Raw genomic sequence first — 260,744 nt, 5'->3', positions numbered from 1 at the left:
TTATGTGGTCTTGTTTAACACATTAACCCCTGAGCCAAACAGCTAGGCAGTCCCCTGAAGCATACTTGCAGAGATCACCTAGAGCAGTGCTAGCCTTTCCAGTGCCTGTATCTCTGAGACTAGCGACAGCAATTGGCTTGCAGATTTTTATAGAGGGGGTTACTTGCAATAAAATTGTTATTATTTTATTTGTATTCATTTAATTCAGCTGAAATTTGGCACGGCAGTTCTCAATAAACTTACATAATGGTATAAATTTCATGCTACATGCAGAAATAAAACTAATGCATGATGGTGAAAACCGATCCCCTCATCGACACACAAACCAGAATACAAATAATTTTGAAACCTGGAGGGAGTGATTCTCTAGGATGTGTCATCATTCACTCCCTCTTAAAATGGGATCCTAATGCCCCCAAAGTTCTCAAGAAAAAAGCCACTCCCAAAAAAGCCAAACGAAGCCCAAAGAAGAAAAAGAGCAGTAGTGTCAAGACCAGGTCACATCCCAAAACAAAGAAAAGCCCACAGAAAAAGAGAAAGAAAAGTCCCCAGAAAAAGAAAAGCCCTCAGAAAACAGCTTCTACCTGACACCAGGATGCAAGGTTACATTCGCAAACCACGACCTGCAGCGATGATGACCATGTCTCCAGTAGCCTCTGGTTCTTCCACTTCTCCATTGTTGGGGATACCAGTCCAACCCAATCTGACACCTGTTCTTCCTCATTTGATGAAACCATGGAAACCCATGTCTCCAAAAATTTTTCCAGTGGTGACACTGTCTTCCTCTTTAACTGCAGTGGCAGCTGCCCACAAAGTACCTGCTCCCAAAATCAAAGTCCAAGAGAGATTGGGCGTGTTACAGAGTTTACTGGATTTGTCCAAGCAAGAACTGTCCCGATTTAGTCTCTCCATGATAGGTGATGCCTGTCATCAAGTTGATACGATGTAAAGACAATCAGTGGCAATGTGTTCCAGTATAAAAAAGACCTGAGGCAAAGCATGGGCATCAGTGTTTTTGTGCTTCTAAAGACCCAAAGATGACACCCCCCAGAAGCCATCCCTCTTCTAAACCCAAAGGAAAGAAAAGGAAAGGACTGCCTTCTCATTAAGTCAAACATGGGGACATGTCCGTCCTGTCCAAAGCTTCTGCACCCATGCGACAAAAACTCATTCAAACTGCTTCCAAAGATGTCATTGATACCATGTGCGAATGTTGTTTAAACGTCTTGAAAGCACTATACCTTTGTCAAAACACCAGAAAGAATGCTTAGGCAAACATTGTCACGTTCTTTGCCAAATGGTTTAAAAGAAAATACCCATTCGTCAAAAGAAGATGGTTGTACAACATGGAGGAATTTTGCCTCTATTGTTAGGACCTTTCTGAAAGGAGTTTTGGGAACGATGTTGGGAGGACTCATGGGAGCAAGTTAAAAAGAACCTCTGGAGTCCAAACATTTTAGATGTGACCCTTGAAATCGAATGGAAGGACGAAAACTAACGGTGGTTGGAATACCATCGTTGGGAAGAACAACGGACCCCGCATTTGCCTCCCAATCCAAATTTGACCAAGATGTCCCAGTTACATTACAAATTGCACTCATTGATGGATCGCCATGATTTGTTCGAAACAGAAAAATTTGATGAAAAGTCCATCACCCACACCACCACCACTACCCCCAGTGGTCAAGACAGACGCAACTCATTGAAAACCTGAGGAAGAAGAGGCATAAGAAGACTTTCAAACACCGTCAGCAGCTCCCATTCCTAGAAAGATTGTAGCATCCTTGTTGACCGCTTTCCCTACACCACAACGAGAAGAAATGAAAGCTTGGGTTAAAAAGACGATGTCCACTCCTCCTTCGACATAATTGAAAAAGAAAGAAGGGAAACCAGAAGTGAAAAATGAAAAGAAGACCAAAGCCATTCCTTTACCACATCCACCACTCCCTTCGACTTCTACTCCCATGGCCCATCGGACACGTAAATCCATTTCCAAACCACCCTTTAGCCCCATCCAAAGTAACATCAGTGAAGAGTGGGTGACTTATTAAAAGATGGAGAAGGTGTTTGAAAACATTTACTATGATCCATCCCATCCTGCAGGTTATAGAGGAGTTCAGAAATTGTATCGTGCTGCAAAAACCCATCTGAAAAGTCTCCGTTTACCTCAAGTGCAACGATGGTTACAAGAACAAGCCACCTCGATGAAAATTTTCCAGAAGTTGCACCCAAGTGTAAGGCATTGACCATCAATGGCAAGCCGATTTAGCCGATATCTCTCATATAGTCACCTACAATTGTGGCTACAAATATTTGTTTTGTGTCATTGACGTCTTTTCCATATTTGCCTGGATCCTAGCATTGAGTTCCAGATTGAGCAGTGAATTAGTGTGAGCCCTCCACCTGGTGTTGAAACAAAGTGGTCATCACCCTCTTCAATGGCAAACCGACAAAGGCACCAAATTTCTGAACGAAGCATTCCAAAAGAATTAAACCACACTATCAAGTACTTTGACATTTTACATTGGTCCAAGCATACAACCAATGTTACCATCGAAGCATTGGACGTGCCCCCCAAGAAGTGACTCCCAACAATGAAGTGAGCATTTCAGAATGCCTGTTTTGTACGTCCCTGATGGTGGCTGTCCCCAAGAAAAGTGAAATGTTGACCGTAGGAGATTGGGTGCACATTGGCAAAACCAAACGTACTTTCAACAAAGGTTACTTACCCAATTGTTTCGTGTCCTTGGACGAGTGCATGGTCATCATCCTGTCGTCTATAAATTGGAAGACATGAACGGGTAAGTGTTAAAATGGAACGTATTACTTGCCAGAGTTACAGTGTGTCACCAAAAAAGAAAATGACGTGTACGACATCGAAAGCATTCTTGAATAAAGAACCCGTAAAGTGGAAAATGACGTGTCAAAGAAGTCAAATTACTTTGGAAAGGATATCCACCCAGTTTTGATTCTTGGATCGATGCTTCATAAGTCATTGGCTATGAAAACAAGTGACCATCATGCCCACACAACCTCAGCTACCGCTAGCACTGCAGTGGGGGCCCCGAATGGCCAGATGGTCTAAAGTGCTCTCTGTTACGGATCACAGCCATCTTACCTGTCTGTGCCAGTTCGAGTCTCAGATTCAGCCAATGTGGGTATGTGAGAAAGCTTGCCAGTAGCTTCTCGTGGGTCAGTGGTTCTTTCTGGGGTCCTCCCAGGTTCTTCCTCCACCATTAATACTGGCTGCCATGTATAGCCTAGTGTGTACTGAACCCCAGAACAACAACAACAACCACTGCAGTGACCACTCCTTTACTCAGTTCTTCTCTGCAAGATCTACAAAAGCAACCCTTGTGGGTGTGGTGTGGAGAACGTGTGCCTAAAATGCAAATCGTCTTTTTCTGTCAAATCTTTATAGTGTATTGTGTCATCACTGCGACCATTGCCAATTTGAGTTTGCAACAAGGAGACAAACAGTTGTGGACCATTTTGTTGAGCAGTTGCATCAGTTACCTTCTTCCCAATCCTTCCCTGAAATACCCCTCAAACAGCAGTGTCCAGATTCAACACAATAAATGTATGATGCTCAGTCGAGAAGAAAAATTGGATGAGTATCTGGACGAAGCTTGGAGTAACACCTCATCCTTCATTAACTACTCTGGAGATCCGTCACATTGAATCTCAGATGGAGCTAATAGACATTTACTTGTCAGAGATTTTCAGGCAAAATTGAATTGATCACGTATCGTTACCTGTGAAGAAAAACAACACAAAAAATGGATACCTGGGAACTTTATTACCTTTTGAACCACAGTTTGTACGCTGCTTCTAGGAATCCTCTTGTGTGTGCTAAAGATGAACTACCTTATCGTAAACCTCAAGACCATCAAGCTTATGACATCAACATGGATGACAGTCATCTTCCAGGAACCCACTGAGTAGCTGTTTAGTTTACTCATGATGGTTGTGTGGGGTATTTTGACTCTTATGGATTGCTACCTTTGGAAGACGACATCATTGCCTTTTTGAGAAGAAATGCACAGACAGCATGATTCAATAATGTGAAATTACAACGCACAGATTCCATGGAGTGTGGACAATATTGTGTGTATTTTCTTCATCAAAATAGTCTGGGATATTCTTTAGAACATTTAGTGACTTCTTTTGATCATCATTCTTCTAGAATTTTGTCCAAAATAGATTGCTATTTGAACAGAATATTTGTTGTTTATTGAATTGTTAATTAGAAGTTTGTTAGTTGTTAGTTATTTGAATAAAAATGTATTTTGAAAGAATGCGTCTGTTGTTTGTTTTCCATTTATATCATGAACTATGCACTTCGATTTCTCTCTATCCGTCAAATCAAACTATTTTAGTGTTCTGACTCTAAACAGTGTAGGGATTTGTTCAATCACGTCCGCGCTTAAAACACATCGGGTAGGTGGTGAAAATAACAAACCTTTCTCTTCTTCTCATACCATACCACTCTCCTAACACCCTAACTAACAGCTATAAAAACTCTTATCTTCTATACATAGGTGACAGCTAAGACAAACCTAGATATAACCGTAAGTAGTGAAAGGGGTCACCCTACGTACAATGGGAATTAGCATTACAGGGACCCCTGGGTCACTCTACATACAATGGAAATTTAACATGGCGAAAAATCGTGGGTCACTCTACGTACAAGGGGAATTTAACATGGCAATAAATCGTGGGTCACTCTACGTACAAGGGGAATTTAACATGGGATTTTTTTTTTTAAATTTTAAAAAAATTTTTTTAAAAAAAGGGGTAGGCAATGGAAAGGCTATCTCTTTTTGAGATATATGGGGGCCCTGAAAAGGGCCTTTGGGTTTTCTTCTGCTTCTAATTTCTTCTTTTCCTCCACCAACTTCTTATTTTATCTCCAACACTCTTTCTCTTCTTTTTTTTCTCCTCCTCTTCTTTCTTCTCTTCCTCCTCTTCTTCTTTCTTCCTCTTCTCATTTTCTTCTTCTTTTTCAATTTTTTCGTTCCATGTTCTTATTCTTATCTTTTCCTCTTCATCCTCCTTCTCCTCCTTTATTTCCTTCATCACACCACTAATCTTGTCCTTTGCTTTTCTTAAGTTGTTAATTTCCATCTTTACACGATGGGGACTATAGGAATAATGGTCTTCAACCAGTCTTATTAGCATCTGTTCCATTATTCCTAAGTTGTCTAAAACGTCTTGCAAGGTTTGTATTTTGTCCATTTGGTTTGACGCCATCTTCTTTTTATTCTTTGCAGAATGGTTTGAACGACGAACACTGTGGGTTCTTATAGTGAAAGCGCGAACGTGAAGGAAAACATCCCCCTAAAAAACATAAAATGGATCTTACCTAGATCATGACCCAACAACGCGCGTACGTGAAGGAAAACATCCCCCTACTTTTTTCATATAATAAAACCCTAACTATACTCTTCACATACGCTAAGAAACCCATAATCTACTATTCACACAAAGATACCTCAGCTCTTACTAACACAAACACACAAACTCATACACTTCCACTATTAATAAAGAGTTAGTGTTTATTTTCACACTACTCTACCTACACACATTGGCAAATTAATAGTTATTTCTTTTCTAGAGTATTGGGTAGCCCTTAAAAGGGCTGTTTTTTTGAACTCCTGATGCACCTATCTAATGGTTGCACCTTCCTGGCCTGGCGCCGCACACGCATCTTCTTCCCCAGTCTTCTTTCACCTTTCTTTTGGGGAGCGCAGAGGGAGGATGATTCGCTTCAACACCCCAATCCTCTGTCTCGGGAATATTGAACGACATCCTCTCTTCTCTTTTCTTTTCCTCTTCTTCCCTCTCTCTTCTCTCCTCCTCTTCCTTCTTTACTCTTGCTTCTTCTACGATAGCCTCCGCTGATAGTTCGTTTACTATGCGCCTGACATATTCCAGGTGCATCTGGAGTTCTAACAGTTTCACTATTCTGCTATTCATTCTTCTGGCTGTGTTGATCAATCAACAAGGGTAGCTAGACTGCCCAGTGAGGTTCAATTTATAGTGAAAGCGCGGACGTGATGGAAAACATCCCCTAATAACATAAAATTGATCTTACCTAGATCATGAACAAAAAAAAAACAACGCGCGGACCTAAAAGAAACATTCGCTCACTTTTTTTATGCTACCCATCACTTCAATGGACTATCCACATACGCAAAGCAATCCAATCTAACCCCAAATCTACACCTCAAACAACCCAAAACAAAAAAAACAGACATCATTTTAATCCACTATCCACACCAACCTACTTTATCACTTACAAACACAAACACATACCCTCACATTTTTTAAAAAAGAGTTAGTGTCTATATTCACACTACTCTACCTTCACACATTGGCAAATTAATAGTTATTTCTTTTCTAGAGTATTGGGTAGCCCTGAAAAGGGCTGTTTTTTTTGTTTTGCTATGGCATTCTTTTTTTAGTTTCTAAGAATGCGATGTCCTCTGAGGATAGACTTTCTGGCGATAGGTCTGCTTCTTCGAAAAGAGAAGAAGAACTCTTTCATGTCGATACGGCAATCGACAAAGCCTCTGTCAGCTTCAGGTTGCTGCTGCTGCTGCTGTTGCTGTTGCTGTTGTTGTTGCTGTTGCTGCTGTCTCTGAAGTCTGTACTTCTCTGTCCATTCTTCTTTCTCCCTGTTCATTTCTTCTCTGAAGAGCTCTTCTATCAGGTCTTCAGTGATTTTTAACATTCTCACATTCTCTATTTCTTCTGGCTTCGGTATCAGACTGTGTCTGACCCTATGCAAATTCACGTAGGCTTCGTTGAGCTTAGCTAGTTTGGAGCACATCTTCGTAGGAGGATGAGTCGACAATGGATGGTTAGACTGGGAACAACCCGGTTCTTAAAGTCAAAGCGCGGACGTGAAGGAAAACATCCCCCACACGGTTTTCGAGCCGCAACGTTTAGTGAGTGTCATGAGAGGGATAGTAAGAAATGAAAGAGCATCAATCCAACATTCTTCTAGCTAAACAAAAGACAAAGGCATTTTTTTCTAAACACAACATTTTTTATTCAAAAATCACTTAACACTAAACAACAACATTTCTAACATTTTTTAACAATAATCCAACACTATAACATCAAACATTTTTTTCTGATCACAAACATTTTTTTCTCAATTCACAATCTACTTAGAACAGGGCTGACAACGTTGTGAATGAAATTGTGATTTCCACTGTTGGAAATCATTAGGCCATTGATGGACACTACGTTTCCTAGCTTGAGACAAAAGATAAGCATAATGGTCACAAAACCATCGATCTACTTTCACATCGTTTCTAGCAGAAGAACGAGGATCGAAATGAGTCACTAAATGTTCTAAGGAATAGCCCAGGCTGCGATGATGCAGAAAATACACACAGTACTGTCCACACACCAAGGAATCTGTGCCTTGTAATTTCACGTTATTGAATCGGGTGGTTTGAGCATTTCTTCTCATAAAGACGATGATATCGTCTTCCAAAGGGGGCAATCCGTACGAATCGAAATATTCCACACATCCTTCTTGAGGAAAGTAGACGGCTACCCATTGGGTTCCTAGGAGATGACTGTCGTCCGTGTTGATCACGTAAGCTTGATGGTCTTTAGGTTTGCGATGAGGGAGTTCATCTTTAGCACAGACGACAGGATTCCAAGAAGCCGTATACGAACTGTGGTTCAAAAGGTAATAAAGTTCCCAGGTATCCATTGATTTGTGTTTGTTTTCTTCTTCACAGGTAATAATACGTCGTCAATTCGATCCTGACTTTTTGCTTGAAAATGTCTGACGAATAAACGGTTATTCGTTCTGTTTCCTCACTCTGATTCAGGAGAGTTTCGATGCGATGTATCTCTTGAGTGGTTAATGGTGGACAAGAATGTTCACGCAAGTCTTTATACCACTGGTGCAACACGTCTTTGTCCGAGATGAGACTCCAAGCTTCGTCCAGATACTCGTCCAATTTTTCTTCTTGACTTAACATCAGGCATTTATCGTGTTGAATTTGACTGGGATGATCGTTTTGACATCCATAGCAATTTTTCTTGATCAATTCCGTCATTTTGTCGACCAAGTGTTTGGCAAAACAGGAGACTAAATGGGCTTCTTGTTCTGGCCATCTCGACTTCATCATGATCACTTCTTCTTCCACAGTTTCCTCACATTCCATCTCCAAAGTTTCTCCACTAGGTAAAGAGGGATAACAGTCTTCCATAGCTTCTAATAATCTAGAATGACTTCTCTCAAACTGTTGATTTCTATGGTATTATCGAATTCTGCATACAGGATGACGTTCACTGTCTGTTTCAGTTGTTCTGCAAACTGAAGTTCCACACGAATCTGGCCAGATTTTATAGGGTGGAAATGTCCCTCGTCGCTGCCTTGGTCTGGAGTGAAATCGAAAGCCCACAAAGCATAGCCTCCGTCATAATCGTCGTACTCAATGCCGTGACTGGTGTTGGTTCCTAACTGACCGGTGGCTTGGTACAGGGACAAGTACGATCTCAAGTAATTTTTGTTGGCAAAGTCAGGTTCGAAAGGTCGGGTACACAAGGTCTTGCCATCGCGACTGACTTCGATTTTCTTCACGTTGAAGTGTTGAAAGTTGAAAGGATTTTCTTTGATGGCTCCGTTGAAGGCTGAATTCGAGACCATACCAAGGATTAAACGCTTGGGTAGCTGTCCTTGGAACAGATGATCTTCGGTTATGGATTGCAGTCCACTGGAAATGGTGAACGTTTTCACTTCCACACGTCGTATGGGATACTTGGCGGTCGTTCTGCTCAACGTTTGACTGATTTCGTTACCCACTTTGGGTAACACTTCCACGCGTCGTACGTAGAGTTTGGCTCCTGGATTATGCTTTTAGGAGCCTTAGCAGGATCAGCAGCCTGCAAATGGAAAGTGGCACTGCTGCGATTCAGTCTCAAGCGAACATTGACCCCGTTCAGCAAATATTTTTCTTGCAACCACATGTCCAAATGCAAACGATCCATCAGTTCTAAACTCTTCTTGTCTAAGATTTTTTCTTCTCTTGCCTCAAAGCCGGAATTGCTTCCATCTACTGCGTCGAACTTCTTCGCTTCGTCAGGTTCCCACAGCACGCAGGCATTGAGATGAGTATCCTTGACATCTATTCCGTATGTCAAGAGATTTTCCAGGTAGGCACGGTAAGGGTATGTATCCATGCTGCTGCTGACTAGTTTGTTATTCAAGTACAAATCCACTGAGCTGAACAAGGAATGCATGAAATTGTTGACGGGAGCTATTTGTTCAGTGTCTTCTACTCCACTACCATCCTTTTCTAGAACTTGGACTTTCAAGTACAAGTAACTGCTATTCAGATCGATGTAATCTTCGGGCTGTCCTTTGATTTCAAACTCAATGGGAGCAGAATCGACCAGTGAGGAGACGGGATGAAATTCCACCCATTGGGATTCTTGCATGGTCATCATGGTGGGGGGCATGGCGAACAGATCCAGTTCTGTCTTGGAACAAGCGCAAGACTCTCGGTGCATCATTTTTTTCCTGTGTTTCAATAATCGAAAACGTCTAAGTCTCGAACGGTTCTTGTTTTCTTGGCCTTTCTCGCTTGAAGTCTGGTGAAAGGGTGTTTTCTTCTTCGTCGTCTCTTTCTGCCTTGTCCTTGCTGAATGCCTGACTCGGTAGCGTGCAGGGCATTTATAGGTGTTTCTCGTTGGCCTAAAATGTCTTTGCCCGTTTGCAGCAAGACATTTTTGCCTGCCCTCATGAAGGCTTCTTTAGGGTTTTGTTTGTCGATGATGACATTTTGGAGAAATTCTTTGCCTTGCGTCAGTGCCGCATCTTTCAAGGCGTGCAATCCGCGTGTCACCATCGGTTTCAACACCGGGGCCACCGAACGAAAGGCCGATTTTAACATGTCTCCTAAACCGTGTCCTCGCTGTCGAGCAACCCCTCGGTACACTGGATACATGACTTACTTACGAGTAGTGAGAGAACCGTTTTCGAAAATGGAGTTTCACCGTGACTTTTCCTTTGGTGAATGGAATATTTTGTCCCAGATCTCCTTCTGTAGCAATGTTGACCGTGTCCAAATACGACTTACTGACAGGCAAATAGTGAGGATGGACAAATTCGCGGTGGACGTGGTAAGTGTTTCCACCTTCCTCGTCAGCGTTCGTGGCAGAATCCACTTTGAATGGAATGACACGCAGTAACGGTACGGAGGTGTGTCCCACCACGTTGTACTCCACCACATCGGAATACACGAACATCAAATTCAGTCCTTGGTTCAGTTCTACCGGGGCACGAAATAACTTGCTAAAAGACTCGTTGTCGTAAACGATGGGTAATTCGTTTTTCTTGACCATGGCCTTTCTCATGTCCATGTCTCCGCCCAACATGTCAAACAATTCAGGACAAAATAAAATGGACACGATTTTACTTCGTTCAAATTTCATCAAGAAGCGACGAGCTGCTTTGTGGTACTCCATGGTGACATTTTTGTTGACATGCTCCAAAGCTTTCAGAAACACGACATTAAACCTGGAGGTTATGGTGCTGACCAAATGTTGACCACTAAAATAATAGCCTGGGGGAATGAACAAGTGATAGGTGGTGTACTTTTGTGTACGGGTTTTCTTGTCATATTTGACATTGCTATCCATCCACTGTTGCATTTGCTCGTCATGAACTTCCACATCAAAAAAGTTTTGATTGGGAAGAACATTGAGGACTTGGGTCGGGTGAATCATTTCTACTAAAGCCACTTCCCAATGGGCTTCGTGATCTAACTGGATGGCCTGAGGTAATTTGGCCGTGTAAGAGCACAACGTGTTCTTGGGAAACACCTCCATGGAACTGTCACTGGGTAAAGTTAAGTAAAATTGGTTTTGGTGACTCATAATTCCAGAGTTCTGTGGCTGTCCGAGGGGTTACTGGACGTCAGAGGCGTGTCTCCGTCTAAAATGGGGTTCTGGTTGTGATTGAAGTGGTGACTCCTAAACCGTGTCCTCGCTGTCGAGCCACCCCTTGGTACACTGGATACATGACTTACTTACGAATCGTGAGAGAACCGTTTTCGAAAATGGAGTTTCACCGTGACTTTTCCTTTGGTGAATGGAATATCTTGTCCCAAATCTCCTTTTATAGTAATGTTGACCCTGTCCAAATACGACTTGCTGACCGGCAAATAGTGAGGATGGACAAATTCGCGGTGGACGTGGTAAGTGTTTCCACCTTCCTCGTCAGCGTTCGTGGCAGAATCCACTTTGAAAGGAATGACACGCAGTAACGGTACGGAGGTGTGTCCCACCACGTTGTATTCCACCACATCGGAATACACAAAGATCAAATTCAGTCCTTGGTTCAGTTCTACCGGGAAACAAAAATACCTCGCAAAAGAGTCGTTGTCGTGAATGACTGCTAATTCGGGGCTTTTTTTTTGTTCTCCTATCTTCCTCAGCTCCGTGTCACCGCCCAACATGTCAAACAATTCAGGACAAAATAAGAAAGACATGAATTTTTTGGACCCCTCAGAAAATTTCATCAGAAAGCGACGAGCTATTTTGTGGTATTCCAGGGTGACACTTTTTTGGACATTCCCCAAAGCTTTATGGAACACGCCATTAAACCTGGTGGCTATGGTGCTGACCAAATGTTGACCGCTGAAATAATAGCCTGCGGGAATGATCAAGTTGTAGGTCCACGTTTGAGTTGTGCCATCATAGGTTTTATTGCTATATGTGCCAATCTTATTCAACTCATCTTGCAATTGTTTGTCATGAACTTCCACCTTAAACCAATTTTGCTGGGCAGTGACATTGTGGACTTGGGTTGGGTGAATCATTTCTACCAAAGCCACTTCCCAATGGGCTTCGTGATCTAAGGGGATGGCTTGAGGTAATTTGGCCGTGTAACAGCACAACGTGTTGTTGGGAAACACCTTCATGGAACTGTCACTGGGTAAGGTTAAATAAAATTGGTTTTGGTGACTCATAATTCCAGAGTTCTGTGGCTGTCCGAGGGGATATTAGTGGATGTCAGAGGTGTGTCTCCGCCCAAAATGGGGTTCTGGTTGTGGTTGTTGGAGTGGTGACTGGCACTGGCACTGGACACAACGTTCCCGTTCGAGGAGAATTTCAGGGAGGGATTGGGAGCAGGTAACCGATGCAACTGCCCAATAAAATGGTCCACAATTGTTTGTCTCCTTGTTGCAAACTCAAATTGGCGATGGCTGCCCCGATGACACAATACACCACGAAGATTTGGCAGAAAAAGACGATTTGCGTTTTAGGCACACGTTCTCCACACCACACCCACAAGGGTTGTTTTTGTAAATCTTGCACAGAAGAACTAGGGGAAGAAGGAGTGGTCGACGTAGCTGCGTCTGATGTGTGAAAGGGCATGATGGTCACTTCTTCTTTTTATAGTCGATGACTTGCGAAGCGTCGATCCAAGAATCGAAACTGGGTGGATATCCTTTCCAACGTACTTTGACTTCTTTGACACGTCGTTTGCCCACTTTACGGGTTCTGCGTTCGAGAATGCTTTCGATGTCGTACACGTCGTCTTCTTTTTTGGTGACACGTTGTAACTCGGGCAAATAAAACGTTCCTTTGAGTACTTCTCCGTTCATGTCTTCCAATTTATAGACGGCAGGATGACGGCCATGTACTCGTCCAGTGACGCGAAACAGTTCGGTCGTCCAGTTAGGTAAGTAACCTTTGTCAAAAGTGCGTTTGGTTTTGCCAATGCGCACCCAATCTCCTACGGTCAACTCTCCACTTTTCTTAGGGACAGCCCTCGTCGGGGACGTACCGAACAGGCGCTCGAACACCAGCACTTCGTTGTCGGGAGTCACGTCTTGCGGGGCACGTCCGATGCTTCGATGGTAAGATTAGTTGTACGCTTGCACCAGGTGCGGTAAGATGTCTATGTACTTCAGAGTGTGGTGATGCGTAAAATATTTCCACATGCGTTCTTTCAAAGTGCGTTGAAAACGTTCCACGATGCTGGCTTTGGTTTCGGGATTCTCGGTGGTAAAAAAATGAATGTCACGTTTCTTTAATTCTTTTTGGAAAGCTTGGTTCAGAAATTCGGTGCCTTTGTCCGTTTGCCATCGAAGAGGGTGACGACCGCTTTGTTTCAACACCCGTTGCAGGGCTCGCACTAACTCGCTGCTCGATTTGGAAGTCAAGGGCACGACCCAGGCAAATTTGGAAAAGACGTCGATGACACAAAACAAATATTTGTAGCCACGATTGTAGCTGGCCAAATGAGAGACATCGGCTAAATCGGCTTGCCATTGATGATCGATGCCTTCCACTCGGGTGCGACTTCTGGCAAACTTGCGTCGAATGGGTTTGTGTAAAGTGTAGGTAGCTTGTTCTTGTAACCATCGTTGCACTTGAGGTAAACGGAGACTTTTCAGTCGAGTTTTGGCAGCACGATACAATTTTTGAACTCCTGCGTAACCTGCAGGATGGGAGGGATCGTAGTAAATGCTGGCTAAGACTTTTTCCATTTTTTTGTGTTGGTTGGTGTGTTAATAAGTCACCCACTCTTCGGTGATGCTACTTTGGGTGGGTCGAAAGGGTGGTTTGGAAACGGATTTACGTGTCCGATGGGCTACGGGAGTAGAAGTCGAAGGTAGTGGCGGTGGTGGTGGTGGAGGTGGCAATGGAATGGCTTTGGTTTTCTTTTCTTTTTTCGCTTCTGGTTTCCCTTCTTTCTTTTTCACTTCTGTCGAAGGAGGTGTGGACATCATCTTTTTAACCCAAGCTTTCATTTCTTCTCGTTGGGGTGTGGGGGACGGGGTCAATAAGGATGCTGCAATCTTACTCGAAATGGGAGCTGCTGACGGTGTTTGAAACACTTCGCGCGTCTCTTCTTCCTCAGGTCTTCGTGGGGTAGCATCTCTGGTGACGGTTGGGGATGACGGTAGTGGTGGTGGTGGTGGTAATGATGATGATGGTGCTGGACTTTTCATCAAGGTCTTAAAATCTTTCAGAGTGGGTTAAGCTGTTTCGTCTAAAGCTTTCTGGTGAAAGAGTTGCAGTCTTTACAAGAGTTGACCGTACTTTTGCGATTTTTCTGTTTCGGACAAATCTTGGCGATCCATCAAGGATTGCAATTCGTGTTGTAACTGGGACATCTCGCTCAAATTGGGATTGGGAGGTAAATGCGGGGTGCGTTGTTCTTGCCACCGATGGTATTCCATCCATCGTTTGTAAGGCACTAAAGCTAGTTTTCGTCCTTCCATGGGGTTGTCAGCGGCCGATTCTGAGATCTTGGGACTTCCGAGGGCCTTTTTATCTTGCTCCCACCAGTCCTCCCAACATGGTTCCCAAGACTCCTTTCAGTATGGGGCCTAACAAGAGAGGCAAAATGCCTCCACGTTGGACCAACATCTTCTTTTTTTGACGAATGGGAATGTTCTTTTGAACCATTTTCCGAAGAACGTGACGATGTTTGCCTAAGCATTGTTTCTGGTGTTTGGACAAAGGGATCGTGCCTTTCAAAACGTTCAAACAACATTCGCACACGGTATCGATGACCTCTTTGGAGGCCGTTTGAATGAGTTTTTTTCGTAGGGGTGGAGAAGCTTTGGACAGGACAGATAACATGTCCCCATGTTTGGCTAAACGTGGTGGCAGTCCTTTCCTTTTCTTTCCTTGGGGTTTTCTGGAGGGTGACATCTTTGAGTCTTTAGGAGCACCAAAAAACACTGATATCCTACTCGGTCACAGGCCTTTTTTATACTGGAACGCGTCGCCACTGATTGTCTTTACGTCGTATCAGTTTGAGGACAGGCGTGACACGTCGTGCAGGGGTACGTAACGGACTAAATCGAGCCAGTTCTTGCCTGGACAAATCCAGTAAACTTTGTAACATGCCCGATCTTTCATGGACTTTGATTTTGGGAGAAGGTACTTTGTGAGCAGCAGCCACTGCCGCTAAATTGGAGGGTCCTGCTACTGGGGAAGTTCTTTTGGGGGTCATCAACGGAGAAGTTCTTGGTGTGATCAACGTCTCCAAGTACTCTTCAGTTCTGGGTGTCATTAACGGAGAAGTGGACAAATGTGAGGCTGCCGGAGACGCAGTCACCGCTGTGGCAGGTCGTGGTTTGCGAGTGTAAGGTTGCGTCCTGGCCGAAGTGCCTCTCTTGCGACTAGTTTTCTTCTGTGGACTTTTCTGAGGACTTTTTCTCTGTTTCTTTTTCTGGGGGCTTCTTTTCTTTTTCCGGGGTGGTGGTGGTGTCTGGTAAGAGGAGGGTCCTGCAACTGGAGAAGTTATTTTTCTTGGGGACCTGGTCTTTTTCTTTTTCTTCTTGGGGCTTCGTTGGACTTTTGTCTTGGGGATAACTTTGGGGGCATTAGGATCCCATCTTAAGAGTGAGCGAATGATGACCCCTCCTAGAGTACCGCTCCCTCCAGGTTTCAAAATGATTTGTTTTTTGGTTTGAGTGTCAATGCGGGGATCGGCCAGTTGGACCAAAGCGACTTTGTTTCGATCGAAAAAGCGTTTGGTTTGATGAGGAATCTGAATCATTCCTTGGAGTAATTGACGTGCCGTCACCGTGAACCATCGTAAGACTTCTTTGAGACTAGCTTCTAAGACACGGGCTCGTGTTTGTGGATCTTTTTCTCGACTGATGCCATACAAGGCACGAATCAATTTGACGGGAAGATGCGACTGAAGGGACGTCATGTTCACACTGTGTGAGACAGACGAAAAAGGGTCTGAGGTTTTTATAGATTTTTTTCATGGGGAGTGAAATGAAGTCGAGGACGGAGATGTGTACAGGACAGGCCCTCCGTCTTGGCACCAGTGGTGAAACAAGTGGGTACGAAATCGCAAATCCTCGGGAGTCGTAGGTTTCAAATCGACGAGTAAATAGGCGTGTGGTGTTTGAGTGGCATCGTCGTACGCCTGAGTCAGCCAAGGCGTTCCTAACTGTTTGGCTAAGACTTGCACTTGCGATTTATCTCGAGGGCTTTTAAACAAGACCACGTAATGCGCATTGAGACTGATGGTGCGATGGGCTTTACTTTGTTGAAACAAATTTTGGGTGATGTAAATGACACTGGCATTACGGTGATGCCCTTTGCGCGTGAACCACAATTTAATTTCTTCTTCGTCTTCTCCTAACATGTCGTCGAAAATGACCAAATGGGTTTGACGGGAGTCAGAGACGATGCCGTCGTCTTCTTTAGGAATGCCTTCCACAAACACGATGGAATCGCCTTGACTTTCTCGCAAGAGGCTGTACGCCGATTGCCACTCTTTGTAACACCACACGATCCGTTGAGGGGGCCGATCGATCAAATGATGTTTATGTTCGATCAAACGTTTGACGAATTCGGTTTTGCCTGAACCGCTAGGTCCAGCAATGAGCATGTTAAAGGGATGGCGAAGATACAAAGCCTCCCAACTGGCACGATCTAAGTGTTCGTCGATGACTTTGACAGTAGAGGAAGAGGGAGCATAGACAGCAGAGGTAGCCATGGTGTGAGAAATGTCACTTGTGACACGAAAAAACAAACAAGACAAGAGTTTATATACTTTTTCAGAACACGTTTATTGAATGTTTCAAATATGAACACGAAAGACAAAAATACATACAACCCAAATAGTGATGTACAGGAATATAAAACACAGCAAAGCGATCAAAGTGGAATATAAACAAGTGTCTGTACAACATGTTTTGGGTAACCAAGATGTCCTAGGGACGGTGTGTAATGTTCTTACAGTCTCTACATGAGGTATTGTCACACAAGTGTCCTCCCGGAATGACCTTTCAGGAATGTCCATGACAGTCCTGTCCTGAAGCGAGTGGTTGTTCTCGGTGACGGGTTCTTCTGGCACCGTCACTAACACAGGTTGAAAAGTAACTTTTTTCCTTGAACAACTCTTGTGCATACTGGGCCACTTCTTGGGTCCAAGCCTCAAAACCCCCCTTTTTCCAGTCACGAACATCTGTCCAATGAGGGTGTAAGTCACAAGCTACACACACATCGTCATACACGTCTTTGGTAGCTAAAAGTTGACGAATCTTTTTTTCCTGTTGAGGTCGAGAAGTATCCAGATGAAACCGCAAGGCTTTGAGCAAAAGGAGTTTTTCGTGACCATTTAAGGCCATGGAGGTGGTAAGTACTGATCGTAAAGAGTCCACAAAGAATCGGCTGGTAAACGAAATCCCAGAAAACAAGTCACTAAGACACACACCACTTGTCGTCCCAAATTGAATGGATACAGTTCTTGTAATAATCGATGGTAATGATCCACGGTTTGAATATGGTCATTGAGTTCCTTCCACGGAATCTGTTGGATTACATACGACATAAGTCGTGGCATAGCTGCCTGTTTTTATAGTCTCTTTGTTTCGAAAAGAATACACGTACTTTCTAGCCAGTGATCTTCGTTCTCCAGTTGGGAATGTAAATCTTGCATACTGTAACCGAAACGTCAGAGTTCGATTAGAAGTTTCCTCTTCCGCTAAGTAGATTCCACGTAACAAATGTTGGTAATCCTTTACCTCGTCTTCCTCAATGGGTTGCTCTAGGTGAATCTCGAAGTAACCAAAATGATCAACACGTGAATCATCGGGGGCCTGGAAGTATTGAACAAGGTCTGACCACTGAAACAATTTCTGACGAATCAGTTCTCTTATACCCTTCAGGTACCAGTGGTTAAAGATCTGGTGACGTAACGGATGCAGTTGTTCTTTACGTTTCACTTGTATTTTCACCAGCTCTCGGTAAATGCGTTCTCTCAACTCCACAGGCAAAGCACGAATGTTCTCTAGCAAAGTATCCATGAATAGGTCATACTAAATCCTCTTTGGTCTGACACAAGAAATGTACTCTTTGCACAAACATGGTTTCACTTCAGTGTCGAATTTAAATCGTTGAGTCACTAATCTACACATTACAATTCGTTCAGAAGTTTCCTCTTTCACTAAGTTGACATTGTGTTCAAGATGTTGGTAATTCGTTAACTCTTCCTCTGGAATTCGATGCAGTACGTTTACAATGATGTAACTACAATCGTCCATACCAAACCAATCCTTTTTAAAACTAGAGGATCGTTGATCAATATCTGTCCGATGGAACACTTTCAATTGAATCAATCCTTGTATAGCCTTCAGGTACCAGTGGTTCAAACACCGGTGACGTAACGGATGCAATTGTTCTTTACGTTTCACTTGTATTTTGACCAGTTCTCGATAAATGCGTTCTCTCAACTCCACAGGCAAAGCACAAATGTTCTCTTGTAAAGTATCCATGAACAGATTATTATGGTAAGAAGTTACTTCAATGTCTCGGTCCCACTAAGGGTAAGTAATGACAATTCGGTGACCATCGAGCATGTTCTACGTAGGCCGAATCTTGCGGTTCCCAGTGGTGAAGTGACACACCGCAACTGAAGCACTTGACTTTATCTCCTTCGCCCAAGTAGAAAAATCCGGCTCTGGCTAATTCTTCGGGGGTCGGTCCTCCCAGATACTTTGGCCATTTTCCTTTGAACGATTGAAGACGATTTTCAAAGTCGCAGTATTCCGACAAACGCACAGGAAACGAATATTCGTTTTTCACAGGTTCGTTTCGATGAGGGTTGGGTGACATGAACAGGAGTTTGCTCAGGGCTGGATGACATCCGTAGGGAGGTAAACGTGAAGGTCGACATTCCCCTTTAAACCTGGTAAAATGTCTAAGAGGACGAGCGGCATCGCTTTCGCATCCCTCAGGTTTGACACGCACAGCATCACTTTCCATGATAGGGGTAGGGGCACTAAAGTTCCCATGATGCTTTACGGCATCGCTCAGGTCACAAGGTACAGCATCGGTCCCATTGCAAGGCTCACAATCGCACTCGTCTGCAAACTCCGTTACGCAATTACAATGGTAACCACATGGACAATCGCAGTTTCCTTCCGGACATTTTCCGTCGCAATGCATGGGTCTTATCCATCCAATATTAGTCACACTAGAGGAAGATACAACTTTTTTACAATCCCCAAACTGGAACGATGTCTCTTTCAAAGTATTCATCTTGTTCGCTCGGTCTTGGTAGTCACAATGAACTATCGATCTTGCCTACGGTTCCTTTTTTATATACAGACCAATACCGACGTGACCGTACGGCAACGTAAAGTGATTGGGAAGTCGCACTCGCTTCTGGTACACGATTTGATAGACTTTTTCCAAGGGTCGACTGACGATGTGGTGAGTGGGTAAACGTACAATTTTGTTAGGTTGGTAGGTGGTCACTTTAAAGTTTCCATCCTCTCCCGATTGCAAGGCTTCTTTCAATACCCCAAAGTTGACCACTCGACTGGTACGATAATTCAGAGTCAGTCCTTTCACTTTGCACGTCGTGTGCACTTCTCCTTGTTTGTCCCGGTATTCGTAGCCGTAATTTTTGGGACCGCCACTGACGAAACTTAGAATCTTGTCGTCGGGATGCTCGTCTGTCCAGGCTCCTAAACGGTCTCCTTCGATGTTAGGGTGATGTTGAATCGGGTGATGGATGTAAATGCAACTGTCCGTGTCAAAGTACAGGACGCGTTCTTCTAACAGTTCTAAAGCTTCGTACAATTTTAAGCGAGCATGGGCTGTCACGTAAGCCGCAATGATGACATTTCCAAAAGGGTCGTCTTGTACAAAGTCCAGATCTTCTTCGTAATTGACCAAGATCAAATTCTCTCGAACGACGTCCACGTGTTTCATGTATTTGGTTTTGTCGTGAATCATCTGGAAGTAGCGGGAAGGTTCTGTCAAATATTCCGTCTTGGGTAAACACGGTCGTTGTGCCATTTTACCCCACAAGCAATTTAACATCACTTTGGCAAACGATCGCCTGCCTTCGTTTTTCTCGATGTGGTCTAAAGTGATGCCTTCTTGTTCGTAGTATTTCTCTTTGAATTTTATTTGGTCTTCGGGAGTGTGACACCAGGAAGGATAGCCGCTGGCTTCTTGCTTCAGTTTCAAAAAGGCATCAACGTAGTCGGCGAAAATGCCTTTCTGACTGGGGTCACCCTTGCGGTATTGTTGTGTCTTGGGAAAGTGGCAAATTTCGTACACTTCTAACAGTTGGTATCCCATGTCCAGAGCTTTGAACAATTCTAGGCTGACCCAGGTTCCCGTCAAGGCCCGTTCTTCCTGGCTGTGCTGACAAGGTTGGTCTTGGTTGCACGTTTCGGCACAAGTACGGCACAAGGGAAACATCAGTTTGCCTTGACAATGGTGAGGTAAGACGGGATGGTATAGGTTCGTGGGAGGCAAAACTTTGCACTTGATCAAGCCTTCGTATTGTCGAATGTTTTTCAGGTCGATGTGTTCCGTCAGCAATTGCGGGTGCCCTACGGGAAAGCGACAATATTTGCACACGTAGGGATACAGCGAACACACGTCCAAGTATTTGATTTCTTCTCCTTTCTCTTCGTCGGCTTGGTACAGCAAACAGGTGGCATTGGTCCTTCCTCCGTACAAACTATCCCTCGGGTTCAGCGGGTCCATGAACTGGTAACTTTCCACGAGGCGTTTAAACTCGGGATCGGTTTTCATACGGTGATCGTACTCGTGTTCCCACATTTCCACCACTTGGTATCCTTGCTGTTCTAACTTTAGGCGTCGCTGACAAGTGTCCTGGTACAAGTCTTCCATGGTTCGTTGCAAAAACTGATTTTTAGTGCTACGGTCAGGGTAACAGACGGGACATCCGTGAAATAAGCAACCGTTAAACTCGTACACGATCTTGGGGTTTTCTAAGTCCCAACCATCGACCGAATACGTTCCGATGGTCTTTTCGCCTCCTCCGTTGCGGGCATGCTGAATCCACTTGTCTTCCTTGTCGCACAAGTAATGTAACCAACGTAGGGCTTTGACCGAGTATTGACGTTTGACAAAGTGGGTCGTTTGAGGACTGATGACAGCCACGGTGTTTTCAGGCATGAATCGTTGTCGATATACTAAGGAACACGCTTTGGCAATGGTGCAAGCTTCTTTCAAAGGATCGACCCCTCCGTGTTCCATGAACAGTTCTCGAAATTTTCCACAGCAACGTCGTAAAATGTCCACGTCGGAACGACAATACTTTAGCATTTCTTCCTGAAAGTCGAAAGGGTCCGAGGCGTGAATCTGGTACCAAGTGTAGAAAGCTTCTCGTTGTTCGGTACGCATGTTGTCGGGGTCGTAATAGTGAGCCTCGGGCAAATGGGGTAGAACGGCGTGTTGATTGGCTTCCGTATTGAAAAAGTGTGGAAAATACCCTTTAGCCATTTCTGTCATTCCAAACGTTTTAGGCATTCGACTCAAAGGCATGGCCAAATAGCTCATCGAATCTTTAAACTGCACTTGTCCCACTTGCATGAAAATGATTTTGGCTCCGTTCAAAGTCACTTTAGGACGTTCGGTGCCATGTTCCGTATAGTATCTGAGAAGAAACTGTCCATCGTATCCGGAGAAATTGTGAGCCATCACCGTGGCATGACGATGACAATCTCCGTAACGTTCGATGTCCTCTTGGCTCCACGTCTTGTCGACGGAGTCTAAGACCCATTGGGCAAAATCGGCTAACGTGTTCGGTCCCCGAAAGATTTTTTCACGCCCTCCGGGAATCTTGCTGCAGTGAGGGCAGTGACTGAAGATAGGTTCTTGAATGCACTTTTCGCACGCTCGATGAGCCACGCAGAAATTAGGAATGTGAATGCCAGTCTCTTGCATGCATTCGAAATCGAAAAAGATGAAATTGCCTTTCTTCTTGTGACCGTCCTCTTTCTCTGGTGGGGGTTGGTATTTTTGCACGTAACATTCGTGTTCCAAGTCCACGATGTGGTGACAAATGTGACATTTTTTCTTTCCTGAACATACGTGTGCCTTGGTATTATTGGTACGTATGACTTGTCCACACGCGGGGCACAATCTCAGCAGTTGACAAGCGCATCTCTTCTGTGAACCTTGCGTCTTCAAATGTTGTTGGTAACAGGTAGGGCTGACAAACGTGCGCAGACAAGTGGAACAAGGCACTGGTTCTTCGCTCAGACAGGGTGGAGATGCCAAACATCCTGAGCATTTCCATCCACAATGTTTGTGTTGCTCTCGATTATTATAACCATAGTCACATTTCTCACAATAATAAACATATCCCAGGAATCCAGTGATACTGGTAATGGTATCGAAATGGTCATCGTGATGATAAAGGTGAATGTATTTTCCGTCCTTAAAATCTTGGCCTCGAAACAATAGAGGCCCGCGCATTTCTTGAGGGTGCACTTTCAAGGTGTATCGTGGAGCTAGGACATCTTGCAATTTTTGCATCTCGGGAATGCCACAGGGTGTGTCTTTGGGCAGTCCGGCTTGTTGTAACAGGAGTTCTGCTTCGTTTCGTTGTTTGGCTCGGTCGGAACGTTGAATAGTGTTCCAGGTTCTTTTCCATTCTACCGTGTCGTTCTTGTTGGCATAGGTTCGTCCCACCACGATGGCACGGGCTAAACACATCTGGTCATGAGGGTTGTTAATTCGGACGAGACTCGTTTTGGTGTTGCGAAGGTCGTCCACCAATAACATCTTTTTGCGTCCTGTCCCTTGAGGAGGAGAGACGTGGGTCATGTCCAGTGTGGCTTTACCATCGGTGATGTCAAACTGATCATTAGATTGTTGTACGTGTTGAATCTTGTCCATGACTTTGGAAGCAGTCAATTCTGCAGGGGTGCTAAACTCGATCCAAACAGGGGATTTCAAACCGTCGTGTTGTATGGAAAGTCTCAAGCGATCGTCTTCTTTGGGTTGACATTGTCGCTTGAGTGCAGTGAGCAGAGAATCCCACACCTCAGTGATGAACACTTCTGCTTTCTCTAACGGCACTTCAGCCTTGAAATCTTTAAACTTCACCGTGTATTTGTAAGCCGTGGTTCGAAATTTTCTAGAGGAGCGCTTTTCCGTCTCTCGAATGGAATAGTACTTTTCAGGGTTGACAAAGGGTGGTGAACTTGGTTTAGAGGGTTCGGATTCTGGTTCACTCATGTCCTCTTCAAAATCACTGGCATGAATTTGTGCCAAGATTTCAGCCCTGGTACGAGGCGATAGATCACGTTTCTGCCTCTTACTTTCTTCTTCTTTCTTCTCGAATGAATGGGATCGTTTCATCTTGAAAGCAAAAAGTCAAATGACTCAAGTTCAAACACCATAAACTACTTTATAGTCATAGCAGACCAGCGTATATAAAAGCCGAGCACAACGATGGAAGAGACTAACCAGATGGAACGTTTCGTCAGAGCTTTGCGAGGGGTCATTAGAAAATTCTCTTCAGACCAGCCTACGGACTACTCTCCTTCCTTTAGAGATAAAAGTCAAGATACTTGCTATATCTGTCAGAAGAAAGGGCATTGGTCTTCAGAGTGTCCAGACCGTCAAAAAAGAAAAAAAAACAGAGGATAAAAAAGACAAAAGTCAAGATACCTGTTATTATTGTAAAGAAAAAGGACATTGGTCTCCAGATTGCCCAAAAAAGAAACAAGAGGAGTCAGAAGAAAAGAGGAATTCTTCAGAAGAAGAGAGGGATTCTTCAGAGGAAGAGAGGGATTCTTCTGAGGAAGAAAGAAGACAGGTGAAGAAAAAGAAACAGGAGAAAAAAAGAAGGGAAGAAAGCGAGGAGGAAGAAGAGGAAAAGAGTGTGACGGTGAAGAAATTCAAAAAACAGAGAGACTAAACAAGGAGAAAAGAAGAAATCAATGAACTTTTTATTAAAGTGTTGTGAATTGTGAATTGGATTGTAAAAAATGGAGAAAAGAATAAATGAATGATATAAGGTAAGAGTCATTGAGTTTTGATTTTAAAATAAGAAGCTACACTCACGCACTCATACACAGACACGTACTATAAGGGTAAAATGGGCGAGTTTTTTTTTTTTTTGAGTTATTGGCAAATTGAAATTGTATTTCTTTTCGAGAAATGTGGGTGACCCTGAAAAGGGCCTTTTTTCTTCATGGTGTAGGGGTGAGTTTAAGCAATCAATTTTAACTGCCTTAAGCCTTTGCCACGGCCAAGGCCTACTTCTGGACTGCGTAATGTTGATGATGATTGGGTTGAAATCACTAAGGGTGGTACGGTAGGCTTAGTCACAGGGTTGACATGTTTGGCTCGGGAAGGTCGTATTCTCTTCGGTCGTGATAAAGAAGTCTGATACATTTGTTTCAGACTTCTTAACTCCGCTAAAATGTCCAACAGTACCGTGACCGTTTGATTTTCACCCTCTTGTTTCTTTGCTGCTACTTCTTCTTGCTGTTGTTTTTTTCTTACCTCTTCTTCTTGTTGCTGTTGCTGTAGGAGAAAAGCCTGTTCCACTTCCTTTTGTCGTTGTATAAATTTCTCCAATTCTTCTTTCTGTCTCTGTCTAAAATTCTCCACTTGCGGTAATGAAGAAGGTAACGAAGGTTCCGGAACAAATTCTTGCGAGGAGAGAAAATCCACAAAATCCCAATTCACCTCTTCTGAAAGTAAGTCCGGGTTCCCTTGGGCGGTCTCCCCTGCTGGTGCACCCCACTGGATCGTTTTCTGAGTTTCCGTCATGTTGAATCACTATCGCATAGATTGACTGCACACAAGCGCTAGCGAATCTATATTGACTACGTGACGTCACAGACTGCTCTCTTCGGATTGGATGCGGGCTGACTGAATTCTGTAACGCGTGTTCGGATTGGTGAATGAACTCAATCCGTTTCAATCCTTTCTGTCCCTATAAATAAGCGCAGTTCACTGCATTGATTCACCTATTCTCGGAGCCTCAACATGTGGACCGACGTTGAATCTTCAACCCTTGTGTCAACAATGATGTTCAGGACGGACATGCTCATGTATGTCCGATCCAAGTGGACCGTTGTCCACAGGACCAACAGCAGCCTGTGGATAAGAAGAGTCTATATAGAGAGACAAGGTTGCCTCAAGAGGACTCTGATGTATGGCCCTGCTGTAAGACGAAGTTTGAGGAAAAGAAGATGTCGCAAATGCCCTTTATGTTAAGGGCATATTAACATAAACCAAAGGCCCTTTTCAGGGCCAGCCATATATCTCGAAAAGAGATAGCCTTTCCATTGCCTACCCCTTTTTTTAAAAAAAAATTTTTTAAAATTTAAAAAAAAAAATCCCATGTTAAATTCCCCTTGTACGTAGAGTGACCCACGATTTATTGCCATGTTAAATTCCCCTTGTACGTAGAGTGACCCACGATTTTTCGCCATGTTAAATTTCCATTGTACGTAGAGTGACCCAGGGGTCCCTGTAATGCTAATTCCCATTGTACGTAGGGTGACCCCTTTCACTACTACCGTATAATCCCAAAATAAAACGTATAAGGTGGTCGCAAGAATAGACCATCAGGGACACCCGCATTAAGACCCCAAACTTACACATATAAGGTAGTCGAAAAAACCCAATGACTATCAGGCCCGGCGGCACAATGCTGCAAAAATAACAACTATATAGAATAATACCCCAAAAATCACTTGTATAAGGTAGTCAAAAACCCCAATGACTATAGGGCCAGCAGCACAAGGCTGCAACCAAAAATTACAATTAGAAAAATAGGACCCAAAACAATTACTCATTAAGATGGAAAAAACACCAACTCCATCCAGGGCCAGCAGCACAAGGCTGCAAAACCAATTGATTAAACTGCTGTCACCTAGAAACTAACATCAACCTCAATAGGCTCTATCTCTCTCTTAAAAACAGCACAGAGTTTTATTATACAAATTTCAAAGACGGAAATTAGAACAAAGTATTCTGGATCGGAAAAACCCTACTGACCTGTGGCAAGACAACACCGCCCGAGCCTGACCATTTTCACCCTTTACCACGGACAGACACCAAAACCCATACGTGCAGTGCACGAATCATAAATTAAAAAACGAATTAGATCGGTTCCAATCCCACTAGTTGCTAATCAATACAAACGAATCACTGAGTGCGTGCTGGGTCCAATCCCACTCAAACATAAAACATAGGCCTTACAATCAGATCGATATGTACACAAAAGTACCTCGACCTGACGGTCTAATCAATAAGTGTTCTGTGAACACATAAAAGCCTGGAGGAAGTGGCACCATTCCTTCCCCCAGGAGTAATCAAAAAGGTGCCTGTGGAACCATAAACCAGTGGTACATGCTCAATGCGAGCGCACACCACTATAATCCAACACAACAACAACAACCTCCCTTAAGACGTGTAGCACTTTCGAGAGAGCAACGTAAAAACGATCATCTTCTACCAGCTATAGCGTCATTGTTAGATGAACCACCAATATTACAATTTATTCTGAAATAAAGTTCATTTCTTGCTCTTTTTAACTGTTTGTTTGGTTTGTTGATAAAGATAAGAGAATGAACTGTTGTGCACGATTCGGTCAGCTGAGCGCCTCGCAGTGAAAGCAAGAAATATTGCCTTCGCTAGGGAAATTCCATTTAAACTCCAAAGTCACCGGGTCAACACCTAAAAATAGCACCACATGGTAGAGCACGGAACGGCCTTTATTTTCATATAAGTTTGAAATATGTATGTTTAAATTAACTTTTCTTGGTAAGCATTCAAAAAATAGGTTCATTTTTCCGGCTAAATGGCCATTATTAAAAATTAATATATGACACCTATATGCGCTGGAAAGCCCAATTTTCGCTGAATTTAATGATATGCATGGCTTCGATATCTTATTAAAGGCAGCCAATCGCAAGCTGTAAACCGCAAGGTCATATTCAAATGTCTCGAGTCACGCCCTGTGAGGTGATTCCGAATGAAATGGCTGACCTCTCAACGACAAGTGGTCCAGATTTTGGTCTCGTTTGTGAGAAATTGCAAAGTACATTGGTAAGTATTGTTTGTCTTGCTTTTCCAAACATTTATGAATATTTTTATGCATTTCTTTTATTTTAATTTTAATGGATTAAATAAGATACTCTTCGGTAAAATGCGTGTATACTGCGACAGGAAGTTCACAATTACCGTATGTTAACCTATCTTGCATTCCGAGACTGCGAGAGTGATTTAATTTTAATAAATAGTAACTACCTTTATTGATTCGATGAATTAGTAAAATGAGTGAATAATTAATCATTCTGTTCATAAATATTTTGTGTTGTGCTTGTTTTTTTTTTTCTCATTTCCTCAGTTATTGGACGTTTATAAATCGGAAGTAGGTTTCTGTTACGATGTATTTCTTCGTTCTGTTGTTTTCATCCAAATATTTTTCTTGGTCGAAGTTTCATTGTTATTTTTAGTTGGTCTCTCTGGGAAATCAACACTTTTATATTGTTATCATACACAACTAGTAATTAATCTCTATATGTCTGTCTGTTTCTTTGCCCTAAAAATAAATAAAAAACATTTCCATCCTCCCAATCTAGCAGTCAATCGTTGAATCAATGTCATGATTTGGTATTGTGTATAAATATATCAAAACGTTTTTTGGTAAAGTAAAACAAAACAAAATATGCTCACAAAGTTAAACATTTAAAATTATACCACCTGAAGATCTCAATCTAGAATATACACAAAAACATAATTAAAAGTTTGAGAATTTTTGTTTACAATGTTTAAGTTTCAAACTGTGGAAGAAAAAAAAATTCAGTTTCCCAAATCTTGCACTGATACAGGTCTTATAAATTATTAACTGTGCTGTTTTGCACTTTTACAGAGAATGAAGACTTCCACCGTATGTCTACATGGTTGATTAAAAAGGGCAAAGGAGAAAAATAGCCCTTGAGCATCAAGAGCAAGATGTCATCACCTACAAGTTTTTTGATCCAGCTCCATCAGCTTAAAAGTAAATTTCCTGTCATTCTGATCAAATTAAAGAACTTCTTGAAAAGATTTGCTCAGCCTCATGTCAAGATGATTTTAGGCATAAAAATTTTCAGAAGGACATACATCATGCGCTAACAGCTGCTTCAGGAGCAAATTTAGAATCAATTTCAATTTGTTGTGTCTTAAAGTTTTCATGCAGTATTTGTTTTATTGAGATTTCGATATTATGCAAAGCTGACTGGCGATTTTCCAAACAGACATGAAATTTTGATATTGAATTTGTTATATAACATGATTTTTTATATTTCAATAAAATTTTGTTATTGATCGTGCAGATTTTACTTTTTTGTGTGGTTGTATGTTGACGTCACGTGAGTTCTGCCCAGTGGGTAGGGAAATTTAAAAAAAAAAATTGTTATAAATCCACGGAATATAGAATCATTAGATAGATTACAGCAATCTAACACAATTTAAAAATTGATAAATAAGTGGCCAAGATATTGAATTTTTAATATTTGCGGCTGTATTTGCCGCTGACCAGTTTAGTGAAGATCGTTAATTTGCGGGGTCTGCTACATTGTTATTTCAGATAATTGAGTTCCCGCCAAAAATTGAGCAAAGTCTATGCATAGAATGTAAGAGATCTGGAAAGTTCCAGACTTAAACTGCAATTAGTTTCGATAATATCAGCTACTTAATTTGACCGTTTATGCAATTTGACAAATTTGAAGAAAATCTCTGCATTTTATGAAGAATATTTTTACCCATAGCTTTTGAACCAGACGAGGTAGACATATAATCTTTTTTTTTGTTCTTTTAGTTTTATAAAGATCTATCTATTGGTTATAAATTCCACACAGAATTTCTAAGTTGAAATTTTGGCTGCCAGTACATATATGAAGGGAACGCTCATCAGTCTGGCTACCCTGTTGATTTAGCAACACTGAAGAATGAGCGCCAAACTTCTTGAACTCCATATGCATCTGGAATATGCCGGGCGACCCCTGGATGAGCTGGCTATGGAGGCCATAGCCGAAGAGGCTAGAATAGAAAAAGGAGGAGGAGAGAAAAAAGAAAGAAGAGAATGAAAAGAAAACATCTATCCTGTCTCACGTAATTATGAGGCCTGTATGTGAGGTGAAACCCGAGGCAAGGATGCCTCCGCAGACAGTAATAGCACCACAACAAGTGTCAATCACAGCCACAGCCTATTCCCCCAGTACAAAGACCAGTAGTTCGCCCGAGTGAAAACTGGGAAGAAGAAGTAAGGAGGCCACAGCATCCACGCATGTGGCATAGAAGAGAGGGTGAAATTCTCACTATCCCTCAAAGTGAAAACTGGGATACTGAAGCCAGTCATCCTCCCTCAGTGCTCCAAACCACACTAGTGAATTGGGAGAATGATTGGAGTAGATATGTCTGTGGTGCCAGGCCAGGGATATGTCGCCATTAGCCAGCTGGATCTGAAGTTCAAGAAAAACGGACCTTCTCAGGGCTTCTGAGATCTCTAGAAAAGAGACTATTCAAGTTGCCAATTTGTGTGAATGTGGAGTAGTGTGAATATAAGCATTCTGGCCGAAGCAGTGAGAGTTAATGTGAGTGTTCCTCCCATGTTCAGTACCTTTGTACAACCAAGTGAATTTAACTGACAATATGAGATTGCTTGGGTGTTATTGGTGATGGGCCATGAAGTGGTAAGTCCATATAATTTTTGTCCTTCCATCGATGTCATTCTGTGCAGGCTAATTTGGCGTTGTTGATGTCTACCAGCCACTGATAAATTGAATTGTTCATGTGAAGTCCTTCGACCATTGGAATCATGATTGGCATGTAAGTTCCTGTAGCCTCTCTATTGGTCCATATAGAATCTATTGGTCCATATAGAATCGTCCATAGCCACAAAATAGTAAACCACTGTTGATCTCTTGTTCAGTCTGGTACTCACTCTGACTCACCTAGAATTTTGCGACATTGTTCCAGAGGGAGGTGACGGCATCGAAAGACCACTAGTCACTCGGCCAGTCACTAATACATTTCCAGATATCACACCACCTATTTTTTCATATTTGGTACTCAGCTCCAGATTCCGTTATGCTTAAGATCTTGATGTTCGACGATATTAAGATCGATTGAGACAAGCACTGCAAAAAGTATTTATCTCACTTGTTTGTACTACGATGTTCCTAAATACATCCGATGTAACATTGGATGTTTTGTTCTCTTTTCAGGACTCGATAACCGAGACATCATTGTGATAGTGAAAACCCATTGCAGCGGCATCACAGTGAAACAATTCAAAGACTGCTATGCTGTGATGTTGTCCTCAAGAAGTTTATCGAGCAATGGGCTGCATTACGTCAGCTCGTCAGTGAAGACAAAGTTGGACAACAGTCCTTTCAGTGTGACGTGGCTGGAGAACTGTTTAAGCCACTCCTAACTCGATGAAGCCAAAATGAAATGGTATACAATGTCAGGCAAGATCAGTTGCTGGACATGCTGAAATCAACTCAACAACAGCAACAATGAAAGCTGGAGGAAATAACGCAGCAGAAAACTCTAGAGAGTCCCGAAAGCGGCATTGCCACGATGATGAGGTGAGCAGAAGTCCAACAAAAGGGAGAACCTAGGATGGTCAAACTCGAAAAAATGAAACAAAAATAGACAGAAACAGCAACATCGCTCCAGAAGATGATAAAAGGAAGAAAAAACCCAAAGCCAGCCTAGAATCGCTCAAAAAAGAGGAAGAAAGGATTTAGCTGGAAAAAGAATTTTTTTAGAGACAATGTTCTGAAGTGGAAATAGCCAAAATACTTGAGCAGGCTAAGATCAGTCATGCTATGAGGGATCTGGTGTTTAGCATCTGGTATCAAAATCCTTCTACTTTAAGTAAAGAATGGTTAGAACATTTTGTGAAAGAAACACTTCCAGAAATCACATGTTGCTAGGATCGTCTGCCAAGAATAATTACTATAAAGTGGTAGCTCCACGCAAGTTGATAAGTCATGTCAAACGAGTATATGGACCCTGGATTAGGCAAAACAAGGACGAAAATCTCATCCAGAGTCAAAAGAGTACAATTGAGTGGTAGGAGAGTAAGTCACAAGTCGGGGAGAAAGTTTATCGCTTGGGAGCCATACCCATGTTTCCAATGGCAGATCCAGCACCAGCAGGATTAGTTTCTGCTCGGTTGATAGAACAAGCGGATACAGAGGCGGAGAAAGAAGCAACTGCTGGATTTACAAAGGAGTCATTGAGAGAATTAGGAGCTTTTGTAAAGAAGAACTGAGAAAATCAACTGTTCTTATGTGCTGGCAGAAAAATATCGTCATGAGAAAAAGAAACGTACAGAGGAGGATAAGACGATGACTGGACAAGGCAAAATTGTCTTGCGGTTAAAGTTACTGATCACATCCAAACATGCATGGAATGTTGGAGTGGACATTTATAATGAGATGGTAGAGATCCTCAGTCATCTTCTGGACAAAACGTTGGTGACACCACGTCAATACAAGATTATGTACAAGGACTTGATTTAGGAGCAATACGTTTACCTAGAAAACAGAGTTTTCCAACATGGCTATAGATGATACCATGCTGCTGTTCGATTTGCGTTCAATCACTTCCACAGTGAGATATTATCCACCATTGGAATTAGACCAGCAGTTGTCGTATGAGATCGCTTTGCTTTCCGTCAAAATCTGGAATAGCTTCTTTAACGTTACCACAAACAACAATCAGTTTTTATGTTGGGTCTCCGTTCAGCTACTGATGATCATGATCCCACCTGGTAGGTACAACATCACTGAGTTTGCCACATAAATCTCCAGGATAACTACCAATAACAGACATGCCTCTGTGAACATCAAAATAAAGCTCAGTTATTCTGCACTGCATACCAGAATCACGCTATCGGGAGGTTATCATGTAGTATTTGGCTTTTCTAATTCAGTTGGATCCATCCTTGGTATTGCTGCATATACTATCTTAGATGGAAATGGAATACACGAAGGAGATCTTTCCATCAATATAACCAACATGAATAGCCTCCTCATCAACTACTCGATCGTTCAGGGATCATTATCCTTGTTTGGTTCAGCCTCCAACATGATTTTTTCCACATTGAATAATGTTTCCCCAGGCTCGCTTATGCAAATTTGTCCTAATCCGTTCGTTTACTATCCTATCCTGGACATGCGATCTCTGAAATCACCATGTCTCTCACCTGTCAGTCACCTATTATCAGCATTTGCATAGGAAATCCTCATAGTCAACTACAAAAAAAAAATAAAACATCATTAGACAACTTGTAAAGTATTTTTCCTTAGTGTGGAGGAAAAATATTTTGTTTTTCTGATTTACGAGATTTATTACAAAATAATTTGCAAAATATTTCGTAGGATGGGCTTTTGTAATAGTACTTTGGAAGAAACTGAAATCTTAATTCTGAGTATTTTTGGCATTTTAATGGAAACAATTCATCTTTTTTTTTCATCACTGTCACATAAAGAACATAATCTAAAGAACTTGCCCTGTCAACATTCTTTGTGTACCCGTAATTATTGAATAGGAAGTTCTTCTGTAGAAAGTGTATAGCCATCTTGTCTCGTTATGTTCAGCAGCATTTAAGTATATTTCACATTCAATAAGAATTTTATTATTTTAGTTCTTCAAAGGGGTTGGTTCGTTTACTTTGTGTTATTCCAGCAAGTTACAAGCCATTAACCATTGTCTAAATTGCACAATAAGTAAATCAACTTTGCCAGTATCCTGTGATGTATCCACACAAAACCAGATGCTTAGTTACAAAGTAGCTGATACTAGTTGTTGTTATTATTTCTCTCACTGTCTTCCAGTGCCTTTTAACATTTCCTACCTATAGCTAGGCATATGCGACCATTTATACCAATATTTTATATATCTAATATAATTGTCAATACATATTATAACATCCACATTCAGCAAGAGCTCCCATGTTTGAAGTTTTGTTTTCTCAAGAGACAAATGAAATTTCTTTAACTGTTCATAGAATTTCCCTGCAGATTGTTTTTTATTATTACATCCCCATATCTTGGATGAATAGAAGAGAATGGACTTAACATGAACATCAGATAATTTGAACAATGTTCGTTTATGAATATCCAAGGTTTCTTACTAATTTCTTGACTGGAATTAAAGCATTATTGCATGTATAACAAAATTTTCAATTCCTTTTGACCAATTCTGTCTGCTAGAAAACAGTATTCATAGCTGTAATAAGTAAAACTTGTGATATTCTCATTATGATAAGTCCACTTTTCATTTGTTTCAAGTCTACAGCAGTTTCTAAAAACAATATATGACTTCTGTAAATTGACAGTAAAATCCAGTTTTAAGCAAAAGAGCTCCAATATGTTTATCTTTCTTTGTAATTATAAAACAGTATCAGAAAATGACAGAATAAAATTCTGTAATTTTTAAAATAATTACAATTCCACTACTTTAATCATTAAATATCATTTAAAAACCTTGATAAACAGAGAGGACTTAATATATAACCTTGTCTCACTCCAAGCTTATATTCAAAATATTCACTTTGTTGACCTTGTGAAGTCTTTACAGCTGATTTAATATGGGAATATATATATATATATATATATATATATATATATATATATATATATATATATATTTTTTTTTTTTAAATAGCCAGTATCCTAACATGCACACATATCCACTCGAATGACCTTTTTATAATTGACATCTAGGCAATACACTCTTTCTCTATTTTTTTGTAAGATATATATTTTACTGCAGATTGCAAAATAAATGGCCGACTGTTGAATAACCAACCTGTTTTTCAGGTATCTTATAGCTGGTGGCCTATGTATTAAGTCTTTCATTGAAAATTTTAGTAAGTAATTACAGCATGTATCTAGTAAAGCTACTCCTCAATATCTGTTTACATTACAGGGTTGCCTTTCTTAAAAAGTGGTTTAATTAAAGTCTTTCTCCATCTGTCAGGATAGGTACTATGTTGAAAATAGTGTTAAAGTGAAGTGCCACATAACATACAACAGTATATCTTATTTTGCATTTGAAAAATTCTCTAGTAAGCCTATCTTCTCTAGGTGAACTACCGGCACACTACTTACAAGCAAATTTAATGCTTTCTGTATGTTCTTTTCCAATATTTCTGAGTTGATATATTTTTTCATTATTGTATACGTCACATATACATGTATTATTGTTATGATTTTCCATAATATTTCTGATAAATAAATACTGGTTTCATTTGTCTTTATATGGATTTAGAATGTTTTTAAAATCCAGAACCATTCCAGATTTTGTACCTTTTTGGCATTTCAGGTGAGGCACTCTAAGATATAGAATTTACAAAAATATTTTGCGTCATACATGAATTTTCTAATTTGTTATACAGTGCTTTGATCTAACAAATCTTTATTTTTGCAGACTTCTCTATATTTATTTCTGAGTTCTGGAAACGTTTCATAAATTTACTTTGTATCTGTTTTCCTACACTGGTGTAAGATAGCGTATTTCCAGTTTTTCAAAATCCATGCATTCTGTATCATAGAATGCTTTAGGAAACTTAGAACTGTTTGTTGCATTATCTACAATTTTTAGGTGCCTGTTTTGTATCCTTTGTTAGGGGCCGTCTATTTAGTATGTACGCCTGGAGGGAGGGAAACCCAAATGCATAAGCTTGCGTATGGGGGGGGGTCTACTGATAATATATGTACACATAGGAAATGGGGTGGGTGGGGTGAAACCTTGATAATAATTTGTCTAATATGTAACCTGTTCGACTGGGTCCAGTCAGCATTTGAATTTTAGTGGACACTAGACAAACTGTTTAAAGTTATGCAACTTATTTCTTTGATGTTGCCAGACATTCAGCATCGGTGGACTATCTGTTTTATTAAACATTTTAATATTATTAACCCTTTATGGCTTCTGCAGGGATTAAATATAGGCTGTTCCTTAGAATTTGAGGGGTGGGGGTGCGTCAAGCGTATGTACGCAGGTGTATGTGTGTGTAAAAAAGTATGCATTTTGAACAGGGAGGGGGAAGGGGTCAAGCTTTTCCAGATTTTTGTGTACATACTAAATGGATGGCAACTTATGGTGTTTAAAAGAAGGAATCAATGAGTAGCAGTCCTAAATGAGTCGCATATAAAGCTTTTGCAGTCTTGTTCTACTTAAGCAGTAATTGGGGTTAACGCCTAAGTTTATTTGATTCCAAGTATTATTTTCATATAATATTTTGATTGAAACTTTGATCTGTAAATGATATGATCCAGTTCTCATTTGAACAGTATGTCATTCAACATAGTGGCTCTTGCTCCAATGCTCCAAGGCTGCTTGAAACCTGTTGCTGCCATCAGGTAATTGGGTGGAAAATGATACAAATATGTGGGTAGTTTCTAAAAGTAAATGTGTGGAGTGTTGATATTAAAAGCACTTACACTCTGGTTAGTATTGACTAATTTCTTTGCTTTGATATTGTAAAATATGTTCTTTATTATTGTTTTTTTTAAGACTTTTAGAGCATGCCATGAGAGTTTCCGAATATGAATGTAAAATTCCATGAGAAAGTGATCCTTATTTCTTTAGTTTTATAGAGTGAAAATCGTTTAGTTCATATACATTATATTTAAATGGCAGTGACCCAAAAACAAATTGTGGAAATGGATATAGATAAGAAATACTGCATATTATTTCTGTTATCCAGGTGCTATTCCTACAGTGACACTGACTACAAGCAGTTCACCTTACTTTGACATTGGAGGATCCATATCATTGACATGTGCTATCAGTGACGATGTAGGCATTAATACTGTTTATCTGAAAAGAAATTCAGATATCTTTGTCATAATCTCCATCAACAGTCCATCCACTTGTGTGCCTTTCAAGTATACCAGTCCAGATCCTCATTCCTACAACATCACTTGTGAGCAAAGGATGACAGTCCATATACTAATGAGTGGAACTATAGCTAGTGATCACAATAAAGAGTGGAGTTGTCAAATGACAGCTGTATCAGGAATCTGTAGCACACCATGTAACAGCATATCTAGTGTCAGAACTGCTCTGAGAGGTAAGTTAGTAACACTGACAGTTATTTAATTGTATACATTTGTATCTTTCATTTGTCACTTGGGGTGGCACTCTTGTTAAAAGTTATCACAGGGTTGCATTAATTTTCAAACTTGCAAGTTGGTAACTATTTGAGTTGGACATTTTCATGTCCCATGCTGGCAGTATAAAATATTTTCCCTACCACTTGTCCAGGTTAAGCTGCTGCAGGGCTTTTACAAAAACAAAGGAACGACAAACCTAGTATGCCTTTCTCCAGAATAACGTTAAAATTCAGTTTCCCCATTAATCAAAATATTTGAACATTCAGATTTTCCAGATGCCGACTTTCACATTTTCTGACCATAAATAACGATTAACACATTAATCCCTAGCAATGACTTTACGGGGGAGGACGTAGTAACCTACTGCCAAGCTCTGTAGCGTCATGGTCATGCATGATACACTAAAGTGGGTGGTATTATAGAAAGGTAGACAGATGTAGCTCTACAATGATACCAAATAATCTGGAATATCTAGTTGCACTCCAAAATACAGATAGAAAAACCTCATTTTTGGACCCGACTTTTTGAACGCAAAATTCGCCCGTGTTTGGATTTTTGACTTTTTGGTCTTAGATCTAAGGCAAACTGGTATGAATTGCAAACAGACAGACGAGCCTTTGCAGAAAGTAGGATAAGATGGGCATTTGGAATAAAGAGTGGTCTCCATAAAAAAATAATGGCTCCATTTTGCACAAAAAAATATATATATTAAGAAAAAGTCCAACTTTTACTCTTTTGCTAATGCGCGAGTCAAATAGCCAATGAAAAACGATGTTTCTAACACAACTAGGCAGTATGTTATTGAAAGATGACCAGGGATTTGGTGTTTTCGAGTCTATTCAGAAATAGCTTTCAAAATGTGTTTCCTACTTGATTTTCAGGCAAAAATGGCAAAAAGCTCCAGGGGTTAATGTGTTAAACGGTCCATTTTGATGACGTTACAAAATTTGGATATTTATTGTGTATTTAATCACTTGTGCATCGACATTGCACATAAATTACAAATTTAGCAATTCCCAGACGAATTGTAAAAAGAAATAAAAATTCTTGTTAACACATTAACCCCTAGTGACGACTTTACGGGGCAGAAATTGTTACCTAATGGATAGCATTGGGTTTGTTCTTTTCAGAGAAATAAGTGTCATTTTGATATTTTATTTGATTGCTCAAATAAATATTAAATTACTTGCCAAAATAAATAATTGAACCATTTTCATCAAATTTTTATGTCTGTTATTTTGGCAGAGCATGCTCTGCAGTGACCATGCTTGTTTGTCTGTCTGTCTGTTAACATTTCCATTTCTGCATGACAACTTCATTTCTACAGCATGAACCATTGCCAGGCTTTATGGATAACTTACACTTGAAGGAAAGACCCCTAGCATTTTTATGGTCAAAGGTCAAAGTCACGGAAGAAAGAAAACTGGTTTCTGCAGAATAACTTAAGTTCTTTACCATCTAAAGTTACTGAACCTTGCAGATGGCTTAAGCTTGGAGTAAGACAGAAACTTGTACATAATGTGTTAAAAAAACAAAGGTCAAGGTCACTATTACTAAAGAGGGTTTCTGCAGAATATCATTAATACTGCATCTCATCTCTAGATCAAGCCTAGTGGATTGCTTGCACTTGGAGCAAGGTGGAGGCATAATGATTTTAGGTTGAGATCAAAGAACAAGGTCATTGTGACTGAAAGAAGAAAAATGTTTTCTGCTCAATAACATTAGTTCTGCAAATCATACCTGGAGCAAGCTTTACATAGCTTGTACTTTATGCAAGATAGAATCCACTTGATTTTTGGCAATGACTGATTAGTGATGATGGTCAAGGTGTCTGAAAGAAGAAAAATGCCCTCTACATAATAACTTCAGTTTACATCAAATGTATGGCCCAAGCCTTGTGGATATCTTGCATTTAGCATATAGAATAGACTTATTGATTTAGGTTAAAATGGTGAAAGAACAAGTTCACCTAGACTGTTCAAGGAACAGTGGATTCTGCACAAAATTTCTGCTTTGAACCATTCACTTTCACCAAAGTTTGTGGATGACTTGTAGGTTGGGAATACAGTAGTCCCCCTCTTATAAGGCCACCCCTAATGCAGCAGGGAAGTGGCCTTATAATGGGGGTGGCCTTTCTAGAGGGAGATGACAAATGCGAATAGTAAATACATATGAAAAAAGTCACAAGTACATTTAAGTTTAAATATTTAATATTTTAATTAAAAAATCACATGCATGATGTGAAATAAATGTAAAACAAGCTTTGTCATCATTTGCAAAAGAATGCTATGAATAACCATTGATACAGTTATAAAACTGTCTTTATAATTATGTTACAGTTCACATCACGTCACTTTGTTGGTAACAGTCTCAAAAACAAACCAGTCTCATCACATTAAAAATATCCTTGCTGCCATATCCCCTGCATATATCGTTTAGTCTTTTGTTCCAATCTTCGACAATTTCATTATTAACTTCAGCTGATTCGCCGCTAATGACAGAACACTTGATATTGTGTCGCACTTGAAATCTGTGCAACCATCCGTTACTTGCGGTAAAGTCGTCATATCCCAGTTCAACTGACAAAATTTTTGCTTTTTCTTGTCTTTCAAATCAGGATACAAACGTCTCCTGGCTCAAACAATCTTCCTTTCTCCGTCCATTTCACTTCTCCACTTCTGCAGAATTGTTTCGTTATCTTTCACGATATTGTTTATCTGAGTCTTCCCGACGTTAGTTTTCTGCAAGGATCCTCGACGACCCCCACCCCCCCGGTCAGTTGAATTACTTTCACGTTCTCCTCTAAACTGAGAATTTTTATTTTCCTCGATGACATGTTGATCTTTTTGCAGTAAGTTATTCATGTTTCCAACTAAAATACTGATAAAACAATTTTGTATGCATCTAAACAAATTGCCGTGTGTTTTTAAAGGAAGTGATCTTGTCACGTGATTCGTTAGTCGCAGTCTGGTACCCTATTGTTTTTAAACATTTCTTGAAACTAGGTGAGAGAAGCCAAAACGGCTTCGATATGTATCATTAACATCATGCAGATTTGACCTCGCGGCCGCTAGGATTCGTAATTTTGACAATTATTGTCAGTAGTAATAGCCCCTGATTACCAAAGTGAACAAGCTCAACATCTTACTAAAGGAAGCCATAAAGGCTATTAAACAATTTTCCTGCTGACTTGGGTATTGTACATCGATACTGCCACTTCTCAGCTGTTACTACTGTTCGATAATTGTATTCTTAACAGTTATCAGAGTGACTAAACCGGACATCTTATGATAACACAGCAGTAAGGCTAATTGGATTCTAATTGGATTACATGTACGTACCATTTTGTATGGATTAAAATTTGAGTCTTTCTCGGTTTTTATGGAATAAATTTGGCTTCTCATGAGGCGTAAATGATATAATATTAACCTTAGTGGTAAATGTACTTTACTCAACACTTCTTTTAGTAACGAAAACCTGACATCAGGAAACAGAAATCGGATTACTTAACACACGTTATGAATACAATACTGGTTCTGTATACGCATTCAAATAAAATGCGGCCGCTTGTGAGGGGTAAATTTTATGATTTTGCACTAATATGCTGGCAGCTGGTCGCGTTAGCCGGGTGGCCTTTCGCGAGGGGTACTTTTGAACACAAACTCGTCGGTACCAACAGATTCTGGCCGTAAGGAGCGGGTGGCCACTGGTCAGGGGGGCCGTTCAAGAGGGGGACTACTGTAGTTGATTTCGGAGTTAAAAGGGCACCAGTTAAAGTCACTGTATGAAGTAGAACAGTGTTTTCTGCATAATAACTTTAGCTCTAGACCAGGTTTTGAATGGCTGCAATTAAAGGATGGAAGAGGTCTACTGGTTTAGTATTTAGATTTCAATAATTGGTTTAAATTGATTTTTGACTGGCATTTGTTTTCATTTCTTTTGTCAGTTCCTGTATCTTCTGTACAGCTAACAGATGGGACAGGTCAAACGTTAGTTACACCGTGGCCTGTACCAGATGGATCAAATAAAGATTTTCAATGTGATACATCCCCAGATGGAAGCCGACCACATGCCTTGTTTAACTGGTACAAAAGATCAGAGAACCAGTCCCCAATACTAATCCAGGATCTGTCTGTTTCCACACCAAGCCCGAGACCAGAGGTTGACTTGTCAGTAAACATATCTTACAGTACACTTACACTGATGGGTAACAGATCTTATCAGAATATGTATATATACTGTGAAGCACGGGATGAAACCAACAGAGGAAATTTTTCAAGGTCAAGAGAGGTTCAACTTAATATTGTGTGTAGGTATATCTATTAAAATTTGATAGCAAAGCATGTTGAGATCATGGTAAATCACATTGTCACTTATTTATCTTTGAATTTGTTATTACAAGGTATATTCTTTAACAAGGGTTTTGGAAGTTTCTTACAAATTGTCAGTGAATGGCCAGTTTTGTAATTTATACGCGTTATTGATGCACAAATGGTTAAATATGCAAGGAATATTCAAATTTAGTGCTGTCATCAAACTTCACTCATTAAGCTTGACAGATAAATAATGGATATCAGTTTTTGCAGGTAATTCATATTGTAATACAGAACCAAATCATAACATGAAATAATTGTTTACTTGTTCTGGATGCACATATGCTCAAAATTATTATTATTATTTTCGTGTAGATAAATTTGTGAACAATAGTTTGGGAAACAGCAATAACAAGTTAGAAAATTACCAGCTGGTATGTAAAAGTGATGCAGAAATTAGAGAGGAGATATTACAGCTGATAATTGCACAGTGGATTCAGAAGTGACTATGATATAATATATGCTTTAAATTCATTTACTCTTTCTCTTTTCTCATACAGAAATCATATTTGAGAAAAAACTGTTACTAAAGTAAAAGGGAAAATCTTGAACATTTTTATCCAACCACCAACAGTTTTTGGATCAAATTTCCAGTACAGTGTGATCCTGCTATAACACATTGGTTGGGGTCCATATAACCTGACCGTGTTATGGACCGAACTGAGTTATAACCAATCTAGTATGTTAGCTGAAGAAAAGGATGTATTTACCTTCAGTATGGTATGGGGTGGGTAATAAAAGCGGGCCATTATGTGCTTTTGAGTAAATGAAAATAAACTAGTATGAAAAACGTTTGTACATTGACAGCTTACATTTATGTAGTATAATCTGTTAAGTAATGTACAGTGTATTAAAAAATCCATGAATTTGAGCATCAGTTGCCTGTTATACAATTCGATTTTATGACTCACATCCCATTATAAAATACAAATAACACACATATAAAAAATTTGGTTGTCCTCATTTTGATCTATATCTGATTGTCATGAAACAATTCACTTCGCAAATACCAAGTGGCAATAGTTGTTTACATGCCACATGTACATGTACTTAAATTGGCCTGTCATCTTGATTAGACTACCGAGGGGATGAGGCTTTTGATAGGGAAATGAAAATGGGAACAAATGAAAAGTTTAACAAACATCTATGTAAGATAACCCATCTTCGATAACCCATCTTCAATTAACTTAACAGCCAGATAACTTCAAAAGAGTGGAAATTTATCACTTTAGAAAGTGCAAGAATCCATCAAATTCCATTCATTTTATTTAAATTTGGTGCTGACCTCCTTAATTTTTTGTGTGTTATTGACGTTGCTACCAAGGACAGCTTTGGAGGTCAAAACAGATGTCATTTTCTTATTGTGGCAGCATAAAAAAAAAGTGTAGAACATTGATTGAGACTGATTTTTTTCGTAGTATTTATACAGAACAATCTGTGCTTAGAAGGTAATCAGTTTTCTTTGAAGTTTTAGCAAAACATTTTTCTGTGTTCTTTTTAGAAAACAAAAGGAATTAGCTGTCGTTTTGTGGATTGTAGCAGTTACTGTTCCTGTCTTCAAAAGTTGGTATATTGTAGCTAGTTCCAATAGCATGACTAATGGACAGACCAACAAGTAGATCTTTGTATTTGGAGTGGGGGGGTTGTAATTTTTTTGTGGGGTGTGTGTGGATGTTTCTGCTAGTGGAGTGATGCTGCCTTCCATGCATGTGTCAGAAACTTAAAAGAAAAGGCTAACAGGTGTTGTGTTCTGGCATTTTTAAGAAGAAAAATATTTTTTCTGTGTTCATGAAAATGCATGTACATATATGAAATTTCATGAACCATGCCATGATTGTTTTGTATTAGAATTAATACGTGATCTCTTCTCCAAAATGATAATAAACTTTTTCATGTTACTTTTTGTACATTTAAGAAAGAAAACAAATATTTTCATGTATGAGAAAAATACATGTATATGAAATTTCGGGAGCCATGCCAAAATAATGTTATATCCAAATTTGTGTTATAATGGAGTGTGCTATAGCTGGGTCACACTGTATTTAGTTTAGATAGGTTATAGTGTGGATGACTGTGACTTAAGTTTCTTGAGTTAATTGCACGCAGCGTATCCCAGATAAAAATGGTTCATTTCTGACCTTGAAGATAACCACAATTGTGGTCATTCTTAAAAATGTTTGTTATGGCCATTCTTCTGAATGGATTTTCATATTGTCATGAACTTGTCAGTGAAAGAACTTTTGAATCTCTCAGTTGTGGCCATCTTTAAGTTGTTACTATTTCTCCTGAACAAATTTTGATACTGATTGACTTTTTCTTACAGTTTTTCCTATAGTCAATATGATAAATACCATAATGTATGCATATTTTAATGATTACCTATACCATTTACTGCCTTCAGTTGGTCATGACTTTTTAAAAAAGTATAATATCTTGCAAATATAGCATTTATGTAACTGTAATAATACAGTAATTATGCACTTAAACAAAAGTTAATCATGGTTATATCTTAACAGTACTAACTGAGATGACAAAGATTTATCCATGTCATCAGGTTTTGGTTCAAAGGTGATGACCTAGTTGTTCATGCTGAATATTGTTAGAAAATTTCAACTTGGACAAATAAGAATAGAGTTTAAAAAATGATATACTGGATTTTCTCAGTAACATGTTAGATGATTTCAGTTAAGAAATAAAAAGAATGAGAAGAGGAACCTTTTTTTTTTAAAATCCTGAATTTGTTTTGTGCAGTAACAGTGATCCCATTGAGGAATTTTTGTTTTTATGAGAGTTAATGCAAATAACATTTGATCTTTCAGATCCACCAGTTGTCCAGCTTGTCCCCAACTCATCCATTTTTAATGTTACAGAAGGGTCGCCAAAATTTGTATTTATATGTAACGTGACTGAAGCCAACCCGATGCAAGGGCCAAATGATTATAGTTGGTTGCTTGGAGGCAGTGTTATAAAAGGTCAAACCAGGTCATCTTATGAACTATTGAATGTACAGAAATCTCAAGATGGTGTGTATCAGTGTATGGCCAGGAATGCGTATGGAACTGGAAACTCTAGCACATTGGATATTAATGTACAGTGTAAGTATATATGCTTTAATTTGATGTTCATAATGCACAGGTAATCTTACATGCATACTCATTTAAAAGGATATTTATGAAATGAGTCAGATAATTTATGTCTTTTGGAATCCTTTACTTGAACTCCATAAATTCATTTGACATGGTCAGCCTTGTAAGATTATTTTATCACTTGTCAGTGGACACTAATTTGATTTGCAAAAAATGGTGGAGTAACATGACCTATAAGTACATTTTATGTTCTGGACATAATATCTTCATCCACTTGGATATTAAAGTGTCAGTTTTTACATCACAAATTATTCTTACAATGTGGAATATGAGAAATATATTGTTATTAATGTAAATACCAATGTAATTGTGTTAAAATGTTAAATGAAAATGTGATGCAGACGTTTATAGTTTTATTTGGGAAAGAACTAATTGGGATCATCTGTGTATCATAGCATTTTCATTTTTGGTTTAGTTCACCAGATATAAGGCCAAGTATGCCATGGTATGTTCATGAATAAGCAGATATTATTTTTACATTTGTTCTGGACAAATCATTTAGAAAAAAATAACTTTTCACACATAATTTATTACATTGCATTGGATTTTTGTATCATACAATATACATACACTTACTGATGTTAAGTGAGTTACTTTGTGTGACTCACCAAGACATTGGTAGGGGTGTATACAGACCTGCCAACTCTTACGATTTTGCTGTAAATCTTACAAAAATTACCCTTAAAATACAGACTTGTGGCATAAAAGCGAAAACTACCGAAAAATTATCATTGCTGAAAATCTGGAAAATTTGTTCACCCGTGTTTGATTTGGATCCAGGTTTCTTATTAGAAGTAGTGAAATTGGTCGGGGAACCAGACTATTTTTACAATAGCACATCAGACGCTTTAATCTGCACCTATTTGTTCAAGTGAATCATCTGCATGATCAAATTGTTGATCATATAATTATTTTGGATAAAAATGGTGTCCGGCAAGTGATGCATCTTTAAGACGAAAGGGAAAATAAACCTCTTGGAAAGTGTTAATAATTAACACAGGAAACATAAACAGAAATATTCAGATTCTTGGGAATAAAATCTGGAAGGGACACAATTATATTTATGGGACATCATGTGCCAATTTGAGTATGACTCTTGGTGGGAAATATGATTGCCGTCATCATGTGAAATGGAAAAAGAATTTCCATGAATTACATGAAGTTAAAATATACCAACAAGCCATTGAGCTGCATAGGGTTTGGAACTAAATTGTGTGCACTCTACTAGTGGTAAATAAAGTTTACGTATACTTTGCAAAGTTTTCAGTTGAACGTAATGTTTATTGTTGCTGCTCATTCCGAATACTGAATTTTTATTCTTGTTTTCCAGCTTTATAATAACAGTTTATGATATTTTGTTACACCTTACTGAAAACTGGTCAAACTTACGGAAAAAGATCAAATGCCTTACTGAGACTGACTCGTCAGGGTTGACAGGTCTGCATATATAGTGTTATCTTTTTCCATATGTCCAGCAAGTTTAGGTTAGGTACACACAAATTAATACTGTACAGTACATGCTCATGGATTGCAGAAAATCCACATTCCTATTGTGGATATTAAGCCATCTGCACTTCTTTCTATCATGGAGTGGATGCAGTGGTCATTATGAATGTCTACATCACGGCTTGTGTTTAATGGATTAAGTTTTATTGCCCCAGTTTGAAAGTCATGGCTACATAATGATGTAATAGTGGATGTCCACTTCATTGCGAAGAACTTACCTGTGGGCTAAGCAACAGTAAACAGTGTAGAATGCTTATTTTAAGTTGTACATAATGCTATTTAATGATCATAGATTTGCCCACTAAAATGAATTCACATATGTGTATTGCGAGAGGCGAAAAATACATTTCCATGAAAAGAATCCTGAAAATATTTAGATGCTTCCAAAAATTATAAAATGTTTCATGATAGTAACTTTAATTAGAGAGAAATGGGGTCAGGGGAAATGCTGCATTTACATGCACAAATGGAGAAAGAAATCACATGTAAGTACTAGCAGGTTTCATTCTCTTGTAAAATTTAACAATGCGCGAAATGCTCTGATATTTTTCATTCCCTGTTCATTTCGCACTTGAAGGAATATGATTGCCCCAATTTGTCAGTTTATATTAGCACATATAAAATCAGAGATCTCGCTTGGATTTTAAAACTAGGAGTCCAGGACTCACATTTTGGTAAAAATAGGAGTTTCACCATCAAAAGTTGCAGTCCCCTCCAGGGGTCAAACTATGCTTGAATTTTAATGAGAATTAACTTCTCCTTTTGGGCAGAATAGGGAGAAGTGGGAGCTCAACAGGGAGAAGTGGACGCAAAGCAAGAAACACTATATGTATATGTGTGTGTGTGTGTGTGTGTGTGTGTGTGTGTGTGTTCTCTTATTTAAATTAAGCCCTCTGTTTCCCAGTATTCATATTTGCCTTTAACTTTGGATTTAAGCAATACTTTATTTTCAAGTAGACAATTTTCTGAGTTATTTTGGGCATATGACTCTAAAGGAGAATAACCGAAACTAACAAATTTTAACTGAGTAACCCGATTATATTACTGTGATTTCAAGTTTGTAAAAATGCTTAATTAAACACCCCTAATCAATTTTTTTCATTCTTTTGTGTATTTATACTTTCTACAAGTTCACAAAAATGGCACTTTCAAAGATTTCTAAACGTGTTTGAAACAACCCCTCTTCCATGTACATGAGGGCAAATGCATACATGTCTTCAGATCATATTGTTCGTCATCATTTCTTCATTGCAGATAAAACATTACTGTAACTATTTATATATAACACACTAAAATGCATAAAATTATGGACATGTCTCCTTTATGGTCGGTATATGAGCTAAGCCCTTCTTTCCTATAGAATCAGCACAGACATGAGTGCATCAGGTTTTAGATTGAGAGGTTTTCATAATCACTCACTTTAATATAGCTTCGTTACAACAGTCCATTGACAGGATTGCAAATATATGGTTTATTTATTTGTGTACTTTCTTGTAGTAATTTTAGGCAATGGTTAAATAGTATCTGGCTATTTATTTGTCTACTTTCTTGTAGTAATTTTTGGCAATGGGTAAATTGTATCTGCTTTGCTGTATCTGCTTTGCTGCTTTTTTCCAAATTTTTGCAAATACATGTCAAGTCAGGAAACAACTTAGACATTTCAGTGCATCTCGCATTGTCCCATACGTTTTTGACCTACATAATTTGCATTTTAAAGTTAAATCTTTCATAAAATAATACATGGGCTTTGCTTTCAATGAATAGTATATTTTTCTGCCCAATGATTTAGGGAAACAGACAATCTAATAAACTGGTACATCCCAGACTTAGCAATGTCCGCCATTATTTCCTGTTAGACCTACTGGTTCACTTACAGTTTCAAACTAATTTTATGATGAAATAGTGTACAAGAGGCAGTTTATATATATCCAGATCACCGATTCTGATCTTAAAACACAAATTACTATTTACACACTATTGTTAAAGTTTCAGAACTCAAGATTGTATGTTTTTATCATCAAAAGATAGCATGCGGAAATTGTTAGTTGCTACCATACTCGGGAAAGGGTTAATGGTCAGTCAGCTATCAAAACACATGCTTGCGAATGGGCAAGAGTTTGTATGTCAACATAATTGATATCAAAACTAGGCCTAGCTACTGATGTCTTGATGAATACATTTCGCTACAACACTAGAACTAACTGGGCTAAGGTGAGGGGCATCTAAAAAAAAAGTATGGTCAGTCAGTGTACCTTAAAAAATCACAGGGCAAAGTCATTTTCACTTTCTTAACAGAAGAAGACAAAGTTTAAATTTTTCGGTGACTTAGTCGCCCACTTCGCCTGGTAGCGTTACCCCTGGCCCTCCCAAAAAACTATGAAAATTAGAAGAACTATTGGTTGCCATTGAGTTTAATTTCTACATTCTTTATAACATAGCTTTTGTTCGTCCATTAGAGTGAGACTGAGTTTTGTGACTCCTAGTAAGGACATATTCCAAACACTAAGCTAGGCATTGCACACTTTCTTACACTTAGCTGCTGTCCCATCCAAACTCTAGCAGCTTTATTACTCTTCTGAATCTTGTTACAATCTTCCTAAGTTTGCAATTAACCCCAAAATACTTATCCAAATTTTCAAATGTCATTTTGTCTAAGTCTCAACATGTCTTGATTCTGAGGTCACGTGAAATGAAGACAATAACGAATGCTAAAGTTGTTTATTTGATGTACTCTTAAAAATGACCACATGTACATCTCTGAATCTTTCTGCCTCTGAATTCAATCACTGTAAATATCAGTACATTTTCCCACCAGTCCCACAGACAAAGCCTTTGAACTTGCTGCCCAGCTATTTCATCATGTAGTTTTGATGTACTCATAATGGTAACATGTACATCAAGGAGTCTTTCAGTCACTGTATTCTGCCATTATAAATATCAGCACAGCTAGTTGATAACACATTTTCCTACAAAGCAGGACAGGGAAATCTTTGAATTTTCTGCACACTATTACATGCGTACGGAGGACTCCCACCTCAGTGATTTTCTGCATCCCAGATAAACTTTTGTGTCCAAATACGCATAATTATGTGTTTCCGAGACCTCTGAAAATAATTTACTATTTTATTGAAACTGCTAATTAAAAAGAAAAGAATAGGAAGTTTGCAACCAATGTTTTTCAAGTATTCTAGGTGTTCTTTACTGTATGGATATTCAAGGTGTGATGATTACAGTTGAATGTTATTGTTCTAACTGACATTTTAGGTGTCCAGGGGATCAGGAAGGGAGGTGTCATATGAAAAAAATAAAGACATGAAACTTGTTTATTGCAAAATTCAAGACAGAATGTAACAAAATATGTCCGTGACTGTGATAAATGTGGTAGGGTGAATCTAGGGTCATTACAAGCAGCACCTTCTCTGACTCCTATACCAATGCAATCCAAAATGTGGAATCGATGTTATGTCCTCTTCCACTGACAGACAATGGGAATATCTTCAATCCACCAACAGAAAAACAATACGAAGACAGTTGCAGGAAAATGCAAATCACCATTATGAAGTGACCAAAGTATAATTTGCATAAGACGTCCTTAGCCCAACAAAATTGCAAATTGTATGAGGTGATGGTAATTGTATGTTTAGAGCTATAAGCTTTGCAACTTCAGGAAGCAAAGAGAACTACAGCATTGGCCATAATATTATTGTCCAGCATATGCGCTCCACAATGGTTACTAAAGGGCTTAGCAATTACTTCAACTCAACAACAGTGTAAATAAGTATTTACTGGACAGTAATATGGAGTCAAATACTTTGGGGACAACTGATGCCAAGATTGAATTGACCTATGTTCTGGACATGATACCTTTTCCCACTTTGACATCATAATTTTATTTTGACATCACAGTCTATTCTTATATGTGGAACATGATAAATATAGTGTTATTAATGTAAATACCAATGTAGTTGTGTTAAATGAAGATGTGTTGCAGAATTGTATAGTTTTGTTGTGGAAATAACTCCTTGGGAACAGCTCTGTGTCATAGCATTATTTAGTTTTAGTTTGGTTCACCAGATCTAAGGCAAGTGTATGGTATGCTCCACAATGGTTACTAAGGGCTTAGCAATTACTTCAACTCAACAACAATGTAAATAAGTATTTACAGGAGAGTAATATGGAGTCAAATACTGTATGGACAAATGATGCTGAGATTATGGTACATCATCACTGTTGTCCACAGACATTTGTATCTATAGTGCTTGTAAATCAAATATTCCAAAGGAGTTAAGCAGTTTGATTGGTTGAGGTACCCAACATCCATTCCCTTGGACTCTTTCACTCAGTCTGGAGTTTATTTACAAAACCTTGCAGGTGATCATTTTAGCATGAACATTAATTAAAAGTTGTTTTATTCTATGTAAGTGAATTTTGAAATGTTATTAGTCTGAAATTGTAATTTGTATTAATGTAAAGGCTCTTTGGAAATAAACCCTATGCGAGAGTTTGTTAAGTGAACCGTTGATTAGGAAAGAGTCCATTAATGAAAAGAAACCAATTAGTTGTAGTGGGGAAGGAATCATCTAGCTGAGAGAAAGAAAAGAAAAATAAATGCATTTACAAGCAGAAGAAAAAGAGAAAGAAGGACAAATGCAGTTACAAGAAAAACGTACAAATACAGTTACAAGAAAAACAAATGCAAATCCATGTACAAGAAAAACAAATAGATAAGGAAGAAAGAGAGAAAGAGAGGGAATATCAATGTAGAATGAAAGAAATTGAACTGGCAAGTGAAAAGCACTTACATACATTAAATCCAAATTTAAGTTTTGATCTTTGCAGTGAATATATGGTTAGTGCCCCTTCTTAGAGAAAAAGAAGTAGACAAATATTTTCCTTATTTTGAAAAAGTTACTGAAAATTTGAAATATCCTAGGGAGCATTGGACTCAATTATTATGTGTACTCACTGGTAAGGCTAGTGATATTTACAATAATAATAATAATGACCTTATTTAAAGAGGGTAACACAATTAGCTAAAAACTAATCTACCTTGAGGCCCTCATACAAAGGAATTTATTTATTTTAGCTGCATCTCTGAAGCCACTGGATATATTGGGTTTGGAAGAAGGAAATAGAGTGGGCATTTCTAATCTCAACTGGAATACTATCCCAGAGCAGAGTTCCAGAGTATTGGAAACTATTTTTAAATAAACCTTATTTGGTTTGGGAATTTTATACTGTTTGGTAGACATGGATCGCAGGCGGGAAGTATTACCAGGTAGTCTATACTGGAATAGTGATTATAAATATTCAGGAGCACTATTATGAGATATCCTGTACATTAATTTGGCTTTTCTCAAACAGATTCGGTCTTTTATAAGCAAAATTTTTAACCTACCAGCTAAACTTTCCTTGCTTTCTTTCTGGATTGATATTAGCCCAAATGCTCTTTTTTGAAGATGTTCCAGCTTTGCTATGTTTTTACCATTTGATTTAGCCCATACTGTATTACAGTAGTCTAAATAGGGTTTTATGTAACTGTTATAAAATAGTTTTTTGTGCCTTTCAGGGAGAAAATGTCTTATCGTACTGAGAAGCCATAAACTTGAATTGACTTTTTTTCCTGATATGTTTGATATGTTCAGTCCATGATAGGTTGTTATCTACCAGAACACCAAGTAGTCTATCATGACAGACCATTTGCAAATTTGTATCCTTCCATGTCAGACATAGTTCATCACTATCAAGATTTGTCCTTCTTTGACGTGTCGAGATAAGTAATATTTTAGTTTTACCAGTATTTACCACCATGCTGTTGCATGTGCACCAGTTTTCCAGTTAGTTTAGGGCATTCTGTAAAGAAATTTCGAGTTCATGCTTTGTGTTTTGGATGTCTGACAACATTGTGTCATCTGCATAGTTGTTGTTGTTGTTGTTGTTGTGGGGTTTGACGCCATTTTTCAGCACACGATAGGCCATATATGGCGGCCAGTATTAATGGTGGAGGAAGAAACCGGGAAAACCCCGGAAAGAACCACCGACCCACGAGAAGCTACTGGCATGCTTTCTCACATATCTACATTGGGTCATCTGCATAGAGATATGTAGATGATATTGAGTCTCTTAGTAAAAGTGGTAGGTCATTTATAAATAAAATGAATAGTTATGGACCTCGAATTGAGCCTTGTGGTACTCCATATGTAATTGTTTCAGGTTCAGACAGAACATTATTTTTGTAAACGTGTTCTCTCACTTAAGTAAGAAGCAAACCATCTAATTGTTCTTTCATCACACTGGTAGATTTTCAGTTTTTTTTCAAAAGGATTTCATGATCCACCATGTCAAAAGCTTTCCTGAAATCTACAATTACAGATCCTATTATTCTACCTTGGTCAAGTGCTTGAAGCCATTTATCAGTTAGGGAGATCAAGGCAGTCTCACAGGAATGTTTCTGTCTAAAGCCTGATTGATTAGGGTTTAATAGCAAGTGTTTGGTTAAATATGACATGAATGAGTCATGGACATGTTTTTCAATTAATTTTGACAAGTTTGGTAGTATTGAGATTGGTCAGTAGTTATCAGCATCATCCTTAGAACCAGATTTGTGAATAGGAGTTACTTTTGCAATTTTCCATATTTTGGGACAGATGAAGTTTATGCTATCTACAATAGCAGAGGCAGAAGATCGAATGAGTTGTGGACCAATCCGATCAAGTCCTGTAGCTTTCTTGGTATCAAGTTCACTGAGACATTTTTTAACAAAGTTTTTGATACTGGTGGAGTAAAGAAACATAGCTCCTTAGAGATTTTGCTGCTGAAGAACTTTTTCAGTTCATTAAAGTTGTTTTCTATCACTGGTTTTTTTAACTTTGTGGTAAAGTTGGTGAAAAAATCATTGAAAACATTTGCAATGTCAGTTTCATCAGTGACTATGGTGTCATTTACCAGAAGTGAGTGAATTTTATTTGTCTGTTTTTTGTGCGTTCTTCCAGTGAGTTCATTGAAGACTTTCCAAATGGAGTTTGTGTTGCTCTTTTTGTTTTTAAGCAATGATTGATAATAATTTTTTTAGCTTTTTAATCATAATTATTATTTTATTTCTCCATACTTTATATTGTGCATGGTTTCCCATAGCCTTGAATTGGTCTCGTGTTTTCATAGCATCTAGGATTTCAGTAGTCAGTCTTTACTCTATGTACTTTCAGTGGTGCATGCTTAGATACTACATCCGTGAATAAGTCAGTCCACACTCTCATGGCTTCATCTATGTCATCCAAATTTTGGATCATATTCCATGGAACTTTATATAGGTCATTAAGAAATTGGTCTTCATTATAATTTTTGAACGATCTGTAAGTGTTCGTTTTGTGTGTATTTTTCTTATTTTTCTTGAATTTAACCTTTCTTGTCAAAAAGCAGGATAGTGGTCACTAAGACCAAAATTCGGTACATTGACACAAGCCACATTGTCTGGTAGGTTTGTATAAATGTGATCAATAAGAGTGCTCAATTTTTCTGTTACCCTTGTGGGTTCATTTACCAGCTGGTCTAGGCCTAATGATTCGATAAATTACATCCATTTGTTCCTTATTTGAGTATTGAGAAGGTCCTTATTTATATCCGAGTATATATGTTTCTTTCTCCTGTGCTAGAACATTTTCCATTTGTTTCAAGAAGTTATTGTTCCAAATTTCTCTGGAGGAAGGTGGCCAATAATAAAACCAACTAGGAATGATTTTGCATTATTTTGAAAAATTTTCACCCAGATACTCTCAATTTCATGTGACTCCAAGTCCAGTCGCCTTTCTACATTTACATCTTCGCTAATGTATACAACAAGACCCCACCCCGCTGCCTCCATGTCCCTATGTAATGGTTTATTGTAGCCTTGACAGTGAAATAGATCATCATTGTGGTTAGCATTCAATTTGGTTTCAGTGAGTCCTAAAGCATGTATATTATTTTCCTTGGAAGACAACATTAACTTTATCTGGTCTATTTTTCCCACTATACCTTTTACATATAAGTGACCTATGTTAAAACCTTTTGTATTTAGTTTCATATCAATTATATGTATGTCATCATGCCATGGGATACTCACTGAGATTGTCTCCACACTACTTTTATCATTCTTACATCCTTTTTCTATATTTAAATGTTCAAGACATACATATATTAGCATCTTCAGAGTCACATACTAACCCTGAAAATCCATTTATGTTTGCATCTATGATAGTGTCCATTGAATGGTTAGAATCAAGAGTCTCACTAAGTACATTTAGATTTGTAATTCACTGTCAGTTCACCAAAGTGGTGACTACAGTGCGGTTAAGGAATGCATTTTAAGGGGTTATGAGTTAGTCGCTCCAGTTTATCGGCAAAAATTCAGAAACTATAGAAAAGAAGCTGGACAAACTCATGTCAAATTTGCTAGAGAAAAAGAGCAGCTATTTGATAGATAGTCCTTACCCAAGAACGTTGAACAAGATTATGAAAGTCTCAAACAACTTGTATTACTTGAAGATTTCAAAAACTTTGTTCATAGTGACACTAAGTCTTATCTTGACGAGCATCAGATTGAAACCTTGGAAAATACTGCTTGTGCTGCTGATGAGTATTCTTGAACTCATAAAGTTGCTTTTGCAAATAAGACTTCTACTCCACAGTCTTCTGGCAAAAAAGAATTTTAACTTAATACAAACCCTTTTAAAACTCAAACTGGTACAACTTATAAAAATCAAACTTTAGAGAAGCTTGATTCAAGACATGTCTCTTCTGATGTGTACCTAAAGCAAGATAAAAGGACACATTATTTCTGATTGCTACAAATTAAAAAGTAGACATCCGAATCAAGACAGACCTATTCCAAATGCTCTTATTTCTAAGAGGTCAAGGTCACGGTCATGTATTGAAAGCAATACATTTGTTGGGTCTAATAAACCCCAGTCTGATTTAATTATGAAGAATTATGAACCATTCGTATCGAAGGGTTCTCTCTCACTCTTGGGCGATTTGGCCAATCCTATCCCTATACAAATTTTAAGTGACACATGAGCTTCTCAGTCTTTTATTGTCGGGTACTTTGCCTTTTTCAGAGAACTCTTCTTCTAATGAGACTGTTCTTATTCAGGGAGTAGAGTGGGCTTTTGTTATTGTTCCTCCCCATTGTCTAAATTTGCCATCAGATTTAGTCTCAGGACCCGTGACAGTCGGAACAGTCTCTCTTTTACCCATTGAGGGCATTCATTTATTACTAGGCAACGACTTTGCTGGAGACAAGGTTGTAGTTAATCCACTTGTAACTGATGAGCCCTGCTTGGATCAGAAAGTCGATCCAGTTGAAAAAGAATTCCCTGATTTATTCTTAACTTGTGCAGTTACCAGAGCTATGGCAAAGAAAGCTCTTGGGAAGCTCCAGAGCTATGGCAAAGAAAGGTCCTCAGAATGGTGTTGATAAGGAAAGTATTCCTTTAGCTGACACATGTATTGGTCAGGCTTTTGATTAGGTCTTTTTCACTCTTTGTTTGGATCAATCAAAGGTTATTGATCACAGTGATCCTCTTTTAATGACTCATTCTCTTTATTCTAATCAGGGTGACGAATGACAATCACTTGTCATCGAACAGGAAAAAGATCCAGAGATCTCCTGTTTGTTTCAAAGGGCCATTAGTGAAACTGAAGCCACTTAAGTTCCTGTCTGTTATTTCATTAAAAATGGAATTCTTATGAGAAAATGGAGACCTTCCGAGGTACCTGCTGGTGATGAGTGGTCAGTGAACTATCAAATTGTAGTTCCAAAATCATACAGACAGGAAATACTTAGTCTGGTCCATGAAATTCCTTTGGCTGGTCATTTAGGGATTAATAAAACTTATCACAAGATATCGACTCGCTTCTATTAGCCAGAATTCAAAAGGGATGTTTGTAAATACTGTAGATCTTGTCATACTTGTCAAATGGTAGGAAAACCCAATCAGAAGATACCTAAGGCTCACCTACAACCTATTCCTGCCTTTGATGAACCATTTAGTAGAATTATGGTAGACCGTGTTGGTCCCTTACCTAAGACCAAGTCAGGTAACCAATACTCTGACCATTATGTGTGCATCAACAAGGTTTCCAGAGGCAATTTCTTTGAGGAATATTAAATCTAAAACAATAGTAAAAGCTTTGATAAAGTTTTTTCTCACTTTGGCCTTCCCAAGTCTGTACAGTCTGATCAAGGCTCAAATTTCATGCCTGCAATTTTTCAGCAAGTTATGCACGAATTAGGCATCTAACAATTCAAATCATCTGCCTATGACCCTGAGAGCCAGGGGCCATTAGAAGTATTCCATTAGACTTTGAAAAATATGATTTGATCATATTGTTTTGATATGGGTAAAGATTGGGGTGAAGGCATTCATTTACTATTGTTTGCTGTTAGGGAATCAGTTCAAGAATCTCGAGGCTTCAGTCCTTTTGGACTGGTTTTTAGACACTGCGTTAATCAATTGAAGTTGTTAAAAGAGAAACTTCTTTCTAATGAAGATACTGAAATTAATCTTCTTGATTATGTTTTTAATTTTAAGTATAAGTTGTCAAAGGTTTGTGAGGTCACAAGTGCAAATCTGCACTCTACTCACTCAAAAATGAAGTCAAGATATGATAAAAGCTGGAAAAAAAGTTTTCAGCCTGGTGATACAGTTCTGGCTCTCTTGCCAATACAACTAAATCCTCTTCAGGCCAAGTAGTATGGTCCCTACACACTTGACAGGAACATAAATGACTTAAGATGCATCATAAATACTCCTGGGAGGCAAAAACAAAGACAGCTCTGCCATATAAATGTGCAAAAGAGTATATTGAAAGAGATAGCCAGGTTAAACATGCAATCAAATTAGTTGTACCTGTCCCACTCATTGAAGATTTAAGTGAAGGAATATTGTCAGATTATGCTGATATTGGAGTGACAAATCTTCGGAATTAGAAACTATGAAAGATCTGGACCAGAAGCTTTCACATTTGCAAGTGCAAAAAAGAAATTAACTCAAACCGTTATTATTTGAATATGAACACCTATTTTCACATGTTCCTAAAAGAAAAAACAAATTTTTTGTTGATGTTGAAATTGTAAATTCCAAACCTGTGAAACAACATCCATGCAGGATGAACCCTCTCAAAAAGAAGTACTTGAAAAAAGATATACTTGAAAAAAGAAATTCAATATGTGCTGGAGAATGATTTTATAGAGCTCAGTAAAAGTGACTGGAGTTCATCATGCATGCTTGTTCCTAAACCAGATAAAACTTTCCATATGTGCACTGATTATAGGAAGGTGAATAGTGTGACAAAAACAGATTCATTTCCATTACCAAGAACCGATGACTGTATTGATAAGATTGGAAATGCCAAGTATGTCACCAAATTTGACCTTCTGAAAGGATTTTGGCAAATTCCACTAATGGAAAGAGCAAAGGAAATTTCGGCATTTGTGACTCCAGTTGGACTTTACCAGTATAAAGTAAAGCCGTTTGGGATGAAAGGGTCGACAAGTACATTTCAGCGTCTCATGAATGTGATCGCCTCTGGTCTAGAAAATTGTGATGCTTAAATTGATAATGTCATCATCTACAACATCTGGAAAGAACATTTAGCAACAAGTCAGAAATTCTTTGATTCACAGATGCAAGTTTGACAATTAATTTATCTAAAAGTGAGTTACACTGTGCTAGTGTGACTTTTCTAGGACATATCATGGGACTTCGAAAAGTTAAACCAATAGATGCTAAGGTCAAGGCTATCTCTGAATTCCCTGTGCCTGTTAATAAAAAGCTGTGATTTTTAGGTATGACTGGATACTATTGGAATTTTTTTCCAATTTTTCTATAATTGCTGAACCCCTGACAAATTTATTTTGAGTAAGAAAAACAAGTTCCTTTGGACTGAAAAATGTCAGGAGGCTTTTGACAAGTTAAAATCATACTTAAAAGCATGCCAGTTCTTACAGCTTCAAATTTCAGCTAATCGTTTAAATTGTCTGTTGATGCAAGTGATGTTGGGATTGGCACAGTTTTGATTAAGAAGATGAAAATAGTACTGATCATCCAGTTTGCTGTTTTTCTAAGAAATTGAATAAGCACCAAAGAAATCATTCAGCAGTCAAGAAGGAATGTTTGGCTTTGATACTGGCATTACATTTTGAAGTTTACATTAGTTTAGCTCCTTCTTCGACTGTTGTGTTTAGTGACCTTAACCCCCTTTTTTCATCGGCAAGATGAAAAGTAAAAATCAAAGACTATTAAGATGGAGTTTGTTGTTACAGGAATATGATATTGACATCAGGCACATCAAGGGGAAAGATAATAGCAAATGCACTTTCCTGTGCATAACAATGTATTATTTCATGTATACTGTGTGTAAATTAGAAGAGTTCTTTTTAACCTCATATATAATTAGTCTATGGGAAATAAAAAGCTTTATCATATCTTTCTTTTTCTTTATCGGGGAAGTGTTATGTATATTTAATTTAATTTAATTGTTTGTAAGTTTTAAAATCTTTTTTTTATATTTTTGATTTCATTACATGTCAGTGTAATGTAATTTTGTTTACTTGGAATTTGATATTTTCCAGAAAATTCAATTTGACCTGGATCTTTTGATCAATACCTAATATTAGAAACACTGTTTCTATTTTTTATTTAGTTCCTGGCCTTGATTGGTGGTCAAGTAAACAACTTTTTAAAATTTTTATTCTCGGAGTAAAATGATTGGTTTTTATCGAGATCATACTGTGGCTACATGATTTTTTATATATGTAAACATGATCACATGACCCTCTATTTCGCAATTCAGGCATTTCTGGAATTGCGCATTATTTAGTATTAATAGTGATGCTCAGAGAGATCTTTCTCAATTTTGGGCTTTTAAACACTTCATGTCAAGTCATTTCTTCTGTTGTTGCCAGTTTTTGAGTTATATGTTAATTTTTCTTCAGATTATTTGGATTCTGAAAGATTAATTCCTTTCTCTGGAAAAATTTGAGTGCTCGTACAGAATTCTTGAACAAAGACTTTTCTTAACAAGTATTATTTGGATTTCCAATAGCAGAGTGTTATTTCTCGAGTTTCTACAAGGAACTGTAGAGGATGCAGCATACATCACTGCCTTCCATCTTGGATTCTTCATTGGGACTCGAACTTGAATTAGAACATTTTGTTATTAGGACTTCTAAAATTTTATTCGTGGATTATTGTTGGATTAGTTTTGGATTTGATTCTTAAAACCATAAATTCTTTTTTTTTTCAATTTTTATTTTTCTAGGGAAATAAATTGTTAAAGTTTTCAAAGCTTGTTGTTTTTACTCTTTCTTTTATTACTGTTTATTTGAGCCTAAACAAGTAACATAAGACAGCACTTAAATTACTGTAACAATGTTAGTAGTTTAAAGTTGTTTTTTTCCCCCTGTAAATAGCCTCATCCCTTTGGTAGCCTCAGCAAGGAAATAGTTTTCTTATGCTGACCAAAATCTAGGCCAATTTAAGTCCATGTGCATTACGGACTGTACTTTTTTAAAACATATTTTCTTTTGTTTGTGATGACTTTGACTATAATCAAAATGTAACTGATAACAATTGTGCATGAAAATTGATCACTTTTCTTGGTCATCAGAGGTTCCTTTACACTGGTGTGCTGGTTTTTACCGATAAAATTTGCCTCTTTACTGAAAAACATTAAGCTGTTGGTATTCATGTACTGACAAACTGTAAAATGTTTTTAAAGTCATAAAAGTTAACTGTCTCAACATCAAATTTTTTAAGAAACCAACTTACTCCATTCATACAGTTATAGTCCCATATCCCTCCCGACTTTGATCAGTGACTATCAGCAAAAGCAGCATACCAGAACGAGAGTTGGCATGTCACTTTGATGGACTGTAAGGGTTTGACATTTGATTCAAGATAATACAAATGAAAGCACCTCTTTTTCTGTTTCATAGACGTTATTCCTATCAGTCACTTACTGCTTCATTCCATTTGTGATGTAAAGCCATTTCATGGCACAACGATGGACAACTTTATTTTTAAAAAATACTGTGAGCTATATGTATTTTAAAATACCATTTTTGCTTTTTTTTACTCTTGTTCAAAACAAGTTAATAACCAGGCATTTGTTGGAAGCTTACACTCACACCAAACATGAAAACACTTTATTTACTTTATGACTCTGAAACCAAATTTTAACCTATATGTAATTCTGTCAAGTTTCAGATTAGAATCATTAAATGTAGCTTAGAGTACCTAATTTTTGTTAAATATATAGTTTACAATGAATTAAGTATTTTTAGCTACACTTAATGATGTTGACTTGGTAATTTACTGAGTTACATAATAAGATCAAATTTGTGATGCTGTGGAGTGAAATATGTTGTTGTCGTGTCCATTATGAATGCAGCTCCTGTAAAGGTCAGAAATGCATTCATATAATTTCCTTACTCTGTTGCTTACAAGATAATTTTCGACACTCCATGCAAGTGATAAACCATGCTTTGATGAGATTTGTTGATTAGCATTTGAATCAGTAAAATTTGGTTTTGTACAGACTTTTTCCATCCTTGCCGGTATGAAGTACCAGTAGTGGCAGAAATGTCTAAGAGATTGACATTAAAAGTGTTATTTTGTTGTTACATGTTTCTTCGGACCAAAACATATGCCCAGCATAATTGGGTTGTCAATTTAACAGGGTCGAGATAAGTGGGGAAAAATTAACATAACAAAGAAGAATTTTTTTCTGGACTGGACTAAAATGCTCGACAATCACGGGTTCTCAAGATAACTGAGGTCGAGATAAGTGGGTTTGACTGTACTTTTAAATTGTTTGCCTTACATGTTCACCACAAAATGAAATATGTATGGCACTATTCAGTGCACAACTTTTATTTTAGTTTCTGTTTGGCACTTGCAACCCAAATATACTAGTCCATAGGTATTACAGATTTTCGCAGGAAGATTGCCATCCTGTATAAAGAAGAAGTCATAGAAATGAGATATGATGCTGTCACGTATTGGACACACATTCACACATACCTCCTGAAGGGTAAACCTCAAGCAGAGTGTGTGTTTTAAAAATTTGACCCTTCATTTTAAGGTAGTACAATTCTGTGGTCTTATAATAAGTAATAGAAAAGAGTGAGAAGCAACAAACTTTTTAAATTCACTGTATAATTTATTTCCCTAGAATACGATGTGAAAATGTAAAAAAAAAAGTAACAAATTAAATCTGAAATAATGGTAGAATTACAGACACAAGTCTTAACAATTAAAGTTATGAATAAACTTTAGTGGAAAACCAAATTAAAGCCAATGCTGAAAGTGGTGATGTGCCTGTGGTGGCCCGTGTAGTAGTGATGTGCCAACAGTCTTTTGTTGGATCACAATAATACAATCCAAGAATATATCCTGATGTGAAATTTCACTATGAATCCAGGTCTCTATTTTCAAGAATGTTCTTTTGGATGAGCACTTTGTATTTCCAGTTAATAAATAATTTGAATAAATAAATTCCAGCCCAGATGAATTATTGGACACAACTATAAAACATTTGATTCTGCTCAGATGGTAAACAATAAATGAATAATTTCTACATAAACAAGATTATGTAGCCCTCTACTTGATCTCAGGTCACACATGGCATTTTCTAAAAATAAACCTGAACCTAATGGAAATTAACCTCCTTCCAAAATAAAAATGTAGTTCTGATTGGAATATAAAATGTGGTAAACACAATGTCCTTGGCTCAGGCCAAGATAATGCTTGATTTTCGACAAGGTCAAGTCCAACATACAATTTGCCACAGCAGATAATAAAATATAAATTAAGAAAACCTAACAAACAGACAATGCAAATTAAATATCCTTAAAGGATTTTATGTTTTACAATTACATGTATCATTAATGTTATATGGTACAAGTTCAGATTAGAGGTAAATTTATTTCCATATGAATAGAGATAAGACAGTTCCTCTGATATTGTGGAAAAAATGTGCATATTTTTTATAAAAAAACTGATATAAAGTAAGTTACCAATTTGATCTTTTTCCAACATTTTCCAAATGTCATTGAAAAGATCAAGAGTTTGTGACTGTGATAATAAAGATAATGAAGACAGCAAATAACCAAGCTTACTACATTGAACATTGCTTTAGTATATGAAAACTGCAGTCATTAATTGGCTGGTGATACAACAACACACCAGAATTTTTTTCTTCACTATAGATAATGAAATACATTAAAGGACTGAATAACCATCAGTTTGAAAGATTTAAATATCCAGATGTTCTTTTTTCTACATCCTATTTTTTCCACCACCCTGGTGGCCTAGTGGTTAGAGTATCTGCCTTGGATGCGGGAGGTCGTGGGTTTGATCCCCAACCGAGTGATACTAAAGACTTGTAAAAAAGGTACTTACAGCTGCCTCGCTTGGTGCTCTGCATTAAGAGGTTAATGTTAGGACTGGTCGGCCTGGTATCAGGATAATGTGACTGGGAGGGACATCATGCTACATGTCTGCAGCATGATGCCCCAGTGCTAGACATCACTGTAAACTGCCACACTACAGACATTGTAATGATACAACTGAAAAATTGTTAAAGCTATGTTAAAAATCCAAATCACACACACACACACACACATCCTTTTATTTTGCATTTTTCAGTGCTAATATTCAAATTTGGTTAATTTAAATTTCTTGCCTCTTGTTATTTGTGTAATGTAAATTTCATGTCATTTGTAATATCCATGACTGGATTATTCTGTATTCCCTTTAGAGAATATTTTTATTCCTATTGATTGCACGTACTATCTCTTTAATTTTTTTCTGAAAGAATTTCTATTTGGCAATCATTATTAATCCGGTATTAAAAGTGTTATTCAAACTTGAAATCTCCCTCCATAACTCATGCACATCGGGGTCCAAAAACACAGACCGCACGAGTTACCAAGGGACCTCCAAAAAACGCTGGGTTGGGGGTGGGGGAACTGGGTTGTTTAATGACTGAATCCTTGTTTTATTATCAAGTTGAGAAAAATATCCAGTAAAGCGCCTTTTCTGATGAAGTTGTTTGTATACATCTATAAATTATATTTATTTTCAAAATGTTCAACATCTGAAAGATCAGTAACATAATTGCAACTGGTTTCAACAACCAAACATGGTTCGCGAAAACATTTGTGAATTACATCACGGCTTTTTGTTTTGTTGATTAGTCTGGTTCCCGGAATGATGCACAATAGTATTTTGCAAAAGTAGGAGTCTAGGAAACAGGGAACCAGACTAACTGTTGATACACTACCAAACAAGATCGGGGCCCCGAGTGGCCGAGTGGTCTAAAGCGCTCCCCGTTACGGATCACTGCCATCTCACCTCTGTCTGTGTGGGTTCGAGTCTCGGATTCGGCTAATGTGGGTATGTGAGAAAGCTTGCCAGTAGCTTCTCGTGGGTCGGTGGTTCTTTCCGGGGTTTTCCCAGGTTCTTCTTCCACCATTAATACTGGCCGCTATGTATAGCCAATTGCGTGCTGAAAATTGGCGTTAAGCCCTACAACAACAGCAACAACAACCAAACAAGATCCTTTTTATAAAAAAACACGCAACATTTATTTCATGAGACAAATGTTTTTCGTCAAAACTAAATTTTTATATTCTTCAATTAGTAAAATATTGTAGCCGTGACTTCATTGCAAGTAATAGTGAACTTCTTATCATCCTTGAGGATATCTCTACTTGTGAATTCAGGAATTCTCTGGAACTTGTTTTTCCCACAGTGGTCCATATCTGTGAAACGAAGCTCTTTATTTTATGAAGTAGTCATTTTGCTTGTTTGCCTTACTATCTTTATTCACAATTATGACTTTTTAGGTGAATTTAAAGGAGACCAGAAACCAGTGGAAATATAGAATAATAATAAAAGTACTATAGCAGAAAACCTTATTCTGAAGTATCATCTGCGACCGTAATGCCAATATTAAAATATAGGCCTATCTTCTAGGAGCTGAATTTCCGTGATCTCGTATGCAAAATTTCCACACCTATTCGGTTACTTTCGGGAGGTGACGTCATAGTAGCGACTCCAAGGGGGAGTTGCAAGAAGAAAAGACAATACCGTTTTGCGTTGCTTACGGGTGTAATAGAACATTAAGAAAAGCCTGTGGACAACATGTTTTTTCCTTTCCGAAAGATAAAGGCATAATGAAAGAATGGATACATTATTACAAACGAGTCGATTTCAAAGCAACACCATACAGCACTCTGTGCTCGTTACATTTCTCAAAGGACTGTTACGAGAGGGATTCTGAAAAAATGGCAGCTCAAGGATATGCAAATGCTACACTTAGACTAAAAGTTGGCACTGTTCCAGACATAACGTTGAATATTTTTAAAACCTGGGATAAAAGCTAAACGTGCGAGTTAGGAAAATAGGCAGAAGGCCGAGTAAGTGACCACAAAATGCAACAATCAATTCACAGATCTTTTATCTACACCAGCAGTGCTAAAATAAATCTGATAGTCCGACACCCTGGGCGCCTCTGGTTTTAGTTCCGGCCCATCCTGTATTCAAAGTGAGGTGCCCGTCAGGCTTGTCAAAACAAAAATTGTTTGCCTGAGGAAACTTTGATCACGCTGGTGAAATGAATAAATGTATTTTCAAGATGTTGACATACATGCCTTAACACGGCACAATCTAGATCAAATCACTACTGTCCAAGGTGAAATTTAGATTTGATTTTAATCAAATGGAGGCTTTGCCAAAAATTAGATTCTAAACTTGTCATGTTTCGAGAAAACACAATTTTCAGTCATCTTATAAAAATCACAAATTAAAAAAAAATATCATTGTATATATGTAGTATGTAGAAATGGTAATCTGTAATGATTGGAACTGATATAAAACTATTCCTTGGGCAGTTTAAATAACAGCGATTAAAAGAAAAGAGGTCAAAGTTTCACATTAAATGGCTGACAGTATAAACTGGGGGGGGAGACACTATTAACCCAACCCCCAACCCCTTGTCCCAATGTGCGAATGGCCATGGATGTACCTTTTCTCCATGTGATACACCTTATTATTCCCCCAGGACAAGCCCATTTTGCCTATTCTGGTCAGCTCTGGCTAAATTGCAAAATAGCTCAAGTTTTGAGTTAAGTACGCAAACAATAAAGCCGGTGTAGCTAATGAACATACTCCTTATCCTTGCATTGATCTTGTGAAAAGGACTGCCCTTCAGACATACTTCAAAGAAACCATGTTTGACAGTGTGTGTACGTGTAAGCACCAGCAATTGATTGCCAAAAAAACGATGCCTATTTTGTTGTTACTTACGATGCCATGGACTTCTGGTTTAAGTCTTAATGCATGTAACACTGCTTGCTGAACAAAATATTTATTCAGAATTAGTTCTTTAGGGCCACATATACTGCATGGTATATTTTGTTTTGTTCCTTGTAATTTAATCATGGTAATTAACCTTTACATATACGGTAGAAGAATGTCAGGTGTTAACTGGTCGAGTTTCTTTGGCGGAAATGGAGATGTGATTTTGTTTGCAGATAAAATTTCACAGTGATCATTCATTTAAGCTAATTGGTAACAATTTTATTCTTTAAATTTTTTATACTATAGTACTGTTGTAGTTGTTTAAAAACATTTGAAATTTACTTGAATAATGTTTAATTTTCACTTTCTATTTACTGAAGAAGAAAAAAAGAAAAAAACTTGTGTGATATTAATTATTTCGTCCAGTGCCGGATTTGACGTGTGTGCGTGTGATTTGAATTTTTATTGTAGCTTTAACAATTTTTCAGTGATATCACTATGATGTCTGCAGTGTGGAAGTTTAGACTGGATTGCATATGTTATATCTATTTATAAATGGTCTGGGGTTGGGTTTTTTTCTTCTGACAAATGAAAATTGACAGACATAATGTAATAATCGGGACTTCGCTGTGAAAAATTTAGAGATATTACAAGATCGGGATGTAGATGAGGAAATACCCCCAGAATCGGAGGTTTTTCTCCTGGCTTGAGAGTTGACTGGTATGAACTGTCCGGGCTTGTGGAATTTCAGTCAGGGCTTGAGTTTATTTAAGTCATCAGCCCAGGGCCTGTGCCTAAAAAATTCTTTTAGCACTGACCAGTACAGTACATAAACTATTATATCAGACTGCAGATTCAAGTTTTGAATGTGCAACCCAAATGTGGTCTCCATCCGTCTGCCTCACTTGCCAATGTTTATGTTTGTATTCGAGGACTGGCTAGTATTGCGTCATAGTACCACGTGATCTGTCGTCTCATCAAAACTCGGAAAAACTCAGCAATTTACGGAATAGTGGTATCTTCCATGCAATAAAATCACTACCCGCTCACAAAATTTAATTTATAAACATGACAGTCAAATTAAAATCTGTAGAGAATTAAATACATAAAAGGAAAATTTTGATTTCTAGTCTCCTTTAAGTTTGTTTAATTAGATTACGTACACAATAAAATTTATCAGTGTTTGGTTGATCAAGTGAAATGAGTTATCCAACGTTTCTTAAGCATTTAGGAATCCATGCCTTTTAACTTTTTTTTTAATTCCACCTCCTTTATTTGATTAAAAAGACGTAATTACCATGATAATATAAAAGGAGGCCCACTTTTTATTTAGTGCAACAATACAACAAATGCTTCCGCTAGTACGATATCAAAACTCTGTGGGCACTTAATTAAGTTCTCAAAGAAATGCTCGCGGTCGTAGCTGTTACAGTAGATTGACACATTTTACGTTTAATTACAAAAGCACACATTGCATTTATGATGATTACACTATAGAGCTAGATCACAAATTTCAATTGATAATTTTTTAAAATTTAATTTGTATTTATTTATTAAAGTAATATCTCCACTAGGCGTAAGTGACATTTTCATTGATTGAAATGTCCATGATTATCATTAATTGCGGTATACTAAGAATGTCGTTTGAAGAGAAAATGTAACAAATTAAATGACTTCTTATTAAAAGTTGATATTTCATAATGTTGATTAAAATTTCCAGGTCCTATCTCCTGTTTTTGATGATAAAAAGAGCGATATATCAAAGTTTAAGTTACCAATTTTGATCACGATTTTCTTCAAGTTCAACAAATAGTGATCAATTTTTGACATTTTTGGATTTAAAAATAGGGATCCACGCCTGACCCAGCATTATAAGCGGGTTCGTGAGTTATCAGGGCGTGAGTTATCGAGGGAGTAGTGTATTATGTATGTTGACTGTGACTAAGGATTTGTACTTGGATTGTGTTTTTTTTCTTCAATTCTTGCCCTCAAATCCTAATTATAGGAGGGAATAGTTAACTTGGACTGTGACCAAGAGTCCTAGAAATAGAAAGCAATACAATAGATTTTCCCATTAATGACCTGAATCAAATATCCAGAAGCAATTTGTCTTTTCTTTGAACTCGTTTTTGCGTAACATATACATTTATGATATCAGCACATTTAAATGCAAACAAATTATGTGGCTACATATTTGAAACATTATATTTCTGATTGACCAAACAGTGTGCAATTTTGAAACTCTGAGTATTCTTAAAGCTAGAATAAAGTCACACTGTAAATTTATTTTTAGATGGACCTATAATATCCCTCATTGATTACACGGAAGTAGAAGAGGGAGAAAATATCAGCATAGCATGCATTGTGACAGCCAATCCCCAGCCAGACATTGTGTGGACCAGAAATGGGACAGTAATATTACCATCATCTAATACCTTGAGGATTCCCTACATTTCAAGGCTTAATGACGGAAACTATACGTGTACAGCCAGCAATGTTTTATATCCAACTGGGCAATCATCTGTTCCTCAGATGGCAATGGATACACTCAGGATCTCTGTTTCGTGTAAGTACTTCAGTTTTGAGAGGAATAGATATATTTTTCATGTGTACAGTGTAATTGCATATCCAACTTGGACTAGAAGATTATCATTCTTTATCTTACTGCATCTGTAAAAAAAAGTAATTACACAGCTACTTAAATAATCAGGACAGTATGAATCTAAGCCACCTTCAAGCCATTTATTCTAATGCATATTGTGTCATTCGTCTTTGCTAGCCAAGGTTCCCATATGTTAACCCTATCTACACCATCGAGCAGATATTTCTGTGCTTTGGGTCTGTGAATTTCATTGGATGTGGCAGCAAGCCACTATATCCAATCAAAATTAAATTGTTCAAATTTGAACGTTGTTCCTACATGATTGAGACAAGAAGAGCTCACAACTTGAATAAACTCAAAATTAAGCAATTTTCTACTGCTGTTCCATATTTGTACAAATACCTTTCAATCAAATAAACCTCTAATGGCTTCTTTCTGGTGCATAGTCATACCTTTTGGATCTTAAACTTACAAAGTATCCTTTTGAAGGCCAGTGTCTCCACCTTTTTCAGCCAATGTACAATGCATCGCTGTTACATGCTGTTGGTTAGTTGGCATTACATACTAAGAGAGGCAACTCATGAAATTCAATAGCTGTCGCTAGGACAAAGCACAGAAATATCTTTTCGATCCGCCAAGGTGTAGATAGGGTTAACATATTCGAACCTTGGCTAGTGAAGATGTGTATCATTGGAAATTTTTTTTACTTTGATACTTTATTATGCTTTATGCAGCACATATTTATAAACATAAGGAATACATGAAAAATTGAACTGTTGACATGTGCATTGTTGAAAATCATTGTACAAGTGACAAATTCCTTTTTTAAATATAGCTGCAGTTACTAATAAAAAGTAAGAAATATCGTCAAAGCAATTGTCCAGTATTATTTTTGTATCACACCTGCTTTAGCATGGGTATGAGATACCATATATACCCATTTGTATATAAGCCGACTGAATAGGTAGAAACATAAAAAAGTGCATAGCCTGCATATAAACCTATCCATAAGTCCTTGACAACATCACAAGATACATGCAGTAAATTTTAAATGCATTTATTTATGCAGATCACATTACCAAAAATAAAATATTTTCATCAAGCCTAATGAAAATGAAAGTATGAACATTAATTTATGTTTTAAATCAAACAAAGTACTAAAAATATTAGTCTTTAATGTTAAGTCTTAATTTAAAAAGTAAAATACTCGTTCTAAAATCCTGAATTAAAAAACAATTTTCACTTACAATTCTTCAAAATCTGGCTTGGTATCTGAATTGCCAAACATTTCGTGAAACTTGACTTCAGTATTGGTATGGTTTCATCATAGACATGATCATTGTAATCAGAATGACTTATCTGATAATGTGTTGTTCGGCTTCTCATAACATTGTCATCTGAATAAATTATGACATCATCTTCTGTTCCATCCATGGCATTGCTGATACAGCATTTTTGAATGGAATTGAATTCCTGTGCAATTTTGGCCCTCATTGTGACCAAGTCTGTGTCTAGCCTCATGAAATTTTGCACCTTTTGTCAGCTTCATTGCACATGAACAAACCCAGTCGGGCTACATTTTGGATAACTTGACTTTAAATGGATTGTTTAGGCAGACATCAAGAGTTTGTTCAACCTCCAGGTATTGCAGCCAATTTAGTTTTCATTTTCTTTGCTATCTTCTTGCTCGAAAAATGTCCCAGACTATCATCAAAGGTTTCTTAAGAAGTTCACCTGTTCTCTTGTTTCAGACTTTCTGCATCAACTCAACCATTCCACTTTCATCGAACCTTCCATTTTGATGTGTTTGAATGATGACACCAGCAGGAAATTTCATGCTTTTAGGCAGTCTTCATTTTATAAATGATGACGGCTGCTTTGAGCTGTCAGCTAAACAGGCCAAAACAACTGTGAAGTGTGTTTTTTCATGACCAGTCGTTTTTATCAGAATAGTTTTCTCACCAGCAGCATTGACTGTTTTGTTGCATGGAATGTCAAAGGTCATAGGTGTCTCATCCACTTATGAAACAATTTGATTTCATTATTTTGGTTGCTTTTTTGATGTCGATTTTGTTTGCTTTCTTAATCCAGAATTGTTCTGAATGTTGGAGTTTGCCTGAATCTGTTTCACAGTTCATTTGGCCACTGCATTTGAATTTGTGACAGGTGCCAGATTTGATCAAAAGTATCATACTGTATATACTTGCTGAATAGTTTAGGACAAGATAAAAGCCTGGAAGAAGGGGGTTTGCTTAGCCATAGGCCAAGGACTAAACTTGACATCTTTTAAGTTTGTTTGTTGACTAATGTAGTGGCTGTAAATTTTGGGACATGAGAAAATAATAATTTATATGCATGTAAAAAATACACATTTTGGGTGTCCCAACTCTTTGCATGTGCATATTTTCTGATTTCTCAAACACAAGTAAGCAAAGGTAAACACTTCATAATTCACAGGCCAGTTTGAGTTTACCCAGGTCACCAGGATGTACTATAATGAATAGTACTTACACAGTGCAAATTGTGTTTAGCACAAGTTAATATCCTTGTTTATTCCCAAAAATGTTAGATGCAGATTTTGCTTTATTCATTGTTTCTACCAAATCGCATTTCAGCTAGATGTAGATGTATACAGCTGTTTCATTTAATTGATCCATGTACACACAAGTTAAAATTTTACAGTGATATAAGTGATCCTAAAATTTGAGGCAATCTTTATGAAAAGGTAGGCATGTTTAATAGTGCAAGGCACATAACCAGCATCTATTGACATAACTGTTATATGTTCATGAAAGAATGGTGATAATGAAGGCTAAAATTCTTAATATCGATCAACTAAGATCTATTTTAGTTTTGTGTTTTGGCTGAACAAAATGATAATTTTCCACATACTGGAAAGCTGTTTTTTTGTGTCTTCTTCATTTACAATTGGCAGATTTGTCTTTGTTTTCTGATGGTATCAAGGCCATTTAATCATTAAAACTCTGAAACTGGTTTGGGTTAAGAAGGACTTTTGACTGGCGGCTATACAAGTACTTTGTTGTGTGATGGCCGTTTACTCCATAATTTTAGAAGCATTATTTTGTTCAATTTCACTATTCAGGGTTCCCACGCTACCATGAAATCGGGGAAAAAGTCGGGAGAAATGATAAAATTTTTCCTGACTGTGAAAAGTCCTTGAATTTCGCAAATATTAATGAAAGCCATCACTTGACTTCTGAAACAATCATGTAATTTGAGTTGTAACTAAACTGTTCATGAGTTAGATTTATCGAGTTCTAACCAGAATATTTGGAGGGTGCAGTATGGATCAGTATGTTTATTGCAAGCAACCAAATGTATCAGTACAGGTTTGGGGACTGGTTTATCGAATTACATGAAGACAAGTTGATTTTACAGAAAATTCAGTCCTTGTTTATACAACAGTATATAATTTTGAAGGTCTTTTGTAAAAATTTAAATCAACCCTTTTGAAAATGTTTATTAAATGATGGATTTTTAACCAGATTGTCTTAAGGAGATTAGGTTGTTTAAAACATCGTGTCTGGGATTTTATTGGCACAGATAAATTAAACTCTTTTCATTACAAGACAAGATTCTAATTATTTGTGTTTATTTTATTTTTTATACTCTAATAGGAAATGTTACTTTCTATGAGATGCCTATATATATTGCTATAGAATTCCTTAGAATAAAAGGTTTGAAAGGAAACAAAACAAATTTATGTTCATTTTATTGTTCCCACTTAGTAACATAATGCAGCAAAATAAAGTTATAATTTGTATTCTGTATATTGAAAAGACTTTACAAGCCAATTAATAGGAATATAATCAACCTTGTTTCATGTGATACATTTTTGTGGTTTTGTACATGATCATCTTTTCTGACTTTGATGTATTTGGAGAGCCTTGAAAGAAAAACATCTTTAGATTTAGAAAATGCATGTTTTATAATTAAAATGTTCTTTAATTCCATTAAGTAATGGTCATATGTCATCGTGGAAATGACCTAGAAATTTATCTTTACAAAAGCTTGGGAACCATGATTATTGTATTTTGGAGATGTTATTTAAGATTAGTGTGGTGGTGGCAATGATTCAATCCAAAGGATATGCTTCATTCAGGGTGATCTACTTTATGTAGCACAAGTTCAGTCTGGTGGTTCCATTATGTAAATAAGGTCACTTGCCTAAATGCGATCATTGAATCAAACACTATTGTTGTCCATTGTTGTCATGCTGGGATCACATTTTAATGAATTAGGTATTTATTGTTTCAAGGCAAAATAAAAACATAATTACTTATGCATTGATACAAAATTATAATGCAGTAACGCATAAACAAACAGTAATTAAAAAGAGTCGAAAGGGAGAGGTACTGTTACAGCAGCCCGCAAATGCTCAGTACATGTCATTGTGTGATCAAATTATACACAAATCTGAATTAGGCAGAAATAAAAAGAAAACAGAGCGCTAAATAAATTTATTGATTTTTAAAATTAATTATATTAACTTATCCACATGTCCATGTAATATTCATACTTGCCAACCACGAGAGAGATATATGTGTAATGTTTGCTAATATAAGTTTGCCTAAATAAATGGATTTAGAACTTTCTGCATTGATCTTGTGATGTCTTGACTTGTGAATTGGCTTATATGTGGGTTATGCACTGTTTAATGTTTATACCTATTCAGTTTGGGGGAGGGAGGCTTATGCACAAATGAGCTTATGCATGAGTTTATATGTTAATTAGAATTATATTAATCACCATTAATATGTGACAGATACAACTGTTTTGTAAAAATGGATACATTTTGGAAAAACAATATTGTCTTGAATAATGAAAACATACTGTTAATATCATTTAAGTCCTAACAAGATTCCTTGGGAATTTCCATACAATCCCATCTGATGGAAACTGTGACATGCTTTTGCAGTCAAAAAGTACCATGATACATAACACAAGAAAAATACTGTGGTAAACCAGTATACCTGTAGTACTGTTCACCTCTAATATTTATGCACCTCTATCCCCCCATCTCATCTTTTTGGCAAGGTAAACATCATTTAAAAATCAGTTATGCATTTAGAATTTTTATTTGATTTTGATCAGCCGTGTAATTTGGACTTAGATTTGTGATCAAAGTCTCATGGTTTGAATGTGAACGAGATTCACACATGAATGAAATGATCTTTCATTTGATGGGATGAGCTTGTTACCCCAAAGAAGACCATGATTCTGGTCTGATTTTAAGCAGAATTGGACGTTTGGAATATATATCTTGTTAAAATACTTGGTAATGTGCACTGACTCCCCTTGGGACCTTAATACACACTTTTTGAGTCTCAAAACTGCCCAACACTGTATGTTAATAAATATTGTTCTGTTCTCTACCATGATAGCATTAAACAAAATGGTATATGAATGCAGCAGGATTACTAATTCTTTAAATGAACAAAACAGACTTAAGAGCATTATACTTTATTAAGTACTTGGCAATAGAAGCACAAGAAAGGTGGAGAAAAGCTAATCTTTTCCAGTTTGTTATTTTTAGCTGGAGATGGTGGCTAATAAACATGCCTGCTATCCTAGTCAGTCTGCAGTCTAGAGCCCCTACCTCAGTCCCCATGATTATAGAGCAATAATAATGGGAGAGAATAGGCCTACACCACAGGCTCCAATACCAAGGCAAGCTGTAATGGTGTCAGTGCCATTAAGTGCATTTAATTTAACAGCCTGGTAGTGCTTTTATTTATAGAGAGCAGCCATTTTATCTCATTCTTGATCAAGTTGATGTTTGACTTTACTGATTTGCTGCAGTCATCTTCTGTGCTGCATTCAGGGTAACTGTTTGTTATGGATACATGCCTGTCAGAATTCCCGTGCATGTAGTTGGGACAGTTGCTGGAATGACACAATCCAAATGAATATTTTTAATCTTGATTAGACTATAGAGGAACCTGAATTGATGCTGGATTAACCATTCATGGTGATACTAATTAGGGAAGAGTTGCTTCATAATTAGCAAGAACAGCTTTATGTCATCAGGGTCTGTTCCTTTTATTTTTTAGATGATGAGATTGAAAGTTATGCATTCTTCAATGTGGACAGCAATTATGGATGAGAAACGAAGGTTATGATCTCCAGCAGTGTACACATCAATAATTGGGGTTAAGGTTGATCTTGTGTCTTCTCCAGTTATGATGTAGTTACTAATGAGGTGAATGGTGAATAATAGGTGAATGGTGTAGAATAGTAAGGGAAATGGTCTAGAATAGTCGGGAAAGTGGTGTAGAACTGTCAGGTGAATGGTGTGGAACAGTCAGGTGAATGGTGTAGAATAGTAAGGTGAATGGTGTAGAATAGTCAGGTGAGTGGTGTAGAATAGTCAGGTTAATGGTGCAGAATAGTAAGGTGAATGGTGTAGAATAGTCAGGTTAATGGTGCAGAATAGTAAGGTGAATGGTGCAGAATAGTCAGGTTAATGGTGCAGAATAGTAAGGTGAATGGTGTAGAATAGTCAGGTTAATGGTGCAGAATAGTAAGGTGAATGGTGTAGAATAGTCAGGAAAGTGGTGTAGAACAGTCAGGTGATGGGTGTAGAATACTAAGGTGAATGGTGTAGAATAGTCAAGTGAATGGTGTAGAATAGTCGGGTGAGTGGTGTACAATAGTCAGGTTAATTGTGTAGAATAGTAAGGTGAATAGTGTAGAATAGTCAGGAAAGTGGTGTAGAACAGTCAGGTGAATGGTGTATAATAGTAAGGTGAATGGTATAGAATACTCAGGTGAATGGTGTGGAATAGTCATGTTAATGGCGTAGAATAGTAAGGTGAATGGTGTACAATAGTCAGGAAAGTGGTGTAGAAAAGTCAGGTAAATGGTGTAGAATAGTCAGGTGAGTGGTGTAGAATAGTCAGGTGAGTGGTGTAGAATAGTCAGGTTAATTGTGTAGAATAGTCAGGTGAATGGTGTAGAATAGTTAAGTGAATGGTTAGAACAGTCAGGTGAATGGTGCAGAATGGTCAGATGAATTGTTCAGAATAGTCAGGTGAATGGTGCAGAATGGTCAGGTATATGGTGCAGAATGGTCAGATGAATGGTGCAGAATGGTCAGGTCAGTGGTGTAGAACAGTCTGGTATGAATCGTCAGACAATTGGTGGAGAATGGTCAGATGAATATTCCAGCATGGTCAGGTGTATTGTGCAGAATGGTCAAATGAATGGTGTGGAATGGTCAGTGAATGGTGAAGAACAGTCAGGTGAATGGTTTAGAATGGTAATGTGTATGCTTAAGAATCGTCAGCTAAATGGTGCAGAATGGTCAGGTGTTTGGTGCAGAATGATGTAGAATAGTCAAATGACTGGTGTAAAATGGTCAGATGAATTGTGGAGATGAATGGTACAGAATGTTCAGGTTGATGGTGCAGAATGGTCAAATGAATGGTGCAGAATTGTCAGGTGAATGGTGCAGAATGGTCAGGTGTATGGTGCAGAATGGTGAGATGAATGGTGCAGAATCGTCAGGTGTGTGGTGCAGAATAGTGATATGAATGGTGTAGAATGGTCAAATGAATGGTGTAGAATGGTCAGATGACTGGTGTAGAATGGTCAGATGAATTGTGGAGATGAATGGTACAGAATGTTCAGGTTGATGGTGCAGAATGGTCGAATGAATGGTGCAGAATGGTCAAATGAATGGTGCAGAATTGTCAGGTGAATGGTGCAGAATGGTCAGGTGTATGGTGCAGAATGGTGAGATGAATGGTGCAGAATGGTCAGGTATATGGTGCAGAATAGTGATATGAATGGTGTAGAATGGTCAAATGAATGGTGTAGAATGGTCAGATGACTGGTGTAGAATGGTCAGATGAATGGTGTAGAATGGGCAGATGAATGGTACAGAATGGTCAAATGAATGATGCAGAATGGTCAGATGAATGGTGTAGAACAGTTAGGTGTATGGTGCAGAATGGTCAGGTGTCTGGTGTAGAATGGTCCAATGATTTGTGTAGAATGGTCAGGTGAATGGTGTAGGATGGTCAGATGAATGGTGTATAATGGTCAAATGAATGGCTCAGAATGGTCAGATGAATGGTGCAGAATGGTCAGGTGTATGGTTCCTAATGCTCAAATCAATGATGTATAATGGTCAGATGAATGGTATAAAATAGTCAAGTGTATGGTGCAAAATGGTCAAATGAATTTTGTTGAATGGTCAAATGAATGGTGCAGAATGATCAGTTGAATGTTGCATAATGGTCAGATGAATAGAGCAGGATGGATAGATGTATGTTGCAGAATGGTCAGATGAATGGTGTAGAATAGTAAATGAATGGTGTATAATGGTCAGATGAATGGTGCAGAATTGTCAGGTGAATGGTGCAGAATGGTCAGGTGAATGGTGCAGAATGGTCAAATGTATGGTGCAAAATAGATGAATGGTTGAAAATGGTCAGCTGTTTGGTGCACACTGGTCAAATGAATGGTGTAGAATGGTTAGATGAATTAAGCAGATGAATGGTAATGGTGCAGAATGGTCAGATGAATGGTGTAGAACAGTCAGGTGAATGGTGCAGTATGGTCAGATGAATGGTGCAGGTGCAGAATGGTCAGATGAATGATGCAGATTGGTCATGTGTATGGTACAGAATAGTCTTATGAATTGTGTAGAATGGTCAAATGAATGGTGTAGAATGATCAAATGAATGCAGTAGGATGCTCAGATAAATGGTGTGTAATGGTCAGATGAATGGTGCAGAAGTCAGATGAATTTTGTAGAACAGTCAGGTGTATGGTGTAGAATGGTCAGAATAATGGTGCAGAATGGTCAGGTATTTGGTTCCAAATGGTCAGATGAATGATGTAGAACATTCAGATGAATGGTACAAGATAGTCACATGTATGGTGCAAAATGGTGAAAAGAATTTTGTAGAATCATCATACGAATGGCGTAGAATGGTCAGATGAATGGTGTAGAATGGTCAGATGAATAGTGTAGAATGGTTAGATGAATGGTGCGGAATTATCAGGTGAATGGTGCAGAATGGTCAGGTTTATGGTGCAGAATGGTCAGGTGTATGGTGTAGAATGGTCAGATGAATGGTTCAGAATGGTCAGGTGTATGGTGCAGAATAGTCAGATGAATGGTTCAGAATGGTCAGGTGTATGGTGTAGAATGGTCAGATGAATGGTGTAGAATGGTCAGATGAATGGTACAGAATGATTAGGTGTATGGTGCAGAACGGTCAGATGAATGGTGTAGAATGGTCAGGGGAATGGTGCAGAATGGTCAGATGAATGGTGTAGAATGGTCAGGGGAATGGTGCAGAATGGTCAGATGCATGGTGCAAAATAGATGAATGGTCAAAAATGGTCAGGTGTGTGGTGCAGACTGGTCAAATGAATGGTGTAGAATGGTTAGATGGATTATTTAGATGAATGGTAATGGTGCAGAATGGTCAGATGAATGGTGTAGAACAGTCAGGTGAATGGTGCAGGTGCAGAATGGTCAGATGAATGGTGCAGATTGGTCATGTGTATGGTAGAGAATAGTCTTATGAATTGTGTAGAATGGTCAAATGAATGGTGTAGAATGGTCAGATGAATGCTGTAGGATGGTCAGATAAATGGTGTGTAATGGTCAGAAGAATGGTCAGATGAATGTTGTAGAACAGTCATGTGTATGGTGTAGAATGGTCAGAAGAATGGTGCAGAATGGTCAGGTATTTGGTTCCAAAGGGTCAAATGAATGATGTAGAATGGTTAGATGAATGGTACAAAATAGTCACATGTATGGTGCAAAATGGTGAAAAGAATTTTGTAGAATGGTCATATGAATGGCGTGGAATGGTCAGGTGAATGGTGTAGAATGGTCAGATGAATGGTGCAGAATGGTCAAATGAATGGTGCGGAATTATCAGATGAATGGTAGAAAATGGTCAGGTGGATGGTGCAGACTGGTCAAATGAATGGTGTAGAATGGTCAGATGAATTATGCAGATAAATGGTTCAGAATGATTAGGTGTATGGTGCAGAATGGTCAGATGTATAGTGCAAAATAGATGAATGGTTGAAAATGGTCAGGTATATGGTGCAGACTGGTCAAATGAATGGTGTAGAATGGTCAGATGAATTATGCAGATAAATGGTTCAGAATGATTAGGTGTATGGTGCAGAATGGTCAGATGTATAGTGCAAAATAGATGAATGGTAGAAAATGGTCAGGTGTATGGTGCAGACTGGTCAAATGAATGGTGTAGAATGGTTAGATGAATTATGCAGATGAAAGGTAATGGTGCAGAATGGTCAGATGAATTTTGCAGAATGGTCAGGTGAATGGTGCAGACTGGTCAAATGAATGGTGTAGAATGGTTAGATGAATTTTGCAGACTGGTCATGTGTATGGTACAGAATAGTCTTATGAATTGTGTAGAATGGTCAAATGAATGGTGTAGAATGGTCAAATGAATGCTGTAGGATGGTCAGATAAATGGTGTGTAACGGTCAGATGAATGTTGTAGAACAGTCAGGTGTATGGTGTAGAATGGTCAGAAGAAAGGTTGGGTATTTGGTTCGAAATGGTCAAATGAATGATGTAGAATGGTCAGATGAATGGTACAAAATAGTCACATGTATGGTGCAAAATGGTGAAAAGAATTTTATAGAATGGTCAAATGAATGGCGTAGAATGGCAAGGTTAATGGTTTAGAATGGTCAGATGAATGGTGTAGAATGGTCAGATGAATGGTGCAGAATGGTCAAATGAATGGTGTGGAATTATCAGATGAATGGTGCAGAATGGTCAGGTTTATGGTGCAGAATGGTCAGGTGTGTGGTGTAGAATGGTCAGATGAATGGTTCAGAATGGTCAGGTGTATGGTGCAGAATAGTCAGATGAATGGTTCAGAATGGTCAGGTGTATGTTGCAAATGAATGGTGTAGAATGGTCAGATGAATTATGCAGATGAATGGTACAGAATGATTAGGTGTATGGTGCCTAATGATCAGATGAATTGTGTAGAATGGTCAGATGAATGGTGCAGGTGTAGAATGGTCAGGTGATTGGTGCAGGATTGTCATGTGTATGGTGTATAATGGTCAGACGAATGGTGCAGATTGGTGATGTGTATGGTACAGAATAGTCTTATGAATTGTGTAGAATGGTTAACTGATTTGTGTAGAATGGTCAAATGAATGGTGTAGGATGGTCAGATAAATGGTGGATAATGGGCAGATGAATGACGCAGAATGGTCAGATGAATGGTGTAGAACAGAAGGATGTATGCTGTAGAATGGTCAGATGAATGTTGCAGAATGGTCTGGTGTATGGTTCGTAATGGTCAAATGAATGATGTAGAATTACCAAAGAGTCACATGTATGGTGCAGAATGGTGAAATGAATTTTGTAGAATGGTGATATGAAAGGTGTAGAATGGGCAGATGAATGGTGCAGAATGGTCAGATGAATTATGAAGATGAATTGTGCACAATGGTCAGGTGTATGGTGCAGAATGGTCAGATGAATGGTGCAGAACGGTCAGGTGAATGATGTAGAACACTCGGTTGAATTGTGCAGAATAGTCAGATGAATGGTGCAGGTTCATTAATGGGCAGGATTGCCAAATGAATGGTGTAGAATGGTCAGATGAATGGTGTGGAGCAGTCAGTTGTATGTTGTAGAATGGTCAAATGAATGGTGCAGAATGGTCAGGTATATGGTTCCTAATGGTCAAATGAATGATGTAGGATGGTCAGATGAATGGTACAAAATAGTCACGTGCATTGTGCAAAATGGTGAAATGAATTTGGTAGAATGGTCATATGAATGGTGTAGAATGGTGAGATGAATGGTTTAGAATGGTCAGAGCAATGGTGCAGAATGGTCAAATGAATCATGCAGAATTGTCAGGTGAATGATGCATAATGGTCAAGTGAATGGTATAGAACTATCAGGTGAATGGTGCTGAATGGTAAAATGAAAGGTGTAGGATGGTTTGATGAATGGTGCACAATGGTCAAATGAATGGTGTAGTATGGTCAGTTGAATGGTGTGGAACAGTCAAATGAATGGTGCAGAATGGTCAAGTGAATGGTGCAGATGAATGGTAAAGAATGGTCAGGTGAATGGTGCAGAATGATCAGGTGAATGTTGCAGAATGGTCAGATGAATGGTGCAGAATGGTCAGGTGTTTGGTGCAGAATGGTGTTGAATGGTCAAAAGACTGGTGTAGAATGGTCAGAAGAATTGTGCAGAGGAATGGTCAGGTGAATGGTGTAGAACACTCATGTGAATGGCGCAGAATGATCAGATGAATGGTGCAAATGCAGAATGGTCAGGTGAACGGTGCAGGATTGTCATGTGAATTGTGTAGAATGGTCAGATGAATGGTGTAGTATGGTCAGGTGCATGGTTCCTTATGGTCAAATGAATGATGTAGAATTGTCAGATGAATGGTAGAAAATAGTCAAGTGTATGGTGGAAAATGGTCTAATGAATTTTGTAGAATGGTCAAATGACTTGTTCAGAGTGGTCAGTTGAATGTTGCATAATGGTCAGATCAATGGAGCAGGATGGACAAATGTATGTTGCAGAATGGTCAGATAAATGGTGTAGAATAGTCAAATGAATGGTATAGAATGGTCATATGAATGGCACAGAATGGTCAGATGAATGCTGCAGAATGGTCAGGTGAAAGGTGAAGAATAGGTGAATGGTGTAGAACAGGTGAATGGTGCAGAATGGTAATGTGTACCCTTCAAAATGGTCAGATAAATGGTGCAGAATGGTCTTATTGCTGGAGTATAATGATCAGATGAATCTTGCAGAATGGTCAAATGAATGGTGCATAACAGTCAGGTGAATGGTGCAGAATGGTCAGGTGTATGTTGCAGAATGGTCAGATGAATGCTGCAGAAAGTTCATGTGTATGGAGCAGAATAGTAAGATATATGGTTCAGAATGGTCAGGTGTATGGTGCAGACTGGTCAAATGAATGGTGTAGAATGGTCAGATGAATTATACAGATGAATGGTATAGAATGGTCAGGTACATGGTGCAGAATGGTCAGACAAATGTTGCAGAATGGTCATGTGAGTGATGTAGAACAATCATGTGAATTGTGCAGAATGGTCAGATGAATGGTGCAGGTGCAGAATGGTCATGTGAATGGTGCAGAATGGTCACATGAATGGTGTAGAACAGTCAGTTGAATGGGTTATAATGGTCAGGAGTTTGGTTCTTAATGGTATTGAATGGTCAAATGACTGGTTTAGAAGGGTCAGATGAATTGTGGAGATGAATGGTACAGAATGTTCAGGTTTATGGTACAGAATGGTCAAATGAATGGTGAGCGTCCGCCTCGGATGCAGGAGGTCGTGGGTTCAATCCCCGGCCGAGTCATACCAAAGACTTACAAAAACGGTAGTAACAGCTGCCTCGCTTGGCGCTCAGCATTAAGAGGTTAGTGTTAGGACTGGTCGGCCCGGTGTCAGGATAATGTGACTGGGTGGGACATCATGCTACATGTCTGCGGCATGATGCTCCAGAGCTAGACATCACTATAAACTGCCACATTGCAGACATTGTAGCGATATGACTGAAAAATTGTTAAAGCTACGTTAAAAATCCAAATCACAACAACAACAACAACAAATGAATGGTGTTTAATGGTCAGACAAATGGTGCATAATGGTCATGTGTATGGTTCCTAATAGTCAAATGAATGATGTAGAATGGTCAGATGAATGGTACAAAATAGTCATGTGTATGGTGCAAAATGGTGAAATGAATTTTGTAGAATGGTGTAGAATGGTCTGGTGAATGGTGTCGAATAGTCAGATGAATGGTGCTGAATGGTCAAATGAATTGTTCAGAATTGTCAGGTGAATGGTGCAGAATGGTCAGGCGAATGGTGTAGAGCTATCAGGTGAATGGTGCTGAATGGTCAAGTGAAAGGTGTAGAATGGTTAGATAAATGATGCACAATGGTCAAATGAATGGTGTAATATGGTCAGTTGAATGGTGTGGAACAGTCAGGTGAATGGTGCAGAATGGTCAGGTGTTTGGTGCAGAATGGTGTTAAATTGTGAAATGACTGGTGTGGAATGGTCAGATGAATTGTGCAGAGGAATGGTACAGAATGTTCAGGTTTATGGGGCAGAATGGTCAGATAAATGGTGCAGAATGGTCAGTTGAATGGTGTAGAACAGTCATGTGAATGGTGCAGAATGGTCAGATGAATGGTGCATATGCAGAATGGTCAGGTGAATTGTGCAGAATTGTCATGTGTATGGTGTATAATGGTCAGATGAATGGTGCAGAATGGTCAGGTGTATGGTGCAGAATAAGCATATGAATGGTATAGAATGGACAAATGAATGGCATAGAATTGTCAGATGAATGGTGTAAGATGGTCAGATGGATGGTGTTTAATGGTCAAATGAATGGTCAGATGAATGGTGCAGAATGGTCAGGTGAATGGTGGTGAATGTGCAGAATGGTCTTATTAATCGTGTATAATGGTCAGATAAATGGTGCAGAATAGTCAAATGAATGGTGCAAAATTGTCAGGTGAATGGTGCAGAATGGTCAGGTGTATGGTGCATAATGGTCAGATGAATGCTGCATAATGGTCAGGCGTATGGTGCAGAATAATCATGAATTGTGTAGAATGGACAAATGAATTGCGTAGAATGTTTAGATGAATGGTGTAGGATGGTCATATGAATGGTGTAGAACAGTCCAATGAATGGTGCAGAATGGTCAGATGAATGGTGCAGAATGGCCAAGTATATGGTTCCTAATGGTCAAATGAACGATGTAGAATGGTCACATCAGATGATTGGTACAAAATAGTCAGGTGTATGGTGTAAAAGGGTCAAATGAATTTTGTAGAATGGTCAAATGAATGCTGCAGAATGGTCAGTTGAATGTTGCATTATGGTCAGATGAATGGAGCAGGATGGACAGATGTATCTTGCAGAATGGTTAAATGGTGTAGAATGGTCAAATGAATGGCACAGAATGGTCAGATGAATGGTGCAGAATGGTCAGGTGAATGGTGCAGAATGGTCAGGTGAATGGTGAAGAACAGTTGAATGGTGCAGAATGGTAATGTGTACCATTTAAAATGATGAATGGTGCAGAATGGTTAGGTGAATGGTGCAGAATGGTCTTATTGATAGTGTATAATGGTCAGATGAATGGTACAGAATGGTCAAGTGAATGGTGCATAATTGTCAGGTGAATTGTGCAGAATTGTCTGGTATATGGTGCATAATGGTCAGATGAATGCTGCAGAATGGTCATGTATATGGAGCAGAATAGTCAGATGAATGGTTCAGAATGGTCAGGTGTATGGTGCAGACTGGTCAGATGAGTGGTGTAGAATGGTCAGATGAATTATGCAGATGAATGGTACAGAATGGTCAGGTGCATGGTGCAGAATGGTGAGACAGATGTTGCAAAATGGTCAGGTGAATGGTGTAGAAGTCATGTGAATTGTGCAGAATGGTCAGATGAATGGTGCAGGTGCAGAATGGTCAGGCGAATGGTGCAGGATTGTCATATGAATGGTGCAGAATGGTCATATGAATGGTGTAGAACAGTCAGTTGTATGGTGTAGAATGGTCAGATGAATGGTGCATAATGGTCATGTGTTTGGTGCATAATGGTGTTGAATGGTCAAGTGACTGGTTTAGAATGGTCAGATGAATTGTGCAAATGAATGGTATAGAATGTTCAGGTTTATGGTGCAGAATCGTCAGATAAATGGTGCAGAATGGTCAGGTGTTTGGTGCAGAATGGTGTTGAATGGTCAGATGACTAGTGTAGAATGGTCAGATGAATTGTGCAAATGAATGGTACAGAATGTTCAGGTTTATGGTGCAGAATGGTCAGATGAATGGTGTAGAATGGTCAGATGAATGGTGTTTAATGGTCAGACGAATGGTGCATTATTGTCATGTGTATGGTTCCTAATGGTCAAATGAATGATGTAGAATGGTCAGATGAATGGTGCAGAATGGTCACGTGTGTAGTGCAAAATGGTGAAATGAATTTTGTAGAATGGTCATATGAATGGTGCAGAATAGTCAGATGAATGGTGCAGAATGGTCAAATGAATGGTGCAGATATGTCAGGTGAATGGTGCAGAATGGTCAGTTGAATAGTGCTGAATGGTCAAATGAAAGGTGTGGAATGGTTAGATGAAGTTGCACAATGGTCAAATGAATGGTGTAATATGGTCAGCTGAATGGTGTCAAACAATCAGATGAATGGTGCAGAATGGTCATGTGAATGGTGCAGATGAATGGTTTATAATGGTCAGTTGATTGGTGTAGAATGGTCAGATGAATGGTGGAGAATGGTCAGATGAATATTATAGAATGGTCATGTGTATTGTGCAGAATGGTCAAATGAATGGTGTAGAATGGTCAGTGAATGGTGCAAAATGGTCAGATGAATGTTGCAGAATGGTCAGATGAATTGTGCATAATGGTCAGGTGAATGGTGAAGAACAGTCAGAGGAATGGTGCAGAATGTTTAGATGAATCGTGTAGAATGGTCAAATAAATAGTGCAGAATGGTCAAATGAATTTTGTGGAATGGTCAGGTTAACGGTCAAATGAATGGTTTAGAATGGTCAAATGAATGTTGCAGAATGGCCAGTTTAATGTTGCATAATGATCAGATGAATGATGTAGAAAGGTCAAATGAATTCTGAAGAATGGTCAGGTGAATGGTGTAGAATGGGATAATGAATGGTGCAGAATTGTCAGGTGAATGGTGCAGAATGGTCAGATGAATGGTGTGGAATGGTGAAATGAATGGTGCAGAATGGTACAATGGTGCAGAATTGTCAGGTGTATGGTACAGAATTGTCTGATGAATTGTGTAGAATGGTGAAATGAATGGTGTAGAATGGTGAAATGAATGGTGTAGGATGGTCAGATGAATGGTGTATTATGGTCAGATGAATTGTGCAGAATGGTCATATGAAAGGTGTAGAATGGTCAGATGAATGGTGTAGAATGGTCAGGTATATGGTTCCTAATGGTCAAATTAATGATGTAGAATGGTCAGATGAATGGTACAAAATAGTCACATGTATTGTGCAAAACGGTGAAATGAATTTTGTAGAATGGTCATATGAATGGTGTAGAATGGTCAGATCAGTGCTACAAAATAGTCACATGTATGGTGGAAAATGGTGAAATGAATTTTTTAGAATGGTCATATGAATGGAGTTATGGAAAATTATGTTCCAATATCGTAAAGACCAGTTCCCTAATTTGTTTAAATTGTCCCAAATTGCAGTGGTTTTCCAATTACAAACAGCAGATTAAGAGATGGGATTTAGTTCACAAAATCGAATTCACACTTCTCTGAGGAATAGGTTGACACCAGAAACAGTTAATAAACTGATGGCTATTTTCAGATACAAGGGAGTCATATAAGACATTTTCCCATTTGCAGAGGCTTTGAAGAAGTGGAGTGAGAAGAAGCAGAGGAGAATATTTACCAGCTGAGCTAAATTCAGATAAATGCAGATACCTTGTTGTGAAAGAAGTGATATAAAATCATTAAAGTCTTTTCTTAACTTAGGTATGCTTATTCTTTATAATACTGTTGTTACCCATCAACTACCATTCAGCAATGTCCCCCACAATTCCACCCTCTGGAAGTTGGTATGGGGCACCTCCCCCTCTTAAAAAAATTCCTGGAGTTGTCTGACCAGTCATGCTCCAGTCAGCTGGCACTGGTCACCATTATTTTAGCACCAGCCACTGGGAGACCCTCTGTTCAAATAGGAATTAGGTTGAGACCCCCCCCCCCCTTTCTCCACATTATTGTTGAAACCCACAAGGGACTGTTAGTTAATGTTCTGGCACCAGATGAGGATCAGATTGGCATCCCCACTTCACTGTTATTGACTGTTATTCCCAGTTATTCCACTCAATCCTTGCAGGATCCAGGGTCAACCAGTGCAGGAAAGTGATTGTTACTTTACTTTTATGCATCCTTGGTCTTCAGGCTCTTGGCCTCTTTCTAGAGAGATCAATGTTTCAATCCATGGGCCAACTTTGTCCTTTCATGAAGTGGAGACTGAACAGATGGAAGGGGGTAGGATCTCTTCTCCCAAATGACCAGGACAATTGTGGGATGAAGTTCCCATTACCCTCATATCTTCAGGTTGGAGTTTTTTGCTGTGGGTTTAACACCATTTTAAGCACATGATAAGCTGTGCATGGTGGCCAGTATAATCTCTGGAGGAAGAACCTGTGAAAACCCCAGTTAACACCACCGACCCTTTGGAAACTACTGGCAAGCTTTCTCACATACCAACATTGACTGAGCATAAGTCTCAACCCCACATGGACAGAGATGAGAGCAACCAGATTAACTTGGGGCCAGAGTCCTGCTTCACAGGAGTGAAAGCAGGATGATGATGTTATGTCAGTCTTCATAGACTCAAATCAGTTTGACTTAGAACTCCCAATTTCCTGTCATCCCATGTGGTGGAGAAGGAAGATATTTGGTCTTCTGACAAGTTGGTTAATGATGTTTACAATCTCCATGCCCAGATTTGTGCCGTAACAATTTGGGCTTGGAGGAATTTTTTTTTGCATGAGGAATTTTTGAGGATGGAGACCACAGCCTCAGTCAGGAATGCCATAAGTTACTTCAACTGGGAAGTCTTCATCAACCTGCAAGATGTGTGCTTTAACATCCCAATGTCCTCACATGAAATAACTCTAGATTTTTGTGGGCAGAGAGACCTTCCAGTTTTGTGCTCTGTCATATGGCCTATTTCTACAACCAGACTCTTGGGAGTAGTAGTTGTCCACCTAAGGTCGCTGGTAGTAGGAGAGGAGGAGGCTCACACTCACCACTGTGTGTTTCGGTTTGGAATCTCCTTTGCTGGGTAACCTCAAAAGAGATCACACTCCAAGTTTGACACATTCCAGGTAAGAAGAATATTTTGGTGGATAGTCTGTCAAAGTAAGGAAAAGGTAGTCCTCATGGAATGGTAGCAGATTTCCTGTTCCTTCTTTGGGATACACCATTTGATAGACATGGAACATATTCCCCATTTACATGTACACAGTTCCTGCCTAGAAGACCTAGGCAGTGAATGCTTTCAGCCTAAAGTGGATACAGTTTTATAGTAGTTGACATTCCTACCATAAGGATGAGTATTTCCTTGTCTTTTTTCCTGTTTTGGGTGGTAGTGGTGGTGGGTCATCAGACTACTACTGAATTGGCAAATTTAATACCAACAGGTATTAGTAATGCTGATATTAAAGTTCAGTTTTTATGGTGGTAAGGTACAGGTAAAACAAAGTTATATGATGCATTAGTTGCCTTGTTCCCTCCTCCACCTCACATTGATGCCCCACTAACAATTTTCTTCTTTAGAAAAGATAATAACTGCTGGATGTGTGCCAGGTCATTAGGCATGCTTCTGGAATCTTCCAGAAAGTTCCTCTTTGGGAGGATGAGTTCTTGTAATACTGACAAGGGTAACTTCCATGCTGGAAAGGTTAAGCTATGCAATAACAACGTGTATGTATTGTATAAATAAAAGTAGTTTTACCACCCTTTCCCAGTCTACATTGTTGTATTATGTTTTCAGTCATTTTGAGGTCTTCACACATGCTATCAGACCTTGACAGTTTTGTATTTGCTAGTGTCACCATATGCCTCAAGCATATTCTTGCAGTGTAGCTTTTGGTTTTGCCACATCAGCTTTGCCCTGGGTTAAAATGCTAATTGATTGTTGTTGTACTTGTCACTAAGAATCTCAGAAACTACCATGTTATGGAGTAACGTAGTTGTCTGTCAGTGACCCAAATTTTTAAATCGTCAATTGTTCCACCTTGCAGCTGCTTATAGTCAGGATGAATGGTATTATTCATCTGTGGCATTGCAAACTGGGTGTTGAAAGAATTCCTGGAGGTGGCATTATTGACAACATTGCCTGTTGTGCGAAAGCTTATCAAGATTGATAAAGGGGGCCTTTGCATGGTAAAGTTAACTGGCCCATCTCCATTGTAAAAGATGGCACTGAGGCACTCCTCATCATTTAGTCTCAGAAGGGATTGCAAGCCAGGGCTAAGCCACACTTCATAATTGACTGGGACCATGAACAGTTTGGCCTTGGAAACCATGAGCAACAGGTGTGGAATTGGATCGTTTACCTGCTGTACAAGCATATCAAAGTTGTAGAGGCCTGTTTCAATTTTTTAATGGTGTATTCTGCAAAGTACTACTAACTGGTTGTCATTGAAAGAATGTACCAACCAAACCATTAGGTGCTAAATTGGAGACCAGCCACGAGGCGTGCCAAAAAGTTGTCAGTATACTGTAACAGACGGATTGCCTCCTAATTTTGTACAGTTGTGTATACAATAAACATGGTATTTGCACTTGTTCATGATGACATTAGACACCTTTAGCTTTAATAGGAATGCAAAAGAATAGACCTGAGGGGTGTACAAGATAGTGCTGGTAGGACGTGACTTCAGATGGACCACTGGCCATGATCATCAAATAACGCAGATTTCTTGTCAGCTTTCCTGCCATTTTCATCAAGTACAAAAATATGACTATTTGTTACTCTGAATGAATATAAATTTGGCAAAATGCACCAGTGATATTTTGGAAGAACCAGTTTAACTATGCAGTTTGGTGTGCATTGGCAGGTTGAGGTGTCATTACAAGGTTAGGGTTGCGAACAACAGTATGGGCAAACTGCTCTTTTTCATATCTACGATCAGATAAGAATGATGGCTCAAGTATCCATTTCCACAGGACTTGGCCTTGAATGCCCTTTGCAAACCACATAACTACTTTGTCTATGAACAAGTTAGTGCTGAGTAGTGGGTTTCTTTCTAATGGTTCCCCTTGTTGAGAACTTGAGATGGTATATGAGTGTTTTGCAGAGCCTACACCTACTAAATATACCTATGCAGCAGGTAGGATTGAATAATGGAAAAATTACTGACAAAATTAAAGGGGTTAATCTGATGGGTCTACCACTGCTTTGATAAGTCGCAGCTTTACTGAGGCCAGGGTTGAGCATAAGACAGCATCTGAATGCATGATTGGGCCATCCTGGGCATACATAGATGTCAGATATTGGAACCAGCCTGACTTTTGATATTGAGAAGGAATTTCTGGGTGACATAGAAGATGCTGCAAGCCTAAAACTGGTGTTGAAACAAAGGAGTCATCACCCCCTCTGATGGCAAACAGATAAAGGAACTGAATTCCTTAACCAAGCTTTCCAAAAGGAATTGAAGAAAAGAGACATTCATAAACATTGGGAAACATTTTCTACACATGTTAAAAGAATGCATGTGGAAATATTTTACACATCAACACACCGTCAAGCACATTGATGTCTTAATGCACCTGGTCAAAACTTACAACCAATCTTACCATCGCAGCATAAGATGCACCCCCAAAGAAGTGACTCCCAACAATGGTTATTTACCTAACTGGGCTACCGAATTGTTTCGTGTCACTGGATGAGTGTGTGGCCATCCTCCTCCCGTCTATAAATTGGAAGACATGAACAGCGAAGCATTAAAAGGAATTTTATACTTTCCCAAGTTATAACAAGTGACCTAAAAAAAAATATGTATGACATCGAAAGCTTTCTCGATCAAAGAACCCATAAAGTAGTCAAATGCTGAGTCAAAGAAGTGAAAGTGCATTGGGAAGGATATCCCCCATGTTTTTAATCTTGGATCGATGCTTCGCAAGCATAAACAGAAGTGACCATCATGCCAATCAACACAGCAGTAGCAACCACTCCCTCTCAGAACTCCTCTCTTCAAGATCTACAAAGGCCACAGTGAGCCACTCCTTGTAGGATACAGAAGAAATAAAAATTCATAACTTAAATTTTTTGTCACTTAGTTTGGGTTATCATGCAATGATATATAGTTGTCCAATATTTTCTGTAGATGGCCTTGGGAGCAGTTATGTTGTCCCAGCTATTTGTGTGTATTACTGTATAACTGCCAGATTTTTTATTCCAGAGATGGCCCTGGGAACAGCAGATATCTCACTCCAGATACAACTGTACTGATTGGTAACTGTCCAAGTTCTTTTTTTGTTTTTTACAAATGAACCTGGAAGCAGCAGTTCTCTCACTCCAAATATTTCTGTGTATTGATCTTTTGTAGTATAACTGTCCAGTTTCTTTTGTTTTCTACAGATGGCCCTGGGAGTAGCAGTTATCTCACTCCCAATATCTCTGTGTATCAAGTGGAAGAGAGTCAGAAAGCAGTAGACATCATATGCAGAGCTACATGTAATCCAGAATGCTCATGTAGGTGGATGAAAGGCAGTGTACACATAAATAGCAGTAACATTCTATCCCTCGGGATTGTATGGAGAAATATGACTGGGAACTACACTTGTGAGGCATTCAACACCATCCGAGGGCAATGGAGAGGATCCAACATATCGATGGAGGTCATTGTCAAATGTATGTATTTATCATATATACTAAGTGTTATCAACAGATAATTTTGACATTTAAGTAAATTTGTGTAGCAGTTTTTGGAAGCGAATTTAATGTTGTCTAATGAATGATTCCTGTGGACTTCTTTAAAACTACAACAAATTAGTTATAGTGCTGGATCAGTTGCAGATAAAACTTGGTGTATATTTTTATAAATAGGGTTAGTAGCTCACTGGTGTAAGGTTTGGTTTAACTTGCTTCTGTGAAAGTACAGGAAAGTTCACTGTTCTTGGATTTCAAAATAATACCCTTAATTGTTATTAATTTTAAATAAGTTTTGATATGCACCATGGTTTTCACGAAACTTTGGTTGAGTTAAATTGTTAACATTCTTCATTGTTTAGTGGAGTTATTGTCCTTGATTGCCACACCCACCCACATTCATTTTCCTCAAAATAACTCCATTAAATTAATATTCTATTTCAGCCAAAGTTTTTAAGTAGTTTGATATTGATGATGGTTTGGTTTAATTTGAATGTCAGCAGTCTTCTTTTTCATTTAGCAAAATTTTAGCCTTGGTTTGACTCAACCAATTTTATTTCAAACAGCACTGTGTGTGATTGAATTTCAGCCAGATTTAATAGTTTTAATAGATGCCTTGACATTGATAGGTATGTGTGCATATTGTAAAACACATTAAATTCAAGGTGTTTCAAATTTTCATGGTTATTGTGGGTGAGCCAGACTGATTATTAAGTCAAAACAAAATATCAAACAAGTCAACATTCTTCCCCCATCATATGCAATAAAACAGCATCATCTGTTTCTTTCTTTATTTTAAATCAATAGATAGTGTTGAGAATGTGCAATATTTCCAACTTGATGGAAGTCATTATCAGATGTGTGTATTTACTGTATTTATTATAGATACTTATTATAGTCAACATATAATTTTGTCATTTAAATAAATGTGCTTATAATATTTTTCAATTAATAATTATTATGCACTTCTTTTAGCAAGTATGATCAATTATACTGCTTGCTTGATGCAGAAAATAGAGAACATTATATGGTTATTGATTGAGTTGGTGTATACTATAGTTTAACTTGCTTGCGGTAGAGTACAGTGTTGTTGGATTTCAAATAAAGTTGATATGCTGCTTGATGTCAGTAAGACATTGGGTGGGTTAAATTGTCAGTATCTGCATCATGTTTTAGTGGAGTTACAGCCCCTGATTGTCAGCTTACCAACCTTTAAACAAATTTAGTATGCAGCTTGATTATGATAAGACCTTGGTTGAAATTGAGTCAGCTTTATGCATTGTCATTTAGTTGAGTTATATGATTTTCAAACCTGCTCAAATTCATCATCAAAATAAATTCTTATGTTACGAGTCTATGCTCGTAAAATAACTTACAGAAAAGAGTGAAAGACAACAAGCTTTGTAAACTTTAATAAATAATTTTATTTCCATAGAATACAATTTGAACATGAGAAGAAAACAAATTACGGGGTTACAAATTAAATCCCAAAATAATCCAAGATTTCCAGACATAAGTCCTAGTAATTTAAAGTCCTGAATAATATTCAGTTAAAGTCCAGAAAAAAATCCCAAAACTGAAGTCTATGATGTGCCTGTGATAACTATTCAAGTGTTGATGTGTCAACAGTCTTTGAATCACAGCTGTGTAATTTTAGCTCTGAATATACTATAAATTACAGTGAATGTCTCTATCCAAGAACTTCATCAGAGCAATTTTGTATTTTCAGAGACAATCACTTGAATTCTATAACTTGAACAAAAAAGATTCCAGCCCAGAACTACTGGTCACAACATATAATATACAACTTGAAAGTCCTCACAATTACAAGATTATGTAGTTCTCTACTTGACCTTAGGTCACAATTAGCATTTTCTAAAAAGAAAAACCATTACCTAATGGAAAATAACATTCTAGAATGATTTTGATGTTTACAAAATTGAAACCATAACCTGTAAAATTCACTTAGGAAAGTCCTAAACCCTGACCCAAATAAACAGATTTACTTCTTCTGTTAATAAGGATTCTGATATTAAGCTATTACACATAGAGAATAATTTAGCTATGTATTACATGTAGTTGTTTACATAAAATGAAATTTTAAAAAAGTCAGTCAGGTCAAGCAGAAATGAACTCAGTTTTGGATAAGGTCAAGTCCAGCATACAATGTTACATTACAATAGCATGTAATGAAATAAAATTAACTAACTAGCTAACAATTAAATTAAATGTACATAACACTTAATTATCATTCGATTTTAAGCAGACTATAATCATTTATTGGAGTTACTTGTCAAACCCACCACTTTTGTTTCCATATATTAACATCCTTAATTATTACAGAGTTTAAACCAAATATGGTATGCGGCTTGATTATCATGAGACTTTGAGTTAGATTTTCAGCATTCAGTATTTTTATATGGGATTATAGCCCTTCGTTGCAAAACTGACCAATTGCTGTTTTATAACACCCTTATTTAGTATTGGATTTCAACTTAAGTTTATAGGCCATTTGATGTTAATGAAGCCTTCGCAGAGTTTGATTGTCAGCATTCTCCATCATCATTTACTTAAATGATATCCCCTGATTTAACCCACCCAATTTTGTTTCAGCACAGTGCCTTTATCTATGATTGGATTTCAACAAAATTCAATGCACATTTTTCATATCTTCATATTGATATGGGTTAAAGGCACATCAGCACATTATTGGTAGAGTTCCAGGCAAAGTTTTAAAATGTAAATTTTTGATGGTCCTTGGTAATTGGTAGCATCAGTTTGTCAGCATTCTTTGCCTTTATTTAGCAGAGTTATTGTCCTTGGCTGTCAGATCTGTTCACTTATATTTCTGCGAAATTACTACAAAAAAAAATTAACCACTGCAAGTGATGTTTAGGGTGGATACTGTAATCTGTCCATCCAGCTGTCATTTGTTGGTTCCTTAATTCTATCTTCTCCAGCCTCCTGAGCTGCTTGAGGTTTATTTGACAATGTTTGCTGTTTAGCAATGTAAAATCGAGCAAATTCTCTTGACAGTTCATAACCTTATACAATTTGTATAATTGTTTATAAATGTCACTGAAAAGATAGGAAATTAAATACCAAAGGTTATTGTTGAAGTTTGATAATGATGACTGAACATGGACAGTGACTTATCTCCTAATTCATTTTGATCAAGTCATGTGTGATCATGTGTGGATAACTTGACATTCTTTTGGGGTGATGTGTTGTGGACATGTTCGTGTGCATCAGTTGAATGATTTTACTTTTAGGTCGGAAGATTTTTGTCATTTTCACCTGAAATGCAAGTAGGAAACACATTTTGGGTGCTACTTCTGAATACATCCAATTATATCTGCTTCTAAGAGATTTTCATTTAGCTAGATGCCTAATTATATTAGAAACATCATTTTTAATGGCAATTTCACTCGTGTATGTGCAGAAGGGTAAAGGTTGGATTTTTTTTGGTGCTTATTGGACCCATCATTTTCATGTCATGGCCACGGTTTACTCCATATCTCATACTTATCATGCTTTTTGCAAAGGTTCACCTGTCCATGTGCAGTTCAGACCAGTCTGCCTTAGATCTCAGGCCAAAATGTCTAAATTCCGGACACAGAACATTGGGTTGCAAAAATTAGGTTTTTCCCTCTTGATTTTGTAATGCTAGTAGAAATTCCAGATTATTTGGTATAATTTTAGAGCTACATCTGCCTATGCTTTTGTAATACCACGAACTTTGGTGTATCTTAAATTACTGTGATGCTACAGAGCTTGGAAGTAGGGTACAGCCTCTTGACATATAAATGCACCACTCTGCCTTAATGAGTTAATGAATATGTGAGATCATACCCCAAAACTATCAGTATCAGTGCAGGTTGGGGGTGGGGTTGTTTTATTGGACTAGGTCTAAAGTGTTATGACAGTAAAGGTGTTTAAGTAATATAGGTGTTGACTACTTGTTGCCCACTGCATCTTTAGTCTTTAATCGTCTTGCTTTTTATACTGGCATTAAAATACTTAGAGTTGCAGCATTGTCTGATGGCACATTTGAGTGGGTTTAAAGTTTCTGAGAAATAACTGTATCTAATGCAGATTTTTGTGTAATTTTTGCCATTAGAATTGATTGCAAGGTTTAGTTTTCATCAGGACCTTCCAAATTTGCTAAGCCTAAAAATTTCATTTGATAAACAACAAATTTGTTTAAGCCACTATCTGCATGCAGGTTAATGATGTTGATTGGTAGACAATGGTATACATGGATGGCTGGTTCCTGGAACTGTCCTGGTAACCACCTCTTGAAAAATTAAGTTATTCTAGGTTGTATCTCTTGTCTACTCTTGCTTTTAGTAATGCGGTATATCTTATTTCCATTTCCTAATCTCTTGAGTGCCACTACTACCTCAGCCTCCTTTGGTGGATCAACATACATGCTCTGGGATTGTGTGGATAGATTAGTGGCATCTTCTGACTCTAGCGGAGAGATTGGCAGGTGGCTTGTTTAGCAGCTGGGAATAGTATTTTGTCCATCATTCTAGCTTTAGCATCCTATTTTAGAATCCTTGCTACTCCTTGCTAGATCCTCTAGCTAAGGCTTATTCTGCCTTAAATTTTAGCTTTTTTAAAGCCCAGTTTTGCTTATCCACTATGAAATGTTTCTTTCAGATCCCACCCAGATTGGTAATAAGCTATAAATTGCCTTGGCAGCTCTTCTAGATTTTATCACAGCTTACTGTCTTTTTTAACACTCTTTGCTTCACTCTGATGTTGTTTGGCAATGTTGTTCATTGCAACATGGTAACACTCCCAGGATTGCCCCTTGCCATGTGGGGCACTTCAGTAGTATCATATCTCACATATTTTGTGCATATCTTTTGACAGAACTTAAGTTTGGTGAATGTGGCAGCAATGACTGGTTGGTGATCAGAGTCAAATTCAAATGATCATGTGAACATGACATTGGGATTTAGGTGAACTCCATCTCTTGCCTATGTAATTAATCAAGGCATAACTAAGGAAACCTTTCCATTTCAACTGATGGCAGCCAAGGTTATGCATATTTATAAAATGGGTTCAGAATCAAATCCAGATAATCTGATAATTGCAGACCAATGATAGCATAATGCTAGAAAGACATGTTTCTAAACATATCTATGGTTACTTTTCAGAGTACAATTTAATTCACCCATCACATTCTGGATTTAGATGGAACCATTCATGTCAGTCTGCATTACCCAACAGTGCTCAAAGAATTTTTTTTTTAAACACAGGCCCAGGGCTGGCGACTTAAATAAACTCACAAGCCTAGACTGAAATTCCACAAGCATGGATTCTGATTTCCACTTGCCCAAAATTTAATGTATTTTAAATTTTATCACACAACGTTGCAATTGCTACAGTTTGAATATAAATTTAATAGGGTTTAAAGGTGTTTGTAGGTACCGGGTAATGCAAGTGTCATTAGTGTTCATCACTTCACTCAACTGGTGACTGGATGATCCTGATATTCAAACTTATCTGCTAGATTCTCTTGAGTGAATCCTGGTCAAAGTTAACATATGTTGATGTGTTGTGTGCAGAATGTACACAGAATTAATAGCCCCCACCCCTTATATTCTTTTTCTTGCTGGTGTGCTTCTTAAAGTAAAACTCCCTCAACCAAGAGTTCTGAAATTTACTTTTGTTGACCTTTGCTGATAGTTAATTGTTTCCTAAATCAACTTAAAAAAATGAATTACACTTAATTCGACAACTGAAATAATCATGCTTTGCATTCTATATATGCAGTAAAAATCCTACTGCAAAGAAACATTGCTGCTGTTTACAAACTTGTGAAAAATATAATACATATTGCTTAAACATTCTCATTCAAGGCAGTGATATGTAATAACTTTTGTTATTATACATGCATCCAGCATCTCTTTGATTTATCCATAATGGGATGTTCTACCTCCTGGTCCTACCTAAGCAAATTAGCACAGTGGTAGTTTCTTATGGCCAATGGAGAATTGATTGTAACTATATAGTTTGGTTTTGGAATGTTTTTGACTTAATTGACCATAATCAATGATATTGAAACTTTAAAAGTACAATGTTCTCACTTATTGCTCTCATGGGGTCTAATTTTGGACCCCAGTTATTAATGCTGTTTATAACTACTTCGATATGTACAACATTCAAAAACTGATCTTTATGCTGATGATATTACTTTGCAGAGGTAAAATTATAATATTAACAATAATTTGATGAATATTGTATGTAAAGTTGAAAATTGATTAAATAAGATATTTATATATCTCAAAGAAACAAGGAAATATTGCTTGCAATGTGGCAGAGATTATCACTGAGCAAAAATCCAGATTTTGGACTTGTATATTGAAAATAATATAATTGAATTGAAGTAACAGTATATTATTATTATCTGCAGAGACTCATTGAATATATAGTATTATCATCCAGAGACCAATATATATATATATATATATATATATATATATATATATATATATATATATATATATATATATATATATATACATATATACACATATATATCTTAAGCCAACCATATAAAAATGCTTGAAAGACATGTTTGTAAACATCTCAGTGGTTACCTGTCAAGTACTATTTAATTACCTATCACAATCTGGATTTAGACAGAACCACACCTGTAAGCCTGCACAAACAAAACACCTTGATAAATGGTTGATTCTTATGAACAATGAAGAATTGCTTGGAACTATATAGTTAGATTTAGAATATTTTTGACTTAGTTGACCATAAGTTGATTGGTTTGAAACTTGAAAAGTTCAAATGTTTTCACTTGTCCTCTCATGTAGTCTAATTTATGGACCCATTTATTCATGTTGTTTTATAATTACTTTCTCCAATATGGACAACGTTCAAACACTGATTTTATGCTCTGAGATTACTTTGCATAGCCCATATTCTGACATCAAAACTTTGACCGAACAACTAGATGAAGATTTATGTGAAGCTGAAAATTGGTGCTGGCTAGATAACATGTATGCATCTCGAAGAAACAAACAAAATGTTGCTTGGAATGTGGCAGAGATTATCAGTGAACATAAATACAAATTTTGACTTGTATACTGGAATAAATCTAATTGAAAGGAAATAATAGTATATTTTAAGTATTGGCATTAGATTCATTGAATATATTATTATAATTAGTAGGAGTAGTGGTAGTAGCAGTGGTTAGCCATATTGATAGTGTGTTTTCCTTAAACACTCTTCCATATATGTAGTTGGTCCTAAATGAAAATGATGCCAATGTGACATCCCAAACAAATCTTGTAAGTTCTGTTTCTCCTAAACAGATTGTCATATCACTACAAAAACAAAACACTTTTTTACTTGCATTATATAGTTATATGTTTGTTCCTATATTAAGATGGCACTAATCTAATCTCCAAAATGGCTGCCTTTATGGTCATCCTGGAAAAAATCTTGATGTGGTAATTTTCTGTTGGTATAACCTTTAACCTCAACATTATTCCAAGATATTGCTGGTTCTTAATGGAAATTCTGTTCATCTGGCTTGCAACATCATACTCTAGGGCCATCTACAGTACAGCTGAAATCCAAGCATTGTGGTGGGGGACTTAATCTCTCCACTTTTGCTCTGTGATAATGCTCCGCATTGGAGCAATAAAATACCTACAAATCACCACCACACCTTGGCCAAGTATGCCAATAGCCTCTTCACCATAGAGGGGGCCCCGAGTGGCCGAGTGGTCTAAAGCGCTCTTCATTACGGATCACTGCCATCTCACCTCTGTCTGCGGCAGTTCGAGTCTAAGATTCAGCCAATGTGGGCATGTGAGAAAGCTTGCCAGTAGCTTCTCGTGGGTCGGTGGTTCTTTCCGGGGTTTTCCGGGTTCTTCCTCCACCATTAATACTGGCCGCCATGTATAGCCTATCGTGCTGAAAAATGGCGTTAAACCCCACAACAACAACAACTCTTCACCATAGAATGGCTGATCGGCATTACTAATTGACATTTGAGGAGCCAATCAATGATGAACACCCATGGATAAACCTTATGAAACTTCCACTGTTAATCACAGGACCATAATTTGGGTTGTAAAGTACAATGCACCAAGTCTGATGGTTTTGTGTTAGAGTGCACCGTTCCCATGCTGAAATTGACATTGTCTTCTGATGCTAACATTTTATAACAGCGTTTACAATGGTCACTGTCTTTATTTCTGCAGAACATCTGCTCAAGCCAAGTCTTTATTAGAGAGACACCATTTAAGTTTCTGTGGGGTTATTTTTTTTTAAACAAGCTTACGGTATCTTGTGATGAATGAAAAAAGTTTTAAAAAAAATAAAGAACAATATAGACCCATAAATTAAATGACCAGTACAGTACCTTACAATATAAATGCAGTCAGGATTGAACTAAGGCTCTTAACTGCATACATGTATATTCATTCGTGTTACTGGGTCATTACTTTAAGGACTAAAATATGCTTATCATTTAAGTGTAAATTCAGTGATTTCTGTTTTGTTGCTTGTTTTGTTTTTAATAAAAGTGGCTGTCATCAGGTATTTAAATGTACATAGCTCAGAGGATACTTTTCATGTTTAAATGGTAAGATAACTTTAGACTGTTGAAGAGAAGCTTGATAAGGTCTCATCAAGTCAGTGCATATGTTTGTTCAGATTTTTGTTAATAACGTAAAAGTGCTCTTATGTATATTTGATTTAATTTATATTTGATTTAATTTAATTGTTTGTTTGTTAGTTTTAAATTTTGTATTCCATTACATGTTATTATAATGTAATTTTATTTACTAGATTTGACATTTTCTAGAAATTCATTTTCCAGAAATCCAATTCAGTTTGACCTATTTTTTATAAACACTAATAATAGAAACTTTATATATAATGCTGACCTTGATTCAGAAATCAGTAAGAGTTGAAGTAAGCAACTTTTTTTATTTTTATTCTTTTTTAGAGTAGATTCATAAAGCGAAATCGAAGCCATACTTGGAGTATGTGGCAAACAAAATGTAGCAATTGTTTCAAACTCTGGTTTTTCCATAGGATTGACCCACATCCAGGCATCTGTTTTGCACCTTAGCTATGGTAGATTTATTATTGATGTATTGAGATAGAATAGTCAGTCTTGCCATAACACTTGAGAAGTCAGAGTGTTCTATGTTTTATGTGACCAGTTTGAGTTGAATTTTTATTAATTTTCTTCATCATTATTTTAATTTTAATAGATTATTTTTCCCTGGAAATGCTTGTGCTCTAAATTAATTCTTGGACAAGGACAGTTATCAAAATTTATAAAGAATTCAAACACTGGAAGATTATTTTCTGTGATGTAACAAAGAACTGTTGACACATCGGTATGGCACTGACCACAGCATACGTCATCGCCTTCCATTTTGGATTTCATCAGGATTTTAACTTCGTTTCATTAGGACATTTTATTACTAGGATTTCTATTTTTGAATTCTTGGATTATGTTTGGATTTGATTCATAGAACCATAAGTTCTTTTTCTTATTTTTACCTTGTTTTTCTAGGGAAATAAATTATGTTAAATTTGGAATGCTTGTTTTCACTCTTTTCTCGGTACATTTTGTAAGATCCTAAATGTATGAGTGTAAACTTGTTGCAAAAGGTGTTAATCAGCCTTTTGTAAATAAAAAATACATTAGGATTAGTACAGTTTTTGAGGCATTGCATGCCTTTGAAATGAAATAAAAATGTGGGTAGGGTGGAGGTGGGGTTACAAATTTCGCTACTCCTCCCATCATAACTGCATTGGTTGGTGTCTTGCACTGTTTGATTATTGGACCCCCATCATTATAACCATTTGCAGAGTCTTAATTTCAATATAACAGTATAACAATAAAAAAATGAATGACATTCGTCCATCGGTGTCGATGAGGACCATTTAATGTCATCGATTCACTGGGGCTGGGTCCAGAGATGGCTTATCAGTCTGGTCCGGACCCGGAAGAGTCTGTTGCAGTGGGGACATGGATGTGCAGGTTGCTGACTGGGAGTTGCAGAACTGCCATTCCTGGATTTGTGCAGATCATGTTTCTCAGCTGCGTCTGCCAGTCTTTTCTGCTCAAAGGCTGTCACACCAGCATTGACTTGACTGCACCAAGCAGATCAATTAGCAGCGACACTCCCCCAGCTGTCAGGATTAATGCCTAAGTTCTTCAGCAAGGTCTTGAGGGTGTCCTTGTACCTCTTTTTTTGACCACCGTGAGATCTTTGCCTTGCTGTAGCTCTCCATAGAAGATCTTAGGTAGGTGTTCTACTGGTATGCAGAGAACATGGGCAGTCTATCGAGTATGGTGTGGATGCTTGTCACACCGGCCTGAGTGAGAACCTCTGTGTACAGTACCTTGTCCTGCCATCTGATTTTCAGTAGTTTTCTCAGGGAGCTCATATGGAAGTGGTTCAGTTTTTTAACATGGCAGCTATACACAGTCCAGGTCTCACAAGCATCAAGGAGCGTGGAGAGAACAACTGCTGCATAGACTTTGAGTTTGGTGGCAAGATTGATGCCTCTCCTATCAAATGCCAAATGTTATGCTGGCTTTGGCAATCCTGGTGTTGACCTCGTCATCTATGTGGACTGCTAGTTAGACGGTGCTGCTGAGGTATGTAAACCTGCCTACATTTTTGAGCTTTTGGCCATTGACAGTGATGGATGGTTCCAGGTAATATTCTCCAGGAGCTAGCTGATGCAGAACCTTAGTCTGGCTGGTAGAGATGGTGAGTCTGAAGTTGGTGCATGCTGTGGATAAAAGGTCCACGCTCTGTTACATGCCTGCCTCCATGCTGCAGTTGAGGGTACAGACATCTGCAAACAGGAGGTCACAAATGTTCTTAACTTGGACTTTGGTTTTGGCTTGGAGCCTCCTCAAGTTGAACAACTTCCCATCCAGACGTATCGAATACCTACTCCCACATTGCTGTCCTTGAAAGCATCCATCAACATTGTGGAGAACATGAGGCAGAAGAGAGTGGGGGCTAAGACGCATCCTTGTTTCACACCATTCGTAACTGCAAAGGGTTTGGAATAGTTACCCTGGTCCTGGATTCTGGCAAGCATGCCATCATGAAAATGCCTCACCATTTCAATGAAGACTTCAGGACATCCAAATTTGGCCATGATCTTCCAAAGGCCTTCCTGGCTGACAGTGTTGAATGCCTTAGTCAGGTCTATGAAGGCATTGTATAGCTGGACATTTGTTTAAAACATTTTTCTTGCTTCTGCCTGGCAGCTAAGATAATGTCAATAGTGCCTTTCTGATGCCACACTGACGTTCTGGAGTTGGCCATGATCTAGGTGTTCTATGAGTCTGTTCAGCCTGGCGAGGACCATGCCAGTGCTGAAGAGTAGAGAGATTCCTCTATGGTTGTTGCAGGATAGTTGATTGCCTATGCATTTGTAAATATGGATTGTAGATGCATCTTTGAATTCCTGGGGTATGCATTTCATCTTTCACATTCACAGAACATCTCTGGTAGTTTTTCCACTAGCTTAGGCCTACCAGACTTGTAGATCTCAGCTGGGATGGAGTCTGCTCCTGTAGTTTCCCACTAGACATGAGCTCAGTAGCCTTAAGAGTTTCTAGCACTGTTGGAGGGTCAGCCAATCTCTCGTTGATCTCCAGCTGGGGTAGATGGTTGATCACTTCTTCGTTGATGGAAGAAGGTCTGTTGAGGATACCGTCAAAGTGTTCCGCCCCACAGTCCAGTATCTTCTCCTTCACGGTTATGAGAGTGTTGCCATCGGAGCTCAAGAGTACAATTATAAACAATTGCAATTATAAGAGTTCTGAATTTATTATGGTATAAACTGTTGGGCATTATCTAAGCTGTGTGTGATTCAGTAACTGACAGTTTATACCATGAGAAACTCTGAAAAAAACCCAACTTTAAACTCTTAAATATACTTCATCATGTGATATGCATTCCATCTGTTATCACAAGTTGTTTATTGCTACTCTTTCAAAGTACTTACACACAAACTGATCCCATGGTCACATTAACCATATCTTCGATGTTTATTTTGGGCTAAATAAATTGCTGTCAATCTGGTATCCAACATGGCCACCATGGAAACCATCTTGGAAATTTTGTTACGGCTGCTCTTTCATAAGGTAAAGTAACAGTAGCATGAGATTTTCAGCAGAAATCTTCTTACCATATCTGCTAATGTCAAATCTTATGTCAAAAACTTGTTAAAATCCTGAAAAAAAAGTCATATCAACACATGGATTTCACCAGAAGACATTATGATGTCCTAAATAAAAAAGATGCCAATCTAACATCTAATATAGCCTGAATTATAACAAACTTTTTGGTACACAATTTGCTAATTTTGTATTACAGCAACTTAATATTTATGAAAATGCTTGTATATATAAATTACACTAAATACAGTTTTTGTAGTACTCAACTCACTGCGCTGGATGATAGTACTTGTTTTTTTTTATGGCAGAATATCACATGATATGAATATGCTACCATAAAAGACCTTGATGAAAAATCTCCAGGAAATTTTTGACAAATTCATCTATACTCTTGTAGAAACTTTGTCAGGATTTCCATTTAATTGTTTTAAATGACTTAATTGATACACATCACAGTTATTGCTACTTCCCCAGTATCACCAAATTGTTTCGGCATAAGTGCCCACGTGGGATTTGTATACGTTTTGTTCAGTTTGAAATCAGAATATTTAATTACATTTAGGTGAATCTTATAATTCCTTAGTAAATAAACAGTTTAAGTGAGAAAATCAAATGAATCCTGTACCTCAAATATTTTTATTTAATAAATTGTTTTCATTGCTGTTCTTCTTTACTCATTGAAGTCCTATGAATATGAAGACATCTTTATTCTCATACCAGAACTGAGATAAATTTGTTTCATTAAATTGTCATTGCCTTGATGTTATGTATCAACATTTATACAAGTTTGAGCAAAACACACTAATGCTTTTATATCTTGCAGCGAGAGGAAAGTTGAGAAATTTACTTTGGATGTACAGTGAGATTACAAAGAGTCTGAAGACATCAGTTGATGAGCATGAAACTTTTCATTATTATGTACATTTTCAGATGCACCTGTTGTCAAGCTACAGGCTGCAGTACGAGACGTTAATCCATACAGAGTCAAAGAAGGCCGTGAGAATGTGGTTTTTGTGTGTGAGGTAGTAGATGCCTATCCACAACCCTCTTTATTTGTCTGGACACACAATGGGAATGAAGTTCAAGGTGAATCAAGATCTAACCTCAGCATCCCAGTAGCCACAAGACAGACAAATGGAACATGGGGGTGTAAAGGACTCAATGGATATGGAAGACCTATAGACAGTCAGCTTCAAGTTGATGTACAGTGTAAGACATACATGTTATTATTTTCTGGTCTATTATCAGTGTTGTAGACTTATGTAAATTGTAAAACCTGACATAATAGCCATCTTGGTTTAAAACAAAGCTCAAATATTCAGAGAACTGAAGTTTTTTTCCCCTCATGTTTCTTCTGGTTTGTATTTGCAATCCTCCAACTACCTTGCAATTTGTACGGTATGATAACTCTGTGTTGGACATTAGGTTTACATGAATTGTATGTAGTTTCAATGCCAGGTTAATCACACAAAAAAGTACAGGAAAAATGTAAATACTTCTAAAATTTAAAGTTAACATCAGTTCATATACAGCACACATTATTGACTTGATTTATTTTTATATACTAGTTACGGTGTATTAACTATTATATACAGTTTGCATACTTGGTTGGTGGCATAAAGTTGGTGTATAGAAGCATCTTGTGACTGCAAACAGATGCTGTTTTGCAAATAAATTTAAATTATTAACTTTGTTTATTTATTAAAGTTTATGGATGGCTCAATCTTTGGATAAAAAAGAAGCTCAGTTTAGTGTGAGAGCCATACATTTAAAAATAACATCACTTACCTCTGTATGCAGGGACTGTATATTTATGATCAAACAGAACCCATATGTTATCATTTCTGGGTTTTAAAGATGAGAGGTCATAATTGTGGTAAGTCTGACAATAAAGTAATGGTTTCTGCAATGCCATGTTAGTTATAGCCAGTGAGACCCATTAATCTCCATAGTCAATCTTCTCAACCTCTCTTTATGCCTGAATCATCAGACTGTATGCATCTCTGTTATACCACAACTTTACAACAAAGAGAGTTAACATGGTCTTCATTTCACATTTTACTGGTTTAGGTTAAGTTCTGTGGTTTACGTCTCAACCTCTGTTCTTACTGGAATCATCAAACTAGATGTCTTTGATTGTATACATTGTATATATTAGCACTACAGCCTTACAACAAAAAGAGGGTCACCATGGTCTTCAATTCACATTTCACTGGCTTTGATTAGATTTTGCATTTGCTCCTGACTACAATAATTCTGCAAAGTGTTTAAAGATGTGTTAGTGGTTTACCACCCTCAGATTAGGGATCCAGTTGGGTAAACCGTGTAGATCATTTGTTTGATAAGCACGAGTCCCAGTGTACAATTTGCATATGGGGGGCCCTGAGTGGCTGAGTGGTCTAAAGTGCTCTCCATTACAGATCACTGCTATCTCACCTCTGTCTGCGTGGGTTCGAGTCTCGGATTCGGCCAGTGTGAGTATGTGAGAAAGCATGTCAGTAGCTTCTCATGGGTCGGTGGTTCTTTCTGGGGTTTTCCTGGGTTCTATCTCCACCATTAATACTGGCCACCATGTATTGCCTATCATGTGCTGAAAAATGGCATTAAACCCTACAACAACAACAACAGTTTGTATATGGTTAATGATATTTATCCCCAACCCCTTGATTTCAGGTAGTAACTTTCGTATGGTTTTCATAGTTCTCATTGACTGTTACTCCACATTTACATAAAATTTGTTACTCTCACCAGCTAAACATTGCTGTTAGAAAAGTAGAATGACAGTAGTCTATGAAACAGGAGAATGGTATCTGGGAAGTGATTTAAAAAAAAATATATATAGTATGTAATATCATATTACCATAGCTCTGTTCTAAAATCAAGGATAAAAGTTGTTAGCTTTTATATGTAATGTATTTGGCATTTCTAAGGTGCATTATGTAAACAGTCAAAGCAGCTTTTTTCTTTCGCTTTTGCGTTTTTGTTCCTGTTTACTTTGGCTAATGGTGGCTACAGAAAGATGTATGGAGGCAAGCTGTGTAATTGTTTGATTAAATGATAGACAATAGCCTTCTCACAATTCATTTCATAGCTGATATGATTCCAGTAGTTTTATTACACTTTTCTTCATGAATCATTTCCACATGTATCTAGATAGGACACATTAAGTTATTTTTGTAGTCCTTGAAATTATTTCATGAAATGTGCTACTCTTTTGATCATGGTAGACAATTAATTTTCTTTTCAGATGGACCAGTCATAGTGCCAGTTACAAATAAGACAGTCATTGAGGGCCAGATGTTTTCAGTGACCTGTAACATTGATTCCAATCCATTGCCAGTGTCTGTATCATGGATGAAAGATAATAATGCAACCTTCTCACACAACACAGCTGTGCTGACAGTAGACAGTATTAGCAGGTATGACAGTGGGACATATAGATGTAGAGCTGTCAACAGGATTCATCCCAGTGGACAGAATGAAGAATCCCTGAATGGAATGGAATGGTTTTACCTTAATGTTCAATGTAAGATGTACTGATTAGGATGTTTTGTCTTGATTAATAATATTTAGAAAAAGTAATCTCATTATGAAGCTACTCCAAAATATAAGTTCGAGTTTGGGTTGTAACCAGCCTTTTGTTGAAAGTTTGGTTTGAGGTAAGAGTTTGACCAGTTGTAATAACTTGTATTAGTTCAGAGTTATTCTAGCTGCTGTTATTAAACTAAGTAAATGATGACGATTACTAAATGAATTCTTTTCACTGCAACACTTTATTATGTACCTTTCCTATGCAAATTAGACTAATGGACCCTTAAGAATTAATAATAAAACATCATTCTAGCTCTTGTCAATCAGGTAAGTAATCTGTGCATAATGGTAGTGACTAACATTTTAATTACCTGTGATATTCAACTTCATAAACTGGGGGCCTGGATGTCCCAAGTGGTCAAAGGCGCTAGCTGCATGTCACTTCTGTGTGCATGGATTTGAGTCTCAGGCTCGGCCAGCATGGGTGTGTGAGAAAGCTTGCTAGTAGATTCCCATGGTTAAATGGTTCCTCCCAGGATTTTGGTCAGGTTCTTCCTACACTAGATAAAATGACCACCATGTATAGACTGTTCAGTAGTATCAGAAATTTTCATGGGGGACCAATTTGCATGATTTTTGTTGTTCCCATGAACCAAAAATTAAAAGTTCCAATGAAAAATTGGCCTTCATGATGATGACTGCCTCATCCACCCTGCCCCTTTTCTTACCGTTTTATTCCTAGAGATTAACAAAGATAAATCAATGTCAGTTCTGTAATCTGGTAATAAAATATTAGCATATGCATGTGTACTTTTTATTTTAATCCTTTAAAAATAATGATGATGCATGTTATATTGTTTCAAAGCAAACATATCTATAAGGTATCTTGTAGCTGTATTTTCCACTCACTGCCTTAAATTGATACATGAGATAAGTTAGGACAGAGAGAAATGAGAAAAAACATTAAGGTATTCAAACACTGTTAATACCGAAAATGAGAGAAATAATAACAAAAATAATAATGTATGAAAAATAAGTTAAATACTTACTAATATTGATCCTTTATTCAAGTACAACTGTTGTTGACAAATTTAAATCCTCCTGAAAGCACATTTCATTTTATCACTGCATTCTTATTCCAAATGAATGACACACCTGTAAAATACTAGAACCAGTGCTTGAAGCACTATAATTAAATAAACACTATGTATATACATTAATTACAGCAGAGTACTGATGTTCACACTTCCCAAACCACTATATCAACATCATGTCAATCAAGTCTCATTCATGATTGCACACAAATGCTTGGCAGGTAAATAATTCTCAAATTATAGAATTAATAAAGTACAGTTTTTGCAAATCCACTGAAAATTAGGTTTAATCTTTTGCTCATTGTGGCTTGAGCTGCACTTTTCTGTTCATTTTGAATGGGGTTGCAGTGTATGCTAATACAGTGTACTGATCGTCACCAGTAAAATCTTTCCTTTAAGTGATGACCTGTGTGAGTCATACCACTTGTGGAATTGTTATTTTAATTATTCCTTCAACTAATTTTTTTTTGTCAAGTCTAGTGGTTGATTTTCATGAGGCAGGACAAACAAAAGAGTGATTCCACTGCCTTTAAATTTAATTTCCGAACTTGAAACTTTAGGTCATTTGATGTTCAGCACCCAGACAAAAATACAGTATAATTGATTTTGACATTGGTTTATTTGTGCAGTTAGAGGTGGTAATATTATTTTAGTGTTGTTGGCAGCATCAGCTTCCACTGATGTTATTCAGACAAAAACACGGTCCAAGTATTTAACTTAACAGGAGGCCTGAGTGGCCAGGTGGTCTAAATTGTTTGTCTTTACAGATCTTTGCCATATCACCTCTGTCTCCATGTTTTCAAGTCTCGGGCTTAGCCAGTGTGGATGTGTGAGAAAGCTCCCAGTAGCTTCTCATGGGTCAGTGGTACCAGAGTTTTCATGGGTTCTTCATCCAGCAATCATGTTGACTGCCATTTATAGTCTGTCTTGTGCTGAGAAATGGTACTAAGCCCAAAACAACAGAAACATTGAACTTGACAGGTCTTTAAATTGTGCTAATACATGTGGTGGTATTTTTTTAAACATTCAAGTGACCACTGCTTGCATCAGCATAGTTTTATTCTTTAGTATTCTTTATTTTGAAGGGTTTAATTTTAATCCTTACTAAGCTGTCAAAACCATGAAAATGTCTTTTTTTTATAGCAAAACCATGAAAATTGAGCCCTACAAAAATGAATGATACTACAGTATGTCCTGAAAATGGCATTAAATCCAAAACCACAACAACAGCAACAATGAGCATTAAGCACAACTTTACTGCATATTCACTGTTTATGCAGTCACCTATTAGCCACTGATATGTCATGGTGCTGTAAACACTACAATATAGCTTTTTACCTGTCTTTTTTGTTCTCATTTTCTACTTATATCAATTAAAATTTTGGTTTTTGCCTGCCATCCTAACTTTGCTCTGTGCAGAATAAGTTTACTAAGGAACAGCCATAGTTAATATGCACCTTTATATTGATGAGACCTTGAATAATTTGGATTTGTAGCATGCAGAATTATCATTAAGAAGACTTGTAGCTTCTGAATTACTCATCTTCTCTAATCTTCATTTGAAGTTACAGTCAACAGAATTTAGAGAGTGGGACTCTTTGGGATGTGATCATCCCTACTAACAGATGAACAGGTGCAACTTCTGAGAATACTCAAAATCTCATTGTTGTAATGGATTGCCATGTATTTTTATTTTGCCTTGGTCAGATAAATGTAGTGTTGGAAATGACTTAAAATAGGAGGATCTGTATTATTTTCATGTAACTAATCAAGGATTAATTAGTAATTGATTCGTAATTTTGTGCATAACATTTTACCAAAATGAGGATTTTTCTTGTCTTTGTTTACAGTCCCTTGGAAGATGACATCATTTAATCACCTTTCCAGTTAAATATTATATTATATTAAGAACTATGAGGAAATATTTTAGAAAAAAGAAACAATCACATGCCAAGGTTTTTTTGACATGTAGCAACCATTAAAAGGGGTATTAAAAATATTGCTGATAAATTCTGGAAGATCCCTGTTATGTCACAGAATGCAAGAAATTTTTTAGTAGATCCTTGGAAATATTAGTTCTATGGGATTTTTACACCATTTGTCAACAAATCATAAGCTATGCACTGCAGCCAGTCTATATGGTGGAGGAAGACTCCTGAAGAACCCACAATCCACAGGAAGCTACTGGCAGACTTTCTTAGATACTGATATTGGTTAAGCTGAGACTTGAACTTGTATGCACAGGGGTGAGTGAGATGTGCAAGTAGACTGTAAAGACAAGAACCTTAGACACTTGGATACCTTGAGGACCTATTGAAAATTAATTAAATGGTCACTGTACATGATGTAGGCAGTGTTGGATGCACTATACTAATACATTTGTATTCAGTTTGGTTGATTAATATTGTTAGCATAAGCTGAACTTTAATTATTGTTTTGTTAAAATCTCTGTTCCATCTGATACAGAAGGTCTGACTTTTCAGTATTGCTAATACACTTGCAGATGGGGCCAAGATAATAAACCTCTCAGTGGCAGAGGGCAACACTGTGAATGAGAACACCACTACCACCCTAAGATGCCTTGTGGACAGTAATCCAGAATCAAACATTACTTGGACCAGGCAGGGAATTCTGGGAACCTTACATACAGATTATTTTGTACATGAGAGTCAGCTGATCATTGAACATGCTGAATGTCTGGATACAGCCAACTACACATGTAATGCAAGAAATGGATTGGGTCATCCTGTGGAAAGAAACGTTCCACTTTATGTCACTTGTAAGTCAATTAAGTTTATTATGCTGTGTTATTAGACACCTTGTTTAGGGATAGTTTTTCCTTTTTTTCAAGGAAAATAAAACAGGTGATGGAGTTAATTAAGAATAACCATATGTTTCAGGAGGAACAGATTTTCTAGTTACCAGTCTATGAATACAGGTTTGGTACCAGTGAATTTGTTGATGAAGCCTGATAGCTAGAAAGTGAGTAGCCATCTCCTGCATTTTCAGTGGATGTGTATTCTTTGAAAACTGGTATACCTGTTTTGAGCTTTGAATTGATTAAATTGCACACATGGCTTTAGATTTTTTTTCCAAGGCATAGTTGGAATAATGTGGTCTAATTGGTGTCCTCAAAAGAAAATTTTGCAATTGACTATGGCTGTCAGAATAAAAAAGGAATTGCTTGCTTGTCCTTTTTAAAGGAATTTTAAACCTTGTATGAACAATATCAAGTTTAATAAGAAGAAGCACAAGAAGTTGTAAAGTGAATCATGTTGTACTAGTAAACATACAAGTAACAATACTACATGGCTAATTCCTAAACATATGTATTAACAATATCCTATTTCCCACCACTGATTTTGTGTTCTCTAAAACTTGATATTGTAACAAGACTACATAGCTGTCCACTAAACCCTCATAGTAAGAATACCGTATTTCTAGGCACTGATTTTTTTCTTCAAAATCTGATGTAGTAACAATACTACATAGCTCTTCCCAAAACCCATTTAGTAATAATACCCTATTTCTAGGCACTGATTTTGTGATCCCAAAGCCTGTTGTAGTAACAATACTGCATAGCTCTCCAGCAAACCCATGTAGTAATAGTACACTATTTCTAGGCACTGATTTTGTGATCTCCAAACCCAGATGTAGTAACAATACTACACACCTCTCCACCAAATCCATGTTGTAACAATACCCTATTTCTAGGGCACTGGTTTTGTGATTTCCAAACCTGATGTAGTAACAATACTATATAGCTACCCCCCCAAACACATGTAGTAATAGTACCCTATTTCCAGTCACTGATTTTGTTATCTCCAGAGCAAAATGTAGTAACAATACTACACACCTCTCCACCAAACCCATGTTGTAACAATACCCTATTTCTAGGGCACTGGCTTTGTGATTTTCAAACCTGATGTAGTAACAATACTACATTGCTTTCTGATGACATATTTACTTGCAAGTGTAGCATTTCTACATTGTTAAACTTGAAATCCTTTTGTGATAATTTTGTTCCTAGGAGACTGCATTGTTCTGAAGCTGTCATCAACAAGCCTGGTTTAATAGTATGGCCAGTAATAATAATCTAGTTTAAATTGTTGAACGTGCTATTTATAGAAGATACTCAGTATATTGAAGTACCTGTATACAACATTTTAATCATCATGAAATACAGATATTTTCAACAGTAATGTAATGCACAATTTCTTTCTCATGTAATAGAATTAAAATGTCACTAGCATCTCTTGCTGTTATTTCTTGTAGTTCTTCCATAAGCAGCAGGGAGGGCGAACAGACCAATGGTCGAAAAACGTCCAAATGTTGAAAATAAGCCTTTCTACAAATGATCGAAAAAAAGAAAAGCGTCGACAAAATTTTAAAAAAGCGTCGACACTTTACTGAGAGAGTCTTGATGAAATTTCTAATTAATATTACTTTATTGTCATCGGTGATTTTTTTTAGTTTATTATGCACGCGCTTGCGCCCTCCCTGCTGCTATAAATTAAAATGTTTTATCGAGACCCACACGATATCTTGTTCTAGGATCGTGTAAATGCTACACAAAGTTTGATGAATATTTCGCAACGTGTGTGTATCAACTCCATTAAACACAACTAAAACATTACAGTTATCCCTGATTACTTTTGGTATTTGTGTATACCGTTGTGTTACATATATCACATCAGTGTTTTTATGTCTTCATTGAGAAAATATTCTAGCTGGATTTGATTGTTTGTCTAGCATCACATCATCGTATACAACTAAATTATTAATAAACCATCTAGATCATCAACAGATGGTGCTTCATCAATATCTGTTATAAATTTAATGACATCATCATCCAGTGATCGTGCGTTTTCATTAAAATCTTTAAGCGCATCGTAGCATCTCTGATCATCAACTGATGGCGCCACCAAATATAACTTATCCTATTTCAACCATCTCACTATTTAATTAAGCAGTAATTGCATCTTACCCGATCCAGATGGACCTATTATTATCATCCTAATCGAGTTTGTTAACGCAGGATGATGTTTGACAGGTTCTCGTTATTGAGTTGCTGAGAAATGAATTATATCCATATTATATAAATACATGAATCTATATTGTTTACACTGTAGAACTAAAACCCCAACTAATGATCTGTCCACGGTTACAAAAAAAAATGCGAGAATAGCATATGGTGGAAGATGTGCAGTATGTAACAGAAAAAAGTTTTCTTTTTTACCTATTAAAGATGGTGGTGATATTGCTACATTAATGTCAAATTTCCCAGTAACTCCATGGGCTAAATACCAAGGAGAAAAACATCTACCAGGACATAATTATTGTTTCTCGACTTGATATCAGACTTGACAATCAGGATCAACCAAATCCAGGCGAGGAACCAATAAACGCTATTGATAAAGCGTATCATGTTCATGATGTAGCGTATAAAAGCAAAAACCTACAAGACAGACATATTACAGATGTGAAATTAATTCATGTGTTAAATTCTATAAAAAGTAAAAACATAAGAGAATCACTAGCTAACTGGTTAGTAAGATCCGCGATGAAAGGTAAATTAGCGCTAGGTGCTGGTAATTAGTTATAAATGGAATCGATTTATTATTCCCCATGAGGATACCGGAAAGGTAACACAGCAATTAGTAAACAGCAAAAGTTACACACGTTACCGCTAAAAAAGGGTTATCTAAACAGGCAATATGGCAAATTTACCTACCACCACCAAAACAAATTCAGTACGCGTATTTCGATGTCAGCATCCCTAATGAAGTTCATCAAGCTGATATTCTGTTTTTACAACATGATACTGTACATAGAAAAACTTACAAATACTCGCTGTCGTTGATGTTGCAAGTAGATATAAAGAAGCAGAACCATTATTGACAAAGACAGCTGCTGAAGTAGCTTCTGCGTTTAAATGAATCTATCAATGAGGACCCTTGCAGTGGCCACAGCTGCTACAGGTTGATCCTGGCAAGGAATTTCTTGGTCCAGTATCATCATTGATGGAGCGATATAATGTCAAAATATGACAAGGACACACTGCAATTCATAGTGATCAGGCTATTGTTGAACGATTTAGTTGAACGCTAGCTGAGTGGTTATTTGGATATCAATACGCGAAGGAATTTATTCAAGACAAGAGGTCTTGTGAATGGGTTGCAAGATTACTAAGTGTGATAACTGCATTAAATAATAAAGTAACTCGAATGACCAACATGAAACCTATTAATGCAATTACAAAAGCGCATATACCTACACAACGACGTGATTTTTCAACGCAACCAGTATTAGGTAATGCCACTGTAAGGTATTTATATGAACCTGGTGAACTCGAAGGAGTTAAAAAAAGAGCGACTGATCCTATTTGGAGTGTTACCACACATAAGATATCCACCGTGACAAGATCCCCAGGTAGACCTGCAATCAACAGATTAGATTCAACTGCTCCTTAACGTGGATTTACACATGAACAATTACAAGTAATTCCTGAGGATATGCAATTAACACCGCAATCACTTAACTAGCACGTCTACGTCAATTACACTCAAGACAGGTCAGCATGGTATTTTCTCGTGTATGACCGCGACTGTTATCTTTTCTATCCACGGTAAATTGTCTTGGATTATTATTTGAATATCTCCATAACATCACACAATTACAACTCACACAATGATTATTCTGCTGTTGTTTCAGCGTGTTGATAAATTCAACGTCGAGATCAAAATCGCTTTTTTTTTTAATCAGATTGTTTATAACCAGCTAATTTTTTTCTTATTATGTCATCATCGAGGACATCATCAAAAATTTCTGTAGATTCCATGATAATCCTCCGCAACTGAGATATTCTTTTGACTCGAGACACTGCGAGATAAACTAAGTTTGACCACTTGATATGATCATCTATAATCAAAACAACTGTATCAGAAATAATTAATCCCTGAGATGAGTGAATCATCATTGCATCCTAGTGTCCACAGAGATTTGTTCAACGATGCATCTTCAACAGCGTTGATATCAACTGTGATAATATCATTTAATACTAAATTTTGTTTCTCGGTCTGTCCTGGTATATCAACGTCAATATTCTTCCGCCTTGTATCAGCTGGTTGATAACATAATGGAACTGGCAATGTTGGAAACTTTTCTTTATGTAACTGAAACAATTCCCGTTGAAGTTTATCACGAACTATTTTTCTGCTTGCAACTATCAGATCATTCGGTTTCTACGCCTGCCGAAAGTCGTTCATGGGTGTTTCTGAAATTATTCCACGCATTACTTCACATTGAATTTTATTCTGCTGTAGTCTGATTAATTTTTTTAACTGTTTTAATTCTTCATCAATTGCTCTATGATCATCATTTATTTCTTCATAATAATCGACAAAGTTTTTTAGCCATCCATGTGGAGATTGTCCAACAAACGGGAGTGGTTGACCATGATCGCCACACATTATTACAGCAGTATTTCTTGTTAATAACCAATCAATAAATGTTTTTAATGTTTCTAATGGCACCGTGCATATTTCATCCCATATTATAATTCTCGTAATATATTTTTCACTCATCCTCGAAGAAGTCCATGTATCACCCTTCCATCGGAAGAAGCTATGATAAGTACCTCTTTGTTTCATCTCTCATGCAAGTCCATGTGTAGGTGTCAGCACGATCATATCTGAGTTCTGAAACAGTTTGATCACTCGAGTGGTTTTACCAGAACCTCCAGGTCCGTTTAGATAAACCATTTTATTTCTAGTTATTGGATCGTATACCAATGGTGCAGATGATAATTGTAGTTTTTGATGTTTTTTACAATAAATATCTTTGACCTCAACATCAGCTGATTCGGAATAATCAAGTATATTTTCCTTTTTAATTCTCCACGAACCCCATGATGCACAAGTGTCTATATTTAATTTTTCTAACAGTCCTGAATATTTTTTATTGATATAAAATGAATCTGTAGCGACTCTGACAGCGAGTGTAGAAACCTTATTTATCATCGATAATAGATTTATCGAAACATACGCGAGCATCGATGATCTTAAATGAGTATACTGAGGTGACTCACTGTCCATATAACTTACAATTGTACCTAATTTAGTTCCATTTGACAAGAAAGCTATTTCTTGACTTAAAAACGTATTTCTGTTCTTGTATCAGCGATTATAAAATCTAACAGCATCATCCATAATCAATCTTGTACAGTGTCATCTGTGATCATATGCTCCTCCTTGGGTGAACTTGCCAATTATTTTTCTACTGAGATCTTTTGTAATTTTATTCTCGTAATTGGTTATATTGGGATTTTCATTATCAGAATATTTCTTTTGTTGTGGTAACCAAACTTTGGTTTGTTTCTGGTATGATATATTTGCTTCACTTATAATCAACAGTGTTAACATCGCACAATCAAGCATATACCATAATAGTACTATTGGTGCCCACATTTTTTCTGAAAAATGTTTTCCAAAGCAGGTATAACAAATCGCATGAAGTTCTTTAGACATTTCAAATGACTCGATACAAGCAAATCCAGTTAAGTCAAAATCCGGTAATGGTCCATTTATCGATACTCATGTCATCTCATGCGTCGGATGACCGAATCGCTCAAAGTACACAGAACATTCTCCGTATCGAAAACTTCCAGGATAACATGCATCCATATCAACTAAAATAACATCTTTAAGATTGTATTTAGTATTCCACAATCCACCGTGTCCGTATTCGACACAACTTGATATTATATCATTGAGAAAATCAAATCTAGTTGGTTTCCACAAATTTTTCTTTCAAGCAAAATGAACCGCAACTGACGGAATGGTAAAACAGTTGCTCAATAGTTTGTCAGTGTCATCAGTATATTGCAGTGCAAGATTTTTCATTTTTTTTATGGAGAAGATCTGTTTGATAAATAACACCATTCGGTCTTACAAACTGATCAAATTTATTTTTTTCTTCCATATCTGATTGGTTGTTAGAACTCTGAAACAGCCATACTGACACAGGATCGTTTTTACTTATTTCGTTAATAAAATGAAACGTGTCTCCGTGATAGTATTTAACAGTTCGATCTCATGGAAACACTGTTACTGCGCTAGTTTGCGCATGCACGTTATGATCAATAATTTCAATCGAAGCTCCTTTTGATTTATATTTTGATTCATATAATATTTCTCCTGTTATCGTCGCTTCGGTTATTGGGAATTTTAATTTTTTTCCTAACTCAGCGACATCTTTGATAGACACTCTGGTATCTTTAACCATCTCACGCCACTCATTTATTATTTTATGTCTTTTATCCGTTAGACCATTTCCACGGGCCGCGTTTGTAAAATGTTCTTTTACTCATTCAGCCACAGTTTATTTTTGAAAATCTCATTGGCGCCAGTTTATTAATGCTGGGTTTTTCATTTATCACATAGATTCCATAAATAACTGCTGTTACAGGATATGCTCTCTCATAATACGGTTTGTCAGTACCAGTCAGCGCTCCTGGTTTGGAATTTCTACTAAGTATAACAGTTTTTTTATTATTGTGGACAGGATCATATTTGTCATGGATAATCCAATTATCTTTTTCCGTTAACACAACAAATTTTATTCTGAAAAGATAACTTCTATCATCGAGCTGCTCAATAATAGCTGCCGCTTGTTTGTCATTATTCATAGCATTGATGATATCTTTGTCGCGTATAATCTTGAACGTTGACCAGACATGAGTTGCACCATCTGCATGAAATTCTTTCTTGGCGTCGTGAATTTTATTGATCAAACTTTTTTATTTTTCTTATCAACTAGATGTTTTATTGGTAAATCAGAAGATACCCTGTCGAGGTTGAATTTACTTGTTTTCCTGGGCTTGATTCTGGATAATCTCTTGAATTCTCCCATATTATATTTCAGAGAAGTATTTAAATAAAAAATATCACATATGCAATGTCTCAACAGAACAAGTGCAAGTTGTTGATGATCGGATCATTAACTCCCTGCAACAAATCCTGCAGGAAGGAATTCTGCGTGATTCACTTGCAGAGCGTTCGTAAAGGTTGTTTAGGACCGATACCGTGTCTGCGATGTGGTGTTGGAGTACAAGGTAAAACAGAGTTATGCGCACGTTGTGGTGGAAAAAAATATCAACTTAAGAGATATTAGTGATGTCATTGACGGAGCTATAAAATCCATGGAGGATTATCTAAATAAGTTTTCAGACAAATTATGATTTAAACAAATGATATTATTATACAATGGAGCAAAATGAATTTGTCCCACATCCTATAATAATAAACTACGAATCAAATAGTGATGGTATAAGATACCATCGATTGGAAAAACCAGTTGGTACTGTTAATAATGCTGGTTATCTCCAATTTACTGTTGATAAAATGAAAAGTTATTTCTGTCATCGTTTCACATATGAGTGTTTCTTCGTGTGATCAAAGAGGGTCTTGTAATCGATCACATCACCGGTGTGAAAACCGACAATAATTTATCCAATCTTCAAGCTGTTACATATAGCGAGAATTCTGCATGGGGTGGGACTGGTAAATATGAAAGAACAATTGCAAGGAGGGTGGTAAGATCAACAAACGTAGAAACTGGCGAAGAAATTATATTTCAATCAATGTATTCAGCTGCGAAATACTTTGATATTAACTCACGTGTGGTAAAATACATCACAGATAATATAACCAAATCTACTCTTTCCAAGAAATATAAACAGAAAATCACCTTCCAATATTGTTAATGAGATAAACTGTCATTACTATCAAGTAATTGCGTAGAATTATATTTTTTAACCATTTATTTAATTTTTTGTTTTGGTGACACAACATTCTCCAATCATATACCACTTATTTTTTCGACTTGAGCGAAAGGGAGATAATTCTGTAATATAGCTTTCTTCGTAGATTTCTGATTTTTATGGTCGTAATTAGTCAATTAACCATCTACATCATAATTAATATCAATAATTATACTCGTAGAAAGATATTTATGGTTTTTTAGCATACAAAATAGAAGAACAAATGTATTTTACATCGTACAATATAGCAAGTTATTTTTAAATCTATTATGAGAAATTGAGGCAGAACACTTGATTAGGGATTCACATGGGGGATATATATTTTTTTTATTTAAATATATACCGTATAATAATGAACTACGAAAATATTAATGATGTAATTGTTGCTATTAAAAAATTGGAAAAAGATGGAATTAATATATCTGATGAACTAAATGCTGAAAAAATAATTTCTGATTTCGAAATTTTACAAGAAGATAAGAACCAAGGAATACACACACTATCATCCGAATACAGGTTCATAAAACGAATTCAGGCGGCGATGTTTCAGTTGCTAGCTACTATAGAAGATGATGAAGTGAAGGAATTCGTTCCTCTTTCTACTGCAGTAGAAAAAATTAGATCAGAATTATCTCACTCATATAAGACAATTAAGAAAATTAAGAAAAATTATGTCAGCGAGTAACTTCATTACTAATGAAATGACCAAGCACGTGTAATATTTCATTTTATCAGAAATATTTATTTTATTAGAAATTTTTGATTTTTTCAGAAATATTTTATTTTTCTGAAATATTTTGTTTTATTTTTTTCAGAAATATTTTAACATTTTTAGTCAAATTTGTTATTTTTTTCAGCTATTTTAGTCGATTTTGTCAAAGAAAATTGATGAATATTCCAATATCATTCGGGTCAAACCTCAAGCAGTTCTCTAATTGATTTATCGATAAATCGTAAAAAAAAATCTTTATTTTTTTCGAAAATTACCAGAAAAATTAACCAAAATCGCATGAAAAATCTCATTTTTGGAGTTAATTTTACAGATTTTTGGTGATTTATTGATAAATCAATTAGAGAACCACTTGAGGTTTTACCTGAGGAAAAACTGTAATTTGATGAATTTTCCTTGACAAAATAGACTAAAACAGCTGAAAAAAATAACAAATTTGACTAAAAAATGTTTTAATATTTCAGAAAAAATAAAATAAAATATTTGAGAAAAAATGAAATAAAATATTTCAGGAAAAATAAAATAAAATATTAAGATCAAAGATATGTGATCAAAAATCATTACGATAAAAGTCTTTAAGATGAAGATCTACAATGAAAGTATTTAAGACTTTACATGTAGGTTCACAATCATTTCCTCTCCACGCATGTCAAGTAATCATCCTATGTGGTCGGTGAGTTTGAAATTGATACGTGACAAATACTGATTATGTGTACGTAGATAAACACGATTGGTTGGCTCTTGCACGATCAAACTCCCAGGAGATACTTGTGGTGTGAACGTGTATAAAATATATCCTTGCTGAGCCTGATTTGACTTTCCAAGATCGATTTAATAGCTACCATCGATTACATCACAAACAAGATTGTCTGCAATCGTTGATGTTACATTAACGATTCCTGGTGAAATATGTCTACCACCTCCTTGTGGGTCATTATTATATCTAAGGATAGGCTTGGGTGGAGCTATTTTTCTCCACGCATCGAGTATTTTAGAAAAGTTTTTGTTGATAAGATCCTTGAGTGATTTTGTCAAGTCATCGGTGGCAAATCCTGGTAGTATAAATTTTAATAAATCTGCTTTAGTTATTTTATAATGATCAAGATATACCTGCCTAATGGTTGTTATTTTTTCAAATCTTATATCATAAGTACTAGCATTTATTGCCTCAACAATAGTCTGATTAGCATATTTAAGGTCTGAAATAATTTGATTTAAATGTTGTATCGTTGCAATGATCTGATGTTTTAGATCGATATTGGGATACTCCAGGATATAATTTTTAAATAAACATACTAATGTCGTTAATGTAGTTGTGTACTCAGTTTTAATTCCGTTAGCCCTTGATCTGAGATTTCCTTCATGAACAATTTCAGTTGAAGTTTTTTTATCAACATGAACCAAGGAAAACGGCACCGGGAAATATTTTTTACCATCTCCCGAAATATAATAATTATCCTTGTTAGTCCATGGATACAAATTTTGATATTCTGGAACCGTTATAAGTTTTGCTTCGTCGGTGAGAAATTCACTTAACTTTGGTTCTGGTGGTCCTTCATGCACTGGGAGAAGATCCGGCCAACCTAGTACGGATCTTATCGATGATTGATAAATATCAATGGCGTAATCAGATGAATGTATTTCAGTCGTTGCTGATAAAGTTGGCTCCTGAACGTTAATTGATATGTTTGCTTCTTTTCCTGTTATTGATTTTATTCTACGTTGAAATTCTTCATTGATTTCCTCAACCTCATAACTGCCAGTTGGTATTCCAACAATGACCCAATCAGGTGTTCCATCGGGCTTGTTTTTATTAGCAAATACAAGCGAATTATTTGCTGGTGTACCATTAAATGATTTTGATCTGATATTTGGCCAGCTATAATATACTTGTAATTGTGCTAATGCGATTTCATTTGCACGAATCGCAGTTGGAAAATTAACACTAAATTCAGGATTAGTCGAGCTTATCGAGATCATTGTTGTTTTTGGTGGAGCTGTATTTGTCATGATCTGCTGGAGTAGCTCTACTGATGTCATTATTAATACTCGTACCTTTAGCAGCACTGTTATATATTTTAATGATTTCTGAAAACTCAAAATCAGAAATTATTCCATCGCTGAGGCTTGCTGATAACAACAAAGATAACTTGGAATATGTGACCATCGCATTGTGTAATTTTATTATGTAATTGGATAATTTTTCATTCATGCAGGTGCATATTTTTTTGCTACGATATTAAGAACACCTGCAATTGTTGTTGTGGCTGAAATACAGATTGTTACGGCTACTGGTGCCATCATTGTCATTGTTGACAATATAACACCTGTTCCAGCAACAACAGCAGATACTGAATAAACAATAACGTCGACGATAACTAGGCGTCGACGATATATTTTTACTTTTACCGTATATTATTCGATGATATCTTTCAACGCTGCTTGCCATTCACGTGCTTGATTATACCTGTATTGAAATGCATCGTCGATTGAGGTACTCATTATATTTTATGCAGTAACCAATTGAGGTGTTTCAGCTACAAATTCCAAACACCACCAGTAAGATGTTGCAGTTAATTTCTTATCAGGTGCTTCCAGAATAAATATTTCTTTGGTTCCCTTGTTTAATATAACAGACACAACTCCAGAAAACTTATAAGTTGAATGACACCATGGATACGTTGTAAATATCTCGAATTTTGCAGCACTGAACACAGATGGCCTGCACAAACCAGTGACTATTGCGGTATATTTAATAGTTTTATTCTGCATTGACCATGTTATGAATCTAGATGATACTGTCTATACAATGTTAGTAATATGCTCGGGAGTTATTCCAGGTGGAATTTTAATCAAACTAATTTTGTTAACGATCTCAGGAATCCCCGCTACGATTCTTTGAGTGTTCATTTGATTGTGTCGATGTTAGTTTTGATATCAGATAGTTTTGCATCATCAGTGGGCGGAATACCAAAAAATTCCTCTGTGGTTTCATTAATTTTTCTAAAATTTCTACGGAGATTTGTGAATGCGTTTACATGAACGTCATACTCAGCCCGCAACATGGATAATTTACCATCTACAGTATTATAGTTGACGTCAACGTATTTTTTCGTTGCTGCGTCTTCGTCGGATGTTGGATCCCTCAACACTACTATCTTATTCCCATTCATGCTGAGTTCTCCCGTCATTGTGTCACCGGTATTTTTCACGCGATTAGCAGTGCTTCTTGCAATTTCATCTCTGATAGTTGTAAATGATATACTTGAATCTCTGAGTTTTCCACTGTCAGTAAACACAGGGATGTTATCCGTGACCACACCGAGTACTTGTCGAACTATGTCATTCCATTTGATATTGCTGGTTTTTAAAACACCATATCGGTCCTGATAAACAACAACTTCATTTCAGTCAACCAGGTTCATAATATCGGCAAGTTCATCTTTAGTTGCGTACTTTGACAAATTGATGTCATCAGATTTTTTCTTACTTTTTTTACTTGTAGAGGAAGATCTTCCATAAATATCAACCATTATATAAAATCCTTGATCTGTTTAAAACACCTTGCGCGCAACAAAGCGGTATAATCATGCACAACTGTATGTGGTGGTTCGGATGATTTTGATATGGCATTAGGTACATTAATTGCTTCATGGCCGCATATTGGCGGACCTGTCATTGTTTGTGTTGGTAGCGTTGAATACCAAACTTTTTTATGAAGTGGCTTGACATACTTGATAAATTCAACAGGTGGAGCTAACCCGTATGAATCAAAATAAACAATTCCATGTGGATCAATTGCGTATGATACCCAGTGAGTACCGGGTCCTGAATTCAAGTCAAGATTAATAATACCTGTTTCGAGTTCATTCGGTTGTTTTAGTAATTGATCTCGCATAAAAACACCTCTAAAAGGCAGATATTTTTAGTTGTTTGGCACATTAAGTAAATCAAAATTTGATGCTGGAACGTCTAACGGATTGTTCCTGGAAGCTTCAGACCTCTTCCCCAATGAGATCCTGGTAATCTTAGGCCGCGTCCCTTTGTTTTTTATATTTTTCCTGTTGCTTTCTTTAGAGCCATTCCAGCACCAGTTCCAACAGCACCTAACATTGTTGCTTTTGCTACGGCTGGAGCAGCAGCAGCTATTAATGCCAGAATGGCCGCGAGAAGTGGAAAAATACCACCAGTTTTAACCATGTCCTTGATGGCGCTCGGAGAAAGATGAAATTGAACTCCGGTTTTTGATTCCAGCACTTTATTGAGATATTTAATCTGATTATTTGTCAATGATAATTTGTTTGGACGCCACTAGAAATCTGATCTCACTTTAGTGATATTTTTGTTCTGCATTTGTTGACATTTTTTGATTGAAGTTTTTTCACCTGACCGGGAGTCAGAGTGACATTAACGTGATTGTATGACATTTTTTATATAAATATCTTTTTCTAAATAACACGATTAAAGATTTTCCACTGGTGCATCAGTGACTCTCATTCGACCACTACCACCTTCAAGTAACATGTCTTTATCACTGAGTATAACCGCGATTGTTCTGTAGGTGCCTCGAATAAGGGGTGGACCAGCTATATCAGGAGGAGGGTCATTAACATGAGCTCGGAAGTGTATATCAATGACAGATTGTTTGGATAAATCAAGATGCTCCAGTGAAAAGTAATAAATCGGATACAGTTTTGTAAAATCTAACTGTGATATTTGCAGCCCTGTGTCAACATTTAGATCACGTCACATAAATGTCATCAAATGATGATATGTGCGTGCCACATGATTTGTGGTATAATCTAACGATATATCTTCGGATGGTTCTTGTTGTCCATTTATCCTCAACGAAACCTCGCTAACACCGAAATTGTCAAATATCATATGTGAACATTCCTGACTACCTATCCGATTTTTATTTTGCAGCGCAATAAAAATATGTCGTGGTGCAGAAACACCTTGCTGTGATGCTATATGCCATGTAAACATACCTCTAACGGTATCTTGAGCAGCATCTGTGGTTACTGTTAACCATGATAGTAATGATTTACCATCTTGATCCATAAAAGACAATAATTTATGTTCTTCTGTGACCGATGGAGTTAATACTGGCATCCACAGTGAGAGTTTCGTTATATTTACTCTACCAGCATCAGCAACACCACCCCCTCGCCAGATCGCATCATTTTCATCACCTTTTCTTACAAGTACAACTGTGTGTCTAACTCCAAAGATGACTTTGCTAACATCTCTGCAAAATCTAAATATGTGAGATAATGGAATTGCACACGAAAACTCTCTATTGTTACCTTTCAGCATCGCTCGGCGTGTTGCAAATCCCAAGTTGTAATTTCCATTAGTACCTTTTATAATATCAAAAGCAGCACCTGGTCTAGCTTCATGTTCAAAACCATCTGGTTGTGGATTAGATGCAGTATCTTGTGGCGTTCGCAACCTAATATACTGAATATGATCGGCGTTGTCGGTAATATCCTTAGTAAACATCATTGATGGACCAGCTGATCTTGTATAATCATCAGAATATCTTGCTAGACCAATTATTGTTGTAGCAACATTGACTTCATGCTGAATGATTTCGATATTTCTTCCATCAATCATGTATGTGGCGCTATTAAATAATGCCATGATCCCATTGTTGACAAAAGCAACTCGTGGATTGGCATCATATGCATTATTATTCGTCTTTACAAGCACACCTTCTACTTCAATAAATGCCTCAGCGGGTAAGAAATATCTACTTGTATCATGAACTTGAAGTTCGATACGTCCACATTGACTTGGTTCTCTTGCATTATAAGAATAAAACTGATAATCACGTACCGATTCATCTTTGAGGACCGGTTCATCCATTTTAAATGCAGAGTCGGGTATACGTTTAAACATTATTATATAACTTTGATTTAAATCATCATTGTGGTGACTTTGTCAAGTGAGTACGAAGTCCACTTCCTGCTATCAAATTTGCAGTAATATTTCTTTGTACTTCATCAGATTCTTGATCCATCAATGCTGCTAGTTTTTTATTTGCGGCTTGATTTATTATTTTACTGCCATTTGCGGGCATATCTGTAGTGCTTGGTACTTTTAGTGGTTGTCGTTTTTGTCGTATTAATTGTGCTAGTCTATCTTTGATCACCGAGAACGCCTTACCAGCAAAATTGATAATTGCACCAGGAGCTTTTTCACGAACAACATCGATAGCTTTCATTGATAATTGTTTTGTAACAGGTGCTACTTTTGGAGCTAATCTTCTAAATAACTCTTGAACAACATCACCAAGTCCATCTCCATAAGTTGCGCTGTAGATTGGTAATCGTGAGTTTACTGCTCTGACTTGTACGGGTCTATAATGTCTATTGTACATGATCATCTTATCTTATTTATCATTTATCTAATCGCAGAGACTAATCATCAGCGAGTTCATCAATAAGTTCCTGGTAAACGCCGATATCCATGATGCCGCCGTGAAATAATCGTTGACAAATATCAGCTGCTTCATTAATTATTTCTGATGAATTATTTCCGGCACGTTTTCCCCCTGTGAGAACCTCTAACTGTGACACGTCATTGAGAATATTATCAGGACAAACAAGATTATTTCCGAAACCACTTCCAGTAGTAGGTGCATCATGAAATAATTCTTCTGGAGATTGTGATCGAGTAGGTTGTTTTTTGTGTCGTTGAGGAATCTTTGATTTTTTCTGTTGCGGTGGGGAAGAATGTGGATTTTGCTGTGGTGGAAAAAGTTGTATTTGTGGTTGTTGTGTTCGTGCATGATATCTTTCTATTGCATCTAATAAGTCAGTAAATAAGGATCAAAGTTTTTAGCTTGATCAAGATCATAGTGTATACGAAATATCCATCTTCGCCAGTTATCACGACTTACAGCATCATCAGCATACTTGGATTTTAAAAATTTTCCTCGCTGATCATAAGATCTTACGATAAACTCAGCTAATTTATTTACGTCTCCAGGTCCCTTTATAGCATTAATACTTTTTTCGGTAAATTTATGTTTTGCATCAACCCTATCCCTTGCTTGCTCTGTTTCTGTTTCTAGTACACGATCTTTTATATCACCTATATCAGCACGAATTTTACCAATACCTTCAAGTATTTCTTCATCGACGGGTGGAGGTTGAGCCTCAGCTATATCAGTTGGAAGATCTCGTAAAATCTTGTTTATCTGTTTAGTTCTTCTTGCTATTTCTTCAGTTTGTTCTGCGGTTTGTTTTAATACTGGAAAAAACACCCTTTTTCCTCTCCTCCTCGTCCTCCTTAGTATCTCCCCATATAGTTTTTTCAGCAGCCACTGAAGCTTTTTCAGTAGCTGTAGTGACGGGTTTAAATAGATTTTTAGTGTCTTCTTCGTACTCAACTTGTGATTGTTGCTGCGCTCGTAAGTTTTCTCTAAATGAATCTCTAACAGGAAGGAATTTCTTAATTGCTTCTAATCATTCTTGAGCTATTCTTGCAGTATAAGATTCCGGATGTACCATTTTATTATAACAATAATTTTTTTAATTAATAGCAGTGGGGGGCTACATCGCATTGACGTAATTGCGTAAAGCGCGTGCATAATAAACTTAAAAAAATCACCAACAACAATAAAGTAATATTAATTAGAAATTTCATAGAGACTCTCTCAGTAAAGTGTTGACGCTTTTTTAAAATTTGTAGAAAGACTTATTTTCGACATTTGGATGTTTTTCGACCATTGGTCTGTTCGCCCTCCCTGCTGCTCCATATAAGGCAGATATTTGGGTAATTCTTTCCTTAAGAGGCTGTTAGAGTTTCATATAAATTCTGATCTGCTCTTCCATTTATCTCTTTTCAACATATAGCCTACACATAGAGTCATTGTCTCCACTAATACAGAGGTTTGCCCTCATCAATTTTCTGAAAAGATAATAGTTTATTTGAAAGCATTGCAGACACTAGCATGGAAATTTTGTTAATACTATTTTGATCCACCATGCACATAGCATACAATATGACTTTAAAACTATATATGGTTATAGGGTGCTCTCTCAACAGCTTCCAGGAGCTTACCCAAGGGCATCACTGGAGAACGGGAAGACCCAAGAGTGTAGTTATGAAACCTATTACATATGCCATCGTTCAGATCTCCACCTGCATTCCTTAAGAACCTACAGTATGTATGTATGTATCAGCATACATATAGATGGATGGACAGGCTGGATCGTATGTGTGTGTGTGTGATTTGGATTTTTAACGTAGCTTTAACCATTTTTCAGTCATATGGCTACAGTGTCCGCAGTGTGGCAGTTTATAGAGATGTCAAGCACTGGGGCATGATGTCCCACCCAGTCACATTATCCTGACACCACGTCAAGCAGTCTTAACACTAACCTCTTAATGCCTTGGCAGGATCATATAATATCTGCCTTTACAAAAAGCAGAAGAATACATTTATTATGAAAACTGAATATAAACTTCTAAAATATTTTGTAATATTTAGTAATGAGAATATTTTCAAGATGGCATTGATACATTTCATATTAAATTATTTGATTTACCCTGTTTACATTCAGTATCAATTAGACCAGAAGTTGAAAGATTGTGTCAAGTTCCTGACTACTTTGTATTAATGATAAACATTAAACTGCATGCAATTGCAAAACAACGCTTGGTATTAAGGCCAATAGACTTCAGATTTCACATGGACAGTAATGTCCGTACTCTTATGATGAACATTATATGTGAGAGTTAGAGTCATTGCAGTGACGATTTATCACATAATCTGCATATGAAATATGGCAATTATACAACTAGTCAAGTTACTTAAATCATGGTCTAAGAAAATTTCCTAAACCTGTTTTATCTTCAGGTGATGGAAACTTTTATTCCACATGATTGTCAAAAAATGTTGACCGACTAACTGCATGGATCATTTGTTTTTTCATGCAGATTCTGCTCATATATTGTTAATTTTCTAGATTTGTAAGGCAGCATCATATCACCATTATCTGTCATTCTGTCAGCATAGTGGTATGCATAATCCTGAAGCCAAGATATTGCATGTACTCTTCCTTGTCCTTGACCACTCATTTCTGTATCCAGCTGAAATTGTGCCACCCGTAGATTTCTTTATGTATTTGTAATGTAACTTTTTGTAAATCCTATACAAACATCTGAAGCAAATCCACTTTCACGCTTTCTATCGACCGCTCCAGTGGTCTAGTGGTTAGAACATCTGCCTCGTATACGGGAGGTCGTGCATTCGATCCCTGGTCGAGTCATACCAAAGACTTACAAATATGATACAGTACTAACATCTGCCTTGCTTGGCGATCAGCATAAAGATGTTAGTGTTGGGACTGGTCGACCAGCGTGCCAGGATAATGTGACTGGGTGGGACATCATACTACATGTCTGCGGCATGATGCCCCAGTGCTAGACATCACTATAAACTGTCACTCTGCAGACATCGTAGTGATATGACTGAAAAATTGTTAAAGCTATGTTAAAAATTCAAATCACACACACACACACACAGACACACACATGTTTACCACCATCAGTAAAATAAGAAACATTTTTTTTTGTCCTTCCCATCAGCTATTTTGTCAAAAAAAGCACTCAACTCTGCTTTCAAAACAATTGTTCAGTATCAGTATCTTGCTTCTTTGATATCAGCTTCTGTTATCATTTTTAGACATTAATTAATTCACACATTGTTTTGCTTTCTGTAAGCATGTTGTTACATCTTGCATAGCTTTTCCCAGCAGCTTGGAGTTACTGTAAGTTCTTAATTGTTTGCTCTTATTCGATTTGCATGTATCATCAAAGATGTAATTGTATATGCTTAAATCATAGATTTATATGCTTAAATCGTAGATTTTAGAGTTAAAGTGTGTTACAAAATGTATAAGTTAAATTTTTTTTGTTCTTTTATTTTACTTCATATTTTGGTACAAGAACATAAACATCAGTAAAACACAAGTTATAGCTATAATTATTCAACAATGAACGTTTTATCTTCAAAATACAAGAAAATTAGAAATGTTTTGGCTTTCTTAAATGACACAAAACCCCAGAGCATCACCACGTGCCCTATCTTCCAGCAACAAATAATGTCATAACTAATTAACATATTTCTTGCTAAATTCAATTCTGGATAAAGTGCATACATTTGTTGTTGGGTTTAACACCATTTTTCAGCACATGATAGGCTTATACATGGCGGCCAGTATTAATGGTGGAGGAAGAACCCAGAAAACCCCCAGAAAGAACCACCGACTCATGAGAAGTTACTGGCAAGCTTTCTCACATACCCACATTAGCCGAATCCAAGACTCAAACCCACGCAGACAGAGGTGAGATGGCAGTGATCCATAACGGAGAGTGCTTACAACCACTTGGTCACTTGCATACATTTGATGTCACATGAAAACTAAGGATAACTAAGATCATGAACATCTTTATATGATGAAGTGAACATTTAAGTGGATAAGTGCATTCATCTGTGTCACTCTCCCCGTTTTGAGGCTTAAATTGCATGCTAGAATTGGAAGCTACATCAACAGACTTACATTTATTTCTGTATTGCTGTGATGTGCTTATATTAATGGCACAATAAGAACTGTAAAAATTCTACACATACCTACATCTACAAAATGTATTGTTCCACACCACCTGGTTAAACAATAAATGATACTAAATTTTGATCAGAAGTAGATTATTGAAGAATCATAAAATAATGTAATTGCTAACTGCTACATCTGAAATGAAAAATGGTTGATATTACATTTAATTACAAGCAGAATAGATAGAATCCTCAAATACATTGCACATATTTTAAGGTTTATAAATATTTTGTGGTATAACCATTAAGATGCTTCATACCTTGATCCCTTCAATAAATGATGGGTTTTCCATCTGGATACCCACGAAGCAACTGCTTGAATCTGCTGATTTTGTAGAAGTTATTGATGATCCAAATGCATCAACATCATCTTTCTTAGTCATGTTGTCATCTTGAAAAGTGATGTGTTCCTCTGCAACTGATGTATCTGAAGCATCATGACTTTTTGACAGATCTTCTTGAAAAGAACTTCCCAATTTATCAATAAGTGATATACCCAGAACTTCAATACTTTTTAATATATCATTATCCTGCCACACATAATTTTCCATTAATGAGGCTCCTAAAGCATTATTACTTTCAGTTTCTTAATTGTTTTCCATGGAATTGCCTAGTTCATCAAAGACAAAGTCTGTTTCACTGGCCATTTCAGTGTTATATGGCAATACATTCAAGGATTTACTTCAGGCAGCTTATAATACTATCCCATTTAATAAGCCATATGTTTACATTTACTGCTAAATATTAACAGTTATAATACAAATCATTGGGCATTGCATGAATCACATCTAGCATAGATAATGTTAATAATTGGATTTTCTCCAGTCCTATTGTTGACACTCCTTAGCCCCATCCCAGCACATATAGCTGATTAGGACTTAGAAGTAACACCCTGTTTATCTCTAAAAGTGTTTATAGTGTGGGTTTCTCCTGTCATCCTGTAAGGTCTGTAAGTGTGTCTGTTAAAAAACAATAATGCGGTATTATTGAATTTAGCAAGGTTGGTTTCTTTTCTATCCATCAAATTGTATTGAGATTTATTTATCCCAAGAAGCATAATCTGTGTACTTTCTTCCCTTTGTCGGAGCTGACAGTGGGCCTGATTTCCAACAAATTTGCTTTGGATTAGGGTTGTACTATTACCCCAGTGGCAAATTATTGCCATGGGCTAATTTCCTTCCCATTTCCCTATTTGTGTAGGTTTTTTTATAAGTGACTTTGCCACAGTCAAATGTCCGTTTATGTATTTTAATTTTTTATTAAGAGATGTGTCTTGTATGTGTTTATTTGATGTCGGACAGCATAACTATTTCAAATTTGTCAAGTCTTCTGTTTCTGTCTATATCACAAAAATAATAGCTGTTTGAGTTTGTATTTTTGTTTTATTGAGTGTATGAAGTGCGTCTGTATATACCATGTCATATAATATGTTGGAAGTTTTTTCCACTCATAGTGGTGGAAAATTTGTTCTGTTGTTTTAGTTTTTACATGATTGTGCCTTAGCACTTGTGTTAGTCAAATAAGGGTGGAATTTCCTCATTATGCAAGTAAGAGCTTAACATTGTTTTTTTCTGAGTTCATCGTGGTATACTCTGTCAGTTGCCGACTTACATTAAGGGCATTATGTAAGCTGTGTGAGTCGTCAACTGACAGTTTATACCACGATGAACTCAGAAAAAACAACATTAAACTCTCATAATTGAAATTGTAATCATTTGTTATGCTATTTTGTTTGCATCATTAAAAAAACCGAAATCTTAATTGAGCGTAGTAATACATATTTGTTGTTTTTCTGTTACGTAGCTATTTACAGCACTTGGGATGTCCTGCTTGATCGCAATAAGGTCATCATAATACCAGTCCTTCAACCAATGGAAGCCAAATTTGTTCAATTATTTTTCGTTTGTTTGTTAGAATGTTGTTCTTCTTTAATGCTTAATGCTTACTTCATGTCTGCCTTTACTGGCGGTGTTTATTTTATGTTGTACACGTGACTCTATTTATAGAAGTGGAAAAGTAGTTCTCCTTACAGTTCATACAGAAATGAATGCAATTCCTTTTGATCACGTGGTAACATTCTGACCAATGGAAATGTTACTTTCCTGTACCAGCTACTGGCATTGCAATTATGCATAAATGAAGGAGTCCATACCTATTAAGTTTAGTTGTTTTATGCTATAGCATATGGTTGAATTAATTATGTTTGAATTTTTTTTTTTCCATAGATGTGATGATAACATCATAATCTTTATGGGTTTTGATTTACTTTCTTGATCTACAAATCAGAGTTTATGGCCGAGGTTCCACATGCAGATCCCTTCTAGGGAGTCAAGTTTGACCTTCCGCTTGAAACCTCAACCATGGTCTGATTTTTCAATAGTCATTTGTCCATAATGGAGCTTGACAAGAAAAACGGATTGAAATCATTGTAGGCGTGGACGTGATTGAAAACATTAAACCACGTATTATTCTATTTTGTAATCTTTATTCATTTTAAAACATTTTGGTGTAGTTCTCGGCAAATTGAAAGCTGTACCGTGAATTTACTCATTAATCCATTGTTAAAAGGCATATTAGTGTCTTAGTATCTGAAATACAAATTGGATTTGTTATAGTGCTTTCTGTTATTTTGCGGTGTGGGCCTATACCAACCATGGGATGTATCTTCGTTTTTGATTGGTAGATTCGAGTCTATTGTATTTAGACTCAAATTTCACTGTTTGAAGGCAAGATGTATATTCCAGTGATTTGTTTGGAATTTTGTATTGAATTTTGAATATTTGTATTATGATGGAGAGTCCAAGAATGGAATCTTTATTCATACTCTCTGCTTGAAACCTCCATCATATTTTTCCAAGAATACTATTTCTTGTTCTGTATTTCTCAACAGCCAAAGATAAAGAAATTTCCAAAGATTGTAAGGTTAAAATATGTCAAATTTTAAAAATCAAATTTTATTAGTTTTTCTTCAGTCCTAACCCTTCTGCATTGTTTTACAACTAGAGAGCCATTGGGATCCCATTCATTACCCAACAGGTGCTGACATTTAGTTTGATAATCCAACTATCAGTTCTCAGACACTTGTTAATTGTACAATTACAGTCCATCAAACCCCCACATGTGTCTTGCTATCAGGCAAAAGAACTGCTCTGCCATTCTCTGCAACTGCTATCTCAACAGCTGTAAACTTTGATCTTTTCACACAAGGGATTTGTCTCTCCATTTGATGTAATTATTAAATAACTTTACCAAACCTGAGTTTTCTCCATAATACAAGTGGGAGGGGGATATGCTTTCCTTTAATCTTGAAACACTCAATATCCTTGCATGCACTCTGATTAGAAGTATATTTAAGATGGAATAATTTTTACAACCGATGTAGACAGAAATGGGGTTGCATTTCTGTCCTACAGAATAATGATTACATCATATGGACAAGAACTTTGAGTATGTATGTATGTTTGCCAGGGGTGGGAGTGGGAGACAAGTGCCCCAATCTTCCAAAAGTGCCCCATATGGCTTGTGTCTCTGATTGCCTCTGTCAACTAAAATCCAGCTCCTGGCCTTCGCGAGTGGCTTAGATTTGAAGTCTGGCAGACCACGTTTTCCACTAACAGGAGAAGGGGTGAAGGCAGGCCACTGGCGCCTTAAAACCAGTGTGTCGGGTAGATGGGACTCATAAACCTTGGATGGTAGATCATCTAGGAGAAGGAAAACTCCGATTCCAAACCTCTGCTGCCTTGTGGCTATACCCACTCATGGGAAAGGCTAAGGGAGTAAACCCCGACAGAAAATCCGGAGACGGAGTCCATAAGGCGGTCTGACAATGACTTCGACGTCATTCCGGCAACTCCTGTGACGCCGTTGGTGCCAAGCTGTATCGGCATTTGGCGTTCCCTTGGGCCCACCAGCTGCATGGAGAGGGGGGATCTGCTGCATGGACAACAGCTGATTCTCCATACCATCCACCCAGGCTTCATAGCTGCACTGGAGAGGACACTCCAGCGTCGTCGTACAGCATCAGCACAACACGAAAAGTAGCAGTTTACCGGTTCTAAGTCAAAGCTCGATTGGCATAGAGCTTGGCGCCAGGGCTTACTTCTGGTGGTGGGAGAGGTCACCAGGTCCCACTGGACAGCTACCGCCCACCTCAGGCTGGGCAGCCCCCAGTCAGTAAGGTGCTGCCTGCCATGGCCTGCCTGCTTCACTGGGTGCATGGAGCTTAGAGAACCATCTCGAAAAGTGGGCCACAACTCCGCTCCAGGAAAGACTAAAAGAAGAAATAAGAAGACTCCAACTCTTCATTTTGCAACCTGGAACATCAGGACCATGTGTCCTGGATTGTCCGCTGACCTACAGCAGATCAACGATGCACGGAAGACTGCCGTCATTGACAGAGAACTCTCCCGACTGAACATCGACATTGCCTGCCTCCAGGAGACCCGACTGACTGACAGTGACACCATCAAGGAAGCCAATTACATGTTCTTTTGGCAGGGGAAACCCTCTGATGAACCTAGGCAGAATGATGTAGGCTTTGCCATAAAGAATATGCTAATCGCCTTCATTGAACCTCCATCATCAGGTGCTGAGAAAATACTTGCCCTCCGGTTGTCAACATCCTTAGGCTCAGTCAACATCTTCAGCGTGTACGCCCCAACCCTCTGCTCTATCCAGGAGGAGCAAGACAAGTTTTATGAGGCTCTGGATCAGGCAATATCCAGTATCCCCAACAATGAAAGCCTTTACTTACTAGGAGACTTCAATGCTAGAGCGGGAGCTGACCATGAGGCCTGGTCCACCTGTCTCGGCTTTTACGGAAGGGGCAAGATCAACAAGAATGGTCAGCGACTAATGGAGATGTGCTGCTCCCACAGTCTATGTGTTATTTACATTTTATTCAAATGCAAGGAGATCCACCAGGTGTCGTGGAGACACCCATATTCATGCCACTGGCACCAGCTAGACCTCGTCATCACCAGGCATGCAGAACGGGCTAGTGTCCTCCTCACCCGCAGCTACCACAGTGCCGATTGCGATATGGACCATTCCCTTGTGGCCAGCAAGGTGTGAATATTACCCAAGAAGCTGCACCACGCCAAGAAGAAGGGTCACCCATGCATCAACACCTGCTGTGCAAGCAACCTGGAGAAAACACAGCAGTTCATCAGCAAACTGAAGGAAGCCCTCACCGAAGTGACACCTGATGATACCATTGACTCCAAGTGGTCCGATATCCATGACTCTGTGTACAATTCATCCATCCATCACAGCTTACAGGGAGAGGGAGTGAAAGAATGTCGACTGGTATGAGGCAAACTGGGAGGAGATGGAGCCCATGACTGAGGCAAAGAGGAAAGCCCTCCTGAGATACAAGGCTGCACCTAGCCCTAGAACACTACAAGCCCTCTGGATTACAAGGAACATTGCCCAGAAGACCACCCGCCACTGCACCAACACCTCTTGGCTGAACCTTTGCAACAGTATACAGACAGCTGCAGACACCGGGATACAAGAGGAATGTATGAGGGTATCAAAAAGGCGACAGGCCCCCCCCCCCCACCAGCTACAAGACTGCTCCCCTCAAGTCCAAGATGGGCGAAGTCATTACAGACCAGGGGAGACAACTGCAGCAATGGGTTGAGCACTATCTCAAGCTATATGCAACCCGAAACAATGTCACTGGAACTGCCCTGGATGCCATTCCAGACCTGCCTGTCATGGAGGAGCTAGACACACAGCCCACCCTGGAGGAGCTCAGAAAAACCATCAATTGCCTTGCCTGTGGGAAGGCTCCTAGAAGCGGCGGCATTCCGCCTGAAGTCCTCAAGAGCAGAAAACCAGCACTGCTCCAGCCCCTACACATACTCCTCTGCCTTTGCTGGGAACAGGGATACATCTCACAGAACATGTGTGATGCCAACATCATCACTTTGTACAAAAACAAAGGAGACCGTAGCAACTGCAACAACTACCAGGGCATCTCCCTCCTCAGCATCGTCGGAAAGGCTTTCGCCCATGTTGCCTTGGTGTACTTGCAGATCCTAGCCTACTGTGTCTACCCAGAGTCCCAGTGTGGATTTCGAGCTGGCAGGTCAACTGTAGAGATGATACGTCATCTGCAGGAGAAGTGTCGCGAGCAGCAGATGCCCCTCTACATTGCCTTCATAGACCTGATGAAGGCGTTTGACCGTGTTAGTCGGAGTGGACTCTTCAGACTCCTGCAGAAGATTGGCAGACTCCTGCAGAAGATCGGCTGCTTCCACGTCTGCTTGCTGTCATCATGTCATTCCATGAGAACATGCACAGCACAGTGTGCTTCAATGGCGCAACATCTGAAGCATTCCCAGTCATTAGCGGAGTCAAACAAGGCTGTGTCCTTGCACTGACGCTCTTTGCCATCTTCTTCTCCATGCTTCTCCAGTATGCATTCAAGGACTGCAGCGAGGTAGTGTACATCCATACCAGGGCTGACGGCAAGCTGTTCAACATCGCCCATCTCTGTGCTAAGACTAAAGTCACAGAGGTACTCATCCGTGAATTGCTCTTCGCTGATGATGCAGCCTTGACATCACACACGGAAGATGGACTTCAGCAGCTGGTATGCTGCCTCACCCATGCCTGTAAGAAATTTGGACTGACCATCAGTTTGAAGAAAATGAACGTCATGACGCAGGATGCAGACTCCCCTCCCTCTGTCACCATCGATGGGTACAACTTGGAAGAATTTCGCATACCTTGGGTCTAACATCTCCAGCTCACTCTCCATTGATTCTGAGGTGAACGGCAGGATTGCCAAGGCAGCAGCAGTGATGGCCAGACTTAACCAGAGAGTCTGGAACAACCCCAACCTCACAGAGAAGACCAGACTGCATGTCTACCAAGCCTGCGTGCTCAGTTCACTTGTCTACAGCAGCAAAACATGGACCACCTATGCAAGACACGAAAGGAAACTCCACAGCTTCCACCTGAGATGTCTGCGGCACATTCTGCACATCCAGTGGCAAGACAAAGTACCCAACACAGAGGTTCTAGAATGCGCCAACATGAACAGCATGTTCTCCATTCTCAGCAAGAGGCGCCTTTGCTGGCTTGGCCATGTCAAGAGAATGTACCCAGGCCACAATCCCTAGGACCTGTTATATGGGGAGTTAGCAGAAGGTGCACGACAACTGGACAACCACATCTGCGCTTCAAAGATGTTTGCAAGAAGGATATGAAGATGGCAAACATCAATGTCAATGACTGGGAGAGCTGTGCAATCAACCGTTCCAGCTGGTGTCTAGCTGTCAGGCAGGGAGTTCAAAACGCAGAGGAAGAGAGAAAAATAAAACAAGCTGAAAAGAGAGCTAGAAAGAAGGATAAACAAAAGCTTACTTTGGAGCTATACCATCATCTCCCGTAGATGGACAGATGCCAACAATGTATGTATGTATGTATGTATGTATGTATGAATGTATGTATGTATGGCACATCTGCCAGTAGCTTCTCATGGGTCAATTAATTAATTAATTAAATAATTAATACTGGCTGCCATGTATAGCCTATTGTTTGCTGAAAAATGGCGTTAAACCCTACAACAACAACAACAACAGCAACAGTGGCACATCTGCACTATCATGGCCACCACACAGAGCCAGGTTAACTAGGTAGTAATATTCATTAAGTTTATTTTGCTGATAATTGTAACTGATGAGATAAGCCACTCTTCAGATTTGAGCAAATTCATGTGGGTGCTCTTAGGACTGATTGAACATATTTTTAAATTTTATTTGAAACAACTTCCAAACTCACTATCAAGCCCTAATAGTCAGAGTTGGTTCATCATGCTAAAACTATTATAGACCATCTCCAATCATATCCTAGACTTTAAAACCTATAGAAAAGAAAAGTTTGGAGTACATGTGAAATTATATTAATAGATCAACTCATCCATATATCCAGGATCGCATAATCCCTAAATTTTCATCAAAATACTCAAGAGAACTAGTAGATTTACTTTGTGTTTTTTTGAAAAACAGTAACATTTCCAAGTCTGGACATATATTTGTTAAGTCAGAAAGTGCTCTTGTTTTTACATCTTAATGAATCTATCTCTCTCTTCCTCTCTGTCTTTAAGAATATATTTCAACTTTAGTGGTTTTTCACACATTTCTGCTGGGGAACTAATGATGTTTTTATGACCACTGCCCTTGCCCCCCCAAAAAAACCCATTGGCTAATCTAGTCTGCCCTCCTGCATTGTATGATAAATAAACTAATATACTGTACTTCAATGAATTAATTATTCTAATTGTATTCTTATGCTTTAGTGACAAATTATAAATGATTCAAGTATTACTTATGTAAACCATAAACACAGTTACAAGAACACAAAAGTAATGTAATGCTGGATACAAAAAATTAAAATTATCTAAATAATTGATAATTGTTGTTGAAAAACTATTTTGCACATACATAAAAGCTATAATACATATACTACTACTACTACTACTACTACTAATTTTAATAATAATATCATTTTAAACTTTCTTTGTCAGACAGTTTAAGGCCAGCAAGGCAACAAATTTATTAAAAAATATATGAAGTTAAAATGATTTTAAAATAAATTTTAATCTTTTTCAAATAATCTTGTTAAAATATTTTTCTTTGAAAATATATGTTGAAAAGGTAAATGTGTAAAAAAAAACGTCGAACAAATATTCTCATGAAGGCAGTAACAGTCTCTAGGCTGAAATTATTTTTTGAAATCAATTTCATTCTTTTTAACAACTGAATGTGGAAACCATCTCTGATATTCTTCAACATTTTCAGTTTAACTGCTTTGGTGGACATATTGGAATCCATACTGGCATCATTATTATTTAGGACCAACAGGACATCATATGAAGTCTTGTGGAAATCCCATGTTGATATTACTTTCTATTTTGGAGGAGAACAATCTGGTGTATACACTTCATGTTAATCTTTAAATAATCCCAGCCCTTTTTTCTAAACAAATGGATAACAAGTTGGTTCACTATATGAATTTGTGGAAAGCATTAACATATTAATGTCTACCATTTTTTCTATCAATCAGAAAATATTTTATTCTCATCACTACTAAAAATATTTACAACCATTCTCTCTCTCTGTCTGTCTGTCTGTCTCTCTCTTTACATTATTTGATTGGCCAGATATTTAATATAAGGACCTCATTGGTTAACACCTGCTGTGCATCCAACTGTTTTGCTAACATCATCAGCATGCTAAACAATTATGAGCTCACAGTTAGCAAATTCCTCAGTAAGGAGAGTGCATGGATCAGATGTTTACAGTGATAGCAAGTTTGAGCCCAAAAATCTTCTTTATATCCATAAAATAACAAAGTTTTGTATGGAGACTTCATTTATAATGCTATGAAAAGTAGAAGAAAGCAGGTTTGGATTACTGAACTATAATTTATACTCTGGAAAGCCAATATGCAGCTAGCATAACTGCACCAGAAAAACAAACCAAATAACTCTAAGAAACTACCACAAACCCCACCCTGGAAAAGCCATTTACAATGAGCTAGCAATAAGGACACAAGCACCTACCCACCCCCAACATGCAGTGGTCCAAATTCGCTATTTAAAACCCAACAAACCCAAACACGTGTACTAAAGTTATATTAGAACCCCATGACTGCGTTCCAGCATTTGCTGGTAATAATACTCCATTACCACCCGGTACATTAGGTCAGTTTCCATTCTCAGGTCAATACTTGCAAATACTAGTGCTTGTGAGTGTTTTCTTGCCTTGAACCTTACATGCAGGAAGGGGCCCCGAGTGGCTGAGTGGTCTAAAGCACTCTCCATTACAGATCACTGCCATCTCACCTCTGTCTGCATGGGTTCAAGTCTCAGATTCTGCCAATGTGGGTATGTGAGAAAGCTTGCCAGTAGCTTCTCTTGGGTCGGTGGTTCTTTCCGGGTTTTGTCTCGGGTTCTTCCTTCACCATTAATACTAGCCGCCATGTATAGCCAATTGTATACTGAAAAATGGCGTAAAACACTACAACAACAACAACATGCATGAAACTTAGGATCATACTCCTTTTTCCTTTGCAGAAGTCCAGGGTTAAAGTTTCCACTCTCAACCCCAATTTGTTATCATTATTATTTTGAAGTGAATTGCCATAGTCATTAAAGTCCGGTGTGGTGCTGTTTGTATGTGTTGTGATGCAACTATGCTTGAAAAAAGATGATTAGAAACTAATTTAGACACATAGTGCCTCTAAAACAATGTGTGGGAGAAAGTGGGCCGAAATCCCGCCAGCTGATGACAGATGGAAGACAGCAGGCGGTGAAGCCGAAATCAAATTACCAAACAAGACTGATAAGTGCGCCCACATAAACATGCAACTTAATGATGAATGATAAACACAGAAGGGTCTAACATTAGGACATATACGAGTGAGTCATGCAAAATACCACAGGGGAGAATTAACAGAAAATAACCAAGAAATAGAGCACTAATTACAAACTAATTCTTAAACATAGGGCGAAATAAGAACAAATGAAACTTTCGAAACCAGAATTTTCTTTACCTTGCCTACAATACAAACATTGATACCCACAACAATAAAAGCAACATAGTATATCTCCCTGGAAAAACCTTCTCAGGATGTGCTGGCTGAGAGGACATATCAGACCACCTTCAAGTAAAAAATTGCATTAGAAAAATCATCTCGTCTATGGAAAGCCTTCCAAGGTGGCTAATAAAATTACACCAGAAACTCCTCTGATTAGAAATTTTCCATCACGTTGGCGTGTTGGAAAATTTCAAATGCATATAATTTTAATCATTCTTAGTTGAACAATTTTTTGCCATCATACTATAAGTGGATTTGGAATGGGCATACTGATATACGGATATATGGATATAGAAATTTCCTGAAGGACACAAGCAAAATAAAAAGGCACAAGGAGGACTTTTAAGGGCTCATACTGTGTGATAAAGGAAGATATAATGAAGGAAACATATGACTTCATGGTAAAAGTAAAACATGAATCTTTGGAAACTGTCGTTTTTATAATGAAAGAATAATGGGAAAATGAATAATGAAAAAAACTCAGATTCTAGATGAGAGAAAACCTGTCAAAACTAAAAGACCACATTCCCAAGTAAAATCTTACAGCATAGTACAATCTGACTAATTATGTAAGTAAAACTTATAAATTAGTATCATATAACTTTTTAAAATTTAATATATGGAAGTGTTCCTTTCCTACAATATTTGTCTTATGTTTGATACTTAATTAAATTGTTTGTATAATAGCTTTTTTACCTATTTAACCACTATTGGTTAGAGCATCTGCCTCGAATGAGGGAGGTCATGAGTTTGAACTCTGGCCAAGTCATACCAAACACTTCTAAAAATGGTACTAACAGCTGCCTTGCTAGGCACTCAACATTAAGAGGTTAGTGTTAGGACTGGTTGGCCTAGTATCCAGATAATGTGACTGGAAAACCAGTCTGCTTTTGTTTCTACAAATCGTCTAAAGGCTTACTGTCAGACTGGAGAGCAATTAAAATCCGCTTCTTTGATGCTGATCATGTATTACGAAAACTGGTCATGGGTGCAAGGGACAGTTTTTATGATAAAATTTAATGTTGCATAAACCTGCCAAATAAATTTTTTAAATTAAACAATACATGAGTGAGGTCAAAGAGGGCCATAATTTTGGATAGGCATAATAAAGCAAAACATAAGAATATCACTCACTTGGCCTGATAAGTCAATGGAAATTCACAGAATAAAATGTTTTTGCACCTTATCCCCAAATTTTTACATGCATTTTTCATGTTCAAAGGCCTGCCATGTTTTAGAGCAAAGTTTTGTTACGCTCACACTGCAAACACCAGCCCTTTCCCTGGTTAATAATTCTGAAAAACATTGCCTACTTAATAGCTAGATGCAAGTCAAAATATTTGTCATCCATGCAATTTTTGAGATATTCTACTTGCCTTGAACCAACATGTCTACTGCTATAACTGGCTAGCTCTGCTTACTAGCTGACTATGGGTGTTTCATTGGCTACTTACTGTGCAGTGATTATATGAGGTGAACATGCCTCACATCAATTTCAAGAATAGCACAAATCTAAAGGACCTAATTAACAAATATATCCATATCTTTAATTATTAAACAATAATATTTTTTTTAAAGTCACACCATAGCCTTAAGTTAAGAAATTTGTCAAGTCCACTGCATCTTTAATACCTTGAGGGTGGGATTGGGGGTCGGTGAAGGTTATCCATTGGTAAGCCAAAAGCAAGATTTTTTACTAATACCAAATGAACAGCAATGAAGCAGACTACACAGGTTGCATCATTTGGATTGCTGAGATATTTTAGATAAAAAGAAATTATAAAAAGCAAAGTTGAAAAATAAGTGACAAACAAGTCACAGCAGTACTCTTATTGAATTACTGGGCATTGGTTTTACCATTTTAAAAACAATTCTGCAACATTTAGATAGTTCACTAAACAACATGGACAATTTGTGTTTTAGATATCACCTGTCACATTGTTTACTTCTTCTCTTTCCTCTTTTCTCAGTATTTATTTAATTTTAAGAGAGGGACAATGGATGAGTTATTGAGAATTGCCTCCATGGGTTTGGGGAACCCAGTCAAAAAAGGGATGTTTTAAAAACCTGAAAAAGAATGCAGTACTTAATATATATATATTGCAAGATTTGCGTATTGTAAAATGATGGGAGACATATTAGATCATGTTGGGGTTATGAATGTATCTTCAATTACTTTGCATCCAATTCAAGGGGAATACATTTTTTTCACTAAACAATAACTTTCAGTTTTCCATACACAGAGTAAAAGCAGATGAAAATGGCAACAAGATAGATATTTCAGCTAAGAATCACAGGTATACACTTATAAACAAAGAATATATAGCTTCACAGTATGCACATGATACCACTCTCACCCTGGATGACTTTTCAAAGTCCCTTAAGTCAGCTCTATGTTATCTACTAATATTGTAAATTTTCTGGACTCTGTATAAATAGGGAGAAAAAAATTAAATGTGTATTTATATAAAGTATAACTGGAAGTACAATAAGGTACTATGAAGAATTTAGATTGGAATACATCTTATTTTAGGTATGTAGGTACATGTATTACATTCTCTACAGAGTTAGATGATATGGTCAAGCTTAATTATGAAACCAAATTCAGAAAAGTTAAATATTTACTTTTACAGTTGTCGGTATGGCCTTGTTTATTTAATGCTTTTGTTGTTGTTGTTTTTGTACGGTTTGAAGCCATTTTTCAGCATACGGTAGGCTATACATGGCGGCCAGTATAAATGGTGGAGGAAGAATCCGGCAAAAACCCAGAAAAAAACACCGACCCATGAGAAGCTACTGGCAAGCTTTCTCACATACCCACATTAGCTGAATCCGAGACTTGAACCAACGCAGAGAGAGGTGAGATGGCAGTGATCCGTAATGGAGAGCACTTTAGACCATTCGGCCACTTGGGGCCCCTAATGCTTTTGTTGAAAGGAAAAGAAACATGTAGCAGTTGTATATCACATCAGTAAAGTAGAGTAATTTCAATGGTAATAATGCAGTAAATTGTTAAAGTGCTCTTTGTCTCATATGAGATTGGTAGTAAGAGAAAATAATTATTTAAAATAGTATCAGAATGCAAATATTGTCAACTTTATTAAGCTTGTAATAACAAGCAAATGTTGAATCTAGTGATAACATGCATATGTGCATGACCATATAAGTATATGTATGTATATTGTCTAAATGTTTGTGTTGATATATATTTGTATGCTAAATATGTGTACATGTAGAAAATGCTTATAATAAATATATGTTCTTTTTGTCACTCTCATTCTATTCTTTTTTTTTTTTTGCACTCTCTTTCCTTAAGAGACTGACATATTTGTCTCCCTCTTTCTTTTTCTCTCTGTACAGTAGCCAACATTAAGTTCTGTTTTGGGCTTAGAATATAATGCTATATAGTAGTGTTAATCAATACTCCCTGTAAAGTAATGCACTTACAATGAATTATGATGTAGTCAGTCAGATGGTTCCCTGTACAACTGTAGTCTATGTTCAGGGAAATATAGAAAAATGACCCTTTCTTTTATGGCACTGGTGTTTTCCCAAATTGTTCTGTTAGAATTGTTGGCATAAGGTTGTATGACATTTGTGCAAATTGACTTTCACTGATGGATACAACATTTTTGAAATTTTGTAATGCAAGGTTTTGGCTTGGATACTACATGTATTTGGATCCCTATCTTAGGACAATATTTACAATCCTGTTATTATTATTCATATTAATTATTTAATATATTTTAAAATCATATGTGATCAGCACATTGTAATGCCAAATGTTACCTACCATTTATTTGGTTATTTGATCTGATGCACATAAACTTATTTTTGCATAGGTCATTCTTTACTAGTAATGTTTCTTTTTATTGTCATAGTAATGTAATTTTTATTAGGATCTTACTTTTGTTGACATTGATATAACCTAAGTCCAGTTCGCAACATGTTGAAATTATTGTAATATTATGTACTTTAATGTACACTGTCTATGATGTGACATTGAAATTGATACACAGAGAGAGCTTAGTTGGCAGAGTTTAGGACTATAATCCAAGATTTGCAGGTTGGATACTGGCCTATGCCACCCTGGGTTAGCATGATATAGCCAATAATGTGTTGAAAGTGCCATAAAAAGCACAAGAAAATTGATACTGGGAAATGTCTGAGGCTCAAAAAGTATATTTAATATTGCACTATTATATATATATATATATATAAATGACTAGTATATATAATTTACTAAGCACTTCAAATACTTTGCTCAATTAGATGCACAAATCAGTTTTGGGATTTTAAAAAAATACACTGGGGGAAAAAATTGATAGGGGTCAGCAAAAAAAAACAGATGGTCAGCCAACCAGAAAACACACATATTTTCTTTTTCTTGCCGAATGTAGTGATTTTTGCTGAAATGTGGCTTAAGCATAGTATTCTAAATGATGAAATACAGGAAGGAAAGGTTACACTTAAGTGTGATACAAGCATTAAAAAAATGGTTGTCTCCTTGGTCGTAATCGCTGCTTTGTTATTTCATTCACTTTTTCAGCAAAATCTTCATATTTGCGCTTATATCTTTTACTGATTTGTGAGATACCCTTGTATTCACAAAATACTTTTGCAGTCCACTCGTCTTCTGGAGTGGTATATAATTCTGGCTTTATATAGAAACTGATGTCGAATTTGATATCCCGCTGCAGCAACCTTAACAGGATCAGCCATAACTTCTGCATAACCCTGCTGAGTAAAATATTTTGTTTTTAATTCTGGTTTAGATAAATCCTCGACAATATTTTTAACATCTCCGATTTCAGCACATGATTTGTCAGCAGACTCCATGGCTTCAGTAATTTGTTTTGGCAATTCTGTGATGCTGTTGTAGCTGCAGCAATCTCTTTGGTTGGATCAACAATTGGTTTAAATAATTTTTCTGTACCCGGTCTGAATTCAACCTGAGATTCTTGACGCGCTTCTAATTTATCTCGAAATTTCTTTATTGCCTCTAGTCGCTCTCAAGCTAATCTAGCGGAATATGGTTCTCCAATGTTTGCCATTATTGATATAATAATGATTTAATTAATAGCAGCAGAGGAGGTGCGACCTCAAGTTGGTTCGTTTTTGTAATGTACTCGCTAAGTTTTGGCTGAACTGCAGTCTCAGTTTGTTGAACCTAGGATTAATAATGACTTAATGGACACAATGATTTCTATATTGACATACATATATACAAATCTAAAGCATAATAAAGATGGTCTTCCTTAATAGATATGGAGATATGAATGTAATAGTGCCACTGATGTTCTTGTTTCAGTTTTTCTTTTTGTTTTTATTCAACTTAAAGAATGCTACATAGAGCATACATTCTATGAATTCTGTAATTTTCATAAGTAAATGATAGCTGTTTTAAGTAAATTTATGACCAGGTATGTGCATCTCCCAAAAGATACTGTCTCCTTGCACCAAAAGTGACAGTCACATTGCAGTAAAGAGTGACATTAACATTGCAGTAAAGAGTGACACTCACATTTCACCAAGAGTGACAGTCACATTGCAGTAAAGATTGACAGTCACACTACAGTAAAGAGTGACAGTCACATTACAGCAAAGAATGACAGTTACATTGCACCAAGGTTGTGTGTCACATTGCTGTAAAGAGTGACAGTCACACTGCACCAACAGTGAGTCACACTGCAATAAAAAGTGACAGTCACATTGCACCAGAAGTGACAGTCACACTTATTAAAAAAGTGATGGTCAAACTGCAGTAAAGAGTGACAGTCACACTGCAGTAAAGAGCGAGTCTCCTTGAAGTAAAGAGTGACAGTGACATTGCAGTAAAGAGTGAAAGTCACATTGCACTAAAGTGTGTGTGTGTGTGTTTGTGTGATTTGGATTTTTAATGTAGTTTTAACAATTTTCCAGTCATACCGCTATGATGTCTGTAATGTGGCAGTTTATAGTGATGTTTAGCACTGGGGCATCATGTCACATTATCCTGACACCAGGCTGACTAGTCCTATCACTAACCTCTTAATGCTGAGAGCCAAGTGAGGCAACTGTTAGAACCATTTTTGTAAGTCTTTGCTATGACTCGGCTGGGAATTGAACCAACCACCTCCCACATCCAAGACAGATGCTCTAACCACAAGGCCACGAGAGCGGTCTTGAACAATGTAACCATTTGTAACTTTACATGAGCCAGAGAATAATCAATATAACTACCACTGCAAATCTTTTAGAAAAGTAATCTCTAGATGCAATTGGGAACAAGAATTATGAAATAGAAAAATTCATATACAAGTTATCTTGACAATGAAATGATGTTCACAGTGATAAGACAGGGCATGGCATACATTAACTTTCTTTTATATGATATCAATGTAGGTACTATAATGAGTTGATAAAAACCCAGAGGTTAATTCTGTTTTCCTTGTCACTGCAAGTATTTGTTCTTAGAGCCTGCTTCATTAGCTATTACATTGTTGACCCACAGAGCCAGATTTTACTAGATGCTTTTTGTGTTTTGATTTTGTTGGTTTTGTCAGCACCATTATAACCAAATACTTTTCCCAAGGACACACCAAAGTGGTTAGCCCAATGCTGGCTTGAGCAGACTGTCAAAGCTTGAATGTTAGGATTACGAGTCTGATTCTCTATGAAATGAGCCATCACAGGTTGCTTTACTAGATGAAATTACATACATACATACATACATACACACACTTGTGCGCATGCACGCACACACACAGAGACAGACATACATAGATACCTACATACATACAAACATATATTATTTCCCATGCACAGTTACAACACACTTACATAAATGCATACATAGCCAATAATGATACAGACAGAATATTGTGAATTTCTTGTACTTGGAATTGTTGTAAGATTGCATGTTCAAGTACAAAGTGTTACAAAGTGTGGAAAGTAAAAAATACAATGAAGTTATAATGTCCTGAACATCTAATTGGGACAGTTATATATATATATATATATATATATATATATATATATATATATATATATATATATATATATAATCTGTCTTCCCCAATTGTTTTTGCTTAATTGTACTCAAATGTTTTTATTTTCAAAATCTAAATCTGAAAAGACCACATCCAGGTGACCCTGCACAGCTACAAGGGAACAGCTGCAGAATCACATATCAACAGGTTTCTCTTTGTAGCAATTACAGTCAATTGGATTCCAACAAACTCACATTAATAATCTGAAATATGATAGCCTTCATGTCCTCCAGGGCAGTAATTGGGTTTCTCATAAAAGGCAAACTGATATCATTTTGCCTGGTCATTTCTGAAACTCCATCCTTAGTGAAGTGACATAGGGGGTCCCTTCTATGATGCAAGTCTGAGAGGGATCACACCAATAAACAGCAGAGCCAAATGGCACAGAAAGATAAGTGGGGGATAAAAGACATTTTTGTTTTGAAAGATGTTTTGATGACAGAAAAGAAGATACTTCAGATATCTGCAACAGCAGTCAGACAACATACAAAGGTGTGTTTTCAATTCGCTTGGCTGCCTTGTCATCTTTATGTTTCATACACAATAACATTTATAAGTGTTCAATTGATCAAATGAAGTGAGTTCACCCAATATATGACCAGGGCTGCTAGATTTTAAGTTTGTAGGGTTTTCGTGACTTTTAACTTTTCTTTTATTCCACCTCCTTTATTTGATTCAAAAGACATAATTAACATGATAATACAAAGGAGACCAGCTTTTAATTCAGTGCAACAATACAACAGATACTTCCAGAAGTCAGTTATCAAAACACGGTCGACACTTAATTAGGTTTTCAGAGAAATGCTAGCGGCCATAGCTGTTATGGTAGATTGATGCATTTTACATTTAATTACAAGAGGACACGTTGCATTTATGATGATTACACTAAAAAGGAACTAAAAGATAGAACGAGAACACTAATTTCAATTGATGAAAAATTATTTAATTTGTATTTATTTATTAAAGTACTGTCTCCACTCAGTGTGAGTGACATTTTCATTGATCAAAATTTCCTTACATAACGTTAATTGCAGTGTGCTTGGAATGTCGTATGGAAAGAAAATTTAAAATATTGTATGACCTATTTTTAAATTTGATAATTCATAGTGCTGATTAAAATTCTAGGTCATATCTACCTTTTTCAACGATAAAGTGAGCAATACATCAAAGTTTCCATTACCAATTTTGATCATAATTTGCTTAAAGTTCAACAAAGGGATCAATTTTTGGGGTATGATCTGGTTTAAAAAATGGGATCCATGCCTGACCCCACGTTATAAGCAGGTTTGCAAGTTATCAGGGCGTGAGTTATCAAGGGAGCAGTGTACTTTGTTAGCTTAATTCCAAATGCACACTTATTATTAAGCTTATATTTATGCAAATAAATATTAGTGATTATTCGGCATGATTCTGACTGACTACATTAAATTCCATTGTACAATTCAATAAAATCAATAATGCCTAACAAGTATCCCAATGATATGTATCTTTATGCTGATGTAAAGGTTACAGAGGTTTACTCATTCATGTAGTGGGTCTATGAGTCTTTTGCCTTTAGGAGATTTGTAACGAAGAATTCAACATTTATATGCTTTAAAGTGTATGTTATCCTTAATTATTTTATCTTCAGTTTTTATGCAGTTGGTTTTTAGATCAGTAACAAATTCATTTTTTTCTATCTTTGATTGCAGGAAGGAAAAGGATCAGAAGGCACAGACCAAGAGTTAGCTCTTGTTGAATGCACCCACAAATTTTTGTATCTGGCCTTTTTTCAGACAAAAACACTTATTTTGTAAAGAACCAATAGCTAAAGTCCAAAATGAGAAATTGGCATACAGCAAAATGTCAGTGAAGCTTGATAGAAAAGGCAAACATATTATAGATACAGCTTATCTAGCATGTAAATTGTTTGGACATGTCACCAGAGATATAATTTCAATTAAAAATATTAACAAGTGGCTGGAAACTAGAGAAAGAAATTATTTAAAATAAGTCTAACAATCTTGGCACTGTGGCACAAAACTGCAAAATTGATATTAATCATATGACAAAAGTAAATTGCTGTATGATCTGTGTGATTTATTTTCCTTTTGAGACCGGTTTGATTCTTTCAAGACATCACAGTTTTGAGCAAAATTTACAAACTTTTTCAATCTTTAATGCTAAAATATGAAACTTAAGACATAATCTCTATAGGAAGTATTTTGTACTATTTTGTGAAGACAGTATATGCACACTTGTTACTGTTTGCTTCTTTACAAAGATATGATTGCGCTATTATAACCATTAGGGCTGTTCCATTTAAACATACATGGTACCCAGGGAAGGCAGTTTTTTAAAAATATACGCCAGGGTACTTTGATTTCAACGAGTTCATATTAAAATGATAAGAAATTTCTAAATTGCGTCTGTGGGTTGAGTACCCCACTTTAAAAGTGCCTTCCCTTTGTCCCATGTATATTTTAATGGAACAGCCCTTACTATCTAGAACAATGTTCATTATTCAGTTTAAAGTGACACACTTGTTAGGTATCTATCTGTGCATTTATCATAGAAAGTAGGCTTATCATGGTCTTCAGGATGACAAACTTGATGTAGGGGTGACATCTTTCTTTGTATCCAGATAGTATTTCAAAATAAAAGCTATAACTAGTCACATTTAACATTAGCACCTCTTGGTATAAGCAAATATCAAATGATATGTAAATGTATTCAGGAATCACCTTAAATTTAATTAGGTATTGGGTATGTTTGGCAATATAGTGATATTATCACATTCATATACACATTTACTGGGAGCACACAAAATATCAAATATGTCTTCATTTGCATCATCACCTGAACATATTTTTCCAGTAGTCAAAACAAGCATTTCAAGCTGAAAAAGTTGCTGTTGTAATTGTTGTTTTGTTTATAAAATATACATTCTTATTGTATCTTTTCTGAAGGGTAAATCAATTGTACCTCAAAGTTGAATGAGAACTATGTCATTATTTTTGTCCATCTTGATTAATCTTATCAATAAAAGTGGACTTATTTTTGTGACCTCTTCATATGTCTGTCATTGCTATGTCATACACATTTCAGACACTGTGTATTGACATTACTATAACACATTTTAACTACTGTGTTTGTGTTCTTTGAAAGCTAAAAGGAACATCACTGAAAGTTTCCACTGAATAGTTCAGTGTAAATCTAACTTTTTAAGCTCTATCATTAGGTAAGGAAATTTTCAATGGTTCTTTCATAACACTAAAGTTGCTGCAATATTAATAGTATGCCTTTTTGACATGGACTCCCATTTTCATTAAAATGTGTCAGAAAATAATAATCATTGTGCTTTGATCTGGGATAGAAATTTTCCCCTTGGGATTACAAATCTGCATCAAACACTCAGCACAGCCTTGTGTACCACTTCAAATTCTGAGCCAAGGATGGAATTTTCATAGTCTACAAAGAGGCATATGATGGATTCTGTTATTACTACCATGGACAGTCTCCACTTGAGAAGGTAGTACAGTTCATAATCAGTAGAGTAATATAAGTATATAAAAAGCATATACAACTAATATTAAACAAAAATTCAAGTCATATAGGAATAACAACACATCATATTTTATATTCTGGAGACAGTGTAAGGCATAGATCTAGTAATTTTACATCAGATATTTTAAACAACCAATGAATATTATCTGTTACCATGGAAATAGGGTAATGTTGCTACTTGTGCTTTGGAATTAACGATGTAGTATTTTTACTACACCAGGTTTTGCAAATCAAATAAGTTAGTGTTACACTGTTAAATGGAAATAGGGTGATACAACTAAATGAACAATGTAGTATTATCTCTACATCAAGTTTTGGAGATAAAGACAATCAGTTTTACAATGTGACCTAGAAATAAAGTAATCTTACTACACATATTTGGTGAGTGACAATGTAGCATGTTACTACATCATATTTTGGAGATCACAGACTCTGCTTTACAATATCACATCGAAATAGGGTAATATTACTACATGGGTTTGGTGGAGAGCTGTGTAGTATTGTTACTACATCAGGCTTTGGCATCACAAAATCAGTGCCTAGAAATAGGGTATTGATACTACATGGGTTTGGTGGAGAGCTATGTAGTATTGTTACTAGATCAGGCTTTGGGATCACAAAATCAGTGTCTAGAAATAGGGTATTGTTACTACATGGGTTTGGTGGAGAGCCATGTAGTATTGTTGCTACATCAGGCTTTAGAGATCACAAAATCAGTGGTGGGAAATAGGGTATTGTTAATGCATATGTTTGGGAATTAACCATGTAGTATTGTTAGTAGTACGTTTACTAGTACAACATGATTCACTTTACAACTTCTTGTGCTTCTTCTTATTAAACTTGATATTGTTCATACAAGGTTTAAAATTCCTTTAAAAAGGACAAGCAAGCAATTCCTTTTTTATTCTGACAGCCATAGTCAATTGCAAAATTTTCTTTTGAGGACACCAATCTGGTAGGACTGGCAACCTTCAAGGTTAGCCCCTTTTATTCCCAAAAATTAAAATGAATTTTTATATATCGCTGTTTTTTTAGTCTGTTTTTGTGTGTAAACATTCAAAAGAATTTGGTAAAAATTTAATTTTGAGTAGCATTCATTAATTAATATTTTTGATGGATGCATATTTGTATATATCCTTGGAGGGATAACACATTCTGCTTCCTGACCTTAACGATTTGGCTCATACTCACTTTCATATAGTTTTTCACCTTAGGCTGATTTCCTTGCCAATTTCTCTAACTGTGATCTTTTGCCATATATCTGTTATTATCTGGTGTTTGCTTGCATATATTGCACTATCTTGTTATGTTGCAATGTTTATATTTGTTCAGACAGGCTGTAAAAGGTCAGATCTTTGCATTTAGTTGTCTTTATTTCTTGTAGTATCTTATTAAGAAAAGAAGAAATAGTTGGACTTGATGCTGTTCTTCCAGTTCCCCATAAGACAGTTGGGTGCCTTTTGGCTGCCTGCTGCTGGTAAGGTGTTTCCTCCCTCCAGTCAAGTCTTGCTTTGGTCATAGGTTTTGAGTCTTCCCAGGATCATCCTCCAGTAACTATACTAGCTGCCATATATAGCCTATAATGCATTGAACCAAAAAAAATCAAATCCAAACCTGAATGGAAATGGTACCAGTCTGATATCCAATGTGACCACTATGGCAGCCACCTTGAAAATCTTCTCATTACTTATTTCAAAACATAGTCATATCAGCAATGTTTTCACCAGAAGACTACTTATGGCATCTTGTTGGTCCAAAATTACAGTGGTGTCTGTCTGATGTCCGTTTTGTAATGCATGATAACCGTCTTGAAAATCTTGTTATTGTTTCTATTTCTGAACAGAAAGTTATGTCAGATGGGGTTTCACTGGAAGACTTGTAATGAAGTCAAGTTGGAACAAATAAAATGCTGATTGTACAATGTCCAGTATGGTATTCACAGTAGTCATCATGAAAATCTTATTATTGCTAACCCTCCTTGATGAATAGTAACACAATGCTTCTTGTGATATCTATTTGGATATCTAGATTTGACCTCCAATATGGCCACAATCTTGGCTATCTGAAAATTCTTGTACTCCGCAATGAAATGTCATATTCTCCACTAAATTAAAGTAGTGCTGATTGGACCTTGAAAATCTTTTGTCTGTTCCTTTCAGATTGACAGTCATATTGACATGGGGTTTTCATCACAAAATTGTGTATGGTGTTTACTTCATTATAAAAGGTGTTGATCAGCTGATGTCAAATAGAGGTACCAATCCTAGCTTTGTTGAAACTCTTGTTATCACTGTTCTTCCTGAATAGATGGTTGTATTCGCATGAGGTTTAACAAAAGAGATTTCCTAATGATGTTTATTTTTACCTAAATGAAAATTACGCTGATATTACATATATTTGATTTAATTTATATTTAATTTAATTTGTGTTTGATTTGATTTGATTGTTTGTGGGTTTGGGAATCTTTTTATTTTCTTTACATGTCAATGTAAAGTCATGGTGTTTACTGGTAATTTGATATTTTCCAGAAAATTCAGTTTGACCTGAGTTTTCTTTAGATACCTAATAATAGAAACACTTGTTTCTATTTTTGACATAGTTCCTGGCCTTGATTGAGGGTCAAGTAAACAACTTTTTTCATGGAGTAAAATGATTGGTTCTTATCAAGGAGCTAGGTGACTTTTACATTGTAAACATGATCATGTCATCCTCTATTTCACAATTAGGCATTTCCGAAATTGTGAAATACTTAGTATTAACAGTGATGTTTAGAGAGAGAGAGAAATCTCAAAGTCTGGGCTTTTACACACTTGATGTCAAGTTGTTTTCTTCTGTTGTGACCAGAATTGAAGTGTTGAAGATTTTGAGTTTTTTAGTTATATGTTAATTTTCCTCCAGATTGTTATGACTCATGAAGATTAATTCATTTCTCTGGAAATATTATTGTATTCATACAGAATTCTTGAACAAGGACATTTCTTGAAAATTTTATTTCGATTTCCAAAACCGGAGGATAAATTATTGTGTTTGTGCAAGAAACTGTAGACTTCAACACAGTACAGTACTCCAGGGTTGATGTAATGGCTGTCTACATCGTTGGACATCATGAGAGATATCTGGTGCACCTCCATATTGTTGCTTGCTACAGTGAGCACATTTGAGTTTACCTATGGCCTTTAGCCCCTTGTTATGTAGAGTCTTTCAGCTTTAACAACCCATATAATTATTATTTCATTGCTGTTTACTATTTTTGCAACAACATGTGTTGTAACAGTTTTTTGTTGCAATCTAGCCAAACAGTCAAATGTGTAATTCGAATCTCCCCTTGAACTTTTCATTGCCATAAACACAGTGGGCTGCCATCATGCAGAAGATCCCATGTAATTCCATGACACATGATCTTTGTTATTAGAATAGGCTTCATGAGCAGGTCATAATGGCATATTCATGATGATCAGTAGATTCTCAAATGGGATTTGGTTTGTAGATGCTGCATCCCTGGCTAATAATTTTGCACATGAAGTCATCTTATTTTATTTTGATTTTTGATGTCATGATGTAGCATGAACACTAGAAGCCAAAATTTAAGAAAAACAAATACTAGAAAATTGTCAGTATCATTCCTAAGACTTCAGAAGTGTTGCTCTTACAGTGGCCATCTTGAATAAACAAACATTCATTTTACAGGTCATCCACGGACAGATTTTCGATCACCTCCAGTGACCAAGGTTTATAGCAAGCGGTATGGAAATGCAAGTATGAGCTACACAGTGATATCACTCCCAGAACCAATATTTAACTGGAGTTTTGTTGGAAATGGAAGTGAGAACAGATCATGGCTACCTGCCTCTGCAACCAAGTATGACAGTGGATTACAGTCTGTGTTGATGTTCCAAAACATTAGTATCAATGACTTTGGATTTTACAAAGTCATAGCAAAAAATATGTTTCCTTCATCGGCTGTAGAAGTGTTTCAGCTGATACTGGCAGGTAAGTTAACTTTGTTACATTCTTTATTTCTGAAAGAGTTTTCCATATTGATTTATTTAGCATATTCCATTTTCATCCTCAGATGAAAGACTGGTATAGAACTTTAGTCTGTACCGCAGTTGTCACAAAAATGTGGTTTTAACTTTTCCTATCAGAATAATTTTAAAAAATCTTTGCGATTTTATGTAATAAACATATTTGTTTTTTACTCTGTTAACAGTTAGGTATCTGGGACATTTACAGTTCATGATTTTGCTCAACTAGTCACAGGCTAGAAGAGCTTATGTGATGGCCTGGTCATCTGTTGTGTGGTCTGACACCCATCAGCATAAGGTCACCTGTTGTCTGGTCCAGTACCCATTAGCATAATGTCACCTGTTGTCTGGTCTGGTACCCATTAGCATAAGGTCACCTGTTGTCTGGTCCAGCACCCATCAGCATAAAGCCCTACAACATACCCTGATTTTTTGGACAAGGTATGCTACAAAAACATTGATACCACATGCATGGACATAATAAGGTACCTCAAACAAATTAACATACATGGCAACATATAAATACAACCACAAGTAATTATAATAATAATTAATAGAAGGGCTAAAACAGTAAGGTAAGACTGCTAGCTGAAGTGCATGCCCATGGTTGTTGTTGTTGTTGTTGTGTGTGTATGTTGTTTTTTCCCGCATGTAGGCATGCAGCTAACACAAGACTAACCATCATGGTCTGAGAAAAACAACACATATATTCCCATAACTATGTATACATATTATAAAGGTGGCAAACCCCCTCCATCAGGCCCAGATACACACGACAACAAGAGCAGTAAAATATAAATAAGCACAAAAAATTCTTAGGCCCCAACCATCTTAAGACTATAAGGTGACCTAAGCCCAGTCATCATGGCCCACACACAAGGTGGAACTAAATAAAGAACAACAACACAATCCCCAATTATTAACACGACATGTAAATCCAACACTGATACTCAGACCAAACATGCTAATTTATACAACAAAAAGGGGCACAATATACCTTCCAAATTCAATATAGCTATTAAACAAAGAGTCATGGTGATAAAAGACCAGTCGCAAACATCAAGATCTAAGGCAATGGAAGTCAAGTCGAAGCAGAACAGCAAACTCTAGCAAAACAGCAAAACACTACAACAGCATGAAGAAGAAAGAAAGAGGGTAACACAGAATGGAGGAGTAAAGAAGAAAATGGACATCGACTTTCAAATTGGCAATTTATGAGGTTCTTCCTTTGGCTATTGAAGACCTCTTTTGATACAAGCTCTATCCCCACAACCCTAACTCAATCCTAGTATACCACCATCAAAAGTAAAAACCGAAAGTAAACACAGCATGACCCAAACATGTATAGGGTGCCTGACACCCAGTAGATTGACAACATTTCAGAAGATCAAAAGTGTGCACCACATTCAAACTTTAACTAAAAATAGTAATGAAATTACACAACTCAAAGGATTAGGAAAATTACACAAGTGGCTTACACACCATTTAAATAGATTTTTGTTTACTAGTACAACTGGACTTGATTTGATCTTACATGCATTGCTGTTTCTGGGCGTACAGCTTCCCTGTGGCGTTTGGCGTCCTGCAGGCCCCTTGCCTTCTTTCCTCGGCTGGACACGTTCATGAATTAAACAGTGCGACATTTGCACATAAAAGCAGGACTGTAGTGGCTCCATTATTATAGTCCTGATTAGTTGAAAATCTCGACCTTCGAGACTTAACCAGTCATGAAAGCACTAGTTGCATAGGCGACTTAAATCCTTTAATTGATTGATTGAGCATAAGGTCATCTGTCGTGTGGTCTGATGCCCAGCAGCATAAGGTCACATGTTGTCTGGTCCAGTACCCATCGGAATAAGGTCATCTGTTGTCTGGTCTGGTACCCATCAGCATAAAGGCACCTGTTGTCTGGTCCAGTACCCATCAGCGTAAGGTCATCTGTTGTCTGGTCTGACACCCATCAGCATAAGGTCACCTGTTGTCTGGTCCAGCACCCATCAGCATAAGGTCATCTCTTGTCTGGTCTGGCACCCATCAGCATAAGGTCACCTAATGTGTGGTCTGACATCCATCAGCACAAAATTTGCTGTGATGTCTAGTTGGTCCTGAATTAACCTTGTGGACATCTCAATCTTATAGTGGTTATCTTGTGTTATGTATATGTGTATTTTGTGTTTAATTTTTGTCCATGATTGTATATTGTAAGAATTGTTTTGTAAACAGCGTATTGCATAACTAAATTTTTTCATGATTGTACAATAGATTCTACATTAAGATAGTGTAAACATGTTAACGTGTCCTTTCCACTTTAGAAGGTTCTAGAATGTTTACCTGCTTTTGGTCTTGTCTGTAAGTTATCGATAGATTGTTACTAATGTTTAGTTCAAGGTCTATTTTTTTCTTCAGAAATACAGGTTGTTCTAGAAGCAGACATGTTTATGAATTTGACCAATATCCAGGTTCTCTTATTGTCTTATGTTTTTATATAAAGTTAATTCAGATTAGAATTATTCATTCCTGTCTTAACATTTGTCTAGTTGAATCAGTCTTTTAGTTGTGTTAACTGTAATTGAGAGGTTTTATATATTTAAAGTTTGCACTGGAATTACAAAGTGATCCTTGACTTTAGGACTAAGTTTTTGTTTTAATTATTGTGAGTTCTTTTAAGGACATTCTGGATTATATCATTGTGATACATCAAGACTGTTGATACTTTAACACATTCAGTGCTGTTGGCACATCAGCACATTCAGGATTGGAATTCACTTGGAACATTATCTACTTATGCTAAAACTTTTAGGACTATGTGTTATAATTCACAACACTGATTGTTAATATTACATTTTTACTTGGCAGTTTCTCCTTTTTACTATAACTTAGTTTAAGACAGATTTGTAGCACTTGAAAATCTTGATATTGCTACTGCTACTGAACAGTCAACATTGGGGTTTTATTTAAAGACTTTATACAATGTCTGGTTGGTAAAATGGTGTTGATATTGCATACAGTATCTTTCTTTTTTTATCACTGCTCCATCTAGTCATATCAACAAGGGGTTTTGGTGTGCTGAAGTTTCTCAAGAACATTGGAGATGATTTCAATATTTGGGTGTTGAAAAGAATAAACTGTTTAATCTACAGACCAGTCAGCCCTTACAATTTTGCTGTAAGTCTTACGGAAATGGCCTTTAAAATACATACTTTCAGAATCAAAGCACACATTATGGAAATACAACTGTTTGTGATAAAATCTGGAAACTGGCTTGTCCTTGTTTGATTCACAGCTAAGTTTCATGTTAGATACAGTGTAGTTGGTCAGGAACCAAACTACCTTTATCAGATAATCTCAGACACTTTAGACTGTGTGTATTTTTTATGCAAAATGTCTGCACGAAGAAGCCAGTGCTTATTAGTTTTCAAAATTTTGTCCAACAAGTGACATAAGGATGAAAGGGACAGTATACCTTGTAAAAAGTTGTAATAGTGCAGAAGAATAGAAGGGAATTATTCAGATGAGTGGGGGCAAGTAGGCAAGGCAACAGTAGTATTTAGTGGACTTGTGTTGATTTCATTATGTTACATGATGGGAAAGATGATCGATTGCCATTGCCACCACCCACATGAATTTTTTTAAGAATTACAGAAAGTTCAGAGATATCAAGAAGCCACTGACCTCCATAGAGTTTGGAACTGCATTTTGTGAAACTGTACTGGAGGTACTTAAGGTTCAACTAAACTTGACAAACTTTTTAGTTGAACATGTTGTTTACCATAGCTCCATCAGTCTTGAAACACACTTCTGGACTTTTAAATGCATGTTTTCCAGCTTGACAATATCAGTACATAACATTTTGTTGCATCTTACTGAAAACTGGTCCTATGTATGGAGAAAAAATATATTGACTGCCTTGCTTAGAAGGTCTTGTTAGGGTTTACAGGTCTATATCTAGGATTCCTGGAAATTTTTCATCCTTTAGTGTGTCAGTTCCTGATGTCGACTCTTGTTTATGTTTACAGGTCATAGACTTTATGCAGTCACATATCGTCCATCATCCATTATCATATGATTCTTATTGCCATTCCTCTTAAACTGTTGGGAAGGTTGCCATGAAACTACAGCTTGTACTCTTCACTAGGACTGCTTTTGTGTCCATCCTGATAATCTTGTCCTACTCCCGAACTGATTGTCATGTCAACATATGGCTTTTAATAAAGGACTTTGTATGATGCTCAATTGGTCCGAAATTAAACTGGTGCTTCTCAGATGTTAAGTATGACCATCCTGATATCCACATTGAAAATCTTCTGGCTGATCATAAAAATGGGTGGCCCCATGTGGCCAAGTGATCTAAGGTGCTTGCCTTTACAGATTACTGACATCTCACCTCATTCAGTGTGTATCCAAGTCCTAGCATGGGTATGTGAGAACTCTTGCCAGTAGCTTCTCATGAGTCATAACTTCTTCGAATGGTATTTCCAGGTTTTTCCTCCACAAGATATAATGGCAGTCATTAAACACAAAAAAAGAAATACAACAAATACAAATGGTAATCTGAAGATGAACCATGCTGGGAATCAGACATTTTGGATTTTCTATGTTGCCTGTATTTTGAATGCGCATTTTTAAAACTTCCTTGATGGAAGGTTCAAAATATACCTTAATGCTTATTCCAGGGCACACTGTGCCAATCAAATTTAACAACTTTTCATGTCATGCTTGAAGAACCCAGATATGTAAACAGTTGCATATCTGAAGAAAACAAAGAATGGTAAAATAAAAAATTTATACTTCGCCTATCACATTTTTCATAACTCTTTGGTGGGATTTCTCATGCATCACTATTCTCCATGTGCACAAATGCATACAAATTCTGCACAATTCATGCAACTGCACACCCTGTGACAGCATCACTGTTTAAGTACTTTACATATCAATTAATGACTTCTGCATGAAGTTTCTCTGTTGCTTCCTGGTTGTCACACAGGGAATAAGCTACATTAATTTCTGATTGGTTATTGTTTAATATGGACCGGAACAAGCAATAACTACCACTGAGAGTTCATTGTAACATATTTCACCATCACTGACTGAAGAGAAACATCTGCTCTCTTTCATAAATAATGGTGGCAAATCACAATGACCACAGACAGTGTTGACAGTAATGCTACTGGTCTATTTACATGGCAGATGGCGTCACAACAAAGGGTTTCGGCCCCATGTCATGTATTCATAGTGTTTCAGGATAACACCCGAGTTAATTCACAAACACGAAACCCAATGGTCATAGATACTGTCTAGGTTATTGAAGTTTCTCTGAGAATAATTGGACATCAAGAACCATCCGAAGAAGTGTTATTGAATTTCGAAAACAATCATGTTGCACGTGTGTATCATCGGTTGATGACATTCATGGTTCTTGATCAGAATGCTGATTCTGATTTGCAGATATCTCAGCAGGATTTCACATTGTTTTATCTATTACTTCTTGCTGGAACACTTGGATTTGTTCAGGCAATCAGTTGTCAGTGTTCACTTCTGAGCTCATGTGGCATGTCCAACCGTTATTGCTAATTACAGAGCAATCGCAGTTATTCTCTCAGACAAAGTAATGCTGCTCGAAGGCATTGGTTGATGAATGAAAGTGATTGATGCACCAGTGGAAAATATGTAATCTGATTGCAAAGCAACTGGATTGCAAGTGATCCTTGCAAAGCAGTTTGATCATTCAGAATGCTGTATGAATGTCATATCGCGTGAATGTTACTCGGATTCCTGGTTAGATTAATGAATTACAACAGGTATCAGCGTAGATTTCTAGAATAAAAAAATTACTGAAATCAGCAGCTTTGTAAGGCCCAAATAAACTACTGCTGACTCAATGTCAGCTCAAGTACTGTAGTAATGCCAAGAAATCAAAGACTGGCAGGCAACTTGATCTTTCTGTTGTTGCCATTAAAGACTTAGGAAAAAACAAGTATATTTCCACTTCTTGCAGCTATACCAGCACTGATTGCCACTGCTGTGCCAGCTGTTGCAAAACAGCTGCACTTGATGCTCTTGGAACTGCTGCTGGGATGGCAGTGAAGAAAGCGACAGGACATGGTCTAAAGACCTCAAAAAAAAAGAAAGCAGAGCAGGGTATAAGACTGTCAGAAACATCCTACTCATGGTACGCAATATACACAGTTGCATCCGGATCAGCAAAAAGACAACTCCTTCAAACATAGCACTCAGTTCACCAGGGTGTACAGGCTGTCTGTGTTTAGCGCTGCATGATTTAGAATATTTACCACATTTCCATGACGTTGTTCCACTGATAGATTTTCCAGAACTGTCAGTTGTGTTAAATCAAAATGCAGAGGAAATATTCATACTGGAACCAGCAACAACATATTGGTAGTGTCTGAAGATTGTTGCAAAAACACCTCAATTAATTACTTGGCATTAATATATTGAGAGACATTCACCATCTCACACAATCCTACAGGTTTGAACAAGTGAGTCTGTGGCAGGCGTCACTGAAAAATATCATCGATGAGCACGCAGCAAAAAAATAAAATACCTCAGATGCATCTTTGACAGTGACATTGTTGTATACGTGTCATCGGCTTTATTCACTGGAACAGTGGCGTTACTCAGCACATTATCAGCCACATACATGTTAGCACAAGTGATACTAATTGGTGTCTCCATTATGCCAGAAGTTTATGATATTCTTAATATCATAGCAAAGATAAATTACACAGACACACAATGCTGCTATCAGCAGCAATGCAAACACATGCACAGCTTTCATTTTTGATATCAGTGGGATTGAATGTAATATCAGATCAAGAATTTACATCGATGATTAATATTTATCATGACACTCGCAGCTCATAGATAAAACAAAGTGCTTGCACTACGGGTGTTAACCTCATGGAATGTTGAAACACTTGGTGTTCGACGGAGTGCAATCGCTAGCAATTGCAGCACTCCGGATGCTAACATTCAATTAGAATCAGTGTAAATAATAATGACAGATCATAAAACTTGAGCACATTTCACTAGTGAACTACTAGAATAAACTGCTGCTTTTACAACACCACCAACAAACATGATGATATCATGATGTAAACAGAACCAGAATTTGATATTAGTTTCCCTACGCCAATAAAGGTGTCAAACAGCCGTACTCTTGTAATTGTGCCTGCACAACTATGAGTCTATAATAGTTGGCCAAATATCAGATCAAAGTCATTTGGTGGATTATCAGCAAATAATTCATTGGTATTCTTGTATAAAAATAAACCCAATGGAATGTTGTCAGCATTCCAACAGGAAGATATCAAATAGAACAAACCAATGATGAGTATCAACGCAGAATTAAATCTAATACTGGGTGAGAATAAAAAATCAGTATAATGGTACACAAGCCAACATTATCTGCCACCATAGAAATTTAAACGCCAGATTACACCATTGATATATTTAATTCATCGATTAGAACTGTACTTGGATGGTCATTGGTAGCACCACTGCAACCACTACCAACACCAGGGCCACAGAAATCCAACTTTACCTCAGAAAGACACGAGTTTATAATAGAAACTGAAGACAAGGATCTTTGGGAATGAGGGGTTTATTTGAAAAGGATATGCAATACAGATGGCATCCAACCCATGGTGATAGCATGACTTACAACGATGAAGAATTTGAAGAAGGGTCTGTGTTGAGCATGTAGGTGACTTACAGCAACTATTTTCCAGATATGTAAATGAATACCCAATGAATACCTATGACAGCTGATCATTGCAACAATAGCACATCTAAACAGAGCAAGGGCTCACACTGATCTTTATTGCGAAATTATTGTAGAATCTATTATTTATCGGATTAAACAAGGAGACACATCATTGTATGTGGAGTCATTTCTTGATCACTAAAAAATCAGGAAAGCTGAATTAACATCGACATTTAAGTTACCAGGGTTTGACCAGGAAGTGACAAATAAAGCTGTCAATGATATTATCAATGATTATCTTGCATCGATCATTGAGGCATGAAGAAAAATTCCATCTCAGATCTGCAGATTACACACAAACACAACAATGGCATTGATGATGGGAAAATGGCATATATCACTGGACATAATCAATATCACATCAGTGGTATCTGTGAACATAGCTTGTGATGCCATCGATGGCATTTATCAGGCAGATCTTGGAAAATGCAAGCAGGTGCAACAAGGATATATTCTTTAATCGTTTACCCCTGAGGTTCTCCCTGGTTGTTTGTATTAGTACCTGTTAATCCTGTTTATTTATGATGTCATAATCCATCATTGTCTCGGATACATTTCAGACGGATAGATCAAAATTGAAATCTTCTTGATTCATGTCGAGAAGAGATATCACTGAGATTGTATGGGCGAGACAGACACTAGATTGTGAAACGATCCAACACAGAATGCTAGCATTCTAACATTCCATCATAGGACCATTCACAGTATAGTTATCCACGGACCAATGGTCCAATGTATGGTCCCATTGGTCCACCAAACAGTGTTTCATAAGTAAAAAAAAGATGCTTTATTAGTGTCCAGACTGTAGAAGGCTAGTGTTGGAATGTTTTATGTTCTGAACGCAGAGCATTCTGCCATAAACAGTCCAACTATCCACCATACAGAGTTTCAGATTGTAAAAAAAATACTATTTTTTTTGCTGTCCATGGATCGTTAAATCACTAGCAATTTATGATCCACAAGATCGCTTACAATCTGACAATATTTTATTGTCCACACCATGTTTTTAATACTCAGAATGCAGAACTTTCAATGTCATGATGGAACATTTCACATTATGCTCACTCAGATTCACTAGGACGTTCAGACTGAAGATTACTAGCGATCTCACGTTCTGACATAAATTTATTTAACTGTCCTTTGCACAGTCCCAGAACTGCCAACTCTTTTGATTTTGCTGTAAGTCTTACAAAAATTACCCTTAAGTACAGACTTACAGCATACTAACAAAAACTACAGAAAAATAATAATTGCCAAAAAATCTGGATAATTGGTTCATCCTTGTTTTATTTCGATCTGGGTTTCATCTTAGATTTATTGAAGTTAGTCAGGGAGCCAGACTGACTTTACAGCAGCACCACAGACACTTGAAACTGCACCTATTTGTTCATGTGAATTGTCTGCATGATCAAACTGTTGATTTTAGAAATTTTGAAAACGGCATCCAGAAGGAGACGCATTTTTAAGATGAAATTGAAAATAAGCTTCTAGAAAAGTGTTAATAATCAAAACTGAAGAATAAAAAGGAGTATTTAGATTCTTGCGAATAAAAGCTGGAAAGGACACAATTGCGTTTATTGGACATCACATGCCAATTTGAGTATGGTGGGAAATATGATTGCCATCGTCATGAAATGGAAAAGAATTTCCAAGAATTATGTAAAGTTGAGAGATAGCAACAAGCCATTGAGCTGCATAGGGCGTGGAACTAGAGTTAATGCAACTGTACTAGTGGTAAATAAAGTACGCATACTTTACAGACTTTTCAGTTGAACATATGTTTATCTTCAATGCGTCAAACTTTTAATTACATTTTCCAGTTATTGATATTTTGTTACACCTTACTGAAAACTGGTCAATCTTATGGAAAAAAATCAACTGCCTTACTGAGATGGACTCGTCAGGGTTGGCAGGTCTGCATTCCAACAATCGTTTGTTTCATATGCCTGAGACAATTCCAATTTTTTCTTCCATTGCCCTTGCAAGTGGAATGAATTGCTGAAGTTGTGTCTCATCAGTGACATTAGCAAGAGACATTCTTATTGCCCACTGGAGTAATTTGATGAACCTGTACTCAGATGCAAGTGTACATCTTCCTTCGAATTTTCATTCTTATAATGTTTCAAAATCATGTGATTTTTTCAGCGTTGAGTTGGTCATTAACTTGTATACCCGTGTTATGTAATTTTTCAATCGCAGAAATAATCACATTCATATTTTCATAATTCCTTATATAATATAAATATTTCTTTAAGTGATTAATTTGTTAGCACAAAAGGAGTTGCATTGGTCAGGGTGGTGCCCGCTGACACGTATTTCCCAGGGATTGGGCATACTGCTTGCCATAAGCTGAGTTGTCGCATATTATTTCTGTCCAGCAGGTGTCAGTTCTAATTAGCATTAATTTATGCATAGATACTACTCCCTTGTGAATCCCTAGATTGTCAAACGACATTATGGCAGGTTCAGAGGGCAATTTAAGTGACCTGACTTCCTGCAGGAATTATGTACGCACAGTGAAGTAATTGACACCTATCAGTATTTCACCAAGTTAGATTTCAAATTATACTCACAACCACCATCCCCTAAGCTCAGCTGTCTCCTATTTATATAAAAAATAATTTTCTTTCATCATTGGTGTGATTCATACCTATACTGATTGCCCACCATTGTGTTTGGCAGTTAGATGCTCTACTGATTGTGCCATGTTGCTACTTTCAATATCATATTCTCTGACGTTTTGTATATGTACAATTACACACTGCTGGAACAAAAATGACGTAATCTACCCCCCTTATTCAGGTATAGAAATGTCTGCTGTGTCATTGTTTGGCAAGTTTAACAATTAAATAAAACAGCTTGCATTTTCATACCAAATATGGGCTATTTCATGTCCTGTTTAACGAATTACTAACTATAAGACCAATCCATTTATCAAAGATTGATGTTATTATAGCAATAGGTTACGTGTGCGGCATGAAATGGCCTGATGTTTAGCTATACTGATGAAAAAAAATCGAAGCCCTTTCATTACCAAAATACCTAATCCCCCATGGGGATATATGATATGTTTAATATATAGGCATACAAAATCAGCAGCCAGATGGCAAGAAATCAATGTCATGCAGTCATGGATTTGATCAATTTGTGACACTGTCTGGTGAACTTTATCACATGGAATTTCTTCATGGTCAGCTGACCAAGGTTTCATTAAGATACACTGATGACACAAGTGTCATAGAACAGTAACTGTGTAATTGTTTCACTGTGCCATTGGTCATTACCCATTTGCTCAGCAAAAATTTTTATTGATGCCAACACCTCAAGAAATTCTCAAAGACGTTCAGTGTTCATGTATCGAATATGGGCACAGCGGTTTCTGGAACACCAAATATGACTACAGCAACATCATCTTGGTTGATACAGTTGCATGTTATCCCAGAAACTTTCTTGGGATGGGCAAATGTAGGCAGTATTTTGAGAGATTTGGGCATCCAGCACATGAGATGAATCGAGATGCGTTAAATGGTCCACTGCTGGTCGATTTCCTTGGAAATCCTATTGATCTTACAGGGTTTGCTGATGTTGAGTCATTCAAAATTTGCTGAGAATATTCATCTTGTCATTGTTGTCATTGTCATTTTAACAAAGCGAATCTGGACATAAATGCGATGGACAGTTGTGCAAAGAATAGGCATGGCTGGGTGCCAGTAGTGCTACTGAGATATTATATGCACAATGCCAAGATATTGTTATCACTGACACTGAGTGAAGCAGTAATTTCATACAGATAGCAAACTGAGGTTTGGTTGCTGAGCATGGAAGACAGTGATGGCAAGGATATATCAGTTGCCAAGGTTATGGGTCGAAAAGTCATTGGTAAATTTATGCTTGGAGCTTAGTCGGGTAATAGACGGCGTTGTACAAGTTTGATCATTGACAACACAGAACTTTATTTATAATTGCCAATACTACAAATAAAGGTATATTTGTGAGCAGAGAATTTGTAAATCTCCCAGATGGAACCAAGCTAGGTACTATTATCAGCTGCTATGATGGTGATTTTCCATAGTTTACTCATTTAAGATCTTCGCTTATATGTCAATAAACCTGCTATTGATGATCAACCGATTTCATAAGGAAGCTGTCAGACTTGCCACGGACTAATTTTATATCAGCAAATCAAACATAATGCTGCTAGATAAACTTCCAGCAGGCGATGCTCAATAGGGGCATTGGCAAATAAAGAACGAGATGATACTTGATTATTCAGAGCCTGCAGATTATAAACCTGTTCCCAGGTATTACAAAAAATAGACAATTGTCTAAGCCATCATTTGTGCCATCAGTGAATCATATCTTGTATTGTGAGTAAAAATGGTTTTTCTTAATGGCCATGGTGGTTTTCAAAAAACTACATGAGCTTCAAGATTATTTAGGGATTCAGACATGGTAGTACTAACCCTAACTCACCAACTTGCCATGGAGATGAAAGAGAGAGGTGTTAAGTCTCATACTTATAACAGTTTCTTTTGATGGCATGGTGATGCATTGACTCCATTAGGGATGGGTGAAAAATATATTCTAAAATCATCATCCAGGATGCGGTATGCACAGTATCTAAAGATACTTTAAAAATGTTTCTTGATTGGTTATCACCGAAATCAATGGTGATTATCATGTGCGGCAGTAATGGTCAACCACCACCCTTTGTCCGAGAATCACTACAAAGTTAGCTGAAAGATTCCGTAGATAGTTGGTTGAAAGAATCTGTAGATTATTACAAAGAAAAGCTATATGACCACTGATGAATTGCTGAGAGAGCTAAAAGCGCTAATACGACTGCAACCTTGCAAGACTAAATGCAAGATTATGTGTGCTGTAATTCCAGAGATGAAGATTGATGAATTCTAGAACTTATGTCTGCCTAGCGATCTCACAGTCGCATCCTGGAAAATCATTCATGATTCACTTCAGTGTAAATTAGTTCACTTCGTAAGGAGAAATATCCAGATCTTCGGGTGCCTTTGTGTTATCGCCCAGCAGATCCCCATTGACAGAATATTAATGTTGAGATTCCCAGTGCACTAGCAAGCGATGGATCGCCAGTGAAACAGAAACTCGTTCTTAATGATGTTGTTGTCCCTGTGAAGGCTGTTGAGAGCTTGGACTCGGGGATATGCTATAATGATTAGTTTCTCTTAGGGACTAGCAGTTGCAGATACTAATGTCTGGATTGTTGATGCTTGCATGGAATGGTCAGATTTAGTGTATTTTGCAGTATTGAGGGTTACAAAAATGTCTTGGCTATGGAGAATTATTGTAGACAGTTCCAAGATGGCTGTGGAAGGTAATCAATTTCAGAATTTGAGAAAAAAATTATCTGGTTATCAGCAAAATGATGAAAAGCACAAATGAGTTTGATCTTGATGTTGACTTTATCATCGAGTTGAAAAAATGACAAAACAATCAGTGTACATGTGAAAATGTGATGCTGACTTGCCTTGAGTGCATATGATGTAACCAGTGCCATGATGCGGTAATGAATCCATGCTGGTGGTAACTGAGTATCTTCAGGAATTACTTGTAATATTTCAATGACAAATCCACATTGAGGAGCTGTTGAATCTAGTCTGTAAATTGCAGGCCTACCGTAGATCTTATCACTCTGGAAATTTTATTTAGTTACACTCCAAATAGGATCAGTTGTTCTTTTTCCACCACCTTCAAGTTGACCAGGTTCTTATAAATACCTGACAGTAACATTACTGAGTACTGGTGAGGAAGAGTCGTGTCGCTGGTGCACATGCATGCTCTCTGGTATGTGTTCTTCGCAGTCATATTGATGGGCTTCATAGAAATTCCATGAGTGACTTCATTGTTTAATGTGGTTATCATGTGAGGTAGTCTTGCAACCCATTCACGAGATCGGCCCTTGCTCAGTAATTCCTCAATGTATTGATGCCCAAACAGTTGCTCAGCAAGTGTTCGAATAAATCGCTCAATGATTGCCTGATTGAGATGTAATGCAGTTTATCTTTGTCTGATTTTCACATTGTGTTGTTTCATCAGAGATGTTACTCTGTCAAGAAATTCTTTGCCAGGATCAACCAGTAGCAACTGTGGCCATCACAGGCCGCCTTATGGCCCAGGTCCTCATTGATGAATTCGTTCAAATGAATCTGCAACTTCAGTTGCTGTTTTTGTTGATACGTATGTTCATCTTTGTATCTGCTGGCAATATTGAGGACCATCAACACTTAATTTATCATTTTTTGATATTTGCCAGTTATAATAGTATCATGTGGCAAAAATAAAATTTCTGCCTTATGAACTATGTTGGGCATGCTAACATCAAACCATCTGCACTGAATCATTTAAGGCGGTGGTATATAAATTTGCCATATTGCCTGTCGGGACAAACAATCTGTGGCAACACCACATGACAGACCTGCTGCATCAGCGAGTTTGCTCATTGCCATTCTACCCCTCCAGTATCCTTTTCGGATATAATAAATTGACTCCACTGTTTTAATTATGGACAATTAATTGCTGGCCCCTTTGGCTGACTTTTTAAACTCATTGCCAATTTTATCAGCCAATTGGTGAGGGATTCTCTTACAGATTTTTTTTCACATACATCAACATACATCAACGTTTGTGAGTCAACTTTACATCTGCAATATGTTGTTGTAGATCTCAAGTTTTATACATGACATCATGAACATGGCACGCTTGATCAATCACATTCACTGGATATTCTTCTGGTTCTGGTTGATTTTCATCATTGAAATCAAGTGAAGTTCCAGGACCACAATAATCATATAACAGAAGATGTTTCTCAACAGGATACTTAGCCCATTGAGTTCCTGGCAATATCCTGAGTGCAGCAGCGATATCACCACCACGTCTCATTTGCGAAAGTGACATTTTTATTTTTTGTACCATATTTAACACACAAGCCAGTAAATGCATGTCAATGATTCTTTGTCAGTGTTGTTGTTAATTTGTTGGTATTGGTGAAACTATTGACTTTTCTACAATGCCAGAGCAAGAACCAGTCAGGCACCATCCTGCATTGTCAAATTTCATTTGAGGAATTATTATCGGACCATCTGGGTGCAAACTGGCACCACGATCGGTCTGCTCTTATGATATAAAAGATGTTCTTATAAAGGGCATGGTAAGATTGGAAAAATAAATGTAGTGGCAAGCTGCTAACTTCTATCATTGTAGCCATTTGTAACTTTATACAAGGAGACCAGCTATGATAAAAGCCACTACCACCAAATACACCACAAATTCCAAGAAAGCAGTGAAAGAACTATTGAAAGAACACAACAAACGGCAACAAAACTTCAGCTCCTGCAATATTAAATAATAGAAGGAAGTTCTTAAAAGTCAAACAAGTCAACAATTCAAAAGATTGCCAACAAGACTTCCTGGAGGACCCAGGGACACAAGGAAAATAAAAACAGTCATAATAGCTTCAATCCATCTACAGAAAAACAAAGCAACCAAAGTGTAATTTACATAAGACATCCTTAGCCCCAACAAAATTGGAAATTGTACAAGTTGAAGGTACTTGTATGTTTAGAGCTATAAGCTTTGCAATTTCAGGAAGCAAAGAGAACTACAGCAATGGCCATAATAGTATTGTCAGGAATATATGCTCCACAATGGTTACTAAAAAGCTGAGCAATTACCTCTACAACAAGGCAAATAAATATTTACAGGACAGTAATATGGAGTCAAATACTGTGTGAGCAACTGATGCCGAAATTATGGGTTTAGCATCACTGTTATCCACAGACATTTATGTGTAAAGTGCTAGTGGATCAAATTCCAAAGGAGTTAAGAAGTTTGATTGGTTGAGGTACCCAACATCCATTCCCTTGGACTCTTTCACTCAGTCTGGAGTTTATTTACAAAACCTTGCAGATGATCATTTTATTGTAGTGTTAGGTTGCTAAGATGAAGCATAAACATTAATTAAAAGTTGTTTCTTATTCCATGTAAGTGAATTTTGAAATTTTATTAGTCTGAAATTGTAATCTGTATTAATGTAAAGGCTCTTTCGAAATAAACCTTATGTGAGAGGTTGTTAAGTGAACCATTACATGTATTTCATCTTTCGAAATAAACCTTATGTGAGAGGTTGTTAAGTGAACCATTACATGTATTTTATTTCACATGTGAACCTTACGTGGATTAGGATAGAATCTGTTAGTGAAAAGTAGTCAATTGGTTGTAGTAGGGAAAGAATCAGCTAGCTAATTCTGCCTCTCCCACCTGCATTTATAAGTGACCCTTTATATGTATGATATTTCACTTGTAGGCTGTATTACCAAAGAGCCCATCAAGGAAAAAAAAGTATTTGGTTGTAGGGGAGAAATAATTAGCTGATTCTGTCCCCCTCCCCATTGTTAAGTGACCCATAACATGTATTTCACATATGGGCATTAAGTCTAGAGTCCATTAATGAAAAGAAATTGATTGTCTGGGTAAGGGGTAAAAAATAATTTGAAGGGGAAACTACCGTATTTGCAGCCTATAAGGTGATACTTTTTATCAGAAAATCTTAGCTTCGTCTTATACTCCGAATGGACTTGTATATGGATTATGTCATCTGAATCGCTTTATCATATTTTTCATATAGAAAATAATTCTCCAAGAGTATGAAAAAAAATGTGCAAAAAACATTTCATTTTGGGGAAGAGATCGTGCATGAACAAATACAGGATTCCACAATGAGTATTTTAAACAATTACATGATCATCTGTATTAAAAATTAACATAGATGAGATGTAACTGCGCTAAAGCAGCATGCACGAGCTATGTACGTTGTTTGTAATATAATGTAGTTGTTTAAATTTAATTACATATATGTGTGTTAGAATTTACACGTTAGAAGATTACTAACCATGACAAAGAAATATTTCATCACAATTTTATTCTTGCACCTAATAATCAGATAATATGTATGCCCCATTGAGAGACAGACAGATGTCTTCACTTAACTGGTGTCTGATTTTACTTGTGTACAGGTGCAGTACCATATTTCATTACCAGTTATTATTATATGCTCATTGTTTTCCCCGTTAACTTTACATTGTCAGAATTGTTCAGTATTCCCTGATACTGAATGTGCTCGACAATACATATATAGCATTCACGTGCATAAAGGAACTAGTTTCTATTGTAAACAAACAATGACGCAGACGCCAGCACTTTTGATTTGTACACAAATCATGTACACTCGCATAAGATGCTCTTTATGTTGTGGTTGTTTAAATTTGTTTCTGAATGAACTAAAACAGATGTTTCGTGGACTGCCACTTACCAGCTGTTTTGGCACATTCCACGTTGATACAATGTTTGGATTTAGGCTAGCTACATTATATAAAAGATGGAAGATAAGGTCCTTACAAATAAAATACAAGTGACAAGGCATATACTGTCTTCTTTAGCTGGTGATAAGAATGGCAAAATAAAATATACTTACAGTTTTACATCCTGAATTTCCTCAAAATGTATTTTCTTAATTCTGCAAATCCGAATTACATGAGCCATGTCATCGGTTTTCAATCTGGATTACACATTTTGAAATTGTGCTGTAATTTCAATGATAAGTGCAATTGCATCCTCCTTACTATACTCAAAATGAAATAATCATTAAATTCCATAGCATCTTTTTGGTAATTGCAATTGAAAGACTTATATTTTTCCCACATTATGATTTCAGACATTCAATGACAGAAACAGAAACACATTTACAGACGTAAACACGCTTCTCCCACGCCACTTCAGTCCGATGTATTTCATGTATAATTTGCACAGATGAATCCAGTCCAAAATCACAAACTTTTGTTGAATCGAAACACTAAAATATATTCATTCGAGATCAAATGGAACAGTTGTTGCAATGCACATTCATTCACAATATGACTGCAAATTTCAATTTTAACTAGACACGCCATTTTATTTTGAAAGTTATGTCAAGTGTGCAACTAAGTTCAAATTTATCTGGGTGGAGTTATGTGCGTATTAATAATGATGTCATTGTGTAATGACAAATCTGCACTTGTGTATTTAGTTTGGAATATGGCATTCATTTATTTACGTTGTTTCTTGTAGTGTATCTTGTTTATATAATTAAACCTTAGGTAAAATAAAAAAATGAGCATATGATTAAAAGGTTACTTCATTTGTATGGGAAAATGTGAACTCGTTTTATCGGAAGGATATACTGCACTCACAAGTTCGTGCAATATTCCATCCCAAAACTCATTCATATTTTCCCATACAAATGCAATAACCTAAAATACCACTAGTTAAGTGATTCCTACAATTTTTGTTTCCACGTCCATTATTAAATTAATCACATGGCTTTGTAGTGGTATTTACATGCTAATTAAATATCCTATGGCTGTATTCAGTCATTCCAAGATAACACCTGTTTGAGGTCAAGATTCTGCAGACCAAATCAGATAACCAAGGCTCATCATCATCGTCATCATCATCCTCAGTTCCGTAGTCTGGTAGACTTGGTGCAAAGCACAAGACCGAACAACCAGCTTGCTTCATTCCTCTTGATTTTCCATCTTTCTCATTGATTCGCTCAATGTTAAGCCTGTCCATTCTTGAATGTTATCTTCCCACCTCTTTCTTTGCCTGCCTTTCTTTCTTCTTGCTTGCACAGTGCCTTGCAGGATTGTCTTGGCAAGTCCTTATGATCATGAGACATGCCCATACCATTGCAGTTTACATTTTTTCACTCTGATCAGGAGGTCTTAGTGAGGCCCAATGGCTTGTCTGATCCTTTTGCCGTTATTTCTTCATTGGTGACATGGTCTTTGTATGTGATGCAGAGGATCTTCCAGAAACATCTCATCTCTGTGGCCTGTATCGTTTTCTCCAAGTCAGCAGTTATGGTCCATGATTCGCAGGTGTAGAGAAATATGGAGATCACCAGTGAGTGCATCAGTCTGACTTTTGAACTGCTTGCAATGTTCTTGTCATTCCAGATGGGCTTCAGTTTTGTCAGCACAACTGTTGTCTGTGCAGTCCTGGAGAGTATTTCAGATTTGAATTAATTATCTGCTACAGTTGCCTCCCAATACTTGAAGCTGTGGACAGTTTCTAGCTTCGTACTTTGGACCCTGATGTCAGTACTGATGCCCTTGGTGTTGTTGGTCATCATTTTGGTCTTCTTTGCACTGATTTCCATGCCGTAGGTTGCAGAGGTTTTGTCGAGGCACTCTACTAAGCTAGCTAATTCTTGCTCATTTCCTGCTAGTCCATCAGTTTCGGCAAAACATAAGCTGGTGTCTGTTCTGGCTCCGATGCTGACTGTAACTTTATGCTTTACAAGCATGTCAGTCATGATTCTCTCCAGAAAGATGTTGAATGGTGTGGGAGAGAGCAGACTGCCGTGTCTGACTCTGACTGTCATTCTGAACCAGTCCCCTATGCTGCCATTGAAGTATACTGCACTGGTGGCCTTGTCATAGAGCTGCTCTATTACTGTGATGAGGTTGGCATTGATGTTGTACAGTCTCATGGTCACCCACATGGCTGCATGTCCTACCCTGACAAATGCCTTCTTGAAATCCATGAAGGCATGGTACAGATCTTGCTGGTGTTGGAGGTACTTTTCACACAATATCCTGAGGTTGAAGATCTGCTCTGTTGTGCCACGCATTGCTCTGAAACCTGCCTGTCCCTTGGCAATGGTCTTTTCAGCCTGTGGCTTTAGTATGTTCCAGTATCCTCAACATGACTTTGCTTGGATGCCTTATGAGACTGACTGTATGGTGGTTTTGACACTGTTGCAAGTTGCCTTTCCTGGGGAGGGTGATGGTCAGTGATAGGGTCCACGGCGATGGCCATATTCCTGTTTGCCAGATCTTGTTGCAGATGTTTGTGAGGGGGGCAATCATTGTTTCTCCCCCAGCTTGGATCAGTTCTACTGGGATGTTGTCCACTCCTGCTGACTTTCTCTTTTTCAGCAATCACACTGTGGCTTCTACTTCTTCACGTAGGATACAGTGGTTGTCGTTATTTGCTCCAGGGATGTTCGTTAACCTCTAGATCTATTGTGGCTCAGTGGTTGTAAAGTTCTGCACAGTACACTGTCCATCTTTTCAGAATATTGTTTTTTTCTGTGAGGCAGTTTCTGGCTTTGTCCTGTAAGGAGGCAACCTGCCGTTGTTTTGTGCTTGTTATATCTTGGACCAGTTGATATGCTTTCCTGCTGTCATTCTTTTTCAAGTTTCCCTCAATGTCTTTGGACTGTTCTTCTATCCAGTTCTCTTTTGCTTTTTTATGCTTTTCTTGACTTTCTGGTTGATTGCCTTGTACTGCTCTGCTCCTTAAGTATTATTCTTTTCTCCAGTTCCCTCCTCTTGTCACAGAGGTTCAGGACCTCAGCTGTGACCCAGGGCTTCGCGACTGGGCAATTTCTACCAAGGATCTCGCTGGCTGTTTTGGTCTGTTGAAGGTGGTGATCAGTGTGTCCACGTTGGTATTGCCAGCATAAAGGATGGTGAGTGATGCAGATTTCCCACCAATCATTGCCTGGAAGGCTTCTGCTACTTTGGGATCCTTCAGTTCTCAAGATCAAACTTTATTTTTGTGTATCTCTCTTTCTTTACCGTCTTTTGATGTAGCTTGAAGGTCATCATTGCCAGATCATGGTCACTTCCTATGTCCGCTCTTGGAAAGCTTCAAGTTTTGGCGATGTTTGTACTTGATTGTATGTGCCTCTTTACCATGATGTAGTCATTCTGACAGTGATGGTCTCCACTTGGACTGTGCCATGATCATCTTCTGGATACTTTGTGTTGGCCGAAGGTGTTTGCCAGCATAAGGTCATTGTAACTAGTGAATTCCAGGAGTCTCAGTCCTCTCTCGTTTATTTGTGCATTGCAGCAGTTTCCAGTTCATGCAAGTGTCTTCGCCTGTCTTCGCATTCCACTTGCCTAATGCACAACCAGAATGGCTTTCTTCTGTGTTTTATTTATAACTTCTTGTAGCTGGACTAGAAGTCTTTCACATCCGCTTCATCATAGTCTGATGATGGGGCATATACCTGTCTTATGTGATGTTGAATGGAGTTTCCCTGAGGTGGATGGTGATACGCTGGATGTTCAGTGGTATCTGTTCATTTAATATGTAAGCTCCTCAAGATTTCCTACTGCTCTCAGTGTTCTCACATTCCAGGTACCAATGGTGATGTTGTTCCTGTCACAAATCTTGCTGCTCTAAGCGCCAGTCATATACTTTCCACCACCGCCCTGGTGCATGACGGAAAGTGCAGCCCTTGTTGAACCAGGCAACAACTGGGCCAGCATGGGATAAGTAATGGTTGGCCTTTTTCATGTAGTGTTTCCTAATGCTGCTGCTGCCTGGTGGAGCCCAACCCTCTCCAGGCCTGACCACAGCTGATTTCCTCCAAGTTGAGCTGTTAAGGCAGCCTTTCCGCTTGGCTGTTGACTTTGTCTCAAAAGTTCTTCTGCCCAATGATGCCGTGTTAACATCACTATTTATCCATAGCTGGAAAACTGGTGGAGGGCGGGAGCATCTACCTTCCCATGCAAGTCTGGATGAGGCTACCAATAGGGAAATGAGGCTACTCTTGGTTATTATGAATACCGTACCATATAGTTAAAGGATATGCCATTGTAAATTTCTCAGCCAGTGACATTTTTTAACTTGACAATGGAACCAACAGCAATTTAAAGTACAACTAGCATGAGCAAAGATTAAAAACAATTACAGCCTAAGTATAGCAAGAGTACATGCACTTTAAACAAAATCCTATTTGTTGGGAATGAAGAGGTCCTTATACTTGCAAAAGAAAATTAGACATCATGTAAAATGGTCATTCTTGGGATTTAACCTACTGGAGATATATGGATATAAATATTGTGAATATTGAAACCCTGAAGGAGTATGGTACATATTTTCTTAGTTTACATTTACTGTTTCATTTATTAATGTTTTCTCTCAGTGACAAAAGCTTCAGTGACGTGGGGGCAATAAGTATAAAAAAAAAGAACCAAAAAATCAACAAACAGCTGAACTCTCTCTCTCTCTCTCTCTCTCTCTCTCTCTCATATATCGGAACATATTTGATTTTGATCACAAAGTGCAAAAAGAAAAATGTGATGGAATATATATGCATCCTTCTCTCTGTATCTCTCCCACCCCCACCCCCCGGACAATGCAATTTAGTACAGTGTGGCCCCGCTATAACGCGAATTCAGATATAACGTGGTTGTGGTATGGCTCCCGAAAATTTCATATATGTATTTTTCTTGTGCACAAAAAAAATCTTAAAAAGTATGAAAAAAAACTTACAAAGTTGCTTATCATTTTGGGATAGAGATCGCATATGAATAAAAAATGCAAGACGATCGTGGCTTGGCTCCTGAAATTTTATATGTATTTTTCTCGTACATGAAAAAGTATTTTTCTCGTACAGGAAAAAGTACTTTTTCTTTCTTCTTAAAAGTAAGAAGAAGAAAAAACCGCATAAAAAGTTAATTCTAGGATCGCGTAGGTCTTCGCCAATGTCGCAAACTTGGATTGTTTTTCCTTATTGGCTGCAAAACATACCTTGTGGCTTTTTTATTTGTTGGCAACATTGTTGGCTGTTTAAACTTTTATATACAACCATTGGTTTAGAATGCAGAAATTCAGAGGCCCCATGAAAGGAAGCCACAAACTAGATATAAAATGCACTGAAATTTATCTATTGTTACATAAACAAATTCTTTGTCTATGCTGACAAACCATCTGAACAGTGCATTGTTATATCATAATCCGCTTATCCTGACATCTAGCATGAGTTCTGTATGTTGTGAAATATCCGATTTTTTGTTGTTGACATTTCTGGTAACGGAGATCAACTGGATGAGGCATTCTTTCATAATCTGTCTTTCATCGGATTTTCAGCCTCTCGCTAGTAATTAATAAATTTACAAAGACTGGCATTTGTGTGTGGATGGTAAGTAAAATTCCTCTTCTTTTCACTCAGAATTAAATCCTTCAGAACACTCACGTTTTCTGTCATAATCCATGTCATCAGAACACCTGCGTCTCTATCGTCCGTTGACCCTTTGTTAATTTTCAGATGCATGCATAGAAGGCAGCATCATGCTGCTACCACAAATGTAAAAAAAAAATATATAAAAAATTCTTATTGGCTTATTCAGCAGGCATGGAGGGACAGTAACTAGAATAGTCTAAACGACGGCCAATTCCTTTTAAAAATATATCCAGATAAAACAGTTTACTGAAATTTCAAAGGAAACAGATTACCTTTGAAGCACCGACTGTTATGAAAACATACTCAGCAAATGGAAAAAATCCCCGTCTCAATCATGCAGTATAATTATTTGATGTTGCCGCCACAATAAGAAATGGGCATTCATTTGGTTCTCCAAAGCTGTTCTTTAGCGGCGACTTCATAAGTGCATGCACCCTTCATCAAAGGAAGCCGACTACACTCTTTCAATAACAGCAAAGAAGTTTTCTTCAAAGGAAGTCGGTATCAAACTTAAATAAAAGTGATGGAATCTGATGGATTTTTGCATTTTCCAATGTGACTGGAACACTTTAACTGTGCTGTGCAAGTTTCTTTTTGTAGGGAAAAAAGTTATGCCAACGGTGGCTTAAAACGCAAAATAACTTTTACCGACTTCGAATGTACTTCAAAGTAAATGTGCATCGTCATTCATTACGTGATTGTGCTATGTCTTTTCTCTGAATTCAGACCAATATGACCTGTTACAAAATTAATGAATATTTTCGATGGAATCATTTGTATTGTGGATTCAATGTATATGATGAGGTTCGCAGGTGTGTACACTGCGTTGATACTCTGATCATGCTATACATTAGATATTTATATATAAACGCTTAAAACAGTATTCACGTATATGTACCAATACATGGCTCTCTAAATAAAGTAAACTATTATATGTCTTCTCTCTTTTCACTACAGGTGTATTTCTCATTTAATATGCATTAATTCAAGATAGCAACTGTGCCGACGAAGCACATATTTTTTTACCTCCCGCATTTATTACCCCCCCCCCCCCCATTTTTTTTTTTGTGGGGGTTACATTTTTTTTCAGCTGACTAACTTGGTTGCATATAACACGGTTCGGTTCATAACACGGTCGGATTCTATGGCTCCCAACTACAGTGTTATAGCGGGGCCCCACTGTATTAATGATGCAATTTCCCTAATGCTGGTAATCTGAAATAGCATACAGTGATACATTTAATATTTATGAAACCAGAAGTTATAATTTAATTCCACACAGCATCACACGTTTTATCTTATCTGTAACTCAATAAATGTTTGGGTCACCGTCATTATATGTAGATAAAAGTACATAATATGTTTTAAAAACTTCTTGTGACATAAATTAGGTACTTTTAGTTTCATTAAATGATCCTGACTGGAAAGCTTACTGAGTTACAGGTAGGATAAAATTTGTGATGCTGTGTGGAACAAAGTCAAAAACACAATCTGAGGTCTTGATCTTACCTCTTATCTTCAGCATGGACTTATATAAGGATGAAGGATGGAAAATTTGCCAGATTTGGTGATTCGACTTATACTCTGCATTGACTTGTAGGATTGCAAATATGGGTTACTTATTGTGGTGGTGGGGAATAACTAGAGGGGAAAAAAAATCAGCTAGCTAATTCTTTCCCTGAGGAAAGAACCAGATAGCTGATTCTTTCCCTGGGGAAACTTTAGCAGGGGGGGAAAGAATTGGCTGAACACTGTTTAAACTCAGTTGCTATTTGAGCTGATAATAAGATCGCTCAAGTTGAACAAACTTTATTTAGTGGCACCATCTGTAGATGATCAGCGTTGCTAGTGGAAAGTGTCTGGAAGAGGATGACGATGATGTCGTTGATTTTATCACCGACATCAATGATGCTACATCAGCTGACCATCTTGATGATAGCATTAACAATCTAGTAGTGTACAACGATGCTTGACAAACAGACAAATCCAGCCCAGAGATTTTCGCAAGGTATGCATAAAAGACAGACGTTATCTAGGTCACACAGTGATACACTCAGATTCCTAAAATCATCAGAGATACTTTCCATCTTTTGGTTGTCTTCAATGGCATTGATACACATGCTGCAAAATATTGGTATTCCGGCAATATGGATGCGGTTAGATTTAACAACTTCGTTGCACATGCACAGAGGGAACCACATGAATTTATTACAATCAATCTACGTGATCCTTGATCATGATATCACATTCATCTTGATAACATTTTTGGTTAAAAGACCTGTCACCGGCAGCTGCTATTTTTTAGCTCATGGTCCAGTAATCACGCTGTAAACAGTGATGCAGATGATCCTTGATGATCTACCACTGGTCATTCCCTGAACATCTACAGCAGCAGGCAATGACAGTGCTGGTCTATGTTCCAGTCTCCCTGACACGTTAGAGGCTTTGGTTTTTCCTTCACAACCTTGTATATCCATTTTCACCTGGTCTAATTGGGTTCTCTAATTCGGAGACCTAATGGTCTGTCCAGCCTCTCTGCTGCTTGTTATGAAGGCAGCATTTTGGCAATCCCAGAATATCATCTCTTACCTCCTCTGGTTAGCACAATAAAGTGCAGGCATCTTTGCTCTGTGACTCATAGTTGCAGCACAAAGTGTCCTAGAGAGACACCATCATTCTGTAATTCTGTTGGTGAGTATATTTATTTTTTTTATTATCAGATTTGTTACCAGATTAACACATCAGCCTACCTGTCTAGCTGACAAATTTAGCAATAATGTAGCTGTTTTGTTTTCATAATGTTCTCTCTCAAGTGAGATGTATTGTGACAGACACATGTAGCTTCCAAGACTTTACTTTATCAAGTGATAAGTACACAGAATTAACAAGGTGGGTCCAAAAGAGTGCATGCATATTTACATTGTAGGGGAGAAAGATGTCCACATAATGTAGAATGTTTCAATAATGTAACAGTAGCAGTAGGTAAGAAAATGCTGCTGTTAAAATGTAGTTTATTTTTGGAGTACTTGGTAATCTAAATGAGTATTACTCTCCTTCCATCCTCTCTATCTAATCATTATTGTTTCCAATGAAAAAGAAAGTATTCTATCCCAATTTGTAGACAGTAAGGATGACATTTTACCAATCCACTTGTTGTGTATATGTTGGGGACATTGATTTAAATGAAACATTAAAAAATAACAATTTCTCATTAAGAATTTTATTAAATTCATAGAGATATGGGCTTGCATAAGAATTTGTGAGTTAATTTCAATACTGTTAGAATTGTTTCATCTCCAAGTTTTGTCTAAAGTGAGACAGAAAGAAGCCTAAAGCAGACATAACATAACTATTTACGTGTGGATAAGTGTCTTTCATTTATAAATTATTACACAATATTTAACCGTAAAATAGTGGTCTGTGTTAATGCCTTGCATGTAAATCAGTCACCTGCTACTTTCTTGCAAGCATTAATTGATTATTGATTGTTAGGAAATTCTGGATTATTACATTCATTGGTCATTTTCATATTTACAATTAATGTGAAAAATTTGGGATTGCACTGGTTTTATAATCCAAATTAGAGTTTGCATTTTTATATTTGAGATTCAGAATGTTATGCTTATATGTTATCATCTGACACTATTTTAGTAGATATTTCCTTCTGCATTCTAAATACCTGTTGGAAATACAAGCAAGATGTCGAAGCATAAAACAGCACCACCCTACTACTGACAGACTTTCAAATTATAGAAAGGCTATCAGATTGATATAAGAATGGATAATGTAGTTATATCTTGAGACTGTCTGAGACAGTTTTAGTGATCATCTGTCGATGATAACAGGTTCATGATTAAAGACCATGACAAAGAATTTTGGAAATGCATTTAAGATAACATTTGTACATGTTAACTAAAACGAGAGAAAATACTTATGTTTCAAAATTTGGTATAATTATAATTTCTCAGCAATGTTACTGATGGTTTCAATACTTAGTAAGACATGGACTTACCAGAAGTTCAGGGAAATTTCTTGAATTCCTGGAAATTCTTTTTGAACATTAGAATGTCAGTCCCTCTATAAGAACCCTTGTTGTTAGAGTTATTGCTCTTTTTGTTCTACTGCTTGATGAAATGCATTTAAGATAACATTTGTACATGTTAACTAAAACGAGAGAAAATACTTATGTTTCAAAATTTGGTATAATTATAATTTCTCAGCAATGTTACTGATGGTTTCAATACTTAGTAAGACATGGACTTACCAGAAGTTCAGGGAAATTTCTTGAATTCCTGGAAATTCTTTTTGAACATTAGAATGTCAGTCCCTCTATAAGAACCCTTGTTGTTAGAGTTATTGCTCTTTTTGTTCTACTGCTTGATGAAATGGTGGAAATGGTCACAGGAGGCCCAGATGATAGATCTTCAGAATTAATTTAACATATTTTCAGTGAAAATTTATAAATTGTCCAATTTGAAGAAAGATCTTCTGATGGCTTATCATGCACCTATATCTTTTCTTTTTGTAGATGTCCCTGACATTCCTGCCAATGTAACAATTACAGATGTAAAACAAACAAGACTGACAGTGCAGTGGGTTGCAGGATATAATGGTGGACTAGAGCAGACATTCCATATTATGATTAAAGCCGGTGACATCACAAGAAGTGTGTATGCACCTGATCCTGGATATGGGAAATCTGGGACTCAGACAATAGAAGACCTCATTCCCAACACAGAGTACAGCATATCCATGTCAGCCAACAACTCTATGGGGTCAAGCAGTGTGAGCAGTGTAATAGTCCTAATCACACTTAAAGGTATGCTTTGGGGTCAAGCATTGTCTCCAATGTGATAGTCCAAATCACACTTAAAGGTATGCTTTGGGGTCAAGCAGTGTGTCCAATGTTATAGTCCAAATCACACTTAAAGGTATGCTTTGGGGTCAAACAGTGTGTCCAATGTTATAGTCCAAATCACACTTAAAGGTATGCTATAATAATCCAAATCACACTTAAAGGTATGCTTTGGGGTCAAGCATTGTCTCCAGTGTAATGTCCAAATCACACTTAAAGGTATGCTTTGGGGTCAAGCAGTGTATCCAATGTAATAGTCCAAATCACACTTAAAGGTATGCTTTGGGGTCAAACAGTGTATCCAATGTAATAGTCCAAATCACACTTAAAGGTATGCTTTGGGGTCAAGCAGTGTGTCCAGTGTTATAGTCCTAATCACACTTAAAGGTATGCCCTAATAATCCAGATCAAACTTAAAGGTATGCCATAATTGTCAAAATCACACTTAAAGGTATGCTTTGGGGCCAAGCAGTGTCTCCAATGTAGTTGTCCAAATCACACTTAAAGGTATGCTTTGGGGTCAAGCATTGTCTCCAATATAATAGTCCAAATCACACTTAAAGGTATGCTTTGGGGTCAAGCAGCGTATCCAGTGTAATAGTCCAAATCACACTTAAAGGTATGCTTTGGGGTCAAGCAGTGTATCCAATGTAATAGTCCAAATCACACTTAAAGGTATGCTTTGGGGTCAAGCAGCGTATCCAGTGTAATAGTCCAAATCACACTTAAAGGTATGCTTTGGGGTCAAGCAGCGTATCCAGTGTAATAGTCCAAATCACACTTAAAGGTATGACCTAATAATCCAAATCAGACTTAAAGGTATGCCATGTTAATCCAAATCACACTTAAGGTATGCTTTGGGGTCAAGCAGTGTCTCCAGTGTAATAGTCCAAATCACACTTAAAGGTATGCTTTGGGGTCAAGCAGTGTATCCAATGTAATAGTCCAAATCACACTTAAAGGTATGCTTTGGGGTCAAGTAGTGTATCCAATGTAATAGTCCAAATCACACTTAAAGGTATGCTTTGGGGTCAAGCAGTGCATCCAATGTAATAGTCCAAATCACACTTAAAGGTATGCTTTGGGGTCAAGCATTGTCTCCAGTGTAATGTCCAAATCACACTTAAAGGTATGCTTTGGGGTCAAGCAGTGTATCCAATGTAATAGTCCAAATCACACTTAAAGGTATGCTTTGGGGTCAAACAGTGTATCCAATGTAATAGTCCAAATCACACTTAAAGGTATGCTTTGGGGTCAAGCAGTGTGTCCAGTGTTATAGTCCTAATCACACTTAAAGGTATGCCCTAATAATCCAGATCAAACTTAAAGGTATGCCATAATTGTCAAAATCACACTTAAAGGTATGCTTTGGGGCCAAGCAGTGTCTCCAATGTAGTTGTCCAAATCACACTTAAAGGTATGCTTTGGGGTCAAGCATTGTCTCCAATATAATAGTCCAAATCACACTTAAAGGTATGCTTTGGGGTCAAGCAGCGTATCCAGTGTAATAGTCCAAATCACACTTAAAGGTATGCTTTGGGGTCAAGCAGTGTATCCAATGTAATAGTCCAAATCACACTTAAAGGTATGCTTTGGGGTCAAGCAGCGTATCCAGTGTAATAGTCCAAATCACACTTAAAGGTATGCTTTGGGGTCAAGCAGCGTATCCAGTGTAATAGTCCAAATCACACTTAAAGGTATGACCTAATAATCCAAATCAGACTTAAAGGTATGCCATGTTAATCCAAATCACACTTAAGGTATGCTTTGGGGTCAAGCAGTGTCTCCAGTGTAATAGTCCAAATCACACTTAAAGGTATGCTTTGGGGTCAAGCAGTGTATCCAATGTAATAGTCCAAATCACACTTAAAGGTATGCTTTGGGGTCAAGTAGTGTATCCAATGTAATAGTCCAAATCACACTTAAAGGTATGCTTTGGGGTCAAGCAGTGCATCCAATGTAATAGTCCAAATCACACTTAAAGGTATGCTTTGGGGTCAAGCAGTTTATCCAATGTAATGTCCAAATCACACTTAAAGGTATGCTTTGGGGTCAAGCAGTGTCTCCAATGTAATAATCCAAATCACACTTAAAGGTATGCTTTGGGGTCAAGCAGTTTATCCAATGTAATGTCCAAATCACACTTAAAGGTATGCTTTGGGGTCAAGCAGTTTATCCAATGTAATGTCCAAATCACACTAAAGGTATGCTGTTTTATCGTTTAATCACCATTTTAATGGCATTTAGTTAAATATCATTCAGACTACTGTTAATGCTGACTCATAATTGGTACATCCATTTCACTGTATTTCAAGACGGTATAGGAAGGTTTTTGAGGACTCTGAAAGTGTTTTGTGGTTGCAAGAACTATCAGCTCATGTGACCTATAAAACTGATGAACTTGTCTAATTGAAAATAAGTTATTTTTTCAGAAAAGTTTATAAAATATTACTGGCAATTAAAATGTGATTAAAATCAAATGTTTTTCCTTCGAGGCATTTAATATTCACCGAAAACTAGTTGGTAGACTTGCCCAAGATCACCACCACTTGCATGCTTACACATGCCCATACTGACATAATTTCAACCTCACATATGTTAAATAAAACAAAACTATAAGAAGTTTCCATTTTTAAAATGCATTGGACTGTAGAATATTTTCAAAGTTTGATGCAGTCTTTTCTGCTTTCATAGGGTTCTCAATAGATGCACATCCTTGGGTTTTGACCAGTGGAATTTAAATTGTACCCATTTCTGACACTTGGAAATTCCAAAATGTGTGTTTTTATGATGACCTAAGCATCAGTCTTAATTAACCTGTGTTGTTATAAGTAATATCAGGATCAAAGGTGGTTCATGATGGCTTTCAAATCTGCTGAAAATATGTGGCTGATCTTAAATTTAAATTTTACCCATTTCTGACACTTGCATAAATTCCTACTGAGTGTACACTGTTCATACATAATAGACTGTATGTGCCAGTGATTGATATTAGTTAGATTAATATTTCTCAAGGAACTTATGCAATAATCTTAAATGGAATTTTGGAGTAAAATAAAGTGAATATGTGCTATTTAAAGGTATATGTAATCAAACTCTCCAAAATGACACATAAAGCTACAAAAGGTGACTCACAGCACAGACATGACATATGTGAGTTGTACTATAGATTGTTTGAAATGTGCAATAATCTGTGGAAATCAGACTATGAATGCTGACACCTTATGCAGCAAGCTGTTAATTGATTACTGTTGTAATATGGAGAGTTGAGGCCTGATAAAATGGGGGTGTTATAAGTAATATAGAGATCAAAGGTGGTTCATGATGGCTTTCAAATCTGCTGAAAAGAATTGGCTGAATTTTTTTTGCATTACACAAGACACTTATAGGCCCCTAGACTCAGAAGAAATGAAAAGTTAATAACAGAAGTGAGAAAAAGAATAAATCCCTAATATTGTAACTTACATGCTAAGCATTGGTTAGAAAACACTGTACAATTGTTTCCGTTTATTTACCATGAGACAAGAAATCTTAAGCATCAGTTTGCTGCATGAATAACAAATAATCCCAGCTACGAGATCATGACTCAGAAACAAATGGCTCTTGAGATTTCGCTTTTCACTCTTGCAATTTACAGTCTGACTGCCAAAAAGATCATAATTGCATTTTATATATGAAGCGAAATCTAACTTCAAAGAAATTTTGCTGCTGATTACAAACTTGCCAATAATCTGCAAAAACCCTGATTTAAACATCCATTTGAGGCAGTAACCATGACTTAAACATCCATTCAAGGCAGTAACCATGACTTAAACATCCCATTCAAGGCAGTAACCATGACTTAAACATCCCATTCAAGGCAGTAACCATGACTTAAACATCCCATTCAAGGCAGAAGCCATGACTTAAAACATCCCATTCAAGGCAGTAACCATGACTTAAACATCCAATTCAGGGCAGTAACCATGACTTAAACATCCCATTCAAGGCAGTAACCATGACTTAAACATCCCATTCAAGGCAGTAACCATGACTTAAACATCCCATTCAGGGCAGTAACCATGACTTAAACATCCCATTCAAGGCAGAAACCATGACTTAAACATCCATTCAAGGCAGTAACCATGACTTAAACATCCCATTCAAGGCAGAAACCATGACTTAAACATCCATTCAAGGCAGTAACCATGACTTAAACATCCCATTCAAGGCAGCAACCATGACTTAAACATCCCATTCAAGGCAGTAACCATGACTTAAACATCCCATTCAAGGCAGTAACCATGACTTAAACATCCCATTCAAGGCAGTAACCATGACTTAAACATCCCATTCAGGGCAGTAACCATGACTTAAACATCCCATTCAAGGCAGTAACCATGACTTAAACATCCCATTCAAGGCAGTAACCATGACTTAAACATCCCATTCAAGGCAGTAACCATGACTTAAACTGCCCATTCAAGGCAGTTTGTTTGATTTTTAAAAACCCCATGCATCACAGTGATTTATTTATTTCCCTGCACTTTTGCTTCACAGTGGAACAATACTACCTACAAATTATCACTGTGCCATAGTAGGCATGCTGATGACAAGTAGCTCCACTGTGGAGGAGCTGGTTAACACTACTGAAATTTCAATAGCCAGTGAATGAAGACCACCCATGGAAAGACTGGGACAACATGAGTAATTTACATTCAGATACCATTCAGTTATCAGTCATCTTTATTTTGTTCACATATTCGGACAATACAAAATAATTTCATAAGTCTTGTATAATTCAGTACATTGAGAAGAGGTTGATCGACTTCTTTTGCAAAAAATTTATGTTCCCATATGGAAAGAACTTATAAGTGATGTATAAGTGATATATTACTTGCTAACTGACCTTATGCCAGAAGGTAGATCACTCGGCCTACCAAACACCTGACTTGACAACGTCTTAATCTCTGACAAACATTCTATGAAAATGGCGGGTGTGATAATATTAAAAGATACACCATATGATATTGGTAAGCAGTATTTTCCAAATGAAATAACATTGAGACAGAGACAGAAAGCGCGAGCATTTATCCATCGCTTGCACTTCTCTAAGTTACATTGGTATGTGGAGAACTCGCCCCGACGTTTATGGAGAAGTCGCCCCAGAGTGGTTGGAGAAGTCGCCCAAATTGGTTGGAGAAGTCATCCCAAAACTTGTCCTCCAAATAACCTTTTTATAACAGAATTAAGTCATCTTTTACATGATTCATATATATATTTTTATATATACGCGATCACAAAAGAGATATTAACTAAATTAAAGCAATATCATAGTAATATTTATAACGATGAAATTAAGTCTGTATATAATTTAATGAATGACGATAGTATAGTGATTACAAAGGATGATAAGTCAAACACTATTATTATTGTGAATCAAGGTGATTATGTTAAAGAAGTTGAACGTCAATTAGAAATTAATTAAAAAATTTAACATGCATTAATGATATCGCTAAAAATAATAATTCCGTATATGAGGAATTTGATCCTTTCCCTCTTTACATACGTACACCTCAGTTCTACACATTACCCAAAACTCACACAAATCCTGACCATAATTTACCTTTAAATTTTCCATGACGACCAATTATATCATGTTTTAAAACCTATCCAGATTTATTGATAGTGTTTTAGAACCTTTAATGAAATCACTTCCTTCTTCATTAAAGATACAACTACAGTCATTAAAAAGTTGAAGTCTATTCCACATATATCTGATAATTTCAATCCTGGTATCATTAGATGTAACATCACTATATACCAACATTCCGCATGCGGATGGTATTGAAGCGTGCAAATACTTTCTTGATAACAATCCTAATAATAGCACACTATCTAGCGAAGATATTTGTAAAATGATAAAAACTTATCTTGGAAAATAATTATTTTCAATTTAATAATACGAATTACATACAGAAAATGGGTATTAATATGGCTCCTATATACTCTTCCCTTTCATGGGTGAATTAGAAAAGGATTTTATTCAAAACGAAAAGTTTAATCCATCTCTTTGGTTCAGATTTTTAGATGACATATTTATGATCTGGAAGCGTTCAACTGAAGAACTGAAAAAAATTTTGATCGCCTAAATCATTTTCACCCGACGATTAAATTTACTTATACTGCATCTAGTACACATGTTTCATTTTTAGATGTAAATGTAATAAAAAATATTGATAACACCATCTCTACAAATATTATTAAAATGCATCTAATGATTTGAAGAGCAGAGCAAAAGGGACAGATAACACTTAGTTTTCGGTAAATACAGAAGCGGAGTTGATCAAATGGAAAAGTTGAAAAATTGCAAATTTTATAAATTTAATAAGTTATTAAGTTGAAAAAAAAATAAAAATAAATAAAGTCTTAACCATGTGGCTATATCTCAGAATTACTTTATATGATCCTTGGGGCGACTTCTCCAGGCGAAATGGGGTGACTTCTCCGAACCGTTGCGAAATTTGTAAATATATACAATAGCCGAGTCGATATCGACAGAAGCAGCTTGTCGGAGGAAAGTGGCGGACATAAACAGTGCCTAGAGGTGTGTATAATAGCGTTAACTGATTGGTCAATCGAGCAGAATGATTGACAACTGGCAATAGGTCAGCTGGCTTACCACATTACTTTTATATCACTTATAAGTGACTTGTACATGAAGGATTAGGATTTTATATGTAAGTTAATCATTTTACTTATACATGTAAATGCAAATTGAAAACATCCTTGTTGTTGAGCTTTTGTGTGGGGATTTGGGTTGATCTCCTGTCTTCCAGGCACTACATGTGGGTCCTGCTGGACTCAACTTCAGCCTTCAACCTCTCCATTGCTAGCACATACAGCGTGACCCAGCTATAACACGGTAGTTGTGAGCCATAGAACCCAACCGTGTTATAGACCGAACTGTGTTATAAGCAACCAGATCAGTTAGCTGAAGAAAATGATGCATGTACCCCAACAAATTTGCAGGGTGGGGGTGGAGGTGGGTAGGTAATAAATACGGGCGGTAAAATACATGCTTCACTGGCACAGTTACCATCTTAACTCGATGCATATTAAATGAGAAATACACCTGTAGTAAAAACAGTTAAAGCATATATAATATTTTTCTATATTTAGAGAACCATGGATTGGTACATATATGTGTGTACTGTTTATTTATACATGTCTTATGTATAGCATGAATAGAGTATCAACACTGTATTCACCTGTGAATCTTATCACATACATTGAATCCACAATACCAAGTAATCCCATCGAAAAAATCCACACAGATTTAAAATATTCAATAATTTTGTCACAGGTTATATAGGTCTGAATTCAGTGGATAAACATAGCACATTCACGTAGCGAATGATGAAACACATTTACTTTTCAGTATGACCCAAGTCGGTAAAAGTTAGTTTGCACTTTAAGCCGCTGTTGGTAGCATTTGTAAGCACAAACTTTTTTCCTGCAAAAGGAAACTTTCACGACACAGTAAATGTGTTCCACTCACTTTGAAATGCAAAAATCCATTGGATTCCACTGCTTTTATTTAAGTTTGGTACTGACTTTTTGAAGAAAAGTTCTTCGTTTTTATTGAGGATTATAGTCGGCTTTCCTTGATGAAATAACTTGCGCTATTGAAGTCACCACTAAAGGCCAGCTTTAGAGAACCGAACAAATGCCTGTTTCTTATTGTGGCGGCAACATCAAATAATTGTATGGCATTATTGAGACTGATTTTTTTCCATTTTCTTAGTACGTTTTCATAACCGTCGGTGCTTCAAAGGTAATGTTTTCTTTGAAATTTCAGCAAACTATTTTATCTGGGTACATTTTTGAAAAAGGAATTGGCTGTCGTTTATTCGATCATAGTTACAGTTCCTCCCTGCCTATTGAATAAACCAACAAGTATGATTTTTTTTACATTTGTGGTTGCGGAGTGATGCTGCCTTCCACCCAGTTTAACAAAAGGTCAGCGGATGATAGAGACGCAGGTGTTCTGGTCTGATGACAAGGATTAGTACAGAACCTGTGGGTGTTCTGAAGGATTTAATTTTGAGTGGAAAGAAGAGGAATTTTACATTCCACATACAAATATCAGTCTATGTAAATATGTTAATTACTAGCGAGCGGCCAAAAATCTGACGAAAGATAGATTAAGAGATAATGCCTCGTCCGGTTGATCTCCGCTACTAGAAATGTCAACAACAAAAGAAAGCGGATATCTCACAACATAGAGTACTCAAGCTCAATGTCAACATAAGCAGATTATGATATAACATTGCACTGTTAAGATGGCTTTTCAATATGGACAAAGAAATTGTTTATGTAACAATAGATAAATTTCAGTGCATTTTGTATCAGGTTTGCAAATTCCTTTCATGGGGCCTTTGAATTTCTCCACTCTAAACCAATGGTTATATATACAAGTTTAAACAGCCAACAATAAAAATAAAATCGCCAGATGTTATATTTTCCTCCGAATTAGCAAAATGCAGTTTGCAATATTGGCAAAGCCCTAAGCAATCCTAGAATGAACATTTTACACTTTATTTTTCATACTTTTAAGAAGAATTTTTTTTTTGTGTGTATGAGAAAAATACTTATAAAATTTCAGGAGCCACTCCACGATCGTCTTGTATTATTCATGTGTGATCTGTTCACCAAAATGATTATAAACATTTTAGGGTTTTTTTGCAAAGTTTTCAGAAAGATGTTTTTTTTCGTGTGCGAGAAAAATGGGTGTATATAAAATTTCGAGAGCCATGCCACGACCATGTTATATCCGAATTTGCGTTATAACAGAGCGCGCTGTTGCAGGGTCACACTGTACTTACACTCCCTAACTCTTTCCTCAGTTTGCAATATGGCTAACTTGAGTTCTTTCCCCTTTTCTGCTGCTTGTCTTACTTCCTTTTGCTCATCTGCTTGTCTTTCTTTCCCTCGTTCTGCCTTTCGTCTTTCCTTCTCTTCCTCTGCCACTTGTCTTTTTTTCCTTTGCTCTGCCATTTGTGGGTTTTGCCATTTTGGATAGGGGTATGGTGTTTAACATTATATCTTCACATGGAATGTTACTGGTAACTTGCACAGCTTAAGAATCAATCAGCATAGCATATTTTTGGTATCAACATTATCTACTGATTTTACATGTGTATTTTATGGACTTCATCAGAGTTATGACTCTTGCTGAGCAAATTCTGATCTTTACATAAATACTTTGAAATTTTGCTTGGAATCAGCATATCTCATATAGGTAGTAAAGATATTTCTGTCCTATTAAAATATGTATACATTATCTATCATATAATCTTGCTCTTGTGTTCTTAACCCCCACATCATAGTTATAACGATGGAGCAGAACAGAAACAAACAATAGTTGGCTTATGTATATATATTTGTTTATTTATTACACCATGCCAACCACCACCACCATCATCAGTATCATCACATCCTAAAACAACAACAAAAATAATTATGTTCATTTCCATTTAAAAAAGCAAGGCAAGGCACAAAAAAACTCTCCCGAAAATGTCTTTAACTTGGAACAGAATGTTTTCTTGTCTTCCACATTGGGATATAACCACAGTAGTAATGAATATGGATGATTCAGGATCTATGGGACTTTAATGTTAAAAGAGTGAGTTTGTACTATGGGGTCTATGGGACTTTAACATAGATGGGACTGTCTGGGGTCAGTGGGAATTTAACAAAGGGAATGTATAATGACAAGGGATTGAACAGGGTTGACGTCACAGTACTGGACACTGGGAAAACAATGGCAATAATGTTGCTAGTGGCTGACCTCAATCAGGCAGAACAATGTGGCAAGGGGCTGACCTGAATACGCATTACTCAAGGGACAAATAGAGACAGAGACAGAGAGACAGGGTTAGAGACATAGACATACATAGATTGATGGACATAACTCTTTCACACACAAACTATAAAACTGACTAGAATATTTTGTAGGCAAGAGAGAATAGATATCTTTTTGAGGCAATGGAGTGGCCCTGAAAGGGCCTTTAGGTTTCTTCTTCTTCTTCTTCTTCTAATTTCTGTCTTGTCTTTTTCTTTGCCACCAACACCTTATTTTCTCCACTACATTTTTCTTATTCTTTTTCTTCTCATCCTTTTCATCCTTCTCTTCTTCCTTCACCTCTCTCTCATCTTTTTTTCTCTTTTCATTTTCTTCCTCTTTCATAATTTTTCATTCCATCTTCTTATCTGCTCCTTTTCCTTCATATCTTCCTTTTCTTTTTCCTCTTTGATCAGTGCATTTAGTCTGTCTTTGGCTTTTCCATCTTTACATGATGGGGATTATAACACCATACTCACCTCTCACCTAGCTTTTGCTCCACCATTCCCAAATCATCTAAGACCTCCTGCAACTTGTTCAGTTTCTCCAAAATATTGCTGGCCATTTTTGTTATTCAGTGTTGAATGGTGCAAATGATGAACACTACATGTTATATACTTAAAGCACTGACGTGAAGGAAGACATCCCCTCTCACCAACTACACGATCACCTACCAAACAATCTACAGAGATAGTAGTGTTAACCTAAAATACATTTTTTATAAGCCAAGTCACTAATACCAACAAAGCCCACTACCTTTTCTATGAACACATAGTGGAAAGGAAAATTTTTATAAAAAATACACATTATCACCTACAATGACATCAGTTAAGTGAGTTAGTGTTTATAGTGACACTACCCTAAATTTCACACATAGCAAATATTTTGTACAGGGAGAAGGGTTAAAACACACACACATAAACATACACATGCACACATATACACACAAACAAATAAACACAAACATATGTGTGCACAAACACACAAACACACAATGTTTTCTTGGTAAATTAGAAGCTATGGAAGTTCTATCCATTAGTATAGAAATGTACACTTTTTTATCAGAAGGATTATACATGCCTTTAAATAAGGGATAATCTGGTACATCCTACATCCTACTATACAAGAATTCAATCCCTTGTGCTGTACATATTGTATGCTAGCTTCAGGTTGTTCTCTAGTCTTGGGGATTGGAACATCAAAGAAGGTGTTTCATCATACCACTGATGTTATGTGACCGAACATGATTGTCAAGGAGATAGCCATAATGCTTTGAGTCTCATTAAGTAGCACAAGAGTTTCACAAAGAATTGCTGTCATTTCTTTTCTGTCAGAAATATTCAAAATTGTAGAAAAAATGCATTTCATTTTAGATTGAAATGAAGACTTGGAGTCTTGATATTGTATAAAATAAAAGGAAGCCTGGAAATTTTTTGGTGCTTTGTATTCCACTAAACCTTTCACACTTCTCTGCCACTAAGTAATGTTATTCTGACACATTTTTATGAAGACCTTTAATGCAAAATGAAAGAGTCAAGAGAAAAGGAAAAGAATGGCAAAAGTATATGCATATATGTGATTCTACTGGAGGTAAAACAAAATTTTGCTTTGAAGGTTGTTTGCTGCACATACCATTTTATACAGTAGTTGAAATCTACTGCTTTTGAAAATAATACGAATTTTAAAACAAAATTTATTTAAAAAATAAAACTAAAAACTGTAGTTTTGCATATCTATCAACACATTTGGAAAACCAACCAGAACCAGTCAGCTGATACCGGAAATGATCCAAGAGTACATTGACTGGTACAATGGTGCATGTCACATCATTTGTTCATAAAAAGCCAACATATGTGCACAACATACTGTTTATTGATTACCTTGTTGTTGGAATAGGGGGAATTTAATGCCAGCACAAGATGTCATTGAGGTGGTACAAGTAATAAAGAAATAAAAGCTGGTCACAATGTCTTTTGAGCCTTTTATGGAAATCAACAAAATTACCAGAAGGTAGATAAGATGGAGAGACCAATCATTATTTTGGCAAACACTATAGTAAGTATTTTGATTATTGTTTTGTTTAATTTTTATTGTATTGTTCAAGATGATTTAAGAGGAATATTTAAGGGCAGCTCTTGCATTTTCTGTTCAATTCATGGGTAAATGACAGAATGTGTGCTTTCTTATGATGACAAGAAACAACCAAGAAATGTTAAAAGTTGAACAGGATGTGGATATCAGAGTGTTAATCATGTGCAGGTAAATAGTGAAGATCCTGAGTATGCATTGTGGATTTCAAAGGTGTGTTTCTTTTGTATTTCATGCACATTAATTAAGTTTAATCCCATGCTAAATTATGTAAGTTAGAACTATATCATAAGGTAATTAATTTTAATGTTAGGATAAATTATTCATAAAAGCATAAATCATGTATGTTTACTTGTTTATTAAGTCCAAATTTGTCTTTATTTTTTAATTTAAAGTTGTGAAACCTTCCAATAGATTTCTGAGTCATTAAAAAATGTCCTTCAGGATGAGACTCATGAATATATCTTGAGTCCAAGTCAAGACCTTCCTCTGTGACATGGTGAACTATTGGAGAGCAGTCATCAATCTTAGAAACCCAGAAACTACAAACTGAAGCTGGAAGTTCTTTGCAAGCTGAGCATAGGGTGTACAAGGGACAATGTTTTGCACAAATTTAATGGGGCGTACACCTGCCTAATCTAAAATTCATTGAAAATAACATACATGAATGAGGTCCAAAAGCTCTATATTTTTGGCTTGACCTGAAAAGTCAATGCAAGTTCATAGAGTAAAAAGCTTATGCACTCCAATGCCAAATTTATACATGCATTTTTCACATCCAGTGGCCAATTTTAGCAGCATGTGATGCTCACAGTCCAAATGCAAGCCATTTCCCTGAGTGATAATTTTGAGAAACCTTATATACTTATTAACTTCATGCAATTTAAAATAGTCGTCCTCCACACCTTTTTTTTATTCTACTTGCCTTGAACCCAACTGAATGATGCTATGGGTGCCCTGCTCTGCTTCCTTAACTACTGGTATTTCATTGGTTACATAATGGGAAGTGACTTTGGGAGGTGTACATGCCTCACATCAATTTCAAGAACAAGAAAAGCCTAAAGCAACAAATTTACAAATGTGTCCATATCTTCAATTATTAAACAATAATATTTCAAAAAGGCACATCATTGCCTTAACACATTAACCCCTAACAACGAGTTAACGTGGCAGGAGGTTAGGCAGGAGGTAGTAGCCTACTGCCGATCTCTGTGGCGTAATGGTCATGCATGATACACTAAAGTGGGTGGTATTATAGAAAGTTAGATGTGCTATACAATGATATCAGATAATCTGGAATTTCTAGTTGCACTACAAAATACAGAAGGAAAAACCTCAAGGTTTGGAATCAATTTTTTTCTATCCAAAATTGGCCTGTGGTTGGGATCCAATTTTGTGTACAGATTTTAGACTTTTGGTCTCAGATCTAAGGCAAACCAGTATGAACTGCAAACAGACAGGTGAACCTTTGCAAAAAATAGGATAAGATGGACATCTGGAATAAAGAGTGGTGTTGATACAAAAATAATGAGGGACCCCGAGTGGTCTAAAGCATTTGCCGTTATGGATCACTGCCATCTCACCTCTGTCTGCGCCGGTTCAAGTCTCAGATTCAGCCAATGTAGATATGTGAGAAAGCATGCCAGTAGCTTCTCGTGGGTCGGTGGTTCTTTCCGGGGTTTTCCTGGGTTCTTCCTCCACCATTAATACTGGCCGCCATATATAGCCTATTGTGAGCTGAAAAATGGCATTAAACCCCACAACAACAACAACAACAACAAAAATAATGGGTATGTTTAGGAAAAAAAAAATTTTATAAAAAAATCCAACTTTTATCTTTCTGCTTATGCACGAGCCAAATGGCCAATAAAAAATGATGTTTCTAACACAACTAGGCAGTATGTTATTGAAAGATCACCTGAGATTTGGTGTTTTCAGATGCATTTAGAAATAGCTTTCTAAATGTGTTTCCTACTCGAATTTCAGGCAAAAACGACAAGCACCTCCAGGGGATAATGTGTTAAGTGAAAAATATTGCCAGTTTACAAAACTATAAATAGCTGTCCTGTTATTACAGCATTCTAATGTGGATACAGAGAGCATATTCTCCATTCTTTGCAAAATACAAAGTGATGTAAGGGAAATTTTGGACCAGAGAACTGTTGAGAGTCTGCTTAGTGTGAAGCTTAATAATCACAGTGAATGCCATCAGTGGTCACTTGACAGAAACCTTGTAACGGTCACTAAAAATTTTGTCGTATGCTATTAAAAAATCTTGATATGAACTATGATGATAAACAACTCTCTTTTTTCTTCTCCATTAATTGAGTGGATACGGACTCATATTAATTCATTATTATTGTAATATCAGCATCTTGATCCAATTTATTTTCAAAACTTTCTTTTTTATTATACCGGTACTATAAAGAGAATACATATTATGGCAAAACATGTGCTTATTTTATTTTGAATCCAGTTGAAGAAAATTAAATGTATGCTGAAATAAACTCTACCAGTACTCCTTTAAAAATCAATCTAATGATCAAAACTTTTGCTGGTTCAGAATCCTGGTTATGTCACATGTATGTATGTGAAAGAAAAAGTGAACTTCAGATGAAGTAAAATTAAGGAAAAGAAAGAGAAAGAAAAACTATAATATGAAATGTGCTTTGCTAACATTTCAGCAAAACAATAGAAAAATGAAATGAGCAAAATCTTCTTCATCAGGACCATGTTGTTTCATTTTAGCGTAGTTGTCAACTGCATACTTGCACCTGCCTAATGTTCATATCCAATAGGTTTGATGATGACTTCCAGACCGTATCTTACAAAAATGATCTGTCATAAGTACAGGTTTAGACTGTTAAAATTTATTATGTGAACTCTGTGTTTGCTGTTATATTTTTTTGTTTTTCCTATTATATTTTTGTGTTAGGTAACATAATGTTTTGCAATAGGATGTTTAATTCTTTGTATTAAGAATCCAAGATATTTCTGTAAGAATGTAGCCAATGCAGCCCATCAACTGTTTTCTTGACATACTCAGCTGTCTGTTACACACACATGCTTTCAACATGTTTGCCACTGGAATTCTTTCTTTTGATAGCCAAACTGAGTTACTTCCCTCTTTTTAGCACCAAATAAGATATTTTAATGAAACCTTATACTTTTATGTATCTTGTCTTAATAGTGTTTCTTGTATTTGCTGTGCATCATATTCTCTACCTCAAGTTTACAACAATGATTTGTGTAAATAATGGACTTGTTTCATAACCCATGCTGTGAAAATTTAACCTCTGCCAAATATAGGATGAAAGTTTACCCAGGTTAAAAATGTGTACAGTAAAACCTGTCATGAGCGACCTCTGCTATGAGCGACCACCTGTCATTTCCGACCACAATCGTAATGCACGGATCGATTTTACTATATAAACGCTCTGTTATGAACAATCACCTGCTCAACGTGACCAGCGACTGCGATTTCTTGGCAAAATATGCATTTTGACACTGCTATGAATGACTGCCTCGCCAAAAAAACAAAACAGATTGACACCACTGACCTTAACTTAATCCTTTGTAAACACTAGACCTCGGGATAAATGTAGTATGCAAACAAAGTGCATATTAAATAACACTATAGTTGAACAACCATATATCGAGATAAACACCTCTAACCATCATTTAATCCTTTGTAACAAAGACTGCATGCATAGTAAAGATTGCTTTAATAAAGTATTTAAATAAAATGTGTCTTTCTAAAGTATCAATTTACAACTCCAGTGTACGGTGTCATTTGTAAACTGCAGTAAACCAGACTAAAGTACATGTCACTAAATGCCATTGTAGTGCCGAAGTCAAGTGAATTGCCAGTAAGAGTAACATCAAAGGGAGTAATGATGGATATACGCAGTCAATTTAGAGGTTTGTATTTTTTCTTTATCTTTATGAAAACTCACAAAACGCCGGTAGTCCTTATGTCCCAGTGAGAAATTGTTTGAATGGGCTTCAGTGTAGGTTTGAGTACATCGTTTGTCTTTCCAGTTAATCCATAAGGCCTGGAGGGTGAAAGAGCTCATTGTCTTTAATACTAGTAAGTGAGAATCATTTCCGGATATTTTTAAAATTATTTTTTATTTCTTTTGTTAGTGTTTCACCAAGCCACCATCTGTTTACCTGGGTGCAAATGGTCGCAACCTTTGTTTATCGAGCTATAATGCTCTTGATTTAAACTTCGTCTCAGAATAAATGTATTGTTTCTTGATGAGTTAATTATGTCTTTTGGTTTCATTCGTTGGTACATAATATATATTTATTCCACATTTCCCCAAAACCTGATAAAAACCGATAGTCGTTATAACGTCAACACTAATAACAATGGCAGAACCTCTGCTGAAAAAAAAAAAATTTTAACACTGGAAGAAAGGATTAATGTCATTGAAAGAAATGAAAAACGGGAGACTGCTTGCAAAATAGCAGTCAGCTTAAGCGTCGGTAAAATGCAAGTTCAAAATGTAATCAAAGACAAGGAGTCCATTAGAAACGAATGGCAGAAAGGTGCACAAGCACAGAGGAAATATGCTACGGCACGACGGACAGTCTACCGAGATCTGAACGAGCAAGTATGGGAGTGGTTTTGTGTTGCAAGGAGTAAAAACATACCAGTAAGTGGAAAGTTGATTCAGGAAAAGGCAATAATTGAGATACATGTTCAGACCAAACAGCTGAGTAAAACATGTCAACAAAGTATAATGGATTTTTAAAAAAAAAACAAGTGAATAAGTGTATAGAATTATATACATCATATCTAACTGTTCATTTTTTGTACATATTAATGTGATGCTGAAATATAAATTTTATTCTTGTTGTTTGATAGATGTATATCTTTATTATATAAAGATATTTTGAGAGGAATGCATGCAATATTTAACAAGATTTATGAATAAAGGATATGATACATGTACAGTGAGTATGGGTTTTATTTATTTGTCAACAGTGCTAACTATTGACCCTGAAAACCAGTCCATTTTCACACACCTCTTATGAGAGACCGACCTGTCTTGAGAGACCGCTTTTGGTTGGCAGAAGGGGTGGTCTCTCATAACAGGTTTTACTGTAATACAATAGTCAGGTCTCTGACACGAACATGAAAGGCATTATTAGGAGAAAAGTAATCATCTGTCTTTTGTGGTACATGTATTCTTATATCTCATGTATTGGTAATTCAACATTTCACTGTTGAACTTTCTTTGAAATGATGCAGTAATCTTCAGTTGCCTGTGATTGTAACGAATGCTAGAAATATGCAGCAAGTGTCGTTTATGTTATTGCTTCTTTTCATTTTGGAATAAAATCTACTTAAATGCACATGACTTGAAATTTATATAATATTTTATATCTTGTATGTATTGCATGAGCTTAATGCGTTAGAATCTGATAGACAAATTGCATCCTATACACACATAAAAGTTAGGACAAATCTGTTGGCAGCCAGCTTCTGACTCATATTCCATTATATTTATCTTTTTCAGTACCAGAAGTAAGCCCTTTGCCAATCTCTGCAGTAGCTGGTGGTGTTTCTGCTGGCATAGTAGTGATTTTACTTGTAGGCATAGGTATAATCGTTTGGAGAAGATATCAGCACAACAAGAAAAACCTGGATGGTAAGAATTGATGCAGCACTAGCAGCTTTTTGCCTTTGATATATTGTATAAGTAGGACTTACATTTCATGCCAACTTTGAAAATAGTACTGTTGTTTTGAATTCATTTATTTTATGAGATGCCTTTGGAATGAGTCCTGTATGCTAGAAATATTAGACAAATTTGATTTTTGACTGACTCTAAAATGATCATATCTTATATTTGGACTTTCTTATCAGAAACTCATATTCAGACCAATAATAGTAATAATAATAACTTTACTACAGCACTTAATCTTTAATAGCTCAATGCATTGTATTAGTTAACATATAATGACATGTATATAAACAGGATTAATAAAGAAATATTGCAGTGAAAATACAAAGAAAGCATAATGTAAATAAGTAAAGGAACACTGTCAACTCTGTTTTTGCAGCTGAGAAGCATGAGATTTTAGAGTACATTGGAATGTTTTACGTAGGAGTTAGCTTTAATGGTGGGAATAACAAGAGTCAGACGAAGGATAGGTTTCCAGTACCAGATAGATCAGACTATTGTTAGTCAACAAAATATAGCAGAAGGAAGAGATTTTGGATCATATGGATAGCCAGTGGAGGGTACCAAACAATGGGAATGAATGGTTGGTCTTTGCATCTCTAACATAACTTGCAACTGAGAAAACTTGTATATGGGTTTTGACCCCATGTTAGAACTAATATTGTGTTGCACTAGGTGTGAAGCTTCCTTCTCTGAATTGTACTAGTTCCCAATTTCTACTATCTTGGGAGCCTTGGTCCATCAGTGGTTAATCTGACCAGCCAAGGTCAGTTTCTATGTTATATAATAAATAAAATAATACCTCGACCTAATAAAAAGCATAATAATGACTTTGGCTTGATACTAATGCCCAGCAACAACATGGAGAAGCATATTTTATTATAACAAGAAATTAGTCCACACCTACATCTTAGGGCGGGGCCCCGAGTGGCCCAGTGGTCTAAAGCGCTCACCATTCTGGACCACTGCCATATCACCTCTGTCTGTGTGGGTTCAAGTCCAAGGCTCGGCTAGCATGGGTACGTGAGAAAGCCTGCCTGTAGCTTCTCATGGGTCGGTGGTTCTTCCCTGGGTTTTCCAGGGTTCTTCCTCCGCCAGTTATACTGGCCGCCATGTATAGCCTATCTTGTGATGAAAAATGGCGTTAACCTAGAACAACAACAACAACAACAACAACAACATCTTTATACAAGAAATGCTTCTGTTCAAAAGTCACTATCCAATCACCCCATTTAGCATTGCTTACCGTCATTCCAAGGTGTATAATGACATTAAAGCTGACATGAAAGACAAAACCAATTTTGACATCAACTGTTGAAACAGCTGATTATGTCCAGTATGTAGCTGTTTATTAGTTTTCCAGAAATCTGTTTCATGGGTTTAAATTTTCCATCTTTGTGAATGATGATATTTTCCATTATTCTTAAATTTGTGGATTGGGGAAGGGAGTTTATTGTTTCCTCAGAATGCCTCTTCTTTGTTGGTCCATTAAATTTGTTTCATGTCAACCATAACAGCCGTGAAAATTGGTACCTTGCTAAAGTATGATGACTTCATAGTATATGTCTCTTTGCTTCATAATATATATCTCTATCACATCAAATCAGGTCTGTCACGCACTCTGCTTTGAAGCCATTAAATAACCTTTGAAGGATTTTATGGATGAAGCCAACTTTAGTTAACCATGGTGTATGTCCCATTTGACAGAGAAGTTTAATGCCTTCCAACTAAATCATATTGGCAGAGGCATCCATGTTGTAAAAGCATATTTCTGCTTGCTTAATCCTGAAGCCATACCAGCAAATACTTCATGACAAAGCATTTGAGTTCTTCCAGAAAACAAACCCTAAAACATTCTTAATGTACCATGCACCTCAACTGTTATATCTATTTACATCTCTTAGATACTTTTAATCCACACATGTCCATCAAATTACCCACCACTGAGGGTTAATTTTATTCTAGTGATCTATCACAATCTTTTGAAAGATAATTGAAAGAGTGAAATTTTAACACACTATATTTAGCTATTGAATCCATTTGGAATGACATCTTCTATTTGAGCATTAGTCAGAGCATAAACAAATTCAGTTTCAGGTTTATAAAAATTTATGAATTAGCTCTTCTCATTAAAGACCAAACAAACTTATAAAATGGTGTCTTCTTACCATCTGTTGTTAGTGTGTCCATCTGTTAGCACAAAGCTGTTATTGCTACTTCTTTATACTATTTGGATGACTTCCATGTTACACATACATTTATCCCAGGTTTTGGTGGATCTGAAGTGAAAATGGTGTCCAACAGACATCCAGTATAGCCATCATTGTAGCATTTTTGAAGATGTTGTTATTTGTGATGATTATTCAGCGTATCCCCTAGGGGTGCAAAGCTGAGAGTCAAAAATCTCCTTGGTGTCAAAACTGAGGGTCAGACTGAGTAAAAACAAACTTTGGTATCAAAACTGGGGGTCAAATTAAATATTTGGGGGTCTCTGAAGCGCAAATGAGGGTAAAGGGAAACACTGTTATTATTTGCTAGTATGGCTAGAATGTTGTTACAGATAACAATGTCATATATATTATATTTATAATATGGTTTTATTAGAGTCATTTGAATTATGAAAATCGTTTTATGATCGGAATTCTAGCACTATAGAATGCACTAAAAGTGAGGTCACATCACTTGTGTAGAACACACGTAAAATACATAGCACTGTTTCAATTCTGTAGTTATACTTCAGTCTTGTATGAGAATTTTATGACAAATTCTTGATTTATTTATTTATTGTTCATTGAAATTGCAGGTTAGAGGAAAAATTTATTCTAAATAGACAATACATTGCTGGATTATTGTGAAAATATTCAAGGACTTGGATATTTATTAATTTCTTTGGATTCAACTTGGGAGTAAAATCTGTTGGATATAGAACAGTGAATCTTCAGTGGTGATAGCAAATAAGCACATTACAACTCTCATTCAGAATACTTTTGGAGAGAGTTTCTGAATTATGTTGAAATTGATGACACATTTCAGTAACTTAGGAATTCATACCATACTGTAAGATATTTTTAATTCTTTCACTTTCTGTAATCTTTATATTTTAGGGAAATAAATTTATATTTTGAATTATTAAATGGTTGCTGTGTTTTGCCTTTTCTTGTTGCATAGTTTAAGGATGTAATAATGGGAAGCCATCTTGAAAGCTTGATATTGCTACTTAGCCCAAATGGATGGTCTTGCCAGCATGCGGCTTGACATAAAAGGCTTCTTAAACTCATAAATGAAAAACTGTGCTGACCTGACATCTTTAATAACAATCCTGGTGGCTCACCACAACCTTGAAAATCTGGTTGCTACTTCTGAATGGATGGTCATATTGCCAGCCATGGTATTTTCACTTAAGAACTTGAAGAAAAAAGTTAAACATTGAAACTAATATTGAAATATTAAAGACTGTGTTCAGTTTCATAATCCTCATCTGGTATTATGCTGTTGTTAACAAAACCAGGATTTAACTGATGCAATTGATGATTGGAACTAGTTTCCATATCACAATAGTTTCATAATGCAAAGATTCTTTTTTTTTTTCATTTAACTTCGATGTTTTTCATGTGCCTTAAATATGTGAATGAATAGAATGATAGAAATGTATGCCCTTAAAAAAATTTAAACAATGCATTCAAATCATTCAGCAATTTCAGATATTTAAATTCTTACAATCACACAAATGTATATTAAAAACAAAGAAAAATGATGATCATGTTAGCAAAATTATGTAACATTTCTTTAATTTTCTATCAGCCCTTAAAATTGGAAATTTTTTTAAAACAATGCATTAAGATCTAACATCAATTTCACATACATGTTTTTAAATTCTTACAAATGAATGCTGGAGAAAACAAACCTGAAGATCATGTAAGCAAATTTATGTGACATTTCTTTATTTAATTTTCTGTCAGAATTTTTTTTATTTGAGAATGTAAACAAAAGATTATGGTAAAAAGATATACCGTATTTTCCGGCCTACAAGTCAATGCGGAGTATAAGTCGAATTGACCAATTTTGTAAATTTTCCATCCTTCGTCCATATATAAGTCGATTCGGAGTATAAGACGAGGCCAGGTCAATAACTTGGCTTTGTATTTTATACTAGTAACTTCTGGTTGCATGAATATTGATGGCATCGTTGTATGATATTCCATATTACCGGCAATCGTGAAATTGCATTACGGATGCTAACATGCTTGTGATTTTACTTTTGAACTGCTATATTTTGTTATCAATTGACACAGCTGAATAAACAGTCCATGCTTGTTTTATTATAACTGAAACACATCCATGTTGTAGTTCATTTTATTACCTGTAGTTATGAACGTAACTTATACAAAATTGTCATTTTCTATCGTAAGTTTGAAAGTCACGGACTCCGTTAAATCGATTTGTATATATATATATATATATATATATATATATATATATATACACACATATACTATTTTTTAAGTGTTTGTTCTGTTTGGACTTGGATATAATTAACATTTTATTACTAATCTATTCAATGATATACCCCACTATTATCTTTATCGGCGAGTTCGAATACAAAGTAATGGGTATGATCTCTTGTCCTTATAACAAATTTTGTATGGACAATGACTTCAATAAAATGTTGACAGATTTTCATTTCCCTAAAAAAAGCCTCATTTCCCTACTGGCAGCCTCGCTGATTTGACCTATTCTGTCGATTCTTGCCCTCAATCTAGTTTCAATTATAGCCAAAGCGCTAAGCATGTTTAATTACCGTGTAAATAACACTGCATAGCCATGTGGTTGTTGTGACAATGTACATCGTAATTAAAACAAGAATGAATTGTTGATTTAGAGGTGTTTGTTGATAATGGAATATAGTAGGCTCGTAATACATGAGGATTATCACAATCGTCAGGAAACTCAAAATACCGTCTTTTTTCTCTTTGCAAAAGCTACAAATAAAAACCGCCCTGAATAAAAGAACGATCTTGTACACGGACAATTTTTTTCATCTCTCACTCTTTCTCTCTCGTGCGCACACACACAAGCACGCGCGCGCTCACAATATATCTAATTTTAGTTTAGTTTAAGCCATATTTGTTTTAATTATGATATCCATTGCAACAAGAGCCACGTGGCTGTGCATGCTATGATTATTCCTTCCAGTTGAAACCAGTCTTGAGTGCAAGATTCAACAGATGAGAACTTTACAAGTTCCAGCTTAAAAGCCGTTGTGTAAGACTTGCGTGATTTGACGGGAGGCATTGTGAGATAAGTTGTATGATTTGTACGGGGATATTTATATGAATGATTATGACTGAAAAGATTGATCAAAATATACCGAACTCATTAAAATGTGCCCGTACTTTAGCAATAAAAACAATGCCCATGGCTAAATTCATTATTTACATCTAGAGAAGGGAGTGGGCATCATTTCCTGTTGTACTTAATCCCATTGATATTAAAAACGGGTAGCGTAATTGATGCGGATTAATGATAAAGAACAATGGGGTACCAGCAATATGGTAACTGGTATCGGTAGCTAAAGCCAATATCAAGGTCTAAACAATTGCAGCAACTGGCTTTGATTGTTGTTGAAAACCAAAGACCAATTTATCAACAACCGGTATAATCAAAGAGAGACACCGAATCGTCAGCTGGTTAAGAATGAATATAGGTGAAGTGTTGACATTGCAATTTGCTTTAAACTGAATTGCGAAACTAAAAATCATGGATCACTGATGATCTATGAGTACTGGTAGTCCATCTATATATCTGATTTTAGTGTAGTTTAAACCTAATTTATTTGAGAAACTTTGTCAAATACAATTAGAAACATATGATTTGGGGGATTCAGTAGAATGCATATCTACATTATTTTATAAATAATCATAGAACGCTCGAGTTAATATGGATTACATCCCTTTGTAGGATCAATTGGATCAATCAAAAAGCTATGCCGGTAATTGCTCACGTGTGTCCAACATTATACTGGAAAATCAAATATTAATGGACCAGTTATTTCATATCTTTTTTTTTAGGAACAAACGATATGCTTTGAATTAGTACAGTACACTATAGAGTATAGACCGTAAGTGTGCTATGCGGCCTGGTGAAGTTTTTACCAGTACGGTAAATTGCTTTCTTTTATTTTATGTTTGAGAAATAAGAAAAAACACGCAGAATGCAAAATAAATAATGACAAAACTTACAAATATAAACGCAGTCATCCTAGTTTATGACAATTTATTGACATAGTAATTTAACATGAATTTGTACTTCTATGTGACCTGTTTTTGATTATGCCAATTATAGAGCAATGTCAGTAGCATACCAGATACTGTAATCCATATATAAGTCGATGCAATTTCAATGACACAATCCATATATAAGTCGATTTGGAGTATAAGACGAAGACCGAACTTTCAAGTCAAAAAGTATCAACTTATACGCCGGAAAATACGGTAACCTGAATTATTATAATTTTTTTATGTAATTTTTTTATTAAAAATTGCTTTCTACAATGAAACTTTGAATATGAGTTTAGATGATTACTATGTATATTCAATGAGTTTGATAATAATTGAGATCCATGCATATTAGTGAGGTGATCTAGTATCAAATTGAGCAATCTTCTTACTGAAGGCCAAACTTTGAATATGAATTTGATCATACTTGGATTATATACTTATATCAATAATATCTCAGATGTGTTCAGTAATAAGCAAACGTCTTGGAGCATGCTTGTGGTGAAACCTTTTACTTTTGCAACAACTTATTCTTGGACAGTTTGTAATTATCATATGAGATGCTGACCTTTGAAAATTTAATATGGATCGTACCTCAAATATATCTTGATCACTGCCATGCAGATCACTTCGGTTATATACAAAACAAGGAAGGACCAAGAGGTTACAAATGATCAGCCTATTTTTATTTTCATTTGGAACCACTCAGTTAATCCAGCAGTCTGCCAAATCATGAAAACGGCTGAGATGGTTTGAACATATTGGGTTTCTTTTTTGGCTGTGAATTTTCTTGAAAACAAAACAGATGATTTTTTTAATAAACTATTGTGCTGACATACATCCAGTAGTTAATTTTGTCTTGCAGAAATAGCCAAGGTAGTTCTGAACAGAGATGCTCAGTGTTTATATAGGAAGTGAGCGTGTCACATGATCAGCCTTTTTCTTCCTTTCAATAGTACCCTGTCAAGTACAGTTCATAATCGTACGAGAGGGAAGCCAGAAAGATTAACAAATGTCATGCTTTTCATCTTGATAATTATTGGCCGTAAAAATTGCCAGTAATCATCAAAGTGACAAAAGCTGACATCCGAGGAACACACAGCAGTAATGATAATCAGATTACTCACCTCATTGTTTGGATTAGAGTTACATAACTTTATCAGCATGTTGAAATACTGTCGATTTATTGAGTTCAGAAATCAACAAATGTTATAGTGAAAGTCAAACAAATCATGTAGGTACTCAGATCCAACTATTTCAGTAATAAGTGTCATTTGTTAAAGTTTGATTACAAATACCCTAAATGACAGTTATTCCGTTTATTTGGATCCTCATACAGTAATATTCCTTTGGAAAATCGTTATTTACACACCCCGTGAAGTACATAATAACAAAACAATTTGTGTGATACATTACAAACCAGATTAAATATTGTACACGTGATGTCGCAATTGAAAGATTGATATATTGAAAACCAGTTCACACTATCCTGTTATTTGTTATGATCAATCCCACTTCCTATTTTCTTGACCCAATTTAGTACCGGGCTTCAATTGTAAAACTCAATAATTTTCATCTGGAGGAATTTTTTTGATAACATTTAAGGTACAGTGCATTCAGCAATTAATATTGAATATTCTTTGGTTAAACAATTTTATTATTAAATTTTATAACAACAGTTAATATTTAATTTGAATAAATGTGCCCACATGACCACGCTGACATTGACTTAAGTGAAATTTTGATTTGTAAACCTCCAACATGTGGCTACTTGCAAAGGAATTTGTTTTACAGTTTTTTGCACTAAACTACCAGCTGCTTGTCAGGTCAGATGACTTGAGAGGTATTTTTGACAATAATCGCATTGATGCAGTTGTATTCTGGCTGTATAAAGCTGATGGCCACTGGCATGTGATAGAGTACGAACCAGATTGAATATTGTACACGTTGATGTTGCAGTGAAAGCAGAATGTGTTGAAAACAAATTTGTACTGTCCTGTTATTTGCTCTAATCAACCCAACTCCCTGTTTTCTTGACCCAGTTTATTACCTGGCTACCATTGTAAAACCCCATAGTGATCAATAATTTTCATCTGGATGTTTTTTTTAAATAACATTTAAGGTACAGAACATTCAACAATTGGAATTGAATGTACTTTGGTTAAACTATCTTAGTATTAAATTTTAAAACAACAGTTAATATTTAATTTGAATAATTGTCCACATGACCACATTGAGATGCACTTAAGTGAGATTTCGATTTGTAAACCACCCTGTGGCTGCTTGCAAGGAAATTTTTGTTTTTACAGTATTTTGTACTACAATGCCAGCTGCTGGTCAGGTTAGATGACTTGAGAGGTATTTTTGAACAGTTGTATAATTTCAGTAATGGTCATATGTGAACATTGAAAAAACTAATTTCATCCTGGAAATGACCTGGAAATTTATCACTAGAAAAGTGTGGGAACCATGTATTAAGCTGATTGCCACTGGTCATTGGAGCTATTTAAGGGAGGGAATCACTGTATTTGCAACCAGATAAGTTTTGTTTTGCTTGAGATAAACTATGAATAAATTAAAACAGACCACAAGCTCTGAATTAAAAGTACAAAGAAACAACATGTCATAGATTCATTGAACTGCGATTACAAAACCCACAAGTATTTTGGAAAGCATTGGATTATAGCAGCACATATGATACAAAGTTGACTGTTATTTAATGCAGAATATGATAATACACAGTCTAATCCTGTATATACTGGTGACTAGACCAGTTATTTTGAGAAATCATACATGGATCAAAATGCAGAGAAACTAGAACATGAAAATGATAACCATCATGTTCTAACCTGTAAACTTATTTGCACAAAAAGTATAAAAGCAGTGGTACCCTTCAAAAATAGTAAACGATCAGGTATCAATATTATAAACAATGAAATTATCAGTTTCTTTATTGATGTACATAAAGTCCATAGTATTAAATTATTTAGTGAAGTATTATAAGTACATAGGGATTCCATTGTTTGGTATAATATATATATTTTCTCAGCCATAAAAAACTGGTGGTTATCATAACTGTAGAAATATCAGTTAAACCTGCATTAAAAGTTACTTTTCATTATACAGTCACTTGCATTAAAGTCACATCCTAAAGATTCCTAGAACTTAAATTGAAAAGAAATGTTGTGCAAACAGTTTATTTCAGTTCTGCAAAAGAGAAAAATAAAAATGTTTGGATGAAAACAGAAAAATCTAGAGTGACTTTCAGCCAAATGTTAGAATAGCTTTTTAAGTAATAATAAGAGTGTTCTGCAAATCCTTCAGAATAAATTATTGAATCTTGGCCTATAATCTTTCAATTAATTAGTAGACACGTAATATAAAATGCATTTCTCAACATCCTCATCCAGCATATACAGTTTATGCATCTGTTGCTTTAAGTCATTCATTATGTGCTTAGTTTTTCTTTTTCTTTTAATTCTTTTCTTTTTCTTTTATTTTATCTTTAGATTGGTAGCTCTTGAGCAATAAACACAGTCAAGACTCATAATAGTTCAGATTTTTATGTATACCTCCAAAGTATTGGTTAGGAGCCATTCTACTGCATTTTGAATTGCACTGTGTAGTTTGGAGATAATTTCTTTAACAGTTATTACACAGTATTTCATGTTGATATTAACTAATATTGTATACTTGTATGCTTGATAAAGGCCAATATACTAATATGCAATATAGACTTTGTTATAAAATATTTCTAATAATTATTGGCTATGTGGTTAAAGCATCCTCTTTGGATGTCTGAGGTCATGGGTTTGAACCCTGTCTCAATCATACCAAAGATTTATATAAAAAATACTTGCAGCTGCCTTGCTTGGCACTTAGCATTAAGAGGCTGGCTGAGTGTTAGGACTAGTCAACCTGGTGTCAAGATAATGTGACTGGGTGGAACATGATGCTGCATGTCTGCAGCATGATGTTCCAGTGCTATACATCACTATAAACTGCTACATTACTGACATCATAATGATATGACCGAAAAATTGTTAAAGCTACATTAAAAATCCAAATCATACACACACACACACTCTATCTAGTAAGTGAGATATTAAAATATTATTGGGATGTATTGCATCTGATTGTTTAACCCTTTACCTTATAGTGACGACTGCTGTCCAGGCTGTTGATACCTGTGCCCAAGCCATAGAGTAAAATACTCTAAACAGAACTGTAAAATTTACAAAAGTGTTTCAGTATATATCTGTTACATGAAGATTGGTTTAAGAATAAAATCTGACCTTTATAGTTATATAATTATTTTTGACAGAAGAATTTTTATTTGCTTTAGCATCCTGATAGAACTTGCGAAGCTGTGTGACCAACCATAGTTGACCATTCACAATCAGTCAACCTCAGAATCAACTGGTTTGTTTTATACATCTTTATTACTAAATCATCCATATTTTGTAAAATTATCAAAAGTCACTGTTTCCTACTTTGATATTGGATCCTAGATTTGACCTACTGAGGCCTTCATAGTTATAATTTTAATCAACCAAATTCATGAAAGTGCATAATGAAATATGCTGCCTCCATTAAGGAGAGAGGGGAATCTGACCCAGTTACTTTAAATAGCAAGTTATGACTACATCATAATGAGAATTAATGGTCATTTACCTCGGTTAATTTTTGTCTTGTTGTTTTATCTGAAAGTAGTGCTCTGAAAACTGCCTCAAAATGGCTGATATTTACTGCAGTTGTCAAAAACACATTTCCATGTTTATGTTACATGTGCATCCAAACATGCATGTATGACAATCAGCTGGAGGTGTCCAGTAACACTGGGATGTGAATGGGGCAGAGGCTTATGAGGTAAAGGGTTAAAATCATTGCCTTTCAAAACCTAGAGGTTATATTTGTTGGCTAAATTTAATACAAGTTTCAAAATACGATAGGGCTAGCCAAATTCAATACAAATTTCTGAGTAGCTTTTGATTTAGGATAATGAGTGAGATCCATTGAGATAATGATGTCTTAGTGCTTACAAAGGACATGAAAGGATACAGGCACCAAGACTCAATCTGGTCTTAACTTTGACAGTCATTGAGCTCAGAATAGGTATTAATAGTACAGACATGCCAACTCTCCCAATTTAATCAGTCTTTACTATGCCAGTCATTACGCTAAAAATGAGTACTATAAATTACATGCATCAGAATTTTTCAAATGACACATGAGTACATGGATAAGAAAGGATTTGAAAATAAAGTCTTTGCTTGAGGCTGAGTTGTTAGTTGTCTGCAGTGGTTTAGTTTGGTAATTATTGTGGCAAAGCAACACAAGCTGGTTATTTCATACCAAGGCAATTGGGGTAAAGCTGCCTTGCCCAGGGGCATACCATAGCAGTTATAGTTGTTGGCTAAATTTAATACAAATTTCAAAATAGGTAAGAGCTAGCTAAATATAATACAAATTTTGTAAATAGCATTTGATTTAAACAATGAGTGAGATCCAAGTGTATTATTGAGATAATGATGACTTAGTGCTTACAAATGACTTGAAAGTGATACAGGCAACAAGAAGTCTGGTCTTTTCTTTGCCAGTCATTGAGCTAAAAATGGGTACTATTAATAATATGCTATTAAATACTTACATCGGAATTTTTCAAATGTCAATTGAATAGACGGATCAGAAAGGATTTGCAAATAAAGACTTTGCTTGAGGCTGAGCTGTCAGTTGTCTGCAGTGGTTTAGTTTGGTAATTATTGTGGCAAAGCAACACAAGCTAGTTATTTTATACCAAGGCAATTGAAGTAAAACTGCTTTGCCCAGGGGCATACCATAGGAGTTGACTAGTAGGATTTGAACCCACAGCCTTTTGTACACAAAAAACTGAGCCACCAATGTACCAGTTGTGAGCAAGTGACTCTGCATCTTAATTACCAGTGCACAGTGTCAGTCCCACTTGTGCCTCTTGTTGGTGCATACCTGTCATATCCCTAGGGGGACTTTGAGACTCAAAAATATATATTTTTAGGTCCCAGGGTGAGGTGTCAGTGTGCTTGCCAAAAAATGTGACTTTGCCCAATTGGGAACTTTTAAAATAAGCCTATAAAATGATTGGAAATTCAAATCTGATAATAACTTGCCTATCAAAGCATTTAATACACTTAAAAAGAAAAACACTGTTGGTAAACTGATACTTAAACACTCACAAAACCACAACTAAAATGACATTAAATAAAAACATACACGAAGTTTTTGTCTTTAAAATCCATTGGATGGCAAAATTACAGGCTTAATTAGATACAGTCTTTGCTACTCTCAATAGCTCAGTATGTGGTTTGAAGGTAATGCCAGTGTCATTAATGTTCATCATTACACTCAGTAGAAACTGGATGTTACTGGTGTTCAGATGTCTTGGATTCTTTGAGTGAAACCAGACCACTCTGATGCCCTAGTGGTTAGAACATCTGCCTTGGATGTGGGAGGTTGCAGGTTCGAACCCCGGCTGAGTTATACCAAAGACTTGTATAAATGGTACTAGCAGCTGCCTCGATTGGTTAATGTTAGGACTGGTTGGCCTGGTGTCAGGTTAATGTAACTGGGTGGGACATCATGCTACATGTCTGTCATATGATGCCTCAGTGCTAGACACCACTATAAACTGTCACACTGTAGAAATCATAGTGACATGACTGAAATTTTTTTAAAGCTACATTAAAAATCCAAGTCACATGCACACTGAGTGAATCCTGGTCATGTCCAAGTTGTTCTGGGCAACCATAGTGTTAGCATTGTCAAAGGGGCCCCGAGTGGCCGAGTGGTCTAAAGTGCTTACTGTTCCGATCACTGCCATCTCACCTCTGTCTGTGTGGGTTCGAGTCCAAGGCTCGGCTAGTGTGGGTACGTGGGAAAGCTTGCCAATAGCTTCTCGTGGGTTGGTGGTTCTTCCCTGGCTTTTCCAGGGTTCTTCCTCCACCAGTAATACTGGCCGCCATGTATAGCCTATCATGTGCTGAAAAATGGCATTAAACCCAAGAACAACAACAGCAGTGTCAAAACTGTATCAGGTGCAGACTGATCACGAGATAAACTTTTCTTGATAGAAAATTGAATATACATTACATTTGGGACTGACCATTTTATTGGGGGAAGGGGATATCATTCAAATTTTAAACTTTAATTAGGGCTTTACAGATAATATAGAGTAATAAACACATCTGTCCAGTGTTATTGCTTTATCAACATAAATCAACTGTAAAAAACATGAGCATGTGCTTATGATTGTCATTCATTCAATCTACTACATGGCTAAATTCATCCTGAAAAGCATGGTATTTTAACAAGATTAAGATAACAAATAATAATGAAATAAAATCAGAATGTTCTGTTAAGCATGTATTTTGACAAACATACAAACAGGAATAAATGTATGCTGATATGTTAGTCAGAGAATGTGCAAAGAATTAAATGACCTCACCCTTTTAGTGGCATGCTTCACAAAATATAACTCCATCAATCTGGATGGAATTTATTTTTACTGGGCTTGTCATACTTTGCTGATAGCTAATTGCTTTCTAAATTGCCTTCAGAAATGAATCACACTATTCCGACTACTGAAATAATCATGCTTCGCATTTTATATATTGAGAAAAATCACACATCAAAGAAACATTGTCGCTGTTCACAAACTTGTCAGTAATCTTTAATACAGATGGCTAAAACATTCTCACTTAAGGCAATATGTAAAATCTTTTGTTCATCTTGCATCGAGTATCTCTATGATTTACCTCTATTGGGTTGCTCCACTTTTTGAAATTTACCTATGCCAATTAGCACAATGTGCTCACCCACTGCAGTCATGAAAGTACTTAACATATCAGTAGCTGTTGTCAACCAGTTCAGTAACATGTGAACTGGTGGTTTATACCCAGCTGGTTTGAATTTTAATTGTCGCTATTTAAGCTAATCAAAGGATGATTTACATGATCAAATCATGAATCTTTACAATATTTATACATGCTATATGTTACTGATATGTACTAGAGCGATGTTGTTTTTTCTTTTCTTTTTTCAAAAATTACTGAAAATCTTGTTTTTAGAAACATGACCATGTAAGTAGGTTTGGAAGTAAAAATCTTGATTTTAGCAATACACACTGTTATAACAATTATGCTTGTGGTATTTCTTCATTGATGTCCATTCTATCAGTCTTAAGACCCTTATTGATATTCATCAATCCTGATATTTTCTCATTCATTTTTTTAAAGATTTTTTTCTTGCTTTTTCTTTATTTGCAGAGGATGACTTGAACAAATATCTTGAACAGAGGTGAGTCAGTGTTTATTACATTGCATCAGTTAGTTTTATTTATATAAAGTATGCAGAGAGTACTGCTACATTTTATAAATTATCTCCAGAAAGTTATATATTTTAAAACATTTTTGCAATTTCATAACTGTATATTGACAGTCTTGTCATTCCAACTGAGAAGGCAGATTTTAAAAATAATGTTGCAAATGTTTAACCTGGCTATTGTCAAAATGAAAGGGAAAATTAATTTTAACTGTACTATTATTAAGTTTAATATTATTTAGTTTTAAAATATGCATCCATAGATAAAAAAGGGTTTATTATATGTCTCTCCATCTCATAAAAATTTCCATGCATATTTTATTATAAGATGGTTCATGAAAACTATAAAGTGCACTGCCATTTTTCTCCAGCCTTGCTTGGTACTTGTCTTTGTACACGTACAATAACTTGTTGTCCTTTCTAGTTACATGTTAATACATGATAGAGGCATGCACAATTAATATCAGACAGTGGTCAGCAGAATATTTGTTAACAATGTTAGTGGCATTACAGTAAAATATGGATTATCAAGATGCTGATTATCTGGATCATTTTGTTTTACCATTAATGTTGACTTAACATGTAAATAATTTGTTGATCAAGATGCCAATATATAACAGAATAATAGAAACAATCAACTGTAATATTATGCTGTTATAACTGCAATGGTATTATTAATAACAAAATTGTTTTCTTAAAGAAAAGCAGGTGTAGTTAGGAGAGAGGGATGGAGAGAGGGAGATACAAAAAGAGAGAAAGTTTGTTATTATACTCAATTGTCACTGAGTCGACTTTAAAAAAATATTTAAGTTATACAAAAATCTCAGGCTCATGAAGCATAATTAAAGACTTGTAAATGTCTGATCCAAGTCATTCTGTAGTCCAAGCCTGAGTAATTAACTTTTGTTCAACAATTAAGGTTGACTTAATGGTTGATAAAAGTTAATTACCTACCAGCACAGTTGTGAAATGAGTCCACACTGGCCACATTCTTTGATAGTTGTGTTCACAAGACCACATAAAATGACCATCCAATTCATCTGTCTTATTCCATGATGGATAGCCAAAGTAGATCGGTGTAAGGCATAAATCTAAATCTTTTCATTGATTTTAATATTAAAGTATCCTATCATTTTTAAACAAATATGAATATATTAGAATGAATAAATATCAGTGTCTTTAAATATGATGATTCCGCAAGATACCTTTCTGTCTTATTAGTAGGAACAAACCCATAAGAATACCAGGAAAAAGATCCTGAGATATGAATTATCAATACAAATTTTATATGAAAAAATAACATAGTTGTACAACATTTTTAAAGTGAAGTTTAGATTTTCTCCATCAGTGAGATACAGTCTAATTTGAATTGATACTTCCATACCATTTTTGATTATGGATGGCCTTGCTTCCAAACCACCTGCTACTTTTTCAACTTCTACATTCTTTCTTATTGTAAGCCTTGTTATCATAAGTTCAGACACATAAAAAAACAAGCTAAAATCGCCAACTGGATCATTTAGAGCAGGGATCTCAACCTCAAACCACCCTGAGGGCCACATAATGGCATTTTTGAGGGCCCAAGGGCAGCACCAACTTTGTTATCTTTCATGACACCTTGTGACGCCAGTCATTTGCAGGCCACAGGATACGGATTGGCGGGCCACTTGCAGCCTGGGGCCAGGTGTTTGAGACCCCTGATTTAGAAGGATGCATAATATTAAGTGAAAATACATGGATAAACAAAAGTGTAGTGCAGGGTCTCCATAGCAGTTGTGAGATTAAGGCAGAATTGGACAGAGTGTTGGTGTGGGAAGGGGTTTCCCACTCCTGTCAGAGTCCAGCAGGGCTGAGGGTGGTGGTTAGGGTGTCCTTCCCTGTGTATTTAACAAATATTTTTAGATTTCACAAAGTCATTTGTGATAGCACATATGTCCATGCTGACCATAGCCTGTTTGTGAAAGTATATTGTCATTAATATGTTAAGGTGTTCCTGTGTCATTCTTGTGTATAGATATGTTTTTTATTTTTCAAGTGGCAATTATTGATCTTTCACTTGTGGCATTTGTAGCTGTTGATTACTAAGATCAACATCAGCACAGTCACATCATCTGAGAATGAGTCTATTCACATCATCAACTTCACTGTAGATGAGCACTTTCAATGGATGTGGCTGTGTTGCAGGGATGATCTTATTGCCAATATGCATATGAAGCAAACTGCCTGATCTTTAGACTGAAAGTATATACACATGAAAAATTAACAACAATAACAAATAAAGACTAGATGAACATCTTGTGTATGAAATACTATTGTTGTATTTATGATGATGGTAAGGACAATGCTTGTAAATATTTTAAAGCTTGTCAGCATTAGTTCAATCTACAATAAACAAGGTGTCTTTTATTTTTTATTACTTGATTTTCTCTAAATCAGAATCTATTTTAATAGAAAAAATTTTTAGATTTTGCCTGATCACAAATGATATATAAAGAGAGAGAGAGTGAGATAATGTAGCCCAGCATTGAAGTTGAACAATTGATTTGGACTACCCATGTTACTCAGGAAGTGCAATTTATAAAATGAATCTTAAGTTTAGATTTTTGTATCAAGTAATGCATGGTAAAAGTAATATAAAGTTTTTTGTAAAGATTTCACTACTTTTTGTCTCCAAGGCAAAGGCCAGTCAGTCACCAGTTTAACAGAACAATGCTGTTATACTCACTTTACCTATCGGCAGTCGATGTTATCTACTTATGTGCGTTAATCACTTCCAGTTATCCAATAATTGGTCATGCATTGTTTAACAAATCCTACATGCACTGGCCATTTTCCAATATTGACCATCATCACCAAGGTGACAAATAGCATGTCATATTTGTGCATATATCTTATTTATTCTTTCAAGATAATTAGTGGATTTTAAGCATAGATTATTTATCTTGCTGAATTTTTGGGGTGGTAACCTCTACCACTATCCATCTCTGACATCCCTGTAGTGCCTGCTGGTGATGTGATTTTGCATCTAGTAAATAGGTTAATGTATTGAATGAGTTCTGTTTTTAGCAATGCCTATGCATATCATAAGCCAACCATTCATCTGCCTTTTCTAACCACTCAGAATTGGCATATGGACTTGTATCATCAAGATCTTGGATAAGTTTGATAATGAATGCGATCCAATATATTACTGATGAATAATGCAAGTGTATACAGATGGTATGAAGGTGATACAGTGACACCAATAACTGAGGTCTATACTTTGCCAGTCATTGAGCTAAAATTAGGTATTAATAATAACACAAACATGCCAGATCTCCCAATTTAATCGGGAGTCTCCCAATTATGTGTAGAAAACTCAATGGTCCTGAGCGGGTGCAAATTTCTTCGATTAAAATGACATATCAAAGATTATTTTTTTCAAGTCATTCTAGGTCAAGAGCAAGTAACAGGGCAAGTGTCCTATAGACAAATTGAAATATCCCATTTTTAAATATACTTTCAAGTCTCTCTCTCTCTCTCTCTCTCTATATATATATAAGGCTATTATTTTCTGATTAATATAGACTTGTAAAAAATGATGTCATTAGTAGATTATAATGGTTGTGGGCAAATGTGTGATATAATCACATTTTACTCCCACTTTAAATTGCCGACTGTCCTACTTTCTTTACCATAAAAGTTTGCATGTCTGATAAGATGCCATGAATTTTTCAAATGCCAGTGGAGTAGGCAGATCAGGAAAGGAATCCAAACATTCCTTTACTGTGGTGCCAAAATATTTTCTATATTCACTTCTGTGAGCGCCATCTTCTAAATTTGCCATTATTAGGAAATGCAGCATATAAGGATGGTGTATTACTTCTGAAATAATATATAAACTGTATTATCACTTAATTTTCAGGGAAAGCCCTGATAATGGTAAGTGATGCTATTATTATATCCATAACCAAAAGCTAGAATATATATATATATATATATATATATATATATATATATATATATATATATATATATATATATATTGCTTTTTATATTTAATTTGCTTTGTTTGTTAGGTTTTTTAAATTTAATTATATCCTAATGTAATGTAAGTAACTGATAATGCTGAACAAATCTGAACTTTTCATACTGGATCATTCATCGCCCAGGTCAACAAGGACTGCGTCTGCCGTTGTCCACCAGGATGGAGGTGACAGGTGTGCTACTGGTACTCTACATAAAATCAGAGTGAGAGACGGCATCGCCATTGCCACCTGGAACATTAGAACTCTGGCGCAAATTGGAAGACTCCAAGAGTTGCCACATGAGCAGGAACACTACACATGGCACATTCTGGGACTCTGTGAAGTTAGATGGAAAGCCCTAGAACACCAAACACCGCTCTGGTGGTCTAGTGGTTAGAGTGTCCGCCTCGGATGCGGGAGGTCGTGGGTTTGATCCCCGGCCGAGTCATACCAAAGACTTACAAAAACAATGCTAACAGCTGCTTCACTTGGCGCTCAGCATTAAGAGGTTAGTGTTAGGACTGGTTGGCTCGGTGTCAGGATAATGTGACTGGGTGGGAACATCATGCTACATGTCTGCGGCATGATGCCCCAGTGCTAGACATCACTATAAACTGCCACATTGCAGACATCATAGCGATATGACTGAAAAATTGTTAAAGCTACATTAAAAATCAAAATCACATCACATCACTGGAACACCAAACTGAAGATGGGCATATATTCTAATACAGTGGAGAGTTTGACAAGTCCATAAATGGAGTAGGCTTCCTTTTAAACAAAGCCATCAAGGGGTCTGTGCTTGAATGCTGCCCCATATCTAGCAGAATCATTTCCATTTGTCTGAAAGCATCTCCCTTTAACATCATAATTATCCAAGTCTATGCTCCAACTACTGATCATGATGATGAAGAAATAGAAGAGCTTTACAACAAACTCCAGGGTATTCTAAACATGGTCGTTAAAAAAGATCATCCATCATCCAAGGAGACTGGAATGCCAAAGTTGGCAAAGATGCTCTAAAAGACTGGGAAGATCATTGTGGACCTTCTTGCAATGAGCTTACCAATGAAAGAGGGAGACAGCTGCTCGAGTTCACAAGCTACAACAACTTGTTACTAGCCAACACCCTCAGTAAGGTGATGCTAAAGATCATCTTGAACAGACTGAAACCACATGCAGAAGAAATAATCACTGAAGAACAGGCCGGGTTCTGGAGTGGAAGAAGCACAGAACAAATATTCAATCTCAGGGTTCTGTGTGAAAAGTACTCGCAACACCAACAGGACATCTATCATGTATTCATAGATTTCAAAAAGGCCTTTGACAGAGTGTGGTATGAGGCATTGTGGGCCACAATGAAGAAGTACAACATGGGTCAAAAGTTGACCAGTACCATCAAGCAGCTGTACACCAAGGCTACCAGTGCAATAATTGCTCGGGGTTCTGTGGGGGACTGGTTCCAGACAACAGTCAGAGTGTGTCAAGGCTGTCTCCAGTCACCCACGATTTTCAACATCTACTTAGAGTGCATCATGAGTGAAGCCCTGGAAAACCACTGTGGGACAGTCAGCATTGGAGGGCGTAACATCACCAACCTCCGCTTTGCAGACGACATTGATGGGCTGGCAGGCAGTGAAGACGAGCTTGCCATCTTAGTGAAAAACCTGGATGAAACATCTTCCAGATTTGACATGAAGATAAGCACTGAGAAGACAAAGCTGATGACAAATAGTGGCAAACAAGTCTCAGCCAAGATTAAAGTCAGAGGACATGAACTGGAAACAGTGAGCCAGTTCAAATATCTTGGTTCCATAATCACAGAAGAGGGATCAAGAGCAGAAATTTTGTCAAGAGCAGCACAAACAACGGCAGCAATGTCAAAGCTAAGACCCATCTGGAGAGACAAGAATATCAGTCTGAAAACTAAAATCAGACTGTTGTGAGCACTAGTCATCTCAGTCTTTTTGTACTCATGTGAGGCCTGGATCTTGACAGCAGAATTACAACAAAGAATCCAGGCACTTGAAATGAGATGCTACAAAACCATCCTTGGCATCTCTTACATGGACCACATCACAAATGAAGACGTGCATAACACCATCAGGCGTAAAGAATGCCAATATGAGGACCTTCTCACCACCGTCAAAAAGAGAAAGCTGAAATGGTATGGCCATGTCACTAGAACCAACAGTCTATCTACAACAGTCCTGCAGGGCAGCATCCAGAGTGGCAGAAGGAGAGGTAGACAGAGAAAAAAGTGGACTGACAACATCACAGAATGGACCAGGAAAAGATTTGCAGAGACACAGGCATTGGCATATGATCGAGACAAGCGAAGGGAACTGGTCAGATGTTCAGCAGCACAGCGCCTCGATGACCACACTAGGTCAAGAGATTGATGATGATGATGATGATGAATGTAATGTAACATTGCATGTTGAACTTTGTCTAAAATCAAGTTTATTTTCTACTTGACATGAAGTATTGATTTTTTGAAAAATATTATTCAGTAAACAACTAATATATAGCTAATATAATCTATGTGTGTATGGGTTTAATATCAGGATCATTATTAATAGAAGTAAACATTTTTGTTGGGGTCAGGGTCTAGGTTATTGGAATTACCTTACAATTTACTTGGTGTACTTGATATTTTCCAGGTTCTGTATTATAATTTTGGCAATAGATTTCTAATTCTAACTAAGATTTTAACTTGTAAATTTTATGAACCTTCTAGAAAGTTATTTTCCATTACGTAATTTTTTTAAAATAGAAACGATAATTGTGACCTGAGGTCTAGTAGAAGGCTGTATAATCTTGTTACTGGAAAAAAATATTCATTCCTGCTTTAAGATCTAGCAGAATCAATATATATAGAAGTTCATTTTGGCTGGAATTTATTTCTTCATATTATTGAATTCATTTATTATTTTCTCACGATATATAAGTGATCTGACAACGTTCTTGGAAATAGAGACTTGTATTTATAGTGAAAAGGATATGTTCTCAGATTGTATTATTGTGATCCTTTACACTTTCATCTGTGGATTTAATTTGGTTTTTTACTGAAGTTTATTCAGAACTTTTATATTGAGGACTTTTATCTGTAATTGTAGGAATATTCTGGGATTTAATTTGAAATAATTAAGTTCTTGTGTTTTTGTTCATTTTCACTATGCATTCTAGGGAAAAAATTATTTTTGAATTTTATAAAGCTTGTTGCTTTTTTACTTATGTTAAGAGCTTAGACTTATAACAATATGTGTGTATATATATATATATATATATATATATATATATATATATATATATATATATATATATATATATATATATATATAAAATTGATAGGGGTGAAATGCTTCATTGAAGCATCAATACTTTTGCTCTAATGATACTTAGTGATACAAGTGGTGGAAAATCACCATCTACAAATTAACACCAAGTCAGACCTGCCAACACACAATTTTGCCGTGAATTTCACGACTCCCAATAACAATTGATGGATTCATACCACATTAAAAAAAAAAATCACAAATTTCTGAATTCTCAGTTGGCTTAAATCAGGAATAAAATAATTTGTATCTGATTAAGTACAGTCAAGATAGCAGCAGTGGTCATCGATGCCAATAAAGGTATTGTATTGCTAGTCGCAATGTTAGTAGAACTGTATCCAATTTTTATTGTTTTCCCTGTAGCATGCATTGTAAAATATATAATCTATATTTAGAACAGAAGTTTTACAAATACTCGTGAGGAAAACGGGTTCAACTGATTTTTTTTTAGTAATAATACTTGTACATACTCATAGCAACTGCAATTTTTTAAACAAACACTAAATAAAGACAGCTCTTTTGAGTGTAGGAATTTTTTTGATATTGAATAATTAGCATATATCATAATTTGATTGAGTTCATATTTTTGTGCTCTTGCGCCGACACCACTAATCATTAACCATTCAACGTTTGTGGATTAATACCATTTCTTAATCAAGCTTCACTACACAGTCTACACTTTAAAATGTTTTAACCTCCAAGGAAAAAGATGTATCCCACAAAAAGTGAAACATAACCTTGCATTCAGCCATGAAACAATGATGGACATTATGCTTTTCGCACAGTAGTGTACCGCTAATTTTAGAATTGGGAATGTACACAGGGGCTTGTACCTTTACTTACAATTTATGTCATATTGTAAGCAATGATATGATACCTTGTGGGTGTGTGGCATAACAATGTGAAAAAGCACACTGCTAGCAAAAAGCATATAGATATTGAGAAAATTAAGAGCACCCCTAGCAGATTTCAGCTCTGGAGCACTTTAAGCCACGTACTCAAGTCATGCAAGTTACCAGTGCTGAAGTATTGTTTGTGAGTTATCTTGCAGAATATAACCTGCCTTTCTCTGCTGGAGATCAACAACAGTGACAGAGAAAGAGTATTTCCTATTGTGAGGAAAAATAAGAAAAACTCTATAGTGCTTCCTTAGGTGCTGAAAATTTGCAACAATTTTAGTTACCAAGATCAACCACCAGGCAAGAAACTTGAACTGTTTTGAAAACAAAATTACTGAGGAAGTTTAAGTCTGCCACAGAATCATATCATGACAAATAGTGTGAAGTTTGTGTATATCAGTAAATTTGGCTCAAATACATTTGTACATATAATTAGTGTAAATAATCTGTTTTATTTTAGGATTCTCATATAATGCAGTACTGACCATCAAAGTTGATGTAGCTAGTGTCATGGTATAATTTTTCACTAATTGTGTTCAAAATTCACTAATTTTTATCCCACTTTTCACTAATTGCAAGTATGGTGGTGTCATGGTTCATAATATTGCCCCCCAGTTCCATTTTAATTATTTTACTGCAGCAACTTGTTGGGCACAGTGTAGTCCTAGTTTCCCCTGACCCTTATCACCACAATTTTTGATATTTGAATGTTTATGTTGGGGTGTAATGTCAGAGCCAATTGCTATAGAAAAGTAGGAATTTAGCATAGGGTAACCACCTACTAGCTGGAATAGCAAACTTTATTGCCCTTATATCGGGCCATACCAGCATGAAATTGATAGGAAGATGATTTATTTCCTCAGAAATTGTAAGTATAACAATCTCTAAGTCTTTAATCTGTTGACAGACAAAACAAAAATTAAATTTGATTAGCACATTGTGCCCTGGAACAAGAGTTGTGTAGTAATTTGAACTTACATCAAGGAAATTCCACAAATGCATGTTTAAACCCCAGAATGGCTGTTTCCCATCATGGTTCATCTTCAGGTGATGATTTCAAATGGCAAATACTGACTGATGGTAATTATGGTGACAATAATTGTAAAATTATGAAGTATTTTAGATTAATGGAATTGGCAGATGTTAATGCATTGGATGATTTTGAGCTCGAAAATTTTATTAAATATGAGTCCACTTTACATGCTGCATGGACAAAATAGATGTCATGCCAATCAGTAATCTTTTCAGCAAATATAGAAAAGACAGAATATCAAGCCAAATTTAAATTCAGTTCAATTTGAAAGTAGAATACAATTTTCATTTCTTTTCTCAAACAATTTAGCCCTGCTGGATCATGTGCTACAAAACCATATTTCCCTTCAAAGTAAAGACAAAGAGAATAAATAAAAAATAAAAAAAAATTTAAATTTAGAAATGAAGATATTTTGATCAACTGTAATATCATGACCAGAATTTCAGAATATGTATATGCCTAACATTTTCCGGACATTTCTTATTGATGCAGCACCAACCCAAATAACCTCCTAACCCTCTTTCTGCATTTACCAGCTTATTGTGGGTCCTATTATTATCATGTAGACAGAAAAAGCCTGAATTGTAACTCTTTTCCCATTCAAGTGACATACCACTCTTACCACAAATTTGTAACAATTTTGCTGAGCATTAATGTTATGATGTTTGGGAATTTAATTATTGGTTTGTGCCTTATGCTGACCAATACACTTGGTGAGAAAGGTCCAGGATGAAATATGCCTTTAAGTCCTTTATCACCTGTTTTATTAGTCAGTTTTGGATAAATTTGTAATTGTACAAATAAGTTGATCATGGTGAAAGTTTTTATGTTTAAAGTACCAATTTTTTGTTCATGCTAGTTTTTAAAAGCAGGTATCATGACATAGCTTAATAAATTGTCTGAGTGCTATCAATAACATGTCACTTTCACCTCTTCTTATATATACCATTTATAATATAATTGTAACATCTGTACCTTTCATATCTTCTCTTGTTGTGCTTCATGTATTCATCAAGGACGGTGTCTTACGTTGCAGAACTGTGAATCCAATTGTTATAATGTTAGTCTTTGAGCACCCCTCCTCCCAACCCCTATATCCATTTACCTAGAGTTTTAAATTCATTTGTAACGAGCCACAGTGAAAGTGATGTACTACAGTCCCAATGTTCTTCTTGGCAGATTTTGAGTCTTCCCCCCTTTTTTGAAACATAATCAAACAAAGAATTATTTATCTTCAGAAAGGTTAAAAAGATTTGTTATTTGATTATGTCAAAATAATTTATTAAATTTTCTTTTAAAAAAACCTCACCATTTTTATTTTGTTTTTAAAGGCATGCATTGTGTATGCCTTCCAATTCAGTATTTACATTAGTTTCTTTGCATGTTTCACTATTTATAGAAGTATAAAGTAGTTCTCTGTACAGTTTAATCAGAAATAAATGCAATTGGGTCTGCTCACATGATTATGTTCCCAACCAATGGAAATCTTCCCTACATTTATCAACTGATGCAGTGGCAATTATCTGTCAATGAACATTGCAAGATTTTAACTAGCCTTACTACTTTTTACTTTCACAGTCTTTGTCAAAAGCAAACTCAAAGCAGAGACAAAAGAAATATTTCACACAAAATGTGTTGAAATTACAATAGTATAAATGATTCTTTCTAATGGAATTAAAGCTTGAAAATGACTTGTTTCACCTAGTTGGCTTCAACTGGACTGTTGATGTGGTAAACTTGTTGGTATGGACCTACAAAGGGAGCTGTAGTGCCATCTGTATGTTTTTTTTTGCAGTGTAAAGTGATGTAATTATATCCCCAAAATGTCATTGTTTCTGTAATGCAAGTAATGACCATAGTAATAACACCAAGAAGAACTACAAGGAAAGTTGTAATTACATGTGAGTGAATAAGGAGCAAAATGAATGAATCATTTGTTTGAAAAGGTGGTGGCTATAAATAGATGATTAATTTATTTGTTATGTGTTGTCACTTTTGGAATCTATGTAAAATCTAACCAACAATATGTAAATCTATTTGGTTATTAAAAGTACATTTTATGACAGGAGTAGTGGACAACCCTTTGTATGACTCATCAGATGCAAGAGCAGGCCCATTAGCTGAATATGCTACAGTAGACAAGAAGAAAACATCCCAAAAGGAGGACCTCAGTAATTTGTATGCCCAGGTGGACAAGACAAATAAAAGTGTTCAAAAGGGTAAAATTATATATGCATGTTTGTTTTGTTATTTATTTTTTTAATGATTTAAATCGAGATTAAATGAACAATATTAGTTTCATTTGAGCATTATATCAGTATGCACTTGTTCAGTTGTAATATCAACAGCAAAAAATAATTTAAAGCTAGTTTGTCTCTTTCCCAAGCAGCTATAAATAGCATTAGCCTATTATCCAGACCAGGTATCCTTGTTTGAAAGTGACCTCATATATAATTATCTTGGCATCTAATTCAACTGTTGCAGCTTATTCTTGAAAAAAAATTGATGATGAGTTGAATTTTGGAAAAATGTACTTTTATTATTGTGTAATCATAGCACTAATTATTATCACCACCAGGAAATGATATGAATGGATATAGCTATATTAGTTCATTGTCCAGTCCTTGGCTTCTGTTAGAACCATCTGCCATGTTTACTTTAATGGACAGTTCTTATTCAAAGTTATTTCAAGACTTTTGCTGCGTCTTGGGGTTTACAGTTTACACTGAAGAATGAGTAAAATGTTGCCAGTTTTCCTGGACAATCTTTGCTTGGAAGTACTTCTCTTCATGATAAGTCTTCTTTGTTTTTTTGTTTGTTTGTTAGCTGTTTTTTTTGTGTCATGAATCACTAAAATGAAGCTTGGCTTTGGCAGTTAAATGAATCTATCTCACACAAGCCTATGTCAGTATAAAACTGCCATATACATGTTAGTAGTTAGTTTTTTTTAGTTATTTCATTAATATTTCAGGTGCTGTAAAGGGAAAGCATGGACAAATCTCAAAAGGTATGTAAGTGAATCAAGTTGAATATTTTGTACCTGTAGCTGGCAACATCAGGATTATTTTATTTTTATAAAAGTGCCGAAAGTTTGCTATGAATTGTTTGTCCATCCAGCAATGTTACTAATTTTCATTTTAGCACAATACAGTTACCAAACATCATCAATGGCTTGCACTTGGAGAAATGAAGACTCCAGTTGATTTTGTTGTCAAAAGCATAAAGTTGATGGTCACTGTTACTGCATGAATAGAAATGTTTTGTGCACAATAACTCCAGCATGTACAGGTACTATACTTTGTGGCAGGCTTGCACTTGGGTTATTGAGGAACCCTACTGTAATCCTCTGAGGTATGGACAAGTAACTTCCAGATGACAACTGTTTCTGTTAAAAAAAAAAAGAAAACCCAAAACCGAACAGAAAACACTTTCTTTTCACTAAAATGAGAACCTTAAATAATAATGACTGAGTCATGAGGATGAATATACATGTACACAGATATGAATTAGTTCAGTTTTGCCTGCATGTGTGCGTAATGAATTGGCCATTTAATTTATGGGGCTAAATTGTTTTTTCTCACCAGGATATGTTTGGTTCTTTCATTCATTACAAGAATAAAAATTTTACTGACAAGTAAAAACTGAAATGCCTCAATGTTTTGAAGTTTGATAATTGTTTCTAATTAATCTATCCACAAAATATTGTTGGAATGAATAATAATATGGTTTTTCTGTTACCAGATCAGACTGGAATATCCAGTGGGTATACAGTATGATACAGCCAGATGCTCATTAAAAAAACCCTGAGTATGTTCTTTATTGTCATAAACCTACAGAGGAGCTGCTGTTGTAATTTTAGATTTTTGTTCACACTTGAAATGAACATATCAGTAGCAAAGGAAATAACCAATGTTGATGGCTTCTGTTTTGCAACAGTTATTAGTTTACACATGAGCATCAGTCATCAAAAAGTGTGTTAACCTACATGTATCTTGGATGAATTTTTGTGACCATATGTGAAAGAAAACAATGTGTATAAGTTTAAGTTAATGAAACAAAATCTTAAAATGCTCGCTCTCTCTTTCTCTCATTCTTATTTGAGAATAACGTACATATATGGAGTGACCGTGCTCACAGATCTGATAAGTGCATGAATGTGTCTTCTTTGCTTCACAACATATAGAAATTCATTATGAGAATGAACTTAACTTTGTCATTGGATTCATATTGCTAGAACAGTACATAGTCAGATAAATTTAGCAATACATTTTTTAAAATATATTTTCAAGCAGCAACCACCAGAACTGTACTTTCTCAAGTTTTAATTACACATCTATAACGCTGTGCTTGGATGTTAGAAGAAATTGTAGATTATGTTAATGGGTACTCGTACATGGAATAACTATCAGAACATGGAATAACTATCAGAAATTATGTGATTCTGTTTCACTTCTGGAAAGCCTTACAGTAATCTCCAGCCATTAAAATCTCAGCTGGATAATGAAACACCACACAAATTTGCTCCTACTTCATGCTCAAGTGGCAACATCACCCTTGATATAATACCATATATGCCAACCATTACGCTTTTGGCAACCATTATGCTATTTTTCACTAAATTACGTCTTACACTCTCCTGTACAGTATATGGTTTACAAACTAACAAACCACTGTGCTGACCTTAGAGAGGATAGACTGTCCTCAGAACCATGCAAATTCCTCCCCATGTTCTTGCCCTAGACCACAATTATTTTTTTTGGTTTTATATATAAGCATTCAACAGTATGCCACTTTTACCATAACCAATAGAACTATATCACTTTTGCTACACATTAACCAACATTATTTCAATAAATGTTTCTTCTTCAAAATACGTTACCTAATCATGATATGAGAACTACTATTATATCACAAATCCAGCCCTCCGAGATAGGTTTATGGGCCTTATTTCCCTTCATTTATTGCCTCATAATATATATTGATACATCCACTGTGTACATCATTCTCCATAACGGTTCCTCAGTTCCCTTTTCTGTGAAGGTATTTTTGTGTATAATGTGGACACTCCTGTACATTTCAGTATTTCTTCTGCTCTGATTGGACTGGTACGGGTCAGTACTCTGTACATGGTTTATTCATTCACATCCTGTGCATGCATGTTTCTGTAGATGACATTTGAGTCATGTTTATCTGCATAAACATTCCATCATATTTAACAAGCACTTAGTCGCTCACATGAGTAGCCTGTGCATCTTCACAAGTTAGGTTCGGGTTACATTATTTATAGATGTACATGTCTTTATGCTCTTAAGAAAGTCCTTAAATATGTATAATCCCATCTTTTCTGGTACATAACAGGTGAGTTTCAGTTACCATGATATCCTTAGCCTTTCAATGCCATGCTTCAAGTATTCTACTATACATGCTGTCCTTAATGTTCCCTTCAGGTAGAATTGTATTCATATCATCTGCTATTTTTTCAGTTCATTTGTTATAGCCCACATGGTATTCAAACATCATGTGCAGACCCAATAGGTTATAACTTCTTCCCCTGTGCAGGTTGTATTGTCATTACATTTTACCTGTGTGTTTTATTGCTTTATTACATTGATTGTTATCAATTTCTGGGTGAGGCTTTTCATGCTTTTTCATGCTTTAGCTATGCACAGACACTGAGTTGTAAAGACAGGTGCAGGTCTACAGTTTTATATGTTTTTGCTCTATTTTGTTTTACAGATAATAATAATAATAATAATAATGACACAATTAGCTAAAAACTAATCTACCTTGAGGTCCTCATACAAAGGAATTTATTTATTTTAGCTGCATCTTTGAAGCCACTGGATATATTGGGTTTGGAAGAAGGAAATAGAGTGGGCATTTCTAATCTCAACTGGAATACTATCCCAGGCAGAGTTCCAGAATACTGGAAACTATTTTTAAATAAACCTTGTTTGGTTTGGGAATTTTATAATGTTTGGTAGACATGGATCGCAGGCGGGGAGTATTACCAGGTAGCCTATACTGGAATAGTGATTGTAAATATTCAGGAGCACTATTATGAGATATCCTGTACATTAATTTGGCTTTTCTCAAACGGATTCGGTGTTTTATAAGTAAATTTTTTAACCTACCAGCTAAACTTTCCTTGCTTTCTTTCTGGATTGTTATTAGCCCAAACGCTCTTTTTTGAAGATGTTCCAGCTTTGCTATGTTTTTATCATTTGAATTACCCCATAATGTATTACAGTAGTCTAAATAGGGTTTTTTGTAACTGTTATAAAAGTTTTCTGTGCCTTTCAGGGAGAAAAGGTCTTATCATACTGAGAAGCCATAAACTTGAATTGACTTTTTTTCCTGATATGTTTGATATGTTCAGTCCATGATGGGTTGTTATCTACCAGAACACCAAGTAGTCTATCATGACAGACCATTTGCAAATTTGTATCATTCCATGTCAGACATAGTCCATCACTATCAAGATTTGTCCTTCTTTGATGTGTTGAGATAAGTAATATTTTAGTTTTACCAGTATTTACCACCATGCCATTGCATGTGCACCAGTTTTCCAGTTTGTTTAGGGCATTCTGTAAAGAAATTTCGAGTTCATGCTTTGTGTTTTGGATGTCTGACAATATCGTGTCATCTGCATAGAGACATGTAGATGATATTGAGTCTCTTAGTAAAAGTGGTAGGTCATTTATAAATAAAGTGAATAGTAATTGACCTCGAATTGAGCCTTGTATTACTCCATATCTAATTGTTTCAGGTTCAGACAGAACATTATTTATGTAAACATGTTGTGTTCTCTCACTTAAATAAGAAGCAAACCATCTAATTGTTCTTTCATCACACTGATTTTCAGTTTTTTTCAAAAGGATTTCATGATCCACCATGTCAAAAGCTTTCCTGAAATCTACAGTTACAGATCCTATTATTCTACCTTTAAGTTGGTCAAGTGCTTGAAGCCATTTATCAGTTAGGGAGATCAAGGCAGTCTCACAGGAATGTTTCTATCTAAAGCCTGATTGATTAGGGTGTAACAGCAAGTGTTTGGTTAAATATGACATGAATGAGTCATGGACATGTTTTTCAATTAATTTTGACAAGTTTGGTAGTATTGAGATTGGTCGGTAGTTATCAGCATCATCCTTAGAACCAGATTTGTGAATAGGAGTTACTTTTGCAGTTTTCCATATTTTGGGGACAGATGAGGTTGCTATACTTAAATTAATTATGAACGTTATGCTATCTACAATAGCAGAGGCAGAAGATTTAATGAGATTAGAACTATGTTCAGTGCGTAAAAACCACATAGCTCAGAATGAAGATGGCACCAGTCTGCATGCTGACCTTTTCCTCAGCGGGAATCTTTATAGGGACAAGGGACATAATGGGGACAAAGGAGATAATTCAACTTACCCTTTAGCCACAAAATGCCAGACATTGACACGCTTGGAAACAGCTCCAACACCCAAGTCACCACTCAGCATTTTTGGATCTCCCTCTACTTTGCCTCCTCAGTGTCCAACTTGATTCCTCTTATGGCACTGCGAGGGACAAAGCTAAGTTATAGCCAAGTTCCTTCTCATTCAACAGAGATATGGACAGGTTACATGGATCAAATATACCTTAATCTGTTGCAGCTGATGATCTTAATGATATCCTCCTCACACAGATGGCATCTTTCCATTACCACAGGCCTAGTCCATATACTTGGGATCATGAAGGGCCAAACATCAATATTACGGGCTCAATCAAAAACAGCCCAGCCTACAGTATATCAAACCCAACTTTTGCAGACTTGTGCAGGGACAGTCTAACTCTCTTACCACCATGAGACACTTATTCGGTGCAATGATACAAGTGGTTAATCATGCCTCAACAGATGTTGCTTCACAATTTTTCTACACTCTGCCATGAGAAAAGCCTCTTTACTCAGCTACTATCCAGAATTAAAGGTTTCTAATTCGGGGCATTCTTCGAGTTTAGTGAGCGACAGACCTCGTCACTCTTTGCCACTTGAGTTTCACGTGTTTCAGTGAATGTTAGCCTCTCTTCACACAAGCAAGATGATGTTGCTTGTCCCTTAGTACCATCATCTATTCTACACTCTCCGATGGCATGGGATTACTAAGCCTTCTGAGCCTCCATTAAAAATATTTTCAATCCCATAGCTTTGTCCTCCTCCTCCTACTACATCAACAAGATGCACCAGCGCTCCAGCATCTGTGATCTTATGACAAAATGAAAGATTTTGACATCAGTTGCTTTTGCATTCTGGGAGAGTTACAGATGTTCTGACCTGCCTTCATCATCAGTTCATTGGCAGTTCTATCTTTTCCTCCCAACAGTCTGTTGGTCAGAACCCTAGCAGTCAGTAGTGATATTGCCACTCTGGGGATGACACAGCTACACTCCATACGTGTGGATTGGATCAACTTTCTTTACACTCCACAGCTAGTGAGCAATATCATTGCCATGAATTCATTGTTGGACTTTCGTTCTCCCTGGCTATATTCCAACTGATGGAACATAGCTTATCCTCTCCCACTCCGAATGCCTCAGGGTATGCATGGGAGTATGTCTCAGGAATGGCCTGAACACTGAGCAGAACTGCTCAACACACTTTGGCCAATGCCGTAATGGCAGCTGCAAGTCCAATTGGCAGAACTCGACTCGGTGCCCTCTACCTGCCTTTTCCTGAATTACCACTCTATGGCCAAGCTAAGCCAAGCTATCCTCTAACCACCTGTTTAATGTCCCGATGGATGATGTCCACAAACAAGCCACAAACCAAACAAGCCATCAAGAAGACATATCTCCCTCCCTTCCACAAGCACAGTATCGATACAGGGATAGTACAGGAAATGAACAAAAAGGACCTAAGGGCCACTCATAGGACACATACCTCTGAAAGCTATCCTATCGAAGCTCCACCTATCGAAACTCAGTTGTTTTGCATACCGAGTGGATACAGCACCTAGAGTATTGTATCATTCATTCCACACCTTTTCTGGCACCCAATGGCAAACAACACTCTACGTCTGGTCATTGGCCTAAGTGCACTCATTTCATTCATCCATGCCCTTGGCTGCTACTGGAAGCACCACAATGCATGTTGAATGCCCTCCGTAAGGGAGACACTGCAAGTCAGGATGGCTGGGGAGCCTGGCTACTACCATCCTTTTGGGACGCTAGACCCAGGAATGACATCTTCATATCAATAATTCTGGAAAGGATGGCCATTGTCCAAACCTTTCACCAGTGGTAGAAATATTTGCTCATTCTGTCGGACAACTCTGCAGTGGTGACTTGTCTCAAAAGATAAGGTAGAACCCAATCCTACAGTGGTGATTTATTTCCAGTGACAAGAAGGACCCCAGACCCCAGTCACCATACCTTTGCATCATGGTTTGGGGCTTTCTGAAGTGGTGTTGTCATCAACAAAGCCACATACATGTTCACCATATCCCTGGACTCCTCAGCAGTGGTCTCTCCATCACTTGGTTCTCACTCAGGTCTTTACCCAATGAGACCAACTGTTGGTGGGCCTGTTTGCAACAAGGTGGAATGCCGAACTCCCATCCTTTGTGTCTCCCATTCCAAAACCAAAGGCTTGGGCAGTTGATGCCCTATCATTGCATTGGACCAACCTGAATGCATACACCTACCCTCCAACATTTCTAATTCCAAAAGTGATACAGAAAGCAAGGTTAATCAGCCTGTTGCCACATTCTCATTGCGCCACTCTGATGGGAGGAGTTTCAGATCAACAACCTAATCAATCTTGCCTCAGAAACCCCACAGAAAATTCTGGTTTTCCTTTATCTACTCAAACAACTACTATGGCAGTTGTTTCATCCTTTTCCTGGAGCTCCCGAGCCTGCACATTGGATCATATCAAACATGTCCTCAGACTTAAACAAATCGTGCAACCAGTCATAGGAGTATTGATCAGGTTTGACAGCCGTCAACTCCAAATGACACGTTTTCACCCAGTGGTGCACAAACATGTCCTGCCTCTCCAGGTATTTGTACAACAGATAGCTAATTTCCTCCTCTGGCTCTTCAAAGAGAGAAGGTTAGCACCAAATATGATCAAAGGTTATTTCCCATAGTAGAGAGGATATACAAACCCAGGAATTATAGACCTTCTTGCTAACTCTATGTATGCAAAAACATTAACCCTCAGCCACAAACGTCAACCCTCTGCCTAAATAGGAACCTATCTTGGTTATTAAACTGGTTGGACAGGACATCTTTGGAACCAATTTCAAAGGCATCTCTGGTGCTCCATTTCCTGCAAGATCATTAGCAATACATGCCCTATAAGCTGCCCGAATTACATGCAAGTTCCAACAAGACTTAGTCAGTCTTACTCATAATGGCATTCTTTTTCATTGCCAAGAATCATCTCCCTTCCATGGGTAACCAAGCATTTGTCATGAAACCTTCATCTCATCTGGACACATCAACTGAAGGCCACCTACAAGACCCAGTTCATGCGGTACATTAAAAGAACAGGGCCATTGTGTCAAGGGAGATCACACCTTTTCTACTTCTCATGAAAGGACAGGAGGATCTTACAGACTATCTCACCCTAGAGTAAGGGGGTTATTCATTCAGCATATAGGGTAATAACCCCAGCTTAAATGAACTTATTATGCACTTTGTTTCCTGAGGTTTGAGTAGCTGCTATCAGCTTAGCATCAGACTGGATCTTCACCTACCAACAGCATTCATTCTCTGAGATCTGTCATCCCAGAGAGCCCAATTCGATCAGGTAGAACCTATATTCACAGCTCAGGAGGCCCCCCCTTTTAGATTCATCAACAGCTTCTTAAGATGTGGCTTCATGATTTAAACTGGATTTGCGGGTGTGGGGGGATAAATTTTTCCCTTTTGAAGCCGTGCCCCGACAGATGGAGTACCCTCCAGTCGGGTTACCTAGAAACTGTCTCACATACGTTAGGGAACTAGAGATGATATATCCAGGGTAAGGGGATGTACCTCCCTCCGCCGTTTACTCATTCTTTTAAGGTATTATGATAGGGTAACATATTTGAAGAAGAAACCAATTTTTCTCCAGTAGTCACTGAGGTATTTGCAGGCTTTGCAACCAAGTCTTCTACTTAAGGGGAGATCACTCTGCATGACTGCCACATAGGTTGGCAGACAACCTTTAGCTCCCTTTAGCTAAAAGTTGTATCTGGGAGGGCTTGATTTGTGAGGTAGTAGTAGTTCTCCTAAGGTATTTTGATTAGGTAAGTATTCTTGAAGAAGCATATTTTACTAAGAAACATTGTTTTCATCATAGGTTGATCTGCTCACTTTTTGTGTATTACTAATGTAAATAAATTGGTTAGAGGAAGTAACCAAAAAGTGTCTGCATGACCTAGAATATAGGGCCATTTTACATCTGACAGTTTTCATTATCAATAAAGAAATGCAGTTTTCAACATGATGTCTTAAAGTTTCAAGTCAACCCTTTCATAGTTATTAAAATGAGTAACTATACAACATAAGCTAGCTACAAACAATGCTCTATTTCTTTAGAATATGCTCCTTGTTTTGGGCTGCATTGGAGGCGGGGTAATTGTGGTCTGATATGTTCTGACTGACAGTTATTATGATGAGGCCCAAAAGGCAGACACAACTGGCCCTGGCAAAACCCTCATTTATAGCTGCTGCATGACGGTCAAACCAATGACAGCAGACCTGCCAACTGTCCCAATTTATCCAGGAATGTCCCGGATTTGCATGGCCAAAAAATGTACCAAACACTCCCCACCCATTTTTGTACAATCCATTTCTGTGAGAAAATTTGATTATTTTTGGTCAAATCCACCTGTTAGATATTTTTCATTTCTGGTATCAACATTCACCATTGTGAAGTTGATTTGAAATATTTTTAAGTTTGTTTAGTGTTCAGTTTATTATAATGGAAAAAAAGTTTAATAAAAAAAAAACAATTTGGACAATGAATATTTGCCTAAGATAAAGTTTAAATGTTAAGTACACTACAGAAAGTGATATGCCAAGGAATTTAAATTCATTAACTTAAGTTCAGTAGAGGAAACTTACAATATTATTCACAACCTCAAAAGCGACCCATGAAACCCTGTTTCCTGATTCAGTTGTCATTTGTTTTGCTCTCCGACAGTATGTAACTAGACTATACTTTGATGGTCTGCTGTCAACTTGATCACCTGGTTTATTTGGTAGAGATTTAATTGCATACTTACAAATCTATTAGCATTTGCATCAGTGCAGGCCTTTTTGTTGTACCCATTCAGATCAGTGTTCAAATACAACAATATCATTTCTACATAATAGACAAGGATCACATTCAGAGCTTCCAACCATCAAATTTTGGCATGAATTTCATGTCATGTTGAACCAGTGAGATGACTGAGTTGGAGCATGTGATCAAACATTGTCAGTTTGGGCTGCATTCATACAGCAACTGGGATGCCTGTAGAGATGTGTTCTTTTCGATGTTTACACATCATTTAAGTTAGCATTATTTGCAGAAAGAAGAAACAATCCTTCCTCCACTTGATGATACGTGTTACTTTCCGTCTTATTGGGATCAGACAAAAGAACAGTAAAACAAATATGGCCACTTCTTCAATGTCTCAGTGGATCTACTCATATTTCAAATCAGATTCATCAGATTCATTTTCAGGATTTACCCAAGAGGATCTCATAAATGATATAAAGAATATAGACACACTCAATACTGAAGAGAAATATTCACTTGAAATAGATTCAACCTACCAAGATTGTGTAACACCAAAATCCAACATGGCTGACTCCTCCTCTTCAGTTCCAAACTCTCTTAAAATCCAACATAATATGCAGAGTATAAACTCCAACAAAATTTCAACAATCAAGAAATTCGTGGATGAGAATCTACACTTACAGCAGGGATACTCACATAATGGACTGAACTATAAATCCATGGATACAGAGTCTGCCACAGTAACTCTATACATAACAACTTGTAAAATTCATGTACAAGGGCCAGGCTACACAGAATGGATAAATAATTTTATCAACACTTGTCAGCAAATGGTAGACAACACCAGATTGAAATAAATTACCTCTCAGCCAAGGGCTTCAACACCCATCCCCGAAGCCCACAGATCTCCAAGTCCAGTCAACAGTTACAGAGCTTTACATGAAATAAGCCAGATTGCTATCAATGTGGAGGAAACTCCAGGACCCCAGTTTATAATAGGTGCAACAAATTCGTTTGAGTTCCATGGAACCCATTACCAGACTTGTACCTCCATACAGTGCTTAGTAGAAAGATTAGAACAGGAACTCTGCACTAAGATCAAAGAGTCTGCACAGTGTTCAAATGGATAAACCAGGTGCAAACAAAGTGTGCCAGACAACCCAGACAACACAATACACAATCATGTCAAAGGACCAAAATACAAGAGCATGTCAGGGCACTCAGACCATACCAAAACCAGCTATTAGAAAACAATCATTATATACATAATGCAACCACACCAATTAAACAAGATGAGTCTCTTCTACAGGTATTAGATGGTCAGAGCCAAAAATTAGCTAAAGCACATGCTGTAAACACTGACCATTATGTGTCTCACTCAACATCAAATCCAGGAAAAGGAAAGAAACTGCTCTAAAGACAGCAAGAAGCTAAATTCAATACAAACACTAAATACAGCAGTCACCAAACTCTCAGTCAGTCTAGTCATGGAAAACAAGAAGTTCAAGCAATGCATCTGAACCCACCACTTGTCAAAATCAACAACAGATCTCTTCTCTTAGGATCATCAATAATCAAAGGAGTAAGAACAAGAGGGTTATATAAAACTGATGTAAAAACCCGTAGAGGTGCAACTATTAACACTATTACAGAAAGATTATTGGAAATGGATTTGTCACCATATCATACTGTAATTCTTCTCATTGGTGGCAACAATTACAGTAATGGCCAGTCTTTGAAGGGCATTGAGGATGATTATGAAAGCTTGTTGTATGCCATCAGGTCCAAAAACACAGAGTGTATAATAATCATCTCAGGTCTACCGCCAAGAAGGGATGTACTTATGACTCACCTAAATGACACCCTTAGTACATTGTGTGAAAATTTCCAAACACTCTTTGTTCCGCAATACAGGACCTTCTTCAAAGATAGTCGAGTGAACCAACAATTATACCAGAAAGACCAAATCCACATGTCCAACAGAGGTACTGCCATGCTCCTTAGGAATATAGACCAGTACATAAGGCTTATAAAAGGGGTTAGGCATGAGTCAGACAACTGCTTGTATTTTGGAGAGCATGGTCATGTAACACAGTGGTGTCTGCATGGAACACAGATTTGTTGCCATCTTTGTAATGAACTAGGACATAAGCAAAAGCTATGCACATACCAATAGGTAGAAGTCTATGATGTACAGGCCTATGCAACACATATCCAGCAACAAAATGCATTAGAATATGTGTATACTTTTCAATGTAATAATTAAAATTCTATAAACAGGTTTCAGGCACTATCTGATTTGTTTACAAAGTGCAACTTGTTAACTTGTAAACAACTATGTGATACTGTTCAAGTTACTTCTCCCTCTGAGGCTCCTTCAGTGTCTAATATATCAATGTCTTCTTGTATGTATGTAAATCAGTCTTATATTGAACATTCTCATATATCCACTACATGTGGTCATGGTACAACAGATGGATCTTGTATGTTATCTTCTTCATATGTTTATGCAAATAATCAAGGCAACGTAAAGAAATCTGTCAAGTCTAAAAACAATACATGGCATACTACCTTGTCTGAAAATCAATCCTCTGATCAAAATTGTCATGTCTTTGGCCTCCTCGAAAGAGGTCTGCAAGTAGTCAACCTAAATATTCAACACATCCTCCCTAAATTGAATAAGATAAAGTTAATATTACAGCAAACTAGATCAGTCAGTATTCTAGGTCTATGTGAAACCTTTCTTTCTGATGATACTGATGATTTGGCTCTCCAAATACAGGGCTTCAACTTTGAAAGAAAAGATAGAGACTCCATGGGGGCTGGGGGTATTCTTCTCTATGTAGACAGTCCCATTAGTTATAACAGACTTGTTGATCTAGAGACTATTGGGGTAGAGAGTATGTGGATCGAAGTAACCCTTGCATGTTCCGAAATCATCTAAAAATGGCCAACACATTGAAATTCAATACAGAGACTTCAAACAGTTTGATGAGGAAATGTTCTTAAATGATTTAGTTTGCAAACCTTTCCAATCAGTCTGCACTATAGCTGATGTCAACACTGCCTTGGACAAATGGTATCAGATGTTCAATACAGCCTTAGACAAGCATGCCCCAATTAAAACAAAAAGGGTTAAACACCAAATTACACCCAAGTGGATTACCCCTGAGATCAATGAGGCTAGGCACCTAAGAGATAATTTCCACAAGAAAAAAGACATGAAAAGCTATAGAAAGTGGAGGAATAAAACTAAGCACCTGATAGATAAGGCAAAAGAGAACTACTATAAACAAGCTATTAATGAAAGTAAGAGGACCAACATATTGTGGAAGCATCTAAAAGAGCTGAATCCACCCAAGAACAGTTGTCTTCCCCCTAGACTTAAGCAAAATGATGATATAGCAACATCTGTACAAGACATTGTGGAAATGTTCGACAATTTCTTCATAAGCATCTCCAACAGTATTCAGAACCAGACTAACATCCCAGTTGAGCTTGATGCTCTTCTATTATTTATAAGAGCTAAAATTCCTGCTGATAATTTTATTTTTCAGTAGCTAATGTTAGTGAAGCTGATGTTTTTGATATGCTAATTAAGGTGAATATTAATAAAACCTCTGGATTGGATGGTATTGGTCCACAAATTCTTAAAATTGCTGCACCAGTAATAACAAAGTCACTAACACATATCATAAATTTAAGTATAATGAGTGGTAATTTTCCAAAAACACTGAAATGTGCAAAGTTTACACCTATCTTTAAGAAAGAAGAAAAGGAGGATCCAGGAAATTTCAGACCAATATCAATTCTACTTGTATTGTCAAAACTGTTTGAAAAGCATGTAGCCATTCAGGTCTTTAAATTTTTTGAAACATACTCTCAATTTCATAAAGCACAATCAGGATTTAGAAAGTACCACTCGTGCCAAGCAGAACTTACCAAAATAAATTGATCTTTGACTGAAGGAAATGGATAATGGACATATGACTGGGATTGATTTCCTTGACTTCAAGAAAGCCTTTGATCTTGTTGATCATGAAATTCTGCTGCCAAAGTTGAAATGTTACAGGTTTGACAATCTTTCTTTAAACTGGTTTAGATCATACCTAAACCAAAGGTCTCAACAAGTAAGCATTGGCAATATTAGCTCTCAAACTTGCACTATTCATTCAGGAGTCCCTCAAGGCTCAGTGTTGGGCCCTGTCCTCTTCCTTATCTATATCAATGATCTACCATTAAATAATGAATCCACAAATACAGATTTGTTTACAGATGATGCAACCTTGTATAATACATCTAGTTCTGATACTGAAGTTATCCAAACAAGATTAAACTCAGACCTTATTAGAGTCCAAAACTGGGCACAACAAAATAGGAAGGTCATTAATGAAGGTAAAACAAAATGTATGATTTTGGGGACATCACAAAAGCTACACAAGTCAGGGAACCCAAAACTCTCTTGCAATAAATAATCATCCATTAGAAAATGTCAAGCATGAAAGGCTTGTAGGTGTGTCCATAGATAATAATTTATTATGGAATGACCATATTGATAAGCTTTGTAAAACACTGTCATCCAAAATTGCCCTTCTCAGCAGAATCAAGAAATATTTACCTATGGAAACTCGCAATCTATACTACAAGTCATATATTCTTCCGACAATGGATTATTATTCTAATGTATGGGGAAACTGTGCTAAATCTGAGCTTGACAGGATTTATAAACTTCAGAAACGAGCAGCACATGTAATTTTAGATGCATCTGTTGATCGTTCCTCAAAAGCATTGTTTACAGAACAGTATAGGACAGGATACATTTTCACAAGGCAGTTCTTTTATATAAATGTCTATATGGAACTGCACAGAGTATCTTCAGGACTTATTCAGACCTTTTTCAAAACAAAACCATTTGAGATCAATATCACATGGAAACCTTCTAGCACCAAAACCAAGAACAGAGCAATTTAAAAAGAGTTTTCAATGCTCTGGTACAGTTCTGTGGAATAAGCTTCTACTACATGTAAAATCTGCTGAAAATATTAGAGTATTTAAGAAGAGATATCATGAGCATGCATGTGTTTCTAATAAATAATGGAATTTAGTATTTTAATACTAAACATATTAAAATAAACACTAATTATTGCTATCTTCATATAATGTGCATTGTTATACTCTCCTTAAGAGGGCCTCAAGGGAGAATAGTCCTTGACTAATGAGTCACCCTCAAAAAAATAAAGCATTATTATTATTATTAGTATTATTCAGTCCACAATGGCTTCTCATAGATCAAGACAAACAGCGTTTGCCATAAAGAACATAACCAGGACATCACCACTGCATCAAATTCAACTTGGGTGGACATTCCAGAGAATTGGACTGCATCCAAATTGGTTAAACTGTTAGCTGAAAGGAACATCAAGGTGTCAGTTTCAGTTAGAAAAAAAAGCATCTTCTTCAAATGTACTGAGATAATGTGCACCCAATTTAATGTCTGCTAGATCCCAGCCACACATAATTAAAGAAATTATTGAAACTAAGAAATGAAAGGTAGTTTTTATAGTACCTTTTGATTTCTTTACCTTACGCCATCTGCCAGGTAATTCCTATAGGTCTTGTTGAGGGTAATACTCAAGGAAAAAGAGACTAATAGTTGATCTGTCAGCTCCACATAATAATCAGTAACACTCAAGCCCTAATAGTTTTATTGATAAATAGGAATTTTCCTTCAACTATGTTATGATGCCATAAAGACAGTTAGAAAGGTAGGTACAGGGGCGTGGCTATGTAACTTTGACATGTGATACATTTAAACTCATTCCCCTCGACCGTAGTCTGTGGCTCTGTCATGGCATTAAATGGAACAATCATTATTATTTCTATGTATGTCTAGCATTTGGCTTTTGGTCTTCACCAAAGATTTTCATCAAAACTATCAGAAACTATTAGTTAGATTGCAGTGAATAATTATGGCATTGGCAATATGCTCTACTTCTTGGATGACTTCCTTACAGTTGATCACCTTTAACACATGGCTGTTAGATCCATGGCCATCATGACAATGCTTTTTGCTCACTTGGAAATTTGACTTGCTTCTCATAAAACTCTTGGTCCAACCACATGTTTGGAATATTTTGGCATGCTTCTGGATACATTTCATCATGCAAGCAAAATTATCGGAGGAAAACACAGACAGAATTAGAAGCCTTTTGAGTAAATTTCTCAAAACAAAATCAGTAACTAAACATGAAAGCATGAACTCTCAAGTCTCCTGGGACACTTGAATTTTAAACGTCCCAGGCAGGACATTTGTCTCCTATTTAATGCAGGTATCAACATCCATTAGGGAGCTACATCATCACCTACATATTTCCAGAGAATGCAGGAAAGATTTACAAACATGGAGTGGTTTTCTCAATCAGTGGAATGGGAGGAGCTGAGTGGCCCATAAGGTTTCTTTAGCTATCTGTGAATTGTATCCCATAGTGGTGGCAGCAGCATCGTGAGGTCATGAATGGCAGCAAAAGTAAATACTCTTCCACTTTGACAATGAGGCAACAGTTGCAATAATAAAAAAGGCAGATCTAAGAGTCCTGACATTATGAAACTAATGCTTCACCTGACTTTAAGACAGCTGCTACTAATGGCTTTGTCATATATATGGAACATATATATGTGACACACACAGCAGAGGAGCAACTAGGCGAGTGCCCTCCTCCAAAAAGACTACTTCTCAACTTGAGCATACAGCAGATTTCTTGTTGGACTCTTCTTTGACTATGGGCACCAGATATGCTTATTCAACAGGCTTCAAAACCTTTAGGTTTTTCTTGCTAATGTTAGGATTGTGGATTCCGTGATCTAGTTTGCCCCCCTCATCCCCACATTGTGAATGAGAACACATTGATTTACTTCGTTGCTCATTGTACACAGATGCTGCACGCAACATATCAGACTATAAAACTTTATCTAGCCAGTATTCAACATACGTACTTGTATCTTGTTGCCGACAATATTAACAAATATTAGTTCCTTACTTAGTCCACTGACTAATATTTATACCATTATGCACATCCACATCATCATGCGGTTCCAAACCTAGTTCATGCATTTTCCACGTTATTGCATTCTCACTCATTATTATCTTTATATAGCCTTACATTTCCTTAAATTGGAGGCCTTCGTTACAGTCACGCTGTTCCATAGTCACAGGGCTCCCTTCACTTTGCTTGGGCCATTCCCAAGTTTCACGCATTCACAACTTTGCTTTTGACCGCCAATTTGTGTTAGTACTTAAATGTACTCTACCATTATGCCCATATACTTCATACCCACTTCCTGTAGTGCACGTATGAAGAATTGGCTGATGTTTATCTTAGCAATCATCAGGATCAGACTTATCAAGTTTTGGTTATCAGTGTCCCAATATACCTCATATGAGCCCCTTGTGGCTTCACATACAAGTGTTGGACACTCCTTACAACCCAACAAACTTCCACAAGTCTCTCTTCCTGAGATATTCTAATAGAAAAAATACAGAGTTGATCTTGTGCAGTGTGCTGTGACAGGATTTGCCTCCACTATGCCAAAGATTATTTTATATGTACAATAATGTTTCTATTGAACCTGTGTATTGTGTGTTATTAAAAAAAACAATTTTGGTTCAAGCAACATGGATGAATTTGTTCTGTTGGTGCAATTTTAAACTATGTTATCTGTTCACATGGCAGTTGTATTAAAGATCTTGGGACTAAATTTAGATTCTGTTTTGGAAATTTTGTTCTTCATTTTCACTGGTCTATGTGATTCCATGAGCTTTTACATCATTTCTTCAATTTTGAATATACTGGATTAATGTTATTTGCAATTAAGGTACAGTTAAAAAAGTGTATTTCAAATTTTAGCATTGAAACATGGTGGCAGAGACAATGTAAAGAAGAACACAGCTAGCCAAATTGATTATTATGAAAATTAAGAGCATCCTGCTGATTTCAGCCTGGAATACTTTAAGCCATCATTGAAGACCTGCAGTAACTACCAAAGCTGAAGTACTGTTTGCAAGTTTTGTAGTTGAACATAACCTACCCTTCTCATTTGGAGATTATGCCAAACCTTTTGTGCCAATCAGGTTGGAAATTAATAATTTGTTAATTAAATAACTATGTTTTGTACATTTTTTGATTTCCTTGATGCTTTTTGTTTCAAATAGGTAGAGGAAATACAACAGGAAGGTGTGCAAATACTGGAGTTCTTCATCCTTGCAACTAATGATGGTTACTGGGATGTGCATTTTTATTTTTTTGAGTGGTTTAAGTATTTATGTTTAACTCATGATTACAGAGATAAGTACATGCTGTACATAGACAAGTACACCCTAACCTAAAGAGAAGGCAATTTCTTAACCAGTGCAATTAAAAGAAGGAATACATTTATACTGGATGCTAAACAGATAAGGCAGCAGTTTTGTAGTTATTGTGTTGAAATCCCAAGGAATTGGATTCATGACTAGACTAGTGCAGGATTGATTCTGACAATTGTATCAACCCAGATTGGGTGACTATATACTTAGATCAGATACTTTACTCAGCTTACTTGCAATATATAACCAACAAAATATTGTTATGCCATAAAACAATCAGCAATGCAGATCTCAACAGGATGACTCTATTGACATGTGGAACAGAAGGTGAAACAAATTTTGAGTGCTGTGGTTGGGAATGTAACCAGGTGTAGTAGTCAAATTTATCCACCTCTGAAAGTTTCATGGGGTGGGGGCAGCTACCATATTTTTCCTTAAGGGAAACAACTAGCTATCAATTTCTTTGCCCCTCCAGCTGAAAGTTTCCCCCATGGGGAAATAATTGACTAGGTGATTCTCTCCCCCGTCCAAATCAACAGGCTAGCCAATTATTTCCCCCTCCAGCTGAAAGCTTCCCACATGGCGAAAGAATTGGCTAGGTGATTCTCCCCAACCCCTTCAGATTACACCATTTATAGATTAGAATAATTAATTAGCAAAACTAAATTTATAAAATCGGGTACTATTTTATTTTAAGAATTTTCATTGAGCAAATTTCCCCTGAAAATGAATATATTTGTTTTTAAAACCAACCGTATTAAAATAAATATTTGTTACAGCCTACCATATCAACAAAAAATATATTAATGTCTTGTCTTCATTGAGGGGATTTATATATTTTTATTATTTTGTTTTGAATATAAAATGAAGAAATATAACTATTTTAAGGTCTCACTTGGAAGACATATGATTTTTCATCTGTCACAGTCAGGTGTACTGTTATGTATATCTATTTTGTGACTTTTGCTTTTTAGTGCATCACTGTAGATGCTTTAAATAGGTGTTTACAAGTTTTGAAGTTAACCATTATAAAGAAATTGTGCAAGTTTGGGATGAATTCCCATTGGCAGGTTCAGTTAGTCGGATTCTGTTCTGACATGAGGTATTTTGACATGTCATATAGAAGTATTGCAGCATGGTTCGAGTTGGAAAATATTGCAATGTTGAGCAATAAGGGTGTATATAAGGATGAGAGTTGATCAGTTAGCTCATTCTTATTTCTTATGTTCTTATTTTAATAGCAGTTTGCAGATGTGTTTAATGGTTTTTGTTTAGATCTAATTTGAGAGGAAACATTTGTGTGAAATATTCATAGGAATTACAAAGTGCTTATTGATTCTGGACTAAAATATTATTCTGTGATTGTAAATTTATTCAAGTGAGTTCTGGATAATGCCTGTGTGATACATCAAGACTGTTGGTACATCAGCACATTTTAGGACCTGGAATTCAGAACTCATTTTTTGGGGACTTGTTTTGAGCTTTTTATGATTATTTTGGATTTAATTCCTGATACCATACCTTAGAGGATTAAAATAATTTGTCAAGTTTTACAAAACTTATTGGTTTCGCCTCTATCCGTTACTTAGTTAAAGACCATAGAGTCATAACAATACCACTAGACTAAAAAGATTATGATCATCTAGCCAGTTTAACAAGTGGCCTTTTATACCTAGACCACTGAACTAGTGCCCTTCCCCTTTACCTTAATATTCATCCCTAAATGTCACCTAGATTCACCTTTGGTAGTGGTTGAACCTCATTCTTAACGTGGCCACCAGCTACTGAGAGACCATTGAGCCCCAAAATGTTAAAAATGCAATTGGCAGGGATAAAAATTCTAATTGTTGTAGCTGGGAATCAAACCTGGCTTGTTTGTCTCACAGTTGGGCACACAAATCACATGACATAAAGGTAGAGTCAAGCTAGGCTGGTTAGTGAGTGGCCTGTGTAAGTAGGCTGGTACATGTGAATGACTATAATTAGAAGAGAGATGGCTGCATGCATTTCATGTGATGTCAAGCTATATTCACTAATCTATGATGCATGTGCTATGGCTATAATAGTTATAAAAATGGTTTGCACTCCATATGCATTCCATTTAGTTATATCTTTCTTCTAGGGGTGGGTAGTAATAAAGGTTTTTGAATCACATTTAATGAACACTCATTTTAAAAAAGGAAGGTTTAAGTTCCATTTTTAATTGATCTCTGATTTTTATAAATTCATTCTAGTATAAGTACTTTTATATCATTGAATAGAATGTTCATTTGTTATTGTTATATGGCTATTATGTCCAGTCACAGGGGCAAACATTTCTTAGTTAAGACCAATTTTGTCCGAATTCTTTTCCTGCTTGGTAATTGGTTACAATGGCTGCTGAGTAGTCATTGCATACATTCTGATTACTGTTTTCTGGTATGATTGTATGATCTTTTCCCTTTGTTTGAAAAGTTTTCTGTTACATATAGGTGGTGATTCCCTATTTCTAGTTTTGCTAAACTTTAAACATAATCGTACCATGAAATACATATGTAACACATTATGGGTTAGAACCCTCATGTCAGGATGATGGTGAGCTTGATATTCTGATTTGAAGGTGATGGGAGGGCTAAATGTACCAAATGACATGCATTGTATTGGGTTTGATAGATCCATGTGAAAGTAGCTGTAGATGTTCAAGCACTGGCTCAGACCTTTTTTGAAGTAATTATAATAGTTCTTTAGTGACTGCTTCGGTGGCCTAGTGGTTATAACGTCCGCCTCGGATCCGGGAGGTCGTGGGTTCAGTCGCCGGCCGAGTCATACCAAAGACTTACAAAAATGGCCTGGTGTCTGGATAATGTGACTGGGTGGGACATCATGCCACATGTCTGCGACATGATGCCCCAGTGCTAGACATCACTAAAAACTGCCACACTGCAGACATCATAGCGATATGACTGAAAAATGGTTAAAGCTACGTTAAAAATCCAAATAACACAGACACACACAGTCCTTTAGTGATGTCATTATCATTATTGCAAAATTAGCTTTTTAAAATCTAAATATTTCTCTTAAGATCACTCACAATTTAAGTTTATGATGCAATTTAGATCATTATTATTATTACCTAACAATTTCTAAAGTTTCACTTTAGTACTCATTCAGTAAGGCCTTAGTGCTGCTCCATGTAAACATACATTGTACCCAGGGAAGGCATTTTTTTTAAAATAGATGCCAGGCTACTTTGATTTCACAGAGTTCATGTTAAAATGATAAAAAAAATCTAAATTGCATCTATGGGTGAGTACCACACTTTCAAAGTGCCTTCCCTGGGTCACAGGTATGTTTTAATGGAACAGCCCTGATGTATTTTTTTATTACTTGATATTTATTGTGATGTAAAAAAAAATTTTTTACACAATAATTTAAATTTATATGCAAATTTTAAAAATCTAAACACTTATGCTAAAAGGATATTTTCAGGAGAAATATATGAAAATGCTACACTTTTGGGGAGAAGTTCAAACAAAGAAAATGTATATGTAAATCCTGGAAACTCGCAAGCAGAAGTATCTTGTGAGAATGTGTATGAAAATCCAGGGGCACCAGCATCTAAAGGGACATTGGTAAGTACAAGATTATTTAAAAATGTTGCCTGTGTCAGTGATGGATGGGTATACTATGAATTAATTGGTTTTCTTGGGTATCAGCTTTCAATGATATGAAACAAAAATAAAACCACATTTTCATGAAGACTTATCTTGACGGATAAGGAAAGGTATCCTATTGGCATCACGGTTTGATTATTGTTTGTTGGGTATTTAAATTTGTAGCTTTTCAACAAACTTGAAATCAGACTGGTACTTTCACTCAGGGCATAGATAAACCAAACATAATCATGAGAGACAATTTAACATTAATTCACCATTTTTACACAAAGTAGAAAATGTAAGTGAAATTTGTAAACCATGTTTGCAGTAAATGACCTCGAAAAGTTTGGAAACATAATTGGTTTGTTCCTGGCTAGGAAAATTTTGCAGATATTGATCGAAGTGGGGAAAAGCCAGGAATTTGCCCCTTGGTCACACAAAATGAAATATGTGACTGAGCAGTAACTGGACAGATCAGGAATTAAATTTGTTGAGTTCTTACCAGTATTTTAGGAGATTGAAAAATCTTCAGTCAATTGAGATATATTGCTGCATTAATTATTTGGGTGCTAATCATAAACGAATTTGTATGGTGAGTCAAAGTACACTGACAATTGGATTTGTTATGTAGACCTGTTATTGCATAGTGCACGTAATATCAGTATCTTTTTTTCTCATGTAGTATTTGTGAAGTTCAGTTTTGTGTCAAACTGTGTCAACACAGCTGCAACTTGTGATTGTGATTAGCTGAAGAGAAAATAGTACAACCTATCTTCTCCAGCTCCCCTTCTGTTATGTAAAATTTACTGTTCCATGTTGTCAATTCTCCCTACATAATGCAACTGAATATGATATATTAAGTACCCTCTTGACACAGTGATAACACAATTTACTGGGTTTGATGAAACAGGCCTAATAGTTCTTAATTTAGCCCAGGCAGAACTTGTCAAGATATTGGATAGATCATTGAAAAGAACAATTTCTCCACATTAACTGAATGCTTAATAAACTGAAAGTATAAGCAAAAATGTGAATATCAAAAAAAACTATGGACTTTGTGTTAAACTGCAATTTCTCAAGTTAGAATACAAAATCTTTTTGTCTTCTATATTTATTTAAGGGGCCATGTATGATAAGATTAAACCTGAGAAAAAGCAAATTTGGCATCCTTTGCAACATGTTCTGGACTGACAAGTTCCAGTAGGCAAAATAGGCAAAAGTAATCAATAATTGACCCACCCTTGATGTTAAGCAGTGTTGAACCAAATTCATCTCCTGTTAAAGGTATGAAAGAGACACAGATTTATCCTTGGGTTCAAATCTGCATCTTGGGGTAATGGTTTTTCTGCGTCCTTATAGGCAAATACCTACATAGGTAATGAAAAGTGAACAATAACAAGGAAAAAATGAAGACAACAAGCTTTGTTAAATTTAATAAATAATTTATTTCCCTAGAAAAACATGGTAAAAATGAGGAAAAGAACTTTTGGTTTTAAGAATCAAATAAAAAAAATGATCAAAGAATAATCCAGGTAATAAAATGTTTTAATGAATTTGAGTTCGAGTCCTGACGAAAATCCAAAATGTAGCCAGTATAGTATTGACTTGTCAACAGTTCTTTGGTGAACCACAGAAAATAATATTCCGGTATTTAAATTCCGAATAAAATTTCAGTAAGTGTCCAAGAATTCTGTATGGCACTTAAATATTCCTAGGGATAAGAATTAATAATTCCATAAAATAGAATTTCAGCTCAAACTGGTGGCAACAAAACAAACACCTTTACATCAGTCCTTGGGGTGCATATCTGTATCATGAAGGAATGGTTTTTCTGTGTCCTTATGCATATTAAATGTGGCTATGGCATCACAGTTGTCAGTGGTGGACAAATACCTACATTGGTAATGAAAAGATTAGTCAGTTGTTACGTGTTTAGGCTCTCATAAATAGTCACAATGAAAAGTGAAAACAAGGTAAAAATGAGGAAAAGAACTTATGGTTTTAAGAATAAAATCCAAAATTAATCCAAGAATAATCCAAGATTTAAAAATTAGAAGTCCTAGTAATAAAATGTTCTAATGAATTTGAGTTTGAATCCCAACGAAAATCCAAAATGAAAGGCGATGACATATACTGTAGCCATTATAGTAGTGACATATCAACAGTTCTTTGCTGAACCACAGAAAATAAGATTCTGGTGTTTGAATTCCTAATAAATTTTAAATAAGTGTCTTTGTCTAAGAATTCTGTATGAGCACTTAAATATTCCTAGGGAAAAGAATTAATTAATTATTAAAAATAGAATTTGAACTCAAACTGGTCACAACAAAAAAACACCTTTGCATCAAAGTGTTTAAAAGCCCGACTGACTAAATTCTCTATAGAAGAAGGTTATACACTAATTTAAGATGTAAAACAGATACCCGTATGAGGGTCATGTGATCACTTTCTAGAACAAGATAGACTATTTACATATGAAAGATCACATACTCCCAGTATAGCCTCAATCTCACTGTATGAATCCCACACTAAGACTGAACAAAAAATATTTAAATAAAGAAGTTGTTTGCTCCAACTCTTACTAATTCTGTATCAAGGTCAGGAACTAGATTAGCGTTAAGATACAAGTTCTAATATTAGTTGTTTATGAAAAACAGTCAGGTCAAACTAATTTCTGAAAAATGTAAAATTCCAGTGAATAAAATTACATTACAATAGCATATAATGGAATTTAAAAAATTTAAACTAACAAACAAACAATTAAATTAAATCAAATATAAATTAAATCAAATATACATAACACAGTACAGTTAAGAATTTTCATGAAGATTATCTTGAAGTCTATTTTCATCTAAAAAATAGACTAAAATCCTGTTGCATGGCAAATATGCATACTTTCCATTTCTGGTTTTAAGTTTCAGTGGAGAAGCCCTATACTATATGAACAACAGATAATTCAGTGAACAAGTAAAATAAAATTTTCATTGGAATATATTGCTGTGCATGTTTCTTCCATGGAATTCCTTGCTGTTAGCATCAGAAATATGTTAATTTAATGGAATTTTCACACTTCGGGTTTCTTTTAATTTGTTGATCAGTATATTAATAATTTCAGATGAAAAAGGATGGCTTATTGTATGCTGACTTAGTGCTGGAGCCTCCAACAAACAAGAATGGCAAGCCAGTCATCCGAGGACTGGAAAACCATACTGAATATGCAGAGATAGCCTATGACAAGAGAGGAGAACCTCTTCCAGATAATGATGAGTAAAAGGAACATGACAGCAGTACTAATGAAAAAAGAGAGAAGTGAGGGAGACTTGATACATTTTTATGATACAAGTCTAGGGCTGGTATGGGAGAAGTACAATAATTCAGGGTTTCATATTTGTTTGGTTACTATGATCATGAAGATCCACGATACAGAATGACAATCAATAATATTAGCTCAGTTGGTACAGTAGGAAATTTAGCTTCCTAATGTCTGCCTTTATTAATAAACCCTGTTTTTGTTTAACTTAAGGGATCTATAATTCTGATTAATTTTTGGTTAGATGGCCATATTCGGTTGCTTATATTTGATGGGATGCACTTTTTATCCCCTTGCACAATTATGCAAAGCCAATTTGGACAAATGACATTTTTGAATACAAGCTGAAATAAATTTCACATGAATAATTTGTAGAAATGAGCAAAATAAGATGCCGTAAGCATTTTAATGAATACTTTGTTGTTTATGAAAGATGAAAAAGAACAGAAGAAAACTGTTACTAAAGCAAATGGAAAGTTGCAGACTAACATAATATATGTGCAGTGCTGAAATTAAACTCCTGAATTTCTCTCTAAAATTATAGATATTTTAATGCAAATCTTTAATTTCATATTGATTTTACTACAGTAGTAACATATATCTTGATGAAACCTTTTCCAAGTTTATATATTTAATTGCAGAGAATTTGTTTTCTAAAATCTTTGTCATATTTGTAAATAATTAGAATATTTGTTTTATTTTTGTTGAAATAGAGTTTGATCAGTGCAGGTCAAGCTTTATGTGCCTGAAACATTTGGCATGTACATATTATCACTTGATTTGTGCATTATTATTTCATAGCCTTAGTACCATTATTTATAAGTCATAATCTATATTTTATTCAAATATTTAAAAGAAATAAGGCATACATGCCAAGGACAAAATTAAGAATGACACAAAATACAAAAACCAGCATGAAAAAGTGTTATAGAAATTTTGTAATTCAGATTTCCAAATGTACATTCGATCCTTAATACTGTATTCCTTTGCCTATTAAATAAAGAAACAGAAATTATTTTCCAGAGTTCAACAGAGGGTCCCTTTACCCACTTAACTGATGAAATATCTTGTAAATGAATTAAGCTAATATCAAGTATGTCGTTTGTCACATACAGAATAAACAAACAGGAATCAAGGTCAGCTTGATACACAGTCCACCCAGAATGAGCTTCAGGGTTTGAACAACAAGAGTGGAACATATGCTGTTACTGTACCAGTGAAAAATGCCAGACAGTTTGTAGACAACTTCAGATCTTCCATAAAATGTGTAATTGACCCTACTGGAAACCAAAAAGTCATCTAAGACTGCATATTTTATTCAGAGGAAAGCATGTCTCATGTTCAAAATGCCCACAACTCAGAGTGTAATTACTTTAAGTATGCAACACAACAACTGGATATGTTCGGGCAGTTTTGTTGTTAAGGTTATCACTATCACCTATCATATGTAATATGATGTTGGATATAATTATTTATATGGCAGTCTGTCTGTTGATAGACATTTGTTGTTTTTGTTGTTATAGGGTTTAATGCCATTTTTCAGCACAAGATAGGCTATACATGGCGGCCAGTATTAATGGTGGAGGAAGAACCGGGAAGACCCCGGAAAGAACCACCGACCCACGAGAAGCTACCGGCAAGCTTTCTCACATATCCACATTTGCCGAGCCCGAGACTCGAACCCACGCAGAGAGAGGTGAGATGGCAGTGATCCGTGACGGACAGCGCTTTAGACCACTCGGCCACTCGGTGCCCCTGATAGACATTTGTATTTCAGGATCATAACTCTAAATGTTTCAAAGTACACCTCTCCCTCGATAACTTGCGCAAGCGGGGTCCAAAAACATAGACCACACTATAAGCAAGGGCACAAGTTATCAAGGGACATCCATAACGACATGAAGTGATGTCATCCTCGATGGACATCAAAAAAATTGCAAGGTGGGGGGGAGAGAAAATGGTCTATTTTAATGGCAAAATAATTGTTTTAAACTTGCATTCATAATAATTGTCAAGAAAGTGAATTATCCCTCGAATTTATTAATTTTTATGTTAAAAATAAGTCAATGACGTTTATTTTCAAGATGCCCAACTGCTGAGAGATTGTTAATATTATTCCAACTGCTTCCTTCATGTGTGCGAGTGAACATCGTGTATTATATCACTGCTTTATGTTGTTGAGTAGTCTGGTTCCCTACTCCATATGTTCCTTGCTTTGCTCTATACTATTGTGGAATAAAACGCAAGGGTCATAACAATCAGGGAACCAGACTATTTACTGATTCAAATTCAAGCAAGATTCTTTTTATATAAAAAAACTGGAACATTTAGTTCAGGAAACAGCCTTTAATATTCAAACTCTTAATTTCATCGGTAACTGTTTATTTTTTTCCATTTGTAGACTTTTGTTGATTTAAGACTTCTAAGAAATTATATGTTAATTTTATTCTTATTCAATAGCCATTATCTCACAATGAATTTATGAAAGTAATGTTTTGTTGTGTATGTTTTTAGATAGCTTGTGACAACATGGCTGCTAAATGTAAAAGTGCAGGTATTTAAAGTGGCATAAAATAGTCATGAATACTGCCTTTCCTGCACTAAATGTTCATCATTCAAAACCTGTGTTCTTTGTTGGCAAAAAGACATACGGTCCAATGTTTTAAAAAAACAGGTAATGGGTAATGGAAAAAAGGCTACATCCAAATCTATTGATCCGGACATTTTAAGTTTACATCCTCCGTCTGACTTGTTTAGTTTTGCCATGGATACAGGAATGCCTCCCCCTCCACCTATTAAATTGCTTTGACTGGAACATATGTTGCAGACGGACACGAACACTGAATCGTGGATGATAATTTTGATTCATTAAGAATGTCGACAAAGTTGCATCATACAAATCTAGGCAACTGACTATAGTATGAGTACAGTAGAGTTCATGTGTATTTTCGGAACCCCACACATCGCAACGGGACTGGATAGAGAGTGGAGAGGATGGAAGAAACCTCACCGTCTCTCTGTGCATCCTGTTGAGTTGCCACAGTGGCTTGTGGAGAATTGCTTAACACACAATGCTGTATCATTTAGTCATTATGGATGACCACCACAGAGTGGACTTGGTCTCTATCAAATGGGCATGGTTTACTGTGTATGACCCCTGCAAGCATGCAGTTTAGAGGTTCATGGAGAGAGAGGTGCCAATTTATCTGTATCACTATCAGAGTATTTATACACATGTCCTAGTTCAAATTAAGATAATGTAATAGATATAATGCCAGATCAAATTTTAGATAATAGTAACATAGTTGCAATGCCTTAAAAACTGTTCTAATACTATTGTACTTTTTTCATTTAGAAAAAGCTGATTCACACCTTTTGCAATGAGTTTACAATTTTAATTTATTCAAAGAAATCTGAACAAAGCGACATGCTGACTTAATGAGACCTTGCGGAGTTCTCTTAAAAGTGAACAGTTATCCTAATGTTTAAACATGGAAATTATTCCTCTTGAAGTTATGTACATATAAATTCCTGATGACAGTCACTTATGATTAAAAAAAAATAAATAAATGTAAGAACAGAAAAGTAATGACCCAGTCACAAAACTGAATATACATGTACAAATTTAGTTCAATTCTGACTGCATTCCTGTATGAAAACTTCCACCCTGACTTTAACCAGAATCCAGGTGGAATTTTAAAGCGGATTTCACTTAAAGCAGCAGGGACGGTGAACAGACTCTAATTGATTCACCTGTATTTTGCCAAAATACGGCTTCTTGGGGAATCGCCAAAAACCATTTTTAAAAAATGCGATATTTAGTGTAAAACAACTTTGTCAGTGACAAATTGATTTACGTGTTATCGCTGATAGGTTCATTTTTTCTTCGATTTAATTTAAGAAAATATACGCGATAGTGTTGGTGAAGAGTTGAGAGCATTGCGTCCCTGCTGCTATGAATTAGAACATTTTATCTAATCCAATTGGATACCATGTTCGAGGATCATGTAAATTTATTGTTTCAAATCAGTGCGGATTTATTTTGGCATGACTAAAGAAATTTTTGAATTTATTTATATCCATATCCCCACTACACCAAGTTTGATGGATATTTCTCAGTGTATGCGTATCCACTCCATCAAAAACAGCTAGAATATTACAGTTATCCCTGATTACTTTAGGAATTTGTGTGTATCGCTGGGTTACATAAATGACATCTGTGTTTTTGTGTCTACCTCTGGAAAATATCTGAGCAGGATTTGATTGTTTGTCTAACATTACATCATCATACACAACTAAATTGTTAATTGACCCATCAATAGAATTGATACTTGGTGTTTCATTAATGTCGGTAATAAATTCCACTACATCATCTCCATCTTCACTTATCAATTTTGCACTTTCATTATAACCTTTTATTACATCATAACAACGTTGATCGTCAACAGATGGTGCTACCAAATATAATTTATCCCATTTCATCCATTTCATGATTAAATTAAGTAACAACTGTGTTTTACCACTTCCTGATGGACCAGTAATAATCATACGAACAGAATTTGGTAACATAGCCACATGCTTAACTGGTTCTCGTCATTTTGTAGCAGAAAAGTCAGTGATTTCCATTAGAAAATATATAAAAAGAATATGGATTTATTTTTGTGAACTAATGATCCAAAGCACGATTTGACACTTATATGAGGATCACTGTAATAAGCCTCAGTTTGATGATTGGAGAGGAAAAAGTGAGGAAAGTGTCATGTTTATTAATAAATATAAATCAATATGACACTTTCCTCAAATTTTACAGTCAGATTAACGATCTAACGCTTATATTATAACCACTGTAGGAAGCGTCGGATTGAGAATCTGACAGAAAAAATGGGAAATCTTCCAGAATCATATATAAAATATAAAATAATATTGATTTTGGAAGATTTCCCACTCTGATACAATGTTTATATTGTCAATTTGAAACTTCTATTATAACCACTGCAGGAAGTCTCAGAATGAGAATCTGAAAGGAAAAGTGGGAAATCTTCCAGAATCATATATAAAATATATAATTATTATGATTCTGGAAGATTTCCCATGCTGACACAAGGTCTGAAATAATGATCTCAAGCCTGTATTGTAAAAGTTTTATTTTTTTTCTTGACGTTGTTGTAGAAATTCTTCAACAGTCGAGATAGGTTTATTTTTTTTCACACAATAATCAATAAGTGATCGATATCTTGGCCCGCCACAGTCTGAACAAAGTTGATATTTACCTCGAACGCCTTTATTACACACTACATGTATGCAGGGTTTTGGGACCATCTGATTGATATTTTCTTGAAGAAATCATATGAACTCCGCAAAATTCCGCACAGGCGTTTTTTCCGCAGGGAATTGATGATCCTTGTGGAAGCCATTTGCACTTGTTTGTAGCCCGTAATGATGTTGGCATTATATAAATTTATATCAATTAAATTTTAAATTGTAATTAGACTTTTGATTATATATCATATAATGGACTTTAACACTGATATAATAGATCCTAAACAGTATGTGCTAGATATCCCCAACCAATTCTCAGAGACTATCGAATATATTTTTGATAATAGTCCTGAAGATCAACTCATCGATAATGCCAAGGATGATTTGTTTTATCTACGAGAATATTATTCTAGATATCTCAGTTCGATACGTGATGTTGTTTATTTTGATAAAAAACATGAAGCTATCGATATTCTTACAGTGAAAAGTTATGACGGCAGCAGATACATGTTGCCGGGAATCATAATACAGCAGTTTGATCGGTTTTATGTGTTTGTGTCTGATAATGATTTTAACTTGATTTCACCTGCATTTGCAGGACAATCATAACAAGCAAAAATAATACCTTTTGTAAACCTCAGAGTAACTTTCAATGGATTATTAAACACATTCAGACATGGCATGCATTGCCAATGGGGTGTGTGTGTGTGCAGTGTGAAGAGTGTCTATATTTGACTATGTTAGGTTTGTGTATGTAGTTTAGAAGTTAACAATATTGTCAAATATGAATAATATTAGTTCACAGTTAAGATTTGACCAAAGTACATGGTGGAGTGTTTGACACTTTGGTTAATATCTATGCAATATACAAAGTTTATACAATTTACCATTTATAGAGTAATCATGATTTTGAAAGTGATATTTCCTAGCTGTGTTTATAAGCATGCTTCAGATGATTACTAAGGTCTTGACCACCATCCTTAATGGCAATGACCAGGGACATCATTGGGGGGGGGGGGGCAGGGGGCATTTGCCCCCTCTCTGAATTTGCATATGCTGTAAAATTGATGTAGCCTATATACAAAAATTAACAAGCCCATCACGTTTTACCCTGCCCCTCCCAATTAAGTTTTGCCCCCCCCCAAAAAAAAAAAAATATGTTGAAATGATGTCCCTGGTGATGACCACTCATGACATTGTGTTCCACCAATTTCATTCAGTGAATGTTTTGAAACATATTTTGTATTTTAAATGACTTGTGTCTATCTTAATTTGGTTTTAAATTGTGGTGGATGGTGTTAGGTAATTCTGTCATTTAAATCTTTAATGCAATAATACATGCACATATAGATGGTCACCATGACGTTTTTCTCTTTAATTAAATGATATGACAAGGCTGGTAATATGTTTTAATCTTAAATTGAAGAGAGGTAAATGGTGATAGTAGAAAGGGTGACTCTTGATTGGACAGCTTTATGTTAATACATGTATTACGTTCTGATTTTCTTAAGTAAAGCTCAAATACTTAAATGTTTCCTGAAATGCACCATTGCTGTATTGGTGGTCATGTATATGCAATATAATCCAGTATTCACTAATGTAATCTTGGCAAGCAAAACTAAGTGCGTTGTTTACTTATACTTTCAAGTAATATTCCTAGATTTGTCAAGTAATTGATGGTGGATATACTGGGTACTCAGCATTTCCTCCTTCTTTTATCCATTCTCCTGACATTAATGTGAAAAGGTAATGTATGTGATGGAGAAATTAAATTTTTTAGTAAACTATGTTTCTCAACAAAAATACCCAGGTTAAAACTGACAATATTCAGTATGTAGACCACCAACTAGCAGGGGTAAGAGGAGGTAATCTGCAAGATTTACTGCTCTGTATCTATAAAAGGTACGGACATTTAATTTTTCCCATCCATGAGCGGTCTGGATTCAGGAGGTAGCAGTAGCAATCCCATTGTTAACATGGTTGAGTAAATATTTTCGAAAAAAATCAGTTTGCATTAAAGTTTCCTTTTTAATGATATATTTTGTTCTTTAGTTCATAAACCCAATATTCTAAATTAGTTTATGGGTAAAGCTCCATAAACTGTTCATGATATCTCTATGAAATCCTGTATACTGATCAAAGTAGTACACAAATTTGAGAGTACTGGTCCAAAAGGATACTTTTAATAGGAATATGTGCAAAAATCAGTGACCAGGTGGGGCGATATATAATTATTAGCTGATTTTGATGTAAATTTTATATTCATTGCTAATGAGGTACAAGTCAGAGGGAAATTTGGATTGATTCACACGCTATCATTCATGCATGTTTTTATTCACAGTTTCATGCACACTACCTTTGGATTGCTTGATCAGCTAGTAACGGGTTCTGTTTTAGTGAATTTTTAGCATGCTACATTGTTAAATTTTATTTTTATTGTGGTTTGCTTTATTTAGTTGTTCCAGTGAAACCTTTTTGTTAAAGTTTGATAATGGCAACAAGTTAAAGGCTTAGGAAAACTCACATGAGTCATGCTTCAAATGTGCAAAATGTACTAAATCGTTACCATGCAGTGTGTGTGTGTGCCATGTGTCTGAGGATGTATCCGCTGCGTTTGCAAAGGGAGACAAAGGGAAGTGAACAGGGTGACAATGATGCAGTTTTCAAATTTCCTGCAAGTAATTATGATACAGTGGAAGAGTGTACTCCCATTTTTATGGCAGCCCGGGTAGCTTAAGAACCTATACATACCCAACCATGGCCTTCAGGCATGTAAGTCAGAGTGCATGTTTTTTTTTTTAATGACTCCAATGAATCTATCGTTTATATGTACTACCATTTTGGTATCCAAAGCCATCTATGATCATCCAACTAGTTAAGCTGGCCATCCAACCAATCTTACTGAAAGATCTGCATGTGTTGCCAGGCCTATAGCTTCATCTATGGACACTTAAAGAGATCTTAATGATAGCTTTTCCATCCAAAATGGCTATATGCAGTTAGAAGTATGGTGATCTTAATGATAGAGCCATCCATCTCACCAGCTCATTGGTGTTACCTACCTCTCTACAGTTACAGAGACTTTAATAGAACCTATATATCATAACCTATTTTGTCAATCTGGGTATGGAGGTAATAACCAATCTTAATTGTAGATATCCCTCATGTCTGCATCATACAGATTATTGAACTCGTACAATCATTTCCAACAGGATGGGGATTTATCACTAGAGTACTTGCAGCTCTGTAGGTTATTCACTTAAGCAGTTGACTCACTGTGTAGTCTGTATATGTACCCATTACAAATGACTTTGCTGGCTCAATAGTTTCCTTTTCTAGTCCATTCAACATCAAAATGTGAGTATAACAAACAATGTATAATGGTTACCATTCTTGTGTAAATGACACAACCATGCTTGGCTAGTAATTCCTTTCAGTTCTAGAAGGACTGACTATGAGAAATTAGTCTGATTTTGTCCGACACTCCATAGCAGTGACTTTTTTCCTCAGACAGATACTGGATTGCGTGACTCGTAGGTACAGGCTTGGCAGGAATTTCTTAAGTGCTACCATCTTCCAAACGTATTCAAGATAATTCTATTTTAATGATATATCAACAATACAGAAGATTCACTGTTATATTTTAAAAATGTCTTAATTTCTCTTCAGCTATTAAAAATCCAGATAGTCTTTAAATTAATGTTAGAGCACTGTAATTCCAACAAATGATTAAATAAATTCCTTTCAATAACCAAAAAAAGACAAAGCTGGTTCAGTGACTCATTTACTTTGCACATTAAACCTGTAAAAATGGGTCACATGGTTACACTAGCTAATCAAAAATGAGTAGCCATTTTAGAAAATCCATGATCATCATTCATAAAACATGATATTTACTTGTACTTATAGTTAGACTCAACCTTAGAAATTTTTTCAAATTTATGCATCTGATGCTTGACTCATACTAAAATACAAACCTACTCATATGATATTAAAATTGCCATTAAGTAACTGACCTTACAAAATTAGAAAACTAATATTATGAAAATATTCACTATATATATATATATATATATATATATATATATATATATATATATATATAACTTAAATCTGGATGTTTATCTGTTTCCTGGAAATTATGTCCGTCTCCCATCGATATGTCAGCTGTTATTAATGCAAGAAAAACCTTTAAGAAACTTCTTCCCAAAAACTACAAAAATTCATTTCACTGAATTTAATCGCTATCTGTCATGCTGAGTCTAAAATGCAATCCTAAAACCCCTTCCACAACAGTCCCTTGTTTTTTTTAGGGAAACTAAAAAAGTTATTTAATTTTCAGCATTTTATTTTTGTAACCAATTCATTCGTGTGACTTTATGTACTGTGGCCATCATGTTATGCCTTACTAACTTGGATTATATTTCTATCTTTATTCATGATCACATATTCTTGCCATTTTTAGATGTTCTCTGGCCAGGATCAAGGCCATTTTATGTACGGTGCTGTTGAACATATGAATAAATGTCTGTGGCAAACTGTCCATTTTAGCAACCGTACACTGCATCTTGTGATAGTTTACTTTCAACAAGTCATCCTTTTTTCCATATTTCTTTTGAACATACCAATGAGTAGACAATATGCATTGTAACATAAGTACTGGATTGCATAATTTTTAATGCTAGTCCTCAGATATAGGTGTTGGCTAATATGATTATTATTTCATGAATCATTCTTGTTTTTGTGTCATACTGTCATCTGTTAAAAGGTCATGTACAGTGTAGCAGCAGAGGGGGCGAATCGGACATTTTGTCCAATCGTTATTTTGCTTAATTATTACTTTCTGCACTCAACGATCTAGTGTCGTCAGCGCCTGGTAAAAAAAAAAACGACGAAGTCGTTGGGGGATCGTCCAATCGTCATTTGGTTTAATTAACACCTTCTGCGCGCTGATCCCCAGCGTCGTCAGCGTCCGGTAAGCACATCGACGAC

The 260,744-nt window shown here is 36.6% G+C and overlaps 1 protein-coding gene across 1 annotated transcript; it reads left to right on the top strand.

The window, feature by feature from the left end:
- The first annotated feature begins 74,023 nt into the window (after positions 1-74,023).
- Positions 74,024-199,539, top strand: LOC149774861 (neural cell adhesion molecule 2-like). The gene is made up of 10 exons (XM_089944669.1): positions 74,024-74,186; positions 84,962-85,051; positions 89,157-89,429; positions 102,580-102,858; positions 104,897-105,175; positions 108,778-109,053; positions 153,335-153,637; positions 181,039-181,329; positions 198,868-198,999; positions 199,415-199,539. Exons 1-10 carry the CDS (start codon positions 74,024-74,026, stop codon positions 199,537-199,539), a joined length of 2,211 nt encoding a protein of 736 aa, XP_089800795.1.
- Positions 199,540-260,744: the final 61,205 nt, after the last annotated feature.

Source organism: Sinohyriopsis cumingii, unplaced genomic scaffold (genome assembly GCF_028554795.1).
Source record: "Sinohyriopsis cumingii isolate HCF-2022 unplaced genomic scaffold, ASM2855479v2 utg000127l, whole genome shotgun sequence".
Taxonomy (NCBI): Eukaryota; Metazoa; Mollusca; class Bivalvia; order Unionida; family Unionidae; genus Sinohyriopsis; species Sinohyriopsis cumingii.
Note: the sequence above shows the minus strand (reverse complement) of the source record. Positions and strands in the feature narration are given on the sequence as shown.

Bases quoted from the DNA above. Each gene is read 5' to 3' on its own strand.
- LOC149774861 (XM_089944669.1), top strand. From the start codon at position 74,024: ATGGTGCAGAATGGTCAGGTCAGTGGTGTAGAACAGTCTGGTATGAAT. The intron at 74,187-84,961 runs GTGAATGGTTTA...CTTGGTCTTCAG, and splicing joins GAATGGTGAAGAACAGTCAG to GCTCTTGGCCTCTTTCTAGA. The intron at 199,000-199,414 runs GTAAGAATTGAT...CTGTTTTTGCAG, and splicing joins CAACAAGAAAAACCTGGATG to CTGAGAAGCATGAGATTTTA.